General features: G+C 41.1%; 1 protein-coding gene and 1 long non-coding RNA gene across 17 annotated transcripts; both read right to left on the reverse strand.

Annotated features, from left to right (window-relative positions):
- Window positions 1-1,673: 1,673 nt before the first annotated feature.
- On the reverse strand, window positions 1,674-217,337 carry ERG (ETS transcription factor ERG). Of its 16 annotated transcripts, none has more exons than XM_005304432.5 (12): window positions 216,288-216,426; window positions 164,455-164,574; window positions 157,487-157,571; window positions 56,394-56,611; window positions 32,028-32,179; window positions 26,585-26,788; window positions 25,531-25,611; window positions 22,963-23,034; window positions 15,889-15,957; window positions 14,421-14,477; window positions 6,735-6,782; window positions 1,674-3,596 (listed from the first exon to the last, which is right to left on the reverse strand). In XM_005304432.5, the coding sequence occupies exons 3-12, from the start codon at window positions 157,523-157,525 to the stop codon at window positions 3,076-3,078; spliced, it is 1,461 nt and encodes a 486-aa protein (XP_005304489.1). In that variant the 5' UTR covers window positions 157,526-157,571; window positions 164,455-164,574; window positions 216,288-216,426; the 3' UTR covers window positions 1,674-3,075. The 16 variants fall into 16 exon arrangements, with proteins under 16 accessions (XP_005304489.1, XP_008178057.1, XP_023956275.1 ...); XM_008179835.3 differs by lacking the exons at window positions 157,487-157,571; window positions 164,455-164,574; window positions 216,288-216,426 and adding exons at window positions 58,852-58,942; window positions 60,010-60,223; window positions 89,696-89,770; XM_024100507.3 differs by lacking the exons at window positions 164,455-164,574; window positions 216,288-216,426 and adding an exon at window positions 217,221-217,337.
- Window positions 217,338-232,326: 14,989 nt separating this feature from the next.
- LOC135982691 (uncharacterized) lies at window positions 232,327-235,856 on the reverse strand. Its single transcript, XR_010600227.1, has 2 exons — window positions 235,707-235,856; window positions 232,327-233,292 (listed from the first exon to the last, which is right to left on the reverse strand). It is a non-coding gene; the product is annotated as an uncharacterized LOC135982691 (long non-coding RNA).
- Between the last annotated feature and the right edge of the window lie 52,502 nt (window positions 235,857-288,358).

A 288,358-nucleotide genomic window follows, 5' to 3' on the forward strand; every position in this document is an offset into this window, starting at 1 on the left:
GCCCATCCTGGCTAACAGACATTGATGGACCTATCCTCCATGAATTTATCTAGTTTTTTTTTTAACCCTGTTATAGTCTTGGCCTTCACAACATCCTCTGGCAAAGAGTTCCACCGGTTGACTGTGTGTTGTGTGAAGAAATATTTCCTTTTGTTTGTTTTAAAGCTGCTTCTTATTAATTTCATTTGGTGACCCCTAGTTCTTGTGTTATGAGAAGGAGTAAATAGCATTTCCTTATTTACTTTCTCTACACCAGTCATTATTTTATAGACCTCAATCATACCTCCCCCCCCTTAGTCATCTCTTTTCCAAGCTGAGAAGCCGTCCCATACCCCTAATAATTTTTGTTGCACTTTTCTGAACCCTTTCCAATTTCAATATATCTTTTTTGAGATGCGGTGACCACATCTGCACGCAGTATTCAAGGTGTGGGCGTACCATGGATTTACATACAGGCAATAAGATATTTTCTGTCTTATTATCTATCCCTTTCTTAATGATTCCCAACATTCTGTTCGCTTTTTTGACTGTTGCTGCACATTGAGTGGATGTTTTCAGAGAACTATCCACAATGACTCCACGATCTCTTTCTTGAGTGGTAACAGCTAATTTAGACCCCATCATTTTATATGTATAATTTGGATTATGTTTTCCAATGTGCATTACTTTGCATTTATCAACATTGAATTTCATCTGCCATTTTTTTGCCCAGTCACACAGTTTTGAGAGATCCTTTTGTAGCTCTTTGCAGTCTGCCTGGCCTTAACTATCTTGAGTAGTTCTGTATCATCTGCAAATTTTGCCACCTCACTATTTATCTTTTTTTCCAGATCATCTATGAACATGTTGAATAGGACTGATCCCAGTACAGATCCCTGGGGGACACCGCTATTTACCTCTCTTCATTCTGAAAACTGACCATTTATACATATCTTTTAACCAGTTACCAATCCATGAGAGGACCTTCCCTCTTATCCCATGACAACTTACTTTGCTTAAGAACTTTTGGTGAGGGACCTTGTCAAAGGCTTTCTGAAAATCTAAGTACACTATATTCACTGGATCCCCCTTGTCCACATGCTTGTTGGCCCCCTCAAAGAATTCTAGTAGATTGGTGAGGCATGATTTCCCTTCACAAAAAACATATTGACTCTTCCCCAACATATTATGTTCATCTATATGTCTGACAATATTGTTCTTTAGTATAGTTTCAACCAGTTTACTCAGTACTGAAGTCAGGCTTACCGGCCTGTAATTGCTGGGATCACCTCTGGAGTGGTTATGTGATAATAGCAAGATTGTATGATAGTTAAACAAACTCTAATATAGTAGTAAGACGTAGGCTGGGATTTCTCATATGATGATGAAAAAGAATTTCTGGATCACAATCTTCCCCCAGTTCTAGACTTAATTTTCATGTTTGGCCACAAAGCCATCAAAAAATTTGGCACAGTTGACAATTTCCACTCAAGAGAATCTCAGGACAGAAACAACAGAGGTGCTGTAGGGCAGAATTCAGGTGTATTAACAGAACTGTGTGGATTTGTCCCTCATTTTCATGATTGCTAAAATTCATAAATAAATAAAAAAAATTAAAACAGAATATTTTAAAATATTTAAACCATTTAGGAAGAAGATCTTGGTCACTACAAATGCAAATACAGACTACAGTGTAAATCTGAATTGCCATGCTAGGCCAAGCTTATTTTATTACATACATTCTGCATTCTAAGTACTAATAAGTTCATAATGTAAACATTAAGCATACAGAGTTAAAATTCAAGGCCACAATATTTTTGATTGTCCCTTTTTTGTGTCTTTGGTTGGCCGAGATCAACTCGTAGTGTATAAATGCATAAGTTATATAATTATTATATAAAAAGGAAAAAAATAACATTGACTTGTATACTTCATTCTGACAAACGCACAGCGTTCGCGACTCGAAAAAGAAAAACTGGCGCCCGCCTCACAAAAATACTTACATGATATCTGATTTTGGCAGTTGGGGGTTGTCTCTTACCTTAAACCAGTAGAAAACAAACTCCCTTAATAATGAGGAGGTCCTAAATGTTACTTTTAAATATCAGACAATTCCAGTTTTACATTTTTTAAAGAGATGCATATTCTGATTTCTGAATTCTACTGCTTTTCCCTTTCTCCACTTAAAAAAAAAATCAAGTCTATTCCTTCTATAATACTGGGAATGGTATAATACTGATCAAAATATTTCTCAAATCCAAACAAGTAATTCTTTATAGTCCCAACACTACCAAGTTTTCAGTCTCTTCAGTATCTACTGGTAAAGAAGTTTCTTTTCTCCCATTCTCATCTTCGTCCGCCTCTTCCTCCTTTCTACTTCCTGTATCAGATGTAGGCCCTTGATCTACAATCATACTCTTGCCTTCCAGCACATTCTCAATTCCAATGTTTGGCTCAGGGTTCCTGTAGTATTGTCAAGGAATCTTAAAGCTTGGGTTGTCTTCACAGTTTGAAATAGCTGATACCTTTACAATGAATGGAATGCCTTTTGAGTTTAACCAAAAACAATGCTGTTGTATTCGAAATCAGCTTCCACACTCAACCAGTCTTTTTGATATGTTTCCATTTTTTTAAATACAGGTGGGTTTTTTTGGTTTGGGGTTTTTTTGTTTTTTGTTTTTTTGTTTTTTGTTTTTAATGAATTCATATACTGTATGTTAGGTCACTATAGAATGATCCTTATATTGCTGTAGTATAGTCCCAGTTTGCATTAGCAAGATATCAAACTTTACACAGAAGCTTATCAACTTTTTAAGACCACTTTCTTTTGTAGGTTGTCCTTATCATTTCATGCTTTTACCTACAACAGTCTTTTGTTGTTTGGTCCACAGATTCGATGCCCATATACATTACATTTTAGCATCTTTATACTTCTTGAATACTTTCCCTACTACAAAGAGTCTTTTTGACATTTTCCCACAAGTCAAACTTTTTCATGTCTCTTTAGGCATTTTTAATTCATGTTCTCCAATATAGTTCATCATAATTAATTGGGTACTATATTCCATGGAGAAGTGTCTCTTATTTTTTTCCTACTTAGTAGTAGGTGCCAAGGTGAGAAGGCATATGGGTGGCTGGAAGCCTAGTATTAGGGTAGATACTTCCAGTTGGTGAATTCCAGTATGTAGTAGGGGCAGCAAAAAAGCTGGAGGAAGTTACAGGTAAAGCAGGAGGATGGGGAGCTACAAAGTTCATCTTCTGAGGGTGTGCATGGTAGGGGCTCATGTAGGGTAGGTCTGTTGGATACTTATACATGGATGATTCTGGAGGATGAGGCTGGAGGGCCTGAGCTATTCCATGGAAGTCAAACTTGTAGGCATAACGCTTACCATGGACTTTAGTCATAATATTTTTGTCATAGTAGTAACGGAGTGCACGACTGAGTTTGTCATAGTTCATGTTGGGTTTGCTTTTCCTTTCTCCCCAGCGCCGGGCAACTTCATCGGGGTCAGTCATCTTGAACTCTCCATTGGTGCCCTCCCAGGTAATGCAATTGGAATTGGAGCTATCAGACAGGAGTTCCAGCAGAAACTGCCACAGTTGTATCTGTCCACTCCCTATGGTTGGGGGGGAAAAAGTGAAGAACCAATGACTAATAACATTAGAACATCAACACTTCCTGACCTTCACATATGAAATCCAAGTGCATTTTCACCACAGATCCCTAATTAGGAAATGTTGCAACTTCTGCTCCTGTCTCCCAGTCTAACTAGTGTCTCTCTCGCTCTCAAAAAAATAAAAATAAAAAAAAAATCTGCACAGCAGGGGCCATAATTTAAAGTATTGTTTTCCCTATTTTGACAGGCAAAATGCCATTATGTGCATATTTAATAATTATCTCATGTCATTTACTTTGGAAAATTGATGGTGAAATAATACAACACAGATATAGGAAACTAATCTCTAAAGTTCAGGACAAATAGCTTTCACTTGCATAATAATTTTCTTGTTCGCACAGTATCATTTTGCAACTAAATTTTCTCCATTATGGAATAAACCTACACAAAATGGAGAAGTTTAAAGAAAGCTGGATCTTTTCCAAACCATATCACCCATTTCCAATAGTTAGGGAAATGTAGAATGGAAACTCATTAGTTTGCTGTTGCATTGCATCTGACTGCATTGCACAGCATTTGAGAAAACAATTAAAAGGTCTATAAAGTGAGTTCTTGTAATTGTTCTCTGTCAAACAGGAGTGAAAACGACTGCTGAAGTTACGATTCCAAACACTGGTATTTCTCCCTTCTTTGGAAATTAAATCTTCAAGCGAAAGAAGTCGTGTTGTTTTTGACAACTTTGCAGTAGGTCTCTACACAACATTATACAAATAAAATACAAACCTTTTAAACAGTTGGCAGTAGTATTAGATAGGTCCTGCCACCAATATTCATGTAAAAAAGTAGTATTTTATGACAAAGCAGCGCTGATACTCTGTAACAGATTTCAATGCTCTGTATATTGCAGTCGCAATGTCAGCAGAATTTGCCAAACAGATTTTCGGTGCTAACTTCTAAGTACTCTATATCTCTGTCCAAAAATTACATTTTTTTAAAAAAGCAGATATGTGGGGCTAATAAATGAGCATTTTTTAAGAAAGTTTATAAGGGTGGACTATCATATCAATCTAAAGTCACATCTGAAATATATTAGCAGTTTATACTTCAGTGCAACTGAAACTTTTATTCTTTTAAATGATATTTATGCAAACTGTACTTAATGAATTTCTTCTGTTCCATTAACATGATTAAATAAACAAACAAACAAAAGAATCCATGGTATGAGCAAAGCACGCACTTTTAATGCATGAAATATAACTAGAGGATTAGAGTTTGAAAATCAATAAACAGTCCAGCACTGGACAAAACACAAATTTCTGAATAAACAATCCAACATATGTTTTAATATAAACACTTGCCTTCCAAATGTAATATATAATCATATGAAAATAAATGGTTTCTGTCAATTTCCTTTTAATGAGAGAGTAATTTCACCATTTTATAAATACACAAAACTTGTTAAAGTGCAGGAATAATAGTTTATAGAAATTCCATACCCGTGGCTCTCCTCAAATGTTAACATGTATCTCTATCCAGGGCATATCACATTAGCTGTTTTCACAATGCCATAGGCACAAGGCTAGCAAAAAGCCAGTTGATGCTATATGTGCTACGCTGGGATTTGCAAAGGAGTTTAAGGGAGTTAGATGCCCAACTTCCAATGAATTGTAATGGGATTTAGACACCTAACTCCCTTAGCCCTCTTGAAAACAGCGGTAATTCTCATTTGGTTTTTTATGGAATACAAAAATCTTTATCTTAAAATGCAATCTAAACTATAACTTTGTTTGATGTAACTATACCATACAGCTAAATGTAAGGGAAAAAGAACCTTTAGTGTTGAAATACTCCTAACCTAACCAGGTCACAACAATATCATCAAAAGAATCATCACGATGATTCAATCATTCTTATAGAAAGAAATCTTACTAACAATAGGAAAAGGGAGTAGAGAGAAAGGAGCATTCTACCATTTGGCTGCTAAAGAAGGGGTAACAGTATTTGGCATATGCATTGCTAATTTATCTCAGTTATATTGTTGTAAAACCAGACTGACTACAGTGGAGTCAGATTAACAATTAAATCAGTCCGGTCCATAGTATATCAATAACAGTTTACCAGGAAGCTCCCTCACCTTCTCCCCCGCCCCCCGCCCTTGCCTTTTAACATTATAGGCCATAGTTCAGATTGTGTTCAATAAGACAGTCCTGGATGGAATGCCATATTTAAACAAAATCATCTGATTTTTCTTGGAACTATAGCCTGCTTTTTTCAAGTGGGAGAATGTCTTTGAGACTTCTAACCCAGTTGTTTCTTTGCAGAAGGGATTCTGCTTTCCCATTTGCTCCCATTTACTGCTTGTCAGTTCATAAAGTTATTTGTTTAAAAGTCTCTTGTATTTGTCTAGTCTAGTACGTGGCATCATTTCTGCAAATAATAAAATCAATGTCAAAAAGAAATGCTCACTTAGTGGTTTTACTTGTGATATGAACCACTCAAAACCAATATTTTTGTAGCTGAGGACATCCTGGGCCAGATACTCAGTGAGGGTAAACTGGATGTTAAGTTTCACCAGCTGAGGATCTGGTCCCACGTATAGAACATACGAATAAAATGAACTGCCATTATTTAATATTTTGGATAGCATTTTTAATGGATTAAATATATTTCTAATAATAAAAAACACAGTTTGACTATGTGGACAGGGTCTAGGTCACTGGAGAAATCTGTCATGTTAGACACTGGCCAAATATTCACTGCTCTCTCCCTTCCTTTCTAATCTAATAATGGGACTAATTTTACCTGCCTTGTTCTCTTTGGATGAAATTCAACCCTGTGTAATGGGCCACTGCAAGTCCAATGCATTGCTTAAATCCCACTTAAACCCTCAAAATAAGGCTTAAGTACTGCATATGCCTTGCACTGACCCTCTGAATCAGTAAGACTATTCATATGATTACCAATCTTGCAATCCACTAGGTGCCATAAGCATGCACTGATTAATTCCTATTGATTTCAATGGGAGCTGAGAATGCTCACTGCATTGCTGAACCTTGCCTTCAATCTGTAACAGGTGATAGAGATAAAATGTAAAATTTGAAGAAAAATCATCCCTCAGGCAGCAAAATGCCTTCTCACCTGGATTTGCAAGACGGCTGCTGGTTGGTCCAAGAATCTGATATGGATCTAAAAAAATATGGACAAAAGAAACAAATTAAAAGGTTGTAATTACATAAAATCATTTTTGAAATTCCGGTGTTATTACAAAAGAGGCAAAAAACCCTACTTCAGAGTCTTTTTAACAAGTTGCAATATTCTGCATTTGTTTGCCAACAAAAGGACTATTATAAACAAAGTGAAATTATCACCCAGTTGTTTTAAAATGATAATTGATTTACTTAAGAACATTATTTTCTTGTGTTCTGAGTTCATTTTAATGAAAAGTGTTTTTAGAATAAGTTCTAAATGGCAAAACAAAGGACCAGATTTTCAAAACATGGCTGGAATTGAGTGCACGCAAATATGCATACACACCTCTTTGCACATGGAACTGTCACGGATACATACACAAATGCTCAGTCCACCCTAAGGATCTGCAAACTGTGTGGTATCACAGGAGATCTCCCTGCCCAGGTCCAGTGGTTAAAGTACATTGAAATAGGAAGGCACCAGCCAAGGAGGAAGAAGAGCTGTTGAGGGAGTGCAGTTTATCCAAAGCAAGGAGAGGAGGGTGAGTGCCCTTCTAGATTTAGCAGAAAAGGAGGAGTTGCCCCTTCCCATCCTTCCTTACTTTAAATCAGTGATACTCAGACTGAGGTTTGTGAGCCACAAATGGCTCTTTAATGTGTCTCCTGCATAGGGTAACCAGATAGCAACTGTGAAAAATCGGGACGGGGGTGGCAGGTAATAGGCACCTATATAAGAAAAAGTCCCAAAAAACAGGACTGTCCCTTTAAAAATGGGACATCTGGTCACCCTACTCCTGCATCTCTTTGCAGCACATGATATTAAAACAATGTGTGATTTAATCATTAACCAATCTAAGTTATTAACCAATCAGGATGCTTTTACTATGTTATTAGCCAATTGTAGTTCATAAGATAATAATACTTGGTCAGTCATTTTGCTGTGAGAATAATATATGTGATGCTGTCTAGCAGTTGCCAGCTCAAATCAGAGCCATAGGCCAATTCACTTTTGTGTGAATCTCAATGAAACATTATGTGGGCTAGTAGGCATAGGCCAATTCACTTGTTAGAACAAAGGGGGTTGTTATCACTTACATTTACATAGCATATGCCCCGGTAATTACATTTGCTTTAAATTAATGAAAACTAGTGAAATGCTAATGTTATTGCCTTCACTTATCTATAACCAGTTCTTGGCTATTACATTACATATATCTTATGTATACCCTATAATTAGATAACCTTAGATTTAAGTTTCAGAGTAGCAGCCGTGTTAGTCTGTATCCGCAAAAAGAACAGGAATACTCCTGTTAGATTTAAGTGTGTGTTAATGTTAAAATGTTTGGTGTGAACTTCGGGAAAACTAATGAAAGAATGTTATTTGCTGTTGCTCCTCAAAGAAACATTGCATATGTTAATGAAGGACTTAATGGCTGTGAATGAAGAAGCTTGTTCACTTCAAAGCCAGGGCCATTAAGTAACAATGGGAATTCACAGACTGTCTGCATTATTTATTCTTTCTCTAAGGAAGGACTCACATGGGTGAAGACACCTGTCAGATTGTCTCCTGGGGGAAGGATCTATGGCCTTCGCTACACTGGCGCTGTACAGTGCTGCAACTTGCTGCGCTCAGGGGTGTGAAAACGCCCCCTCTCCCGAGCGCAGCAAGTGCAATGCTGTAAAGCGCCAGTGTAATCAGAGCCTGCAGCGCTGCACGCTCTCTCGCAGCGCTGCAAGCTATTCCCCTCAGAGAGGTGGAGTACATACAGCGCTGGGAGAGAGCTCTCACAGTGCTGGCAGCGCGACTACACTTGCGCTTCACAGCGCTGCCGCGGCAGCGCTAGGAAGTCCCGAGTTTAGCCAAGGCCTATAGCAGGGGTTCTCAAACTGGAGGTTGGGACCCCTGAGGGGGTCGCAAGGTGATTACATGGGGGGTCGCGAGCTCTCAGCCTCCACCCCAAGCCCCGCTTTGCCTCCAGCATTTATAATGGTGTTAAATATATAAAAATGCTTTTAGTTTTAAGGGATTGTCACACTCAGAGGCTTGTTATGTGAAAGGGGTCACTAGTACAAAAGTTTGAGAACCACTGATCTATAAATACTGGTTTAAGGGAATGATCCTGCATCTCTGAACTATTTTGGATTCTAACAGGGTGGAATACTGAACAAGTGGACAGAGATGCCGGAATTACACTGGGCAACCCTGAGGAACTTTTGGAAATCTAGCAAATTACTACAACTCTCTTAACATTTTGGACTTGCAAGCTTTGACTCACTGGTTAATGAATTTTATCTGCTTTAACCTCTCAATTACTCTCATTTCTTTTCTTAGTTAATAAACCTTTAGTTGGTTTAAAGAGAAATTGGCTTCAGCGTTGTCTTTGGTGAGATCCAGACTACCAATTTGACTTGGGGTAAATGACTGGTCCTTTGGGGTAGGAAGTAACCTAATGTGATGTGTATTTGGCATACTGACCAATATCATAAAGTCTAGTTTGTCTGGATGGCAAAATGCACTGGAGAGCCTAAGGGAACTGTTTGTGACTCCATGGTAAGACTAATATAGTAATACAGGAATGCACATTTGTTACGGTCTTGGTGAAATCTATTATAGAACATACCACCAGTTTGGGGTGTCTGCCCTGTTTTCTGACAGTCTGATTTGAGATTGACACACTCAGTTCTGAGTCACATCAGACAGCGTGTCAATAGTTTAAACCTGCAAATGACCCATGTCCCACACTACATATAACAAAGTGACAGATCCTGCCCTAATGGTGCTTCCCCGCTCCTCCCCCTCCCTCCCAGAAAGTCCTAAGTGCAAAGTGCTGGGAGAGTGGGGAAGGAGCGGGGAAGGGCCGCGTCTCCACTCCTCCCCCTCCTTCCCAGAAAGTCCTAAGCACCGCCAAACAGCTGGTGGGTGGGGGGAGGAGTGGAGATGCAGTGTGCTCCGGAGAGGAGGTGGAGTGGGGGTGGGAAGAGGTGGGCCTGGAGCATCCCCCGGCAAAGTTGGCGCCTATTCTTCTCCAGGGAAACTGCCTCTGCTGCTGTGAAGGTGCTTACTAGAGTCCTTGCCTGCAGCGGGCTGTATCTGTGTGAGGTAAACCAGGAGCACTTCCCAACCACAGTACAGTACAGTACTGTACAGTATATAATGCCTTTTGACTGCCCCCCAAAAATTTCCTTGGAACCTAACCCCCCGCATTTACATTAAATCTTATGGGAAAATTGGATTTGTTTAACATCATTTCACTCAAAGTTGCATTTTTCAGGAACATAACAACGTTAAGTGAGGAGTTACTGTATATTTCTTGAAAGCCTTTGGAGGCCCGATTATATTAAACTAAGAAATGCTATTTTGACAAACAGCAATAATAATACTTCTCAAACCACATACATATAAACAATTCAAGCTAATGGAATGCAGTCATGCACATATTCTTATTTAGCTATAACAAAATCCAGAATAATGAAAAGTGCATTTAAAAAACACAGAATCGGTGTCCATCTGAATCCAGATTATGCTGCAGGTGTACTTCAGCTCCCATTTCTATAATTTTGCCATTAGTAAAAGCCATTACTGACTCAGAATTTTTGATGTACTTTCTCATTCAAGGGACAATAATGTAATACTATGGGTTTCTGTCCCATACAATGAACTAATTGCTTTACAGCCACAAAACTCATTCACCTTTCAAGATTACTTGAACATAATCTGATAAAACTGATACTTTCTCCTGATAGTTACCCAACAAAGTGAAAATCCTTCCAGCTTTCAGCCCTGTATTTCAGGAATCCAGGATTTCAAACTCTAGTAGGATTGTGTGAAGAATTCCAGTTTTATCTATATTTCTCCTAGATACTGAAATCTTCACTTCTGTACATTTTTCTGATGCTAATACTCCAGCCAGTCATTATGAACAGAATCCTTTGAAATCCTTAGATTCCACATTTTTGTACTTGAACTGAATATGCGTGCTCTGCTTAATAGCTCAATGATCCCCTTGAAGGCAACAAGACCCTTGTAAGAATTTGTTGTATCCACCAGGCAAAGTATTAACAACTTCAACAGAACTTTATTTACAGTGCAAGTCTCTTCTCCAAGCTGTAGCTGCACACTCTGTAACTCTCCCAGCCTCCTCAACTCCTCCCCCCTCCTTCCTGTTTCCTGTCCTTTCAGACTCCCAACAGCCAGTGCTCCCAGTTCTAATAATACAAGCAGCTTTTAAACACCACATTCCCTCCTCTCTTAAGAAACTTTCCAAATTAAAATAAACATTGTTGTTCTAACCCCAGGAACAAATATGAAACAAGACACTATACTGTTGGCAGGAATATTACACTGAAAACACTGTAGATACTACATAACATAGTCTTTAGTCCAGGCAGGTGGTCGTCTGAGTCTGACAGGCCGTCTCTCAAGCCCCGGTTCCAGTTCAATGTCTTGTTGTGTTGGTTCTACAGTGAAGTCATCCAATGCAGACTGGGTGTTGGCATAATCTCCTCTTGGTGCATAGGCAGGTGCAAGATAAGCAGCATTCCATACCCGCCCATCAGAAAGTAGATAGGTGTAAGGTCCCTTCTTCTCTATGATTTTAAGAGGAGCTGTGAATTTATGGTCCCCTTTGCGTAAGATTCCAGGTTTTCATATTCTAACAAAGGAACCACACTCAAACTTTGGTTCCTTAGCACCCCGCCATTTGTCTGTGAAAGCCTTAGACTTTGCTTGGTTCTGTTCAACTGTCTTTCTCTCAGCAGTACTTAGTGTCCTTGAAGCAAATGCAACAGTCCTCTCTGTGTTGTCCTCATGAAGTTGTGTGAGGACAGCCCCAAGTCCATAATCAGAAGCATCAGTAGTTACAATTGTGGGCAATGCGGGACTGAATAATGCAAGTACTGGACTATGTACAATCAAGTCTTTCACTCTTTTGAAACTAATTTGTGCATCCGTTGTCCACACTAAGGTTGAACTTCTCCGTAATAATTCTCGTAATGGTTCAATGACAGAAGCATAATTGGGAATGAATTTTGCATACCAGGAGCTAAGACCCAAGAAGGAATGTAAGGTTTGCAAATCTGTTGGAGGAGGAGCATTTGAAATTGCCAGGATATGATCTGGATCAGGTTTTAGTCCAGCCAGTGAAATTGTATGCCCCAGAAAGGAAAGTTCAGTTTGTCTAAATTTGCATTTGGACCTATTGAGCTTGAGGCCTGCTTTGCTGATGCAGTTTAGTACAGACTGCAGGTTATTGTCATGCTCCTCAGTAGTATTTCCAGACACAATAATATAATCCAAATAGCACTGAACTCCATGTTGATTCTTCAGAATCAATTACATCATTTTTTGGAAGGCACTTGGGGCTGATGCGAGACCTTATGGAACACGTTTAAAACGAAATAGTCCCTCATGTGTAATAAATGCTGTGAGGTCTCTGCTATCTTCATGCAACATAACCTGGTGGTATGCGCTCTGCAAATCAAGAGTAGAAAACATCTTTGCTCCACGGAATTCTGCAAATACTTCTTCTATGTGAGGAAGAGGATGGCTGTCAATCACAATAGCTTTATTTGGCTCCCTTAAGTCCACACAAAGGCGAATGTCTCCACCCTTCTGCGTTACTACTATAGGTGAAACCCATTCTGAGGAGTTAATCTCTTCAATAATGTCCTTTTGAACAAGTTTTCTAAGTTCCTCTGAAACAGCTTCCGTGACTGAAAATGGTAAGCGTCGTAATTTCTGTCATACAGGCATCACATTATTCCACATTTCAACTTTATGCAGAAACCCATAAGTACAGCCGAGTTTCTCCTCAACCTGGAGTTGGGTCCCAGATGAAACTGGTGTGTGTACCGCAAGAGTGCTTTGCTGAGGAAGATCAATTCGTCCATTAACTACCCTGAGAGTTAAAGCAGCTAATAAATCTCTGCCAAGGATATCAGTGCCTTTGTGGACAATGTAGAACTCCGCAGTTACACAGCGATCTCCAAAAGTACTATTGCTGGCAGGCAGCCATGTACTGGAATATGGTTTTTCAAATAGCACACCAAGTGAAGTTTGGGTTCAGTAAGAGGGACATCTTTAAAGTAATGCAAATAGATGGAATCAGGTAGTATAGATACTGCTGAGCCAGTGTCCAACATTAGCTGAATAGAGTGTGATTTGCCTGAGGGTATGGCAGAAACATTTACAGTGCACTTTATCTGTTCTGTAATATGTGCAGTAGTGATTTTGTCTACACTCAGCACAGTAACATCTGGTATTGTAATTGTATGCACCTGTTGATTGAACTGGCTACTGCGACATACTTTAGCAAAATGCCCAATCTTTTTGCAATGATTGCACTGAGCTACTTTTGCTGGACATCCTGTGTAGCTTGCAAGATGTTGTGGGAATCCACAGCGAAAGCATGCTTTTACTGTATTTTGCATTTGCTGGCTGAGTGGCTTTTCATTAGTTTTCCTTTTGCAATTGTTTGTCTGCAGTGATAGTGAACTTTTCTGCAAAGGAGTCACAGCCTGGACTGGGCCTCTTGTACCCTGGCTCATTATTTTGGCTTCTGCTGTAGCTGACTCAATCTGAGTAGCAATGGTTACTGCTTTTTCTAGTGTAAGTTGTGGTTCTAGAAGTAAGCGTTCTCTTACACGAAGCATGGTTGTTTTCTCAATGAGCTGGTCTCTAATCATCTCATCTGCCATATTCCCAAAGTCACACATTGCAATCAGACTCCTCAGGGATGCAACATACTGCATTATAGTCTCCCCTGGTTTCTGCTCACGCTGGCGAAATCTGTAGCGATTAGCTATTACATTCACTTTTGGCATAAAAAAGTTCTTTAATGCAGTGAGTGCAGTCTCATATTTATCATCTGCAAGGGGAAAAGTGTAAAATATACACTGCCCTTCTGCTCCAAGGCAGTGGATTAGCAGAGCACGCTTTCTTACTTCAGAAATCTCTGTAGCACGGATTGCAAGCAGATAAGTCTCAAACATACGGATCCAGGCAGTAAAAGCAATTGGAGGCTCACCTGGGCTTTGCAGAAAGGGTGCAGGTGGGTTCAGAGGCAGACGATCCCATCCTCATCGCCAAAACGTTGTATCCACCAGGCAAAGTATTAACAACTTCAACAGAACTTTATTTACAGTGCAAGTCTCTTCTCCAAGCTGTAGCTGCACACTCTGTAACTCTCCCAGCTTCCTCAACTCCTCCCCCATCCTTCCTGTTTCCTGTCCTTTCAGTCTCCCAACAGCCAGTGCTCCCAGTTCTAATAATACAAGCAGCATCTAAACACCACAGAATTACTAAAAGAAAGTCACAATGAGCTGTGACAGTATGTTGGCAACTTGGAGGTCCACCACATCCAACTTTCCTGCAAATTGTTAATTTGTATTCTTGAATCTTTGATTTGTAAATCACGGGGGGTCTCAGTTTGAGTCACCTGTACACCCAAGACATGAATACACAATTCAGCCACCATGGAGGATGCTGCAATGAGCCCAGCCACTATGAGGGGATCTCTGCTAATTGCTTGCGTCTGCTCTTGTAGTTGGCTATTTGTTGGCAGACTACAGTGCACTTCAGATCACATTTAATATATTCCATTTAACCCAGATCCAACTTAAATAAAGTTACACATACCTAACTGAGGTCGCTGGTCTTCTGTTTTGGGCACTGTTGATGATGATGGTTGGGTAGCTGAAAATAGAAAAATTCATACATTTATCTATTTTTTCTAGTTTCAAAATCAGTCACCAAAACTGTCTTACATTGGATGGACCAAAGTAATCACTGGCACAATAAGAGTCAACTCACTGGACTTCAACAGCTCAGCACTTGGTGATGTCAACTATGAGATTTGTCCTGATATGTTAAACTGATCTGACTTATTCATGCTCCCATTAAAATAAATGCAAACATGCCTGTGACTTCAATAAGAGCAGGTTTGGGCCCTACTGGAAGGACATAGTTGTTACTGATAATTACATCTGGCATAATATTCACATGTTTATTGGACTTGTCTGCTAAGACAGTATCAAATATGAGAAATTCTAAAGCAGAAAGTCTTCAGCTTGAGGCAAGTTCTGTCACTATTTGACTTTTTCCAACACGACATATATCTGTTGTTTCCTGTCAGAGATACTGATGTAGGGTGGAGAAGAAACAATGAATGTCTCCTAAATAACGTACATGTAAAGTTACTTTTTGGAGGGAGCATATACTGTATAAATCGCAAAGAAGTGCCTCTGTTCTTCCTTATACGTGACTAACCCATGCAGGGGAGAGGAAAATCTATGAGTTCTAATGATTTACAGATAGTGTTTCCTCTGAATTCTTCCATTGTGGTAGAGGAGGGGTGTCTGTGTGGTTTCCCTCTCCCCCAATAGAAGAAGCTAGTGTTTTAACCCCTTTTTCCTTGTGGATCTCATGGCATCCACTGGCAATAAGGGGCTTGCACTGTGCTCTCCTGCAGGTTGGGGTGGGGAGAATCCAGAGAGTCCAGCTATGGCCTGCTCCCTCCAACTTTGTGGAGCTAGAATCCCAGACAGTCCCCCTGAAGGAGCTTTCTTGGAGTGGGAAGGGAAGGGGACCATTCCACAGAGGCAGAGCTCCCCCTTAGACTCCTCTCTGCTTGCAGTCATAGAAGAGAAAATGGGACCCCAAACCTCAAAGAACAAACTTTAGAAGGAATACTCAAATCACTTTTAAAACATTTCAACTACTCAGTAAGTATTAATCTATTTTTTCTACAGAGTCTACAGTGCTTACACTCTATATCTCTGTTTGATTTATTGGTAGAGCTGAGGATCTTACATTGATCCAAACTCTTACTACTTTTCTTTTCCCGAGTAATATCAAAAATAGGCCTACAGTAGGTGGATTTTCAAATTTGGGTGCCTAAGTTTAAAACACCCAAATTCTTATTTAAATTCTCAGACCAGCCCTTTGATACTCAAGTACCAGTTTCACACACCCAAATAATAGTTTGAATACCCAAACGCAGAATTCTGCGGCATAACATAGGTGTTCAAGTTTGAATTCTATTTCCAGAGGAGATACCCCTGACATGAATTAGGCCCCTATGCTAGAAAGTAAGCAGATGCTTAACCTTTTGATTGAGGAGCAGGGTGACTATGACTTGTCCATGCAGACCTTCTGGCTTGTTCATACGATAAATCTGTAGAGAAAAATAAATTGTCTTAAGTATATATGGCATAAAGTGTGACACATTCTTAATGGCTAAATCACTGGACATGGGAAGGTTATGGAAATGAGAAGGATCCCCATTGCCACGCCCCTGATCCTTTTAGTCATCTCTCACCCTGACAGCTGCATCCTGCCCTCCCTAACTACCTGCCTCTTTCCTTTCTCCCCTGCAGTCTACTCACCATGCCACTGCAAAAATATCTTCACCCTCCCCCATTGCTGTGACCATGTCTCTTCTCTGGCTTCTTGTCTCCTTCCACCTCACATTCACATGTATTGTCCTCACCTTCCAGGATCTCCACAACTCTTCTCTTGCCTTTAACATCTTCCTCCCCCCCCCCTCCTTCCACACACACACACACACACACTTCCACTGGGATGTAGGGGAAGGGACTGAGCAGGCACTTTGACAGCTCATGCTAGAGCCTGGCTGGCTGGAGTGGGTTCAAGGATCCATGGGGGTTGGAGACAGGAGTAAGTGTTAGTCACTCAAGTGAGATTTCCCATCACTGTGCGTCAGATGAAAGTCTCTTCTACCATTCATTGTTTTAAGAAAATGGATTTTGGTCTTTTTGCTGCCTTGTTAGTCTGCTGCTGTCACTCCTCGAGATGAGGCTCCGTAGCTGCTGTTTGCAATGTGGAAGGCTTGAGAGCTATATATGGTCACATCCAGTGAGTATATTAGTGGGGACAGTATAGTACTGGTCTTGTTATTATGATGTTCCACTAAGTAACTACTAAGACTTTTGATAAACTTCATTTTCTTTTATTTAATGTGATGTAACTTTTTAATAAAGAAATTATTTATTCTTATTCATCACAGAGCATTTGGAAGGATTTGCTCTGTTACTGAGGCAATGGCTAGTCCTGATATCCTTTGGACCCAGTGGGGCTATGTTAAATATCCTGTACCTCTGCTATACCTACATCTCTGCCCTTGTCTCCTACTTTTTCCTGTGCATGTGCCCTTTACTCTCTTAACTCTGCTGCCTTCATTTGCCTTTTGTTCTCCCACCTATGGCTCCTTCTTTTATTCTTACACTGGATACAGCATTTCTCCTCTTGTGCACCAAGCAATCTCACTCTCCTTTTTCAGAATCATTCACAAAACCCACCTCTTTTTGGCTAACAGTTAACTGATGGCTTACACTTGAGTATTCCCCATTGTCATTCCCATAAAAACAATTTCAAATAGTTGCTAAAAGAAACGGAAACACCCTACAAGTTAACATGACAATGGCAGCTCACATGTCTGTAACCCTCACAGTGCAATGCCACGCAACCACTTCAGTAGGTGGGAAACAATGGGCTGGGCGGCAGTGACTGGGACAGCCCCAGTTGAATGGGGATGGAGGACACACAGTGAGGGGACACAGGAGTGTCCAGCCACTCATTGGCTGGCTTGGGGATGAAGGGAGCTATGTGGTTCCTTGTCCTCCCCTTTCATTAATTTCAACCTTAGTTTGGGCCATATGGAGCCTCTTTTTGCTCTGCTCCACTAGCTATAATATATATAATATACTAACTTTGGGCCTGCTTTGAGAGCTCAAGAAAGGAAATAAAATACACCTATTGCCAAATCAGTGCTGTATTAAGGTAGGAGCATAGACTCCTTTGGATGGATGGCAGATTCTTAATAGTGTCTTAGCTTTCTTTTAGAAAGGTTGACAGTCTTTAAAAATGCAATCAGGTAGGAAGTAGTGAACCAGCTGAGAAGGCAGTTTGACTCTGAGTGTGGCTTTTGTATATCTGCCCATTCTCAGACACTACTAGAGAGCGAATTGAATGGAAACAAAGTGTAATATGTAATTCACAACCAAATTGCCTTTAATTTATTTAGTCTGTTTGGCTTGAGTGTATAACTGGCACTGCCATCACTGTGGTCTGATGGAATCTTACACTCTCAAAATTTCGGTTTTGCTGAGATATACACTTTTTGTTCTGTATTATATTTTAAGTAACTGTGCCTTGTTATCCTTGATTTTTCTACTTTTATACCACATTCTTCTCTTGTGGAAACATGGAGAATTGGAGAAAATAGTGCTAACTGTATAGGTATTTATCCCTGATCTGAGTAACTGTATACAGTACTATTATAATTATTTATTATAGTACAGTATAGTCGCACCCAGAAGCCCCAATCAAATTGGGATCCAATTGTGCTCAGTACCATTAAAGCATATAGTTAGAGATAGTCTTCTCCCTGGAGAACTTACCATCCAAAAGGAAAACGAAAACAGACAAAGTTTCAAATTGTGTGCTGTGCCCAGCTTCTACTGCACACAGCGGAAACGGAGGGGGTGCTGTCAGGGAGCTGATCCTGATCCTCTGGCCAGCTCTGGATGAAGATTAGAGCAGCCTGGGGGCTACTCTAAACAAGTGCTAGGTGGCTATGATCCACAATGGATCATAAGCCAGCTGAGGACTGTCAGAGTGCCACCTACTTCATCCACTCCCCTTAGCTTGCTGCTGCCAGCCTTGTCATACCTATATCCTCCACCTAGAAGCCCTGTGCACCAGGAAGCATCGTGGGAGGTGCACAAGCTGGCTATGCTGCACCTGCTGAGAACCCTTCCACGCTGGTGGTATTCCCAGCCAGGGGTATGTGACCAGTGTGTGCAACATCTTGAGCTGGGCCAAGAATCTAGCCCAGAGGGATGAGGAGTAGGACACAATATACAAGCAAAGCGGGGAAAAGGTGTTGTCAGGTACACGTGTTGGTAGTTCCAATTTTTCCTAACCCTTCACTCTCCCACAAAGAAGGTAGGAAAGGGGAAAAACATGAAACTAATGAGATATGTGCCTGTCACCAGCTAGTCTGCCCTCCTTCCCATTCTTTGTTTGCTTTCTTGAGAGGGAGGGGGAGGGGGAGGACCTCGGATTGTAAACTCTTGTGTAACTGTATATAAAGGGAAGTTGCATGGCACTTGTGCATCTGCATAGAAGTGCTAGTTGTTAGGATTTTATTTTTAAAATACCACATACCTGAAATTCATTAAATAGCATAAATTTAGTACTGTGAGAAAACTCTTGAGTCAAGAGGCAAAATACATCCTCATATGGTTGTGTGACTACGCCCTCTTTTAAAGGAAAGATCCAGCTCTCAGGCCTACTTAAAACAGCATCAAAATTAAGACTTCATTCTTAGTTCAGGATCTGGGAGTTTATTTGAACAATGATTTGTATTTTGTTAAACATATTGCTATCATAGATAAGCAGGTCTGTTTTTACTCATGAAAAATGGGAACATTATGTCCTTATCTAGAACAGATCTTGTAATTCACTCTGGTTTGATGAGACATTTAGGTAATCCCATATTAGTCCTTCCTGAGCTACTACAGTGTATCACTTTTAACTTGGAAAAAATTCCTGGTATTCTATTACCAGGACAGCTGAAGAAATATGACTTTGTCATTCTAATTCTTCAGGAACCTCACTCACTTCCTATTCTCCATTATATTCATTTAACAATGGTGATTGTTTAATTTTGATTCACTCTCTGGAATTGCTTCCCAATGTTTGGCTGATGCATTTTTACTTTAGCATCCTCTATGCCTCTTTTTCTTTTTACTTGTAATCAATGACTGCCTCAAGGATAATCACATCTACTCTTGTTATTAGAAAAAGGACATTTAGTTATGGAATAGCTTCTCTGTAGAAGTTAGGCTGTCCCCATTCTACTTAAGATTTGGACCTTGTCTGAAAACTAGAGTTACCAGGAATTTTCTGCTGAAGTGATTTTTCAACAGAAAATACAATTTCTGAAACATCAAGAGTTTCTGTTGGAAATTTCTGTTTTACTCAATTGTTTTGATTTTCTGTTGGGAAAAATCAAATGAAATCTTACATTTTAGATCAGTTGGACCCAAACTGAAATATTTTGGTTGACTGAACTGACCCAAAACATTTCATTTTGAATCAGTTCAACATTATACTGCATCTCCCTTTGGTGTTGCATAGCCTCCTGGGAGCTATAGTTCTCTGCTCTGGGCTGGGCTCCCTGGCTAGACTACATCTCCCATGAAGCAATGTGGTTTCCCTTCTGACCAAGCCCTGTGGTGTACCATGGGGGAGGAGAGAGCATGACGACAGTGGGCATAATACAATTTTATTGTATATTGTATAACTCTTGTATGTGTTATTTCAGGGATCATATTAATGTATTTGATCATGTTTTAAACATACCTTTATCAAAATTCTTGATTCACAGAATAAACAACAAATAATTAATAAAAATACAGACAGAAAGGAAATACATATATAAGAAATTACTTTCATTTTATGTAAGGAAATCATATTTGATTCTCCTGTGTTAAAAAACATAAAAAGATGAATGAACCATCCAGAGGAGTATGCACTAAGGATAGATACATAGGAATTGCCATACTGGCAAAGTCCTGTGTTCCATCTAGCCTGCTATTCTGTTTCCAGCTATTCAGAGGAAGACTGAAGACTCCACACAGTAGACAGATGTGAGCTAATCTTCCTCCCAATGTAGTCTTCTCCTACCCCTATTAGTTAGAGATTAGTGAGAGCTCTGAAGCATCAGGTTTTATCTGATATAATTTTGTGTTTGCAATTACTACTCTAATTGAATATTCTTGTTAGCCATATAAATGTTCAATCTCTCTTTGAATCTTGCTAAGCTCTGTGCTTCAACAACATCTCATGACAACGAGGTCCAAAGTCTACTCATGTGTTGTATGACAAAGTATTTCCTTTTATCAGTTTTGAATTTGCTTCCTCTCAGTTTCATTGAATGTCCTCTCATTCTTGTATTGAGACACATGGAAAATAGAAGTTCCCAATCCACCTTTTCTAAACCACTCATTATTTTGTAATAGTTCTATCATGTACCTCTCATCAGGGCCGGCTCCAGGGTTTTGGCCGCCCCAAGCAGCCAAAAAAAAAAAAGCTGTGATTGCGATCTGTGGCGGCAATTTGGCGGGAGGTCCTTCGCTCTGAGCGGGAGTGAGGGACCGTCCGCTGGACGTGCCGCCCCTCTCCGGAGCGGCCGCCCTAAGCACCTGCTTGCCAGGCTGGTGCCTGGAGCTGGCACTGCCTCTCATTGGTCATCTCCTATCTAAGGTAAAAAATCCCTGACTTACCAATTGCTCACTATAGGAGAGCTTTTCCAGGGTTTTAACCATTCTCATCACTTCTCTCTAAATGCCCGCTAATTCTGCAAATATAATTCTGGAGATGGGGTGACCAGTACTGAACAAAATATTCCAAATGAAGCGGAACTCTTGATTTATATAGAGGCACAATAATCTTTTCCATATCATTCTCCACCCTGTTCCTTATACAGCTTAACATTTTGTTAGTTTTTTTGACAGCAGTTGTACACTGAGCAGAGGTCTCCATTGAGCAGTCCATAGTGATGCCCAGGTCCTTTTCCCTGAATTAATGAGGTTAATCTAAAACTCAGTATAGGAATAGTTCAAATTTTCCCCTCCAATGCGCATTATATTGCATTTATCAACATTCACTTTCATCAGCCATTGTACTGCCCATTCACTTAGCTTGGTTAATTCCCACTGAAGTTCCTCACAGTTCTCTCTGGATTTAACAAACCTAAATAATTTTGTGCCATTTGCAAATTTTGCTTCCTCACTTTTGTCACAGATTTTGTCACCATCCTTTTCCAGATCATTAAACATCAGTCATCCTAATTGAACTGTGCGGCACCTACTGTTAACCTCTTGTCACGATGAGAGTTGATCATTTGTTCCTATTTTTAGCATTCTGTCTTAGCCCGTTTTTGATCCATGACAATATTTTGCCACTCATCCCATTACTACTCAATTTCTTTAGTAACCTCTAGTGAGGGGCTTTGTTTAAGGTCTTTTGAAAGTCTAAATGAATTATGTCAACTGGTTCTTCTATATCTAATACTTTATTGATATCACTAAAGTGAGGCATGATTTTCCTTGCAGAAATTGTGCCAGTTGGACCCTATTATATTATGAACTTCTACATTTTTTTTTGTTATTTAATTTTTAACTATCATTTCAACCAATGCAAGATTTAGTGGTGATTAATTTCCTGGATTACTATCTAGAGCATTTTTAAAATATACATACACAATTTGCTATCCTGCAATCCTCTGGTGTACTAGCTGTTTTAGTTAGAGATTGCATATCTTTACTAGCAGCTCAGTCACTTCAATTTTAAGTCCCTTCAGTATTCCTGGATATATACCACCTGGTGACTTATTGCTTTTTAATCACTTTCTTCTGTTGCCTCAATCCCTGCTAGTACCTGCTCTTTATTATTGGAAAAGCAAAGGTCCAGGCTAGGTATCTTCCCAACACCCTCAGTGGTGAAGAAATCCTGTCGCTTCTTAGTATTGTTCTTTACTTCCTTCATTATTCCCTTTACCCCTGGTGATCTAGCAGACCCACATATTCTGTCATTGGCTTCCCACTTCTGATATACTTAAAGAATCTCTTGTTGTTTGTTTTTATGCTTTTATACCCTTGTATCTAGTTATTTTGTCTCAAAAATACACAGTAAACAAAGAGAGAAGAAACAAATAATAATACTAATACCACACTCTTACATAGCACTTACTCCACGAGATCTCAAAGCCCTTCACAAAGGAGGTCAGTATCATTATCCTCGTTTTACAGATGGGAAAACTGAGGCACAGACAGGTGAAGTGACTTGCCCAAGATCACTCAGCAGGCCAATGGAATGTGCTAGGAACAGAACCGAGATCTCCTGAGTACCAGCCCACTGCTCTATCCACTAGGCCACACTGCCTCAAAAACAGATGATTATAGAAAAACAGACTCATTAAACTGCTCCTCCCTCCCACTTCATCCCACACAGGGGACCATATATACCTATAGATATATATTACTCAACATTTATATACAGTGCTATTTTATAGGAGACATCTGAAGGAGAAAGAAAGAGGGGTAGTGAGAGTGAGCAAGATCACATCACATAAAAAGATCATCATTCATACCTGGCCTGGTTGTAATTCTTTGTGTTGCTTCTGGATAAACTGAAGTATTTGGGAAAATAAAAGCTGCACCCCCTGCAGGAAAAAGTGGAGACAAAACACATAAGGACTGTTTTTTCCACAGTCAGTGCTGTCAGTGGTAAGTGTATTTCAGCCGATCAATGTATTTGAATGAAGCATATGAATAAATGTTTTGTCACCCAGGAGTGAGGTTTATAGGGCCTGATTCTAGTCTCATTTACATCAGTGTAAATCCATTCAAATTAGTGGAGATACCTCAGTGTAAACCAAGGTAAGTAAGAAGAGAATTAAGTCCAAAATTTTTAAATTAAGAAAAACTGGATTTCAGCAGGTTTCATAGCTGTTGTGAAGTGCAATTTATGTTGCCTTATGTTTATTTAGTGTGTACATCTCCCTAACCTGTGGATATTTTCAGCAGATAACCTAGGGCCTGATCCAAAGCCCATGGAAGTCAGTAGGAGTCTTTTCATTTACTTCCATGGACTTTGGATCAGTCTCTCAGAGAATTAATTCTTGGTGTATAGTGAAACATTGTAAAAATAACCAGTTTGATGCAGGAAATGATGTCTGACTATTTCAGGAATTTAAATAGCTCTAACCATGTAACAGATTTATAGTTATCATGGTTGGAAATCTGAAAGAAATCTAAGGGGATTATGTGACTTTTAAAAGTTGGACACTAATCCCCTCAGGCTCCTTTGAAGTTCCCACCCCAGATTTTTATACAAACAGAATCAAACAGAACAAATATTATTATTTCTTTTTCTTACATACTGTATGATATTGCTGACATAAATGTCATCTATGTAGCTGTAGTGTATCAATAATCCCAGTGAAGTAAATGCCGATTATTTTGTTTTGGGCAGAGAAACTAATAAATCTCAACACCATTGCAATTACACAGAAAAAGGTAACAGGGACTCACTGAGAAACTACTGGATAACTGTGCAGGGAAATTCATTGCTAAATTAGGATTGTGACTGACAGAGATGGAAAAGACCCTCAAGTCCATCTACTTTTAAAATGAAATTTAAGGGCTGTTCCAAAGTCCATTAAAGTGAATGGAGAGGCTCCGTCTGACTTGAATGGACTTTGGATCAAACCTAGCAGCCCTAGATAGAGGATATATTGGATATGAAACATTTGATCTTAGCAAAGAGCATTAATATGCTGTAATTTTGCAGGGAAACAGTGCTAATTATTATAGTGAAGGAGAAAAATTACAGAATATTTCACATTCTTTTTGATATTAGCTTTTCCATTTCTTAAATAGTTGTTATTTCTGGTCACTGTAGGTAACTAATACCCTCAGGCATGATAACGTGATATTCAAAACTTGTATTTAAACAAATTATAATACATAGCATTCCATGTCACCCTCTGTTACGCAACTGCTAGAACAAAACAAAACTTCCACTGATTTCTTTTTATAAATATTTTGAGTGAAATCTTGTAACATCATATAATTTTGCAGAAGAAATATACTTTTAAGGAGTGTTTCATATTCATTTCCTACTTCTCCAGGGTGGCTCATAGAAGGGTGAATAGTAACTTTTTTTAAAAAATTTAAATAAGATCTAACTTTGCTGAGACTTAGTGAGAAGCCCCATAGTATAGACAATGTATGTGATGGAGGGTTATGTGTGTATTTATAAAGCATTGTACAGAGAGAAGAATCAGCACTTAGTAGGATGTCAGCACAGAACAAGACTCAGGGAGCCTGCATGAAAACCTGGGGACAGGAAACAGTCCATAAAATACATTCTCTTCCCACCCCCCGACTTTAAAAAGGCCCAAGCATAGTAGTAGTAGGGGATAATGGCCTAGCATAATATAAAGGGATTTTTGCTTTAAAAAAATCCCACACATCTTTTACATTCTGTGAGGTTATAAAAACCCTTTTAATTTATCAGGTTTCATTTTATTGTTGATACAGTCTAAATTAAAAAAATTAAAACTGGAAATACTCCATCAGCAAAATACTGAGTATTGTCTTCTAAAATGGGGAAACGTAAAATCCCTGCTTATCCAGTTCTTTTTGTGACAAAATACTATTTAGATATGTGATACAGTATACTGCATGGGTCCATGATGTAGTACACTGTATGGGAGAAATAAACCAGACTTAGGCACCAATACTGCAAGCTGATCTGTGCAGGTGGGCTCCTGACCCAGTACAGTGCTCCATTGACTTTAGTGGGGCTCCATGCAGGCAGAAGGATCCACCTATGTGGATCTGATAGGATAGGATCAGAGCCTTAGAGACTAAGTGCAGTTTGTTGCATGTGGGTGGACCCTGGCAGCTGCATGGGTACAAGAGTTTGCACACAGGGATCCAATTGCAGAATCTGGTCCTAAATGATCTCACCTCTGTTCAGTGTGTGTGTGGAAAACTCCCATAACTGCTAATATGAGTCTTACACAAATATCAGGGAAGAATACACTGCCTCCCTGGTGATTTACCATTTCCATTTTTTAGCATGCAACTCAAACAGGAATCCTGTGCTTTTAGAAGATGACCTATAGGAATGGGAGCGGTGCCAGCATTACCTGTGTTTCTAGCATGCATTAACCGTGGAGAGTTTTGTAAGGCCTTATCAACATCATCTGAAGTCAAATGTGGAAGAGGAGCTACAAAACAAAACAAAAAGCAACACCAAAATGAAAAAAAATTGAGAATTATCTTCTAAAAACATTTTTCCTCTGATAGGATTGTTTTAAAGTAAGTCTAGTACAATCAGTTTAGTTCTGCTGTTTGTGGGGGAGGTGTGTGAGTTAAAGCTTAAACTAGGGTATTCATTTAAATAATATTATTAATACATAATATTTCAGTCTGATTGTCGATGTTTGTGTGTGTGTGTGTGTGTGTGTGTGTGTGTGTGTGTGTGTGTGTGTGTAAAAGACTGCACCACACTGGTGTTGCAATATTTGTTTGTTTTTAAAACCATATTTGCTAATTTTAATGTTTTAAATTATGCAAAGACTACAGCCTTCAAATCATTAATTCACTGTTCCCTTCTTCCCCCTTAGAATGTTAGCCATCAGCTACAAATCCTTTGCTTTCAGATTTAGGAGATTCTGTTCTCTTCTCCATGAATGTACATAACTCCTAGTAATTTCAATGAGAGTTACATGCACCTATGCAAAGTAGAACAGACCACATACGTTCATAGAATCATGCCTGGAATTTTCTTTATAAATCAATGTTTTTACTCTCATTTAGGGTTCTCATACCTAAAATGGAAAGATGAGTATGTGACCAGAAAAAACATCATCACCAAAAGTCCCTTTGATTTTCTTCCTACAGTATTGTGGATGAATTGGCTGGGTTTCAAATTATTTTTTGCCTAATATGGACATTTGGAGATATTCTTAAGATAGTTTCTGAAAGTAGTCACAATGAGCCTGATCTAAGGCCCACTCCAGTCAATAGGAGTCTTTCCATCAACTTGAATAAGCTTTGGATCAGGCCCTACATAATATTCTCAGAAGCAGTAACATTTGAGGTAGGGAGATTTGAAATCCCAAATTGAAAAGGCACTACAACTGGAAATGCTGTTGATAGATTTATTCTAACCATCATAAAGAAGGGAAATTGTCTTACTCTCTCTGAGGTAGTGTAGGTGTGAGAGGAGGATATCTGCATTATAGCTTGGGGTGAGTCTCTGGAAGTCATCTTTGGTCATTTTACACAGTTCCTTCCCATCAATGTTCTGGAACAACAAGATGTCAACGTCTGGAAGACCATATTCCTTGACGGCCCATTCCAACCACTGACGTACATGGTCGGTACTCCATAATGTAGGATCTGAATGGTTTCACAAAGCATAAAATTAGAATCATAGAATCATAGAAGATTAGGGTTGGAAGAGACCTCAGGAAGTCATCTAGTCCAACCCTCTGCTCAAAGCAGCACCAACTCCAACTAAATCATCCCAGCCAGGGCTTTGTCAAGCCGGGCCTTAAAAACCTCTAAGGATGGACATTCCACCACCTCCCTAGGTAACCCATTCCAGTGCTTCACCACCCTCCTAGTGAAATAGTGTTTCCTAATATACAACCTAGACCTCCCCCATTGCAACTTGAGACCATTGCTTCTTGTTCTGTCATCTGCCACCACTGAGAACAGCCTAGCTCCATCTTCTTTGGAACCTCCCTTCAGGTAGTTGAAGGCTGCTATCAAATCCCCCCTCATTCTTCTCTTCTGCAGACTAAATAAGCCCAGTTCCCTCAGCCTCTCCTCATAAGTCATGTGCCCCAGCCCCCTAATCATTTTTCTTGCCCTCCGCTGGACTCTCTCCAATTTGTCCACATCCTTTCTGTAGTAGGGGCCCCAAAACTGGACGAAATACTCCAGATATGGCTTCACCAGTGCCAAATAGAGGGTAATAATCACTTCCCTCGATCTGCTGGCAATGCTCCTACTAATGCAACCCAATATGCTGTTAGCCTTCTTGACAACAAGGGCACACTGTTGACTCATATCCAGCTTCTCGTCCACTGTAATCCCCAGGTCCTTTTCTGCAGAACTGATGCTAAGCCAGTTGGTCCCTAGACTGTAGCAGTGCATGGGATTCTTCTGTCCTAAGTGCAGGACTCTGCACTTGTCCTTGTTGAACCTCTTCAGATTTTTTTTTTTTGCCCAATGCTCCAATTTGTCTAGGTCATTGTGGACCCTATCCCTACCCTCCAGCATTTCTACCTCTCCTCCCAGTTTAGTGTCATCCGTGAACTTGCTGAGGATGCAATCCATCCCATCATCCAGATCATTAATGAAGATGTTGAAAAAAACCAGCCCCAGGACCGACCCCGGGGCACTCCGCCATTTTTTATACTGGGACCAATACTAAATTAACAAAGTACATTATTGTCATACTGAACGATGATAATCCATGATGCACTAATTCCAGTGTAGTTATACAAAAAATGAATTTGGCCTATTAGGGGGAAGAAGACCTGAGAAAAAATGGCTGTCCAAAGTACAGTGGTGAGCTGGGACTGCTGTTTATTATTTATTACATATTCATGTTACTGTTAACTTGTCCTCCCACATCTCTGACCCCCACCCATTATGTCTCATCATTATCCTACACTATTGTTCACATAGTGATGTCAATCCCTGTCCATATGCAGAGTACCACTGGGTACAGGTGTTTGCCTTCGCAGCACCTGTTGCAGGACAGAAGCCAGTAACTATCATTTTCAAAGGTTTCTGGTGAAGTTCATATTCTTTACTCAAGCAAAACACTCAGTGAAGTCAAGTCCAGTTTTTTCTAAGTGAAGACTGAGTAAGGATTTCAGGGTTTTGCCTGTTATTTAATAAGTTAGCATAGATTCAGGTAGATAGAGCATTCTTCATTTCCTAACCTTAAAAATACAAAGTGAAGAGGAGAAGAAAACACGCACTCGCTGGTTGCTCAACCTTTACTTTAATGATCTAGAGCCTGAGCTTTTTCCCAAAATGTATCAATTTTCAGCATCTATAATATATTGTGACATGCAGGATAAGAGTGCTCCTGAAATCAAATTTTTTCATGACAAAGATCTGAGTAATGTCTTCCCGAATATTTTCATTGCATTGAGACTGTATTTGAATGTACCCATTGCCAGCTGTGAAGCAGAGTAATTGTTTTCTAAGCTTTGTCTGAATAAAAAGTTGTCTTTGGTCAGCTATGGTAGAAACAAAGCTTAATGCTCTTGCAATCATGTCAGCTGAATGGGATTTACTACATTTACTGTCATTTGAGGAGTCAAAACTGAATTTGAAACATGTAAAGATGCCAGTTTAAATCTACAACATTTCATTTGACTCAAAGTTTTATATTTTTATGTTTATCCAGGCAATATGTAACCTGTTCATTGTCTTCAATTTTCAGTTCAAGTTTATTCAGTAATATACATGACTTGTTGATTGACATAAGCTGGGTATGCTTTTGTTTTAATTAATACAGGGTTCACGAAAAGGGGGCTTCTGAAAAACATTACCCCTGGGCCTGCAATCTCATTAATCTGGCCCTATCCTAGGATGTTGTGATGTACTGCTGTATGCTGCTAACCAGATCCTGCCTTGCACTAGTTTTTGTTAATTATATCAGATACTGACAAAACTGGCTGTGGGGAAAAAATGAACTGGTCCAACTCTTTGCCCATTCCTCTCCTGCCCCTCCCCCCACACTTTTTTTTTTATTATTATTATTATTTAAGAGCTGAGCAAAATTTGTGGACTAAAGTTTTTTCACTAAAAACTGCAAATTCATGTTGACTGAAACATTTTGCAAATTTGTGTTGAATTCACCAAATTGTTTCAGTTGAAAAAAACCCTCAAAAAATAAAATTCCCCCAAAAGTCAAAATATTGAAACACTTTGACTTTTTGATTTGAGAAACTTTTCATTTTGAATGTTACTTCAATTAGATCTATATAATTTAAAAAAAAATAAAAAAATCAATAAACAGAAAAAAACATGTTGCCTTGGGGTGAACAAAATATTTAGTATGAACCAGAATTAAATTCTTTCGACTTTTTTGATTCCCCAAAAATTTTCTAAACTTTTGGTTTGGGTTGACATGAAAGGATTTTTTCCTCCAATTTTTCAGTTCATCCACTGAACAAAAAATCAGTTATTCACACAGTTCTAATCCATAACTCCAACTCTACCATCACTTTTCCCTCTGAATTCCCTCTTTCCACTACCATCCCACTGAGTCCTATGAATTTAGCCGTTGACCTCTCTCCCCTTTATTTCTTTGTATAATAATAGTGTCTAGATGCCTCTACCAATATTTGGCTCCATCAAGCCATGCAGTCTACGTACAGATAGTAAGAGACAACTCTTGCCTTGAAGATCTTATATTTTAAACAGACAAAAGATCATATAAGATACATCATTCCCAAAGATTGGGAACTGAGAAGAAAGAGATTATGTGACTTGCCCAAGGTCACACAGGAATCCCATGGCAGAGCTGGGAATTGAACTTTGATGTTCTGCATGTCTGTGCAGTGAGTGTCTTAATCTCAAAACCTCCCTTCCTCTCCTAATCAGTTTTAACCCAATCTGCTCCCCAAAGCCATTCTCAAAGGTCTACGGTGCTCATCAAAGTCTTTCAGACAATATGCAGCTGCTCACTTCAACTTCCATGCATCCTGTTTAGTTATGCTACATCCATTTTAAGCCTTTGAAGGTCTGAGCCCTTAGCTCTCGGGAACTTTAGAGATCCCGCCTATATTTTGAAGCACACCAGAGACAGAATGATCAGATTACTGGGAAGTGTGAGGCAGCTCGCAGCCTAGTGGGCATGGATGCTAGTCTGAGGGACCTTGATGATCTTCATGGATAGGGGGTCTGGCTACTAAGGGAGGAAAGGATGTATGGGTGATGTGGGGAGCTAGAACTAGAGTTCATTATGAGAGCATCAGTGGTTGCCCAGTCCTGACTGGGATAACACAAGAAGTCCACCAGTTAAATTCAGTTTAAATTGAAGTGAACATCCAAACCTTCCGAGGTTCACCAATCATTTTATTATATGTACAAATTTTTGAAATGCTTTTTATTTTTGGTGATGAATCTGAATAGGAGTTCTGAACTCTGTCATTAACTTAACTGCAAGTTATAAATCCTGTGTTCTGATTTTCCTAAGCTTTGCCACATCATCATGTACATTAGACTTGTGGAAGAGAAATGAAAACACCTAGATGTCTGACAGACGAGCTTCACCCAAGTATTTTTTGTATAGTTTACAAAATAACTGGTTGTAACTATGATCATCTTGCTCCCTAGTTCACATTTAGAGTCATCTCAAAATACATCTCAAGGGAGATGCTAAAAGGAAAGACATCTGTATCACCTTTACAAGCCTATGGTAATTAAAAGATCGGAAAAGTCAAGAGCTAACATTGAGAGAAGTGTTCATTTTGCAAAGTTACTTATGAATGCTATCATGTTCAGTGCTGCTTGTTTCCAATTTTGCAGAAGACTTTATCACTGAAAAAATCTCTTTGCTACAGTTCAGAAAAAGCCTTGTCTAAATACATGTGGAGGATTGTGCAATGTGTGTGTGTGTGTATATATGTGTGTGTGTGTGTATGTTGCTTGACAAATAACCGATGTAATTACAGCTTGCAAAATTAGCCACAGCTAGTACTCTTGCAGAGCTTAGCAACTGAATAACTGTAAAAACATTATGCAATGTGGCAGCAGCAGGAATGTTTCATACAAAGTCATTTTTGCAGATCAATAACTAATAGCAAATTATACTCTTCTGTCTACATGATGTAGATGTCCTGTGTATATATTTATATTGCAACATGATTGTCTGTTGTTTTGAGTTTGGGCATGTGCATGCTGATCATTCTGCAATATGAAGCATATTCCCAGCACCTGAGGTACCCGAAGAAGACAGGGCACAAAGTAGTGAATGCCCCCTTGTCCAATTACCTTCTGAATTCCATAATAAAGGTTGCTACCAGCTACTGAATGTATCAGCCACGCCATTGTCTTACAGGGAGTTGTCAGTTTGCTTATTAAAATTTATTACATTGCTCAAACACAGAGAATGATTTAGAAAAATGGATTATTATACATTGCTTAATTTCACAAATTGGGCCTCTTTTTATTATGCTTAGGACCAGACTGTGTCTGTCACTTGCAGGGGGGTGAAATTGTGCAAGGAACATTTCTTCCTCTTGTGTACTCTGCACAAGAGTCAGTGACAGTTGTAGCCTCTATGGTTGGGGGAGAGCAAGGGGCTGCTAGGGAAAACACCGTGGGCAGGAGGCATCTGAAACCTCCAAAATGTGGGCAGCATTGGCTGATGAGGTGGCTTTATTTTTATATTTCTCAACTCATTCTTCGTAACAATTCTGGGAGTTCAGTAGTCTTTCTTCCTAATCTCTCTTATCAGACTGTCTTTGTCTTTTACATGTAGCATATCAAGTTTAATAAAAAAAATGGGTAATCTTTCAATCTTATCAGGTTAACAGATTTCCTAGTAATATCAGTAACGGATTTTGCTACTTAAAAGGGGGGGGGTTCTTTTAAAGCTTCTAACCTGCTGGAACAATCACTCTTCGTTCATTAGTTGTCATGTTTGGAGGTGGAACATGTTTCTCTTCCATATAGCTTCCGTAGTTCATCCCGACATTGTCTGAGCCACTGACCATCTTCCCTCCTTTTGCCACGCTGCAGTCATCAGGGGAATTCCTAGAAAAACAATCAGAATTTGCCTGCATTATTATAGCACCGCCACTAATATTTTTGTTAGCATTCAAATTGCAGATGAGAGAGAGAGAGACTTTATTGTAAGAGCTGAGCAGTCATCTGGGAAGCTTGGCAACTAGTACCAAAAGACCCTGCTTCTGGTTCCTTAATTGATTTTGCTCTGAAAATATGATTGACTTAAATGGAACTACACCAGTTTACACCAGCTGAGGATCTGGCCCTATATTTGCAAAGGTACTATGGCCAGTAATTAATTTATTTTAAGAAGTGGGGCCTGAGGATTTAGACTTGACTGTCAGAGGCAGCAAGCCTGCTTCTCTCGCTAAATATGAGATATAGAGAACATGGCAAAATACACAGATATACTTAAAGCCAGAGTTATTACTTAGCTTTGGAGAACTTTCTACCTCCATTGTTGCCATTGTTTCAGTAAGTATGTGCTCAGTTCCATTAGATGCATATTATGTAGTGCAGTGCAGACACTTCTATGTATGCCCATATAAAAGGGGCTTTTGCCAAAGCCATGATTCAAAATACCACATGCATGACTGGGAAAGACTTTCAGCTCCTGCCTAACAGTCTCAATGGTACTGTAGTCAAGTAGTGGACGTCTGCAGAGGATCTGCAACCAGACACCTTTTTACTTTTGGCTTTGCTTTCTGAATAGAGCCTTTAGAGTTTAACATTCCATAGGGGGTTCCTTAATGGCCTTTTAATGGCATCACAATTTTCTTCCTGCCAGACACAGGCATATTTGACCCTTAATTTAATGTCTTCAATGTGTTTCATCATATAGACAAATATTGCTTCAAAAAATCAAAAGAAAGAACATAACCACAGGGGAATATCTTTAAATGTAAAGAGGGTGGGTTTTTTTAAAGTTACAAAGTACTAATATCTTAAGCATTCATTTAATTCTGCTATTGCAATAATGCAGCTGTATTGTGGATGTGTGTAATAGGCAGCAGGTCATGTTGATTAGAGAGACATTCTGTCTACAAGAAATTACTCTCTTAAAAGATTTTCTTTTCCTGGACATTTTAACCCCATAAATATAGTTACACCTCAGTCCCGGCTCCTCTCAAACCTGATCAGTTTACACTCCAAAGAACCTGCAGTGTCTTCCATGTATTAAATCATGGAGGTCCATTTCAGGGTAGGGCAAAATGGTCCTGCGATATGGTCCATGTGTTTTGGCATGGTCACTTCAATCTGCCCGTGGACACTGTGTGCCCTCCCCAGTTCAGATTATTTATGCTCCTGATAGAAGCAATGTGTGTGGGTGTCAATGCAGAAGACCACACATGACCAGATTCTGCACATTTTCACACTTGTACTTTGCACTTGTTTGGGGACAAAAGTGGGAAGAGGACCCACAATGTGGCCCAGAGTCTATACACCATATGTAGAAGGATGAGTTAAATGGGATAGTTCCTAAAGATTACCTTAACTTGTATAGCTATATGAAAGTATTCTTTTCAATTAAGGATTCATTTTAAAAATGCTGATATTTTTGCTGTTCAAATATCAATCAATATCTAAATAAAAGTCCAACTATGAGGTCCCAATTCAGCAAGTTAGTTAAGCACATGCCTAACTTTTAGCTCAGGGGTTCTCAAACTGGGGGTCATGACCTCTCAGGGGGTTGCAAGGTGGTTACATGGGGATCGCGAGCTGTCAGTTCTGTGGCGTTGATAGCCCAGAGCCCTCATTAAATTAAATTAAATTACCCTTCCTCATTTTTAATGTGGAAGGGGGTGTGTCATACTCAGAGGTTTGCTATGTGAAAGTGTCACAATACAAAAATTTTGAAAACCACTGCGCTCATAAATAGTCCCATTGAAGGCAATGTTAGGCAGGTGCTTAAGCTCCTTGCTGAACTGGGACCAATATTACCAAATTGTTTCAGCGGGTATGAAAAAAAGTTTTGTGCTGAACTCACTTAATGCTTGGTGGATTTAATGTTTTGCCATTACTGTGTTGTGGCTATGATGTTACAATATACAGTCTAGAGCAGTGGTCCCCAACCTTTTTCGTCTGGCAGGCGCCAGACGAAGAGCCACGGAGGACCGTGGCACCGGACGAGCATCTGCCAAAATGCCGCCGACAAGCAGCAACGTCAATAGGCGTCGCCGCCGAAATGCCGCCGATGAGCAGCGTCATCCGCTGCATTTCTGCGGCGACACCTCTGGATGACGCTGCTTGTCAGCGGCATTTCGGCGGATGCTCGTCCCTGGCGCCCGCGAGCACTGCATTGGGGACCCCTGATCTAGAGCATACACTTCAGCAAGTGAGAAACTTCTTGAGATAAGGCTTTTACTTTTGCCACTTTTGTTCTATTCAGTTTGGAGTTCTTGTAGGCTGATCCTGGACAGGAAATTAGGCCATAAAAACACAGATTAGGCATTCAACACACTTCTTAAAGGGACTTTTGTGGCAGATATTTTACCCTATGTCTACATTTCAAAACCAAACTACTAATATAGGTTATCTATATGTACTTTATAATAATCTCATATGTGCATTTGAATAATACCTAGCAAATATATAGCATTTTTCATTATAAATTAGACAAAGAATGATTTACACACGAGGAGAGGAGGTGGAAAGAAGTTATGGCCCAAATTTTCAGTGTCCACAAGTTATTGGTGTCTCCATTTTTATTTTATATTAAATTGCATTTGTGCAGTACCTGATATAACACTTGATTTTCCAAGGTGCTGAGTACCCACATATCCAGTTGAGATCAACTGCTATTGTGGGTTCTTCCATCTCTGAAAACACTGGTCTACAATTTTTGAGAAGTCGTCTGCTTTAGAGATAAAATGTGCTATTTATTATGTATTTTGATGTGCTGAATTCAAATATGACAATTAAAACAACTGATTGGCTACTGTTTCTAAGATATTTAAGTTTTTACATTTTACGTCTATGTATATTGTGTAGATAGTAGAGTTTTAATCATAAATTGTAAACCTAGGTCTTTTCATGTGTTTATGCTTGCTTTACATGATAATATTTCACCTGTCCTGTTTATGTAACACTTTAAAAATCAGCAAAAGGGTTATATAAATAAAATTTATTATGAAACAAAAGGCAAAAAACTATTATGTACATAGTTTAGTCCTATTCAGTGTCTACTCGGCGCTTCTTGGCTTGTCTCTTGTATTCATTAAATGGAGCATCTCTTGTCACTGTCCAGCAATAGTCTGCAAGCATTGATGGGCTCCATTTGCCCTGATAGCGTTTCTCCATTGTTGCAATGTCCTGGTGAAATCGCTCGCCATGCTCATCGCTCACTGCTCCGCAGTTCGGTGGAAAAAAATCTAGATGAGAGTGCAAAAAATGTATCTTTAGTGACATGTTGCAACCAAGGCTTTTGTATGCCTTGAGGAGGTTTTCCACCAACAACCTGTAGTTGTCTGCCTTGTTGTTTCTGAGAAAATTTATTGCCACTAACTGGAAGGCTTTCCATGCCGTCTTTTCCTTGCCACGCAGTGCATGGTCAAATGCATCATCTTGAAGAAGTTCACGAATCTGAGGACCAACAAAGACACCTTCCTTTATCTTAGCTTCACTTAATCTTGGAAATTTTCCACGGAGGTACTTGAAAGCTGCTTGTGTTTTGTCAATGGCCTTGACAAAGTTCTTCATCAGACCCAGCTTGATGTATAAGGGTGGTAACAAAATCCTCCTTGATTCAACAAGTGGTGGATACTGAACACTTTTCCTCCCAGGCTCCAATGACTGTCGGAGTGGCCAATCTTTCCTGATGTAGTGGAAATCTCTTGCACGACTATCCCATTCGCAGAGAAAACAGCACTACTTTGTGTATCCAGTCTGCAGACCAAGCAAGAGAGCAACAACCTTCAAATCGCCACAGAGCTGCCACTGATGTTGGTCATAGTTTATGCACCTCAAAAGTTGTTTCATGTTGTCATAGGTTTCCTTCATATGGACTGCATGACCAACTGGAATTGATGGCAAAACATTGCCATTATGCAGTAAAACAGCTTTAAGACTCGTCTTCGATGAATCAATGAACAGTCTCCACTCATCTGGATCATGAACGATGTTGAGGGCTGCCATCACACCATCGATGTTGTTGCAGGCTACAAGATCACCTTCCATGAAGAAAAATGGGACAAGATCCTTTTGACGGTCACAGAACATGGAAACCCTAACATCACCTGCCAGGAGATTCCACTGCTGTAGTCTGGAGCCCAACAGCTCTGCCTTACGCTTGGGTAGTTCCAAATCCCTGACAAGGTCATTCAGTTCACCTTGTATTATGAGGTGTGGTTCAGAGGAGGAGGATGGGAGAAAATGTGGGTCCTGTGACATTGATGGTTCAGGACCAGAAGTTTCATCCTCTTCCTCGTCTGACTCAAGTGAGAATGATTCTGGTGCATCAGGAACCGGCAGTCCTTCTCCGTGGGGTACTGGGCATATAGCTGATGGAATGTTTGGATAATGCACAGTCCACTTTTTCTTCTTTGACACACCTTTCCCAACTGGAGGCACCATGCAGAAGTAACAATTGCTGGTATGATCTGTTGGCTCTCTCCAAATCATTGGCACGGCAAAAGGCATAGATTTCCTTTTCCTGTTCAACCACTGGCGAAGATTTGTTGCACAAGTGTTGCAGCATATGTGTGGGGCCCACCTCTTGTCCTGATCTCCAATTTTGCAGCCAAAATAAAGGTGATAGGCTTTCTTAACCACAGTGGTTATACTGCGCATTTGTGATGCAAAAGTCAATTCACCACAAACATAGCAGAAGTTATCTGCACTGTTCACACAAGTACGAGGCATCTCTGCTCACTTTGGCTAAACAGAAATGTGTCCCTTTGCAAAATCAAACACTGACAAATAAGAGAGCACGACACTGTATGATTTCTAGAGCTGATATAGGGCAATTTGTTCAGCAGAGTGATGTAAGCTTCGTTATGATTGCATCATCCATGACTTCTAGGAATAACATGATGCAATTCCTATCATGTATGACGCAATACCAGCTTCAGATTGCATCATTCATTGTTTTGCCTAAAAAGCAAGTACTGTCCAAACCCAGTCATAGATTTATTCATAGATCCAGTCAAAGATGTATTTTAGTCATTTCTGGTTTAAATTGAGATCCCTTCCCTTTATAAGTCACTTATCCTCCGCCATTCCCAAGTCAAGGGTCGTATATACTGACCCAATAGCATATCTTGAAAACTAGAGCCAATCAACAATTTTAAGCATCATTTTCGTTCTCAGTGACCCAGAATTAGTAAAGTTTGACTACATTTATTTCAGAAGCATTTTGGCTGTAGAGCAGTGAAATCAGCCCCCCACATACATGTCTCAGATTGCAGCTTCCCATAATGAGGTAGACTTTGGAAAAGTTTGGCTAAAGTGACTTGCCCAAGGTTACATACTACCAGGAAAACCCCTGAAGTCCTCCTGACTTCCAGTCCCATTTTGTATCCATTGGAACATATTGTCTTCCAGAACCCAGAATGTGATTGCACTAGATCTTGGGTGAATTCTGTAGCTGTTTCTTATTTAATAGATAATCCTTCAGTAACAGTGCAATAATCTCAGCCTTAGATAGAGGACTCTGCTTTATTTGAACTTCCTATTTTTTGATAGATGCACATGTCATGCAGTAGAGTGCTAGGTTCCTGCAGTACCAAGAATTAACCCAGCAATACCAATCTAATTTAATCAATGTCATGCAGACGAATTAAATAGGACAAAGGACCAATCTTGAGACACTCGCCTCTGTTTTTGGATTCCATGACCCCCAACCACCAGGAGCGAGAACTGGCTGACCATTTGAATTTCCCCAAATCAGGGGAAAGAATCAAATTTATATTGACCACATATTATGTGTCTATGGCACACACAAAACATAAGCCAGCAGCATTCTGGGTACCAGAGTAGGAGATCAGAGACCTCAGCTCTAGTCCCACCACTGCTCTGATGGCATTAGGAGGTGCATTTGCTCCACACTGTAGACAAAAAAAGTCAAGTAACATTCAGGTGTCTAATTATGCTTAACTTTAGACAGCTCCCACTGCCCCCCGCACCCTGGGGCTTTAACATTATGGGCAATATGCATAATATGTGTTAAATATAACTTGGATTCTTTCCCCTGATTTGGGGAAATTCAAATATTTATTTTACATTTCCCTCTTGATTTCCTTATTATAGGTATATAGGTATCCCCCTTGATTTCTAAAACCATCTTGTTTTGATATATGTATTAGGTAGAGAGGCTCAAAACAAGATGGTTTTAGAAATCAAGAGGGATACTTACATACCTGTAATAAAGAAATCAAGAGGGAAATGTAAAATATCCTGCACAACATATTCTGTGTGAAAACTGCCTGGTGTGAGGCTGCTGCAACCACTATGCCAGACCACGGGCATGTGAGTGGACGTAGGAGTTTCACAGCAGCTCCTCACCCTGGCCTCAGGTTGGGTGACGGTGGATTTTACCACCGCCCATACATAGTCAGAATACTTGGGCATTTTTAAGAGAGTAAATTTCTCCCCCATGCACACCTCAAAATATAAACTGAATTAATTACTTCAGCCTATTGTACCTTATTTCTATTACACAGAGGCAAACAGACAAAAAACATTATTGCAGACATAGTTACATGTTGTGAGGAAGTTTCTTAGAAAATCTTTTTGTGGCTGAAATGTTGGCTTTTTATGTTTACCATTAACAAATAGAAATGGCACCTGTGTATAAATGAGATTGCACACTTAACTCCGTTTATAGTTAGAAACACAGGCCAAATTCTGCCCTTAGTCATCGGTGCAACCCTATGGAAGTCAATGGCATTACATGGATGTCAATGAGGGCAGTTTGGCCTGTTCATTGATTTTTTTGTATGATGAGATTATTTTCAATGGTTTTGTGACACAGACTACTAGCCACATCCTCTGGTCTAATTTGCAAAATTACTTAATTTTCTTTTTCTATAAAAAGAACTTAGAATGCAAGGGATTTAAACGGATTGTTGTATCTGTAAAATATATCAGTTTTAGTCTGCACCATTTCCACAGGCAATCATGCATTAAAAAACTATTGTAAACACTAAACAATAAATGATGTGAAAGATCCAGTAGTAGCAAAAGGCTTTTGGCAGATTGACAGGACTGCTAGGGTGGTTCTCTGATCTGACTATAAACAGAGCAGATGGGGAAAAAAGACCACAACTTAAGTTAGCATATTTCATTAAAATCCAGAAGCAGATGGTCAAGAGTTTGGTCCCTTACTCTATTGGATAAATGACCGAAGCCCCCATTCAGAAAAGCATTTAAACCCAGGCTTAACTTCCAGCAAGTACCAACAAAGCTAAAGGGACTACCCAAGTCCTTAAAGTTAAGCATATCAGACCTAATTCAGCAAATGAAACTGACTTTCATATGAAGAGTAGAACTGAAAACATAAGCAGGGCAGCCACCAGAAAAAAATATTTTTACTACACAGAACAACAAGAGAGGGATTGTCTTTAAAAGGTTTTTTTTAGGACATTTCATGAGTCTGCTTTATTTCTGAATCATCAGGGGACTGAGTGCAGTGGAAAAGTTGCCTTCGGAAAGTGTGCCCAAGTACAAAGGGTGCAGTTCTGCAGTGATTCATTCTGAACTGCAGGCTTGAACTGAAACCTGAGATGTTTTTCTTCACAGCTGCATGTTATTTTTACCCTTTGTAAATATACTTTGTTACACCTGGAATTTACAAAAGCCCCAAAAAGGCTACAATAGTTACTAACCAAGAACAGTTTAGCAGAGCTCTTAGTGTTTTGTCAGGTACTGAGCTAATTCAATTCTAAGAGCTGCTAAATGTTTGTTGAGCAAAATATTTCTCCATCGGCTTTTGGAGCTGAGAATATTCCCTTTATTTAGGAACATTTAAAATCAAGATGATTTTATAGGGGAGATTTAGAGCCCATTCCTGCGCTCATTGAAGCCAGTGGGAGTTTTGCCATTCATAGATTCCGATGGAAGCAGAATTAAGTTAATAAATAAATAAATAAATAAATATATGAAATACAATTGGTTTTCTTCATTATTCAAGGAAATATTTATTTGTGACATAAAATACCTACGGTATATTGTCTGTAAATGCAAGAGATGACAGTAATGTAGTAATTTTGATTATAAACCCATCTCTTTGTAGCATTCTGATGATTTGAAAAAACTATCTTTCATTTACCAAAGGGGAAAAAATAAAACCAACTGTGTCATGGAAATATCTGTATAGTGCTTGGTTTGATTACCGTATTTTCCGGCGTATAAGACGACCTTTTAACCCAGGAAAATCTTCTCAGAAATCGGGGGTCGTCTTATATGCCGGGTGCTGAAACTTCCGAGCCGAATCTGCGGTCACCACATATGTCTCCCGGGCTGCTGCGGCTGCCTCCGCTCCCTCCCGCCCTGACAGGAGCGTGGGAACCAGCTGCGGCTGCTGCGGAGTGCCCGGGTGGGGGCATCCCTACGGGGGAAGGGAGCCACGATCCGCACGGGAGCAGGCCAGGGGCGGATCGGGGCGAACAGCAGGGGGCGGGAGGGCATCTTGCCCCAAGGGGTGACGGCTCCCGGACAGAGAGAGTGAGCGAGCCGGGGCCCCTCGCAGCGCGCCGGGAGCGGCACTTACTTGATGCTGGGCAGGACAGTCCGGGCACCGCCGGGACGCCACGCCCCAGGCCAACGGTGTCCACTGTCGCCTTGGCGGCCAGGCTGGGCTCCGTGGCAGGAGCCAGCAGCGCCGAGTGGCGGCAGGCGGCAGACGTGGGCCCTGCGGGCGTGGGTCAGGAGGGCCGGCCTGTGAGCTGGGCTCCAGGGAAGGGGCAGCCGGCGCCTCGGGCCGATGTCCCCTGGGGGACAGTGGAGACACCTGGGAAGGGGTCGCTTATAGGAGCAGTGCGGGGGCGCAGTCATTTGCTGCGGCGGGCCGGGGGAAGGAGACCAGCACTCCCCCTCCCCTCCCGGCCTGCATCCCCTGGTGCGTTATGGGGCCAATCATCCCACGTGGGAGAAAATCCCAGCCTGAGCTGCCTCCCCCAGCGCAGCACCCCTCGGGCATCTGCCTTCCAAGGGGGTTGCACGCCCCTCTGCACCCTCCCCCGCCATCACCCGGCCTGCCCTCCCTGGAGAATCTGCAGTCACCACATATGGTGGGGGGAGCTCAAAAACAGCCGCGGCCGCATGAAAGCAGCAAGGGCGGAGCAAGCAAGAGAGATCAGTGCTGTGCCCAGAAAAACACGCCTCTTTCACCCGTCTGGCCCGCCCTTGTATCCTATTACCTCCTTCCCTGCCTCTCAGATCTCGCTCCTGGCGCGCATGTGCGAGATCTGAGAGGCAGAGAAGGAGGTAATAGGATACAAGGGCGGGCCAGACGGGTGAAAGAGGCGTGTTTGCACTACCGCTCTGATTGTCTTGGAGACAGGGAGGGCTGGGCAGGCAGGGAGAGCTGTGTGGAAGCAGAGAAAGAACTGACAGGAAGGGGATGCAATGCTGACCAATCCAAGCAGGCTTTGTATACAACAACCAGCCAATCGCCGTTAAGATACATCGCTTGCCGTGATTGGCTGGTTGTTGTATACTGGGTACCACATACAGTACAGCACCAGTATCTGTACCTGTTCATACAGTACAGCACCAGTATCTGTACCTGTTCATACAGTATAGCACCAGTACATACAGTACAGTATACAAATGTCCAACAGTCAAAACCCCATCATGGCTCCACCAGCAAGAAGAAAGAAATATGAAGCCAGTTTCAAACTTAAAGTTGTAAACTTTGCCATGGAACATAATAACTGCGCTGCTGCAAGACAATATGGAGTAACAGAAAAGATGGTTCGGGACTGGAAAGCAAATGAAAAAGCATTAAAGAGTATGCCAAGGGGTAAGTGTGCATTAAGAAGAGGCACCCCACATTGGCCAGAACTCGAAAAACATGTAGCAGACATGGTGAATGAGCATCGCCAAAATGGTTATGTAGTGACACGAAATAAAATACGTTTGTTTGCACTTCAGTGGGCCAAATCTAACCCAGATCACAGCAACAGATTTAAGGCCACTGTATCCTGGTGTACTAGATTCATGGAAAGGCATAATATGGTACTGAGGCAAAAGACGAAAATTGCCCAAAAATTACCTGCAGATCTTGATAGCAAAGTAAATAGTTTCCATCGATACATAATAAAACAGCGCACTAAACATGGCTATGCGTTAAGTAGTATTGGAAATATGGATGAAACTCCAATGGATTTTGATATGGTTGGAAATAAAACTGTCCATCAAAAAGGTGAAAAAACAATTTTAATTAAAACAACAGGACATGAGAAGTCCAGTTTTACAGTGGTACTAGGATGCACAGCTGATGGCGGCAAACTGAGACCAATGATTATTTTTAAAAGAAAAACAATGCCGAAACTCAAGTTCCCTGTTGGTTGTTTTGTACATGTGAATGAAAAAGGCTGGATGGATGAAGAAGGGGTAAAGCTATGGCTTGATAATGTATGGAGCAGGCGACCAGGTGGACTTATTCAAAAATGTAGTCTACTGGTGTGGGATATGTTCAGGGCTCATTTAACTCCCAGCACCAAGCAAAGGCTTGCAAGACTAAACACAGATGTGGCAGTTATTCCTGCAGGATTGACATCGTTGGTACAGCCACTGGATGTGTGCCTAAACAAGCCATTTAAAGATCGCATTCGAGAACAGTGGAGTGAATGGATGGTTAGCGGCGAAAAGTCATTCACAAAAGGAGGAAACATGCGTGCTCCACAGTTGGATGTTTTGTGCAAGTTTGTCATAAAAGCCTGGAATGATATTGATGCAGAAACAGTAATCAAGTCTTTCAAGAAGTGTGGCATATCAAATTCATTAGATGGTATGGAGGACGACTACTTGTGGCAAGATGAAGAGGAAGCCGAAGCTGAGACCACACCATCTGATACGGAATTCGATCCATACGATGACTGCCTTACAAATATATCACAAGATGTCATTGATGTACTTATGATATCAGATGACGAACAGGAGGATTTTGAAGGCTTTTAAAGGGAAACTGTCACGCCAGCAAACCCTGTAAAAATACCGTAGCTTGCAGTTATGATGGGCATTGCTAACTCGCCAGGGACTTGCCCGGCACTTGCTCTCTCTCTATTGTTTGTTATCTTCCTCCTATCATCATCAGTTCCAGTTTGGTTGACAGCTTAGAAAACAAACAGCATGGCAGCTCCCATGGGTTTATTGTCTTATCCTTCCTTTCAGCTTTAGAGTGAATTAGGAAAAATTTAATCCACTTGCACTGTTTTATGTTTACATGTTTGATGACAAACAGCCTTATGTTTATAAGTGACAGTTTTCCTGCTAAGTACCTGCATGTCATAAGCATTTGAATTAAAATTACCATATTGAAATCAAATCTGATGTTTTTTTAATTTTTATTTGGTGTGTATTGGAAGAGGGGTAGTCTTATACGGCGAGTATATCCCAAACTCTATATTTTAACTGGAAAAGTTGGGGGTCGTCTTATACGCCCAGTCGTCTTATACGCCGGAAAATACGGTAATTTAATAACAGCCTGGATTATTCCCTCCCAGGGCTGTTTGCATGGGAGGGGGTCTCATGAGAGTAGAATTCTGAGAATCTCCTTGCAGAGCTTCCCTTCAGAACATCCCACCATGATGCAGGGAAGCAGGATGGGTTTCTCTCCCCTACATTCTATGGCATGAACCATGGTTCCATCCCAATGTTTACAGATCTCCAGGCTGCATTACTCGCTCTGCTCCGAACTCACCCTTCCCCCTCCAAAACCAGGCCCACCTAATTCCTGCTGCCGGCTCACATAGTCCACACTCCTTCTTTATGCTTTCCCAACACCTCAGAGAGCCTTCCACCTGCCTCCTTTCCCACAGAAGGCAGAAGCCTGCCATGCAAAGAAGTATCCCTCAGAAAGGCAGGGCCAATAAATGTCAATTATATTTGACCAAAATTACACCATTTGAAGATCAAACTATATTTAGTTTGTTCCAAGATATATTCAGTTTATTCCCCTCTCTCTGCACACACGTAACTTCTACTGAGTAGAGGTGCTCAACATTTTTTCAGACAAAAGCATTTTCTTTGAAAAATGGCTTTTTTACAAAACAGTTTTTCCTACCAGTGTTGACTTTGACACTTTCCAAAATTTTCCATTACATTTTTAATCAATATTTTTCATTGCAACAGTTACGTAAACTACATGGCCAGTTATGTGCCTAAATCACACACATGTGCATTACTGTGGAAACGTCCATGTCAGCTGCAAATTGCCTTAGCAGATGAATATGAAAAAGACTCCTGGGTACCAACACTGCCTGGGACACCAGGAGAATTCAGGGAACCAAAGCCATCCCCAAACTGCCAAAATCTTGCAGAAAGAGTGGAGAAACAGCTAGAAACTTTGCAGACCCCAGAGGCTGGCTTCATTCAGTGATGAGAAGCTGGATATGAGTCAACAGTGTGCCCTTGTTGCCAAGAAGGCTAACGGCATTTTGGGCTGTATAGGGGCATTGCCAGCAGATCAAGGGACGTGATCATTCCCCTCTATTCGACATTGGTGAGGCCTCATCTGGAGTACTGTGTCCAGTTTTGGGCCCCACACTACAAGAAGGATGTGGAAAAATTTGAAAGAGTCCAGCGGAGGGCAACAAAAATAATTAGGGGGCTGGAGCACATGACTTATGAGGAGAGGCTGAGGGAACTGGGATTATTTAGTCTGCAGAAGAGAAGAATGAGGGGGGATTTGATAGCTGCTTTCAACTACCTGAAAGGGGGTTCCAAAGAGGATGGATCTAGACTGTTCTCAGTGGTACCAGATGACAGAACAAGGAGTAATGGTCTCAAGTTGCAGTGGGGGAGGTTTAGGTTGGATATTAGGAAAAACTTTTTCACTAGTAGGGTGGTGAAACACTGGAATGGGTTACCTAGGGAGGTGGTGGAATCTCCTCCCTTAGAGGTTTCTAAGGTCAGGCTTGACAAAGCCCAGGCTGGGATGATTTAGTTAAGAATTGATCCTTCTTTGAGCAGAGGGTTGGACTAGATGACCTCCTGAGGTCCCTTCCAACCCTGATATTCTATGATTGGCATGAACTGCAATTCCTTTGCATGTGAACTGAGACTATGAAACCAGACTTCAGTAATGATATTAGAAGATCAAACTAGTTGACAGAGTTCAATTAATGCTATCTATGTTCTTCCCCATGTAAAGCATCACTGAAGTTATGGCTAATGCATAGGTAGGCAAATACTGTGGTTCTTATTCAATTCTTACTCGAGCAAATTCCCACTGAAGTTTGCTGGGTATGTAGCTGCATTTGGCCCATTGAGAGAACACACTCCTATTTTTGCATAGCCTCTTTCTTACAAAAGCTTCATAACATTCTTTACACATGATTACAATATAACACAGACAAAAAAATACCAAAAAAATGCATGTAGGTTATAATATGTCCTACCAAGCACTCTGTTCCCACTGAAGTTGATGGGGTTTATGCCACTGAATTTAATGAGAACAGGTTTGCACCTTGTATAAAAATGTCTTAAAATATTTTTCCTCCTCCATACCTTACTAAACTATTTTCCAGGACACATCCTTCATGGTAGTTCCACTGCTGGCACTTTTCAGTGCCCATGGAAAAGAACACCATTAGTGGACTCATTCACTATTTACCATTAGCTTAGTATTATTCCTCTAAGCCGACAACTCTTGGCTCTGCACACTCTCTGGCCAATGCTCACTCTTTGCAGGTGAGCATTTCATACCACTATGCTTGTACACTTTGACTCACTGTGTATTTGTTTTTTGCTAACCAGGATAAGTCTACCCATTTTTGGAGCGTATCTCAAATAAGAACATGGAACCAGGGTGTTGTTATAACTGGGTCAAATCAAAACCTTCTGTTATTTCATATAGCAAAAGGATAAAGCAAACTCCATGTACTAACACATACAACCTCATTGACATTCTGCAGGCAAAACAAAAGATGCTAATTTACCAAGATGTATATGCAGCAGCCATACATTTTCAATCAAACAATAACTTTTTGCTAATTGAAACCATCTCCCCTCCCCCACCCTTGCCTTTTTCTGGCTATCTCACAATCCACAGCTGCTTCAAGCCTTAAGGCCATCACAGCAAATTAAGGCAGTCAGCATCTAGCTCACTAGAGGCCAGGCAAGCTATAAATATTACCAGCCCTGCTCTTTGTGTTCACAGTGCAGGGAAACAGCTGGTTTAAGTTTGACTGCACGTTGTCATTTCTCCATTAGTGCAAACACTTCAATATTTCTTATGTGTGAGGTTCGAGTGAAGAAAGGGAAAGGAGACGGGGGCACTAACAGCCAAAGCTAAGAAATGATGTTCTGTATATACATAATTTACAATTAGATTACTGCCAGGGAGAATTCTGAAGTCTGATACAGTGGTAGTTAAGCCAAAGCCACAATAACTTCCCAGTTGGCCTATACCTTTCAGGACCCATTTTCTCTTGTTTTTCTTTTATTATTTTTATAGAAACTCTATTATAATGGTAATGGATTACATTTCTCAAATTGTATTTCATTTCAAGAGCTTACAAGCCTGTTGTGTTTGCGGTTTCATAAAATACTAGTGTGTTGGAAGTCGGGGCCCTTCCCAAACCACATATTCCTTCTTTTGTGGGCAGGGATCTTATAGAAAGCTAGCAAGCTAGCAAAGTACAGAATGCCATGCATACATAGAAATGACATCTTGTATGGAAACCACAATCCCCAGTGTCTGTGGAATGTCTGCTGATTTGAGTGATTAGCATATATGTGCTGTGAAACTGATGCGCACAAACATGTTAAGTTAAAAAAGATTAACCCATTTTCTTTATCTTAGTAAATTTAAATTCATAACTCGGTTAGACACCAAAAGCCATGGACTTAACACAGACACTGGTTTTATGGCTCATTACAACAACTTGTAACACACCACACTGCCTCCTACCCTTAACTGACCACTTCAAATCCTTTATACATAACAATCTAATCCCAAATTGCCCACCTTATTTCAAGTGATTGCTTCCAGCATGTGTTGCCCCTTCTGCTTAACAATCTCTCTCAATTCGTATTAACCTCAGACACTCTGCTTCCTTCCCCTCACCTGAAGACGAGGCCTGTGTAGCTTGAAAGCTTGTAACGTCCACCATTGGAAGTTGGTCCAATAAAAGTTATCAACTCACCCAGGGGGAGGGATAGCTCAGTGGTTTGAGCATTGGCCTGCTAAATCCAGGGCTGTGAATTCAATCCTTGAGGGGGCCATTTAGGGATCTGGGGCAAAAATCTGTCTGGGGATTGGTCCTGCTTTGTGCAGGGGGTTGGACTAGATGACCTCCTGAGGTCCCTTTCTACCCTGTCTGTCTCATATCCTTTGACCAACACTGCAAACATAAAATTCTCTCTTTTGTCTTTAAAGTACTATTATCTATTTCTCATTAAACACAGCAGATACTACTTATATTTTATGGATTAAACTGTAAATGTTCAACACCACACTGTATTGGTATGAGCCAGCAAAGTTTTACACACTTTAATGTCCTACAGTTCTCTATTGGCGAAACTGACCCCTGTGCTGAGGGCTACCACAAGGCCTACACATCACTTAAGATTTCAAAATAGGGCGTAAGTGGGATTTAAATTCTGCATAGGCCTTGTGCTGCACCTCTGCCCATGGGTGCATACGACCTTATAGGAATGATCATGAAGGGGTTTACAGAGTTTTAGTTCAAAATTTTCAGGAGACTGAGGTTAAGGTCATAAATCTAAATGTAGCCCCCATTTTTGAAAATCTCGGCCTAAATTTTCAAAAGTGAAAAATGCAGTCATATTTAGCTATTCTTCTAAATTTTTATGATTTCAATAACAATTGTCAATCTGAGATACATCTGTTTCAGTTTAAAGTAAACCAGTCCTATTGGATTGGAGAGTCAAGTGATTTCTTCACAGTTCCCACCTGCCAGACCAGAACCACATCAACCCTGCTAAGAAGACAGTGTGGTAACATAATTAGCTTCTGAGCTGCATCAACCAGCCAAAACCACACCAAAAACCCTACTCTAAAGTTGAGCTGGATAGACCATTTCCCCCCTTCCTTGGCAGTATGTTTGTGACAAAACCACAGCCAAATCAGAAACAATGCTAAACTGGTGCTTTTCAGAGCAATGAACTGCTTCATAAAGCAGACAAACACAAAGTTCTGTGTGAAGAAGATACTGAAGTTTCAGTTTTCTCTGTCTGGCCCACAGCCACCAACACCAACCACCCAGTCAGTGGGAATAAAGGTATCTGAGTAGGGATATCCAAGACCAAATCCCTTTCTCAGGATTGCAGCTCCCTTATGGAGCCTGCTCAAATAAAGAATATTAGATAAGTCATCCCATTAGATAATTCTCTCTGTTTTGTTGTGAAGTGAAATAGGACCTGATCAGCCTGTTGAAGTCAGTGGAAAGACTCCCATTGATTTCAATGGGCTTTGGATTAGGTTCATAGTTTAGTCTGTGCCAAGGTTTTAACCAGAATCCTAGTACTGAGTGCCAGCAATAAACTACCAATGATAGAAAGGACGGCGTCAAACACCAGCTGAATGGCTGCACTTCAGTTATGGAAAAAATATGCCCCTGAAAAATGAATGGTATTAAAATGATTTCTGCCAGGTGGACTTTTTGTTGTAAATATTTAAGATGGATAAAAAATATCTAAATAATAAAATTAGATATACCTCCCAGTCAACTTAATCCCAGTTATTCTCTTTCTATCCTTTTTGTATGTAAAGTATCAAACACACAGCTATTATTTAGAAGATCTTAAAACAAGGTTTTATGGATGATAAGAATGTGAGGCAAAATTAGGGACTCAGATTAGGAAAAGTCTTCCATTGTACAGTATGTGTTCAGACTTGCCAGGATGTTTGAGGCAAATATATATATGTAAGGATTCCCAAAAGAGCCAACCAAAAAGATGTATAAAAATGATATTTTCAGTTTCAAGTGTTTTTCAAGCAACACTAGAGCACAATTGGTGACATCTGAAAAATAATACTTTGCAAATGATATAGACCTTAATGCCAAATAATTATTTCTGGCATTTGTTTAAAGCAACTAAATCAGCAAAGCTAACTCTGGAAAACTTCTGCTGTGATTTCACTACAGCTAATTTTCATAATGCTTTTTAGGAAATCGTTACATTTCATAATAGGTGGAATTCATCCCAGCCCTAAGGGTCACAGAAGACCCTATACACCACCTAGGCCCCATTTTAAAAAGACAGGCTATTTATCAGGTACCTTAAATCCCTTAAGGTAGAATATAAAGAGGCCACTGAAGAATCAGAGGATTTAAGTGGTACACAGGACCTTGTACACAGGGCCATCAACCTGGGTAGGCATTTGAACCACAGTAAATTTCATCCTCTATATAGTTTTGTGGCCTGTATACATGAATTTTAATGGAAATCTGCATACATAATTTTATTATTTATAATTATAATAGATAATTTATAATAAACATAAAAATAATTAGCACTATAACAAATGCAATCTCCTGAGTTATACAGTAGTACTCCATTAACATACTGAATCATTTGCAACTGATGATGGCAATAGAATGCCAATGCACAGTATTGTTACTCTGGAAAATTCGGGCAAAAGATTGACTGTATAATGGCATCAAGGATACTATTTTATTGGTGTCACTGGTAGAAATGTAATGGCTGGATTGATAATGGACTTGAAGGAACTGTGAATTTGAGACAGTGTATTATGATATAAATTGTATGTGCAACAGTATCAAGCTAAATGACAGCTTTAATTCCAAATTTCCTCGCTTTACTTGGTTTAAGGTAAGCCCTTAGGGCTACATTTTCTAGTGTTGTGCACTGGGATTTAGTCTTACAAATACTGTTATTGTTAAAGGAAACTGCATATATAATTCCCTGTGCAACACACTGCAAATAACTCCTTAATGTTACTTTAATGTAGTTTCTTTGGTATTTAACAATAATAGTTTTGGAAGCCAAATTTTTTCAATATAATCCACAAGTGCCCTTATAACAGGGACCATTTTGTATTGAGGTTGAATGCAGTACAATTACAGCAAAGTTGCCGAAGCATTATCAGGGAAACAAGAGTTAAAGTGGAGTATATTTCTTTTTAGAAAGCGTACTTTGTTCATGTGTTGTTAGAGTGTCTGTACACTCTTAACATTTTATATCCTCATCCAAACTATAGATTATATGGTCAGGAAGCAGTATAATGCCATGAGAAGGAACTTTTCAATGATTGTCCTGCTACATACAGAACAATATGCAACTAATCACATTGTTTGTGCTCCTTTGTAGCATCTTGCACTCTTTTTTGCATGCTCTACCTCTCACGCTATACAGATCCAGTGACCCTTTTAGAGAGAGAATTATTAGAGGATATTCTGAAGATCCCAGATGAACCACTTAAGAAACATAATTCATAAATAAATAAGCACGCTTTATACATATACAATCTTATTCTCACATACACTATAGCCCCTTTACACTGATCTGGTAAAGAGGCCTTAAAGTGGGTGTAACTGTAACTAGAGCAGTGTAAAGGGCTTCCATGTAAATGAGAAACAGGACCATACACTCCATCTACTATGTGCATTTATTTTTTGTGTTTATTTGGATTACTTTTAAGAACTGGATAATTAAAATAAGGAAACAAACCTCTGGGTTGCAAATCAATGTGGAGAGAAAAGACATCCGCAAAAGAGTAAGCCCTGGTCTACACTACAGACTTATGTCAATATAACTACATTGCTCAGTGGTGTGGAAAATCCACACCTTTGACGGACATATTTATACCGACCTACCCAATGGTATAGACAGCACTATATTGACGGCAAGGCTTCTCCCGCTGACATAGCTACTGCCTCGCAGGTAGGTAGTGTCTTTGCTAGGCACAGCTGCTCTGCTGCAGTGCTGTAAATGTAGCTAAGCTCTAAGGCTGGGTCTACACTACCCGCCTGAATCGGCGGGTAGAAATCGACCTCTCGGGGATCGATTTATCGCGTCCCGTCGGGACACGACAATCGATCCCCGAATCGACGCTCTTACTCCACCAGCGAAGGTGGGAGTAAGCGCCGTCAACGGGAAGCCACAGAGGTCGATTTTGCCGCCGTCCCTACAGCGGGGTAAGTCGGCTGCGATACGTCGAATTCAGCTACACTATTCGCGTAGCTGAATTTGCGTATCTTAAATTGACCCCCCCCCCTTGTAGTGTAGATGTAGCCTAAGGCATGAAGAGGTGTACTAGACTGCAAAGCAGATGTCCAGTCAGTATCATGTGGCTCAGTATCAGACAGCACAGACACTATGATCAGTACTGCCACTGAACTAAACACGAGGCAAACTGCGGACAGGCTGTCAGGAAAGCTGTGGAACATTGTGCCCTAATACATTGTTCAACAGCAAGTGTCAGGGGCCCAGGTACATGGAAGTATGTAACACAGCATTTCCAGATTTGTCATAGATCACACACATATACTCACTGCACATGGCCACTGTATTCCTTTCAAGCTGCTGTAACTTGCTTGTTTCTCTAGGGCAGTGTTTCCCAAACTTGGGACGCCGCTTGTGTAGGGAAAGCCCCTGGTGGGCCAGGCCGGTTTGTTTACCTGCCACGTCCCCAGGTCCGGCCGATCGCAGCTCCGACTGGCCGCGGTTCACTGCTCCAGGCCAATGGGAGCTGTGGGAAGTGGTGCAGGCCGAGGGACATACTGGCTGCCCCTTCCAGGGACATAGTCTGCATTCATGAGCATGATATCTGAGCACCTTGCTAGTCTGCACAGGTGAGGTGGGTATTCATCTGTACAGGATTCTCCTGTGATGTAATGCCTGTTGGCTGTTACACCACTTTGCCAGGGGCACATTTCACTGTTTATCACAGTAGTGCTGAGGGGCCTCAATCAGGGATCAAGGTCCCATTGTGCTAGGTGCTGTACAAATGCATAACAAAAACATGCAGCCAGCTCTTACAATCTAAGGAAAGGGGTCATGATTTTCAGAGGTGCTGCTTTTTACTATCTGTTAGAGAATCCCTTTTGCAGTTATAAAGTGATGTGACAAACCAACATGTAGCTGGTTTTCTCTTGCACTTGACCTTGTTGGGTTCTAGTTGTAGTAAATTGGGGCCTTTACTGCATGGCATGGAACCAAAAGAAGCACGTGTCCCTTTATCCTTTTGAAAATTCTTACCTGTGCTATAAGAAGAAATTCAAGTACAGTAGTGCCTTATATTACAACTTAGATTGAGCTGCATTTTCCACTCATTTTAAAGAATATTTGGTACTGCTTCAAATTCAAGTATATTCACTGCTGTAGAAGAGTTAAGTACAAATCTGTGTTTGCATGTATATGTTAGACTCAATAAAATAATAGCTTTCCCTAGAAAAAGTTTGTATTATTTTTAATTACTTTAGTAAAGTTATAAAAAATTGTGTTAAATACGCATATGCATGAACAATTTTGTGCTTGTGTTAATCTATTTTTCAATATACCCTGTTGTTTCAGAAATTGTAGAGCACGGGTAGTTAATAGGTGGACCGTGGGTCAAATATGAAGGGCCAGATGTTTTTGAATGGACCCCAAAATCTTTTTATTTACTTAATATTATCATTATTGTTGCTATTTTTTAATTATTTTCTCTGGAGTCTGACTATACCATGACCAAGAAATTTTGACCTTGACAAAAAATAATTGACAACCCCTGTTGTAGGGATTTATAAATTCTCCTGTCTGTCTACAGTAAGTGCAGTATCATTTGCAGGGCTGCCCAGGGGGGGGGGGCAAGTGGGGCAATTTTCCCCAGGCCACGGACTCCACAGGGGCCCCCACGAGAATATAGTATTCTATAGTATTGCAACTTTTTTTATGGAAGGGGCCCCCAAAATTGCTTTGCCCCAGGCCCTCTGAATCCTCTGGGCAGCCCTGATCATTTGTCAGTTTTGTTTTGCTCTGTCAATGTGGCAGGTTGATGAGTACAAAATTAATAAGTTGAACCTTACTTCAAACATAGAGTCTTCACGTATTATTTTAAAATCAGTGTATTAAGAATTATGTTCCTTCCATTTACATATAGAATCAGAATTTGCTATGGTAACTACTTTAGAAGATCATTGTTCTCGTCACATGTTTTTTAAAACTGTAACAGTGACATGCATTATCTTCTAAGGCAGCATGACCTGGAATACAATTTTGTGTGCCAGGTCACACTGGTTCATAACTGGAGAAGAATGGTAACCATTTGGTATTTTCAATTACTCTATTAGGTGATTCTGTCAAGATAAAAAAATCACAGGCTCAAACCTTGCCAGCTCTGCAGTTAGTTTGCACCATGCTGTCAGGACAAATCAGCCCTGTGGGCATTTCCCTAGTGTAGGGTGGTCCTCCAGTGGTGCAGAGCTCATATAATGGCTCCTATGCCACTTCCACAGTCTCTGGCCAGCTAAGTGCGTGGGGATAGGGAAAAGGTGTGTGGCTAGGTGCTCTGGTGACTCCTGGGTTGCATAATACCCCCTCTTGTGGCAAATGACAACTGATGTGATTTCAAGCAGCCTGAAGGTCAGCCTAAATTATACCATGGGACCAGCCCAGTTCACATCTGGCTCAGTATCACACAGTGGAAAGAAGGCTTTAAGCCACATTTGGCACCCCTTCCTGAACCACGCTGTGCATTTTTTGGTTGCAGCCAGGGATTTGCCCTCATATATTTAAACAAAATTTGTACCTGTGTTAACTAATAGAGATGGCTCCAAGCTATATTATTCAGACTGGTGTGGATTTCAAGCATCCCAAAATCTGGGGGAATTCTAATGCAGAATTTTGGTTTGGCCCATCATAGAAATGGGACTAACTGCAAAATTCAGATGGACTCACATTATCCAGATTCCTTATAAATGTGGGAGCATTTGAAGCTAAGATTTTGCACCCCTCGTTATTAATAATACCACAGACAATTACAACAAATCTAAATAATCAATAACACTTATTTACCTATCTAATAGAACTGGAAGGGACCCTGAAAGGTCATTGAGTCCAGCCCCCTGCCTTCACTAGCAGGACCAAGTACTGATTTTGCCCCAGATCCCTAAGTGGCCCCCTCAAGGATTAAACTCACAACTCTGGGTTTAGCAGGTCAATGCTCAAATCACTGAGCTATCCCCTCCCTCCCATTTCACTGAGCTTGGCCAGAGAAACTATAACCACCAATTCTCATACAGAATCTACTAAAACAAGAGGGGAATATTTAAATATAATATTTGGGAGGAAGAAAATTTGTTTTTTTTTAATTGATGAAAACATTTACATTCTTATGTATGAATAAACCTTTTTAATACACAAAACTAGAAATCTGTCTCTAAATGATGGGACTTACAAGAAGACTACATATAGTTACCACTGTATAACTTATATGTCAGTTAACCGTTTGTTAATTTCTGTTACACAAATTTTTGACAATTTGGTGGAAATTCGTAGAATTTTGTCTCCAGTTTTGAAAATGTATTTTATTACATTAATGATACACAATTTACTGTACAGAATTCCTCTTTGAGTATCCATGGCTGCTGGACTGCTTTATCATACCTATGGCACTGATGTTTGGCAGTGCAGCAAATATGACCAGAACCACAGTATATGTGACCTTTTTGGGGAGGGGGGGATTTTGTTTTTTGTTTTGAATAATTTGAGTGTAGATCAGATTAATGTGTGAATAAATGCAGGTGCTTTTTTACAAGGTGATGGGAATCTGTATCCTCTATTTATACACAGGTAGCAATTTTGTATAAAAATGCAAACTGTTTCTAGAGTGAGACACTTTAAACATGAGGCCTCAGGTCACCCCGTGCAGTGTCATGGGAGTAAAGATCAACAGCTCACTCTGTTTGTCGTTATAAGGACTTGCTTTTTGCATTGTCCTGTTACATTTCTGGCAGAGACAGCAGCTCATACACCTAGCTATTTGTTACCACCATTTTCTCATAACAAGATCAGGTCCAGATCACAAACCCAAGAAAACTCTTCCAGGGCTCCTTTTGGCCCAATGTAACCTTTTAAAAATAACACAAAGGCATGTTTAGCTAACCTGATTAAAATAAGATACTACCTGTAATAATTTTACCACATAAATATACTGGATGAGTCATTTATCAATACAGCTGGACAAAACTATTCACTGGAAATAATTAGCCTGTTTTCAAATGTGGCTGCCAAAATAGTCTTTCAAAGTCCAATCAGCCAATCATAACTTTTAATTTAACTACAGTGACTTTAATTGGATGAGGATAACAACAGGTGGCTTTTGGGTGGGACATCTACTCCTTATTTTAAGTTCACAAACTTTTTGCACAGAAGTGGCTTTGTAAATAAAATCCATTTCCCCAAAATCTCATGATGAAAAATTATGTGAAACACATGGGCAAAACACTCTCCAATTTAGTACAGTGCTATTTATCAGACAATAAAAGTTCTTAAAGGTATATTCTCCCACTAAATCCCCTTTAGCTTCTGAAAAAACACTTTAGGCTGGGTCTACACTACCCGCCTGAATCGGCGGGTAGAAATCGACCTCTCGGGGATCGATTTATCGCGTCCTGTTGGGACGCGACAATCGATCCCCAAATCGACGCTCTTACTCCACCAGCGGAGGTGGGAGTAAGCGCCGTCGACGGGAAGCCGCAGAGGTCGATTTTGCCGCTGTCCCTACAGCGGGGTAAGTCGGCTGCAATACGTCGAATTCAGCTACGCTATTCGCGTATCTTAAATCGACCCCCCCCCCCCCCGCCGTAGTGTAGATGTAGCCTTAGTAAATATATTGTATCAGACAGGTTTGCTACATCTACCGTCACAATACTATGAATTAAACTCAAGTCAGAGTAAAACAGCAAAAACTACACAAGCCTCAAATTGTTGAGATATCTTTTCCCCTAAAACCTATTTTGACATGGACAGATATTTCCACATTGTGTTGGTAAGTAGAGGAGCTCAGATACTACCAGTGGTAAGGAGCATATAAGTACCTTGATAGGTAAGATACAGATAGTAGTAAAGCATCAGTGCTAGTAATTTTAATCTCTAGCCTCATTACCTTGACCCATTAATCTGATTTGGGTTACATTCCATCTTGATGGTGACTCTAGCTGGTGGTTGTGATAACCAGTCTTGCTGGGGGACACGCGGACTCATCTTTGATGTCTGCCCATATTCGCTGGAAGAGGAGGCAGTCATCTCTGTCTTAGTAAGGTGTGGCGTTCCGTAGGCACACTCAAACAAGGACTGGTCTTCGCTTACTACTGATAATGCTTCCTGAAAACCAAAGCAGAGAAATCAACATGACACTGTGTCAGAGAAGTCATACAGATACAACAAAATCCCTTAAGACAATGAGATAGGTCTCAAAAGTCTTGTGGGGCATATACATTAATTGTTTGTCTGCATGCTTATTATTATTTATTTGTATTACAGTAGCAGCTATAGGCTAGGGCCCTATTGTGCTAAACACTGTACAAACCTATAACAAAAAGACAGTACCTGCCCAGAGAACTTACCTGTTAGATGTTTCCAATCAGGAACTAAAATGCACCATGTCCAAGCTTTATTAACAGTTCAGAAAAAATAATGGAAAGCTAATGACTAAATAGAACAAGGCAGGAGTAGCAGTGAACTTAAATCTTTCACTTCCAAGGCTTGAACTTACAGGCCAGATTCTCAGCTGGTGTAAACTGACATACCCTGCACTGACTTCAACAACTTTACACCAAATTATGATCTGGTCCTTGAAACTTCTACTCTTGGAATCCTGGTGTCTTCGTATCCTGGAATTCTCATATACCATGAATGGACTGGATGGTTTAGGGGATGTGCAATGGAATACTGAGCCTTTATCTGTCCAATAGGTCATTAGATCATCTCTGCCCCAGATTAAGTGACCAAAAGTCATTATTGTCTGCTCTGTTTGGAGGTCTTTCTGAAATGAGTAAATGGTCTCTATTCAGTTGCTATAATGAATTTTTGACATCAGAAAAGCTATCATCACAATTGACAATTTTTTTGGTCTCAGTAGAGTGGCCAAGGATTGAAGACGCCTGGAAAATATACTACATTCTTGCCCCCAAGGTGCTTTCTAGGTCATGATTCAGCACTGTGATGGGATGAGTGTGGTGGGGAAGCATGCTCTGCCACTGTGCTTTTCAGTAGAGAAACAGAGAAGTTCAGTCTCCTGAGTTGTTTAACCAGCATCTTTAACCAACAATGAATTAACTAAACCTTTAACACAGAAATTAAAAAGCCATCTTTGGAGAAAGGAATGAGTAGCATGCATTAACTCCCCCTGTAAGATGAATAAGGTTTGGTTTTGCTGACTCCTTGGGAGTTTCTCTTCCTTCTTGCCTATAGAATTAGGACTACTTTCTTTCTGAGATAATACAGTGATGGGGAGAAGATATGTAGCTGGTTCCAACCTCTGTTTCAGAGATCCTGCTCTTCCTATGAGCAGAAACAAAATGCAAGCCAGCCTAGCACTTGTTGCTGGCTGCAGAATAGGTGCTAACCAGCTGGTGGGCTGGACACCACCCTTAAACCACAAACCACACCCGCTTGAGGATGTGACATGTTGACCACTCCATTAGCCATCTCTCTCTCTCTCAGAACGCTTCCTCAAGCAGTGTGTATAGATCCTACTTTGCTGCATGTGTGGGAAGAGGTTCTCTACAGTCTCGTTCCCACTGTGGTGACAGCCCCGTTACTGCATCTTTATTGACTGCAACATTCTGGGTGGCAGAGTTCAAAAGATTTCTCATTTTGAAGGCAGCTGCAGCTCTAGTTAGTTGGAGACTGAACAGTGCTGTATGTAGCTTATAAGCAATGAAACAGTGCTGTATGTAGCTTATAAGCAAAGGCCGTCTCTCTTACTGTCCCTTTGCAGCTAATGCTGTTACTTTATTTCTTCTTGTTGTTATTATGAACTAATTAAAGTCACTGTAGTTTGGTTAGAGGGCATAATTGGCTGACAAGATTTTGGGGGACATAATACCAACTTTGTGCACCCGGGCAGCCCGGGGCAGGTTTGAACCATTTAGTGCCAAATTCTGCTCTGGCTGATACAGAACTGAAGAGCGTAGATACTGCCCAGTGGGTCCTTTGCCCCAGCGATCGATCAGTGGTAGGCTAGCCCAGGATTCCAGGGAGAGATCCAAGGTACCAAATGGAGGTGATTGCTTGGCTGATCCTTTGGACATTGAGCAACACACAACCCCAGCTGACAGCAGCATATGAGCTACCCAGCTAGCAGTTCCCGGCCAATGGGAGCGTGGAGCCGGTGTTCGGGATAGGGGCAGCACGCAGAGCCCCGTGGCCCCCCCACCTAGGAGCTGGATCTGCTGGCCACTTCTGGGGCACAGTGCAGAGCCTGGACACATAGAGACTAGCCTGCCTTAGGTCTGCAGCACCGCCAACTGGACTTTTAATGGCCTTGGGGAAAAAAATATTTTGTTTTACAAAGTTCTGAATAATTTTCCATGAAAATATACACACCCCTGACCACGTACCCGCAGCACTGAATGGACTGACATCCAGTGTCTGAGACGGTTTTCTACCCGCTTCTTTCGCCTCTGCTCCACTGAGGAGTCAGTACAGGGACTAAATAAGAATAACACATTATGTAATGTTAACTTTGGCAATCCTGATTACTATAAATATGTATAAGAAAGTGTGAATTATACAAGAGAAAGCAGAAGCAAAATTGCAAATATGGCAAGCCAGGATGTTGTTATATATTGCTTACAGATTAAGCTGTCTTCAGAAGTGGCATCAAAATGCCACTCATTCATTTTATTTACTTAATCTGCCACCCACAATTGAATAAAAAACATGATTTATTCAGCATTAAAACAAAACCTGGCTGTAAACAACATAAATGAAGACAATTTTGGACTAACTATAGAAAACAAATGGAGATTGTAAAAGATGAGATTTATTAAATTTGCATATATTGGGATAAATAAGTGCAAAACAATAGTATCTGCCTCACATCTTAATTACTTGTCAATATGCTATCAATGCACAATCTAACACATTATATCATACAAAGGAAAAAAAAGTACATATATTTCAACTTTGTGTGCAGGTTATACTGACCACCAGAAAGACTATGCCAATTAGTTAGGATTACAGTGGATAATTGAGAGACTGTGACAAAAAAACAAACAAACCCACAAACAAACCCAGGAGACTGAGTCTATCTTCATATGTCAAGAAATGTTCAATTATAGATGATTTCCAAGGAAAACATGCACAACTCACTATAGGAATTCCTCATCTAATTTAGTAGTCTATACCCCATCTTGTGATTTAGCAGCCATTACGTTTGTATAGGGCTATGGAGGCAATGTGGGAATATCTGTGTTTCTGTCATCTTCTGAGACTGGCTGCTGGGTTACCTAATGTGGAGGACTTAGTGGCAGAGTGAACTCTCCGTTACAACTATTCAACCTTTACTGGCTCCCTTGATGTTTTCCTATTGAGTCCTGGGTGACACCACATGCCTCCTCTCTCCATTGGGAAGGATGTAGGGACAGAGGGTGGACAACAGAGTCAGTCTTATTTCATCTCTGAGCCAGAATAAGTTGCAGTGGTTGACAAAGCATATCCATGAGTCTGTGGAGTCAACATATGTAAAAGCATGACCTAAAACAGACTATCCTTACTTCCTCCATGACTCATCATCTTTCTCCAGCACATCAGTGGGGCCAGGATTTCACCCCAGAGGTCGATGGGAGTTTTGCCATTGACTTCAGTGGGGCTTGGATTTCACCTCTGGAAATATGCAATATGCTTAACTGCCATTCCACAACTCCTCCCGTCTGCCAGGATTCATGCAATCATACTCTCTGCCATCTGCTTCTTTTCAAAGTACAGTGGCTGCAATTGAAATTTCATGATGTGTCAACAGCTACCACACAATTATATCTGAGGCTACCACCGCTTTTCCCTGTACTTTAAGATACCTGTGGTACATGTGTGCGCACTGTGTGGGGAGAATTGGCAAATACTGACTTTTTAATGGCTTTTGTTGTAAGCTTAAACCCTATGGTGGTTTGAGCAATTAATGGCCAAAGGCACTTCAGCATTTAGGCCAATCCTAGACACTGCAAAGACGAAGCAATACCTAACAATTTAAGGATGGTTCACAATAATAAGAGAGACAGTCTTATATTAAAGACTAATATTCGTACTGTAGGAAAATACAAAAATTATATTAAGAAATATGGAAATTGTCTCTTGATTACATAAAATCTTCTGATTCAATAAGCAATATGGTATATAAAAACAGAGAGTAAATAGCCTTTAACTCTTCCTCCTACACTTCTGCCCATACTATCTATCCTTGATTTCCCTCTATTGACTAAGACTGTGATCCTGAATTTTTATGTTTTCTCCATTTGTAACAAGCTAATAATAGCCATTAAAACATTATTCACTAATTCCTTCATCAATTGTCAAAGAAGTTATTTGGGAACAGACTGTTTATTATTTAATCAGGTCTAAATTGCAATGAGTAAAAACGACTTTCATATGCCATTCACCTCAATCATGAAGGCTAGGAAAGGAATACTCTAACTGCAATTTCTCATATTTAACATATTTGATATAATATACTTTGCCATTATTTTGCAAATACAAATGTAAAGTAAAAAACTTTAAAGTTTAAATATAAAAAATTATTAAAGAGTAATGTAAATAATTCACTGCAGACTAGACTGTGCAACCTTGCTTATATTGGCGAGCACTTACACAAGTTGCCCTATTGTAGTTAGCTGTATGTGCTCATCAATGTGAATAATAGTTGCATGATCTAGTCTTGCTTGTATTAATACTGTAACCGATCAACAAAATGTAATTTTGCATATGAATATCAGTTATATTTCTATTAAATATTTTCATTGCTCATTTTCATGCTAATTTTTTTCACACCCATATGTTGTTACCCAACCAGTTTAGCAGCTTCAAGTAGGTCAGTGTCGTAAAGCAAAGTAAATATTAATATATTAGTAAACAGACCCATTAATAGACTTCCTTTAAACTTGCCAAGTTTTGTACCCTTATGGGAACAGCTACAGTAATGGATGGATCATCTTCCTGGATTTCATGACACCTCAGAAGTTAAAGCTTTCAATTCCAGTAACTAGTGGTTGACATGACACGGCATGAAGAGACACATGCTACCATGGCCAACAGGAAAGATTATTCACATATGTGCACAAAATATAATGCTTTGATAAATTATGAAAAATAAAATTCATATTAGACAAATGTTTTCAATTTTTTGGGCATAAATTTCTATGAGAGTATCACCAGCACAAAAGAAAATACATTTTTCACAGAGAGTTTTTTTTTTCTCCGACTCCACAATACTTGGCTTCTTGCTTCTCCCTTGGACTTTTTGTTCTAGAAATAAAAGCACTAAATGTTTTTTCGTATTTGTATTTGGGTTTGGTTTATACTTTGCTGATAAATGAAAAAGACAGAATAACAGACTGACAAATAACTATAACAATAGATACAGTAATGGCTTTAAAATAGGATAAAATGATTAGGACAAAGATGTTTATTTAACCAAATGCAGGATTACTTGGCCTGGAAAGTAGAATATACAGGACACATGACTGAGATACTCTACATTATGAAGGGTACATACAAACTGATCAATTCCTTCTTTTACTCCAATCTCAAAAATTGAGGACACAGTGAAAGATTTTTTTATCCAGTAAAATTTAAAACCAATAGAAGAATATACTTCTTAATGTAGCATACCATTAACCAGTGTAATCTACTAATGCAGGAGATTACTGAAAAATATTCTGTAGCAGGATGTTAAATGAATTTGGAGAATGTTCTGAAATAATGGTATTATCTTTATACCAGGTACAGAACATACCCCTCTTTGTCTGAGACTCATTTATGCAGTCTGCTCCCATATCATCATATGGTAGACTGTTCAACATTCCAATAACATACTAAGGGCCCAGTCCAACTCCTATTGAAGTCAGCTGTAGACTTTCCATTCACTTTGATAGGAGTTGGATCAGACATAAGAAAAGGAATTCTTATGATTTAGTTTCACTCTTTCCTCCCATTTTTTCCAAATATGGCCATGATTCGGACCCTCTTTATTACAGGTAGAACAGATATCCTAGATCTTTTTTGGCCCCTTTAGCTACCTGAAATCTGTAATGAGATAATTTCCCAGTCTCCTTATGTCCCAGAAGAAATTTATTAAATCGTTTGAGACTTTTCTTGTAACACAGATCTCCAGAACCACAAATGAATTTGTTGCCCTCCACTGTACTTTCTCTATAACCTGGTTATCATTTCTTAAAGTATATCAGCAAAATGTAAATAATATTCCAAGTGCAGCCTTTTTTAGCCCCTTAAATAAAGGAACTGATTTCTTTTTGCTTTTAAATGTATTGACTTAAATACATAAACTTTTTATGGCCCTATTTTCATGATATTCCTCACCATCACTATCAATTCCTTTTCTCCTCATCTAACTTGAATCCATATTATAATGCTTATTTATCTGGATATTCCCAGATGCATAAGTTTATATTTCCCAATGTTGGAAATCATTTCCCTTGCATATCTAAACACTACAGTTGGTCGGAAAATGGGATTTCTGTTTTGCAGGAAATTCTGACATTTAAAAAAAATTTTTTGTTCTGAATCGGAATAGTTGAAATATTAATTTTTTTCACAAAATGGAAATTCTGAAAAAGTGACAGGGATCTAAATTTTTCATTCCAATAATGTCAAAGTATTATAAGACAATAGAAAATATTAAATATACAGAATATCAAACAGAATATATGAATATAGTATATTATATAATATAGTATATTAAAGTTAGTATTTTAATATAATGTAAAATTCTAAACTAAATGAATCAAAATAATAAAATCAATATGAAACATTTCATCTATCAAAACCAAACATTTTGTCACTATCAACATGAAAAAGTTGAAATTATTTGATTTGACATTTTCCCAATAAAAATGTCACCATTGACGTGATCCAAAGAAATGTTTCAATCTTGACAAAACTGCATTTTTTGATGGAAAACTGGTCTGTCAAAAATTTCTTGACCAGCTCTGCTAAATACTTCCTGTTGTTCCACTCGTCACTGTACTAATCTTCTTGCTTATATTTTACAACCTCTGAAGATTTGGACAAATGTTTCCATAGCTCCATTTTTCATGTACTAATGAACACGTTAAGTAGGCTTTGTCCCTGCACTTCACCTTATGAAACCCCATGTTTGCATCTTCTCTCCATTCCCCCATCCGTCTATCTAGTAGAATTTATAGATGGTTTAGGTACAATAGTGATAAATGATGTATTTGAATTCAAAAACATACAGATGTATATGAAGAGTCAGTTCTGCTTCTTGCTTGAATGTTTAAGAGGATCTAAAAAGGAACCTTTCAAAGAAGCTTCATGTTCAAGAGCCAGACAGCAATAACAGATTTCTACCCAGTCAATCTCTATCTTCCCCATGCTTAGTCGACACTTGACAGTGAAAATGAAAACGTTTTCAAATGTTGGGGCAGACGCTCAGCTACTGTAAATTGGTATTACTCCACTGATTTCAATGGAGTTATATCCATTTAACCTGGCTGAGTATCTGGCCCACAATGAGTTAAATATCAGTTTTCTGAATCAAGAGTCATTGCGTGAAACTGTGGTCATAAAAATGAGTCAAATAAAGATCAGACCATGCTAGGATAAGAGCAAACAGTACAGATTAATGTAACCATTTCAGGTGATTTTAAGCAAAGCTTTCAGAAATTCATCGCTCCATCTTGCTACTTTTATTGTGTTCTTTTACTTACATTCTTTTTTAAAAAGTTTATTCCACAGCTTTAAGAAGCAGCTCTCTGGGTAGTAAAGCTTCATCTCAAACAGGCTAAAGAATGTCATTTCTACATTGCAACAGATTCCATGGAAGAGGCCAGTGGCCAAACAGTCAATGATAGCTCACCGAACATTGGGAAATCTTTCAGGCTGACATCTCCACACTATTCAGGTCTGAAACATGCAACACAGGGCGCTAGAGTAGAGCCTTGTGCGGGACTATATTTTTAATCCCACTTCTGTCCCGCCCTACAATACCCACTCCCACTCAGTACCGCATTGTTTCTTGCATTTTTATCCCACTCCCACCCGTAAAAATCTTAGATGCTGCAAGATTCCCCCTTGCTGCTTTAAAACAAAAAAGAGATCGGTTAATATAGTATATATATCAATTTTACCACTAAAAGAATAAAACAAATCTTGTTTAAACCACCTAAAACTACTTTAACTCCTGTTATAATAGACATCAAATCTCTTTCTAGCCCTCGCTTAAATTTAAGCATTAAAACTTTTATTTTAAAAAAAAGAAAAATTGCTTTACATTGCTGAAATTATATTTATGACAAACTGATGAGAGATTTAGGGTACGTGTATACTTACCTTCGGGTCCGGTGGTAAGCAATCGATCTTCTGGGATCGATTTATCGCGTCTTGTCTAGATGCGATAAATCGATCCCGGAAGTGCTCGCCATTGACGCCGGTACTCCTGCTCCGCGAGAGGAGTACCCGGAGTCGATGGGGGAGCCTGCCTGCTGCGTGTGGACCCGCAGTAAGTTTGAACTAAGATACTTCAACTTCAGCTACGTTATTCACATAGCTGAAGTTGCGTACCTTAGTTCGAAGTGGGGGGGTTAGTGTGGACCAGCCCTTAGTGTTTTCCCGCAATTTCCCTCAGTTTGTTTTTTTGCCCACCCAATCCTGCCCACAACAGAATACATTTTTCCTGATCCCTCTATTATGGTAGCAGGTCCTGTGGGACCCGCAGGATCCCAGTCCCACTGCAGGGCTTTACACATGCTGAGGTTAAACTGTTGAAGGAGTTTCAACCCAAACTTGCAGCCTAGTTTATAGCCAAATCTTTGAGCCTTGAATTCATTGCATCAAGCAATAGTAAGTGAAACGAAAGTGTAATGATTAATGCTGAAATCTTGCTACAGCTTATTAGATCTTGCAATTCTTACAACTCTATTCTGACCATCCTCAAAAGAAGCATCATCAATAGAAACACAATAGGCTGTAACGAATACGTTGGGAAAAGTTACAACCTAAAATGCAGCCACCTGCTTCAGGAGTTGCAGCACACATCTGGAATGTGTTTTACCCATACACCTCTGAGACTTGGATTCATTAGATCAGACTGAAATCCACAGATTATATTCATGAGAGAGTTCAGGAACAACAAAAAGCCTTGGCTAGCGCAAGATAGGAAAGACAAATGTCATCCTCACCTCCATCCATGAGAATCTTATTACCAGTTCAGTTAACATCCGCTATCTATCTGAAAAGGGCACTTGGGCAGTCAATGGTAATTCAAGTAAAGGCCTAGTGCTGCCACTTATCTAATATCTTGACCTCTTGCTGGGAAAAATACAAAGGATATTTTGAAAGCAAGGGAGAGACACTGCTACAGTCCCACTTGTAAATAATAATAATGAACATAATAAAATCCAATCCTAAATCAAAACAAGTTTATGAAATTTAAGGCCAGATTTATCTAAGAGATAAATCTCTGGGCAGGTGAGGTCTGATCCTGCAGCCCTTCTTATGTGAGTCATTCTCTTGACTTCACTGGAACGAAGATTGTGGATAAGGCTGAAAGACTAAACTGAGAGGTTTTATATTTTGTATTGTAATGAAAATATTGTTTTTTTCTAATTACTAGAAATGCACAAAGCTTCAGTATAAATTATCAGAGAATTTTATTGTATAGAATATCATTTCCAGAACATCAGCAAGCCCCATTTTTGCTAAAGACACTGCTACACATGCTTTTGTCGTAACATTTTCTCCATGAGATAATATTTATAGCATCAGGCATTCATCTAGAGATCTCAAAGTTCTTTACAAAGGAAGACAAATATCATTTATACCCATTTTAGAGATGAGGAAACTGAGGTATAGTGACCAAGAATCTGGGACTAGATGCTAGGTCTTTCTGACTCCTAGCCTAGCACCCTCTATTGGGCCATTCCATCTCCAGTGCATAGAGACAACAATACAACATCCATGAGATTTGTGGACAAATCATCTCCATGGATCAGAAAGTCTAAATGATTGCCTGACTTAAAGATCTCCCATGTCATAGTGCAGTGTTCCACAAACCACCTAAGAATAATTGTAAGTAACATATACATTTTTAAAAACTAAGGTCCCAGACAAGAATTAAATGATGGAAACGGAAAAACCATTTCACTCATGCCATGCTCATCATACAACAAACATTGTCTCATAAACACAGTGTACAGCGTTGTTATGTTTTCTTATAAGGTTATACAGCAGTCTTGTTCAGCTACAAAGATTAAAGCCCCAGTCCTGCAACTGGCTTGGGATGGGCAGATACCTGTAGAGCCCAATTGATCTCTTAGCATGATTTCAATAGGGTACCCAAGGGAACAGGGTTCTGCTCACACAGAGCAAGTGGCAGGATCATAGCACAAGGCATTTCATTAGGTCTCTGATAGGGAGCTGACCTCAGAATTCACAAGACTGTGGAATAGGCATCCCATGATAAAACAAGACATTCTTCCAGATATGAACAGGTGGATCTAGCACCTTTATTTCTTCCACACAAACAGCAAGGTCTATTTGTCAATCCTTAATGGCTCAGATAGCTCTAACCTTCATGTATTAATTGGCCACTTTGCTATTCAAACAAGTGGCACACTGCGGCTTGGGACTGGCTCAAGTTTGCAGTAGTTTCATCATTATCTTAGCTACATAAAATCTCTAATGTGGGCAAAGGTTTATGGCCTTGTGCACTGATGTCTATGAGCACAAACATGTTTCCTAGACAAAAAAAAAATTGCTGATTATTGAGCTATTCTGGCCAAATATCAATGACATGACAATGGCTGAATATTTAGATGTCGCCTGCTCATCTAATTACATGATATTTCAAGAATAAGAACTAAAAAGTATAGAATACGGCAGAGAAATAAGGGGCAGGTCTTATCTTATTACCATGGATTATAATAGTTATAAAGATACTAAACAGAAAAATTAAAGATAAACATCTCAGATACTGAACAGAAAAATTAGAGTGAGATTTTCAAAGGCAAAATGAGAATTAGATGCCCAACTCTCATGCCTTCCAATGTGTGTTAGCCACCTAACAAGTTTTTGTTCCTTTGAAAATCTCTCCGTTATGGAACAGAAAGCCTAAAATCAATGTAGTTAGACTGGTTCAAATCTGGAATAACACAATGATCAATCAGGCCCAGAATATTTATCACTAAACAATCAGGTCCAGACAAACTCGAGTGCCAAAAAATACAATTGTATTCTTCAGTAGTCCCATTGTATATTGTATATGTAACATTAAGAATATCAGGCTTTGAATGTTTATTTTAGTACTTCCATATTGTAAAACACTGTAACACTGAGGCATGTAGGGCTATTTCTTTAAGTGATTTAAATGGATTCCTATATTCCTTTTCATTCTGATATTATTCTCAGCTATGAACTTTAAAAGCCATCAAACTATTTTACTCTTCAGCTTTGTTGATAACTATAAGGACTCAAAAAAAGCTAAAGAACTGAGAGTACTTGGATCAAAAACTCCTTTTAATCTGTCGGACCCGTGCCAGCACGCTGCCTCTCCCGCACTACTCCAGCATTGGACCTTATCAATCTGAAAGAGCAACCAGCCTTCTACTTTGTTAAAAAGTGCAAACATCTGTTTTTGTCTCAGTCTTCTTTCAAGCAAAGATTTGTTTGGCAAAATGGGTGGCAGGTTTGTAAAGTGGGCCACAGCCCAAAAGGAAATGAGCTGAGGCTGCATGCCACACTTGCTAAGAACTTTCCTTGCTATTAGATTAAAATGATATTGTGAAATTTAGTCTCACAGCCAAAATAGCTGCACCACCCTATACACAGACATCATTCTAGTCTTACAATCCTATTCTGTCTGTGTGTCTATACTGCATTGTTGGAATAACAGGTAGCCTCAAGAACCTAAATACCATGTACTGAAGAATTGTGTTTTATCAAAGCTACTCATCTCAATATGGAATAACAGTTTATATGTGAATGCAGTTTGAGTCCTTGTGTTTTTGGATTTGCAATTTATTTACCCCGGAAATCTCAAAACAAAGACATCATGTGATTTCTTGTATCTTATTTAAGATTCCAATGAAGCTGATTAAGTGAGGAGGGGTTCCAGAGACATGCTCAAAGTTACATAACATTGCAAACATTAACAACTCTTCTTCCCACCACTTAACCATAACCTACGGCCACGTATTATATTCACAATGGGTGGGATCCACAAAGGGACTTAGGGGCTGCAATGCTGAGCATCGTGGTGCCTACTTGTAGATGACTAGAAAATCACAGGAACAACACTGTGATCCACAAAGCCTGAGTTAGGTGCATAGGGTACCTATACTCTGAATGGGGAGAGGTAGGCACCTTAGAACGTGATCTGCAAAAGCCAGTATGCTAGGTGGGGGCTGCCGAAGGTAGCCAATGGTATATGTTGATGAGAGAGGTGTGAGCTAAGCCCTGCCCCTCTCTCAGAGATAGGTTTCTAAGTGTGGGCTGCAGGGAGGCGCCTAGCTCTGCTTAGTGATCCACAAATGGAAACCAGCTTGGAGTCAGACAGGTTAGGTGCCTCAGCAGTTTCTTGTAGGAATGGGTTAGATACCTGCCTCACTCTGCACAAAATGGCCAGAGGAGGAGTAGGTGGTGGTGCCTACCTTATAACTTTTAACCCAATGACTATTTAGGTATTTATCCAAAGTGAAACAGTCATTAGGCCAGAGAGAGAGAGAATGACTCTGTTGTCCAGTAGATGGGAGAGAGATGGAAGACCTGGGGGGCCAATCCTTGCTGCAATCATTCTTTCATTATTTATGGAACAGCTTCAACAGGAGAGATGGAGAAAGCCCTAGAACAGATTATCTCATAGCTTAGTGGTAAAAGCACCTGCCTGAGAGAAGGAAGACCCATGTTCAAATCATTTCTTCCCTTCTGGCAGAGGGGGGAGGAATTGAACCTGGGTCTCTCCCATCCCTGGGGAATGAGGTGGGTACCTCCCTCTGTAGTCAAATTTTGAATTGGACCGGATCTGGTAGGGGGCCTCTGAGCTTGCCTACTGGATTGGGGATCCTTAGGCGGCTGTCTATTTTCCCCAGTTCATGTCCATTCTGGGGATTAGGTAGGAGATATGTGTCCAGACACGCAGAGGGAGACAGCAGTGCACTTGCCTGGGGCAGAAACACAGATGCCAAGGGAAATTTTACCCTGAAAAATTAGGCACCGCGTAAATTTAGGCACCTACAACGTTTGGTGGAAGTTTTGTAGATTGCAGTGGAGCTACCATTGGGACACCCCATCTAGACCAGCAATGGGGGAATCACACACAATACTGCAAAGGGACGTATAGAAACGGCCCTGAAGTATTTTCTAAAACCAGAATGAATTTTTTAAGTGGGCCCACTGTATACAGGGCTGGTAAGCAGGTGCTTGGGGCGGCCACTCCGGAGAGGGGTGGCATGTCCAGCTATTCAGCGGCAATTCGGCGGAGGGTCCCTCACTCCCACTCGGAGCAAAGGACCTCCCACCGAATTGCCACTGCAGATCGTGATTGCAGCTTTTGGGGGGGGGGGCAGCTTGGGGCAGCCAAAACCCTGGAGCCGGCCCTGACTGTATATGTGCAATATGACTTCCTGTCATGATAGCTTTTACAGTGTATAGCCTAACATACCTTCCTACAATAGTTTGTAATCAATATCTTAATTTGTACTTACGTACATTTTAATTTTGTCTTTTGCTCTGATCAAATGAATATCAAGTTCAATGCTATAACAGTAAGGCCTTGATTCAGCTACAGACACAATTATGTCCCAATAGGACTTCAGCACCAGGGCCTGCTCCAGGCACCAGCTTAACAAGCAGGTGCTTGGGGCGGCCAAGGGAGAGGGGTGGCACCTGCGGCAATTCGGGGGCGGCAGGTCCCTCACTCCCTCTAGGAGCGAAGGACCTGCCGCTGAACTGCCGCTGCCGATCGCGACTTTTTTTTTTTTTTTTTCCCAATTGCCGCCGCCGATCGCAGCTTTTTTTTTGCTTGGGGAGGCAGAAATGCTGGAGCCGGCCCTGTTCAGCACATGCATCAAGTTAAGCAAATGCTTAATAGTTTTGTTGAATAGGTATAGATTTATGCATGTGTTTAACTGTAAGCAGTGCTTTGTTGAATCAGGGCTTAGGTTCAGTACAAACATTTTTTTTTTAATGTAGCGAGAGTACAATTACAGGGTTATCTAAAGGATACAACTGGGTCTGATCAAGTATTACATATATGACTAATTAAAGAGATCTGACTTATAATATATTGTAGCATACATGTAAAAGAAATAAAATGTATGTGTAGATGATCACTGCACCAAAAATGGATATGAATAAACCCCAGCAAGCTGTGCATATTTGTATCCATAGCAGATTTAGACAAGCATAGATTAGTTGAGCTTCAGATGCTTGATACAGTCAGTTCAATTAGAAGAATTGTCTGCAATTCTGCTTCAGGACGTCTTACCATTGCAACATCACTAACCTCTATAGTCAACAGAAAGGACCATGTACTGCTTTAGACTGACATCAGTGATTCAGTTGTGGAATGAGGGCAATACATAGCCCACAGCATTTAGATATTTATCCTAGAGTAGGAAACATTAAAAGGTGCTTCCCCCCCACCCCCAAACTCAGGGCATAATGGAGACATTAGAAATGTAGTAAAACTAGATGACTAATAGTCATTTGTATTTGAAATGAAGCAGTATTCATACAAAGCTTAAGATACTTCAAAAGAAAATACTCTGATTTGTTTATCTTCCACTTGTTTTTATAAATGCCACAGAAAATATTGTATGTTATACATTAAAACATACATCTGGGAGGAATGCAATCAGTTGCTCTTTTATTGTTTCCACAAACAAACCCATTTCCTACAAGCTGTTCCCATATCTTTTGTGCCATATCCAACTTCCCAGAAAAACAGCAGGAAAACAAAGTGTGAACTCAAAACAACCCATTTCCACAGAACAATGCACTATACCAAGAAGAGAGGGGGAAAATAAAACAAAAACAAAGCAAAACAAAAACCCCGCTGTTTTGGTACCACCAAGGGACTTGAAGAAAAAAGGAAGGAGGAACTTTAAAAGTCACAAAGAGGAAGAGTTGTGCAACTGCAAATATGCAGTAAGCATATTGCCAACTATTTCAAAGGATTTGAGGTTTCAAAATCATCCAGAAGCTTAACTGATTTTCACCTTGGGTTTTAAGGTTCCAGGAACACCTTTATATGTCCAAGAGCCAGAAACGGTTGTATCATTTTATACAATGTACAAGTCATGATTTCAATTGCTTCAGTATTGAATGTAAACAAATGCATTTTATGCTTCCAGCAAGAATAAAAGTTCATAACACAAAGTATAGCAAACGACACACATCATTCTAAAAGAAGAAGAATACAGAAAAAAATAATTAATTTAATTTATTTCCTGGATGAACTGTGCAATCTTTGAAGTTAATGAGACTCATTTAAACCAGGAAAACCTGAGCTCCTGCAGGTATTGTGCACATAGTTCACGGAGACACGTCTGGTAAAAGCCAGTGACAAATATCAGTGTTGTTTCTATCTCCTGTTTCCATATCTGGGTTGCCTAGGCCATAAAAACAGAAAATAAGGAACAGAACTAAGTGACCAAGTATTTTAGGTGCCCTACCCAAAACAGTGTTGCAAGTCAGAAGACACCATTTTTAGAACAAACTTGGCAATCAGTGCCAGCACTAGGCATAAACAGACTAAGCAATTGCTTAGGGCCCTGAGCAGCTCAAGGGGGGGAGGGGGGGACTATTCACTTTTTAGTATGTGTTGTGAGGGGGAGGCCACAAAAATATTCCTGCTTAGGGACCCCAATGAGCTAATACTGTCTCTGTTGGCAACTATAATACATTTTCCCCATTAATGAATCTGTACAATCTGAGAAATGACTTGAAGTTGAGCCCATTCTGTTCTTTCAGTTAAGAGATGTGGTTGATATTTGTTTTCTATATATAAAAGGTGTAACACAGATTTTTTTAATCATTTGCAATGAAAACCTATTGTCTAAAATAATATCATGAATTAATGCTAGCTTGATATGAAGGTAAAATATGTACTCTTTTGGGAAGGTGATACAGGCATATAGGGCCACATTCACCCAGGGTATATGTCGACTTCCCACTGTGGACTTTCTAACAGCATGGGTGTTGTATCAAGAAAGAGACTTTCTCCTTCTCTTATTATTAATCATGATTATTATAGTATTGTCTAGGGACCAATCAAGAATGCAGACACATTGTGGTAGGCACTGTACAAACACAGTAGCAAACATTCCCTGCCCCAAAAAGCTTACAATTGAAATAGACAAGCAGGGCCGGCTCCAGCATTTCTGCCGCCCCGAGCAAAAAAAAAAAAAAAAGCCGCGATTGGCAGCAGTTCAGCGGCAGGTCCTTCGCTCCTAGAGGGAATGAGGGACCTGCTGCCCCAGAATTGCCGCAGGTGTCACCCCTCTCCCTTGGCCGTCCAAAGCACCTGCTTGTTAAGCTTGTGCCTGGAGCCGGCCCTGTATTCAAGGCAGATACAGGGTAGGGGAAGGAGTCTAACAACAAGCAGAGAGAACAATGTGTTGGCAACAAATGGCACATTCGTTTTAATTTTTGTCTTTTTAAGTGGATTTAGTTTGAAGGGGATCAGTTAACTGGAAAGAAAAAGGAAGGAAAAGGGGAAATTGAAGGGAAAGGGGTGAGGGAGACAAGGCATAGGAGAAGAGGGTAAGACGGGCAGGCGTGGAGAGAAGCTGAGGTGAAGAGATGTGGGTACATCTACACTGGAATAAAAGACCTGCTGCATAGCCATGGCTGGCCAGGGTCAGTTGACTCGGGCTTGCAGGGCTCAGGCTGTGGGACTAAAAATTGCTGTGTAGATGTTTGGGCTCAGGCTGGAGTCTGAGCTCTGAGACCCTCCCCGCTTCCAGGATCCCAGAGTCCAGGTTCCAACCTGAGTCCGAATTTCTACCCCACAATTAAACAACCCTGTAGCCTGAGCACCACAAGCCCGAGTCAGCTGACACAGGCCAGCCTTGAGTGTTTAACTGGGAAAGAATTGGAGCAAACAGTCAATCAGCACAGGGCAGAAAAGGTCATCTCAAAACTGCAGAAAGTTCTCTGAATCTGAATATCTGAAGCTCCCTGCTTTGGCTGCTTCTGCAGCTGCTCCTACTGGCTGGAGCCACTGGCTTGTTCTTCTCTGCATTTGCATCCCAAGGCCACATGGCAGAGCAAAGGGGAGGTACCTCTTCCTTTCTGGGCAGCCTGCAGCTGCCAACACCACCTTAAAAATGGCTGATGCTATTTGGCAGGAAGGGTATGTCTGGTTAGAGCAGCTGGGCGATGCATTAATTCAATACATGCCATCGCATATAGCACTCTTCTTATGGAATCCCCCCACTGAGATTAAAGCTCCCCTCCCCTAGCAGAAATTGCAAAGACGTGCAGGTGGCAGTATCCTGGCCTGCACATCCTGGAGTGAATTTCCCATGCAGCACATCTATAAAGGTTAAGATGTTTCTACACTTCACCTGAAAGAATCCCCATCTTTTAGTGTAACTGCTGATTTGACTTCTTAGAAAGTAATGAACCAACCAACACTGAAAGCAAACCAAAGGCTATTAGTCAGTGGAAGCTAGAGTTTTGTTTGTTTGTTTGTTTGTTTGAACCACATTTCTTTCCCATGACAGCCTGAAGGTTGAAATCTGACAGTGTGAAGTTTTAACAGGCGTTTTCACCATACAGTAAACAATTCATTTAGAACAAGTCTGGGGTATCTGTGGGTGCTTAACAAGTTTGCAATCAAGCCACCATTTATATACTCCTAAACATGAATTTAGGTGCCTAGCATTAGGTACCCAAGTTTGAACTAAGCATCAGGCATAGGCCTCAATTCATTAGGGCCATATACTGTAGCACATTTGGTGATAAGTAATTACTGGTGATTTCAATCAATATTTGTAACCAAGGCAAAGGGGGTTCAGATATACATGTTTAAATATAAAGGATTACAGGCCAATCATGCTCCTATTAAAGTCAATGGCAAAACTCACACTGACATCAATGAGACAGAATTGGACCATCTGGGTGTCTTTTGGACCATCTGAAGCCTTTGACCCAAACACATCTCTGGGACTGTAAAAAAGAGTACTGCCTTCAAAACAAGCTATTTTGTAAGACAGAGGCAATCAGATCTGATGCTTCAATGAGACAACTGATCACTCTGGGTTCACAAGGATCGTTTTGCTTCCTCACATAGAGAACTGCACCACTGCCCATGTACATTATAGACCTGTCACATTCCTCTGAAGCATCAGGCAAAGGACACTATTGAAGGCAAGACACTGAACTTGGAGTGCAACTTTTGTTGTTGGTTAGTTGTCACTGGAATAAAAAATTTGCCTTAGCTACATGGTGCTGTAGCTCCCTCTAATTACAATGTTAAATATTTTGGTCTCAAGGATGTCTATGTATGCCACTTACTTAATTTCTGCCATGCCTTGCTGTGTTTGTGCTTTCTTTTACAAACCATTTTGTATGTTTCATGTACTACATGCTAGCAGAAAACTTACAAACACAAATACATACACTATAAAATTAATAAATTTGAAAATCAAGTCCTGGGTTCTGCGTTTCGCCAGCTACAATTCAAGACATCACTAACACCAAATGCTCTGATTAGGTGTTAGCGCTGAAATCAACTCTTGCAAAGAAAACCATACTGCTGATCTTGAAACTTGGCAGTTAAAACATCTTCCATTTTGCCTTTAACACTTACTCTTGTGAGTATTTGTATTGACATTAATGGGACTATTCTCATAAATAATTATTAATAATCCTCTGTATTTGTGTGCTTCTCAAAACACTTAAACAATAAATTAAACTAAATTAGAGAAGTTAATGCTTGCACTGACTTCAGTGGAAGCTGTGTAATTTCAGCACTGCTGAAAATCAGGCAGTAGATGTCTCAGGTTGAGCACTCAAAATTAGTGAACACTTGAAAATTCAAACCTTGGTGACTTGCCCATGGTCAAACAGTGAAACTGTGGTAAATCTGTGAATATATTCTAGGAATCCTGACATCTAGTCCTCTGCTCTAACTACTAAACCTGTATTTAGAGAACCTATTTTAACTCATGAATTAGATTTTTTTTATCTGCCTCTATTGCATTACTCAACCTATTAATTAAAATACAAAATGTTCCATGTTCCTGCCCAAATTAATTACCAGCAGTTATATGAATTCATCTCTAAACAAAAATATACAAAGGCTAATAGACAACTAATAAGTAGCAGGTTAATGAGTTAAAATATTGAAAGATGTTTGATCTACTTTTCTTTTGGCATTACCATTGCTCGGGTGGGCGGGGGGAGATGGGAGAGGGAAGGGAAATAGACCTAGCTTAGTAAGCAAACTCCTCAAAAAATATGTCATCTAGATCCTAATCCTAGATGTAGGGTAAAGCTAGGTAAACTGTGTTATTGTGTGTGTGTGGCGGTGGGGGATGGTTAGAGGGATTAATTGTATAAATAAGACCAGTATAGTCCTGCAGAGGCACATATTAAGAAGCCCAGAGAAGCTAAAGGGAGATGGAGATTGCAGAGCCAGAGAGCAGCTAAGGAAGGAGGTGAATTGAGAGAGAATTTGAGTAATTTGGGTGAGGCAGGAGGCAGAGGTGGCAAAATCAAGTCCTAGAAGAGATCAGAGTGATCTGGAGAAGCCCCAGAAGGTGATTAGAATGTAGGCTGAAATCTGTGAGACTGGGAAGTCCCAGTAGGAAACAGGATGTTAGAAAGACCTTGAGAGGGAAGAAAGGAGATCAGAGGGGACTGTAGAAATCAGAGAGAGTTAAGGTAATATCTAAGTGGATTTTGGTGCATTGGAGATATTCAGAGCAAGCCAGGGAGAGGAAAAAGAAGTTATATGAGAGTCTATTTGTTAGTATTGCAAAAACTCAGCATGCAAACAGAAAGCTTGCAAACCATAACCACCTTTCTCTGCTGCTCCCTAAAGTTCCTTGGTGCGGTATATAAGTTCACAGGCTTCTGCATTAAAGTTCCCTTGGGCTCCAAAACAATGATGGAATTGGCATTTGGTATTTTTAGAGTAGTGTTAAATAACAGACTAGAATAGACTTGATATGGTTTTAATCTCCATACTGCACTACTAGGGAAGATAAAGCATGAGAAAAATACAAGTAATTTGTGAAATAAATTTTTCAGCTCAGATTTCTTCTGCTCTTCAGATAGACCAGAAATCATAGTACCATCTCTACTAAACCAGTACTATTGAGAAATGTCCTTGTTATGATATGTGAATCTCTGTTCTACTGGCACTTTTATTAAATGATCAGTCTATCACAAAAATTGGAACTGAAATGGTGTGTGCGGAGAACAGAGCATGCATTAAAATCCATGAAATCAGGACTCATTCTGTATAATGTGTTGAAGTTTAAAAAATCTGTCAGAAACCACATCCAGAGAATAACAATATGTAACTGATCCTCATACAGATACGTTTAGCATACACCAGGTTTAAGTACTATATTGTTAAGACAACTCTGAAAATGTGAATATTTTGAGATATTAGACCAGATTGTGCATGGCTGTTCCACAGCTGGGTAAGGGTGGGTGCAAAAAATCCTCATTGCCCTCCTGGGCAGCATCTGGGCACAACTGCAGGCCCCATACTCCCAGGGATACAAACACCACTCCCTCTGTTCATCTGCTGGGGCTCAAGACACCCAAAGCGGGCAGGGTGGCACTGGAAGGAGGCAGGGCCATAGCTCCAACCCTCACACACAGGCCAATGGATCAAGGGGGAGTGGCAGCATACATACTCCTGCATGCTAGTGAGCTCCCCTAGGGCTGTGGTGGCCCTATCCCACCCTCAGTGCAGCACTATGATTAATCAAATAAGACTCACTTTATGAGCCAAATCTTTTTAAAATGGAGACTCAAGGTCTACCCAGCTGCACACACGAATACAATCACAAATTGCTAGTTAGGTTCCTGACCATTGGTTTGCTCACGGATTTGCCTGATTTACAGAATCACAGGCATAAGTTTGTGTGGCTCTTATTTGCTTATGGATATACACCTTTTGAAAATTGGGCCCTCTATTTTCTCTGTGTCTGTTAATATATAGGGCTAGATTCTCATACACACTATGGTCCCATTACACCCGTCTGGCAGCATAAACATGCCTTAGAGTAGTTGAGACTGTAATTTACGCTCACTTTAGTGTACATGAGAATTCAGGCTTCAGGCTCTAATGTCTTCTTTGCCTTTTTAGATGTCTGCTCTGTGCTAGGGTGATCATTTCAGGTCATTTTTCTACAAAAACTTCCAAATCCTTTCCCCCTTCACCATGGGGATGATTCATTCCTTCTCCCAAAAACTCCCTTGCTAGGTTCTTTGCTCCCTGAATAACTGCTCTGTATTTAACACCTGTACTGCGTTTATCAGTGATCGCTCCAGTCACCTGAGCAATCAAAGTTATGTTATTCCTCTTTCTGCCCAGTCTCGAGTTCTAGTGTCATCTGCAAACTTGGACATTTCATTTTCAATATGATCCAAATCCTATTTTCTATACCCTACTCTATTCTATAATAAACGTCTTAAGAGTCTAATTCCTAGGATCCCTGACGTCCAACTTGGTAAGTTTCCACATATGGCTATTTTTTGACTCCTGCTATAGACACTGCAGTGTTGCCAACTCTCACGATTTTATGTCTCACAATATTTGGTGTTTTTCTTAAAGCCTAAGTTTTTAGAGTCAGCTGAATACATGAGAATCACAGCTTTTACTTCAAAACAGCCCCAGAAAGCAAAGGTACTTTGAATGGAACTGAGTATGGTATATACTCCAAAAAGTTTACTCATAGTACGTGGTGAGTGTTCTCAAAAAAGTAAAGTGAATCTGGAGGTTACCATGATGTATAATTCAGGTAGCTTGGAAAGGATCTAGGCACCATTATGAATCCTGGGGACTGAAAAATTAAATGTCTGTGACTTGAATATAATTTTATAGATGGTACTGTATTTTAAAAGGTATTTAACATCTAGAGACACATATTCAGAAGGGAAGGGTCTATACCTGCCCAATCTCCAGCATACTTGCCAGCTCCGCAGGTTCAGAATTTATAGCCTACTGCTTGTCCCTGCTTCAATCCTGATCAAAATCAGGCCACTGATTAAGGTGCCTAAATATGGCCTTAAGAACCTAACTTCAGGCTCCTATTTTTGAAAATATTGGCCACTGTTTTTAAATATATCCTAGTAACCTTGAATTCTCAGGCAAACAACTCTTACAATACAGTTAGAGATGGAGAGATTTATCAGCCACTTTTCTTACTTTAATAGAACCAGAGATGGCCCCAACCTGTAAAATTTGGACCTGGATCTAAGGTTCTGCAGAGTTAAACTCAGGCCCATATTTAATTTCAGCCTTGTAGTTATAAAAAATAAATGCTTGAAAGCCTAGAGATTCTAAATTAAGATTAAATTGTGAAAAAAAATCCCACATGCTTGAAACTCTGGAAATACAGGGTTAAGATTCCACAAATAAACTTAAATCCATATTGATACCAGAGAAACCTATACAAACACACTTTGTACCCTTTTATCAATTTCTGTATGAGCCACATGCTCCCACTTTAATAGCCCATGCTTTGCCTAATCATTGCAGCTGATTAAAACCAATAATCAAACCTTCTTTGGAGGAAAAATGGCTTTTCAACAAAATGGAAATTTTTGTGGCGAAAATTCTGATTTTGTTTTAACTTTTTTAAGGGAAAAGAACGTTTCTGACAAGCTCTAATAATACCGTGTGAACTACAATCTCACTGCACAGGAGCCTTACCTTCTAGGAATGAGCCATTTAGAGTACATCATCTTGCTTCTTACTTACCAGACACAGGGCAGGTTTACACTAGAAGTGCTACATCAGCACAGCTGCGCTGCTGTAGCGCATCTGGTGAAGACGCTCTATTCTGACAGAAGAGTGCTTTCCCGTTGGCATAATTACTCCACCTCTGCAAGCGGCAGAAGCTATGTTGGCAGGAGAGCATCTCCCGCCGACATAGCGTGGATGTGGACAGTGCTTAGGTCGCTGTAACTTGTGTCGCTCAAGGGGGTGTCTTTTTTACCACCCTGAGTGACATAAATTAGATTGATTTAAGTGATAGTGTAGACCTGCCCACAGATCAATGACCAAACCCTCCCACTCCCATATTCCCACTCCAGTTCTGAGACAACACTATTTTCATATCTCACCATGTACATATGATCTGCAACCACCTGTACTAGCTAACATTCCACTATCTTTTTCATACACATTACAGACACCAGTGTACTTAAAAGGGTACACGTAGTGTTTTGTCTTGTTAGTTCAATAAAAATATATAGGGATCAAAACATCTTGCTTAAATTCCATAGGCTTTAAAACAGCAAATCATGAAAATGTGTGGTTAACTTTAGGCGTCAAGAGGACCACTAACATGCTTTAAATTAAGCATGTGCTTAAGTGTTTTGCTGGATCAGAACTATAATGCCCACGCACTCACAAGTTTCCCTCTTTAGACCCTTCTCAGAGCTCTCTTTTTAGCTGTATCTACAGCCTTGAATGACCTAGTGGACTATGAGCCTGATTCAAAGCCCATTGTAGTCAATGGAAAGACTCAGCACCTTAAATGGACAGGGATTTTGCTGATCAGAAGCCAGGACAGGAAGCTCTGAGGAAACATAAGAACTACCCTGTTTGTTGGTTTGAATATTTGTTTTTTGTTTTGGAATTTACTGATTGTAAATCTGCAAGGAAGAAACTTGGTAACCAGAGACTTTGCCAAGTTGTGTTATTTTGGTTATATCAGAACTCCTGAAATAAACCCAAACTCCAGAGAGAGTTCTGTGTTTAGACCTGTGCCTCCTGTGAACTCACTCTCTCTGTCTAGCTGCTCAGAACCTCGCTGAGTTTCCCACACCATTACAATGCTGGGTAAAATGGAGATTTGGTTACGTGTCCAAGGCCACATTATGAGCCTGATTCTCCTCTCACATCCATTTTACACCACTGTAGCCCCTTTCACTTCAATGGATTTAATTCTAATTTACCCTAGCATAAAGGAATGGAAAATCTGATTCAATAAGTTCAGTTGGCAGAGTCAGAAATAGATTCCCAGAATTTCTGATTTTGAGTTCCGTACTCTCACCACCGTGCCACACTGCCTCTTGCTTAAACAAATATTGATTGAACCACTCAAGCTTCTCATTTATTTTCTTAAAGAAAAGGGTCTGATTAAGCTTATTTTGAAGTAATCTTTATAGAGTACTGTAGCACACCACAAACAATACACATCTAAGAAATATCAAATTGTTCATTTGAAATGTCAACAAAGAGATACAGTTTGGGAACTTAAAAAAATCATACATTTAGAAAAGGCCTGACATTCAAAAAGGGGCTCTGGATGAATCAGCTTGCGTTTGTGTTCATTAAGAGCATCAATTCAAATACTCCTGATTGTTTCAGTTGTTTATGAATCTCGACCTTCGTAAGGCACTAAAATGTGCTGTCTCCTAAAGATGTTCCCTGCCGATACGACACACATTTTGTATTGTTTTGCTGCACACAAGCATTAATATCCCAGAGGTAATCCACCCTTCTTTTAACGGCTGATGACAGGTCCAATGGCTGAGCAAAAATCAGTTGAAGGAAAAGGAAGTCTTGTCGGAAATGAGATTAATCTTGTAACGAGTGTTCAGCCCTGATAACCCATCTGTGCAGAGAACTGCTTTAACTGGAGAGCAATTAACCTTCACCTGACAAGCTCTGTCCAACCGTTATAAACAGCATTAAAGGCACAGGATCCCCTTTTCTTTCTTTCTTTTTCTTTCTTTGTGTAGACTAAATAATCAGATTTTTCATTCCATGGAAACTATATGTGCAACAGTGCACTGATGCTAAATCTCAAAAAAAATTATGAAATGGCAGTGGGCTTTTGGATATGCTGTGAACTGTATCTTTGGCCTTTGCCTTAGGTGGCTGATCTGGTTAGCAAGAAGAAATCTTTCTGACCACTTCCAGTAGCTATTGTACCAAGGGAATATCCTACATGTAAGTTATCAGCGAAGTTGGTGTGAGTATGTCAAAGATTAACAACAACAACAACAATCTTTGCAAGTTGACAAGAGTTAGTTCAGACTGCTTATGTTAAATCCCTTTTAGTTTAACAATCCTGGCAGGACGGATTGTGTCATTATACCACCATTGTGCTCCTCAAGGCCCACGTTTAGGAACAACCTAGTTTTTTGCCCTGTGGACTGGTGGAGTTTAGGTATGCTCCAAAAGTTAGCTGGTTTGAGGTTAATGTAACTGTGAAGACTGCTCAGTACACAACTGCCTTCTTCTGCCAGATAATACCAACAGATTGGTTGGAGCACAGGTTATGTTTGAAAGTGTCTATAAGTCTAACTCTAAGAGCCGCAGTTAAAATGCCACAGTCTTTTAAAAAGTAATATCAGTTTAAATAACTGTCCTTCTGAAAATGATATCCATCATTGTGGTAGCAGTTTAGGGGTAACAGAACTTGAGTCTATTTTTCAAAGACAAAGCCACAATGTGTATGATATAGAACAAGCTCAGTGGCATAGCAGTGCTCAACCCTGTAGGCAAAGGCTAAAATACTAATCTCAGTTATACTGGCAGTAAACTGGAGTGATTCCTTGGAAGTCAAGGAGTTACTGGCTGAACAATTATCAGAATCTGGTCCAAAGACAGGAAGCAGGTTCTAAATCCCAAGGCCCTGAACAACTGCGTGAAATCCTTGGCCTGTTGAAATCCATGGCCAAATTCCCATTGACTTCAATATGGCTTGGATAGCATTCCGGGTTTCTAAAAGATTTGTCCTTTCTATTCATGTATCTGAAACTACTTACCTAAATATTACTATTGCCATTTGAGTTTTTATGCCTTTGTTTCTCTTTCCTTTGATCCATGTTTCTCTTTTCCATACCTAAAGTCCAGACTTGCACGTCAGTCATTACCTAATTTGTCTGCCCAATAAGGCAAAATTTCCATTTCAGTTAGTTCAAATGAGTGTATCTTGGATAGTAGATTACAAGCGCCATCTATGACTCAGTAATCTATCTGGAACATGCCCTAAACTACATATTGGACATGCCAGTGTTAGCTCTGGTGAGAGGTGTTAACTGGGTGGCAGAACACATAAATAGGGAAGATAGAGAGTATCCCTGCCAAGTCTCCTCAGTTCCTCATTCAGTCTACCTGGCCTGCCATCAAACCACCCAGCCCAATGCACAGATCCCCTGCTCTACAGAGGGCATTCCATTTGGCTGGTCCCTTCCCATTTCCACATGGGCAGGGAAGAGACTTTGGTTAATACAGAACCCATGAGAATAGATGTTCATGTAAGAAATGAGTACACAGATTCGTAGACATCAAGGAAGGAAAAGACTCTTCTAGCTCATCTTGCCGCCAATGAAAGATTGTTCCCTACAGTATACTTTCATAACTTTGTCCACATGTTTTTAAAGATTCAAGATCTCTAACCCATGAGGTTATGAAACAGAATAAAACCCAGTCTTCGTGTTACTACTACCACAGCACATGGGGTGGGGGGGGGGGGAAATCTCAAAGACTCCCAAAGTACTTTACAAACATAATGTAATATACAGGGCCACCAATGTGATAAGACAGAATTTGTAGTTGAATGCAGTAACTGCCGATCCCTGGTCTTTATGTAAACAAATCTGGTGCACTGTGGTTTAAATTGAAACAGTGATAGCAGAGAATTCCCATTATATTGAACACTTAGTGGTTAGTTCCTTTTAATGAATTAGATATTAGCAGATAGGAAGTTCCTATTGAAAGCATTTCCTGTATTGGTACTCCCTGATTTGGCAAGTTATCAGGGTCGGAAATGAACACAGGAAGTATCTGTCTACAGACCTTTTATCATCAAGGTAATTGCTGTGACAGCATTTTAATGTTTATCAAGGTAATAAACATATAGTCTAAAAAAAGATGTTTTTCAGCTCTAAAGAACAAGGCTTTAAAAAAATCTTATGTGATATCACTATATTTAATCATAAACTTGAAAATAGCGCTCAAATGCCATCCTCTGTTCCCTCTCAACAAAATTGCAAATGGTGATTAAAGTGAGAAATTTCCTTTTTCGAGTGGGAGTGCACTAATGATTAGGGAAGAGGACTGGAATCAGAGGACTCTTGGGTTCTCATCACAGCTCTGTGGCTGACTCTCTCATTCTCTCTCTGACGTTTGTAAAGTCCATAAAGGCCGCATTTTTAGGTGATACCATCTTAAATAATCATTCCCCTTCCTTGGAATTTACACACTCCAAATACTTGTAATTTATCATCTCTCTCTTAATCAAACTATGTACATTCTGCTCTTAATAAATCATTTTTTTAGCTGGTGTAAATTGGCATAGTTCCATCAAAACCAATGGAGCTACACCAATTTACACCAGTCAAAGGTCGCCGTTCCAATCAGTGGAGTAATGCCCTGGATGAACTTGACCCATTATATCTACTGCATTCTCTCCAGCCACTGATTTTCAAACTCTATTTAAAAAACAATTTAATTGCCTGGCACAATGCATTCTTTACACACTGCTTAGTGCTCAGGGTTCTTGTAATGTTTAGATGTTTAATTATGTTGTTTTTATGTTAATATTTGTTCCATTATTTTACTAGTGAGAGAAGTGAGACTTGTAGGATGATCATTTCCACAGTGTCTTTCACCTCTAGGTCACTAGTTCAAACTAAGTACAGGCGAGCAGATTGAAAATCATTACCAATATCTATATCATGATCTAGGTGAAATAAGTTATTGTTCTCATTTCTGTTCCTAATGGGATTGGTATCCACATAACAAAACCTGTCAGCACTGTTCTCAAGGGAGCCTGCATGCTGGGGGAGAGAGAAAACATGGAAAGCAGCATGAAGAGTCTGCCCCTTGTGTGTTGGGAACTTCCTCTTACTATTGATTTCCAAGACAAATCTTACCAAATATCCTGCAGCCTCTATTTCCTCAAACACCCTGATGGGTATTACTATGGGACTGTACAACTCCCTTAATTGCTAAAAAATAAAGTGGGGGTGAGACATTTATCCAGTCTGAAAACAGCTTATTCACAATGCTGCCGACTAGGTCCTGACCCCATACACACATATCCCACACTTAGATATAAGATTCAGCAACTGTACATGTAAACTCCTTAGGGCAAGTCTCATGGCCACTTCTCTGCTCTGCACAGTGATGAGCACACTCAGAGAGCAACAAATAATTTAGAAATAAACAACAGTAAAATAAGCAGAGTATGTGGCAATTTGCTCAGTCCATTAGCATGCACCTTTTCAATGCTAACAGTCAAAATAACTGCAGGTATCACTCACCCTATTCTATCACCATCCAGCAAAAGAAGCTACTTTTTAATTAGCTGATTATGGGGCTGATCCAAAGGCTATTGGAAAAAGTCCCACCAACTTCAATAGGCTTTGGAGGAGACCCAGTGTGCCCCACTATTTAATTTTATCTTGCGAAAAATTATACTATAAGTGACATAAGCCAATTTCTTCCATTTAACTGATTTCCTAAAGAAACCTGCTATGCTGCTTTAGAAAGCTAAATTATATGGAGTAATCATTTTTAAATGAATGGTATGAATATTCTTATTGGATTATGAATTGCCACTTCAAAAATAAACATTTTTGTTTTGCCTTAACATTTCTTTAAAATGCCTCTGCATTTCTCAGCAGGAGATCTCCAATGTGTTCAGAATGTTTAATTCTACCAACATTACCGCTTCAAAGGCCTGTTGAAGTCTCATGGAACTTTTTCAAAAACATGCTGTTTAGAGATAGCTTAGCTTCTGTTAAAAGCAAACCAAACAAAAAATCCATTAGGTATTTTTCATCTCTTCTTCTTTACTTAAAGAGTCATTTATATGGAAACTGTATCTTTGGATCAAAGTCAGGATTGACGCAAGGCAGGCATAAATCAAGTGGAGTTACAACAGGGCTGAATTTGGTCCTTTTTTGTTTTGTTTTGTTTTGTTTATTTTACAAGATTTAATCTACTTCTACTTGATGTCATAACTTTATGTTTGTGGCACTATAATTGTTTGTCCTGGAAAGAAATGGGGGCCTGATCCTGCAGTCCTCATTTGAACGACACTCCAATTTAAATCAATGACAGTTTTGTCTGAATTAAGGAGTACAGTATCAGGCCAAAAAGCTTTAAGGCCCTGATTCAGCAAAGCATTTAGCTGTGTGCTTAACTTTATGCAGATGAGTAGTCTTATGGAAGTCAATGGGGCTATTTACTTGCTTATAGTCCAGCACATGCTTGAGTGCTTTGTTGGACTGAATCCAAATGAGGAACAAGCAACAAGGACCGATGAACTTTTAATATTTTGTTTTCATGCAACTAACAGAAATACACAATAATGCACAAATGATGTTTGCGGAAAAGTAATCACACCTATCTCTAAAAAGATTATTTCTCAAAGCTTTCCACAAGACGTCAGCAGAGTTTGAAACTGCCTTCAGTTTTGCTTGGTTTCAAAAATATTTGAAATAAGTATTTTGCCTTTCAAAGGCGGGGAGGGGAGCAACAGTGCTATATAGAGTAGCTTAGAGTTGAAGACTAAGATTTCTGATGAAAGGTTCTTGTACAGTATATATTGATTTAATCAGCACACCAATGGTCCATGGAGACCTACAGAATTTGTAACACCAGCCCTGGCAACCTCAAGTATTCCAAATTCCTGTATCAAATATGTAGACACTTTATCTCATAGACAATAGCTTCCAAGTCAACCACGGAAAGGAAACTAGTCATAAAAAGGAGAATGCATATATATTTAGAGGTAGATTAGGCTAAGAGAACTGTCCACATGTGTAATTGATAAGCCATTATAAAATGTCGATTATTAATTACTCAATAGCTTTTTCTTATTAAAAATAACTGTAATTGCACTGGCAGGCAAAGAGAACAAAATAAGTGGGGCCTGCTGTAGGATGTGGAATTCAAATTCCAGTTGAAAATAGACATTTTTGCATTTGACATTCCTTCCATCACTGAAAGGTGATAGAAAAAAAGAAATTCAAGATAAGTATGTTAATATCAACCACAAGGGGAGATTGGATTATTTTTTCATGTCATTCTAAGAAAGAAAAATAGAAGCCTACAATCAATGGTACTGTATTTATTTTCTAGCCCTCATTTTCTTTACATAGTGTTCTGCATACACTGCACACATCTTCAGGTTACAATTTGCGCTGGAAGAAAACATTGCTTCTTAGTATTTGATATCCCAATTGTCAGGAGGACTTCTGCCTGAAGTAGCATTTTATCCTTCAGATTCCAAAAAAGATTTAGCCATTTATATGAATAATGAGAATAATAAGTTAGATGGGTAACATAAATAAACAAATTAGATATATAACCATTCATGCTTCAGGTTTAAACCAACTACTAAATTATGGGAGTTAGGAAGAAACTTTCTCTGAAGGCAGATTATTCTACATTTTTCCACCATAGGGTTTCTTGCACTTTCCTCTAAAGCAGCTGATATTGACCACTGGTGGAGACAACATACTGAACTCTATGGACAACTGGTTTGATTCTGTACGGTTATTCCTAAAGTATAAATTGAATAATTTATTCAAAAGTCCAGGATTGCTAGCAAAAAAGCTTATGAATCTATTGAGTTTTGCCAATTAGTTTGACAGCTCATCCCAGGACATTCTGCTTTCCATATAATCGGGGGACAGTTATTATGAGATAGTAGATAGTTAGAATTCATGAGCGCATCCACATATTAGCTTATTTACAGGATGACAGAGATATCACATTCGTGACATAGGCCCTTGATCCTGGAAACACTCACATACATAGTTAACTTTAAATATACCAACTAGTCCCAATAAAGTCAATTGGGCTACTCCTGTGCTTAAAGTTAAGAGTGTTAAGTGTTTGCAGGATTGGGCCCTTAGGCATTTTAAAGAACAGTGAATCAATGAATTATACTGAAAGTCCATCTCTCTGTATGTATAAATCAATAATAATTTCTACTCAGTTATAAATAAAAACAAATATTCTGAGCCAAACTCTCACCTTTGATGAATGTGTAAGGCTCCTATAGAAGTGACTAAAAGACAAATGCATAGATTCAATTTGGACTATTTAGAAGGCTTACAATCTTTGGCCCAGATCCTCAACTGGTGTAAATCAATGTAGTCCATCAATGGAGGTACACTGATTTACAGCAGCTGAGGAGCTGGCTTGCTATTCTGAAATGGCAAAAAAAAGTGAGAAATTATACAGTTGCTTTTTACATTTTAAGCCTATAGACAGAAATGTTTATTTCTGATCACTCTCTCAGTCAAATACTTGCTTCATTTACTCTAGCTAGAACAGGAATTGAACCTCTTGGGACTGGAAATGATCTTCATGTTAAATATATTTCCTTAGTTTAGAGTCTAAAACTTTTATAATTTCGCCCCAGTTAATTTACATTGTGGATGGACATAAATTAAATCCTGGCATCAAAACTAAGGACTTTCCAGCAAAGTAGGGCCAAAGTCCTTCAGGCCTTAATCAGGCAAAACTCCACTGTAGGATTTGGCCCAAAATGAGGTGGCAAAATATAATTATTATTTCACTTAGGAGACCTTTGCTATCTCTACTGAAGCTTCGATTTAAGGAACTGCCGTGTAAAATGCAGCTAGTTGCTCTTATCACTGTGCTGGAAGGCAGTAATAGAACAACAACATAATAGTGTTATAATAGTTATTAACATTGACCTCACTATAAATATACTAAAGAAAAATATAGAAATATAAAAAACCAAAAAACCTTATACTGCATTTAGGCATATTGTGCCTTCAGTTTTTAAGCAAAATTTCCCACTCACATCAGGACGCTCCTGCTTAAAAGAAATGTCAGCTCATCATTACTAAATTAATACACAGCACTTTCTCTTAGCAGCAAACATGCTGACTCTAGGAACCTCAAAATTTTCATATAGAGCCTGATCCTGTAAAGTGCTGAATGTCTCCTGCCAGGTGCTGAGTGCCCGTAAATTGCCACTGAAATCAATAGGAGCCCAGCTGTTGCAGGGAGCACTCAGCATATGACATGTATTGGCCCACAATGCAAAGTAGATTCATATTTTGATCTTTGTAGGTAGACTCTTGAAAGCATCCCTCATTACAAAAAGATAAGAACAGACTGCTTTATAAATATATACAGACATACACACACATGCACACAATTCAAATAATTCTCAGGCAAGATTTTCATATTACAAATTTTTTAACAAAAACAGCATCAAACACCTGACAAATTCAAACAACAAAGCAGAAGTTATTCAGAAATCAAACATCAGCTTCAATTATTTAGCGGCCTGCCATTGCTGCTGTCCTATATCATTTACTATATCTCCATCATAATTGGAAAAGTATAAAAATATGTAATACCTCAAAGTGATTAAATATCTCGGTCCTGTATCTGAAACCGCCCCCCCCACTGATGCAGAGTCCTTATTGTACGTGTAGTTTTGTACTTCACATAAAACTGGTTTCATTATCACCAGGCATTCAGTTACAGTTAGCTTTCTTCTGCAATTAATCATAGCTATTGCTATATCTGTAACTGCTATGTATTGCAACATAGTACAGCAAAAATTAGATAGATTTATTCAGCTATCTGAGCAAAGAAACCTGCAAAACTCAGCAAAGCAGTCTTTTAAACAGCTGTTAAAATAATGCTTACTCATAAAAGTTAGTTATGAATCAATGACAGATTTTTATTGTCCAAAAAATAAAGACAAAAAGCACACACCAAGCAGAATGGCACCACCGTTAAAACAACATTTAAGAAAAATCCTGAATATCAGTATAGAGTTTCCACAAAAATAAATCTGTAACATCTGCATTACTCAAAACAAGAGCTGATGTCTCTTCATTTCCATGTGCAAATGTTTGTGTCCCTGTCAATAGGGGAAGCATTTAAAAGTATCCAAAGGTTCAGCATTCTGAGGAACCCTTTTTTCTTTCTTTCAGTGAACAACCTATCCCCTTACGGCAATCCAGATACACATCCAAGTTGTCAGAAATGATACCTACAAGAAAATTCGAAGCTCTCATAAAAGGGCTTTGCATATGCAATCCACAGCACTGAACAGTGAATTTAAAAAACCCAATTTTTTTTCCGAGTTAGAAGTTTTTAAGCCTTGCGGATGGTTGGAGTAGGAAAAAGGAAATTTACTAGGCAGTACAAAGGAAATCTTGTTGTCCTCTATTGTGGCAGTGGGGGTGTTGCCCAGTTCTAACTTATCTGTGTTGATAAAGGAAACCAAAGAACATATTATTGAAAAAACGTCCAATAAAAATGTACCCCTTTCTTACCTTAATAGTGCTTGCCATAATGTGATTAAGATTATTGATCGCTAATAATTGTTAATAATAATTATTGCTTCGCTCTGACCAGAAAGAAGTTTTGATGAAGTTGTTTAGAGCGGATGAGATTGTGCTAACTCTGGGAAATGAAGTCAGCCAATGGCAGGAAGAGGTTTCTATTGGTCCTGGCTACTGCAGCTCGAAGAAACAGGATATTTGGGAGCGAAGAGATAAGAGGTCCTAAAAACAATGTTGTTTTTCTTGATGATATGCGGCTACCAGATTTTTTTTTTTTAAACAAAAAAAAGTCAATTGCCTATGACAGCTTAGGCAGGTGTGATCTGATGTGCAGTAAGTGTGACATGCCACTCTGAAGCAGGATGCAGATGTCAGATGAAATGGGCCAAATTCGACAGGGTTTCATACAGGCTATCCCCTGGGGATTTACCGATTCAGGGCCAAAGTCAGACTTGGTGTACAACTCCATTGACATCAGAGAAGTCTAATCTATTTACCCCATGTCTGAATATGTGCATTAATCTCAGGCCTAGTTACCTGAGGTATTGACAGTTTATATCTTGTCTGATCTATTATACTGTTATTTTTAGCTATAAAGCAAATGAACTGGAGCCCATAATTTATCCCCCCTCTCATCTGAGTGTGTACATGATGCTGCTTTATTGTTCATTATTATTCTTTATATTATCATAATGCGTAGGATGGCCCAGAACCCCGTTGTGCTAGGTGCTGTACAAACATGGGAAAAAAGATAATCCCTGCCCCCAAAGGGTTGAGTGCTGAACTGCTGGCAATTTTATTTTTTTAATGGTCTTGGGGAGGATGAAAAGGTTATACAGTATGGACAAAGTTAAAAAGCATGCACACAAACACTCAAATTCAGTGTTCCCAGCTCTTGTGTTTTTATTGTACGTCTCAAAACATTTGACGTTTTTGTTAAAGCCCCAGCTCCTGGAGGCAAGAGATGATGTGAAAATCTCAGCTTTCATAAAATAAAAAATGAAACAACAAAAACCCCAACAAAAAATAAACTTCTAGCCTCCGTGGTTTAGGAGACAAGCTATAAACATGACTCATAAAGGCTCAAAAACCAGAAGGAAAAATAATAAGCACCCAACACAGATTACTTTTAAAACTCATTATTTTTTTAAGCCAATCTCATGGTGTTTTGGAGTCCTGACTCATTCTTTCTGAATGCTTGGGATGACAATACTGAAGTATGGAAATGTGGTGGGTTTTTTTTAAGTAAAAGCTGAAATTGTTTTGGGGGCTATCATTTTTCCAGTTTTCCCTTCGTTAATGACATTGGGGGCTGTAGTGTAACTAGGAAACAGATTTCACCTTTCACACAAGGGAAAATATGCTCTGCCCCAATGTTGCAGGCATTGTAGCAGATACAGGGCAAGCAGCAGAACTGGTGTGCAAGGAGGAACAGGATTCTCAAAGATATGGCAGGCAGTCTCTACCAACTATGCGCTATGGAACACAGCTCTGTAGGGTTGACTGCATGTGTTACAGGGGCAGGCTGGTGGCTCTGTGACCACACTAATCCACAGTCATTACCCTTGTGGAAGGTGAGCAAAGAGGCCATGTGAGCTACTGCAGCCTCACAGCTGCTCCATGGGCTGGGGACAGGATTCCTCTTCCCCTGGACATCTCAGACCTCTCCAGTGCAGAGCCTGGTTACCCAGGCTGAGTGGTGGGAGCAGAATTTACCCCATAAGGCATACTTTAAAGGATGAATAGATTTCCCAAACAGCTATTTTAAGTTCGTACCAAAAATGTGATGAAACAAGAAACATTCCCACTGTTAGGATGTTAGCTAAGAGTAGCCTCAATCTTGCAATCGGCATTGCAGGATCCGGGCCCCACAGGATAACAATAACTGTACACAGTCTTTTTGCCATCTGAGCATATAGTGCCTCACACAATGGGGCACAGAGCTCTGCTTGGGACCTCTAGGTGCTAGCCCAATTAACAAATAAATAATAATAATAATAAAGTGGTAGCAGGAAAGTAGATTGGAAGCTTCTTGGTGGGTGCACACAAATATCAGACAGTAGAAAACCAAACAGCCAGTGCCTACGAGCCCATCCTCTCTCACGGCCCCACGACCCTCCCATTTATGAAACAAAGGGAAAGTAAAGCTTCACTGTAACTGATGACCGTTTGCTTAGTACTGCCCCCCTTGGCATTTAGTGGACATTTTTCACAACACAATGCAGCACTAGAGAAGTATAAAAATAGGGGCCAATTCATGGTGCAGGATTTGTTCGAGGGAAGATGGCATGTGTTCAGGGAGTAGGAGGGAGTGTTGTCAAGGTGGCCCTGTACCCCAACTAATGTCTGAAGAGCCTCCGGGCTGCCCTAACAAGAGTTCGAGGCTGAACAAGCCTTCATTACCCTCCCTCCCTGATTTGGGCCCTGCACAAGCACGGGGATAAGTTCTGCCCATAGCTTTAGTTATGATTCCATCTTTCGCTCTAAGGGATTCATACAGAGCCCCATATTCCTTCCAGCATTTCCTACCTGGCTTTGATTACTCACTCACAGACTTCTCCTCTGCTAGACATTATATTTTGCTTCAAAGCGACCTGCAAGAAAGCTGCAGCTGTAGACAGGTGACACCAACAGGCTGGTAGATGTGACAAAAAGAATGAGGGGTTGATTTAATGTTAGTGCAGCATGTCTACTCGTAACATCAGAATAGTTCAGAGTTAGTATTGTGATAAGATAATTTACTGTCTGCCTATGGAAATTTATATATAGTCCAACTGTACTGCACGATATCTTTTCACAATCTATGTCTATTTCATTTAATTATTGCGCCTGTGCAGAGTAGGTAAATTGTGGTTACTTTCCCATTTTCGTTATGAACAGTAAGAAAAGAAAGCAATTTACAGTAATTGTACTTCAGGGGGATGTTGATTTCCTCCCTTTTCATCTCCAAACAATGAGCAAGACATCCAAAAGATTAGAACCTTTTTGTCAAAATTTTCAAAGCATTGCACAATGCTTGCGCTGGGTGACTTCCACTCTAATTAACTTCATAACTTAGTTTATGTTTGTGCTCAAAAATATTATGTAGCTTGAAATATCAGTTCCAGCTCTCCAACATGTGTAGAGTCTGAAGAAGTTCCCACACAACCATTTAAAAGCATGCGGCAGTACTAATCCCTCTCCAGCCTACAATCTTCATTCACCCAAACCTCCTGTTGACTTCAGTTGATTTCAGTGCACAACAGATGAGAGATTAGATCTTACCAAGTTCTACTATTATGTAACATTTGTTATAGAATTCATAGCGTGCTAAGAATTTTTCAGATTGAAACCTTCACCAGAGAATTTACTATCTACCTTAAAAGCTAATAAGCACAGGCAGAGCCCTGAGCCTATGCAGAACCTTTGACTTCATTAGGGCTCCCCACTGGCACAGGGATCTATCTGCCTGCGTGGATTTGATTGCAGGGTTGGGCATTGTATTGAACAGGCAGGAAAATATTGGCCTATCAAATCACAGCCCATATAATAAAAATGTTTATATTGTTTCTGTTTTATTTTATATCTTTTCTGAAATTGTTATGATTAAATAGAAAGAAAGTTATGTTACATTATATATTATTTATCATTTTCAATAATGGTTCAAAGATTTTAAAAATGGCAGCTTTTGACAATGAATAAAATAAAGACATAAGAAAGTGCTAGATGGGGAAAGACTGCTAGGACCAGCAAACATTCCCACTTCAGATTTCTCTCTAAACCCTGTCTCCCTGGCTTGTCTCGGCGTTTTTCTTTTGAAGTTTTCATTCACATTGAAACCTGCAGCTATAAACCCCAGCACAGCAAAGCACTTAAGCATGTGCCTAACTTTAAGAACATGCCTAAGACCCTTGACCTCAATGAAATACGTAAGTGCTTTCCTGAATAGGGATAGACATAAGCATTTGCTTAAATGCTTAGCTGAGTCAGGATCATAGGGAGTGAGCAGTGCTGTGGTCTTTTCTAAACTTAAACTTCTTGTTTATTAGAGGGGACTCAGAGACCTGACTTGACAAAGGCTCTGACCTTGCAAGTTACTTCAGACACTGGTAAAGCTAGTGGAGCTTTACACAGACCCAGGGATTTAACCATGCAAAGTTACGTGCAAGACTGAGACCAAAATGGGGAAAGAAATTTCCAAAAGAGAAAAATGTTTCTTATCCTCCATGTCTCATAACATGGACTGCACATATTTTTTAAAACACATCCAACCAGCTGAATAAAGTGTACAGTTCAAACATTCCTAAACTAGGGTTGCCAACCCTCCAGGATTGTCCTGGAGTCTCCAGGAACTAAAGATTAATCTTTAGTTAAAGAGTATGTGGTGTGATGAAAACTCCAGGGATACATACAACCATAACTGGCAACCCTATCCTAAACTGACTGGTTTTCATGCTATAGGTAGAATTGTTTCAGACCTTGGATTCTATGTTATGAATATGAGAGTGTTACAATGTGGGAAATATATATTTTAACATGAGATGACACATATGTTTTAAATAGATCTGCAATTTGTCTTGTTAAGGCTGCTGTCAGGGAGTTTAACCAGGAATGTTGTCCTGGGCCCAACCTGACTAGGAGGCCTGATATGAGCTCTTTTTGCCCTCTTCAGGGAGGCAGTAATACCACAGCACACTTTCCTCTCACACTCACTGTTCAGCTGTTTAACAGGGAGTGGGAGTGATGCCCCCATAGACAGCACCATTTTTAAGGCGCTGTTAATTTCTGGATATACCTTTACATGTCAGTTTTGCATTTCCACTTTTAGATGTCTCCAAACTCCACCGTCAACCTAACCTCCGCCCCCAAGCTTATTAAATCCCACTCTTACAGAACATCTTGTCCCAGGCCCTGTAAGTCCTGGCTGTGGCCCTGTGTTTTATGAAATGTATTAGACCAGTAGTTCTCAAACTTTTGTACTGGTGACCCTTTTTACATAGCAAGCCTCTGAGTGTGACCCGCTTCTCCCTTACAAATTAAAAACACTTTTTTATATATTTAACACCATTATGAATGCTGGATGCAAAGCGGGGTTTCAGGTGGAGGCTGACAGCTCGTGACCCCCAATGTAATAACCTCGTGACTCCATGTAATAACCTCATGACCTCCTAAGGTTGTCCCGACCCCCAATTTGAGAAGCCCTGTATTAGACTATAAATTCAGGTGATTCCCTATTTCATAACAATATTCATTAAGATAGAAGATATTCCTTAATGTACATCCTTTGGGTGCAATATGAAATGCTATATAAAATTTTCAAGCTGAACGATACTACTTATGGCCTGATATCATGCTTTTTACACAGGCAAAATTTCCATTGACTTCCTGGGGCACTTTGCCTATGTAAATAATACAGCATCAGCTTCTTGAACATTAATACTAGATCTGGTTGGAAAAACTTCTGTGGAATAGTTTTCCATCAGAAAATGCAATTATGTTGAAATAGAAATGCTTTGTGAAATCATGTCAATAGCATCAAAGTTTTGTTACAGAGAAAAAAGGGAGGGGAGGAAGGTCTGTCAATGTCAAAACTTCCTGTTTTGACATTTTCAGAATGCATTTTTTCAAAAACAAACAAACAAAAACTTTTTGTGTAGAAATTTTTGGAAATTTGTATTATATATAAAAAAGTCAAACTGGAGATGAAACATTTAGATTGTCAATACAAAATATTTTAATTGATCCAAAATTAATTGTTTTCAGACATTTCTTTCATGGAGAACTTTGAAATGTTGGGTTTCATTCCAAATCAAAACTAAAACAAAAAATTGAAATCTCAAAATCCTCCACAAAATGGAATTCCCATTCTTGACTCAGCTCTAATTAATATCTTTTGAGAATGATAGGCATCTGCTCTGTGAATGATGCTTATCTAAGAATTCAGTCAGCTGAGACATATTTCATCATGAAAAATATAGATAGAGTCTATGTAATGATTCTGTAGCTTGGTGTGTCAAAGGACTAAAGTTTACACAAGGTGATACATGATTTGCATGAATGCTGATTGATATAAGGTGGGGTTTTAAGTGCTCACAAATCTCCATACTGGAGTCAAATATCAGAACTGAGTAAAGAATCCCCTATCAGCTAATTTAAGGATTTATTTATATATAATTAATCACGGTTTAAAACGTTAATCGCGATTAATTGCACTGTTAAACAACAGAATACCAACTGAAATCTATTAAATATTTTGGATGTTTTTCTACATTTTCAAATGTATTGATTTCTATTACAACACACAATACAAAGTGTACAGTGTTCACTTTATATTATTTTTATTACAAATATTTGCACTGTAAAAATGATAAAAGAAACAGTATTTTTCAATTCACCTCTTACAAGTACTGCAGTGCAATCTTTTTATTTTGAAAGTGTAACTTACAAATGTAGATTTTTTTTTGTTACATAACTGCACTCAAAAACAAAACAATGTAAAACTTTGAGTGGACTTGTAGGCTCTAGTCCTACTCCTTATTCAGCCAATCCCTAAGACAAACAAGTTTGTTTACATTTACGGGAGATACTGCTACCTGCTTCTTATTTACAATATCACCTGAAAGTGAGAACAGGCGTTCGCATGGCACTTTTGTAGCTGGTGTTGCAAGGTATTTACGTGCCAGATATGCTAAACATTCGTATACCCCTTCATGCTTCAGTCACCATTCCAGAGGACATGCTGATGCGTTAATAATGCGTTAATAAAATTTGTGACTTAATTCCTTGGGGGAGATTTGTATGTCTTCTGTTCTATTTTATCCACATTCTACCATATATTTCATGTTATAGCAATCTCAGATGTTGACCCAGCACATGTTCGTTTTAAGAACACTTTCACTGCAATTTTGACAAAATGCAACGAAGGTACCAAAGTGAGATTTCTAAAATTAGCTACCGCACTCGACCCAACGTTTCAGAATCTGAAGTGCCATCCAAAATCTGAGAGGGACAAGGTGTGGAGCAGTCTTTCAGAAGCCTTAAAAGAGCAACACTCAGATGTGGAAATTACAGAACCCTACCGCCAAAAAAGAAAATAAATACTGACACATATGATGAAAATGAACATGAGTCGGTCTGCTCTTTACGTGACACTGTAAACAAGAAGCGGGCAGCATTATCTCCTTCAAATTGTAACTAAACTTGTTTGTCTGAGCTATTGGCTGAAGTAGGGCTGAGTGGACTTATAGGCTCTAAAGTTTTACATTGTTTTATTTTTGAATGCAGTTATTTTTTATATAATTCTACATTTGTAAGTTCAACTTTCATGAACTACAGCAGTGCTTCTCAAAGCTGGTCTGCCGCTTGTGCAGGGAAAGCCCCTGGCAGTCCAGGCCGGTTTGTTTACCTGCCGCGTCAGCAGGTTCAGCCGATCGCTGCTCCCACTGGCCACGGTTCGCCGCTCCAGGCCAATGAGGACTGCGGGAAGGGCGGCCAGCACGTCCCTCGGCCCGCGCCACTTCCTGCAGCCCCCATTGGCCTGGAGCGGCGAACCACAAGCGGTGGCCCGACTTTGAGAAGTACTGCACTACAGTACTTGTATTAGGTGAACTGAAAAATACTATTTCTTTTGTTTTGTACAGTGCAAATATTTGTAATAAAAAATAAATATAAAGTGAGCACTGTACACTTTGTATTCTGTGTTGCAATTGAAATCAATATATTTGAAAATGTAGAAAATATCCAAAAATATTTAAATGGTATTCTATTACTGTTTAACAGCGCGATTAATCACACGATTAATTTTTTTAACTGCACGTTTAATCACGATTAATTTTTTTAATCGCTTGACAGCCCTAATATAAATAAAAGTCAGTCTTGATATGGGTAGTTTCAAAGCATCAACAGTAGCAAAGTCTTTTCTACCAGTCAATCTATTGCACCTGGGCATGATGCTAAGTAACTTATGGTTACTTCAAATTTTGGTTTCAATTCCTAGTTAAATGAAAGGACATTCCGAAGTTAAATTTCATCCAAAATTTAAATTTTGTAAAAGCAAAATTTTATAAAACCTGACTAGCAGAAATGATTCCACAATTTAAAAAAAATAAAGTAATTTAAACAGTTGTTTTAAAACATATAATCATTCCTGTGCAGTGTTTGAAATCAAGTCAATCACAAAGGTCCTGAAATAACACCACTGAAGTTAACAGGAACTTTGTCATTGACTTCAGTTGGCAATGGATAAGGATCCAAGAAATTAAGGCCCCAATCGTGCAATTTACTGAATGTTGATTAATGATATGCCTGGGCAGAGCCTCAGTGACTTCACTGAAGCTCTGTAAGGGCAAAGCAATTCCCCCCACATGCTGTCAATTGTCTTAAAGTTAAACTCTATAAACAAAAGTGACCGACCTCATCGATTTTCATTGTCCAAACTGTCAGAAATATTAAAAGTAAACAAAGTATATAAAGAGTGGTAGGCAAATTACATTCTTAAAATTCTTTCCTTTTCAATATTTTAAGGTGTTAGTATCATAAGTAAATTCATTTATTTGCTTATAGCATATGTTTTTTAAAATTGGCAGTATGCCTTTAAATATAAATATTTTCAAGTAATTTTCTCTCAAAACACTTATGGATGACTTGGCTCAGTCCAAAAAGGGGAATAACTCAGCTGGTGAAGACTGCAACCTATTGGAATATATCAAGCAAAATTATCTGGATGTAAAAAGCAAAGCATTTTTCCCACCAAAAGTAACAGGTATTATATGTAAGAAATATATTTGAAGTAGCACCAAACTGCATACAAAATAAGTAGAAAGGAATAAAAACAGTTTTCATGGCATTATTTTTTATATGTAGATTTTTATGAACAGAAGGATTTTTTTGATCCAATGTATGACACATCTGGTCATTCCATCACAGCAACATGCAGTAGTGCCGCTTTCTCAAATAATATTTTGTAGAGTTTTTGTTATTTAAAAAAGCACAGTATTCTGATTAAACGTAGCTCGGAGCTTTTCATACAGTTTGGCCAAGCTAAACCTACACAGTGTGTGAGGGAAAAATGTACTCTTATCAAGTTTTCACCAAACTCTCCATCAGGACTTCCTCTCTCTAACTCACTGTTTTCCACTGACTCAAAAACAAAAAAACAAACAAAAAAAACAGTAAATCTGTTCACAGGAGATTAAATTCATCCCCTCACACAAATAAAGCTCACATAAATGGGCTTTAAGCAGGGAATTAAGTGGGGATGTATCAGAAAATAATCCACCTTCACAAACCAGAGCCAAACTACAGGACAAACTTTCCATGTCTGCTACTTCGATCTATAGTCTAAAATGGTAGCTGCTGTCCCGCCATAGCCCCAGGCAGGTGTTTCCAGCCACTGGATCCATGCAACTTCAGATCCAATGTAGCTCTATGATTACATTTTCCATAAAAAGCTTCACATTTATAATTTACTGCATTATCTGATTTTGAATAGCAGAGAGAGAGAAAGAACTCGTCAATCTCCTTTTGACATCTTCTCCCCAAACACAGAGATTTTGTTTTTAATACCAAATGATATCCTTATAAAAAGAAATATGCAGTGTGGAATTGGGACTGCATGCAATGTATGCCTTAAGTAGGGTGCACTACTGGTTTGTTTCGATTAGATTACTCTGAACTGAATGTGAGCTAGATACGAGTGCTGGCTAGTGCTTTTCTTTGTTACAGTAATTGTCACTAGATGGTGCTCAGTGCCCCTCTAAAAGAAATGCTTTGGTTTGTCTCATCAGGCTACTTGCATTGTTTGCTACACAATTATAGGAAGTCTCTCGACCTAACATCGAGGATTACACAAAAGAGACTGTTCTACCAGAAGCAGATTTCTTCCCATCAAAGAATCATATTCAAGTTCCTTGTTTTTGCCTTCAATGCTAGTCACACATTTGCTCCTTTCTACCTTTCTGTCCTTGCCTCCTCTCTTGCCCCCTCTAAATTGTCTTCACTCATCCCGGCTTGCTTAGCTGACTGCTCCCTTCACATCCTTCTCCTATGCCCGTATGTCTTCATTCATGCTAACCGCATACAAGGAACTGCCATCCTCACCTTATCTGCCATACCTCTGCCCTCTCCTCCTTTGAATCCTTTCTTAAAATCCACTCTTTCAAGGAGGCTTCTCAGTTACAGTTTCATATCAATATATATATAAAATGCTAATATGAGAACCGCACCCTGTCTTACTGTCTTCCTCCTTACACTCACCCACTCTCAACCTGCTTACAGGCCAGCTCTCTCTCTCTCTCATGAAAAATAACACAGGTGTGGGAGTCCTGAGTATATCCCCAGCTCTGAGTACCTTAGCTACTTGTACAACACCTATTATTATCTCCACTATGCTCCCGTGATATAGGGAATTTCTATTATCTCAGTTTTACAGATGGAGAACTGAAGCACAAAGGGACTAAACAACTTGCCCAAGGTCAGAGGAGAAGAGAATTGAAGAGGGACTCCCAAGTCCCAAGCTATCAATGTAATAATTGGACCTTATTTCCCTCCCAGCTTTGCCATAGACGTCCTTTGTGATCCGGCATAAGTCACTAAGGGTATGTCTACACTGCATTGTAAACACATGTCTCTGGGTCCTGGGCTTGTGGACTCAGTGTTTCTAAGCCTGCACTTGAGCATCCACACTGCATTGTGGATCCGGGGTCTCACAGCTGCGCTAATGCATCCAGCCTGCACTGTGCAGACTTCTGTCATGGGTCCGTGGCTTGACCTGCATCCACACTGCAAAGTGACAGGGCCTGGACTGACAGGGGGATTTGGGCTCCTAGGAGGGTCCTAGGATCCAGTTCCTGAGTGCTTGCTCACCTGAGTCAGACTGATTTATATGTGGACAGAAGGAGGGGCCTGGGCTCAAACCTGAGTCAGATCCCTGGCTTAGTGTGCAGTGTAGACATATCCTTAGCCTTCCTCTGATTCCTCTTCTGCCTCAATTTCCCCATCTGTAAAATGATGACAATTATACCTCCCTATTTCAAAGGAGTGCTGTGAGGATTAATATTTATTAAGTGCTTTTAGATTCTTGGTTAAAAGACACTATAGAAGTGAAAGCTATTAGTATTATGTTAGATGTTAATTTAATGCTGTTATATGTGACAATCATACCACAAATCAAAAAAGCTAATTTTGTGCAAGAAGAAAAAATAATAGTGAGGTCAAAGGTAATGATTTTTGTCATTTTTTCAAAAATATTTTTTAAAATAATTAAGTTAGATTTTTTTAACTCAAATATATAACACAGTTTAAATATTTTAATATTGAGCACTGCCTTTCAGGTCTTTTCATCCCTAGATAATAAGCCATTTCACACAGATAATATGGCTGGCATATTGGATTTCGATACCATATTAGTGAAGCTGTTTCAAGATTTTCATCAAGAATAGAACCCATTAAACTGTCTCACATATTACTTTGGCTTTTATGGCACACTTCGTAGAACTGCAGGACTCTTTTTTTCCCTCCGCAATCAGGAAATCCCTAGAAATGCTTTCAACTGCTTTAAATGACCTTTCACCTCTGGGCTTTTGCCTAATCTGTAAATTTGAATACAAGGTCCGGCTGTACTTTTTTTAATAGCTAGCTCAGTTCCTTAAAGGATCAGACATACATCTAAAATTGTGAGTGTGTACATATTGTGCTTCTTTGTTAGTGACTGTGAACAAGAAACAGATGTGAAATATCTGCAGATGTGAAATATCTGTGTTTAGAACCTAGTCACCTACAGAGACTGGGGCTAATCCAAATCATTCTTAATAACTCAAAACTGCCACGCTTTGACCACCTAGACTTTTCTTTCTTTCTTTCTTTCTATTCAAATGCTAAGGGACTTGCATAATGAGCATTTACATCCATTGCTATTAACTATGTACCCAGAGCTGGTCCGATTTAAACCAAAAGTAGGTGGAGTCTTCAGAGGCATGAAAAAAATATTCCAACCTCAGATTAGCCTGTTTCAACTCATACAACTATCTTCAAAGAGAGACAAACTTTTCAGTGGTGAGAAAGAGACACAGAAATAACAGAAGCTATAGGTGCATATAGACAATGTTGGCCTTCCATTTTATGTCATGCATGTGGCTATATTATATGCTTAGACAAAACTTGTACACTCTTTCCTGACTTAAAAAAAACACATCTGTGGTGGCCTTCAGTGGTTGTGTGTGGGACCTGCAGCTAAAAAAAGGTGATGGGATGATACATTTACTAGACTCCCTTAAAAGTGCACATTTTTCTGGTCAAAACCATAATGTACAAATTTTAGCTCCATGGGGAGCCATTCATGTCCCTGTATTTCCAAACACTAAACACATGTTGCATATGGTAAAAGTAGAACCTCTTCACGTATCTCATAACCGCAAAATGAGTGCATTCCAATTAGGAACATATTTACTTACTGTCCAAACTACAGTGATACAATTAACTGGAGTTTTTTAAAGCACGGAAACAGGAAGAAAGGATAGCCATTGCACAATTCTGTTGTTGCAATGTGATGAACAAAAAGTAAATTGAAAGTTTGCACTCAGCCAGTAAATGTGACAGTAGCTTAATTCTTCTAGGAAAGATGCCTCAGGCCAGACTTGTGTGGCCTACAAAGAAAAACATTCATGATTTTCTAAAATTCTCTAATCTGGTTTCTCTGCTATTGCTGCCTAGCATGCTCTGCTATCCCTCCCGCTGCGAGAGATTCAAAGCCCCTGTGCCACCATGTCACTTGTGACCAACCAATCAATACTAATGAACACACCTCAAATTTTGAACATCAAGTACTGAGCTAACCTATAACTATTCACGATCTATCCATAGAGCAAAGCAAAATAAATTGGTCTAGTCACAAACAAAAAGTTTGTGGAAATCGCAATTTGCTTATAGATACTTCAGGACCAGGAATAAGTTATGTGCTGCAAATTATTCACTAAACTCTTTGGCAATGAAAGTGCAGACTCTACTCTAAGTAAAATCCCATGTGTTGGAGCTTTATAATATATGTGTACGGATGCCCGTGTCTGCCTTGTTCACATAGCACAAGTGCTTTTGTTTGGTGATTGTGGTAGTTCACTGTACTTGGTATCACCCAAACAGTTTATGAAAACACTTTATACTATCAAAATGGAACATCCCAGGGAACTTGTATAAGTTTGTAATAACATGCCATCGAGGGTGCGTGAGACATAATGATGAATACTGAGTGTTTCCAGCATCCAAGAAATGTCACTTGAAAAAGTTGTTCCTGACCTGATACGTGTATGATCATTTTACTAAAACCTCAGTGTATTTGTAAACACATTTTAAAAATAGAAACAAGAACATCGTGTGAATAGTTTAGGAAAGTCATGGTGAAATGAAATTTTGGTTACCACAAAATAGAATATCTGATCATAATGACTACATGGTTCTGCAATGAAATGAGTAAAATGATGGATAGAATTCTTGATAACTTGAATGGAAGTAGTTGAAGAATATAGGAGGTTTATCTGGTTTAAGAAACCAATGCACCCAGCTACCTGCCATGATAATTATAATACATGGATCTTAGAAAACAAAAAAGACAAGGTGACATCCTGGCCCTGTAGAAATCAATAGCATTACTCCTGTTAACATCAATGAGCCCAAAATTTCACTCAGGGCATATCTACACTGCAATTAGACAGCCAGAGTTCATCCATGCCAGCTGACTTGAGCTTGCAGGGCTCAGGCTGTGAGGCTGTTTAATTGCAGTGTAGACATCTGGCCTTGGGCTGGAGCCCAGGGTCCAGGACCAGGCGAGGGTCCCAGAGCTCTGGCTGCAGCGCAACCCCAGAAATCCAGGGTCAGTGCTACCATTTAGGCAGACTAGGCAGTTGCCTAGGGCGCCAAGATTTGGGGGCGCCAAAAAGCGGCGCCCCCAATTTTTTTAAAGTGTTCCAGCAGCCGCTGCGCTGGGAGAGAGAAAGAGTCTGAGCCGCTGGCAGGCAGCCCAGGGGTTTTCCCTGGGTCAGTGCAGCCGCTCCATCCCATGCCATTCTTCTCATGGGACGCCGGCAGCTGGGCAGTGTTCCGCAGCTCTGCGGCACGTGGCACGAGCCTGGCGACGGCCATGGGCGCGACTCAGCAGGGCTTCTGGAGGAAAGGGGCGGCTGGCTGCCTCCTGGCTCAGCCTCCACGGAGAAGAAAAGAGCCTCAGGCGGCAGTCTGGTGGAGCGAAGGAAGAAAGAGGACCCTGACGCCCCTGCATTGGGCAAGGTAAGAGCTTCCCCAAACAGCTCGGCCTAAGGCGCCTGGCTCCTGCCCCCTTGGTCCTTGGCTGGTCCCTGTTCCTGCTCCCCTTGTGCGTGGGTGGCTGGAGAGGACGGCAGCCTGCAGAGCTGAGCTGCCCCAGTGCCCCCCTCTCCCTGCTCCAGCCTCTGTCATGCCCGGTATCTGAGTTCAGGGCTGCCCAGAAGGGGAGGGGGGGACAAGTGGGGCAATTTGCCCCAGGCCCCACAGGGGCCCCCACAAGTATGTCGGAGGCTCTCTCTGCCCCATGAGTATGTCGGAGGCTCCTGGGAGAGGGGGTAAGAGGCATGGTAAGGAGCCGGGGCCGGGCACCCCCCCGACCCAATTCCCCCACACAGCCCTGACCCCCAGCTCTGAGCCCAGCCCCTCTGAGCCGGGCACCCCCCGACCCCATCCCCCCCACAGCCCTGACCTCCAGCTCCGAGCCCAGCCCCTGTGAGCCGGAACCCCCCCGAACCCAGAGCCCAGCTCCCCACCCAGCCCTGGGCAACAGCAGCACCACCCCCAGGCAGCGACAGCCCATTGGTACCAACCATCACCATCACCCAGTAACAGCCCATTATGTAATTGCAAATGTATACATACCATTACAGCTTTTAATGTTTTTAAATAATGTATTTAGTGTATTTTCAAATTATTACAAATTAATTTTTGAATGTATTTCACTAGTTATTTTTTACATTTCCAAATACATGTTACTATAGTATTGCAACTTTTTTTTATGGAAGGGGCCCCCGAAATTGCTTTGCCCCAGGCCCCCTGAATCCTCTGGGCGGCCCTGTCTGAGTTTTAAGCCCTGCTGCTGTGTTATGCCTGCATAAATTATAACATGTTACTCTGTGACCGTGTATTGTGTATAATGTATGTGATTTATTTGGGGGGGGGGGGGCGCGAGGTGGAAGTTTCGCCTAGGGTGCAAAATATCCTTGCACCGGCCCTGCAGAAATCTACACTGCAATTAAACAGCCCCACAGCCTGAGCCCCGTGAGCCCACGTCTGCTGGCACAGGCCAGCCGCAGGTTTTTAATTGCAGTGTAAATATAACCTCAGAGTCCTTGCCATGAAAATCTTATTATCTAGGTTAGACAAATATGTGCATTGTATGTGCATATGGTATGAATGGTATGAATAAATATATATACTGCATGTGTGTGCAAATATTTATGCATACTTTTAGCTGATATGTAAATGGCAATATAACAATATTGCAGCTCTTTAGGAAATAATCCCAATATATTGGAAGTTAATGGAAGTTATGCCTCATAAAGACTATCAAATCAAGTGCAAAATTAAGTCTGAAGGGATCAAGACAAATGGGGTACAAAGATAAATATGTTCAGCAGAAACTAAAATGCACACTTTGTGTAAAACATTGCAACAGAAAACCACATAGGATACACACATTGCCAATTTTTCAATCTATTCTTGTGAATTCCACCAGTCTCATTTCCAGGGTCAACCTGGAAACTAAAGTGCTGCCAGATACCTCCACTGTAATGAGATAACCTTACAAATCACAAAACATATAATAACCTGGTAAAGATGAGCAGAAATGGATAAATCCAGGAGTCAGTAACTGATAGAGTTTAATGCATGATCTGAGGCCAAAGAATACATCCCTAAATCCTTCTTCCAATATGAATAGCTCATCAGACATGCTAAAACACGTCTGCCCAATTACCTCCTAGCCCAGAATTTTCCAACAATCAGAACTAAGAAAGAGATGCATCATATTTAGCTGAGATAAAATGGAGCTGAAGTTGAATTTTATATTCTAGATCTATTATGCACTCAGAATGGCATATACACTAACAGGTTCAGTATTTTGGGCTTAATCCTGCAAAGTCTGATAACCTCAACTGATGGCACTCAGCACCTTGCAGGGTCTAGTCCATAATTGTCAGGTTCTCACAAAACTCTACACACCAAAAGTTTCAAACACCATTTTCTTTCTTTGCTTGGGGCTTGCTCCTGCTTCCTCTGATGTCAATAGTAAGTTTTCCATTGACTTTAACAGGTGCAGAATTAGGCCCCTTTCCACTAAAATGTTAGATTTTCATTACTCCATAAAAGAAAGAAATTGCATTTTTAATAATCTTTACATAAAGTATTACTTCACATCTCCAAAAACAACTGAAGTCACGCCATGCCAGTAAATATTCACGTAAAGAACACGCAACATTCTGTTCTGTACAATATTGTATACCCATTCATGCCTTTATATTTTTAGGCAGGGAATCTGCTATTCGTTTGATATGTTTTTACTCCTTATACAGCCCCGTGTATACTTATTGCTTTCTGATGGAGAGGCAATAGCTTCCATTTACTCTTACTACCAGCTTCCATTATATAGTCCTATTTTAGTCTAGAAACTTACTCTTGAAAATTTTGTTTGGTTTGTGAACTGCAAAACTTGCTATGAGCAAGAAGGAGAGACACATTAGTCAAATCAGTGTCAATTTTAATGACCTGATACTCAAAAAATGGTTTGGCCAGTGTTCTTCAATCTTAGTGGGAAAATGTTTGTTAGAGTTCAAAGTAACCAAGATGTATTGTTTCCTTAACTATTAATATTTCATTGCTTCTAAGTTCTTAAGTTTAGTAAATGACATGACAGATAACTGCATTGTTGTCACTTAGAAACATTAACTGTATTTTTTAAAAACTTTCTTTTTGGGGTTTTGGAAATACTACAGTTTTAGGCTTGAATCCAGCAGAGACTTACACGTGCTTAATTGTATACAATGTATTTTTAACACTACAATTCCACTGATTCAATGGGACTGCTCACAGTGTACAAAGGTAAGCATATGAATACGACTTTGCATATTAATAAGGCCTTAGTTGTTTAAAACAAGTTAGTGCCAAATTTTCACCCAAACCACAACTGGGCCTCTATTCATGCAACCACAAATTGGAGGTTCAAATAATTGAAAACACTGTTTTGCACTCCCAATTTAGGTCATCTAAGTACTTGATTTATAAGTGCCATCAGGTACTTAGATTTCCAGGTGATCAAAACTGCTGGTGCAAAACTGGCAGCAAGCTTCTGGAAATCTGGACTTTCCCTGGCGGATTTAGAAAGCAGTGATGTATTGTTCCAAAGTTAGAAAGATAAAGACAACACACAGGAGAAACTTTAAAACAGTCTCCGTATCATCTTTTTGCAAATTGTAATCAGAGTAGAAAGAGTTAATTTTCCTAAATTTGCTATACATTTCTCCACAATTAAGGCATCATTTATTTGTATCTGAAGTTAGTGACTGGGTTTGCTGAAAAACACAAGAGCCCCTTTCAAATCCAGTCCTGTATAGATATGGTAGTGCTGTCTTTCTAACCCGAGTTGAGCTACTAGTAATAGTCTCAGTATCTTACAAGATAATGACACCGAATATTCATCATTTTCTTAGTAGTAACTGGAAATGTATTCTGTATTTCGATTCGATTGCACCAATCTCAAATGTTTGCAACGTCAGACAATTTATAAACAAAAATACCCAACACGAAAACGTCCAGATGTTAAAACAACTGAAGAAAAATCCCAGCTCAACCCTGCACACTCAATTCAAACTCAGATATCAATGGTCTTTTACACATATTGAGCTGAAAGACCAACTATCTACATATAATCAGTATTCAAAGAACATACAGTAATGTAACAGCTGTAGGCAGCTAGGCAATTTTATGTCTCTTAAAGATACTTAGTAATGCTATGTCAGGTTTATTCAGTTTCTCCTCTGGATCTTCTAAACCTAAGATCAAAATCAGTCATTGAGAAGATGGCCTTCTGATTCAATATGCTAATACTCGAGCCCAGTGCTTTGTCCAAGGGCAAAGCTATGGGCACCATCTTGCAAACTCTTCCCACATGGATAGTGGGGCTGCTTTAACGAGTAGAAACTCTTTTGTGGGAAGAATTTGCAGGATCAAGCTGCATATTTGTACAGGTTTTGTTTTTGTGACACAGTTGAAGGCAGAACAATTTCAATCAATCCAATTCTCTGTCATTTATCTTGTGGAAAAGTTGCGGGAGAGCTGATCTTTATTTCTTTATAGGAAAACAAGCTGTCAAGTGATTTGAAATTATTAAGTAGTGCACATACCTAGCCCATGTTATACCATTATCCTCTGCCCCCATAGCTTTCACCCGGCCACAGCCAAAATGTGGGATGCAATGAGGTGCACAACAAAGTTATTCTGGCAGGAAAGTTAAAATGATGCAGTGGTCCTTCCTTGAATTTTTTTGTAACCTCAGCTTCATCATGATCCTTTGTTTCTGATATAAATGATTTTGAACACTAGAAGTGGAGCATAAGGAACTTTAGAACTGAAATGAGTGATATCTCTTGGAATGAAAAATATTTGAGAGGTATGTGTACATCTTTCCCTGTGTCCTTCCTATTGGTTTGTTACACTCCATTGGAGACTTCTCCTGCGCCCATAGAAGTCAATGGCAAAACTCTTATTGATGCCAATAGAGTTAGATCAGGCCTTTCTTGTTCCTTGTTTCAAATTAGGCCCTGATTCAGGAAAATACCCCAGTTCAGGAAGGACACTTAGGCACTTGCTTAAGTGCTTTCCTGGATCAAGTGTAACCCTTCTGCCAGTCTGAGTTGGCAGCAACAAGGGCCGGGTTCAGTATCTAGAGGTTCTGTTTCAATAACACAATGCAAAAGCAGCTCAAGCCCCCACCCAGTGACCTGGGACAATTACATACCACCCCCCAGGTGCCTCTAAGAGACAATACTTCCCCTCTCGCAAGTACGGAGTCTGAGTATTGCAAAATCCTTTTAATAAAGGAGGGAAACAATATGGCATTATGTTGGGGAAATCCACAAACAGGATTCATAACACAAACTATAAGCAAAAGACACCCCCCACCCAAGTAAATTTGGCAGTATCCTTTTCTCCTCAGGGTCTTAAGTCCAGCAACCCAAAAAATCACCAACACTCCAAAAGTCTCTTGAGTCCAGCAATCCAAAAGTCTCTGTCCCTGGTCAGTGCAACCCCAGAGTTTAAAAGTTTATCTGTAGTGTTTTACCTCCCAGCCTGCGAGGGGGGGGGCACAGCAGTATTAAGGGATACCTTACGTGGTCCAAGGCCAACTGCCCCACCTCTCCATGGGGTTCTGCTGCAGCCTTCACCACGAGCCACTCCACCAGCTGCTCCACGAACTGCTCCGCTCCACCAGCTGTCCCACAAACTGCTCCAGTGATCCCGCAAACTGTTCTGCCAGCTGTTCAGCAACATATCTTCAGGCGCCCCCCCCCCAGCACTCTGATTTCGGCTCTTTAGTGATTTCAGCTTATAGGAAGGGAGCCTCAGTGCTGGTGCACCATTGGCCCAAAGTGAATTCAGCTCAGCAGCCTGTAACTAGACTCCTAATGGAATTAAAATTAGCTCTGATATTCCACAGTAGAAAGAGAAGGAGATGCAATTGGTATTTCAGGCCCTCAAAGGGAGCCCATACCATCAAGTACAAATACCTGTCCCCAACCTCTCTTAATTCACTGGATTTTGGAACCAATGTCCCTTGTCTAGCAAGTGCTACTTAGTTGATAGCGAGTCCCTCTATCATAAAACAGTTTCCTTGTCCTTGATTCACATAATCAGGATAACAAACACTTTATTCTTCCTGCCCCAATAACAGAGAAACTGGGGATCCAAAGTGACCATTTTGGGCTGCTGTGGGCTCATGCTAGGCAGGGTGGGTGTGCCTATGCAAACAAGATCAGCCCCTGAAGTTCTTTTCCACAACTCACCACCAGATGTCAGGGTAGAGCTCATCCTGACTCTGCTTACAAGAGCAAGGACCACATTGTCTTATGTCTGTACAGTGCTTAGCACAATGGGGCCAAATTGTTTCTGGGGGGCTTTGGGTGCTATTGCAATACAACTAATAAATAACAGTAATAATATTAGGTAGAGTATTTCTATAAAAGTATATTTGAGCGGGCTTCATTCAAGTCAACCATTTGCAAATCACAGCTGTTTTTCTATCAATATCAAAAGCATAATCCATTCTAGGCAGTGCAAAGTTTGCCAATTCTCTCCATGACAAAATAATTTGGAATGTAATATTTCACTTAGAACCACATAACAACAGTGTCAAAAATCTTTCTAAATGATTCTAATCAACTGCCAAGAAGTGGGGCTTTCCAGCTTGAACTTCTATTAGAAAAATAAATTAAAAAATGCAAGAGTAAAGTATATATGCGGTAGTGAGGGGTGAAAGTGAGCCGGTATGGGCCGGTACTGTGTACTGGTAAGAACCCACACTGGCCCATACTCAGCCCACATTAAAGCACTGCTGTGGCAGCACTTTAACATGTCTACCCCTTTTGCCTCCCCTGTCGGCGGCCCTGCTGGTAGGGTCCGTACCAGCAGGGCCGCCGACAGGGGAGGCAAAAGGGGCAGGGACATTAAAGCACTGCCGCGGCAGCACTTTAAGGATGGTACTTTGTCACGGCAGCGCTTTAACGGTTGCTGCCTGCCCCCCGTCGGCAGCCCTGCTGGTAGGGTCCGTACCAGCGGGGCTGCCAACGGGGGGCGTGCAGTAATGTTAAAGCGCTGCTGCGGCAAAGGACCCTGCAGTGCTTTAACGTTCCTGCCCCTTTTGCCCCCTCCCCGGCTGCCGAAGGGCGGGGGGGGAAGGGAGCAGCTGCCCCAGGGCTGGCGATTTAAAAGGGCCTGGGGCTCCAGACGCTGCTACAGCAGTGGCCGGAGCCCTGGGCCCTTTAAATCAACACGGGAGCCCCGAGCGGGCACAGGCCAGGTGACCTGGAAGGGCTAGCTGGGGAATGCTGATCCTCCTAGCCCCACCCCTTCCGCCAGAGGCCCCGCCCCTTACGGGGCCAGAGCCGCCCCCGGCCCCGTACCAGTAAGTGTCCTCAGTTACTTTCACCCCTAGCTGTAGTACCTTTTAATCTGAAAACAGCTAGCTACCTTAGAAATAATTAGCCTGCCTATGAAAAAAATCTAAAAGCCAGCAAATAAAACTCCACTCCACTTAGCTGATTATTAATTAGAGGTGCATGCACTAAAGCACTCTGTAATTGACAGCTGCATATGTATATGCAGCTATCTTGTTTCGGGCAGTGATCTCATCAGTTAACTAGAGTCAAAACTGGTCAGTATGTGGATAGAAAATCTCCAAAGAAAATCCAGAATGTACCAGGAAAAATGTTAGTGATTCAGTAGGTGGCACATATCCTTCTGAATTAGATATATAGTAGAACCACAGAGTTAGGAACACCACAGTTACGAACTGACCAGTCAACCACACACCTCATTTGGAACCAGAAGTACACAATCAGGCAGCAGCAGAGACAAAAACAACAACAACAACAAATACAGTACAGTACTGTGTTAAACAAAAAAATAAAGGGACAGACGCATTTTTCTTCTGCATAGTAAAGTTTCAAAGCTATATTCAGTAAATGTGCACTTGTAAACTTTTGAAAGAACCACCATAATGTTTTGTTCAGAATTACAAATAACCTCCATTCCCAATCTATTTGTAACTCTGAGGTTATACTGTCTTTGCTTGAGTTTATATAGGGTTAGCAAGCAGAGGTTTGCTGAAGTAGCTATCTTTCAAAAGAGATCAGTTTGAGTTATTCTTTGCTGCCTATGTAAATTTCCCTTTTGTTTTCAACAGGACAAGATATTATTCATATTTTGCTCTAAACTGCAGTGTAGTGTTGCTGTGCATGGCTGAACTGTTGCTACTTTTGACACCATAGATTTCTGTATTTCAGTGGCAAGTCAAACCTACATTTGTATTTGATGCGGTGTGGGAAAGACTTCCATAATGTAGTTGTGACGGTTCCTCCTGGAGTGCCACCTAGAATTGGAATGCCACTGAGCCCCCCGGCGGTGCAAGTAGAAATAATTTTTTGCCAGTACGCTGCACTCATGGGAGGGACACAAAGGGGAGGGCCCATGACCTCCCCATGTGACTCCTCCCTGCCCTGCCCCCAGCCCGGGGTCCCCCGCACTGTCCCCATCTCCTCCCCATGATCTACATCCATTCCACTTTACCGGGGGGAAAGGGGAGGCTCTGTCCTCCTCCCGCTGCACCGGAGACTTCTGCTGTACAGACCCCAGGGCAGAAGGACTCAGGAGATGCAGCTGCATGGAAGGGCTGGGGGCAATGCTGGAGGAGGTACAGCAGCCGCGCCAAAGGAGCTGCACGTTCTTCTCCTTTCACCGCTGTGGTTACCGGGAGAGCCCTGAACCACCGGGCTATCCCGGGAACTGCAGCAGCAAAAGAAGCAGAACGTAGGGCTGCTGGGCAGCCCCATGCCAGCAGCTCCTCCGGCATGGCTGCTGTAGTATCCCCAGGTCTGTCCTCCAGGCGGGCTGCTGTACAGATGCCAGGCAGGAGGACTCAGGAGACACAGCTGCGTGGAAGGGCTGGAGGCAGGCTCCTCCTGTGTCTTTCCAGTACGCTGTACCAGCTATAAATATCTTACTGGTACAGCATACCATACTATACCACCATACTTGCACCACTGGAGCCCCCTGGCCATCAGCCTATGTTCCCTCTCACACTGTGCTGCTGTGACAAACTGCAAAGCCCTCCAGCCTGCACTTTCACCAGCATTCACACAGGTAGGGGCACACCCAACTGCAGTTACACACAGGCTCTCTAACTGCCAGCTTCCAAGCCTGGGACCCCAGAGCAGTACCATCCTGCCATGGTCAAATCTGGCCAGTATATGGGTTTAATATCCGTTCCGCCTCTCCCTCAATGTGAAGAGAAAAATACACACTTGTGGTAACCAAGCAGAGATTTTCCTCAAGCACTCCAGTCAAAGCTCACTGGTTTAGATTAAACCAAAACCAAGTTTATTAACTACAAAAGATAGATTTTAAGTGATTATAAGTGAGAGCAAACAGATCAAAGCAGATTAGCTGGCAAATAAACAAAAATTGCAAACTAAGCTTAATATACTAAATAGATTGGATATGAATAGCAGATTCTCACCCTAAGAGATGATACAAGCAGGCTGTAGATTTTTAAGGGGCAAGCTGCACTTGCTTTACAGCTTGGAATCCCCAGGTGTTCCATTCACAGGCTAGAAATCCCTTAAGCCTGGGTCCAGCACTTCCCCCAGTTCAGTCTTTGTTCCTCGGGTGTTTCCAGGAGTCTTCTTGTGTGGAGAGTGAAGAGCCCCAGATGATGTCACTCCCTGCCTTATATACCTTTTTCAAATTGTGGGAACCCTTTATTCCAAAGCTTGGTTCCCAGACCAATCTGTGGAAAAATACTGCCATCCCAAGATGGTGTCCAGAATCATGTGGCCTGGTCACATGTCCTTGTAGAGTCATAGCAGCCATTACACACAGGTTGTTTGGAGTGTTCTCAGGAAGGCTCCCCAAGTGGGAGATAAGCTTCTCCTAAGGCCTATTGTTTTTCCTGATGGCTCATTGTCCTTCCCAACCAGCTATCTAGACTGAAAGCATTTTGTCTAGTGAGCGTTATCCATGTGTAACTACATTTGAAATACAGATACATAGTCCATATTCATAACTTCAGATACAAAAATGATACATGCATACAAATAGGATAATCATATTCAGCAAATCACAACTTTTCCAATGACACCTCACATGACTTATCTTGTACAAAATGCATCATAATTATGCCATAATCCTATCATAAAAATATCACTGTGAAGAATATGGGGTGCAGTGTCACAGCGGTATTTCTGTGTTTTCAGAGGGTTACATGTTGTGTTCCCTGCTCTAAAGGGGACTGAGTGTAGGGCATGGAGGTGTCTGCGGCATTTCTTGGTTTTCTAATGTTTGTGTTTTGTTGTATACATTTCCTGCTTCTTAGAGATTTCAGTTTTGACCTGCCAACTTCCATGTTCTGGAAAGGTAACATGGTGCTACTAAGCAACATCAAATCTGTATTCATGATTTTTGGTAGAGCATTAGGAAGTGAAAAATACCCATGTTTCTAAGTTGAAAACCGTTGAAATGATAACACTTGAGCATAGGCAGAGGCAAATCAAGTAGGCTGAAACTGAGGGAAAGTAGTGGTTAGTTTAGAACCTTGAGTATGTTCTTTCACCAGACTAACCATCTCTGAACAGAGACTGAAGTGGACAATCTATAAGGACAAGACAATTTCCAAGACAATGCACTCAGGCTCCGATTCAGGAAAGCATTGCTATTCAGGAAATATATGCTTAAATTTAAGCACATGTTTAAGTCTCATTCAAGTCAGTGAGAATTAAGCAAAAGCTTAAAATTAAGCATATGCTTAAATGATTTCCTGAACCCAGGCTTCAGAGAGTACAAATGGAAGCTGGGAAGTAGGCTGATAATGATAAGCTTAGAAACAAGTGGAAAAAAATCAAACTAGGATTAATAGAGGATGATAAAAGACATTAGGAATGTTCCTAGAAAATCCATGAAAAACCCATGATTGCAGCTACAGGAAGTAGAAATGGAAGAAGCCCCTGAAGAAAACCTTGGAGAATGAGATTAGAGAGAGAAGTGGTTGATTTGCTCTCCCAAAAAAGCACAAACTAATGAAAAGGAACAAGAGCAACCAAACAGAACAGAAATACATGGTGCTGCCCCAAGATGATTCACAGGAGAAATTAGTACAAACTCTATTAATCTACTTTTTTGATGTTGTGAAATGATCTGGCAAAAATCTTGGCAAGTCACTTAAGCTGGAGAAGAACCACTGAGCACAGAGAAAGGTGCATTGATGTTTGTGGGCCATATCCCAAGAGGTGCTGAGGATTTGCACTGTCTATTAATTCTACTGAAGTCAGTGGGCACTGCAAGTCTTCAGCATTTCTCAGGATCTGGCCCACTAAGAGTTACAGCTGGATGCCTCAACAAACCAAACAAAAAAAGTTGCAGCTTCATAAAAGCAAGGCAATCCTTATAAACAAGAACATTTTGTTGCAAAATACCCAGATCAGACACAAGTTTGGATATCCTCCAACAATGCTTAGAACAGCAAACCAATCATTTGAAGACACAGAACTCTGATGAAAACCAGCTTTGCCGAGTCGAAACTTTAACATAGCTGGTGACCAATGGTGCAAACTTAGCCAGCCAGGATGCCAAAGAATTGTTATACAAAGAAACCTAGAAAGCAAGTTCATTAGAAAATTTTGTGTGGATACAAATCAATCTTCTGATCTAAAACAGACAACTTTTACATCTTGGATAAATACTCTTTCCATTAATAAAATGGTTCTAATAGTTGCTGGTGTTACTGGAAGGATGAATATCTAGTTAAAGAACAATACTACCTCTTAAAAAAAACCTTGACTATTGAAGACGTCAAAGGCAGTGTATCCAATCCAATAGCTCCCTGTTCATTTTGCTAGCCATGTGTATGTATTGATGATAGAAATGGGCCTGAGCAATACAATTCAGCTCAGGATTCAGATTTTGAATTCCACAAAGTGTGGGATATTTAGGTCTGGGAAGGGGTTGGTTTTGCCCATTGCCCAGATAAGGGCTGGCCATGATTCTGTACTCAACCCCACTCCCTACAAATTTCAATTGTGTCTGAAGGATCCAAGGTTTTAGTCTGTGCCCATCTCTCTCATAGATGTGAAAGGCAATCTATCACCAAACACAAATACAAGGCAAAGGAAGAAACATAAACCAAAAATACTGTGTAAAATCATCTTAGATTTATTGACAATGACATGCCGTCTCACAGAAAACCCCATGGGCAAAGCTCCAGAGATAGCATGTTATCAGTTGGGGGCAGGAATGTGGGGGGGGGGGTGCTGGGAGCGGGGGGTGGGGATTTGTTCCCATGAACAATGCAAGTAGAATGGTTCGGTTCTCCAACGCTGAAGAATACTGAGTTCAAAAATACTGTATGTCTGCAGAGGGTTGGAGCATTTGCATAATATTTTCACAGAAGCCCTTCCATGGGATCAGAGGGAGGGGGAATGATACAACATTCTGAACAGGGAACAGCTACTACTCTGTACAGTGCCTAGCATAAAATATACCTATTCTTGGTAGGCCACTAGGCACCACTGAAATGAACATGATGATGATGATTAACAATACCACCATCCATGGTGGTGGGCTCTCTATTAGTGGGTTTCATCCTCTCTGTGTCTGAGAAAAGATGCTATGCTATACCTCAAACCGCTGATATGGGTTAAACATCAAAAAATCATCATGGTGTTCTTGTGATTTGCTTGGGACTAAGAAAACTTTAATTCAATTTCAGTACAGCATAATGCAACATGTGTTACAATAGAAGTGGATGAAATATTAATATTTTATTTCCTCAACTGATCTTATCACAAATGTTTTAAACTGTTTTTGTGGCTCCAAAATCATTGAAAGCATACAGAGAAAAGTAAATGGTTATGTGGATATTTTAAATGGAGACTGAATTTTAAAAGAGATATAAAACAAAATATCATTTTCCTTTCTAAAATTAGTTCTGTTGCCTTGATAAGAACATAAAGTCAGATCATTGGCTCTGATCAGCTGTTTTATGCTCTAGCATTAGCACGAAGCAGCCAAAAAGCTGCTGTAAAGTGGTAACTGAGGATTCCCTTTGATGTATAGGAACCTTCAGCTAGCATAGAACCAGCATCTGTTGATCCACAGCCAGCCCAGTGGTTCTTATGGGATCACTGCAGCTGGTGCAAGTTAGAGTATCCCATAGGCTCAGTGGTGAGCTGGAGCCGGTTCGCACCAGTTCGCGGGAACCGGTTGTTAAATTTAGAAGCCCTTTTAGAACCGGTTGTCCCGCGTGGGACAACTTGTTCTAAAAGGGCTTTTAAATTTAACAAGTGGTAAAGTTCCGGCAGCTCCCCGCCCCCGGCCCCAGCTCACCTCCACCTCCTCCCCTGAATGCTCCACCCCTCTTCTCCTCCCCCTCCCCTGCTTCCCGCGAATCAGCTGTTCACCTGGGAGGGCTGAGAAGCAAGCGGCAACTTCACGCAGGTGAGCTGGGGCGGGGGGTGGCGTGAAGAGGGTTCAGGGAGGCGTGGCCGGGCCGAGCGGCTCCAGCCCCGGCCCTGGCCCCGTGGTCCCGGCCCAGTGGCTCCAGCCTAGCAGCCCAGCGGCCCCGGCCAAATGGCTCCGGCCCAGCAGCCTCGGCCGAGTGGCGCAGCTGTAGTGCCACCAGCCACCTCCAGGCAGCGCGGTTAGGGAGCAGGGAGGGGATGTTGGACAGAGGGCAGGGGAGTTCGGGGTAGTGGTGGGGGTCAGGGCGGTCAGAGGGCAGGGAACTGGGGGATTGAATGGGGGCAAATGTCCCAGGGGGCAGTCAGGAAGGAACAGGGGTTGGATGGGGCGGTGGGAGGCAGTCAGGAGCAGGAGTTCCAGGGGCAGTCAGGGGACAGAGAGAAGGGGTGGTTGGATGGGGCAGGGATCCCGGGGGGCCATCAGGAATGAGAGGAGGGGTTGGATGGGGCAGCGGGGGGCAGTCAGGAGACAGGGAAGGGAGGTGGATGGGGCAGGTGTCGGGGGGGCATCAAGAAACGTGGGGGGTTGGATGGGGCAGGAGTCCCGGGGGGGTGGGGGCAGACCACAAGCCCCTCGTGGGGTGAGGAGGAGGGAACCGGTTGTTAAGATTTTGGCAGCTCATCACTGCATAGGCTGTTCTAAGTTACTCCTGCCACCATTTGGGAACCAGCCACCCAGGATCAGGTGAGCAGGATGGCAACTTATAGACACTTTCCCCCCTCCTTCAGCTATGCTGAGCAGTTAGTATTGAGCCAATAGGGTTTAGTACAATTTCTCTGGCTCTGTACCAGCAGCAAACTAATACAGTAACTCCTCACTTAACGTTGTAGTTATGTTCCTGAAAAATGCGACTTTAAGCAAAACGATGTTAAGCGAATCCAATTTCCCCATAAGAATTAATGTAAATGAGGGGGTTAGGTTCCAGGGAATTTTTTTTCACCAGACAAAAGACTATATATACACACACACACACACACACACACAGTATAAGTTTTAAACAAACAATTTAATACTGGTACACAGTGATGATGATTGTGAAGCTTGGTTGAGGTGGAGGAGTCAGAGGGTGGGATATTTCCCAGGGAATGCCTTACTGCTAAGTGATGAAGTAGCAATTGGCTGAGCCCTCAAGGGTTAACTCTCACACTTTACAAGGCAGCAGGAATGGAGGGAGGGGAAACAGCATCGCAGACAGAGACAGAGACACACACCGTGTGTGTGAGAGAGAGAGATGCACATTTCCCCTTTAAGTAAACTGCCTTGTTAATTAGATCAGCTTGCTGAGACCGCAGCTGCTGCCAGCAAGCTCCCTCCGTCCTGAGCCCTGTCGTGTGTCCCCTCTGTTCTATGGAAGATGGGGTAAGCGGGGTGCAGGAGCAGGGAGGAGGGGGACACCCTGACATTAGCCCCACTCTTCCTCGCCTCCCCCCTGCACAGCAAGCAGGAGTCTCGGGGAGCAGCTCCAAGGCAGAGGGCAGGAGCAGCACATGGCAGTGGGGGGAGGGACAGCTGCAATTGCTAGCCTGCTGGGCAGCTGCTGCAGAGGGAACTTAGGGGAATGGGGAGCTGATAGCGGGAACTGATAGGGGGCTGCCGGTCCACCTTGGTTTCACGCCCCCACCAGCTAGCTGCAATGGGCTGCTCTTCCTGCAAGCAGTGGACAAAGCAGGCAGCTGCCAAACGACGTTAGAAGGGAGCATTGCACAACTTTAAATGAGCATGTTCTCTAATAGATCAGCAACGTAACAACGTTAACCGGGACGACTTTAAGTGGGGAGTTACTGTAATCAGGGCCGGCTCTAAGGTTTTGGCCGCCCCAAGCAAAAAAAAAGTGCCGCCCTCCATAGTGCCGCCATAACACACACCCTCAGCACCGTGACAACACCCTCAGCATCATGACAACATCCCACCGCGGAGCGCCGCCGAACCCCCCAGCCCCCCACGGAGCGCCGTGCAGCTGAACACCCCCCCCCCCCCGTGGAGCGCAGCGCTGCTGAACCCCCCGCCACCACACACACCTCCCGCCGAGTGCCGCGCCGCCAAATACCGCCGAGCGGCGCTGCCGAACACCCCCCCGCCGAGCGCCCCGCCGCGATGCCACACCCCCCCGGAGCGCCGCTGCCGAACCCCAATGTCCCCCGCACGCCCAGCCACCGAAACAAAAACAACCCACGCCACCCCCAGCGCCGCCCGACTGAACCCCCCCCAAAAAACCCTGAGCGCCCTCCCGCCACCCCAAAATTGGCCACCCCTTACCAGGTGCCTCCCCAAGCACGTGCTTGGTCGGCTGGTGCCTGGAGCCGGCCCTGACTGTAATAGGCTCTGTTGTGCAAGGAGGAGCTGAGCACCTTGACTCTCACTGACATGGATGAGTGCTGAGGGTGCTCAGCATATTGAGAATTCTGGAGCTTGCCATGTCCCCGAGCTATGCTGCCATGGGATGATACTATTGTGCAAAGATGTTCAGACAAGACTAGGTGCTGTTGGTATGTAAACTGACATGGGCATTAAGAAAAAACAGAAGAGATCATGTTCTCTCTACTTACACACAAGGGAGAGAATGTCCCAGATTTGTCAACTGGAAAAGGACACAACTGGTTAAGGGGGAAAAAGCATTTTCTGGTTGATAAAAGTATGACAAAGAATTGACACAATAAAGGTCAGTTTGTCAAAAGTGCTCAGCATCCACCACTAGAACCAGATTTTAAATGAGCTCAGCCTGCATCTAGGCACCTAAATGAATTGTCCAGTTGTTCACGAGCTTTCAGTACCAAACAGGTGGTTTTTTTGTTTTGTGTTTTTTTTTGTGAGCAATGGGAGCTTCTGGATAGTGAGCTCTTTGGAAACCTAAGACCAAAAAACTATATAAGGTTCTGATCTGTGTGAAGGGGATTTCATTAGATAAAAAGTGCATTCTTGTGCTGGCTCATGTCAGCATTTGTTTTATTTTAAAGAGCTGCTGCATAGACAGTTTACCTCAGGATGCTTCCTGCAGTGACCAAAGTGCTAGATTTTCAATATTTTACGAGACACATTGTAATACAAAGGGGTACATTTTTAAACTCTCCCCTTTTAGGTCAAACCCCAAAAGAGGTCACCAAAATGATCAAAGGGTACTTTTTCATGGGACTCCCAAATGTACATACCATCAAAATCTGGTGCACAGAAATAATTTGAAATGAATCTTCTAAAAAAGGTTTTGAAGATGCTTGCCAGTAGAACATTGTGCCTCACAGCTATATCAGAAAAATCCATTCAAGTTAAATTAATATATTTGGCCAGACAGCTATATTAAAATTCTTGTTGTTTTTTCTGTAATAATGGTAACCTGTGGTATGACTAGCCCTCTTCAAAAATCTGTATCGTTTTTGCCTTCTTTTGCCTAGGGTGCATCATATGGTTTTGATTTCAATGAGCTGCATTGGGCAACCTCATTAAAACAAACACTTATGCAAAACAAAAGGCTGTGTATCATGACACAGTGTATGTAAGCCAGCTTTGAAGACTGCAGCGTTTCAAAGTGTGTTTCAAAAGGAGAACGTCCATCTACCCAGCTCCACTTGTATTTAACATTTGTGCATGATGTCAGAAACATTCAGTGCTTCATTAGATCCTACAGCATGGGCAAGTGTTCAAAATAATACAGACTGCAAACAAGCAAGAATGCTAGTAGAAGGGGGGCAGGAAAGTAGTAGGAGAGCATTTCTTTCTCTCTCTCTCTCTCTCTCTCTCTCACACACACACACACACACACACACCACACACACACTTGTGTAACAGGCATTAGGTTTCTATATCCCCAAGAAAATTTAGTATCTTTTGTCTGCACTGCTGGACAGCTCCGCTTTTTCTACAATTGAACATAACACAAGGAAAGCCCTTCCCCACACACAAAATTTTAAGGAGTCACCATGCCCCCATACCCCTCAAAACAGAAACATCTTTGGAATGGTCCCCTCTGCACACTCATCCCAAACAGCATTGCCTTCTGCATCTTTGCCATGTAGGCCTCTTTTTACAATGAAACACTGCTTATAGAGCAGTTCTTTTTCATGAAACTGAGGGTTCTGCTCCACATGAATTGTAGCCAATGCAATGATGTAGGAAAGCAGCATATATTAAGAGCTGTAATTTTTGACTTAGAGAGAGCTGTTTTAGGATAGATCTCCTTATAGTGTCTGTGAGATGAGGCAGTACAACTTTTTAAAGGCTTTTTATAGTGCTTTGTCTACAGCCATGCCACCTCTGGCTTGAACCCTATCAGATCTCATAAGACAAGCACAGTGTGGTTTGGTAAATGCATTGATGGGATTTTTAAAAGGAATACACAGAATCTGTAAGAGGTGCACACTTTTCTTTCTGAGTCAGTTTGAACCAATATGCCACCAAGGTACTGAGGGAACTGTTGTGGTGGATGTTGTGACTCAGATTTTGAAAGATGCCTAGGGGATTTGGATGCCCAGTCCCCATTAAATTTTAATGAAAACTGGGCATCCAAATTTCTTTGGGCCAGAGTGAGATGCCCTTATATTTATTATTATTTGTCTTGTGGTAGCACCAAGAAACCCTAGTCAGGGCCCCACTGTGCTAGGTGCGGTACTAACACAGAACAAAAAGACAGCGGCCCTGACCTAAAGAGCTCTGATTAATATCTTGTAGGCACAAATTGTTGAAATGTGTGACTTTTCTGTGTGTACATTTTTGGTGGCTTGTTTATAAACTGTAGTGCTAAGGTTGATCTTTTTCATCTAAAGCCCTCAAACTGTTTACAAGGCAAATTACATCATTGCTACTACAGGCTTAACAGTGTTTACATCAGCTGGATTTTGAAAGATCATCAAGATGTAATAGAATCTCAGTGGTTATCACAGTTGTTTAATGTGTTCCTGATGTTGATGCAATTTCATTATGTGTCAAAATACTTAGATTTACGCAGGCAATGATACAAATATTTGCATATTTTAAAGAATGTTAATTGTAGGACATTTCTAACACACAGTCATTTTTGATCACTTTGAAATGAAGTTCATGACTCTGCAAGCAAATTAAGTAACTACTACTAGACAAAACTCAGTAGGACTTGTCAATTCCTTTAAAGCATGCTACTATTAGAGACACCAATGGTAAATCAATAATTCTGTACTAATTAATAGTACAGAATTACCTAGGAAGCCTGTGTGTTAGGCCCTTCATTAGAAAGAACTATTGTTGAGCAACATGTCCCAGTAATTTTAAAATCAGATACATTTTTATTTTAAGTCATTGACATAAAGGTATAAATAGCTTAGTGCAGTGGTTCTCAACCAGGGGTACATGTGGTGGTATGCAGATGTCTTCCAGATTCCAGAATCATCTAGATTACTGTTTCTCAACCTGGGCATCATGACCCTCAGGGGGTCTTGTAACAGGTTAGGAGGGTCGCAAGTGCAGGGCTGGCATTAGGGGGTGGCAAGCACGGCAACTGCATGGGGCCCATGCCACGAATCTAAGGTGCCCCACAAATCTATGTTACATGCTTCAGCCCCAGGAGGTGGGGCTCAGGCTTCAAACTCCTGAAAGAGATACAGTAATCTGGAAAGGTTGAGAACCACTGGCTAAATGCATTTGGAATCTGGGGGTGCAAAGAAGGAGTGTTTCAAAGTCCAGCCCAGTGTATGTCCTCCTACCCTCACAGAAGCCCTCATTCTTGGAAGTTCTGTCCCAAAAGAGGATTAATTCTGAAAATGACAGGGAATTGAGCAATGCCACGTTTGTTTCTGGATGAAGTGTTTATACACTTTCAGTCACCTATTCAAGAAACAACAATACCATGTGATTATGGGAACCAGTCATATAGCTTGATTACAGAATTGTAATTATCATAATGAATAGTTTATGAGCAATCCATAGACAGAAATTTGCTCACACAAAAATTTGAACAATTTCAGAGAGCAAATACATAGAAAATTGCTGTATGTTCATGGACTGTTCACAAATAAGGGGAAAAAAATAAATTTACTGAATACATTGTTTGTCTCAAAGTGTTTGCCTAGAGCTAGCCTAAGCCCTCTCTCACCTGTTTCACGTGTTATCATCCTCTGGTTTAGTCTCGCTATCTCTTAATTTTAATTTAACAGTCCTTATTAAGGCAGCTTTTCAGTGTTCTTACACTTAGAAGAGCATGCTTAGTCTCTCTATTCAAATTCAGCAATCTGAGTGCACAAAATACAAACTATATCTTTAAAAACAACTAAACATGTGTAATGATAGGTCTTGTTAAAACACAACGAAAGCAATTGAAGTAATGCAATTCACCATCTGTAAAGCAATAGTCATTCAGGGTGAAGTCCCGGCCCCACTGAAGTCAGTGGGCATTTGTATGAATAGCTAGGGTGAAATCCTGGCTCCAATGAAGCCAATGGCAAAATTCCCACTGACTTCAATGGGGCCAGGATTTCATCCTAGCTATTCATGCAAATGCTATTCCTTAACTAGGGAGACCATATTTCCCAAAGAGAAAATGGGACATCCCCAGCTGCTCACCCAAGGCCCCTCCCCCCATTCTGTTGCTGGCTGGAACCCCCCTCACAGCGAGGTTGTTGCCTAGTCGTTGGAACCCTGCGGGGCCCCTAAGGAGGCTGCTGCCCAGTTGCTGGAATCCTGTGAGGGAGAGGGGGAATGATGGCACCCTGCTCCCCCTCCAGCCCTGCCTCCCCCTGCGGGGGGCTGGCATCTCCGCTCACCCCCTCCACACTGCAATGCACTTTTTTGACCAAAGTGGGCATTTGTCCCATTTGCTTTTCCCAACTGATCAAGTCAGCGAGAGCAAACGGGACAAATGCCTCCTTTTGGGAAAAAAGTCAGGACGGCTGGGACAGGACTTAAAAATGGGACGGTCCTGGCCAAAATGGGATGTATGGTCATCTTATCCTTAACTAATAAGAAAGGATTTCAAATTATAATATTGGGAAGAGGTATTCAAAAGTGCCTAAGAGAGTAAGGCAGCGATCGATCCAGCGGGGATTGATTTATTGCGTCTAAATTGACCACTGAGCGCTCTCCCATCGACTCTGGTACTCCACCAGAATGAGAAGCGCAAGCGGAGTCGACAGGAGAACGTCAGCTGTCGACTTACCGCAGTGAAGACACTGTGGTAAGTAGCTCTAAGTACGTCAACTTCAGCTATGCTATTCACATAGCTGAAGTTGTGTATCTTAGATCGACCCCACGCGGTAGTGTAGACAAGCCCTTAGGACCACAAGCCCATGGTGCTTGATTCCCTTAGGGTGTATGGAAAATCCCACCCCTCAAGACTAAGTTAGGATCCTAAATCCTAACGTAGGCACAGATTTTCAAAAAGTATGCAAATATCCCAGTGAAGGCAATGGGAGCTTTGAAAACAGAACACTTATATTTAGGTGTCTAAATATTAATTAGGAGCCATATTTAGGCATAACATTTTGGCCATAAACTATAGTACATTGTGGGAAGAGGAGAATGCCTTATCCCACGAAAAATGAGCACATACCATGAAAAATGAGCATATCTCTTTCCTCTGTTCTCTTCCGCACTTAACACAGGCAAAAACGACAATGTAAAGCCCTGATCCCGCAATTAGATTCACACCAGCCCAGGAATACACTCATCTGGATCTGAGTGCAGAGCTCAGTCTTTACGGTTCAATGCTGCAAGAGGCTGGTGGTGGCGTTGAGGAATCACTGCGTGCTTAGGTGCTTGCAAGACATCTGCTTTACTCAAAGTTTGGTTCTAACCAGCTGGGCCTAACAACAAGAGCTGCAGGGTGCCCCACCCAATCTCCATTTGGGAAACTCAGCCTTTAAAGGCACAGAGCCCCCAATACCAGATTGCTTACTTCTGCTAGATCCTTAGTGCCACGAACTCCCACTGCAATCAGTGACAGTGGAAGACACTCAACAACATATGGGAATGCTCTGCATCTTGCAGAGTCAATCTCTTAATCACTTAAACCTTGATCCTGCAACATACTCCATGCTGCATTCATACCAAGCGGCCTCTGTGTAGGCATAGAGCTCTGTTTGTGCTGAGTTCATTGCAGGTTCAGGGCCTTAGTCAATCAACTTGCTGGATTACTTCCAAAAAACATTGGCATACCCACCAACTATCAAAAAGCATAATTACATAATCCAATTCACTTGTGAACAGGCAAGAGGCATTAAAGTAGGTCTCATGTGACTATCTTTTTACTGTGAGATGTTAATCAATTTTATTAATAATTTTTTTTTTAAATCATAATTATTTCCTCCTCTGGGTTTCCTAGTGCATTCTGTCTATGTTGTGTCTATCCCGTCACAGGACAGAACTCTTTTTGCAGGGCAGGGAACTCTGTATTTTGTGCAGGTATCACCCCTGCCACTCTGGGGTCACTACAGTCCTGGTGGAGCTTCCTCATCCCCCCACCATGTGGCTTGGGGGGAAATTGCAGAGAGCTGCTGGCCAAAGACTGGTAGAACCAGAAGTAGCCTAAGTCAGGACCTCTGGATTGCTGAACATTCCAGTCAAATGGAAGAAGTTCCATTTGTAGAAAGTTCTTTAACTTTCTCCGGCCAGTGCTGATTGGCTATTTGCACCAACCTTTCCTACCTCCTCACAGTGTACTCTTTCCAGTTAGCTGATCTCTTCTGAAGTCAACACACCAATAAATAAATAAATAAATCATGCAACTAAATGTGATGCTTGCCAACATCACACTGCTTACTCTGCCTGTGTGTTCTATCCCTTCCCCCACCTATTTAGACAATACTTTCTCATTGTTTCCTTGTACTCCCCTATCCAACTGTCCATACCCATCTGTTATCTCTTGTCTTAGACTTATACAGATGCCCCCCGGGTTATACAAACCCGACTTACGCAAATCCGCACTTATGGAAAAAGTTCCGTGAGCTAGAAATAGGAGGGGGGGGGGTTTTGGGGGGGGGGGGTTGCGTAATTGTTGGGTATACATTTCCGACTTATGCAAAATTCGAGTTACACAAGGCGTTTCAGTCCGGAATGCTTGTGTAAATTGGGGAGTGTCTGTTTTGTAAGCTCTTTGGGGCAGGGATTGTCTTTTATTCTGTGTTTGCATAGTGCCTAACACAATGAGGTCCTGGTCCATACCTGAGGCTACTAGCCACTACAATAGAAATAATAAATTATAAAAGTGTGTGTATTATGCAGCACTGAACACATTATCAGATCTTAATAATAAATAAATAAATAAATAAATAATAATAATAATATGCTCAACATCTCCTAAAGAATTCATCATCTTTGATTAGCTTCTTTAAACAATGAGCTAATCAGTTCTCACATTTCTTGAAATATTTCTTATAAAGTTTTATTTTGTTTATAAATGTAACTATATAGGAATATGAGGTCAACCTTTAAATACTTCCACATCGATACAACCTAAAACGATGAAACCCCAACCTTCAGTCACCACTTGAAGATGAAGATCATTACTACTGGCCCCTAGAATGAAACTGACATGTAATTATTAGGGCTGTTGATTAATCACAGTTAACTCACGTGATTAACTCAAAAAATTAATTGAGATTAAAAAATTAAATGTGATTAATCTCACTGTTAAACAATAGAATACCAACTGAAATTTATTAAATATTTTGTTTTTCTACTTTTTCAAATATATGTATTTCAATTACAACATAGAATACAAAGTTTACAGAGCTCACTTTATATTATTTTTATTACAAATACTTGTGCTATACAAATGATAAAAGAAATAGTATTTTTCTAGTCACCTCATACAAGTACTGTAGTGCAATCATTTTATCATGAAAGTGCAACTTACAAATGTAGGTTTTTTTGTTACATAACTGCACTCAAAAACAAAAACAATGTAAAACTTTAGAGACTACACGTACACTCAGTCCTACTTCTTGTTTAGCCAATTGCTAAGAGAAATAAGTTTGTTTTCATTTACAGGAGATAATGCTGCCCACATATTAGTTACAATGTCACCTGAAAGTGAGAACAGACATTTGCATGGCACTGTTGTAGCTGGTGTTGCAAAATATTTATGTGCCAGATGCGCTAAAGATTCATATGTCTCTTCATGCTTTGGCCATTGTTCCATAGGACATGCTTCCATGCTGATGATGCTTGTTAAAAAAGTAATACTTTAATTAAATTTGTGACTGATTTCCTTGGGGGATAATTGTATGTCTATTGCTCTGTTTTACCCGCATTCTGCCATACATTTCATGTTATAGCAGTCTTGGATGATGACCCAGCACATGTTGTTTGTTTTAAGAACACTTTCACTGCAAATTTGACAAAATGTAAAGAAGATACCAACGTGAAATTTCTAAAGATAGCTACAGCACTCGACCCAAGATTTAAGAATCTGAAATGCCTTCCAAAATCTGAGCGGGGCGAAGTGTGGAGCATGCTTTCAGAAGTCTTAAAAGAGCAACACTGATGTGTAAATTACAGAACCCAAACCACCAAAAAAGAAAATCAACCTTCTGCTGCTGGCATCTGACTCATGATGATGAAAATGAACATGCGTCGGTCCGCACTGCTTTGGATGATTATCACCATGGATGCATGTCCCCTGGAATGGTGGTTGAAGCATGAAGGGACATATGAATCTTTAGTGCATCTGGCATGTAAATACCTTGCTACACTAGCTACATCAGTGCCATGCAAACACCTGTTCTCACTTTCAGGTGACATTGTAAACAAGAAGTAGGCAGCATTATCTTCTGCAAATGTAAATAAACTTGTTTGTCTGAGCAAATGGCTGAACAAGAAGTAGAACTGATTGGACTTGTAGGCTCTAAAGTTTTACATTATTTTATTTTTTAATGCAGGGTTTTTTGTACATAATTCTACATTTGTAAGTTCAACTTTCATGATAAAGAGATTGCACTACAGTATTTGTATTAGGTCAATTGAAAAATACTATTTCTTTTGTTTTTTACAGTGCAAAAATTTGTAATAAAAAATAAAGTGAGCACTGTACATTTTGTATTCTGTACTGTAATTTAAATAAATGTATTTGAAAATGTAGAAAACATCCAAAACATTTAAATAAATGGTATTCTATTATTGTTTAACGGCACGATTAATCGTGCGATTAATCGCAATTAATTCTTTTAAACTGCATGATTAATCGTGATTAATTTTTTTAATTGCTTGACAGCCCTAGTAATTATTGATTCTATCATCACTTTGCAGTCCCTACACATACTAAACAGAGAGTTTCTTGTGTTCATTTCAGTGAGGTATTTCAGAAAACAATCCTATGAGACCTTTGCCTCTGGACAGAGGTCTCTATATCAGCCTGGATGTGTAATGGGTTTACACCTACACATATGTGACACAGATCCTTAACATCAATGTTCAGTAGATTTTTTTCTTTTTTGCAAACTATTTGCCTGTCATAAATGAAATAATGTCTTAAGTTCTACCACATGCAGAGTGAGATAGATAGAGGAAATTCTACCGCCAGCCAAGTAAGTCACACTTTTGGCTCTAGAACTATTTTCCTGGGTCTATAAAGCCAAAAACTCAAATACTAGCAGTCCTACTGCTATAGGCAGGAATTCCAAGATTGAATTCTCATTAAAATAAAGTCATTTTAGCTCACTCAAAACACACACACACAAACTAGATTGTAACGTTTACACTAACTGTAAAGCATACAATAGTGAGCATACATACTACATGAACATCAGTCAGGAGAGGAACAAAGAGTGATTCGTTCATCAAGATCACTAGCAATATACAATAAAGCATCTGAAATCATGAACTCACCCTCCAGTTTCTTGCGGGGGGGGGGGAAGGGAGCTTATATGCACCTATCCTATTCAACACAACTCCACTCACTGTGTGATGGTCCTCATTCTTGAAGTGTCTCGCAATAAAAGCCTTCAGAAGAGGACAACTAGATCCAGTGGAAAGTTCCTGGATTATAGGAACACTGAGACTAAAAATATGTTTTGGAGATCTTTCTGTCATGTCATATATTTTACTAGATCATAAGACTTTGCATACTTTTTAGAATAAAAACATCATTGCTGAAAGGGAATTGTTGATTCATTTCCTCAGAATACAATTTTCCTTAGCATAGAGCACAAAGTTTGTAGCATCTATGCAGACCAGACCAAATCGTTCAGTCCTAAACTAAGGCAAATATCCCATTTATTTTAATGGGAGTTTTGATGAAGTGAGAAGTGAGTTAGAACTGCAGAACTGATCCAGTATTTGCAGATATTTGAATGGGATCACAAACAAAAACAAAATAGCCCTCTGCAAACTAACAATCCAACACTATCTTGGATGCCTAAAATACGAAATCACAAATTTCTTGCATATCTTAAAACAGAGACAAAGCCAAAAACTATCAAAGTGACTATCATGGCAGTTTTTGAAATCTATCCATAGAACTTATACAATCTTTAGTGCATTTATCCTCAACACCCAGGCAAGTTAGGGAGCATTGATATCCCCATTTTACAGACGGGACTGAGGCACAGACAGACTAAGGGCTTGTCTACGTTACCCGCAGAATCGACGGACAGCGATTGATCCAGTGGGGGTCGATTTATCGTTTCTAGACGCGATAAATCGACAGCCAAGCACTCTCCCGTTGACTCCGGTACTCCACCAGAGCAAGAGGCGCAGGCAGAGTCAACGGGGGAGCATCAGCTGTCAACTCACCGCAGTGAAGACATCGCATCGCGGTGACTAGATCTAAGTTCGTCGACTTCAGCTACATTATTCACATAGCTAAAGTTGCGTAACTTAGATTGATTCCCCCCCCCCAGTGTAGACAAGGCCTAAGTGACTTGCCCAAAGACACACAGGAAGTCAGTGACAGAGCAACCAACTGAATCCATGTCTCCCAACTCCCACGCTAGTGCCCTAGCCACTGGACCATCCATCCAGTCTTCTCATTATCAAACATTTTTTAATTAAAATCAACATAAAGAGGTCACCCTAGTTATGCCCCCTTCCTAGCCTCTGCAGTCTACTTTCTGGGCTGGGCTGCCCTTCCATGTGTCCACTTGGTGAACTTTGTTTTCTGTCATTTTAAAACGGCCAATGTGGACTCTGAAGGTGGCCTTTTTTTTTTTTTTTTTTTTTTTGCAACGTGCTATAAAAGTGTGAAGCATTATTAAGGTCAGACAGTGGCAGAGGTGAGAATAGGAGTCAGGACATTCTGAGCTGTGTGCTCATTCCTAGATGTTGGAGCCCTCTTCTTCTGGCAGCTGCTGCATAATTCACAAGTGTGAATTTGAATGGAAGTGGCTTTTGAAGTTCTTGAAAAACTTTATAAAGTGAAAAAAAATACTTAGGGACAGCTCGTCAGCTGGTGTACATCAATGTAACACCACAGAAGTCAATGACGCTAAATGCCAGTTTACACCAGTTGAGAATCTGGCCTTTAATGGGAAACGTCATCAAAAATGTTGAAATCTGTATAATTGTTCCAATTTAGCAGAAGTTTTGCAGTTTAAATTATTGTTGAACGCTTGCCATGTTAGACCCCAGAACTGGCTCCATTTCAGTGATGAGTGAAGTGATTCCTATAAAAATAGTTTGTAAAGCAATCTGGGATTCCTTCAGGATAAAAACTACACTATAAATGTAAGTTATTCACCATATATTGCAAATAGCCAAGAATGCTTTGCCTCCTTGTCTGCAAAAATTTCACATCTGTAGGAGGCATACGAATACTAGTTAGCAATGATACCATCAATGTAAATAATGACGTTGTGAATTTGAACCCCTTTAAGAGAAACTTGGTTCTTTCTTTTTTTCGAAGAACTGATTCACATGTATTTACTTAGGCTCAGCCAAGCACTTACTTAGGCTCAGCCAAGCACTAAAGCAGAATATTCCAGACTCTTAACATTACAGGATGGTTATATATGCTTTCTAAAATTGCTTGTAAACCTATAAGTACTAGTGAAATGAAAATTACTACACAAAATAGAGTTCTGTAACTTTTAAAAGTATCATGTCCCATGAGACCAAAAGCTACATTTTTCACATTCCCCAGGAATCATGAAAACACAGCTGCCATCTTGAATTTTGTAAACCTAAAGAGCTAATTCCTGTGGCTTTGAAAGCATCACTTTGTATTAGAACCACAGATTTTATTGTTCAAAACACATTTTAAAACTGTAAAACTTGCCATTGTGATTACTCAGATGGACCTAATCCAAGATAGTAGCTGTAAATACATTTGGTGGGATTTTTCACCATCTATTTTATTGTTATGGCTGAGGGTAGCAAGTGTCTATTCCTTTTCAATATAGAAGCCCTTAAAGAGTGAATATCTCTCTCCACTACAGAAGCAGTCAGCCTATATGTATGCAAGTCATTTAGTGTCAGATTCAGGAAAGAAGTATTTGCAAAGAACAAAGGGAGACTGAGCTAGAGAGGGCTTCATAACTAAAGACCTTACCTAAGGGACATCATGAAGAGATAGAACTAATCAGAGATAAGGTTTCTCACTGTAGAAAGTGAAAATCTTTACTCTAAATCAAGAAACATCATCTTAGAAGGATGATGACACTGAGTGGGCAGTTATAGCCATATAGCCTCACTGATTCAAACCAAATTGAATAACATGGATGATCTGATTCAAATCACTTCGGTTGAACAGATGTAATCAAAAGCAGAATTTGGGATGGTCTGCATAAACGAATAGTAATGGAGACTGTTTGAAAGAAAAGTGTGGTATCAGAATTATGTAGGTTTCTTAAGAAAAGAGATGATATTGGAGCACAGGTTAGCTTGGGAGACTGGAAATGGGACACATAGCCTTCCACAACATTATTTTAAATCCAGCTTAGTTCAGTATTGATCAAAAGTTGTTACCAGCAGATGGCTGGCTATTCACTGGCTTATACAACATGCATGTGACAGTCTTGGATCAGTTCCCAATGAACAGGTATCTAGATCTCAGAAACCGCCACTGTAATTATGCCCACTGTTGGCAAACATAGTATAGATAAAGAGACAGAATTATCCTTTCATCCCTGCCAATGTTTGTTCCAGGTCAGGAGTGAAGCATACTGGCAGAGCAAGTAGAGTTAGCCTGAAAAATGGAAATCCCTTTCTATAAAACAATTTAACATGGGGGGGGGAGGGGATAATTGTCCCAACCTAGGACAAAATGTCAAAATGCAATTTAAAAAAAAAAATTTTTTTGTAGGAAGAGTTTTCAAGAAAAAAAATCTATTTGGGAGAACAGAAGCAGAATTTTTCAGTTTCCCCACTGCCCACTAGAAATTGACAAGAGCCTTCCAGCTCAGCTGCTGAGGAGGCGGAGAACTGGCATGTTCAGCCTTCTCACCTGCCCCCAGCTCTGCAGCTGGAGATGCTGAGTGCCCGGGCTCTCTGCCTCTCTGGGCCCAGGGCTAGGGAGAAGGCTGAGAATTAGAGAGCTAAGGAGTCAGAGCACTCAGTCTTAGCAGCCCTCAGGGAAAACTTGCCAGTTTCACCAGGCAGAAGATGAAATTGACAAGAACCTTCCAGGCCGGCACTCGGGGAGCCATTATTTCAATGTTCCCAAAGGAAAATAAAAAAAAATTCTGAAAAACTGAAATTTTAAAAATTTAAAGTTTCAGTTTTACAAAAAGGGCATATTTGTTGGGAAATCATTCTGATGAACAAATTTTGACCCGCTCCAACAGCAATGTTAGGAAGCTTGCACTGCCACTGACTGCTCTGTATTTGTTCTGTGGATAAATAGAGAACTTTAGTCTCCAATATTGTCAGTCTGGTGTCTTTCCTGAGCACTGAAGTCAGACACAAATAAAGACACACTATCCAAGTGGAAACTTCATACTGGAAAAAAAAATCCTGTGGGAGCCACAAGTAAACCTCAAAGCTCATTTTAAAAGACATTCTATAAGATCACATGAGAACCTGGCCAAACAGGTTACAATAAAAAAAAAAACCCTAAAAGAAAAATTGAGGTTATAAGTTAAGTTGATTATGGATGCAATTTAGACTTGGGTTACTAATATGTCACAGAACAGCAACTATTCAGTACTTTTGTTTTATATCCCACTTCTCTATTCCTGAACCCATAGAAGTAAAATAGGTCATTTTTATAGGGCTAGGAGACAGCAAATGCAATCAGCTGGGAACATACTGTAAAAATACCTCAAATGATTCACTGATAATCAGAATTCTCCTCTGCATCAAACTGAGTCCAGCATATCTTCATATTTAAAAAACAACACTATACAAGTATGATTCTCTGTAGCAGTAGCTCGTTCCATACCCATCCCACTCAACAAATCCATTAACAACCAGATAAACACAGAACAGACAATGATAGTGGCATCAACAGTAAGTATGGCATTATTATTATGATTATTTATCAGGTGCAACTGCAGTGTGTGGGTGAGTGACTGAGTGCACTGGTCTAGGTAGATCCACAGGGCACCCATCTATTTTACTTCCCTGGAGCTCCGGTCAGAAATGTAACATTGCATATAGCTGCATTACATTCTGAAGCTTCCCTTTTCTGCCCCCTACACACACTACAGCTGGACTCTCCATTTAAGTGGCAGCATGGTTCCACTGGAGCCCTTAAGAAAGTCTCCTATTGAGAAGAATACGCACTCATGGAGGGAGGTTAACGTTCTGACATGAATTAAAAGCTGGTTTAACAAAGAGTAGGAGGCCAACTTTGAATATGGAAGGAGGTTAACAGTGGTGTGCCCAAAGATCTGTATCAGAATCCATGTTTAATATAGGTTTCAGGGTAGCAGCCGTGTTAGTCTGTATCCTCAAAAAGAACAGGAGTACTTGTGGCACATTTCTTGAAATCCCAATAACGTGTATGCAGGGCTCAAATTGTTTTATCCAATGTGGGTTATTTTGCACTTTACCTTCAATTTCATCTGTTCCCATGTTGCCCTATCACCTGGCTTTGTGAAGATTTGGCCTTTGGAATTTCCTCACAGTTCATTTAATTTTGACTAACCTGAATAACTTTGCGTCATCTCCACATTTTTGCTACCTCACTGCTCACTTACTTTTCCAGATAATTAGTAAATATATTAAACAATACCAGTCTTAGGGCTAGTCTACACTGGCAATGCTAAAGCACTGCCGCAGCAGCGTTTTAACATGGCTTGTGTGGTTGTGGTGCAGCAAAAAACCCACCTCCACAAGAGGCGCGGCTCCCAGCACTGGTGCACTGTTTACACTGGCACTTTACAGTGCTGAAACTTGCTGCGCTCTGTGGGGGGGCGCGAGGAGGGGGGAGGGACGGGACGGTTGCACACCCCTGAGTGAGAAAGTTGCAGCACTCTGTTGCTGCTCTCTAGTCCTCCGGATCACTGGTTCTCAAACTATTGTACTGGTGACCCCTTTCACACAGCAAGCCTCTGAGTGCAATCCCCCTTATAAATTAAAAACACGTTTTAATATATGTAACTCCATTATAAATGCTGAAGGCGAATCGGGGTTTGGGGTGGAGGCTGACAGCTCCTGACTCCCCAGGTAATAACTTCACGACCCCCTAAGTGGTCCCCATCCCCAGTTTGAGAACCCCTGCTCTGGATGAGTAACGAATGATTGACACGTGTGTGTGTGTGTGTGTGTGTGTGTGTGTGTATATACACACACACACACACACACACACACACACACACAAGGTCCTGGTGACTTATTGCTATTTAATTTATCAATTTATTCCAAAGCCTCCTCTGTTGATAGCAGCAGCTCAAGCAAAACAATATAAAGGGAGCCTCTAGAATATGTACCTAAACCCAACTACATGAATTCATTTTACCTCTAAAACATAGAGAGAGAGAGAGCGAGAGCACCATTCCAACAGCCCAAACTGCAAACTGTATGATTTATGGATATCTGCCACATGAAACCAAAAGGGAATTCAAATGACTCAAAGCCATTTCATTTCCCTGGTTCAACACATGATACCACGTCAAACCTCTTTGGTAATTATCACAATTTATAAAAGATTTTTTTTTCAGACTGTAAGTGTAGGTGTACTTTGTTCAATTATAGCGGCTCGGATTCTGCTGTCACCTGTTTGTGTGTGTAATCCCAGTTATCTGCAGGGGGAGCAATGTGCTTTAGCTGAGGGCAGAATTTGGCCCAGTGCAGATAAACATTTGATTACATAATATCACAGTTAACTGGGTATCATTCCAAAAGTTACTTTCTCAAATATTATATATGCTCTATTTCAACCACAAGTTATCAGGCCAGATGCAGGGATAAAGTGGATCAAACTCTACGGCCTGTGTTATACAGAAGAGCAGGACTAGACGATCACTAGGACTGTGGATGTGTCACGGCATTTTTTAATCAAAAAACCACAGTCATGGTAAGTTTAGTAAAGTCAAGGGTTTTGTGATTTTTGATTTAAAAATGCTGAGACAAATAAAATTCAACTATACATTGTTAAAATCATAGGCCAATATCCTTCTCCTCCTCCTCACCCCGCCGAGGGGGAACCAACCAAATGCAGCAACACCCTCTGACCCGGCCCTGAAGCCCTAATCCCAGCACGGCCAGAAGGGGAGATCCGGCGGAGGGGAGTCCACCCTGCACTCAACTCGCAGCAGCAGCCCCAGCAGCTCCTGTTCTATAGGGCTGTGCCCAGCTCCCTGCTCTGGGTGCGGCGACCTGGTGCACGGGGTCGCAACACCATTCAGGTTTGGCCTGGGTCAAACTGGAGCAGTATTATGACTCCATGCACCAGGAGCAGGGAGTCGGACTCAGCCCTGTAGGACAGGAGCCGCAGAAGCTACCGCTGCATGGTGATTTCTTAAAAATCATGGACACAAAGACAAGTTACAGACAAAGAGAAAAATCACAGTATCTGTATCATTTTTCCCACTGTGACAAACCTGCAGCCCTAATGATCACAAATGGCTTCCTTTAGCCTTAAAATCTATGAAATAAGTGTGATGACTTTCAGAATTAACCTGTATTTTGTATCTCTTGGTTTAAATAAAGATAACAGCAGCCAGCATGCAACCAAAGTTTCAAGTCCAAATACATGTGTGGCTAGCCTCCTTAAAGCACTTCTTGCCTTCCCGCCCCCACTCCATTTTATTAGCACTTTCAATGGAATCCATGTGGAAAAAGCAGTTCAGGATGGACAATTCATGTGTGTGCCAGGCTTTGCACACGATAAACCTGTTGCTGTGCTGCTGCTCCTGGAATTTTTAAAGGAATGACAGTATTGTAATTATATCTTCCGCCAGAAGCCTGCAAAATCTTCACTAATTCTAGACACCTGCAAAATTTGTTAAACAGAGGGGTGGAGGTAGCGGTGAATGTATGTGAAGGAAGCTACTATTCATGTACAAACAGGAAGAGCCAGTTCAACATAACTCAAACTAGAAAAAGGCATTCAAATAAGGCATTGGAATAACAAAAGGGCGTCAACGGACAGATGGGGGCACACGCAATAGGCACAGGAGACTACATTGCTGGGAATAAACAATGTGAAATTTTCAACGAGACTCCAAAGCCACATGAAACTTGGGGTTAATTGCAAACCCAAGCCTTGAATTGCCAGTGGCTGTGCAAATAGGTTCTCCTTATCAATGAAGAGGGGTCAAGTTTTAGGTACTAGGAAGGGGAATTATGGTTTGATACTAAATCTAAGCAAAATTCAGTGAGTTAAGCACTGAACCAGGCAAAACTGTGGTTTTGGCTGAGTACCCTTTTGGATGGTTTTGATAAGCATTAGCGTGGTACAAATGTAAAATCAGATAATCCCTTGAGAATCCCTCCTGAGAATGCAACAGCCTCAGATAGATGATTTGAGTCTGTTAGCAAGTTTGACAGCGTCATAGGAATTTTCCAAAATTAAAGAGACCTTTCAGATACTTCTCAACCCAGTTTTCCCAGTGATGGAATAGGATTAGCACCTGGATGAAGAGCAGCTGGTGAAACCAAATCCAGGTCTGAGAGATATGATGGGCAGAGGAAAATATCTTAACATAAGAACATAAGAATGGCCATACTAGGTCAAACCAATGGTCCATCTAGCCCAGTATCCTGTCCTCTGACAGTGGCCAATGCCAGTTGCTTTAGAGGGAATGAACAGAGCAGGGAGATTTTAAGTGATCCCGTGTCATCCAGTCCCAGCTTGTGGCAGTCTGAGGTTTAGGGACACCCCAAAGCATGGAGTTGAGTCCCTGCCCATCTTGGCTAATAGCCACTGATGGACCTGTCTTCCGTGAACTTATCTAGTTCTGTTTTGAACCCAGTTATACTTTTGGCCTTCACAACATCCCCTGGCAATGAGTTCCACAGGTTGGCTGTGCGTTGTGAAGAAGTACCTCTTTTTGTTTGCTTTAAACCTGCTGCCTATTGATTTCATTGGGCAACCCCAGGTTCACATGTTATGTAAAATGGTAAATAACACTTCCCTATTCACTTTTTCCACACCATTCATGATTTTATATAGACCGCTATCATATCCTCCCTTAGTGGTCTCTTTTCTAAGGTGAACAGTCCATCTTTTTAATGTCTCCTCATACAGAAGCTGTTCTATACCCCTAATAATTTTTGTTGCCCTTTTCTGTATCTTTTCCAATTCCAATATATCTTTTTTGAGATGGGGAGACCGGATGGCCCCAAGTACTTGTGGTCCAGCTTCATGGATGCATACATGGATCACAGGTTTTGGGTGGACAGCCAAACCTTATCCCCTACCTTGAGGTTGGGGATTGGCTGACAGTGTTGGTTGGCATGGCACTTGTACGCTGTCTTCACCTCTTCTAACTGGTTCCTGAATTCTTGATGTACTTGGAGGATGTGTGCAGGAATATAGTTGAAGTATTAGCATCCAAATATTCGGGTACATCACTCATAAAAGGATATTCTAAGAGTAGCTTGTGGAAAGCAAATATAGCACTGAGTGTAGATTGTCCCTCAGTAATTAAGAATTTAGGATAGGTTGTCCCTCAGTAAATACAATCAATCAGAGAAGTATTTCAATTACTTTCCCGACTTCGCTTCTCGACGGCATTCCAGCTCATCTCTCCAGGTATTGCTGATGTCCAGTGATGTATTCTAAATTAATGTCCCTGCCGATGATAGCTGTCACTGTGTGTGGGTCCATAGCCAGCCTTTCAGGGTAGATCAGGGGTTCCTAAACTTGGTTCGTGGCTTGTTCAGGGTAAGCCCCTGGTGGGCTGCGAGACGCTTTGTTTACCTGAGTGTCCGCAGTACAGTCACTCGCAGCTCCCAGTGGCCGCGGTTTACCGTTCCCAGCCAATGGAAGCTGTGGGAAGCGGCGCGGGAACTCCTAAGTGCACTTAGGAGTCCCGGTTAATTTTATGGACCAGGATGCACAAGAGCCTCAAAAAATTGGCGTGAATGGGGCCCATGCCAGTAAGGTGGGTCCATAGCCTTTGCATTGGGCTGCTCAAACTGTAGCTGACCAGGCCATGGGCAGTCAGGCCTAGTAGTGGAAGCAAGAGTTCACCTGCTGGCAGTGGTGCAAGTATGGTGATACGGTACAGTACGCCATACCAGTAAGATATTTATTGCGGGTATGGCATACAGGAAAGACACAGGAGGAGTCCACCCCCAACCCCCATCCTCAGCCCTTCCACGGAGCTGCGTCACCTCTGTCTGTACAGCAGCCCCACCGGAGGACAGGGCTGGGGTGGTGGTGCTGGGAGCAGTGCTGCCACACCAGAGGAGCTGCCGGCGTTCTGCTCCTTTCCCCACTGCGGTTCCCAGTGGGGAAAGGAGCAGAAAGCCGGCAGCTCCTCCAGCGACTGTACCGCCCCCAGCTCCGCCCCACTCCCATCCCTTTCCTCCGACAGGGCTGCTTTTCAGATGGAGGAGACGGAGCTCCGTGGAAGGGCAGGGCTGAACCACAGGGCTCTCCCGGGAACCACAGCAGGGAAAGGAGCAGAACATGGGGCCATCAGGCAGACCCACACCAGCAGCTCCTCTGGCACAGCTGTACTAAATTTATATAAATTAAATTAAAAATTAAAAATTTTAAAATTAAATAAAATAAAGATACTGCCCCCAGCCCTTCCACACAGCTGCATCTCCTGAGTCCTCCTGCCTGGGGTCTGGACAACAGAAGTCGCCGGTGCAGAGGGAGAAGGACAGATTGCCCCAGGTAACGTGGGATGGATGTAGATCATGGAGAGAGCCAGGGGGCCCTGGGTTGGGTGCAGGGAGGAGTCACGTGGGGAGGTCACATGCCCCCCCGCTTTGTGTCCCTCCCACGAGTGCAGCGTACCAGCAAGAAATGATTTCTACTTGCACCACTGCCTACTGGGTAGAGCTGGGTTCAAGGTGGGCAAAGTCCAGGAAACAAGCCAAGGGTCAGTACCAGAGAGAGACAGAGAAGCCAAATGCCAGAGCCAAGGGGTAAACCGGAGTCATAAGCCAAAGGCACAGATGGGGATTGAAGCCAGAAATCTGAAGCCAGAGGACAGCAGGGGCTGGAGCAGAGCAGGAGCAGGGACTGGAACAAGGGATGGAAAAAAGCAGGAGCAGGGAATGGAAGCAGGCTGAAGTAGAGACTGGAACAAGGGCAAGCACAGCTGAGGGCATGCAATACGTTGAGCAGCCAGTGATCGCGGCCACTCCGTCAGTTCCAAGGCAGTGTAGCTGGACTAATTGATTGCCTAGTAGTGAAGCCAGTCAGGGAGCAGGCCAGCAGCTGGCCCTAACTGGTCTGGTCCCTGACAGCATCCTACTTACCTCTACAGGTCATATGTTTCTATGAAAATTCTCAGAATGCTCAGCAAAATATCTACATCTGGAATTTTGGTTCTCATTGAAATCACAAGACTTCTCATAATTCCTCTTTAACAGACAACCTAACTGAAAAAATGATACATGGACAATCTATGTAATTTTTGTTTGCTTATTGCAGCCATAGTTCTTTTTGTGTATTTTCTGATTGCCTTTCCACAGTAAATTGTAACCAACATTGATATAAAATAGCTCTGGTTCCCTCTGTCTGAAATTTTACCAAAATATGCTCTATGCAAGTTTTCCTGTACCTGGGGGTCTCACTTTCTCTAATAACAGGAAGTACAGCAGCCTCTTCTTATCAAGGACTGGTGAACGTAAGGATAGTAACATTTGAATGTCAGAATCAATTTATGTAAATATTGCATTCCTGAGGCCTCATAGAAGATTTACAGTCAAGACGAGCAACCACACAATTTATCTCATTAAAGTAATGTTGATTCACAGATGCTCGCCCTTTCTTTTGTGATTATCATTTCAAGCCAATAGTGCATGGCTTTTGCTATTACTGAACCTTCTGAAGTCAGGATCCTGCAAAGAGCTCCATGCAGGTGGGTTCTGTCCCTCACCCCATGAGTCCCACTGAAATCAATGAGGCTCTGCATCCCAGTGCCCATGTGGAACTCACTGTGGAAGCACGTCCACAGAGACCAAGCATAACAGAGAGAAAGTCAAGACTTGTCTTCTTGTAGCGAGGGGGCATAGTCTCCCCCTCTCCCATGACTGACGGGGAGAGAACCATGACCGCCCCCTGATGGGCAGAACTGGGACACCTGCGGCTGCCCCGCCAGAAGCAGAGGGACAGGACAGGAACTGGAACTATAAAAGGCAGGCCCTCCAGCTCAGTCAGGGCAAGGAGCAGGACCTCTCTCTGCTACCCCCCCCCCCCCCCCCCCGTCCTGCTGCTGGAGCCCGGACCTGACAGAGGCCACTATACTGCCAGAGACATGGAGGAGCTTCTGGAGCTGCCAGACACCAGGGACTTTGAGGAGCTGTTGGGGCTGCCACTAGCCATCTACCCCAGCAAGGCGAACGACAATCCTGGAATCCAGATACCCCCAGACTGGGAGCATAGGAAGGAGCCCAGGGAAGCCAAATAGGGTTCAGTTGTGTTACTGACTGCAAGCCAGCCAGCGCGTTGTGGCCGGATTTCCCCGCTGACCCAGTGGCAGACCACTCCGCCACTATTAGGGCCCTGGGCTGGGACGCATTGGAGTGGGTGGGCCTATGTCCTCCTACCACCCCACCATCAGGGGTAGCAGCCTTTCCATCTTTAGGCCAGGAGGACTGCATTGGTCTGACGCCCACCCAAGCTAGACCGCCAGATCGTTTCGCTGACTCTCCCATCAGAGAGCTATCTCCCCTAGACTGCTGGGTTGCTCGGCCTAACCGTAGGCCAGAGCCTTTAACTGATTGCTGCCCTTCCCAACTGAGGGCCTTGGACAGATAGACTCACTACTGTTCTGCCTGACAGCAGGCCAGACCCCTTTAGCTGATTACGGCCCCATCCTGATTGAAGATGCTGGGCCTAGAGATGTGCCACAACCCTCCCTGACTGCAGGCCAGACCCATTAACTGTGTGCTGCCCTGCTCTGGCAGAGTGTCGGGGCTACCAGACCCAACTGCTGCCTGACCTGGACTGAAAGCCTGGGCCGATTAACTGTTGGCTAATTTCCCCCCTCAACAGAGTGGCTCTAGGAGCATTACAGCAAGGGGGCGTGGTCTCCCCCCTTGATTGATGGGGAAAGAACCACAATCGCCCTACACTTCTATAATAATTATTTGTGTGTATGCAACACATATTATACTTAGAAACTCAAAGCTCTTGCTTTCAAATTACAAATATATTACAAATGCCATCAGTAATTTAGTTTTCCATCTAATGAGGGAGGGGAAGTAAATTTGATTTATTTATTTATGTAAGCTTAAATTATGTTGATTTATTTTGATTGTCACTTCAAATATATTTCTGGATTAATAACTGACATATCTGAGTGAAAACAGAGGTCATGTTGGGTTAGGAATTGGTGGCGGGAGACCGGAAGAGATCCCAATAAGTTTTGAACATGTACTTTGTCAACTCTGGACCCAATTGGCAAAATAACACAAGTTATTCTTCAGTTTATTAGAGCTGATCTGAAACATTTTAATAAAAGTGTATGTCATTGTTTATCCTGAGGCATGCCAGTGTTAAAGCTGATAGGAAAGTTTAAGCTAAAGCTTAAGGAAAATGAATTTGTACTTGGAAGATGCACAGAAAGATACACTAATAATAACAACAATAAGCACTATGTCTAGAATTAGTAATAAAATTAAAAAACCCAGAGCATTCTTCAAAATTACACTATTGTATTTTTAAAAGTCTGGTAACCTTAATTTCATCACTGAAATTTGATTTCTTTTTAAAGATTTTTCCCGCACAGTCCTTGCCATAGGATCCATCCCAACATCTGGATAACAGAATCCATGCTGACAGACTAATGCACATGTGGAAGAGTGTGCCTGCTACTTTGCTGCTCCTCAGAACAGACATACTGTCTCTGTCTCCGTCTCTGACTGTCTGTGTCCCCTCTTTATTAAAAAAAAATAAGACTGCACATGTCTCTGGTGTGAATGTGACCAGCCTGCAATATTGCATTCTCTCTACACAGAATGTCTGGTTTAGGTGATACCAAGTGATCCCTACCCTAGCTTTGGATGTTTGCTGGATTATTAACTGGCACATCTGGCTCTCTCCCTAGGAGGGTGAGTTCTGCACAGCCGCAGGAATTTCTTTCATACACCATTTTTATTAGCTTTTCAAAAGAATAGGGATTACCACTGGAAAGGAAGACATCAAGAGCATTTGCTGGGATATAGGTCCCCTACCTGTTTACCACATAAAAAGAAATCTGTCTTTCTTTCTTAAGAATTAATATTTTTCACCTTTTATACCAGCCCTTATTGTTTCCTCATATTTGACAGGTCCATTTCATTGAGAAATGGCTCATGATTTGTGATCTTATGACAGCTGTAAGTAAAATGTGTTTTCAGAAAACCCTGAAGACAAATGAATCTAGAGATTGGGGCAATCTTAAAGTAGTCATCTCAGATACTGTTCTTCCCATGTAGACCAGACTTCTGCAGACTTCACATCCACAGACTTCACAAGACAAAAATGAGATAGATTCAGTGGAAAGAGAGGAATGAAATAGTAGCTCAAGAAAGCACATTTGTTTACTTAGGGTTAGTCTACACAGGATAGTTACACTGGTATAAGATAAAATGTTAAAGCGCTATAGTTATATTGGTGTAACTCCACGCATGGATGCTCTTATGCAGATACAAGATGACCTTTTTCCAGCTTAGTTTGTGTCATTTTGGAAGTGGCTTAAAATAAGCTGAAAATAGCCACTCTTATACCGGAATAAGAGTATTCACATGGGGGAGTTATAACAATGTAACTATAGCACTTTAACTATACCTGTATAATTATACTGGAATAACTGGAATACTCCTGGGTAGCCCGAAGGAACCTTGAACTCTGTGTTCGTAAATGAAATTTTCCTCTGATCAAGTGTTTTCAACCTGTGGTCCGTGCCACCTTAGGGGTCTGCAGAATATGATTTCCAAGGGGATCCACAGCTCTATTTGAAAATTTGTAGGGGTCCACAAAAAAGGTTAAAAAATTGTGCTCTGATCTAACAGCTATCTTGTTCCATTGTTTCCTTATATTCACTCCCCAGTAGTCTGTCTCCATCTGTTGTCTCTTGTCTCATACTTAGATTCAGGGCCTGCTCCAGCTTTTTTGCCGCCCCAAGCAGCGAAGAAAAAAAAAAAAAGATAAAACCGCGATCAGCGGCACTTCGGCGGCAGCTCTACCGCGCCGCTTCATTCTTCGGCAGCAATTCGGCAGCCGGTCCTTCCCTCCGAGAGGGACCAAAGGACCCTCCACCGAATTGCCGCCGAAGACTCGGACGTGCCGCCCCTTTCCATTGGCCACCCCAAGCACCTGCTTCCTGCGCTGGTGCCTGGAGCCGGCACTGCTTAGATTGTAAACTCCTTGGGGCATGGAGTGTCTTTTTTTGTTCTGTTTTTGTAAAGCACCTAACACAGTTGGGTCCTGGTCCATGCCTGGTGTCCCTACAAGCTTCAGTTATACAAATAAATAATGAATAATAATAATATAGAGAACCACTCTTCATTATTTACCACTTCCCAATTTTAGTGTCATCTGCAAACTTTATCAGTGATGACTATGTTTTCTTACATAAAATGATGGAATAATAAAATCATATAAATCATGTGTGTCTCTAAGATGCATGTGGAAAATGCAAAGACTATTGACAGAAATCAGTTTTGAAATCTGCACACACAAAGATTGCACGCTTATCCAGCCAGGGGAAAGAAACAGACCATGTGATTTATCTGACCAGTGACAATCAAACAACACAATTAGAGCTGAGCCAATACTTTGTTTTGAACCAAAACTAAATGTTTTGATTTTTTTTCTCAATGAAACAAAAACAACAACAACAACAAATAATTCTGGTTGAAAAAAACATTTCCAATCATTTCATTTCAACATTTCTGAAATTTTTATTTTCAGTTTGGGTGGTTTTTGATTGGCACTATTAGCTAAATATGACCCAAATCTATGAAAGTTTCTGTGCCCCGAGATAATGCATTTTTCAGATGCTTGCAATGAACTGTTCACAATTAATCCAGAGTAAAAACCAAAATAAAAAAATCACTAAATAAATCTGAATGAACAAATTCGAGAATGCTACACTCAGCTCATAGATGTTCTGGGAACAGAAAAACCAGCTAAATTCGCCAGATATTATGAGCTCTTTAGATTTATACAAAAGAAAACAGGGGCACCTTTGTAAAGCTCTAGGTGCCCAGTCATAAGTTGTAAAAACAAATAAAATTAAACAGCTAGCAGAACACAAAACTCCATTCACCCCCACAATCGTGATCCCCCTTAAAGCCCATCACAGCAGCAATCCACTCTGCATTATTCTGTCAGCTCTAGTCTTGATGAAAGCATGCTTCATGTATTCCATGCATGTTAATGGAAATCCATATAGTTTTGTGTTGCTTGACTATAGTCTTGCATTATTACCTTCTCAATGCCACCCACCAGTTCTGCAAACAGATGCACCAGCACTGAGACCCATGAGGTGGATTTTTTTTCCTCCTTCTGCTTTTATTTAAAAAGAAGACATGGTGAAAGCTTCTTTAAAATGTTTTTAGGGGATACCTGCAGGCAACTTAATAGGAGGGCTTGCTTCTGTATCAACTCCATCATATCATTCATGTTAAAACATGAGGCAGGACAACCAGTCAAATGGATAAATATGACCGTATATCAATTTTAGTTCATTACAATTTTTATACAAAGTAAAATGGGACATCCTTGCCATAAGCTACAAAAACAAATACAATCATACAGCCAACAGAACACAAAACTCCCCTCCCTATCCCCTGCAGATCTAACCCTCATCAACAGCCCAATCTCCACAACAACCTATGCAGTAGAGGTTCCTTGCAGTGTGCCTTGAAGACCAGCAGACAAGGGCTATTTCAGATCAGAAGGAAGATTATAGCAGAGCTGAAGGCCCCTCACAGGGAATGTTCCACCACTGCACCCCCATCCCTTTTGAATTAAGGGGAACTCCCCTCTCCTGATTGTAACTGGGCAATTGGCATATTGAGACAGGTGGTCTCTCAAAAAGAAAGGTCTCAGGCCATCAGGAGACACAGCATCAGATTTCCGCTTCAGTTCAGGGCTTGCACTTATTTTGAAAGACTGTTTATAAATGCATCCTTCTTAGAGAGAAATCTAGAGAGAACTATGTACATTCAAGCTCTCCTACTCCATGTGTTTAAGCTCTTCCCAATTAGAGGACTGTGGTCAAGTGACGAATTCTTATTCATTCTGGTTCCACTTCTGTACTGGCATGAGATCTTATGCATTTTGACCTATATGGCTACGTATTTAAAATTAAGGCACTGATTAAATGCCATTGGTAAAATTATCCCTATTTTCTCTTTGATTTAAGTTATTAGCAATTTAAAAATCAATCTTGGAGTTAAATGTTTAATTATATAATTGCTTCTATTGTGTGCATTTGTTATTTTGTATATTATCATCATCATGTAATAAGTTAAAGTATATTTTCTTCTGTCTGAGTTAATGATGTCTGTTGAGAAGTATCATGCTCTGCTAGTGGATTGGCTCAAATGCTGCGAGAATACAGTTAAGGGAGAGAATTTTAAAAATGCAACTGGTTTTCTGATGCTGTAAATGCAAATCAGGCAGTTTCCTGCCAAAAGTTCACTTCTCTGTTTAGTTTTTCTAATGAAATCAATTTAATTGCTCTGCACTTGAAGCCTGATATAATCTTTCCCTTGACTTTGACTGATTTTGGATCAGCCCCTTAGAGTACGGTGCACAGAAGCCGGGAGGTGCACACCCGCGTAGCTGGGGCTAAAGTGCTAAAGAGAGCAGTATGGCTGCATTTCATTGTGTGCCAGCTGCCCAAGTACATACCCAGAGAGTTGGGTGAGATTGCACTGAGGAGTCTAGCCCAAACTGCTGCATGTGCTGCTGCAGCCACATTGCTATTTTTAGTGCACTAGTCTGAGCAAAGCTAGCACATCTATCTCCCCATGCTGGAAATTACACCTCTCAGCTGCTGTGTAGACATAAGCAGTCTTATTGACTTCAGTGTGCAGCCATGTGCCTGAGCAAAGACTATTTGTGTGAGCAAGGATTTAGAGGATCAGGCCCCATGGTAGAAGAGTTATGTGAGATATGGGAATGGTCACCTTCAGGGACCAAATGGTCTTTCCTATCCCTAAATGTTCCCTGCTCATGAGGAGTAGTAAGACATGTATGCATGCAGATGTGAGTTGTGTTTATTGACTCCTGATTAAAACAAATATACTACAACATATTCTTTATAAACAGGATCCCTAGTATTAAAGGTTTTCTACTGTTAGAAAACAGCAGTAGCTCTGCTGGATATAGGAATTCTGAAGTTATGTAGAATTCTTAGAGGGTATTATTCACATCTGTTACCTTTACCAGATTTTTGGTTCCTGGAAAACTTACACCCAGGATAAGGGTATGGTGAAACAAAAATTGTGCTGGTTCATCATGGAATAACCTTAATGAACCATATTTATTTCATTTAGTAATAGCATTTCACTTAAAATAATATTTTACTGAATTTGAAATAGCAGATTTCAATGTCTCGCAAAACCTCACTGTTATGAGAGCAGGTGCTAATGACTGCCATTAAATCGGTCTTTAATCCAAAGACAATCACACACCTTGTTAAAGTTAAAGCATGTGCCAAGCATTCTTTCAGACTCAATGGGAAAAAGAGTCGAGCCCCTTTTATGTAGTAAAGACAGCTGGAAACAATGGAGGGATTGCCCAAGGCACAAGCTAAACTGGATGGGCTGAGGGGTTTGCTAGGTTGCAAATGCAGGGGCTAAGGCTTAGATTCACTGTAGGCACCTTCGTCCAACTTTTAGATGCCACAGATATTCTCAAAAACACTGCTGAGCTTCTGCTAACTCTGTAGATGCCTAAGTTTCTGCCAGTAGCCATGTGCAAACCTGAATGAGTCCTGAAGCCAGCCCGCAGCTATTAAGCTGCTTGGAACCGTAATGCAGTGGCATTTCAGACTAGACATTCCTCTGCCTATGTTGCCCACAGGTCCCGATCAAGCCTTAATTGTTGGATTTGCTAACTTTTGATTGCTTGACTTTGTGACCTTAATGTTTTTTAACATTTTGTGTGTGTGTAATTTCTTACATTTTTAGAAAAGCACATTTAAAAAAAAACCAACAGAATTTCTATCATGTGGAACCATACTGACACCCACATAGGTCATCAGCAGGGCTGGAACCTTTAGATTCACAGCAAAACTCCTGCCATGTGAGCTAAGGCTGTAACTGAAAACAGTAACAGGTCGTCATACTCTGTGTGGCCGTGCATTAGAAGAGGATGAGACACATAGTTTGTCAGGAATGATGAGACTCAGGCTAGGTCTACACTACCCGCCTGAATCGGCGGGTAGAAATCGATCTCTCGGGGATCGAATTATCGCGTCTCGTCGGGACGCGACAATCGATCCCCGAATCGACGCTCTTACTCCACCAGCGGAGGTGGGAGTAAGCACCGTCGACGGGGAGCCGCGGAGGTCGATTTTGCCGCCGTCCTCACAGCGGGGTAAGTCGGCTCCGATAGGTCGAATTCAGCTATGCTATTCGCATAGCTGAATTTGCGTATCTTAAAACGACCCCCCCCCCATAGTGAAGACCTGCCCTCAGGAATCTGGGGTTGCATTCCAGGTTCTGGAAGGAAGTGTGCTCTAGTGGACGAAGTCCCCTCTGCCTCTGTTCACCTCACTCCTGACCCCTTCTGTTTCCAGGGAGTAAAGAACAGAATCCTACACCATTAATGCAGCAGCTTTCCTCCCACTTCCCTGCAGGCTGTCCCTGTCCCAGTCTTCTCTCTCCTTCCCCCACCATAGTTCATTCTCCCCACAGCTTAGCCATCCCAATCAGACTCCATCCCCTTTGGCTTCAAAACCATAGTCTTCTACAATATGAGCTGAAGGAGAACCTCCATCAGTTGTAATAACATTTGAAAGTATCTGATTCCATCTAACACAGGACAGTGGAAAACATACATGCTAGACAGTGCATTAAAAATGCATTAAGTACTTTGCAGTATGCCCCTTCCTGCTTATGAAAGAGATAATTGTTGTTTAAAAGTGGTTGTATTTAAGGAAGTATCCAGGCTATTTGTCCCCAGAACAATAGAGATTAAAGTTTCTAGACCATCTCCTATCAAAATAACATGCTTCCCTTTGAATATGTCATTAGTACTGTTTTCCATCTGGCTGTTGGCAAAGATCTTGGATTTGCTCAGAAATGCTGAAAGTTCATCAATTACAGCACACATATGCCATTATCTCTCTTTTCTTTTACTAATATGATGTTTTCTTGGGGATGGGAGGGGGAGGCTGGTGTGAAAGAAAGAAAGATGTTTGACTGCTGTAATCTCTATGGCAATAATTATGTCTCAGTCCTGAATGCAAAATGGATGTAAAGCGTAACCTCATCTTTGAGAGTAAGGAGGAACCAGTATCCAGATACATGTAAGAATGCCAAAATAACCATTGTAACTCGCCTGTCAACATGTAAGTAACTATCTGAGGCATTAGTAGGTACAGTGGAGGGATAATGTACCAGACTTTACCACCAGCAGACTGGGGCGGGGGTCAGATGAATGAACCAAATTATGGAGCTCTCTCAATACTGCACTTCACACACATTCACTGCTAAACCTGGTCCTTGCCAATATCTCTTCCTTTCATGAGCACTCAAAATAAACAATCAATATCATTCAAAACATTTGAAGAAAAAATTCAATTTAGGAAAAATAAAGGCAAAACAACTGTGATCTGGCTAGCAGTATTGGGAAGAGGGTTAGGAGATTTAAAACTGACTCATTACACCACTAGTAAAAGTAGCACTAGAAAAGTAGAAAATTTTTTGCCAGGATAAACATTAATGTTTGCGTATAAGGCAGAGTGTAAACTCTCACACAGAAGACCTTTCCAGATGTGATGCCCATTAACTTAGATGTCAGTGAATCCTGCATCTGATAATGACTACTCTGAAGATCACAGCTCAAAAGTACCCAGAGCAAAACATCAAAAATAAACATTCCCCCGTCCCCCCCCAAGAGATTTATCCCTCTCCTCTTGTTTTGTCATCCACCAAAAAGAAAATTTTGAACCACGTAGATATACGTGGGCCAGACCCTCAGCTGATGTAAATCAACCTTGCTCTGACTTCAATGGATCTTCACCCATTTACACCAGCTGGCGATCTAGCTCAATAAATGGGGTAACCCCATTATTACATATCCATAACTTCTGTCTCAGAAAACCAAGTGACTGATCCAAATTAGAGGATACTGCAGGATAGAGAGAAATATCTTTCTTGAAATATGACTCCAGAAATTCCCCCACAGCCATGAAACATGTTGAATGGATCATATCCAGGCTGCCAGAAAAACACCAGACATTTGCAGGCCAGGTTGCTGAAAACAGAATTTGGCTCTTAAAAAAATACATCTTTTATTTTAACTATTGGTGTTTTATAAGTGTGTTCCTTTAAAAACAAGCCCTGCTCATCTGAGGTAGCATTTGCACAATGTGTTGCTATGACTACCTTAGAAGTACATGTTTTTAATGAATAGTAGAGCAAAAAAGTCAAGTAAAAACCTATGTAAATGGCAATTAGTCTTGCCTTTGCAAAGAGAAGTTAAGCTCTGACCTTTCTGAAAACATCCATAACCTCTCTTTTGGATATGAATAGATATACTGTTAAGTTAAAAATCTTTTTTTTTTAAAAATCCTTACTTGGCTCCTTGTTTAGCTTCTCCACCCTTAAATGCTAAACAGTGAGATATCCACTTATCACGAAGGAAAACAAGAACACCAGCAGCCTTTGCTCTGCTTCTCTGAGAAAAAGAGCATTCCATGTTTTCACTGCGTACCCTCCATAAAAAGCTAATACTAATGGTGTCTTTTCTGGATTTGACCCTTAATACATATGGCATAAAGGAACTTTTGGTTAAGTTTGAACTAGGGTTACCATCTTTAACAAATAAAAAAAGAGGACCCTCCACGGGGCCCTGGCCCCACCCATTTCCCCACCCACAGCCCCAGCCTAACCCCGCCCCTTCCCTGCCCTAACTCTGCCCCCTCCTCCCTCCCACTCCCAGCCAGGCGAAAAGGGCTGCCCGAACGCTACCGGCTTCACGGTTTGCCGGGCAGCCCCCAGACCCGGTGCCCCCGGCCGGCGCTTCCCCAGCTCAGCTGGAGCCCGGGAGGGGAAGCGCCCAGCCGGGGGCGCAGGGTCTGGAGGCTGCCCGGCAAACCGTGAAGCCGGTAGCGCTCGGGCTTCGGGCAGCCCCTATGCCTCCGGACCCTGTGCCCCCAGCCGGGCACTTCCCCTCCCGGGCTCCGGCGGCGCAGGGTCCGGAGGTATGGGGGCTGCCCAAAGCCCGTAGCGCTCGGCTCTTAAACAGAGCCGAAAAGTCGGGGAGGAGCAGAGCCGCCGTGGCCGGAGGCTCTGCTCCTCCCCTGACTCTTTGGCTCTGTTTAAGAGCCGAGCTGCCTGAGCGCTACCGGCTTCAGGCAGCCCCCATGCCTCCGGACCCTGCGCCGCCGGAGCCCGGGAGAGGAAGTGCCCGGCCGGCGGCTGGGGTCCGGAGGCAAGGGGGCTGCCTGAAGCCCATAGCGCTCGGGCAGCTCGGCTCTTAAACAGAGCCAAAGAGTCAGGGGAGGAGCAGAGCAGCCGCGGGAGGGGAAGTGCCCGGCCGGCATTTTCCCGGACATGTTCGGCTTTTTGGCAATTCCCCCCAGACGGGGGTTTGATTGCCGAAAAGCCGGACATGTCCGGGAAAAAACGGACGTATGGTAACCCTAGTTTGAACCCTTCTGTGTCAGGCATGGGCACTGGCAGTACAGCTCAGTAGCTAGAACCAGGCCGAGGGAGCTGGAAACCAGAGCCAGGAGTCAGAACCCTGGTCAGGAACCAGAGGCAAGGGTCAGAGCTAGACTCATGATCAGGGTAGGAGCAAAGGCTGGAGCGGGACCAGAGCAAGGCAGAAGCAAATTAGGACAGGAGCAACCACAATCACAGCTGTAGGCCAAAGCATTAAGCAGTCAGCAACTGCTGAGCTTAAAAGCAGACCTGCTGGTTCCCTTCGGCAAATGAGCGGGTGGTCTGGCCAATCAGGCGCTCCTACCACAACTCAGCTGAGATCATTAATCTGCCTGGAGGCTGTGCTGGCTAGTCCTCAGACTCAGCTGAAGGTGCCCAATCCTGATATTCTGTTAATACCAAAACACATCTTGACTATGTGGTACCAGGAACAAAATCATCTTTTCTATCATGTTTTGCATCTAATTACTTACAGCTCCAACTTAAAACAATATCCCTCTTCCAGGAATAAAGTATAAAGGAAACCTGTGCTGTTTCAAACAGTACGGGATGTCATCATCTTTTCAGCACAAAATCCTCCTACAGCAAAACTATTTTGGAAAAGTCAGGGCACTCAAGCTTTGTCATAAACACTTGGGCATGGTACCACAAGACTTGCAACAAATCAAAAACTCTACAAATGACTGTCCAACATGAATTTCTTTGTACGAATTGAAACTTTTTGAACCAAGAGAATTTCTTGATCTTATTTTAAATCAAATAAACATTTTTATTGTTTATAGTTACCTATTACACCAATCTCATGTGACTAAGCACTACTTATTTGCCAGAAATAACTCTGTCTAAATGACAAACTAAGGTTGCAATCTTGCGAACAGTTATGTACATGATTAACTTTACCCATATGAGTAGGGACCTACCAAATTCACGGTCCATTTTGGTCAATTTCACGGTCACAGGATTTTAAAAATCGTAAATTTCATTATTTCAGCTTTTAAATCTGAAATTTCACCGTGTTGTAATTGTAGGTGTCCTGACCCAAAAGGAGTTGGGGGGGAGGTGGGAGGGTTGCAAGGTTATTGGGGGGGGGGGTTGCAGTACTGCTACCTTTATTTCTGTGCTGCTGCTGGCGGCAGCGCTGCCTTCAAAGATGGGCAGCTGGAGAGTGGCAGCTGCTGGCTGGGAGCCCAGCTCTGAAGGCAGCACCGCTGCCAGCACCAGTATAGAAGTAAGGATGGCATGGATGGTATTGCCACCCTTACTTCTGCACTACTGCAGGCAGGATGCTAAATTCAGAGTTGGGCACCCGGCAAACAGCTGCCTCTCTCTGGCCACCCAACTCTGAAGGCAGCGCAGAAGTGAGGGTGGAAATACTACGACCCCCCCTAAAATAACCTTGCAACCCCCCTGTAGCTCCCTTTTGGGTCAGGACCCCCAATTTGAGAAACGCTGGTTCCCCTGTGAAATCTGTATGGTATAGGGTAAAACCACACAAAAGACCAGTTTTCATGGGGGGAGACCAGATTTCCATGACATGTTTTTCATGGCCATGAATTTTGTAGGGCCCTACATACGAGTTGTCCCATTGACTGTAATGGGACCACTCACATGCACAGAGCTTAAGCACATGTGTAAGTGTTTGCAGGATCAGGACCAAAATTTCTAAGCAATTCATCCTCTTTGTATACTCCAAGCTAGAACTGAATACTTTCATGGTACATTGTCCACATAAATTATCCTTCTCTTTTCATTCCTGCCAAACAATTTTGAATGAAAACACAAAATTGTGGTTTGGGGCAACTGCATTTTGAGAACGAAGAGGAAAATAATGAAAAATGAAAATTATAAATGCTTCAATCAGGCTGCATAATTTTAAATCTTAATGTTCATCAGAGATGGGCTTAAACTGCACATTCAGATTTAAAACACTCCAAAAGTTTGATGGTATATGGATTTTGGGATCAGGCACTCCTCAGTTCTCATTGTAAAGTGCAGTAATCACAGAATTATAGACTCATAGCACTGGAAGGGACCTCAAGAGGTCATCTAGTCCAGTCCCCTGCACTCACGGCAGGACTAAGTATTACCTAGACCATCCCTGACAGGTGTTTTTCTAACCTGCTCTTAAAAATCTCTATTGGAGATTCCACAATCTCCCTATGCAATTTATTCCAGTGCTTAACTACCCTGACAGTTCGGAAATTTTTCCTAATGTCCAACCTAAACCTCCCTTGCTACAATTTAAGGCCATTGCTTCTTGTCCTATCCTCAGAGGTTTAGGAGAACAATTTTTCTCCCTCCTCCTTGTAACAACCTTTTATGTATTTGAAAACTGCTATCATGTCCCCTCTCAGGCTTCTCTTTTCCAGACTAAACAAACCCAATTTTTTCAATCTTCCCTCATAGGTCATGTTTTCTAGACCTTCAATCATCTTTGTTGTCCTCCTCTGTACTTTCTCCAATTTGTCCATGTCTTTCCTAAAATGTGTCGCCCAGAACTGGACACAATACTCCAGTTGTGATTGTATCAGCACGGAGTAGAGTGGAAGAATTACTTCTCATGTCTTGCTTACAATACTCCTGCTAATATATGCCAGAATGATGTTTGCTTTTTTTGGAACAGTGCTACACTGTTGACTCACTTTTAGCTTGTGATCCACTATGACCCCCAGATCCCTTTCCACAGGATTTTTTCCTAGACAGTCATTTCCCATTTTGTAGGTGTGCAACTAATTGTTCCTTTCTAAGTAGAGTACTTCGCATTTGTCCTTATTGAATTTCCTCCTATTTACTTCAGACTATTTCTCCAGTTTTTCCAGAGCATTTTGAATTTTAATCCTATCCTCCATAGCACTTGCAACCCCTCCCAGCTTGGTATCATCTGCAAACTTTGTAAGTGTACTCTGTATGCCATTATCTAAATCAGTGGTTTTTAAACTGCGGGTCGCGACCCAGTACTGGGTCGCAGAATATAAGGCACTGGATTGCAGCAGCTCTGGTCAGCGCCACTGACCAGGCCATTAAAAGTCCCATCGGCAGTGCTGCCCGGCTAAGGCAGGCTCGTCCCTACCTGTTCTGACACCGTGCTGTACCCCGGAAGTGGTCAGCAGCAGGTCCAGCTCCTAGGCTGGGGGGGCCATGGGGCTCCACGCACTGCCCCACCCCAAGCACCAGTTCCGCCAATTGGTTCCCAGCCAATGGGAGCTGGGGGGCGGTGCCTGCAGGCAAGAGCCACACGGAACCACTTGCATGCCTCCGTTTAGGAACCGGACCTGCTGCTGGCCGCTTCCAGGGCACAGCGTGGTCTGCAGTGCCGGGACAGGCAGGAAGCCTGCCTTAGCCTTATTATCTTCTAGGTTATACAACAATGGTTAATTTTTTCTTTTGGCAACTGGGGCTTTTTTCTGTATATCTAATGTAAACGACATAATGAAAAAATAATCACTCTCACTGCAAAGAAATGTTTACAAATATTTACACTGGCCATACATGCTCTCCTTTTGTGTTCACTATCAACAAATGTACAAGTTGTCAAATTGTAGTTACATAGATGTTCCTGGAAAGTGAACTTCAAAGTTGCAATTTTAAATGTGCATGAATGAGTATTTTCTCCAGAAGTATATGAACACACATTCAGTGACGTAAAGTAATAGTTACAACCGAACACTATAGCAATGACTAAAATGAAGCCAAATTACTCTAGCCCTCTGAAAAAATAGAAATTAGAGATAAAAAAAAGACATATTAGGCCTCTTAGTTTATTCCTCTATCAATACATGATTGTTCCCTGTCGTATATTTTAGGTAATTCATCTAGTCCACTTTTAAAGTCTTGACCAATGGATCATCCCCTAGTTCTTTTTGGACAATATGTTTATACAAAAGTAAATTCTATCATTAATGTGGAGGATCTGAAGTTTTTTCGACTAGTACTGATTTCATTCTCTCCCCTCCACTTCAACAAACATGATAAGCACATGGATTGGCTAAAATACTTGCCCAAATGTTAATATATAACCAATTTCTGCATGTTTTGCTGCTGCAAACAGACTCCATTTCTTACTCCTATAACTATACAGTTTGCTTGCTCTGCAGTGCTAGGTGGATAGAATAACATAAGTCTTCTGTGTCTATAGTAAGTGTTTTTCAAGCACAGTTGGATATGGACATGTCTCAGGCCTGGTTCAAATTTAGTTTATAAAAAGCCTAGTAACTGTTGCTGGAAGATGTAGGACCTATGCTTGTGTGTTTTCTGCACCCGTAGGAAAAAATGGTTGATTGCAATTGCCAGCCTGTCAGAAGCATTCATTATTAGACTTCCCGCAAAAGTCACACACAAACACAAACCCCCTCCATCCCCGCACCTCCCATCCCTTTGAAATTCAATTCCCAGTGTGAAAAAAACTGCTTCTGATGCCATTTTTGGCAAAATATGTGAAATTCAGTTCTTTTTGGTGTTATCTTTGGCTCTGAAAATACCAACACTCTGCAAAAATATATTTGATGCCTTAAAACATTTGAATTGTTACCATTTTCATATCAGATTATTATGCACATCAATATTTTACTGCTCATATTCCTTAAAAACATCTGAATACAAGAAGACTGTGAAAAGTGTTTTTCCCCACAGCCATGTACTTTTGTTTTGACTTACAACTTAATAAAAATAAATTTCAGAAATGTAGTTATTCTATATTATGGCTGCTGACTGGTATTTTTCAGTTGACTGAGTAGGAACTCCAAAAAGGTAAAAAAGCGAACAGAACTATAAAACTATGACCAAGCAAACAGAAGAAATTGAATCAAATACTGTAAACCCCAATGTTAAGATACAAATAAAACCCAGAAGATTTTAATACTCAGAACTGGATATCAAAAGAAACATTACATTTCATTTAAAATCTCATCAGCACCAAACTGCATAGTCAATCTATTTCTCTTACTGCTGCAATTTTATTTATCATGTGATATCTTTAGGCAGCTGGAGCAATGATAACCTAAACAACAGTGTCTTGAAGTATTGGATGTAAATAAATATCGGTAGGCTTTTGACACTGGTATGGATGCATTACTTTACTGGACAATGACAGTTCCAGCCGTGTTCTTTAGGAGGTAAATTTCTGAAGCAGTTATGAAACTCTTCTCAAATAAGGCCTTTAAAATGATATAATAGGCAGAAATACAGTATTCAACATTAGCTTGTTGGGCTCAAGTGGTACAATACTGCATATGTTCTATTTCCAGAACTGTAGTGTTCTTAATAATACAGCAATTGGCTACATTTGTAAGTCTACTTAGATAAATATTATCTGTTCCATGATAGAAGGGTAAGAAAATGCTTTGGGCTCTAATATGATGGACACAGTGGAGCTCAAAAAATATTACCATTTTCAAGATGTAGAAAAGCAGTGTTGCATTTTGGACTACATCCCAGTCCCACTGAAGTTAGTGGCCAAACTCCCACTGATTTATATACAACTAAGAATCTACTCTTTTTTATGGGTTTTTAGTTTGCTTTGTTTTCTATGTTATGTGCAGTTTCCTGCTGCCATAAAGTCAGTGGAAGTGTTGCCATTTACTTCAACGGAACAGGATCTGTGCTGTGTGAGCTTTGTATTTTCCAGGTGGATTCACTTATTGAACATCATGAATTTTAAGCAAAAAAAGCATAGCTCTATAATCCACAGAGACTTATCCTCAAAATTCAATGCGATAGGACCAACTGAAGTCTATTTCAGTCTTTGGAACAAGTATCAAAAAAAAGTTAATATTGTGAAGTATTTGATGACATACAACTATAGAGGAATGAAAAAGCCAATACGGTAAATTGATAAAATTTTGAGCCATACAGAAGGCATGCAATATGAATATACAATCCTTAACATTATTATTTTCTAAACATTTAAAGACTTACAGTCAACAGAAAACTTACCTTGATATGAGCTGCTGGATCTGGGACAGTCTGAATCATGTCCTTTAAGAGGCCAGTGTGTTTACCAGTTCAAACCCCAAGGCAGCTGCACAAACAAGAAAACAAAATCACATAAGAGTCTATATGCTTATATTTATTTCCAATAAGACTCTATTTTCTTTTCTGGAGAAGTAAGTTTTTTTCCCCTATAGCAAATACAGCTGATGCTGTACGTAAGATATTATTGGTTCTATTTCTTAAAGGAGAAAACAATGTCAGGGATTGAACCTGTGTTCCTTATTCAGGAAAATTCTCCTTTAAACTTAATAGGCAATTCTCCCTGAATAAGAACTGCAGGATTGGGCTCTAATTGTATAGCACTGGTATTCTTAATATAGGGCAGAGTTGCTCTAGAATTTCTTCTTCCCCTGTTAGATGCAATATAATTGGGGCAGATCCTCAGTTGATCGCTTCAGTGGAGCTGTGCCCATCTACAAGAGTTGGGGCTCTGGCCCATCATCTAGTTCAATAGCATTTTAAAACACAGAACTTTTGAAATTCCCAATATATGATTGATAGTACAGTATTATGTAGATAATATTTTTATTTTTTAAGTAATGTCTCCTCTAGAATAACATATTGCTCAATAACAGGAACATTAGCTATGTGCTAAAGAGTATGGTTTGTAGTAGGAAAACAAAACGCAAAAACATAACAATTTTAGTTATACCTCATTTTTCTGTTTTCCCTTAAAAGCCTGGAAAGTCCGCATTTTCCATGCAGAGTGATTCCTTTACATTCTTGAACTCCTTTTTGTCTTTTAAAGTGACAAGATATTATTAATAATTCTGTTCTTACAGCTAAGATCATTTGAGGTTCGAGCTTCTATTTACTTGTCATGGTCAAAGGCTGATACCTTGACTCATTGTGTTGCACCTTAATGGGACCACTTGTGGAATAAGGTTTTACTCAGTGTGATTAAAGGTATCAGAATTTGGCCCTTAGTGAATTTTCCCTTTACTACTCAAAGGGCCCAACCTTACTCCCATTGACTTCAATGGGAATTGGGTTAGTAAACTTTAAGACCGAATTCGGAAAGCCCAATGCAAGCAAAATTCACAGTTAGGTGAACCATTGGTACAGTTTCCCCAGCTAGCCATGGAAGATCATACCGGTTGTTGGAGTGATTGTGTTCTTTGGAGATTTCTCTCCCACGTGATTTGAAGTGTTAGTACAATTCATGCAAAACAGATGTGCAATTTTTAATTTTTTTAAAAAAGTTAATTATTGAACAAATGAACCTAACTCCTTTTTCAACTGCAAACCCCTTTTCAAACATCAGCGGCATTATCCAATGTGTTTTATGGGATGAAAATTTTAAGATCTCAAAATGTCATATATTAAAATATTACAGTTGTATAAATTGTGAGATTTTATTTCACTTCCTCTGTCATCATGGTCATCATTTTTACAGCCACTGGAAAAATGTGAAAAATTATAGAAGAAAATTTAGAGTTTTGCTGCTTCAGTGATTATTTTTGTCAGCCCAAAGCAATGCAGGTTTGCCTGACATGCAAATACAAATTATTCCCCCAATCTATTTTGAAATGTTTCATTCGGGTTTTAGGAAGATAGCTAGACTCAGTCAGGTATTGTGACTGAATTGCTAACAAAGACCTGAATACTTTTCTAACCCTCTCCCTGCCAGGTGCTTATTTGCTCTTGGGAAGAGCAACTCCCACATAAGTCAATGGGATGTTTAGGTGTTCTGCACCTTGCAGGACTAAAATCATAGTGAGCGAGGCTAATGGGAGATATAGAGAAACATGGACAGGGAGTATCCATGATAAACAGCTGAACATGCCCATTCCGGTACCAAACGAGAGTGCCACTTTATGGGTCTGATCAGGGAGGATCTGCAGTATGTGAATTTTTCAGGTTTGGGTGGAGAGCGCGTGGTTAAGGGTTTTGCCCAGCTTTCCCATCTCCTTTACCATATATGCAGAAAAAGCTGCCACAATTTAGCCCATAAAATAAGATTTGGGGGCAATTTTTCAGAGGCATTTAGGTGCCTAAATATGCAGATAGGCGTTTCATGGGACTTTCAAAAGCACCTAGGTGTCTAACTCCACTTGAATTAAATAGGAATTAATCACTTAGGCCCTTTGTAAATCCCACTAGGCTCTTATCTGCATCTTTAGACACCTAAATATCTTTAAAAATCTGGCCACTGGTAAAGAATTTAAATACATCCGTTCACTAATGTACCTGTTATTAACATATGTGGGCTTCACTCTACATGGGAAAACTATGACAGGCATCAGTTTAGTACTTTTGGAACAGGATCACCAGACTTCTTAGGGTATGTCTACATTGCAATAAAAAACCCGCAGCCAGCCTGTCCCTGCTGACTCAGCCTCATGGGGCTCAGAGCAGCAGGCTGTTCAATTGCGGTGTAGATGTTGGGGTCAGGATGGAGTCCGGGCTCGAGGAACCTGAGAGATGGGAGGGTGCCAGAGCTCGGGCTGCAGCCCGAGCCGGAATGTCTATAGTGCAACTAAACAGCCTCTTTGCCTGAGCCCTGCGAGCCAGAGTCAGCTAGCACAGGCCAGCTGTGGGTGTCTAACTGCAGTGTATGTAGACATAGCATCAGAGCTTAAATTTGCCTGGAGCGAACAGCCAGGAGCAGTAGCTTAGGCAAAACTGACTAGATTATGCTGGTACTTTTTCAATCTACATCTAGATGCCAGAACAGAGAATTCTTTACAAAAGAGAGGGTGGGAGAAATTTGTAAATCCAACTGGAAATCAAAGAAAATGTTTGTTCAGTCTGAGTTTGAAACATGGATAGGTTATGGCAATTTTATATTTTTTCTATTTAAGGCACTCATCTGTAGCAGTGCTCCCAAATGGAGGTTGCTGTTTCAATAGCATATGTCACAGTTCAGGGCCACTGCACCTGAATTCCCCACTTGTGGTCCACCAAAGGCACCCACTCTAGGGCTATGTCTATACTACGGACCCTACAGTGGCACAGCTGTACCAATGCAGCTGTGCCGCTGTAAGGTCTCCTGGGTAGCCATTCTATGCCTGCGGGAGAGAGCTCTCCCACCAGCATAATTAAACAATCCCCAATGAGTGGCTGTAACTATGTCGGGGGAAGACAGTCTCCTGCCGACTTAGCACTGTTCACACTGGCACTTTTGTCAGTGAAACATTTATCAGTCATGGGTGTGTGGGTGTTTTTTCACACATCTGACCAACAAAAGTGCTAGTTTAGACATAGCCTAGGTTCCTGGTTTTTCAGCCATCACCTCTGTTGGGCAGAGAGACCCATGTCTCTCTCCCTCCTAACCAGAGGGTTTCCAGGCTGCACACTTCCCAGCCTACACTGTGATATTCCCAGCAAGACTGTCTGCCTAAAAGACCAAGGACTTCACTTTGCTTTCTCTCCAGACTCTACGCTCAGCGTATTGCCTGCTGTGATAGGGCGTGGCCCTCACACTCACATTAACCCTAAAGGTTAACCTGAAGAGGTTAATGTAGAACAGATGGGCCAATGAACTTCTTAGGTTGCAAACTGGGGAATATTTACTCAGACAGGAGAGCTCTAAGTAAGAGAAAGTCACCTGTGCAGGAACAGGTGGGGCTTCTATAAAAACAGGAAGCTGGTAGGAGAAAAGAGACTGCAGTCACTCTCCCTGGGACAAGGGAGAGAAAGGGATTTGAACTCAAGAGGAAGGGTTTGTCTATCAGGTCCAAGAGATAGGGGGTTGGCTAAAACGGTTGGAGAATAAGAGCCTGGGACAGGCAAGATAGGAAGGAGTCCAGGAGTGGCAGGAAGGTTTGTGCTCGTACAGATCTTGGGTACTGGAGGCAGGATTTCTGATCTGGAACCCAGAGTAGAGGGAAAGGCTGGGTTCCCCTAACAGCCACTGAATGAGAGGTACAATCTGGGCAGTGAACTTGAAGACTGTATGGGTCCACTTTTTCTGGCTACTAACGGAGTGGCTCAGCCAGGGCAGTTAAGGACCGTCTGGGATGGTGTAGAAGGCCTTGATAGTAGCCTGGAAGGGGAGGAGTATTTGTGACTTGGCTGGAGGGCTAAGCCATGAAGATGAGGTGTGGCAGCTCCTGAGGAGCAAGAGAGGGGCCACAGAGTGAGACAGCAGGCTGAGGAACTGCAAGAAGAGAGTGTTGGGCTGGCCGAGCTAATCCCCAGACACGGCCAGCAGGAAGTGCTCCGATAGTGAGTAGAGACTCCCATGACACCCTCAGTTATGTTACCACACAGCACTAAGCAAGCGTTTTCACCTTAAGAATAAATGTATTACTGAGAAAACATATTAAAAACAAGAAAACACACTTGCTAAAAAGCTTGCCAGAGGTCACCTCAACTCCACCTGGGGCTCTAGTAGGTGTCTGTCCTTCAAAACCCTTCAGTGGACTGCAAAGATATTTAAACTTAATTCAATGAGTTCTCACAAGGCATGGCAGGAAATAGCCATATCTGTCACAACACAGTCTTAATTCTGACCTGGACAACCATTTACAGCTTCATCAGGCCAGAAAGGGTGCCCTTCTAGATCCCAGCCTACAGAAAGCACAACTTTGTATTTCTACCTAAGCAAATCATTGCCTAAAAAAACCTCCATTATATTTCTTGTTTTCTTTTCCGCAAAAAAATAAAACCACTATTTAAATAATTTCACTTCCACCTTTACTGGTTGGATATAAAAGTTTCAGACATCTGGTACTAACTTTCTGAACCAGATAATATTTTTTTGTCAGAATTCCCCCAACCCCTGAGTTTCATGCATGTCATGTTTGTGCGTCACAATCTGTCAAAGGGTCTGCCCTTAGCTGTATATTTGGCACTGTAATCTTTGCTAAGCATGCCTCTAGTTTAAAGGCCTGATCCCGACGGGAGCTGAGCACCCCCAGAGGTTACTCAGCACCTTCCAGTAACAAGCTATAAAAGCTGGATTCAGGAAAGCATCTCTGTCCAGGAAAGCACATAAACATGTGCCTAACTTTAAGCATGTATTTAAGTCCCAAGTTAATGGGACTTAAGGACATACTTAAATATGTACTTAAGTGTTTTCCTGAATCAGGGCCTAAATGGTGAGCCAGAGCATATTTTAGTGTCAGAGCAGTGCTTTACATTAACTGTACTTCAGCAAAATTCTTATAGTTCCAGGTGTCCCTAGTTTACACAAAGTTTCACTCACTTTGTTTTACAAGCACATATACAGAACATAACAAAGTAGCATTTGTTCATTAGATACTAAATTAAGGGGGACAAATTCCACAGTTGTGTTCAGGTCCATTTGAACTCCAATGAGAAAATAAAAATAAAATGATAGCACAGGAGGCAATCAACCAAACCTGGGTATGCATTTTTACAGTCATACTCTCTACCAATAATAAGTAAATTCTGTAGTTGAAGACCGATATAAACTATAGAGTCTACTACCCTTTCCATTCATACTTGCAACTCCAACTGGAATATCTTGAAGTTGTATGCATACATCAAAGAGCCTTGGAAATATGAACAGATGTGATTAAATTGTTTTTCCCTTTTATAGTCATATCAAAAGGATCAGACTAATGTACACAATGATAAACTCTTAGTTATTTGGCAAAGTCTTCCCTCTACTCCAGAGGGTCTACTCACCTGTTGTTACATTAGTAGTGTTTCCCCTGTGCAATCTTTCCCTTCATAATGACAACATAAATTATTTTTTCACAAATTGGCACATTATGCTTACCTAGATGCAGGTTCTATGCATTCCACTAAAACACAGTAAGACAGTATGTCCTGCCATTCAGTTTAACAGATGAACTCAGATTTAGGTCCAAATTCCACTCTGAGCTACATGTACTGAAACTCAGAGCCGAATTTGGCCATTAGTATAATTTAGAGTTATATTCTGTCAGTGCTTATTTTTGCCAACTCAAAGCATGTAGTTACACCAGGGGTGAATTTGGCCCACAATATCTATCTGAAAAATGTATAATATGCAAACTCCAGCTTGTTGCATCTATATTCATCATTAACTGGTGGAATCCTCGGTGTATGAAAACTGACCTGCTATATTTCATGGGCCAGATTCTCAGCTGGTGTAAATTGGTATAGCTCCACTGAAGGCAATGATCATATTCAAGGAACACCCCAAAACAGCCAGTTATAGACACAGGGATGGTGGAATTTTATTCAATAGCCCCCTTCCAGCTGATAATTACACTTTAGGAACAGCCTCTTATCACCCCTTCCAAAGGGCATAGCCTAACAGCAGTACAAACGTACAGTTCATAAATATGTAAGTATGAGATGATATGAAAAGCTACGAATGGTAGACAGCAGTGGAAATTTTACTTAAGCACACACATGTGTAATGTAGTGAATAATATGATGTGGTATTGTACAGAGGTTTTATTAGCATGAGGGCTTTGGGATCATTACTATTATTCACGGGGTGAATCCAGGAGTGAGTTATACAAATCATCCCAAATGAGTGCCAGTAAAGCCTTTAAACCCTATCACATCATCATGTAGCCTGCGTATGCTATATATTTTACAGGAATCTATTTTAAGATGTTTGAGCATTTTTAAAATGTGGAACTGTATTCACTCCCTAGGTTCTATCAGCACCTGCCAATGGAACCCAGGCTAATCTCACTCTATCTGGACACCTAGATTTAGCTGGCACTGGTAAGGCAGGGTGTACAGCAAGACCAGGTTAGAATACCCAGGTCAGGTGATGATTTAGCACATTCCCTGGACAGCCTGTATCAGACCAGCGGCTGTGTAATTGGAGCATATGGCTACCGCCAGAAATTAAAGTTGCTCTCCCTTGGTAAGTGAATGCCCTAGGTGACACAGTTGTTCTGCTGGTGCAGGGGGTGCAATTTTCACTTCACTACTGCACTCAGAGGTGAATTAAGTCCTTTATTGGTACTCTTAAAGTTCAGGGGTGAAGTCCTCACCTATTGTAGTCAATGAGATTTTTGCCATTCACTTCACTGGGGCCAGGATTTCACCCAGACTTAGTTACCATGCGCAAGGCTCAGAAGGAGAAGATGATGATATAATACATTTTGGAATCCCTGAAAGAAAGAAAAATAGCTGTTCTGTACAGAATAATGTTCCAGAGCCAGAAGCAATTGTTATGGATTCCAGTGAGCAAATGAGAATCTTCTCTTTCCACATAGGCTTGTGAGATACTGCTCCAGAACCGAAAAGTGACTATCGTGCACCTCAAAGGAATATTTTGCCAGAGGTAAATTCCTCACATGACAGAATTCATGACCATTAATAGTATCTGCAGTGGCGGATTTAGAGTTAGTGGGGCCCTGTGCTCAGCTTCATTGTTGGGGCCCCTCCTTGGGATCCAGCCAAGAAAAAGAACATTCTCTCATCTCCCCCCTGCCCCCGTTTTTCATTCTTTTTTTCTTCATTCTCCTCCTATAAGTTATAGGAAGTAAATGAAAATAAAGTGAGGTACCTTGATTGTTTTTGTAGTCTAATTTATTTTTCCACAGACCACTTGAAAATCGCTGAGGGTCTCAGCAGACCACTTAATGATCTTTCCAAATATTGTTTGTACTGTTAGCTAACTATTGTAAAGCGCTTTGGATAAGAGCGCTTTATAAAAACAATGTAAAAGATTGTTGGGGTGCGGGGTCTGGCCAGGACTTGGAGTGCAGGAGGGGGGCCAGGGCTGGGGGTGCAGGGTCTGGGAGGAAGTTAGGGTGTAGGAACTGGCTGGGATGCAGGGTCTGGCCAGGAGTTAGGATGCAGGAGGGGGCTCAGGGCTGAAGCAGGGAGCTGGGGTGTGGAGCGCTTAGGATGCAGGAGGGGCAGGAATGCCGCACGCTCGGGGGAGGAGGCGGGGAAGAGGTGCGGGAGGGGGAGCTTGGCTGACGGTGGAGGCGGAGCCTGCAGCAGGAGACCCAGGAGCCGGCAGGACCAAGCTTCTGCCGCCAGAGCTGCCCGGCCTTGGGGTCCCCCCTCGTTGGGTGGCCCCATGCCAGGGCACCCTGTGTTTTATGGTAAAGCCGCCTCTGAGTATCTGCTTGAGAAAATCCCAGAACTGGAATTGTAGTACTGTTTATAAATCAGAATTTATAAATCAGGGATCATTTGGGCAGACTCAGCCAATGTGCCACCTACAAACATCCCTGCTCTTCTAGTCCAGTGGGCTTTCTTGAACAGAAGAGCAGATCTCCACACTGAGTTGTATAACACTGGCGGAGGATTTTCTGTTTATTTTGTGGTTGAGTAAAACCATTTTAATTTTTGTTTCTTTTGTCATAATCCATGCACTCTAGAAACCTCAAGAATAAAACCTTGCAGAGGGAATATGCTGGATGAAATATTTTCATTGCAGAGGCAGCTGCTTCATCTACACCAGTGGTTTTCAACCTGTGCTCCATGGACCCCTGGGGTTCCGTAGACAATGTCTAAGATTTCCAAAGGGATCCATACCTCCATTCGAAATTGTTTAGGAGTCCGCAAATGAAAAAAGGTTGAAACCACTGATTGACTCTATCAATGTACACTATTTGAGCGGGATTTCATCACTCTAAATGAAGGGAGTGAGTAAAACAACAATATAGAACCAGAGGACCAAATTCAGAAGTAATACATAAATCAGAACACCTTACAATCCCCCAGAGTGAGTTAGATCTCCTTACACCCACTCAACCACCCTATGAGGGAATACAAATTGATACAATTTACACCTTCCTCCAGCTCCTCAGAATGTAAGTTACATCAATATATACTGATTTTCACAGCAGTAGTGGTGGAAGTCAGACAGGGATGGGAAGGGGTGTCTAATACCACCTAACAAAATACCTGTGAATTTTGTCCAGAAATGTTAGTAAATTCCAGTTTTGAAAATATATTAAATAAATAATAAATTCTTTGGCAGCTGAATTTAAATAAAGTGTTTTTCTTTTTTAAGTTAAATTTGTTCTTCTAGTAGAACTGGTTGACAATTTTCCCTTAATGTTTTTTTGAATGGAAAATGGATTTTTGACAAAATGGAAATTTTCACATACACACAAAAATTCATTTTCAACAGAAAACAAAAAAATAATGTTTTGACAAAAACCTGAAAAGCTTCAAAAAGAAAATTTTCAGCAAAAATGACTTTTAAAAAAAAAATAAAAAATTCTTTTCTTTTTGGTATGTAACATCTGTCAGAGTGTTGGCATAAGGAAGGTGGTAAGTGAGAATGGAGACATATGTGATCATTCTTCGGACATCTTTCACGAGCTAATGGCCTGATTTTGTAGGCTCTTGGATGACCCTATCCATGGTGAACTCAATACTATCAATGAATGCTTTATGCCCTTAACATCTGTATGTGCAAACAGATGCTATCACCCTTGTGTCTCTACCCCTGAAGCAGCCCTTAAGCAGTAGTTAATCCATCTAGGAGATGGTGCATCCTTTTTATACGATATAAAGCTAAGCTGCATGCATTTTGAAGAAATAAAATCAACATTGTTGGTAGGTAATAAACCTCCCTTTTTGACCAAACAGTGTCCCTTGCTTGGAGAGCCACAGGGACCAATGGAGCAGTATGACAGAAGCTGTGGAAAACCCTCTTTAGAACATGGAATTGTGTTGAGAAGTCACATTTCCATAATGTAACACAGATAAGTCATTTGTGCTGCTGCTTATTTTAAGTTCTAACCCTCAGATCTCATGGCAGGATACAGCCCTAAATTAGCTATTCCACAGTAGGACCAGCCAAAAATGTTTTTATTATTATTAGCTCCCAATATAATATGCTTTTGACCAATAACATTTTTTATTTTTTGGAAAAATACCATGTCTTTATTCAAACCTATAACTTGGATTATGCATCAATGTGGAATGCAGTGCAGCTATTCCTGAACATTCCAACTATGTATAAAAGAGTTTGGAATTCCCCAAACAGTATCTCTTCACTCCAGGCCATTTACAAATGTGGTTAAAATGAATGAAGTAATATCTTCAGAAAGGAAGGAGACTTTTGAGTCACGTCTGACACATTTAACTACGATGACTGCTTTCCATAGTTCAAGGTTTTGACTGTCTATTTCAATACAGTGTAGAAGTGTTTGATAATGATTAGTCCCTGATGCTTATCCTGTTACAGGATACTTATACACATGCATGAAATACCTTGGGGAGAGTAAAGAATGTATCCACGACCTCGTGGATTCCAAGTGGAAAACCACAGAGTTCACCAAAAAAGCTGCTGGATCGAATCAAACTCTTGCTTGGTCTGTTTTATTGCCATTCTGTTTCACTCCAGATCAGTTGTCAAATTTCTATATCTACATTTTCAGGCTATCTGCTAACCTGAAGGTGCAGAGCCATAAACTCCACAAAAACAAAACATACCACACTGGAGTGACCGCCATGTAATTTCTGTCTGAAGGTTACAATTATGCACACAAGCACTCTACAGAAATACAACTTTCCAAAGAAAAACAGGGCCTCGCCTGAAAGTAAGGTGACGTCAGGACAGGAATATATCTCCAAATGGTGGTTCTCTCCAATTTATGCTTAGCTCACTGCTAAAGACAAAGCCCTTTTCAAAAGCTTTAACCCATGCAATACTTAATCTCAGCTGACACAACGTTCATACATGCAATAAAAGGGAAAGAAATACTGAGAGACTATTCCAAGACTGAAATCACAAACTAGGGAAATGGAATATCTTTTGTTGAAAGGTAAAGTCAAATAAGAGTATTTTTGAAAGCATAATTATGAAATCCTTCTCAATAACAATGGGTAACCAAATAGATATTCTCTAGATTCATACCATGTATCTGTTTCCTGCAAGCCCTCTATGGGCTGAACTCCCTTTGAGTTTAAAACATTTCTACACATAGAGGTCTTGCATAATCAGCCCCCGATTTGGTGTTTGAAACCAAAAAGTCTATGCCTTCAGGCAGCTCTCCCCCACTAATCTGGGTTACCTAGAAATGTAAAGGAAAATGATTATTATTTCTCAGTTTTCTATATTTATAAGCAAGTCTCTAGTACTTTTCATTGCAAAAGCAACTTTGAAAACTGTAATCAGATCACTGGTTGGAAGTTTATTATGGATCTTTTCTGAAGATCACATGTTTTCATCAGAGCTAAATTAGGGTCTACGAACGCCATTGTGAGAGCTCCTTTTGTGAGGACCCTGGATTGGTTTCTATCAGATATCTATATCGCTGTTTTCCATTCACTTAAGAGAGAAACTGATTCATATATACTCACTGAAAGTGCTGGATAAAAATCAAATTGGCTTTGCTTTACAAAACATTGTGATTCAAATATTAACATTTTCAGTCATATGTAAGCACTTACCATAAGGCTGATGCTATCTAAATAAGAAACAAGAAACAATAACATTTTAAAATATCTAAATAAAACTGGATGAATACCTCAAATTTTCTGTGAATATTTACTTGATTAAATAATTGAATGTGTATCATCAGGAATGGTAGAAACCACACATTTTAAACTAATATTAGAAAAATAAATTAGATAAATATAGATTAGATTTTAACCTCAAACTTAAGTAATTACATAGGAAAACTAATTTTAAGAATTAGTCACCCAATTCTGCAACATGCAATACCATATAACCTATGTATCCAATCAAAATTACACAGCACCACTTAGATTTTGAGTACTTGTAATGAATGATTCCACAAACTATGAACAGAACAAACATTACTCACAGAAATTTAGTGAATAATTTTGAATAGCAAATTCAAAGTCATTGTAAGCTGTCTGCAGACAATTCATGAACCAAAGCAGAGGCTAGATTTATTGAGTAAATTATCTCCTGCAAATTATTCACCCATCTCTGCCAAACATGGCGAAGTTCTGTCATTTTATAGGTTAGCATGAGTATATAATGACTAAAATTAGTTTTATGTGAGAAATAGACTGCAAGCTCTAAGCAGCTTAGCTTAGATATATACGAGCAGGAAATAAAATATAGTTAACATTTGCTCTATTTCTCTTATATTTCTCTTCACTGTCATATTCAAGAAATACCTATTGTTCAGCAATAGAATTTACCAGAGGAAAATATGTTGTATTATGGAAATGAAGGGTTTTGTGACAGGAGGTATGTCTCAGTGAAGTGAAAAGCCAACCCCCTCCCCACAAAATTTTCTATGAGCACTATTGGTTTGTTGTTTTCTCTTACACTTGTGACCACATTCACTCTTGCTGGTTTAGGGTGGTGCAAACTGCACCTATCTGCCATAGCCTTGGCCACCAAACCCCAGGGGATTCACCCAAAGGAACACTGTCAATTAAATCATACCTTGTCCTCTTTGGGGGAGTCTGAACAAGGAGAAAGTTTAAAGTTCCTTCAGGACCTTCACAGGGGGAGAGTGCTGTGGAGATGTGCTCAAGTGGCATACCCCCCGGACTGTCCAAGCCAGATCACCTCTCCCACTACCACTGCCAGCTTTAGTGCTGGAGTAGCCCAATGGACCTTTAGTGATAAAGAGGAAGTTTTAACTACTTTGAACCACTGTAGCCTTCCCCCGGCAGGTTTTCTACCAATGGAGTCTGTGACAGGTTCGGTCACAGAGACCGCCTTGCGACTGTCACCTGATGTGCTGAAACTACCTCTGACCCCGCTTTCCACTGCCAGCTTGGGACTCCAGAACCCTGTCTTGTTGAGCCAGACATGCTAGTCTGCTGCAACACAGACCCAGGTCTGGTCCACGTCCCCAAAGCTGCAGACTTTAACCAAAAAACTGCTTAGCAAGTTACCTATCTCCAGCACCCAGACACCCAGTTCCCAATGGGATCCAAATCCCAATTGAATCCATTTTACTCTGTATAAAGTTTATACATGGTAAACTCATAAATTGTCCACCTCTATAATACTGATAGAGAGATATGCACAGGTGTTTGCTTCCCCAGGTATTAATCACTTACTCTGGGTTTACTAATAAACAAAAGTGATTTTATTAAGTATAAAAAGTAGGATTTAAGTGGTTTCAAGTAATAGACAGAACAAAGTAAGTTAACAAGCAAAATAATACAAAACACGCAAGTCTAAGCCTAATACATTTAAGAAACTGAATACAGGTAAATCTCACCCTCAGAAATGGTCCAATAAGCTTCTTTCACAGACTAGACTCCTTCTTAGTCTGGGCCGAATCCTTTCCCCTGGTACAGTTCTTATTAGTTCCAGCTCAGGTGGTAACTAGGGGATTTCTCATGACTGGCAGCCCTCTTTGTTCTGTTCCACCCCCTTTTATATCTTTGGCACAAGGCTGGAATCTTTTGTCTCTCTCTGGGTTCCCACCCTTCCTTCTAAATGGAAAAGCACCAGGTTTAAGATGGATTCCAGTATCATGTGACATGTTCACATGTCCTGTGAGACTTCATTACCCACTGGCTGGCACACACGTATACAGGGAGGCTTACAAGTAAACAGAGCCATTTACAACCAATTGTCTTAGTTAATGGGAGCCATCAAGATTCCAAGCCACCATTAATGGTCCACATTTTGCTTCAGAGTAATACATCATATTTCTAGCTTCAGATACAAGAATGATACATTTATACAAAAAGGATGAACACACTCAGTAGATTATAAGCCTTGTAATGATACCTTACACAAGACCTTTTGCATGAAGCATATTCCAGTTGCATTATATTCACACTCATTAGCATATTTCCATACAACATATGGAGTGCAATGTCAGAGAGTCCTCCTGGGCCTTAAGTTACAGCAGCTGAAATACTGGGCTTACTACAACACATGTTTTTTCTGAAACAGTTAACTCAAAAGCAGAATATTTCAGTGTAAATTTTATTGCATGGCCTGACTGAAGCATATTCTCCATATCATACAGAATCTGTTGCAGATTCTCCATATGGACACAAATACTCTTTTATTTTATTTATGGACTCAAAGTCCTTCAGGGAGTGTGTGACAAATCCAAATGATGGCACCACATGCTGAATTTTTGCATCTTGAGTACTGACATAGTTGGAAGATATATAAACTCATATATAATCAAAACACTCTGTACTGAATATGCACCTAAGAAGGCGCATGTATGTTTTTCCAACATGGGTTTGGCTTAAGTGACACTCATCGGGCCTGATCATTCCCATCCTAGAGCCCTGTACGGAGAGTCTCCTCCACATACAAAAGGGTACTGAGCTGATTCTGCATCACTATCCCCTACTAGGCATACACCACAGGACTGGGGTGCACAACAAGGGAGGGCATGACAAATAGGTAGGCTGAGGAGAGATGCAATTTACCCCATCTGGCAATGTGGAGATTCCCTGGAAGAAATAATACAGCCTGACACTGCATTATTTTATGTTTGTAGCCCCATTGTGGAGGAGCGGAGAGATTGCTGCCTGGCACAGCAGGGGTTAAAGAAAATCTCTGGGCTCAGCTAGCCCTGCCCCATTATACCTACAGCCAATGCCAGGCCTGGAGGAGGGAGAAAAGAAGGGAGCCTGGCTCAGTCAAGGGCTGACTGGCGAAGAGGCAGGAGCTCTCTGTATGCCTGCCTGAAGGCACAGACCAGTAAGTTGCCTGCTAATGCAGCCACTGGACGCAAGTAAATCTTCCCCTGCCAAGGGGAACCTACAGATAAGCCCCAACTGCAGGACAACTGGATTAGTGGGGCCATGCCCCAAACTAAAAGGACTCACAAAGGGAGCAGACCAGGAAAACGGGCCCTGAACTCCCCCTTCCCCCTCACGGCTGGGAGAAAAGTCCATCTCCCCTTTTTAGGGGTTTGAGCAACACAGAACCCTGGGCCAGCACCTGAGGGAGAAGGAGGGGTCAGGTCCCCGTACAGCTTTCCTAACCAACGATCTAGCCAGTAAGCTGCCTGGCCACTGAGGGCCCTATCACACCCATCTTGGGGATTCTGAGGGCATCTGAGACCACGAGTTTGCTAGGAGGCCAGAGCCAACACAGTGGCCTCCATGCAGATCACTCTGGTCTCCTACAGATCACAGCCCGGGGGGCCTAATCAATGTGGGAGCAAATCCCTCCTAAACCCCAATAGAATGAGATTTTTCCTCCATACTCCCTTCCCACAATGGAGTGGATGATCCAACCTCCTGAAAAATGTTCCTAATACATCTATTCCAGAAGTTAGTAAATTAGAGCACTGATGGAATATGGGACCAGCACTTCCTAATTTTGGTGAAATCACATCCCACTTTATTGTTTTTCAGATATTGATATGCCACCTTAAATGTTTGGGGTTATACTGTCACCAATATCAGCCTGTCTGCAGTGACTGGCAATGTTTATTTTTTTATTTCAAATGTATTAATATAAAGAAATTAAATACATATGGTGATGCCTCTCTAAAACATTTATCAAATAAAAATGATATTTTTGATTGCTGTTTTTATGCAGAACAAATATATGGCACAAAACACAGTCCATTAGTAGGTTTGAAATTCTTCTGATCCATTTTCCCTTATATTCCTTTAAGCTTTTCATCCTTGTTATTTGTCTTTGGCATAAACCCCTTATTTCTATTGGTTTAATTTCTGTTTTTAACTTTTGGCACCTCCATTTCAAATGTATGAATTTAAAAAAAAAACCACAGCTGTATAAACATCAGACATTTAGAGAGGAAAGTGACTTTCAATAAGTGTTGACTTTTATTGCAAAAAGCTCTGGAAAAGTATGTATCAGAAAGACTGGCATTTGCATTGCAATTTAAATCCAGCCTTATTAATAAAAATCTGAATACATTATAAAAATAGAAATATGGTACACCTTTAGCTAAACCAAGCATGTTGGAAGGATATAAGTCATCTTTAATAATACTTTGATTTGTGGCCTTCATAGCTTTGTTTTCATTTTATTTCAAATGCATTTGAAGAATGTCTAAAAATAGCTAACACTGACGGAATATATAATTTTAGACTTTTTTTTTCAGCATCTGGATTCTGCAGCAGTTAGTAGATGGACACATGGACCCTTCACTTGTGAAGCTGTAAATTCTAAATAAAGCCTTAGAATAATGATTTTTGTGTGTATAAATGTACTTCCTAGCAGTGAATGGAAAACCACGTCATAAAATTTACAACACATTATTTCACATCTACCCAGAAAAGGTGCAAGGTTGGGTTAGAAATGTACAGGAATTCCTTTCAAGTTAGTATAAAACTCATTAGGCCTAATACTTGATCGTTTACTTTTTTATTCCTCAAAAGTAGTGTCAATGATTTCTCTAATATTCTATTTAGAAACAAAATACAAGAATAATGTACTCAGAGTACTGAGTCTGCTCACCCATTAGGAGAAAAGTAAAGAATAAACAAGTGGAATTTCTGTAGGTTTGGCATTTAGATTACATAGAATTGTTAAAAAGAAGTGCTATAACAAAAATTCTAAGGATTATTGTTTAAACTAAGTTAATAAAGAAATTCAGAGTTAAGGCATTTTCAACTCACCCTGGTATGCATGGGTGAGAAAACTTACATATGCCCCAATCCTGCAAAGACTTACACACATGCTTAAATTTGCCCACTGAGTGAAGTTTCATAGAAGTGAATGGGTCTACCTACAGTGTGTAAAGCATGTGCATAAGCTTTTGCAAAACCAGGACTATAGTTGTCCCTCTGGGACTCAGAGGTTGGGTAGTTTTCATTCACGGGCAGGACTCAATGGGATAAATTAAGTCTATCAGTCCAGGGTTTCAGCTTACTTTTCTGATAATAAGAAGTTTGTAGAACTGGTCAGGAATTTTCCAACTAAAGCTTTTTTCATAAGAAAATACCAATTCACCACAGCCTAAACTGTTCACAGGAAGGGGTCCATTTCAACAAGTATCACAATTATCCAAACATCCCATTTCAACATTTTTGAAACGCTAAGTTTTGTTTTCCAGTTCAAAATAACTTTATTTAAAAAAAAATTAGTTAATGTATACATGAACCAGTTAAAAAAACAAAAAGGTCAAAATTGAAATGAACATTTCAAAATTATTGAAATAAAACATTTCAATTGACCGAACATGAAAATGTTTCTGATTATCGGTTTGTGCAAAATTCCAATATTTTGACTTTTCAAATTATATTTGATTTGAGATGGGGAAACAAATTTAAAATCTCCAAAACTTTTACAAGATGGGAAAACTGTTTTCCACCCAGCTCTGGAAGTTTGGAGGAGGAGGCTGGCTGAGAGAAAGGTTTGTTAACGAGCAGAGTGTCCTTTTATATTAAGTTGATTTCTAATTGGCTGTTTTTATTGACCTAAGGCACGCAGATGGGCATCAATATACATTTCTAAAATAAATAAGATAAATTTCATGGTCTTATTACACTATTGCTGTGCCTTTTATCCTGCTAGATTTCCAAAAGCACTTGATCAACAGAGGGCTCAAGCCTGTTCACATTAAAGTGCATGGCAAAACTACCATTGACTTCAATAGTGTAGCATAGGGACCTAACTTCCTATACTGGAATCACTTCACCCACTTCTGAATACAATCATCTCTGGAAAGAAACAACATCTGTTTTAACAGGCCATACTAACCCTAGAAAACAGTTTAGGCTAGGAAGTGAAGGAAGATAGCTAACTGAAACTACACTGGCAATTATCCAAAATGTAATTTTAGCTAGGACATCAAGATTATAGTCCCTATCACTTGTGAAAATGGCATGGAATCTTTAATAACCACAAGAGGGCAAGACCAGTTTTATATCTTATCTGAAATTTGGCCCCTCCACAAGCACTGGACACTATACCCATACAAACGCCAAGGAAAGAGCAACAACTCCTATTTTAGGCACTTATATAGCTAAGTGTTTGAGGTACATAAATACATTAAGGATTATGAGATACTCAAATATCATGATATTTAAGTACCTCATAATCCTTAATGTATTTGTTTTGCAAATAGCCCTGGGAAGTAGGGAGCAGAAGTAGGGAACAGAGACATAGAGATACTAAGTGACTTGACCAAGATCACATAGGAAGTCTGTGGCTGAGCAAAGAAGATAATATAGGTCTCCTTAATCTGAGGCTAGCAGGCTATCTTTCCCCTATGGATCACCAGTACTACTTCCTGCAAAACCTTGTTTTATCCTTAAAGATCCTGCATCAAAGTACTAGCCTGACCTGACTTTGTTTAGCTTGTAAGATCTAGTGAGATGACAGTTTCAGGTGATATATCTAATATTGCTCCATATTCCCACTCCATCCTCTGCCCTCACCACATGCCCTATACACACTTTTCCCCAAACTACAGAATCACATCTTTGATCTTCAACCCTGACAAACACATGTCCAATAAATAAACCTTTCTCTCGGGAGTCCTTTTCAGATGTACTTGCCTTCCCCATCTTTTGATTTGAGCAATGACTATTTAAATGCTTACACAATAAATGTTTCCCTTTGTTTTGTTCCTTCAAGATACACATCCCACATTTATTCCCCTGCTAAATTATGATTAATTCTTATTTAATGTATAGATGGCCCCGAAACAGAACCCCTAAAATTAGCGATGTTCAAAATCTGGATGTAGACCCGGGTCCAAAATTGTGTAGCTTTAGCCTATCTCCAAATGAAAAAACAAAATGGTCTTTGTGTTATGGCCCCTCTCCCACATAGCTGCAGTCTTACCCCCAATCCAAGCCATATTTTGCAGAATGAAATGAATACTTTTCTTCCTATACTTTCCCCATTCTGATGCAGATTCCCCCAACTCCTCCTCCCCACGCACACACTTTGCCCACATTTTTTTGCAATGGTGATATCTAAAATCTTCTCTATCACTCCAGGGTCTCACTCCCATCCCAGTTAGGGTGACCAGACGTCCCGATTTTATCGGGACCGTCCCGATATTTCCTTGTTTGTCCCGCGTCCCGACCGACATGCGGTCGGGACAACCGGACAAACAAGGAAATGCCCCGAGCCTCGAGCCCGGAAGTGCTCGCGCCCCCCCCCCCCCGCCCCGACTCCGCCCCCTCCTCCCCCGATTGGCTCCCTCCCCGAATCCCCGCCTCTTCCCCGGGCTCACCATTCCCCCTCCCTCCACAAGCACTGGAGGGAGGCCCGGGAGACGCAGGGGAAGCGCGGGGCCGGGGTGAGTAACAGTCCGGCCTGGCCCAGTGCAGGCAGGACTCGGGTGGTTGGGAGAGGAGGGGGGCGACCCGCGGGGCCAGGCGACGGGGGAGGAAGCGGCCATGGCGCTCGGCGGCTCTGGCGCCCCCGAACCCCCCGAGCCGGGGCCTGCAGCAGCGCGTACGCTGGGCCCAGCCCCTGGCTAGGCACGTCTGGGCTGCCCAGCTGGTGCTATCCCGCGGCAGCCCCGGGGTGGAGGCATCGGCCGCCCAGCCCCGTTCGTTCCCCTGCGGGACGGGGGGGCTGGGGCCTGCTGCCCCCACTCCGGGGCCGCCGCGGGATAGCACCAGCTGGGCAGCAGCCCAGACGCTGGCCAGGGGCTGGGCGCAGCGTGCGCGCTACTGGGTCCCCGCAGCAGGCCCCGGCTCGGGGGGTTCGGGGGTGCCAGAGCCGCAGCCGCGGAGCGCCATGGCCGCTTCCTCCCCCGCGGCAGTGGGAGCTGCAGCAGCGGCTGCTCCCGAGTCCCGCTGCCCGGGGGGGAGAACAACCGCCGCCTGGCCCCGCGGGCCGCCCCCCTCCTCGCCCTACCACCCGACTGAGTCCTGCCTGCTGGGGACCAGGCCGGACTGTTACTCACCCCGGCCCCGCGCTTCCCCTGAGTCTCCTGGGCCTCCCTCCAGCACTTGCGGAGGAAGTTTTTTTTTTTTTTTGGCCCCGCCCCCTGCCACGCCCCCCCCGTCACCCCCCCGCGACGCCCCCCCCCACGTCCCCCCCCCCCCCCCGCGTCCCGATATTTTTCTTTGGTGATCTGGTCACCCTAATCCCAGTGGTCAGCCAAAACTGAGAACATTTTGTCCAAAAATTATGCAGTCTCTCCCGGAGCTTTTTCCAAAATCCAGCTGCACAAATCCTTTGTGCTGATTTTAACCAACTTCTACAACACTCCGTAGTAATGAGGTAAACTGAGCATATAACCTGTATGTCAGCTACAGAGACACTGTCAACAGAGTTGGAATGTCTAGGGAGACTATTCACAATCACTACAGCTTTGCCTTTGGTGTCTCAAGCATAATGAACTCCAGGCTCAATAGGGAAACAGAGCAAGCAAGAAAGGATTAGGGTCATTCAGCTTAGAAAAGAGACGACTGAGGAGGGATATGATAGAGGTATATAAAATCATGAACGGTGTGGAAAAGGTGAATAAGGAAGTGTTATTTACCCTCACAATACAAAAACTAAGGGTCACCCAATGAAATGAATAGGCAGCAGGTTCAATACAAACAAGAACAAGTACTTTTTCACACAATGCACAATTAATCTGTGGAACTCATTGCCAGGGGATGTTGTGAAAGCCAAAAGTACATTACACTCATTACATTCATGGAGGATAGGTCCTTCAATGGCTATTAGCCAAGATGGCCAGGGATGCAGCCCCATGCTCAGGACAACCCATAAACTCTGACTGCCAGAAGCTGGGAAGTGAAGACAGGGGTGGAACTCTCCAAAATTGCCCTGTTCTGTACACTCCCTGTGAAGCTCTGGTATTGGCTACTGTTAGAAGACAGGAAACTGGACTAGCTCATTGTTGATCTGACCCAGTATGGCTCTTCTTATGTACTTATGTTCTTTATCTAATCCAAATGAGACTGCTCTAAGTGACCACTGGTGTACTGAACTGACAACTTCTAAAAAACAGGTTGACATTAGCTCGGCTATGGTCTTAGGCTCCTAAGTCATTTAGGCACTTCTGTAAATTTTACCCCCGACACATTTTAGTCATATTGAAACAGACCCAGCTATGGTATATGCCAAGAAGGAATTTGGTCCCCTTTCTGACTTATTAAAATAATTCATCAGATTTATAACATCCATTTTATTAATACAATCACAACAAAAAGCAAAGGAGTCACACTACTTTATCTTCCATCTACAAAGGAGTTTTGGACAATGCTGTCAGTCAAGATTTAAATACCATATTTCAGGTAAGATTTTAGAAAACAGGTGCTTAAGGTTAGGCTCATAAATCCTTAGGCACTAAATAAATTGCCTGATTTTCAAACATATTGAGCAATCAGCAGTTTTCATTAAAGTTAAAAGGAGCTGCTGAGTTTTCAGCACCCATGAAAATCAGGCCACTTATTTAGGTGCTTAAATATTCACATAGAAGCCTTATTTAAAGCTCCCATTTTTTTTAAACCTGGGCCTCCTTCTTTAAACATATCAGTATGTCGTAAAATTGGTAATCAAGCAGCAAATGGAGACACCTACTGTAATACCTATGATTTAGCTGTCCAGATAAAAGATTAGCGCTGTCAATGGTGCTGATCAATCAACTTCACTTTCAACATTACAATGACTCAGACTGAACCATCCACCAGTATTTACTTTAAAACATTTCCAGAACTTCTGAGCAGGAACTCATGGAGTTGCCACCACATGGTCTCTTGGAGGATGGGTAGCTATTAGTGGCTGTACAAGAGAAGAAGGAGGCCTTAAAACTATGCAGCACCCACGGATTTACACACAAACTTTTTCAGTCCTCACCAATGGGATGTTTGTGCAGATAGCACACACTCCCTCTCCAATCTACATTGCATGAAACTGCAACAACTTCCATGCAAATTTTTGCTAGGAAATCTACCAATTTGCTAGGAGGACATACTGCACGGGGTGACTGCTCCCAACTCTATCCTCCACCACTCTCATCCCTGCTTTACCTCAGTGATAGTCTTCACATGGAGGAACATCCATTTGTTCAGGAAAAGAGGAATCATAGGAATGTAGAACTGAAAGGGAGATCTTCTTGTCCATCCTTCCATGCTGAGGCAGCACCAAATACACCTAGACCATCTTTGACTGTTATTTGTCTAACCTTTCCTTAAAAACTTTTAAGGATGGGGATTCCACAGCCTCCCTTGGTAACCTATTCCAGGGCTTAACTACCTTACAGTTAGAAAGTTTTTGCAGAAGATTAAGTTAATTACCATATATACTCGTTCATAAGCCGAATATTTTTGATAAAAAGGTGATGCATCAAAGAGTGGAAATTGGCTTATAAACGGGACTACACCAAAATTTGATGATTTTAAACTCTATGGAATCATTTAATTGAATATCTAATACATTGTCATTTTGTTTACCTGGAGCTGGAGCGTCTGCAGGCATGGAGCCCCTCACCTCCCTGTGGCCACGGTTCACCGTTCTCAGCCAATGGGAGCTGTGGGAAGTGGCGTGCCATTGGCTGGGAATGCCATTGGCTGGGAACGCCAAACCGCAGCCACTGGGAGCTGAGGGGCTCCGTGCCTGTGAACGCTCCAGGTAAACAAAACTTCCAGGTCTGCTAGAGGTTTACCCTAACGTGCCGGGAGCCAAAGTTTGCCAATCCCTGAAATATAGGGTCGGCTTATGAATGGGCCATACAGTTTTTGCTATTTTTACCCAACCATCTTGGGAGGTTGGCTTATAAATGAATGGGCTAATGAACGAGTATATATGGTACTTCTTGTCCTACCTTGAGTGAACATGAAGAACAATTGATCACCATCCTTTATATAACATATTTGAAGACTTTTCAGGTTGCCCCTCAGTCTGCTTTTCTCAAGACTATACATACTTAGTTTTTTAAACTTTTCCTCATAGGTAAGGGTTTCTAAACCTTTTATCACTTTCTGTTGCTCTCCTTTAGACTCATAGATAAATAGATTCCAAGGCCAGAAGGGACCATTATGATCATCTAGTCCAGTGGTGGGCAACCTGCAGCCCATGGGCCGCACGTTGCCCGGCAGAGTAATCCACTGGCTGGCTGCGAGACAGTTTGTTTATATTGACCATCCACGGGCACAGCCGCCCACAGCTCCCTGTGGCCCGCGACACTTCCCACACCTCCCATTGGGCAGGAACGGTGAACTGCAGCCACTGGGAGCTGCGGGTGGCCATGCCTGCGGACGGTCAATGTAAACAAACTGTCTTATGACCCGCCAGCGGATTACCCTGATGGGCTGCATACAGCCCGTCGGCCGCAGGTTGCCCACCACTGATCTAGTCTGACCTCCTGTATAACACAGGCCATAGACTTTTCCCAAAATAATTCATAGAGCATAGCTTTTCAAAAAACATCTAATCATGACTGAAAAATTGTCAGTGATGGAGAATCCATCACTAATGGTTAATTACTCTCACTGTTAAAAATGTACACCCTTGTTTACAATCTTAATTTGTCTAGCTTCAACATCCAGCTCTTGGATTGTGTTATATCTTTCTCTGCTAGTTTGAACAGCCCGTTATTAAATATAAACCCATGTAGGTTCTAATAGACTGTAATCAAGTTAACCCTTAATCTTCTCTTTGTTAAACTAAACAGAGTGAGCTCCTTGAGTCCATCATTATAAGGCATGTTTTCTCCTCCTTTAATCATTCTCATGGCTCTTCTCTGAACCGTTTTCAATTTTCCAACATCCTTCTTGAATGGTGGGCACCAGAACGGGGCACAGTATTCAGCAGCAGCTGCACCAGTGCCAAATACAGAGGCAAAGTAACCCCTCTACTCCTACTCAAGATTCCTCTCTTTATGCATCCCAGAATCACTTTAGCTCTTTTAGCCACAGTGTCACACTGAGAGCTCATGTTCAGCTGATTACTCACCACAAACTCCAAATCTTTTTCAGAGTCACTGCTTCCCAGGATAGAACCCCATTTGTTCCTAGATATATGCTCATGCATTTAGCTGTATCAAAACGCACATTGGCTGCTTTCACCCAGCTTACAAAGTGATCCAGATGGCTCTGAATCAGGGACCTGTTCGCTTAATTATTTACCACTCCCTCAATTTTGGTGTCATTTGCAAAATGTATTAGTGATGATTTTATATTTTCCTCTTGGTCAATAATAATTTCCTGGCTCCTCTTTGTTCTCCTTCTTAAAGATAGGTACTACGTTTGCCGATGTCACCCATCCTCCATGAGTTCTCAAAGATTATCACTAATTGTTCCATCATTACATCAGCCAGTTCCTTAAGTACCCTAGGGTGAATTTCATCAGGCCCTGCTGACTTAAATACATCTAACTTATCTAAATATTCTTTAAACTGTTTTTTCCCTGTTACTTGTGTTTCTTCCCCTTGCTAATACGAATTGTGTTAATCATCTGGTCACAACGTCCCCTCTAAGTTGTGGACCTATACTTCCTTTCATCGCTTTCTTGCTCCTAATGTATTTATAGAACCTCTTCTTATTGCTTTTTATATCCTTTGCTATGTGTAATTCATTTCATGGCTTAGCCTTTCTAATTTTGTCCCTACATGCTTTTTCAGTTCTTTTGTACTCATCCTTAGTAATCTGTCCATATCTCTACTTTTTGTAAGATTTCTTTTTGATTTTCAGGCCATTAATCATGACACAAAGTTTCCACTTCTTCCATTTCTGCAAGTTTTGGCCCCTTTTCATTTTCCTGCACCTTTGTTCATCCTTGCATTGTACAGAGGGGCTGTTAGTTCTCCTTGCACTGACCTGACATCAACATTATTCAGTACAGCTAAAAGTATAAATTTTAAGTACTCCAGTATGTGTGTCTTGAGAGAGAGACAGAGAGAGAGAGAATATTAATCCTTTACAGGAACATTATTGATTTAAAAGGTAGTCAAGTTCAAAACTGAATTAAAGGTAGTTTCAGGTATAGCACTTGCTGCTGTGAACCCCTGATAATTTTTGTGGTTTTAGAATCACATTTTCCCATATTTAAAATGTTTTTGTTTGTTGTTGCGTGAAATACCCACAAAAACAACAAGATAAACTGACTGATTATACAGGGGTAACAGTGAAAGGGACTGCACACAAAGTGGTGTCAAATGCACAAAGTAAACAAACTGGAAACATATGTTTCCTCTAATCTCTGTCATTTATAATCATCATATATATCACTTGTAACGATAGTAAGTGGTTTTAAAAAAATCATACAGAAGTGAAATTTTAAGTTGATATATCCTGTTAGAGAAGATACTTCAGGCTTCAAAAAGTAAGTTGATAGTACTCCTGTAGTTCATTCTAAGTTACAATCCAGTACCAAAGAAAAATTGACTTTTTTCCATTCAATATACTGTTACAGCAAGACTCTGCTCTCAGTTACACTAGAAAAAAATCTGGAATAACACCACTGAAGTCAATCCATCTTTGAATGAATCCTTTGAGATTCCTTAAATGGAAAGAAAGACAGAAAGAAAGAAAGAAAATTTCCTAAGCTTAGAAGAACCAAAGAGTAAAGACTACTATGGACAACTATGTGAATATTTCTTAATGTCATTAACACCAAGGCACTGCAGGGATGACCATGCAAGGAATAATTAAAATGTATAATTAAATAAATTAGCCCCACCAAACTAGATTCCCAGTTTAAACTCAGAGAAGAGGCAAGACTGGAGAACTGCAGAAATAGGGTAATGTGTATGTCTACTCTGCAATAAAACGAATGTGGCTGGCCCGTATCTACTGATTTAGGCTAGTAGGGCTCGGGCTGGGGGGCTATAAAATTGTGGTGTAGACATTTGGGCTTGGGCTGGAGCCTGAGCTCTGGGACCCTCCCCCTGTCACAGAGGGCCAGTGGGGCCAAACTTGAATGGGTAGGGGGGCAGCCAGTACTGCTCCTCCGCACCACTGCCAATGGTATGCACCAAGTGTAACATGTATACCGCTACGGGCACCACTGGACAGTACGTAAGGACAAAGATAATTAAGATGCTTCTTTTTGACCAATTCAGACATTGCAAGGAAATCTCTTGAACAGCTAAATGGCTCAACCACAAATGTAGACTGTATGGCGCTAAGGACTTATGGTCAATGGGCAAACTCCCACTGCCTTCAATAGGCTTTGGGCAGGCTCTTAACTAACAAGAAAAGAAGCATTTGCACTGAAGGGCACTTGAGAAAGGGACTGATCATTCAACCAAATGCCAAAAACGAAACAGAAAAAATCAAAATACAATAGGTTTTAAAAAGTGTGTATTTGTTGGCATATTTAACAAAGACTCAATTAAATCAGTAGGATGGACACCTCTACCTCGATATAACGCTGTCCTCGGGAGCCAAAAAATCTTACCCCGTTATATCGAACTTGCTTTGATCCACCGGAGTGCGCAGCCCTGCCCCGCCCCCCGGAGCACTGCTTTACCGCATTATAGCCGAATTCGTGTTATATTGGGTCTCATTATATCGGGGTAGAGGTGTATTTACTTTGCAGCATGCAGAAGTCATATGTGTTTCCTAAGGATTGATTGTGCATAAGATCTAATGAAATCACTGTGATTAGAATTTGTCCTGAGAATGCCAAGTAATTTCATAATGTTTTGGGGTTTCCACTAGACTGTGCCACAAGGCCACAGTCCCTATAAAATTAAAATCTGTCCATATTAGAATCACCAATCACTGCATCTTCTCTTCTCCTTGTTGTACAAGGGCCAAGGTAGGAGAGTGCTCATGGTTTTCAGAAGAGTTCAGTGTGCTGTTTTAAAAACTTCATCCCACCCCACAAACGCACATATCAAAAAGCGGGTGCTGATGAATTCATGACAAGGAGAGAGTTTTCATCATCTTTTATGGTGAAAATGAACCATTTTGACAAAATACTCTCCTCCTCCCACCAGGTACATTCTGTAAAGCTGGTAAAATTTCAGAGGGAGAAAGAACCCCTAAATGCTGTTCTGAGAGTAAACAGGGCAAAGGAGCTGTCAATGATTAAGGGACAATTAGTCCCAATTAGGCCTATTTCACAGAGGTAAAAAGGGAACATTTTTAATCTGAATGGGATTATGTCCCCAAAACTTTAGTGGGAACCCCAATGACAGGATACAAACAACAAAGTGTAGCAGGATTTTACAGTATTTAATACCTTAGAGGGCATACTGTGAGTGCACAATTGTTACAGTATGTACTGCATCCATCTACAGAAAATCCCTAATGGCTTCATTAGGATCAGTGCAGTTAAATGGGGGGGGGGGGGACCTGGAATTTAAAACCACAATGGTTAGATCTCTGGTTAGTGTAAATCAGCATAGCTCTAGCATCTGGCCCAATAAATCCAAGAGTTTTCACTCTCTGTTCTAATATCTTCTTTATTGAGAATTTTTATACTCAATATTAAATGAAATGCCATTTAAGGAAATATTAAATGTCTAATCACAAACTTTGCTTTTCTCCCAGTGATGCCAGTTCAGCCAGTAACTTGAGGACTGGTCTATACACAAACTAGTACCAAAATAATTAAATCCATTTTAATTCACACCTTTTGTTACTTCAGTGCCAGTCTGCATGAGAACATGGTCATTTCAGAATAAAGGTGTCAAATGTCAATTTAACTTCCATTTGGTTTACATGGGGGTAAACATCAGAAGCTGGGTCGGGAGGGCAGGCGATGGATCACTCGATAATTGCCCTGTTCTGTTCATTCCCTCTGAAGCATCTCTCACTGTCTTCTGTGGGAGGACAGGATACTGGGCTAGATGGACCATTGGTCTGACCCAGTATGGCTATTCTTATGTTCTTAGAACAAAAAAATAATATCTACCCCAAAAAGCTTGCAATCAGTGTGAGTTTTTCTATTGAGTTCAATGAGGGTTGGCATAGGGCCAGAGTAACCCACTTAAGGAAACTCACCAAAGTACAAACATAGTCCCAACATCTGGAATCAAAACCAAACAGAAGTAGAATCATAAATATAGCATTTACATCTTGAGCAAGTCACATGGACAATTGAAGAAAGTTGCTTAAGAAAAGAAAACAAAACATTCATGGTGCTGAAGAAAGCACTCAGCTCTATAGAAAAGAGTTTGCAAAATAATACTTTCTTGCATTTAGGGATGAAAACATATGCATTCTGATAAAAGAGGAAATGACCTAAATTGTGTCTCTCTCAAAAAAAATCAACTTCACCCAAATCTTTAGTGAGGTTAGGAAAAGTTCAGTACTGTTTATTTAAATATATGTGCTTCTCTGCATTTCCTGATTTTGAAACCAGACTTGTTGAAAACTTCATGGGAAAAATTCATCTTAGGGCATTTCTGGCCTTCATTTTCTCAATTGAAAAATGTTCAGACATGTGCTGGATGAGCATGCTTATCTAAATAACCTCTGAATATTTTGAGGTTTGAGCATTATCACTAACAGACTACCCATATGTATCACATTTCCTCAGAGAAGTGGAGATGCTCAGACCTATTGGACCTGATTCTCCATTGCCCTTCACTTCATACAGTCATGTTACTGCGCAGTTGGTGCAAAATCCTACCATTCTCATCTAGTAGCGTCTGGTAGTGTCTTAAACTGGGTGACTACATGAGATGAAGGGCAACAAAGAATCAGGCCCAAGGTTTTCAAGTGCCCAACATGAAGTCTCAATTTTGATTTTAGAATCTCTCACTTCACAACCATGTCAAAGAATCATAGAAGATTAGGGTTGAAAGAGACCTCAGGAGGTCATCTAGTCCAAACCCCTGCTCAAAGAAGGACCAATCCCCAGGCAGATTTTTACCCCAGTTCCCTAAGTGGCCCCCACAAGGACTGAACTCACAACCCTGGGTTTAGCAGGCCAATGCTCAAACCACTGAGCTATCCCTCCCCCCCAAAAAAGGAACAGTAACCTGTTTCCACCCAGTTTCAAACCGGTGAAGTTTTGTGTGTTAGGTAACATGATCACCACTACACTACAGGGCTTTCGTAGTGGACCATTCTGATCAGTTATTTCCCTATATTTAACAACTCTTAATATATCTTGCCTGGTAGCAATCACTCCTGTATTCAGAATATCAGATCTCAGAACTCTTTCCATGTAACTGCTATACAGGAAGACAAAGTTGCACTAGGAATCCTGGAGGAATTCATCCTCAAGAGGAGTCCAATGTCCTACCTTCTTTCTATGCCATTCAACAACAAAGATAAAAAAAGATCTTGCAAAAGATCTGTGTGTTTGAAGGGCTCTGAAAAATATCTCTCTACAGAACACAGCAGTTCAGGAAATCTAATTCATATTCAGAAGGTCACAAATTGGGAAACAGAGAGAAGATAGAACACACAGACGACATTTCTATTTGGATTCACAACAGCATTAGAGAAGCATACAAAGCAGAGAATATTCTTATTTATTTATTAAAATATTTTAAAATACACCACATAGGCACCCATAGGGTCTGGATGTCTATCGCATAAATTAAAAGTTCACAGTTGAAGGACTGTCCATAAGAATATCCATCTCATCCTACACCTTCTTCACCAACCTTAACATATAGGGGGGGGAAGATGATTTTTGCAGCATGCCCAAGGGTTTAACAAATCTGGGCTCCGACAGACAGGAATGGGAACAGAGGCCCCTCCCCGAGAACACCCCGCCAGCAGCTCCTTCTCATTTCTATTGAGGCAGCCCCAGCACCTTTGCTGATCTCAAGTGCGGTAGTATATCACAAGGAGAGAGAGGAGATCCTTTCCGTAACTGCCTCAAATTATCTAGGGCTTTATAAGTTAAAATCAACACCTTAAATCCACCCCGAAGCTTTTATTAGAAACCAACACAGGTCAGAGCACTGGTCTAATGTGATCCAAGTGTGTTCACAGGTACAAATAAAAGTTAGCTGATGACAAGGTTAACCATTTTGTTATTGTTAGTTTTGGTAATCTTTGGAAGAACTCTTTATGGCAGGAGTTTAGTGGGCAGGTCTCCTTCTCCACTAAACTACCAGAGACACAGCTCTAGATGCTTCTAGTTCAATCAGCAGATGGAAAGTGACCACAAGTAGAGAATATGATGAGAAGAGAAATTGCTAGGAAAGGAACAAACTTTTTCTTTCAAGAAAATACTGGTTTTCTTAGGAACAAAGGAAATGACAAGGATAAAAGAGGAGCAGGTGACACATTCATGTCTATTCCTATTACCAGTACCACTCAGTCACATTGTGAAACAATTTGTAGCGTACAAAGTGTTCTAGTTTCAACCTCTCCAACATTACATGGTGCATGAAGTTTCAGTATAGGGTAACAACAATACAATGTGCTCTTCACTACCAATGTGTTGTATGGTTATAGACAATGTGGGTCACCCATTTAAACCCTCTCTTCTCTTGGAAAACAGCTTTTACACTGTGAAAGGCACTTATAGAGTGATCACTGTAGACAGCAACGTAGAGAGCTCTAAGAACAGCTTTGTACACCCTTCACAAGGCCCCACATTTATTCTGCCTAAAGGGATGCAAATTCTTGTTTTAGATTGAAAATGGGGTGCATCTCCAACCACATCCACACAGACTACTGCAACAGAAAATATATACACACAAAGTTGCCTTAAATTTGCCCAACATCTGAATAGTTAACTTTAATAATTCAATGCACCAGTCCCTGCATTTTCTACACAGACCTTTGCATTCTTTCGATCTATTCAGATGCAATATTATTTTTCATCATCCTCATGTAACTTCTCATAGAGAACAAATAAGTCAAACCATGTTGTTTCATTTTAATTAAAACACTCCCTTTTACTCTCATTTACCATTTAACCAATGTATCCCAAGTAAGGCTGTCGATTAAATGCAGTTAACTCACGCGATCAACTAAAAAAAATTAATCGTGATTAAAAAAATTAATTGTGATTAATCACACTGATAAACAATAGAATATTTTTGATGTTTTCTACACTTTAAAATATATCGATTTCAATTACAACATAGAATATAAAGTGTACAGTGCTCACTTAATATTATTTTATTACAAATATTTGCACTGTAAAATGATAAACAAAAGAAATTTTATTTTTCAATTCACCTCATACAACTACTGTAGTGCAATCTCTTTATCATGAAAGTGCACTCAGAAACAAACAATGTAAAACTTTAGAGCCTATAAGTACAAAAAACCCTCTGCATTCAAAAATAAAACAATGTAAAACTTTAGAGTCTACAAGTCCACTCAGTCCTACTTCTTCTTCAGCCAATCGCTAAGAGAAACAAGTTTGTTTACTTTTATGGGAGATAATGTGGCCAACTTCTTAGTTACAATGTCACCTCAAAGTGAGAACAGGCATTCGCATGCACTGTTGTAGCTGGTGTTGCAAGATATTTACGCGACAGATGCACTAAAGATCCATATGCCTCTTCATGCTTTGGCCATCATTCCAGAGGACATGCTTCCATGCTGATGACGTTCATTAAAAAAATAATGCATTAATTAAATTTGTGACTGAACTCTTTGGGGGGGAGAATTGTATGTCTCCTGTCCTGTTTTACCCGCATTCTGCCATACATTTCATGTTATAGCAGTCTTGGATGATGACCCAGCACATGTTGTTCGTTTTAAGAACACTTTCACTGCAAATTTGACAAAATATAAAGAAGATGCCAATGTGAAATTTTTAAAGATAGCTACAGCACTCGACCCAAGATTTAAGAATCTGAAGTGCCTTCCAAAATCTGAGAGGGATGAGGTGTGGAGCATGCTTTTAGAAGTCTCAAAAGAGCAACACTCTGATGTGAAAACTACAGAACCAAAACCACCAAAAAAGAAAATCAACCTTCTGCTGGTGGCATCTGACTCAGACGATGGAAATGAACACACGTCGGTCATGAATCATTATCGAGCAGAACCCATCATCAGCATGGACGCATGTCCTCTGGAATGGTGGTTGAATCATGAAGGGACATATGAATCCTTAGCGCATCTGGCATGTAAATATCTTGCAACACCAGCTACAACAGTGCCCATGCAAACACTTGTTCTCACGTTCAGGTGACATTGTAAACAAGAAACATGAACATTATTTTCTGCAAATGTAAACAAACTTGTTTGTCTGAGTGATTGGCTGAACAAGAAGTAGGACTGATTGGACTTGTAGACTCAAGTTTTACATTTTTTTATTTTTGAATGCAGAGGGTTTTTTGTACATAATTCTACATTTTTAAGTTCAACTTTCATGATAAAGAGATTGCACTAAAATACTTGTATTAGGTGAATTGAAAAATAATATTTCTTTTGTTTTTACAGTGCAAATATTTGTAATCAAATATAAATATAAGGTGAGCACTGTACACTTTGTATTTTGTGTTTAATTGAAATCAATATATTTGAAAATGTAGAAAACATTCCAAAATATTTAAATAAATGGTATTCTATTATTGTTTAACACCCGATTATTTTTTTAATCGCACGATTAGTCACAATTAATTTTTTTAATTGCTTGACATACCTAATCCCAAGGCAACGTTCCTGGGGGGATAATGATAGTTTGCAATCCTTTTCTTTTTTTTAAAAGAACACACAGAAACATTTATTGTGATACAATGAAGAGCAATGAGTAGGAGATTCTCCCGAATCAACTTCCATAATCAAGAAAACAAATAAAATCCGTATACAATTCCATTATAATAATGATGGGATTACAGGACAAAACAGTCAAAGGCAAAAAATTAAAACAACTGTCTTCCTGCTGAGAATGTTTAGTCCAGGGGTCGGCAACGTTTGGCACGCGGCTCGCCAGGGTAAGCAGCCTGGCGGGCCGGGCCAGTTTTATTTACCTGCTGACGCGGCAGGTTCGGCCGATCATGGCCCCCACTGGCCGCGGTTCGCCGTCCCGGGCTAATAGGGGCGGCAGGAAGCAGCGCGGGCGAGCGATGTGCTGGCCGCAGCTTCTTGAACCTGTCGCATCAGCAGGTAAATAAAACTGGCCCGGCCCGCCAGGGTGCTTACCCTGGTGAGCCACGTGCCAAACGTTGCCGACCCCTGGTTTAGTCCAAGCAAGCAACTATCTGTATCTTTCTAATTTTTCCCCTAATATATAAATGTTCTAAAAATTGACCTGGCTAAGATTTTCAAAAGTGTCTTGTGATTTTGGGGCCCATCTTGAGTCATATTAAAGGCGCATGATTATCAGAAGGCTCTGGGGACCCATCTGCCCAAAAATAGGTCTCAAGTTGGACACCCAAAAATTGAAGCACCCAAAGTCGTTAGTCACTTCTGAAAATCTTGGTTTGGATGGATTAGTTGGAGATAATTTTCCCTTAAGTATCATAAATTAACATCCGCACACTAGTTCATACAAGTCTCTATCTATATTTGTATGCAGATAAAAATATTTTTCTTGCACTTTATATAATACAAAATCTTAAACAAAATTATTTAGCAGCAAAGGTCTTAGGGCCGACACTGCTGGCTGCCAAACCCATGGATAAAATATCTCAAGGAACCTGAAGAATTGACAGAATATGGGTCACCAGGTGGTCCAAATTTCTTTTTCCATACCATGCTATACATTTGTCCCAAGTGGTTGTATAGATCCATGATATAGAACATTTTCTGGATAGAACATTTTCTGGAGACCAATAAGATGTCAATGACCTCAATGGATTAACCATTTCTTTTTATTCTGCTCCTTTCAGCAGCAATGCTGCTATGTACAGACTTCCTGGATCTTTGTGGTTGTTTGGAACCTGAGAGAGAAGGTTAGTTGTGATGGCAATGGAGGAAGAGAGTGAGTTGGTGGATGTCTGATCTCCTGAAGTGAAAGTTGGCAATGACAGTTTCTAAATCTTGAAAAGTATCCATGCAGTTGAGAGGTCAAATGGAAGCACCTTGAGCTGATAATGTGAGTGACCATGGGCAGCCCTTAGGAATCTATGTGTCTCACTGACTGGAAAGGATAGCTATGCCTCTGAGATCCATTAAGGTGAGTAAATCCCCTTGGTAGCTACTCACCAGCAAGGAGGAGTCCCCATTTGAAACAATCTGTAGCAGGTACCATTGTGGAGAGCAATGGGGTCCAGCACAGCACTGATCTCTCTATATCTCTTCTGTATGCTTAAAAAAAATGATGAAAGAAACTCCAAGCAGCTTCCCCTGTTGGGGAAACCTGTTAAATCTTTTCTAAGGAAAGTAGGTGCTGGAGGATGTTTATACATCCTCACCATTTTCTGCAGGTCCGTTGTAGTCCTTGATTGAATGAACTTTTCCTGTGTAATCAAATTCCTGCTCTTTATTAACCTAAATATCCATTTGTTTTTGATGAAGTTCTTCTGATTTGTAAGGAAATTAAATAGATGCCCTATAGTTACAGGTGTCCTCAGCCTCTCCAAGATTGTCAGGCTGAGGGTTTGTTGTTAACCAGAGAAAGATTGTCCAGGCTTCTGGTGGAATTTTCCTCCCCTGAAGTCTTGTTCCCACACCTCCCTCTGTGTTGGAGCTTCCATTGGCCCTGGTGTCGCCATATGAGAGAAAAGAAGAGGAAGACAGAAATTTCTTCTTTTTTCAAAGGTCTCTACCAACAGCTTGTCTAAAGATTCTGCCACACAGATGGCTCTCATGCCAACCCAAGCCTTAGTGGGCCAGTTGGGAGCATGGCTGGAGAATCTCTGGTGATCCTCAGCCTAGGTCCCAGCCCAATTGGGGTCATTGCCAGCTACTGTAGTTTACAGCAGAACTGAGGCTGTTTTAAACTATGCTAGAGATTGATTAATGAAGGATTGGCTCCAAGTTCAGAGAGCTACAAATAGCTATTTATTTACAGCTCCCCCACACCTCAACTGCCCCCAGTACTTATTGGGCACAGCTGAGGATGGAACCAATTATTTTTGTCCATGATGGAGCTGATCCTGCATGGAATACACACTCCTTACATTGGCTGCTAGTGCCTTGCACTCCCATTGACGTCAGTGAGAGACCACAGTGCTCAGCATTTAATTGTACTGGAGGCACACAGCTTCATCCCCCACGTCCCAGAATCAGGCTCTTACAGTATCTGCACCAATTAAATCAATAGGAGTTTTGTCAGTTTTGCTGGGAGTAGGATTGGGCCTTGAATCAGCAAAATAAACGAATGTATAAAACTCATACAACCTTGTAGTTCATAAAGTAAAGCAGCCTTGATGGTGCCAGCTAATTCTAACTGCTCTCTGCCAAGGTTTCATTCTGATTATGAATACACAGTTTATCCTAGGGAGCAGTATACATCATCTTTGGTAATTTTGTTACTCCTCTTTAGATTCACATGGCTCAGAATGAATCAGACCCTAAAGGAGATATTTGTGACCTCTAAAAATCAATCAATATATTTACACTTCCAGTATCTTAGCTCCTTCACGGCTGAAAAGACCATAAGACCCAACATATAATTGTATAAATAAATAAATTCCTAAGATTTACTAATGTGAGCTCTTCTGACTCATGGAAGTCTGGAAAAATCCCCGCTGGTCTGTTAATAATAACGCATCAGTAATACTCAAAATTATAAACTCCTCTCTTTTTAAGGTACCAGAGAGACATTTTTGCTTGTAACAATAGCATAACCAAGACCCTATATGCTCTGCAGCAAGCTTAAATTGAATTCTGCTGCAAGGCAGCTCAATTCTCTCACATTCCAATGCAAGAGACTGGACATTCTGCAACAGCTTTAATTTAAATTTTAAAAGTGAGATATTTATTGAGGTAAATATGAAAGTGCCCAATATAGTAATGATCAGCTGAGAAATAGTTAACAATGTTGACATTCACATTGACAGCATTAGGTTTCAGAAGTAACTCCCCCAGATGGATGGGGCACGCCAGGCGTCTCAGAACTCATGTTTCGTGTTATCTGCAGACTTGAGCAGACATAACTGCATTGGTGTAAACTCAGTTCACATTTTTAAGGTTATCTTTGCAACCATCATGTTTAGAGACTTTAGGCTAGATCAGTGGTTCTCAGATTTTTGTACTGGTGACCCCTTTCACATAGCAAGCCTCTGAGTGCAACCCCCCTTATAAATTAAAAACACTTTTTAATATATTTAGCACCATTATAAATGCTGGATGCAAAGCGGGGTTTGGGGTGCAAGCTGACAGTTCGAGACCACCCCCATATAATAACCTCATGACCCCCTGAGGGGTCCCGACCCCCAGTTTGAGAACCCCTGGGCTAGATTCACAAAGGGACTTAGACACCTAGAAAATCACTGGCATTCACAAAGCCTGAGTTAAGCGCTCAGGCTTCCAATACAATGAATGGAAGGAGACAGGCACCTAAGAGTGGGATTCACAAAAACCTAACACACTAGGCAGCTCCCCACCTAAGGTTGTCATTGTGAGAAGCTAAGAAGAGGGGTGTGTCCTAAACCCCACCCCTCTCAGCCCTTATGTCTGCTTTGGATTCTTAGCTGTGCACCCTCTCTTAGAGTTCGGTGCCTAAGGTGTTTCTTGCAAGAAGCAGAGGAGGAGGACCATCTTCATCATAACTTTTAGCTCAGTTGTTAGAGAACTTACCCAGGATGTGGGAGATCCTCCCCCGCCCCAGTTCAAGTCCCCCCTCCACCTGATGAGAAAAAGGGATCTGAACAGGGATCTGTTACGTCTTAGGTGACTGCCTTAACCACTGGTCTATGGCATGTTCTGATATAGGTCTCCCTCAACCTCTCCTGTTGAAACTGTTCCATTGTGGATAAATAGTTAAAGCCTCACTGGAGCTAGAGGAGTGGAACCTCAGTCACACACGTGCTGGGTGAGTGTTCTAACCACCAAGCTATAGAATCAGTCTCGTGTGTGTATTTTCTCTCTCTCTCTCTCATTAGTTAATCCATAATGGAACAGCTTCAACAGGAACCTCACATCAGAATACTCCATAGCCCAGTGGTTAGCATGCTCACCTCAGATGTGATAGAGCCCTGTTCAGATCCCTTCTCCTCATGAGGCAGAGGGGTGACCTGAAGTGGGTGTCTCCCACACCCTGAGTTAGTACCCTACCTACTGGGCTAAAAGTTGTGAGGGAGGTTGTTCTCCCCACCCCCATTTCACATGGAGGTAGGTATGCTCAGAGCATGCTTACTGGATCAGAGCCACAAAGGTGAGGAGAGCCTACCTTACCCCAGTTTGTGAATTGCCTTGGGGTTTAGGCATCCTGATGTCTAAAGTGAGGCAGCAGTGCACATGTCAAAGACAGAAGCATAAGTGCCTAGGGAACTTGTACTGCAAAAACTTAAGTGCTGAGGCAGTTTAGGTGCTTTACAGGGTTCAACAGCAGCTGAGAAGGGGTTCTATGAATACCAGTGGCATCTGGGTATTTAGATGCCTGAAGTGGCAGTTATGTGCGTAGTTCCCTTTGTGAACTTAACTCTTTAAGCTTAAAGTTTTGATCATGTAGTGCAATTTTACGGCAAGGACTGGATTCTGGTGTAAATTAGATGGCTAAGAAACTGCAGAGTACACAGGGCTCTGAACATACAAAAGTGTTATTAGTTACTCCCATATATTGTGCACGGTTTTAGGTAAAGAGATAACTTCATTATAGAATAAGCATCTATTTTTCCCCATTTCCCCTATTCTCTGTCTACAAGTCTGTCTGTCTTCATTTATGAGCTCTTGGGGAAGGGACCATTCCTTTCTGTCTGGCTAGAAAACATCTATTGCATTGTGGATCTTACAATAAGTACCTAAATAATACTACATGGAGATTTCAGGTATCATTTCCTTAATTGTCAAAGAGACACGATCATGGCTGGTAGGCCCTAATTTTTACCACCCTTTCTTTTTTTGCTTTGTTAGCACAGCCTATTTTATTCTTTATATGTGTTTTACTTTTTAAAAAATGCTTCAGTGATCATTCAGTAAGTAAAAAACTCCCCACTCATGAACAGCCCTATAATAATAAACAAAGTGTGTGCATTCATGAAGATAATTTTAGTAATGAAACACACTTCAATTTATTTTATATATATAAGGTCTTGTAGTGTAGAAAAGAAAAGGTTGCTATGATGCACTATAGGTGCACTAAGTGCAATCCCCATAAGTGCAAAGTTGTTTTATTGAATTCTTCAATAAAACAACTTTGCACTTATGGGGATTGCACTTAGTGCACCTATAGTCCATCATAGCAACCTTTTCTTTTCTACACTACAAGACCTTTTGTGTAATCGTGCAATAGCTGCTAAAGAATGGTTGTCACAAGCACTTCTACATAAAGTGCATTAAAGTAATCCAGCCTAGAGGTCAAAAAGGCAGTGATCATGACGGTTAGGTCTGTGAGTCTGATCCCATATGTGAGTAAATTGACTCACAAAAGTAGTCCTTTTGCTTTCAATGTGACTATTTACATGAGCAAAGATACACAAACGTACAAGTGTTAACAAGACTGGGCCCTATGTCGTGAATTAAACATTACAACTTCCTGTTACTCTATTCTGGAGATGAAAAAAAATCATTCCTGACTCATCACTAAAACTTGGATTTCCATGTTCAGCTCATGGTTCAAAACCATCTCAGCATTGCAATAAACCCTGTCAACCTGGTTGGGGCAGTAGATAGAACCACATTCGAATAGGCAAGATCCTACAAGGATGCAAGATGCAATGAGGTGTCCTTAAGTTTTCCCAAGCAATTTAGAACTTGGAGGAACTAGTTCTAGCCAAAATACCAGAGAAATATTTAAATCTATTAGGAAAAAAAGAAGTTAATTTTCTTAGTATTTGGACCCCAATCTTTTCCTGAACTCCACACAGGGAGAACCTTGCATTCGCATGGAATCCCAGTGAAGGAAGTGCTCCATGAAAGTGCAGACGTCCACTTGTCCAGAATTCATTACAGGCTCAAAACCTGAAACCAAAAGGGCCAGATTCTGACCCCCTTACTCACATTGCATAGCACTTTACTTGACAAATGGACCTATGTTATATTATTTATTATTTGTATTACTAGACCACCTAATCATGGACCAGGACCCCAATATGCTAGGTGCTATAGAGAACACAGAACAAAAGACAGTCTCTTCCCTAAAGAAATCAATGAGACCATTTGTGGAGTAAAGTGCTGTTCAGCATAAGAAAGGTTAGCAGAATGTGTCACTAAGAAAATAAACACTGCGGGGAGGGGGAATACATTTGGATTTGGGCATACCGAAAAAGAACTACTGTAGTTAATTTTCAGATGGTTTTCATCTTACATTTTAGGAATGGTGTAAATGTGTTTGCCTTACCAGTACAGTCTTTTACAAGAGCTATCTAAGAACTAATTATGAAATATTATTTTAGCTGTGGCTGTCAAGTTACCATTCCTCTCAGTCCACATTTTAATAAATTTTTCTCCCACAAACAATTTCTACAGAAGAATAAATTACAGATGTCTAAGTTGCAGCCTTACAAAAAGTTTTAGCAACTAAAAGGTAAAAGAAAGCCAAAGAGAATTATAATCAAATTCCACATATTAAAAAAGGTCTCCACATGTGGCCTGGAAAGAAACAGCCAATTCACTACAATTGTCTGCTTAACAGGTTGAGCCTCTATCCAACTGGTAGCAATCAGGCAAGACACTGGAGAGGGCAGGAAATCTAAAATTAGGTTTTACTACCTATAATGGAGGATTTATGGGATAATTTAATTGGCAGTCTTGGGACTGAAACCCAAGGTGGGGGAACAAAAACATCTTTCTGGACACACTCTATGAACTTTCCTGTGGTGGGTTGAAAAATGTAGGCACAGGGGACTTAGTTTAAAGATGCAATATCCCTTTTCTAATGCTTAGTATGAAGGGAGGTAGGGAAGCAAAGCAGTGATACACACTGATTTTTCTTCTTTTTTAGGAAAAACATTCTATTAATTGTTTCTTGTAGTGAAACAGATCTTCAGCTACACACAGGATAATAAATGGCCCCAGAGTTAACAGAAGGCTGTAATTCACTCCAATGCACTTCTGACATCATAAACCACAAGAGCACTGCACTAACAGTTTATGGACTGAAGCAGATTGAACTCAGCCTTGTATTCATTCACTCGGAGACAGCTATTGTTATTTATAACATCTGCCAGGCCATTTTTATTTTTTTTCCAGTGACATTTACATATCTTTTAAAGCTAACTCATAATGCAACAGTAAAAAACTGGTGGTATTTTTTTCCTGTGACATCATTGAACAGGTTAATATTTTGTTCTGTGTGGAATGAAAGGGTGTTGTGAACCTTTTCTCAGTCATCACAAGTGTTCCATTGATGTCCATGCACGTTACTGATTTATTGTCCATGGCATTTTTCATTTAATATATGGACTAAATGCTGACTTGGATGGTTCAGTGACAGGGAGTATGGGCACTGATCAGTGCATCTATTGCAGAAAGACTCCTGGAGGACAGGGATTTGCTTGTGGCAGGACACGGATATATTCTTTTGAGTGTCCCTATGAGATGCCAGATGTTGCTTTCTGTTTACATCATCATGGCTCAATCCTACAAGGTGAAGAGCAATCCTGTGAGATGCTGAGCACCTGCAAGTCCCACTGACTTCATTGAGAGTATGCTAAGCTCCTCAGAGGATTGACCCCTAAATACATTAACTATCTGGGGTGGTGTGTGAGGGAATGAACAACATGTGTCAGATGCTAGTCACATTACAAAATGCACTACAGGAAGGCCCTCAGAGACTACGGTGATGAGCATGGTATAAGAACCTATACAGAATAGAACAGAAGGGAGAGTAAACAAATCAACATGGGGAAGCCGTGCAGGGACTAGTTCATTATCTGGGCATGACTTCTAGTTCCTTTGAATGCCATGGAGGGAGGAAAAGCTTCCTACCCCCAATTTCCTTTTTCCTCTGTGTACCAACTCAACAGAAGTCAGGATTTAATTCTTAGTACTGAAACTCAAAGACTCGGAGGCAGATTCTCAGCTGGTATGAATTGTCATAGCTCCTCACTGCATGTGAGTCAAATACCTGACTATGATTATTTTGCTAAAAGTTACTTTCATAGAAGTGTTAATATATACACATCTACATTTTTACCTATCCTTAACCAACATTTTTTTTTAAAAAGTATATTCTCTATTTGCATATATTTGCATAAATTCAGTCCCAAACCATTAGTTGCATATAACTACCAACAAAACCTCAATGTGGTGAGAGAATTGTATGCCTTTAGGAAGAGACTAGAGAACTTGGTAAGTGCCATTGTACAAAGAAACTAAACCATACATTTCTATACCAGACTCAAATGTTGTTCCTATTCTGTTTTCTGGTGATGAATTCTAAGATGGTAGAGCAATGTGATTAGCATTTTTACCTGTAATTTATTACTTGAAGTGTCAAAAGCAAATGCAGAAAGTCAAGTCAATTTCAACAACTCTGTACTGATGTTCTTAGAAGAACAGATAATCACATCTTAAGATCTGTACACTGGAGAGTCGTGGATACAAAAATGCATTCCCATTTCTTCTGCAAAAAGGTTTGCTCTGACATACTGGAATAACCTGGTAAATTCAGACTGATCTCCATGGGTAGTTGTGGGCAATTGCTCCTCTTTCAATAGTTTTCTTAAACGTGGGGTGCCACAGAGTACCAGTCTGTTGCCTCCACTTGTCTATGGGTTCCTTAAGAAGGTTACTAAGGAAGCATAAGGTGCAGTATTTTCAGTATGCTGATGACACCCAACTGTATGGCTGTATCTCATTCAATTTGAATGATACAGTTCAGCACCTCAACCAGGGCTTCGCTGAAATTGGGGCATGGGTGAGAGTGAATCAGCTGAAGCTCAATCTAGACAAGACTGAAGTGATGACGGTGGGTTAGAGGACACAGCCTGAGGAGATACTGGAGGGAATATCAGTCCCTTTGATTGACAGAGTATGTCTGATGTTCATTACTAGTGTGGTAACCAACTTTGGGATGATTTTTACTCCCCCCCTCCCCCAGCTGCTGCTTGATGGTCATGTAACAGCAGTAACCCACTCAGCTTTCTATCATCAGCCTCTGGCTAGGAGGTTACAGCTTTTCCTTTCGGCTGCAGACCTAACCACTGGTATCGATGGCTGTGTCACTTCACAGTTAAACTACTGCATTGCACATTATATGGGCTACACCATAAAACCATTCAGAGACTGAAGCCAGTACAGCAACAGCTCACTTACAGAGTGGGGCATCTTGCTGGGATCATATGACACCAGTTCTCCATGAGCTGCACTGACCACTGACTGATCTCCAGAAGTGAAATCCTGGTTCCATTAAAGTCAGTGGCAAAACTCCCATTGATTTCAATGGGCCAGCATTTCATCCCAGGTGAAGTTCAAGGTGTTGGTTATGTCCTATACAACCCTAAATGACCTGGGGACTGGATTACTTGAGAGGTCATGTCTCACAATGTCATTATGCCACAGTTGTGGTCAGCAGAACCACCCACACTGGACCCCCTTCATTATACAAGAGATGGCAAGGCATTTGCAGAGTGGCCCCCAAGACTCTAGAATTTGTCCCCATACTCTTGATCCAGAATAGCCCAAATGTGGTGACCCTCCATGCGTGGTGCAAAGAACATCAATTTGATAGGGTTTTTGAAGAGCAATGAAAGGGTAAAAAGAAGCTTCTTCTTCTTTTCTTTTTCTTTTCTTTTCTTTTTTTTTTTTTGCTTGGAGGGTTCCTGTCTTAATGATTGTTCTATTAGAGCTGGCTGGAAAAACCGCAACAAAACTTTTTTTTTTTTCTGTCAGAGTGGGGCATCTTGTTTGTTGAAATCTAAGTGTTCCATGGAGAGTCCTGTTTTTGATAAAGTTCCTCCTAATCAGAATGAATCCAAATAGCAAAATAGCAAAATCCTTTATGAAACAGAATTACCTTTCTTTGCACAACTCTAGTTTTAATCCTACTGGGGTTATGTTATAATTGTCATTAAGAGACACCTAGAGCCTTTGTATAGGCATTTTTTTAAATTATTTAAATCAAAATAAATTAAATACATTTAATACAAATCTAGGAAAGTACTAGCTAACATTAGCATCCATACAATTCCCACATGACTTAGCATCACAATCACACATAATATACACCCACAGTGACATCCTACACACCACCTCAACTTATTCCCTTCCCATACAAACTGACACCCACCCTTAGTCACACAAAGTCAAATGCATATAAGTAGCTTATGTTGGAGATTTAGTCTAGAGCTGCATGAATCTAAACTTTGAACTGTCATAATAACCCAGCTACTTGTTAGCTAGAGAGAGCCAAATAAATGTCAGACTCAAATTATAAGTTTTGAAAAGGAGTTATTTTCAATTGCTAACTCCTAAACTACAGAACAGATTTAGGCCCAAATCCTGCAAACACTTACATACACATGTCTAAGAGTTTGCGGGAACAGAGTCTCACTTATGACTTTCCTGAAAATTCAGTCTTTACGCAAAGAGTAAATGTTATAAATTTGGTGTTGATACAGATTTGTTATATATTAAACTAGGATTTAATCCCCAATCCTGCAATGAGCTCCACACAGGCAGGCTTCTGTGTTTATGCCAAACTGATTGTAGGATCCAGGCATAGAATTGCAAACCTCAAGGCAATCTCAGTTACGGAGCTACCACTGATGCCTCCATCATTTTGTAAGCAGATAGAGTGAGAGTCCATAGAAGATTTTTCCTTTTCACAAAACACCCCAAAATGTACTTTCCCCCACTCCACCCCTTCCTCTGAGGCCCTGCCCCCACTCCGCCCCCTCTCCCAAGGCTCCCACTCATCCACCAGTCGCTGCTCTTCGCCCTCCCCCAAGCGCCTCCCACCAGACACCAAACAGCTGATCAGCAGCACTGCCGAACAGCTGTTGGCTGGTGAGTGCTGAGCACTCACTATTTTTTTCCCCGTGGGTGTTTGAGTCCCAGGGCATCCACAGAGTCAGCACCCATGGTTTTAGCAGTTTTACATCATCTTATTTTTTAGGCCCAATCCTACTCCTATTGAAGTGAATGACAAAAGGCCCCTTGACTTCAATGGAAACATAATTAGGCTTTTTTAGGCCACTCCTGAAATCCTTCACTATATGAAACTCCCACTGAATTGAACAGGAACTCAATGCATGGAGAGCTTATGAGACTTAAGTGTTACATAATTATAACATTATTTAAAGGTAATGTTGGACTTTTTATAATATTGCAATTTTCCATTTCAATAGCTCATTCATTGGTGCAATTTTATATTTTAATTTTTCTTCCATAAAATCAAATTTTCCTGGTTTACTTTTTCCCTCTTTGTGGATAACTTGATTATATCAGAGTAAAGAAGAAAAGCTTTGTGTCTTAAACATGGCCTCCTTATTGCCTAATTTTAAAATATGTGAAAAGTTATACACCATGTCAGCGTCAGGGTGTGGTACATTATTCTCTGTCTCATGAAAAAGCAGCCTCCATCTGTGAGTGAATAAGTTGCCTTTTCATGGAAATACTTCAGAGAGCATTTCCATAAATATCTGGCCTGGCACAGTTTTGTTTCTTTTGCCTTTTACCCAAAAGTGTTTCTTCTTTGATTTTTGTTTTGAATAAGGCACAATGGTCATTTTAAGGGGGAAAAAAACCCAAACTTTCCATTTTTGCATAAGCGAAAACACTATAGTCAATGTAATGAAACCATCAATAATAGCTACTGTATGTGTATTCAGAATCAAGGCTAGTTTGAGGAAACATTACTACTAACATCTGCCTTTATTAAAAACAATCATCGCCCCAAATACTGCAGTAGCGCACTGCTGTATGCTGAAGTGTTATGGACCATTCCTGCAGAACCTTGTTTTCTTTTTTTATTATATGGGTATAGCCCCCCAAAACCCTCTTTTTCCCCCTCCAAAGCACATGGGCCCTAAAGCCACTGCTAAAATAGACTTCAGAGTAATAAATGGAAGTACTTTCTATGGGTCTGATCCAATTCCCATTGAAATCAATTTAATCCAACTCCCACTGAAGTAAATGAGAGTCTTTCCATTAACTTTGGTGAGAGTTAGATCAGCCCCCAGTTTGACTAGCACGTATGGGGGGGGGGGAGGGGAGGGGAGTGGCAGGGACCAAGGGTTGTTCCTCCAGGCACACACTCAGGATCTGATCCTACATAATTCTCATTGATATCATTGGAAGCAAGATTAAGCCCCTCATTACCGGAATTCTGATATATTCTGTGTATATTTTGATGAATTTACTCAAATGTGAATACTCAATTATTAGCTAAATTCATGAGTTTCAGATTTTCAGGAGTGTTTGCCCTTCACAGAGGCTGAAAAAGGACAGTATGGGGTCAGTTTAATGAAGTTGGTTTTATTCTTTAGGAACCAAAATGGCAAACCCCTAATCACTAATTTTTCTCATTATCAGTTATGAGTTTAATGATTTTTATTTGAGTAATAATTCAAAACCATGTATGCTTTAATGTTCAGTTATTACACTGTCTGGTTGTAGTGTCTTTCCTTAGGAATGTCGTTGTGTAATGTCACATGGAAGAAGCATATCTGAGACCTTGCAGTAATTTACATCCCAATGAAAAATGTTAGGGGCTCTTTATTACAATACCTTGAAAAAGGCCAAAATTTTAATAACTTGCATAAAAATTGGTGCACTCCAACTCTCCAGTCTAACTTAAAATAACTGATCAATTAAAGATGTGGTCTAGTAGCCTAAGCTCAGGACTGGCAGCCATGAACTCCTGAATTCTAATTCTGCCTCTAGTACTGAACTCTCCTCTGTGGTCTTATGCACATTACTTCACTAGTTCTTTGTTAATTGTTAATGTTTATAACGTACTTTGGAGGTATTTGCCCTGATCCTCAGTTTTGGCCCAGGAGTTCATTGTGGGGATGGATAGCTCAGTGGTTTGAGCATTGGCCTGTTAAACCCAGGGTTGTGAGTTCAATCCTTGAGGGGGCCACTTGGGGATCTGGGGCAAAATCAGTACTTGGTCCTGCTAGTGAGGGCAGGGGGCTGGATTCAATGACCTTTCAAGGTCCCGTCCAGTTCTAGGAGATGGGATATCTCCATTAATTATTATTATTATTGCATTGCTGAGGAGGATTTGGCATAGAAAGGTAGTTTTAAGCCATGTTTGCACCTCCATGATCCTGGAGCCACCCAGGAATCCTCAAGATGCTGGCTAAACTGACTTTAGAGCAGCTTTGCAGCAGCAGAGCAGCACAAACTTGTCATACTGCAAGAGTGGAACTGGTCTGTTAAGGACTATTATTACTGCTACTCATAAATATGGCTACTCGCTGCATTAAAGGACACAAACAGCATATGTGCTGAATGGGAGTGAGCAAGTCCAAAAGAGGATGGAGAAAAATCATTAAAGATCTGTCATGAAAGAGCAAGTTACATTCATGCAAGGACAGCAGACATTTTGAAAAATATTAAGTGCACATGCGGAAGCTACAGAAGGGTTGCTGCCATCTCTGTGACTTACAACTATGCCACAGATACTTCCTATGGAAACTGATCCTGGCAGGACAACGATGGTCATATATTTTAAGGGATAGGATGGAGAGTAATTCTTGACCTCTCACTCCAGATGTTTTCCCCTCCAGAATAGGCAAGAATGTTTTCTTGTTGCATCCATTTTTTGAACAATCTAACATGTGGTCTGCATAACTAACTTTATTTTTATTTAAGATCTTCTTTCAAGATATTCTTTAAAGATAATGGGGTCATAACTGGATCTTAATTTAAACAGAGGGCATTTTTGTAGGGACTTGGTAGAGCGATGTCTAATGTTTAATGATTTTCTGCACCACTGGTTTCCCCCTAATTGTGAAGGAAATGGGTTTGCCTTAGTCCATTTCCCCAAAGCATTCATTATTGCCAACAGCACAGGATGTAGGAACAGCATCCTTTAGAGTGACCATCACATGCCTCAGAAGCATCAACATGAACAAACTGTGTTGAGATAAAGCCTGAGCCACCTCTGTGAGCCTAAGTGGGTTTATATGAGCACTGCACACTGATACAGGCTAACTTTTGCTTCCTGAATAATATAGAGTAGGGACACTTCAATTAAACAGCAAGGACAGGTGACTCTTTAAAGCAACAAAATGTTTAGCAACTATGTGAGCCTCATTCCAGGCTTTGCGAGGAACTCACCAATTGGTTGGTCTCGGGCAACTGAAAGCCTAGAGTTAACCCTGTTGCAGAATGCCTTGTGTTGAGTCACCCAGTTCCTCTATTTTCTCAAAAGGAAGAGATCATTCCTGCTTGCATTTGAAATCTGTAGTCAACAATGCAGTCTATATTATAAAGCAGATTCAGATATATGATCTTATATTATATTCTACTGTACTTTTTATTTGTATGTCATACATTTGTTTAAGTGAATTTAGAGCTCATGAAAGGAAATGTATTGATGGCACTGGACGCTGAAATCCTCGATCCAAAGAACTGCAGCTGCCGTCTAACTTTCCCTACATTATGCTCCTCCACTCTATTCTGAAGGGGACCTAACAGGTCTGAGAGAAGAATTCTACCTTCATGTCCATTCATTCTTTAGACTCTCTGCTAAGATTGCCAACACAGGTGGGAATTTTTGTCCCAAGTACATGATTTTTATCCCTTTTCTTCTTCACCACGAAAATCACTCATCCCACTTAAAGGGAAGGAGAAAGGGAGCTGATGTGCTAAGAACAATGCAAACCTGTGTGCTTTCTAACTGTTAATTTTGTCATATCTTAAATGCCTTTCACATTTTAAAGGGACAAAACAAGCAGTATTCTGCAGTGGAAGTGCTACTGGACCCCAAGGCAGAAGGCTAGGGGAGGGAATGTTAGAAGTCCATGACAGCACAGCTCTACTGAATCTTTGTGGAAAGGGGCTGGAAAGCGACAGGGACAGTAGAAGGCACAGAGCCTATATGCATATAGTCCTGTACCTCTAGGAAAAGAACCCATACAGAGGCCTGGAAACTCTGCACGTCTGTACTGGGGAAATTCCTTCTAATTCTTCTGTAGAAAAGGCAGGGTTTGCTTCCTGTGTGAAGATAAGTGTGGAGGTTCACCCCCCAAAATTCTGCAGATCTTGGGGGATCTGCAAGATTTCATGGCGGAAGCCTCTGCCACTTCCAATGGAAGAATCAGGGTGAAATCCTGGCCCTTTCAGGTCAGTGGGGAAATACCCATCACTTCCATGGGATCAGGTTTTCATCCACAGAGAACACATGCAAAGTTTCCAAACCCATTCATCCTGGGTTATTTTGAACTAGGGAAGCATAGGGACCCTTTGGTATATTTTTTATTTAAAACCAACTGAAAATGTTGAATATGGTCAGAACCTGTAGCAGGATGGCTTACCTCTGGGCTGGAGAGCCTAGAGCAAAGCCAGCCCTGATTACAGGATGAGCCAAACCTGGGTTGGTCAGGTGATTCCCCATATATAAAAAGCAGGATGTTACAGTAAAATGGGGAGGGGAGAGGAGAGTTTAGATGCTTTCAGGGAGCAAGAAGGCCCCTGAGTGACAAGGAAAAAGTTGGAGTGAGTGGGAGACAGCTCTCCAGGCAGGGAGGCTTGGGAGAGACTGCAAAGACCAGCTGAGCTGAAAACTGAGAATTTCTGCTTTATTATTTTGGGTTAATCAGAAAAGAGGTACTGAACTGGGCTTAAGACCTAGAGGACCGGAGCGTACAAAAGGTCTTAAAGTGGGCCAAGAGGGGATTTGTTTGAATGATGTGTGGACAGTGAGTTCTTAAAGGGCCCTGAGGAGGGGGGGAAACAGAGGGAGGGTGCTGTAGAATGACCTCTAGCTCTGAGAGGGTGTGGATGGCGGCCAACTCTGTTACAGAACATTTAAACACTTCTTCTGTCTTTTGATAGGACTACTGCTCTGAGAGTGGATAACGTGACTGACAAGTCCACATTTGCAGTTGAAGTGAAATATATGAATGGGTTTGAACTGTCACAGACCAGAGAGGATTCTTAGGCTCCCAACTTGCCTCTTTTAAAACAGACTATTGCTCAGAAATTTACTACCATGTATTTAGGAGTAAGTGGCCTTTTGTGAATCCATTTCTCTCTTTAACCAGGTTGCTGATTACACGGCAAATTTTGAAATAGGGGCCAGATCCAACTTCCACTGAAATCAATGGAAAGTCTCATTTGGGGCAGATCCTCAGTTGGTGTTAATCAGCATAGCTCCATTGACTTCAGTGGATGCTGGCTTAGGCCTTAAATGCACAGAAGCAGTGAACGTTTTATTCTCACTTGAATATCAGCTTTACCACTTTAGGGTTTTGATTGCCAGTGATTACATCATTTTCTCAAAGACCATAAACACGCATGGCTTACATCACTGTGGTTCCAGACTCATTTTTAGTTTAGACCACTCACTTTGCACATTCTAAGTGTAACCTGCAGTGAATGATTACAGGAGTCTTAATACACGTCTCACAAATTTAATTGCAAAGCCTATATTAGAACTTTTACTGAGAATCCAGGATGATTGAGAATTATGATTCATTTTAACATTAACATACAGACTTAAGGGAAATGGGAATCACACTTTCCCCCCTCCAAATGCTGAAATGATCCAAACAGGAATTCCCTTCCCAATGAGTTCAAATAGCTTCTTTCAATATTTCTCTTAAGTGCAATATGGTCTGATGCCATATATTCATTACAAATATCACACACAATTTGTCCAGTTTTGAAGTGGATGCTGAAATACAGCAAAGCAACCCTCTCTCACTCACATTTCAGCTTTCCAAGAGAAGTGCCAGAGCAAGTATGTTATTTTAGTAAGAGTTTAAAGGGCACTTATGGGCAGAAAACTGACTGTGTAAAAATGGCACCTTTTTACTCAACAGATCTGTTCCCTGTGAGTATTCTGAGTCATGTCTGCTTACTTCAGTGACTGAAATAGATTTTTCACTACTTTTCAGTCCTCTTTAGTCCTGCAGAACCACCCCAGCAATGAGAGACTTAGAGGGATTCCAATCTGGCTAACACCTCATCAAGAAATTTGTTCGCTAAATTCTAGTTGCAGAATCTTTACTACTGGTATTGTTGCAAAAGCCAGAAGGAATAGTGCTCAGCGTCTACATTAAGTTTGCAAGGCTGGCAGTTAAATCCTTTTCCCCAGTTAACTGCCATGGAACACACTGAAAGCCAACAAACCATGGAACATCCCTACCCCCCGCTATGCTAGCTCTTACAGAGTTACTTTTCAAAATATGACCGCAACTTCAGAGGTAAGCTGCACCTAGTTGCTCAGCCAGCACTTTGAGGAGTCACATGATAAGATACCACTCACTCAGGCTAGGTCTACACTACCCGCCTGAATCGGCAGGTAAAAATCGATCTCTCGGGGATCGAATTACCGCGTCTCGTCGGGACGCGACAATCGATCCCCGAATCGACACTCTTACTCCACCAGCGGATTTTGCCGCCGTCCTCACAGTGGGGTAAGTCGGCTCTGATACGTCGAATTCAGCTACACTATTCGTGTAGCTGAATTTGCGTATCTTAAATCGACCCCCCCCCCCCCCCCGTAGTGAAGACCTGCCCTGAGTAAAAACAACTCTATGCAGAGGGCCAGCACAAAGCTTATGTGCTGCTTTAGCCCTGCTTTGAGAGTGCAAGTGGGGCTTGAGAGATTCTGCTGGCCCTCTGCACCATAGAGTGGGTGAAATTCACTCAATGTTTAAAATGTCAAACACACTTGAACACTTCTTAAAAAAAAACACAAATTGACATTTCTAAGCTATCTTGGTTCTGTCATCAGCAGAATGGAATCTCAGTAACAGTACAATATATGTCTGTCTTGTTTCAGAACTAAATTAACACTGAAACATTTTATGGATAAAACAGTCACATTTCACATTTTTGACTGAATTTAAAATACATATCACACCAGAAAGCATAAAACAGCTTTTCCTTTTCTTGGTGAAAGTACTATAGAATAAGAGTGGCTTTAGCATCTGTTTGACTGGCAAACTTTATTGCTGTTTTGGTAATATATATGCATTTTTAAGCAGTGATCAACTCCCAAGCCATATTGCGTTTGTGTATCTGTAGAAACAGGACTATTACATGCTATTAAAAACATAATGTGCTAACTTTAAAGCAATTTTATTATTAATTTTAAAATATGAATTTAGCATTCTGTTCAGTTGATCTCTTTACAGTCCGATGATTTTTGTTCAATCTCTCTGAAATCAGCTGCTAGTATTCTAAGGCCTGATCGAAAACCTATTTAAGTCAATTGGAGTCTTTCCATTGACTTCACTGGGCTTTGGATCAGTCCCTAAGGGTGCAATTCTCATTTCAGTAAAACTCCTATTGAGTCAGTGAGGGATTTACATGAATAAGGACAACAGGATCAAAATCTTAAATTCTGATTTAGCAAATCACTTAAATTCAAGCATATGTCCAAGTGCTGTGCTGAATTGGGGCCTTAGTGATATTTACTTAGCTCTATTCCTTATAGTTTCAGAATGTTGACATACATATTGGTGGCAGATGATTTAGTTTGTGTTGTTTATAAGAGATGCCGAGTATAGTGTGGATGGTTGGCTGTAAAAATGCTAGATAACTTGTAAATGGAAAGAAAGTTATTGAACTATATTCTCTGAATTTCACCCTCAGCAAACCTAATGAAATCAGTATGTGCATTGGGTGTAAATCAGGGCAGAATTGGGCCCTTGATTTTTTACATCAATTATTTCTGTTAAAATCTACTTTTGATGCCACTGGAAGAAATGTATTCTAAGAAAACCTATATACTTTTGAACAGTCAACTACATTCAGCGCAGCACTTATGACAGTAAAAGTTTCTTTCAAAAACTTATGGCTTAATTTTATCATACCTATTTTACATGAGGTTCTGCAAAAAAAAACCTTATTCTTTCTAAAGCAGTCTTTGAAGTCCAGTCCCACTATATGTTGTAATGAAATATATCACGTTACTTTTGAAGTAACGCCATAAATCCTCAGTAGCTAATTTCTGTATTCTATAGAGAATAGTCCATTTCATAAACTGAATTTTAAATCAAAATTTAAATCTATTAGAGAGTTTATCCAGAACTGACAACACTTCCTTAGCAAACCGAAATTAACTTAGAAGCCTTTGCTTCTACATATCCAGTCATTTCTTTCCTTACACAGACCATTTTAATTTTCTAAATAATACTGGAAAGTATAAAACTGTGTTGTATTTTGCTGTGCTTTTAAATAGAGCTTAACTTTTCTAAGCGATTCACTGTACAGTTCAAGAAACTTATGTAACTTTCATGCATAAATTTAATTGTGTTATGATAATCATTTATTGACTGCATACACTGAAACTGCTGAATGAAAGAAAATAGTTTTAAAAAAATAGCTTGATCAAAACATGTCCCGCATACTAAACATACCTACTTTTAATCAGCAAAAACAAATTAGCTAACACACAGCTCTACAGCTAATCACAACACTTTCCTAGCTTTGCTAAAGTTTGTAATCTGCATGATTCATAATTTAGAAGATACGAATATGTATAGTAAGTAGCCCAACAGGGCCCTGATCCGCACACAGGACTCTCAGCACTACCACATAATATAAACATGAAATAAATAATTCAATCTGGCAATTGTCACAGACTTAATAGTGCAGGCAAACAGGCTGGACCTAGCTGTTATAGAAAAGAAGACAGGCAAGACCATATTAATTGACATTGCCATGCCAGCAGACAGAAACAGGAAGAGAAGATAGCGAAGTATGGAGAACTCTGCCACGAAAGGGAATGTTTATGGAAAACTAGAACAAAGACGACCCCAGCGATTACTGGAGCACTTGGAGCGATCCCTAAGGAGCAGCTCAAGAACACGTTAGGAGTGCAAGACATCATGATCAGTGACTTCCAGAAAACAGCAGCGCTCTTGGGCACTATGAGAATTTTAAGGGAACTCAAAGGAGACTGAGTGCATTTGAGCACCTAAAATGCTGGATTTCTGTAGAGTTTAACAAAACTCCAGACTGCCCAAACCTACAAAGTTAGTTTTTGGCAGGGTTGATTGGTGACTCACGGTGGTAGCTTTCCCCCTTTTATGCTTAAAGATCTTGTATGTTCTGAAGACTGTTCGGGTTTTTTTAAAAATCCCCATGATATAATACTGAGGGCTAACAACAACAATAACGTTTTGCTAATTACACAAAGCCTTAGAACAAATGGCAGTTATGGCCAATTCATGGTGTTTAGTGCATAGTTTGAAGTAAAAGACATTTGTGCATGGGATCTATGCTGGGGCATGACAGGGAATGGAATCTTACTCCTCACCAGCCTGGTCAGGACTGTTATTACCTGCGGGGTGGGAGGGTACCAGAGTCTGAGTCCGGAAGTCTGCCCAGCAATGAAACAGCTCCACAGCCTGAGCCCAAGTCAGCTGGCATGGGCCACATGCAGGTTTTTCTTTGCTGGGTAGACAGGCCAAGGTGCTGCTGCTATTACAGCCCAGCCCATTTGCTATAGTAGTGGCTGTAACCTGCTATGACCCCTTGCTGTAAATGAGGATGTGGTATTATTCTCTTACCCACTGGCCATGCTCTGCTTCCATATTGTTGTCCCACCCACAAACTCTTGCCCCCTGTTCTCAAGTAGAGGTTACCTATTAAGCCATTGCAAAGCCCTCTGAACAGCCTCTCCAGTTCCTGGCTCCTTGTGAAGTGATAATACATCTGCACTCCCTCCATTTTGAAGCTTCTGCAGAATCTGCTTTTTAATCCAAATTTTTCAGAATTGGGTTCCTAAAATCAGGTTTAATACATATTTAGCATCTCTGGAAACCAAGCCCCTTATCTGAGAGCCTAAACATGAATTTAGCTGCCTAACGTTAGGCACCTATGGTTGAAAATTCTGGGTTAAATGCCAGATCCTGAAAAAGGCTCCGAAATGCAGTGGAAATCAGTGAAAGGAAATCATGCTTATCTTTAGGCCCAGCCCTTTTTAAAAAGGTAACCATTTTAATTATTTTAACAATACTACACAATGTCAGAACATATGAGTAATCTTCTGGTTGCTATATTAAAGGCACAAATGCAAGCATGTCACCAATTGATGGACAGTTAAGAAATTGGAAGTCATGACACTGAAAGAATACTTCAACAGCCACCCAAACGCCATGATGATGGGCTCCTGATGGATTACATCCTCTGTTTTAAAACATCCTTAACTGAAAAATAAAGTCCCAGTCCTGCAACCACATACACACACAAGTAACCTCACACATGACTAGTCACAGGGAGTTCAATGGGGCTACTCCTGTGTGTAGTAAGTAGTTGGAAGCTTGTGACCTTAGTTTAAAACTACTTTCCATCAAGGCATACTTATGACTCTTTGTGTATTGTACCTCAAGATAAAATGAAAACATATGGTTATTGTTTTCTGTTTGATAATGCAGCATATAAATATTAATTTTCTTATATAACAAAAATAACTAGTGATTTTGTTCTTTTTGTCTTGGAGAAAGTTTTTCTTATTGGAATGAAGTTGTGCCAAGAAGAGATTACATCTGATGCAAGCAGCATGCAAGAACAATCTATTTCTCCTAACAAATTTCTAAATTAAAAAGCATTAACAGAGTGTGGTTGCAATGCAATTTTGAGAAAAAAATCTTTAGGATACAATCTCCTACTCTATGCAGGCAAAATAGTTGTTGAAGTTAGTGGGAGTTTTGCCCGCATTAAATATATTGGAATCAGACCTTTAGTGAATCCATTCATGTTTATACTACATCAAATATCACTTTAGTTCTCCAGTCAACATAAAAAATGTCTAACTCAGATATTTTATTTTTCATACACACATCTCTGTTAATCAGTAGTATGCATGCATGTTCCGTATCTAAAGAAGTGTATACCCTTTAGTTTTCATTGTTAAATTACTGTTTCCTATACTCAATCAAGTCCAACAGATTATACACACACCACTATCTATAAATAGAAGAGGTTAAAATGCAGGTTAAATATAACAGATATGTCCACAGCTCCATATTTAGACATACCCTTTAATTTTTTTTCTATTGCCTATTTTTTACTTACATTTAAATTTAGCAAAGTAATTTTAGACTGCCAGCTTTCTACCTACACTAGTCTTACTATGCTACCAAGTAAGCATATTAAATTTTGCCCTCCTACTTCATCATCTTGCAGAATGCCAAATTAAATGTGAACCCGTAGAGCTCAAACCTGAATTCTACATTCAGACAAAATTCTCAGAGATGTTTGACGTTAGTGGGAGCTTTGCCTGAGTAAGAAGTGCAGGACCAAGACCATAAGAGGGGAAAAAAATACTCTGTTGGTTGTGAAAGTGAATAGCTGCAGGCTATAATGAAAACTAGAGTAAGACATTATCGCATGAAAGGTAATTTTTTTCAACCCATGGATGAACATTATACTGAAAGTGTCTTGCTAAAATGTATTTTATGAACAAAATCTCTTTAAATTAACAGATGGTAAAGTTGAAAATATAAAACATAGACTAAAAGAGCAACTGCATGTTAGAAAAATGCGCTGTGCAGCATTAGATATGCAGGGCTTGATCTTGCACCAATGACCTCAATGGAAGCTGTATCAGGCTCACAGGACCCTTTCTTGCAAACACTCCCTGTAAGCAACTTCTAGCTGGAGTAGGTCCCATTGACTTCCACATAATTACAGTATTTGCATGATTAAAGGAAGTAAGGCATAACCGTACATTTGTCCATTTGCTTTTTCCAGAAAAATGTATTTACCGTGAAAATAACCAGTTCCACAGTAATTAAAACATTTCTAAAAGATGTTTTCAATTAAAAGGTCCTTTTCGGTCTCACTACATTAAAAGGCTCTGCTAACCCATTCTGTTAAGTTCTCCAGTATTTAAGAATTGCACACACACATAAAAGGAGGGGAACGAAATGTAACATTTTTGTATGCCCAGGTACCATCATGACTGCAAAAGATTTTGGAGTTCTTTAGCCCTAACTTAATTGAGTGCATATAACTAGGAACGAGATGAAACAGTGCTTTGCTGAGTACCTGGACACTACTGACAGTGCATCATTAATGAACTACTCTGGTGAGAGAGAACCAATCAAATTAGCCTTACATCTAGGTAGAGGAGAGTTGGCATTTTGTGTGGAGTAGAATAGAAAGGGATTTGCCTCATCGGTGGTAAGTTATTTTGCTCATGCGATGTTGTTGGATCACAGGTTGTCATCCAAGAATTTTAAATTTGTTTACACATGTGCACAGTGCATGCACAAAATAAGTTTTCCATATAACAGCAGATAGCAAAGTCACATCAGTGCCTCATGTCATAATACCAATATGACAAAGAATATTTTCAAAGCAACCATGATTTTAGCTATGGAAATTAAATTGTCATTTTAGATAGAAAAATTTTAACCTGATCATATACAAATAACAAATTTGCAACAACAAAGTCCATTTTAAAATTTGTGATAACCTGCATTTTGCTCTCATGGCTTATTTCACTTAAATCCCTCTATGGAATTGAAGTCTTGTATTGTTTGAAAGTATGACAAAGAATTCAAAGCAAACTTCATTAAAAGTAGTTCAAGAAGAGAAATAAAAGGGATGAGGAGACACTACTACAAAAGTATAAGGAGAAAGACGTGTCTAATATATAAGACACATAGTTAAAGTGTGTATTTGGGGACTAAAGACTGCACAGCATATAATCAAAACTGAGTAACATTTTAGCAGCATTAAACTCCTAAGGTAAAAACACACTAAACACATCTAGAGCTTACACTGACAGATCATTTATAAAATTCTTGTAACATGTAACTCTATCCAGTACTATATGATTTGTTTAACCTTTGGGAATAAATTGGGGGAAGGTGGGGGTGGATGCTATTCAAAACTAAATCCTGAAATGCTTTTTGAGCTGAGGATTTTTTTCCTGCAAAGATTTGCACAGATTTGTAGCAAGTTAACCAGTGTTTGCATTCATGTGTGTATGAAACAGTACTATAAGGCCTGAATTATAACTTAATTTACAATATCCCAATATTTTTTTTAAAAAGTCTTCTTTTAAGAAATGGATAAGATATTCAATACCAAAATATCTTTGTATCACATCACTTTAATCGTGTATTGGTTTGATTTGCCTTTTCTTATTTATTTTAATTAAGAAGCTGTCAAACACTCAATTTAAAGTCCCTTCCCTCCCCAGTTAATCAAAATGTATTTATCAGATATGAGTTCAACAGTACCTAAGCTAATATCATTAAAGTTTTGATTTCTTGTCTTAGCCAGAAGCAGTCTGTTCAGTCTGCTCCATTTGCTTGAATGAAACTATGCAAGTGGATAAAGGGTTAAAACTAAGGAATGTGACAGTTCTCCATGTGCAGTCCATAGACCTAAGTATCCCACTTTCCCTAGTGAACTCAAAATTACATGGACAGAACGTAAACTACAAACTATTACTCCAACACTAATATTTTGTTAATATACAGTAGGATTAGAATTTTGACTAAAAAGTAAAAGTTTACTTGCTGTTCTGTAGATTCATAGTAAATACAGTCATGAATGGAAGTTTATGCTAATTTTAACTTGCAGTTTTAGTTTTGTAACTATGATTATTTACATTCAAAATACTGCTAGAAAGTCATTGGATCACTAAATATATTTATATCAGTGCATTTAATCTAAAATGTACCACAACCAATTCTGAATCTCACTAAATAATTTCAGTTTAATTAAAGGTTTAGGAAAATACATTTAAAACACCATTTAACTTTTGCAAGAGCTGTACAACTTAAAAGGGACCATTGATACCAGTTAATTGAATCATTGATTGTAGGAGGACAGAAAAATATTGGAGCTGCTATTATGAAAAGGAACAAAATATGGAAAAATCATAGGGAAATAGCCACAAAGCCAGCAGCGAGGCAGAAAATAAAGTGTATGAAGAAATTAAAACTAAAGAAAGTTTAAAAGGATAAGTGTGGGGACAGTGAACATAAAGAGATACTTCTCCTGCTACCATTCAGTATATCTAATGATCAAACCAAAAATAATAAGCACTTATATTCAAAGCATACAAGTGCTTGAAAAGGTAACGTTGTGGAAAGATGTGGGATTACTGAGAAATATCAGTAATAACAAGCAACTCTGAAGGCACAAAACTTCTCTTGCAACTATTCCACGTATAATCAATCCAAGGTGATGATGGCGCATATTTCACAGCTATATGCTGTGTGTTATACACACGTGCATGGGCTGTATAGAAACTCCCTCCGAAGGATGTCTTTCAGCCATTCACCCAAAACCAAGGCAGCACCTTAATTCAACCCTTATTGCCGGGCAAACACCACCGAGCACACGTCCCGTGTTTCGGTTGCCCTACGGAAGGCTCCACATGTTTTACCAATAAGCAGGGAATCGTATCCCCATGACCTTACTGGTGGCAGCACGTTTTCAGAGGATCCTTAACCACTTCTGGGATATCTCCCCCCACACACCCCGACCCACCTGGGGAAGTAACGTTACCCACATTACACACACGCACCCATCCCAGAGGCAGGAAACTTTCCCTGCGGAGCCTGTCACCCTGCTCGCAACCAGCCCAGCCTCCTGGAGCAGCACCTGGCCCTGCGCTTTGCGGCCAGCCTGCGCCCACCGCCGCGAGCGCCCGCACAGCAGCCCCCGCTGAACCCTGCGCGGCGGGGCTGGGCTGACACAAGGCAGGCGGTGGCCAGGCTGAGCCGCCGCTTGTCCCAGCGGAAGTGCAACCAGTGTGAGTGCGCCTGGCTGCCAGCGCTCCCGGCCCTGTGCCGCCCCGGGGGGCATCTCCAGCCTGCCAGCGGGCTGAGCCAGCCCCTCAGGCGCCCGCCCGGCGCTCCCCGGGAGGCAGGGGAACTGCGCCCTGCTCCCTGTCAAACTTTCCCTCCCTCCCCACCCCAGCCCCAGCTGCGGCGGCGCTGGGGGGGCAGCCGAGGCCGCGTCCCGTGTAACCCCCCCCCCTCCCAAGAAGGGACCCGAGCGGGAAGGCGAAGGGACTTACCGGGAGAGGCCGGGCACGGGGCGAGTCCGGGGCTGCGGGTGAAGCCAGTGGCCGCCGCCGCCGCCGCCAGCGTGTGAGTGAGTGAGTGCACGGGGGAGCCGCAGGCTGCACTGACTCACTTCACTCGGAATGGGCTCGGCCCAGAGCGCGGGCCCCGGGCTCAGCGAGCCTCTCTCCTGCTCCAATCATGGAGCAGGGCAACTGCCCAGGCTCGCCCCAGCTCCCTCCGTGCGGGGGGACCAGCCCCGCCGCGGCCAGCCCCGGGCGCTCCGAGCACGCGGCCCCGGGTGGGCATGGACCCAGCAGATGGGGTGGGTGGGTGAGAGAGACTTGATGGGCTAGAAGGAGCGGGCTCGGGGTGTCCCCTCCAGCCGGGGAGCCGGGTGCTCAGAAGGGGCGGGGGCGAGGAATGAAACCTGAAAACTGACCAGACTGGGCTGGAGGAGAGAACTCAGGCGTCCGGGGTATTTCCCCCCGGAACACTGAACTTTACAAGGCATGGCTGTCTGCAAAGACTGCGCCCGGACCCGAGGGAAAGCCAACATTAAAGTGTAAAAAACAGATACCTCGATTCAATGAAAGACAAGTGAGGGGTGGGATGCAGGGCAACTATTTAAGCCGGTCATAACATTGTTCCACTCCTGTAGAGACAGGAGGGGAGCGTGAAGGCACTGGGGGAGGGGGGATGTTAAAGTTGAGGAAGTGAAGGGAACGCGGAGACAGCTATGGTAAGGACAGTTCATTAATTTTAAAACCCCGAGAAGAACACATCAGTAATGGAAAGGATGAAAAAAAAACAGGACAAAAAGACAAAGGGGGGTCTCCTCAGTGTCATTTAGATTGTAACCTGCCCTCCACCAGCACCACCACCACACACCTACCCCCACCCTCAACAAAACAAAAAAGAATTTTAAAATTAAAAAGGGTCCTTACCGAGGTGTCTTGTCTCCCTTATCTCCGTGCTGAAACTGCATTTTCCCTACTTTATCTTGCGCAATGTTCCTTCTGTTCATTTCATGCTGCTCTCACTCATGTTCTGAAAGACACCTCTCCTGCACTTTCCCAGCTAGGAACCCCAGCTACCAGTCGGAATCGAGAGCAAAGCATATAAAGAAAAAAATCGAGTACTCCTTTAATGATCATAACAATAATCATAATTAAAGGTGTCTCGATTTTTAAAGCAGGGCTACATAATGTATTAATTGCTTACTATTAACGTGCAGTTTTATTGAGCATAGCACACAGAAGTCTGATTGTGAGTGAGGAGTGTTTTCAATGAAAGTGGAGTTATTTTAGCTGCAGACATGTTTACATTTCTGTGGTTTAGTCTATAACTTTCTCTTTTTCTTGCTTCAGAATTCTGCTCCATGAAGCAAAGCCCTTAGCTCCCAGACATTCCAAAAAGTCTGCCAAAATAATGGGGGGGAACCCACACAGAGAGACCCCCAAGTCTGGGTCAGGCTCAGGGCTGGATATGGGCAGAGCTAGTATACCCCCTCCCAACTCTCTCTGTCTCTCTCTCTCTCCAGTTAAAAAGCCTTCAGGGCTCCATTTCCTGTTTTTAAGGAAAAAATAAAGTGGGTCTAGTACTGATTTTAGATACGACCTAGACCAGATCTTATAGGTTCCGAGGATCTTTAACTCTGTAGATGCCAAATGGTACTTGGCAATGCATGAATCTAGATGTCTCACAAGTGTCCTTCCCACTAAGACTAGTCATATGGGTGAGATCGGTTTTAGCACATCATAGATTTTTGAATTACTGACAAAACAGTAAGCACAGGCTATTTAGGTCTCAAAGGACAGCTTTCAGTGTGTCCACATCAGGTTAATAATGAGTAAGAAAATACAGGTAAAAGTTAAACAAAAGGTGGGACAGGACAGGACACATCTATCCCAGACCTGAATCACTTTAATCAATTTATGGAGATCAGATAATGCATCTTTGTGGGTAGCTTGAAAGCAAAATAAAACGTTGGATTAGGCCTGTCAGTAAGAAGTATTATTTAATTGGCCCTTCCTTTCTATTAAACACTATTAGTGCTACAGATAGTTAAGTGTCGATTGAGTGGCTTTATTGAGTTATAACAAGAACACATGGGGCTTTGGGACATTACATTCACTGTTTTCAAGAAAAGCAAAAAATAGCAACTGGTTAAAATTTAGGACCTCATACTGGTGAATAAAGGAATAGAGGAGGGTACATCTCCCCACAAAACCAGAGAGTCCAGTTTTCCACTTTAGATCATTGAGTATATTATCTAGATAGAGACAAACCAATCAGAATACACTAACTCAGGGGATCCAGAAAACAGAAGAAAGAAAGATGATGCTTCCATCATGATCAAGGTGGAGTACGCAGATACAAACCTGGTTTGGCAGCTGTCAATAATGGTTCTTTTAAGTCCCCCACTCTCACTTCCCTGGAACACCTAGCCCTGTATTAAGAATAATCTGACTCCATAGCTCCATTCAGAAGGCTATGCCATAGGCTGCATTAGCGACTGTCTGTGGTCCATTGTTTCTGGTTTGATCCATTAGGTAGTGGTGCAGATCTATGAATGAGACAGAAAAAGAAAATGCAGAGCTACTCTGCTTGCTTTAAGGCAAATGGTCAGTTACCTCCACTCTTAGTCTCCCCAGTCCTACCAAAGTCTTTGTTTTAACCCCCCCCCCTTTTTTTTTTTTACATACCATTGACTCATGTATATTTGGATCTTTCAGGTTTGAAGGAGCCACAAAGTGTTATAATTTCCTAATACTTCAAAAAAGAAAAGAAAATCCACTTCCCCCCAAGATGTTTTATATTAATTTAAGTATTTGTTGCTGGATAATATCAGGCTGTTTCTCAATGAAATGTCCTGCGTGGGCTCTCACACCTGCTAAATATAATCCTCTCTTTCTTTTGATATTCTGTAAAGGGCCTTTAAAGGATCACATCCTCCAATCTGGAGATTTAATTGCTTCATCTAGGTTTTTTAAAAGCCTTGTAAATTTCTGAATTTGGTCTATTTCAAAGCTGAAAGGGAGGCTGGATGAGGGTGCCAAGGCTGCAACTCAAAACAATAGTCAATGTTCAATGTTTAATATAACATCAATACTGTTATGAGTAATAAAAGCTCCCTTTTATCATCTTGTATGTTCAGTTCTTTGGGCAGACACTCCTTAAGCTGATTTTATGATTTACCAGTGAGTTAAATATGAAAATAGTAGCCCATTTCGATATGGTAAATGCACACCAGGGAGGAAGTCACAGATCTTGTTTTATAGAAGGTAATGGAGTGAGATTACCCATACTAATATATAAATCTTCAGAGAACATAAATCTAGCATGAAAAGGGCCCAAAAGAATCTTTCTTCGACACAGAAAGTAGCACAATATATTAAGATAGTTATAGATTTTATAGTTACTTTGTATGGGTGGCTACTGTATAATGAAAGAATACTAAGATTCAGTCATTAGATTGACAAAATAAATATGATTATTTGCCTTTATAATTGATAAACGGACTAAAATGTCCAATAGTTGATGCTCTTTATTCCCAAAGAATGGTGGGTAGGCTGGGATACAGACATTTCATGCAAACTGATACTCAGCCTAGAACTTTTGCAGCGTATGTCAGATGCTGTTCTTCTGTACACACAGCAGTTCTTAATAACACATGGTGACCACAAACTGCTTTATAAAATTGCATAATGCATAATTCCTATCAATTTGCATAACATAGAGAATAAGATGATATTGAACATATTGTGCATCTGTCACTGTGTTCTAGTGACAAAGTTTCCACAAAAATGGATCAGGGTATATGTGCATGTCTACCAGGATCACTAAAATATTTTCAGTTTTAACTAGGATATTCATTAGTACAATTACATTTGGGTAATTTACTGCAATCTGCAAATATGTCTGAGTTTTTTCTTAATCATTTCTTAAACGAAAACATCCAATAGTAGTGTAATTACTACTTCAACGTGAAGATTGATTGGTTTGTAAAAAGATTATGGAGATTTTTGTCTACATTTACAAACTGGTTTTCATTGTCATTCCATGTGCAGGCAGACGTATTAGCTGAAGTTTTAAAAAACAGACTACTGAAATATTTTGTTGGTCTTCACAAAATCTTATTTGCATAGCCTACAATCTTTAGCCATTGAAGCTACTTTGAACTCATTAGAACAAGCTTCCATCCTAGACTACTTTCACAGAATTAACCACACTTCCTTCTTCTATGGGAATTTAGGGTGTAAAAGAAAATAGAGATGGGCCCTGCTAAGTTAAAGATTGCTGGCACCTCCATGATGGTTCCAATTTCCCTTTTCTCTAACCTGGTGGAAGTTGGTCCTACTCTTAATTGGATCAGAGTTCACATGGCCAAACACTGATTAATTTACTGCCATTTAGACTTTAAGGCCAGAAAGGACCATCATGATCATGTAGTCTGACCACCTGCACCTTGCAGGCCACAGAACCTCACCCACCTACTCCTGTAATAGACCCCTAACCTCTGGCTGAGTTACTGAAGTCCTCAATTCATGATTTAAATACTTCAAGTTATAGAGAATCCACCATTTACACTAGTTTAAACCTGCAAGTGATCCATGCCCCTTGCTGCAGAGGAAGCCAAAAAAGACCCTAGGGTCTCTGCCAATCTGACCTCGGGAGAAATTCCTTCCTGACCCCAAATATGGCAATCAGTTGAACCCCAAGCATGTGGGCAAGACCCACCAGCCAGACACATGGGAAAGAATTCTCTGTAGTAACTCAGAGCCCTCCCCATCTAGTGTTCCATCACTGGCCATTGGGGATAGCTGCTACTAGCAGTCGCAGCTCAGCTACATGCATAACATGGGCCAAAGACCCTCACCTAGTAATTTCAGAATCAAGCCCATAACTTCTGTTTAACTATACATTGATGGCTTACGAGTTTTATAGAATTGCTGCCTATTTAAGAACTAGCAGCATGGGATTGGATGGGGATGTCAAGGTTCCAAGACTACTTCCAGTTATGTCACCACCTCATTGTATGGATTTGGGCAAGTCACTTAACCTCTCTGTGCATGAGTTTATCCCTCTGTAAAATCTGTATATTTATTGTCTTTACAGAGATGATGTGTCTAATTTATTATATAGATCCTCAAATGAAAGGAAGATCTATACAAGTTAAAAGTTATTTATGAGGATGAGGATGCGTACAATATTACCAATACAAATAAAAATATGCATTAAAAGCTTTCCTGTCAGCATATGAACCAATGTACAAAAGGTAAACATTCATCTAAAGATGAAACTCAAACATACATGGGGGGGGGGGAATCACCTTTTCCACTATATAGAAGACAAAAACAATTTCAGTAGTTACCTACCACATTAAAATCAAAAGGGTTAACATTTTCCCTATAAAACCTAACATCTAACATCAAGCACTTTTGTGATAAAAAGGTGACACATCTATCAATATCACCTCTCATAGGTATGGATGGCATTCATTAGAAAAGGTTTTCTCTTGTAAAAATGACATTTAAAGCAAGACAGATAGGAGGATATTTTCATACAGCCCTCTCTCTACATACAGCCAGATAACTATTTTTAAATGTATCAGAAAAGATGGCTATTGGAATGTTCATAGATTCCCTTAAGTCACAGTTTGGACATTTTGACAATCTCTCTGACTCTCTTTGACAGGTCCCTAAGAACATTGGGATTATGTTTTACAGAAGGATGACTTTAAATGGCAAAGAGATGTATTCCTTGTGTGTTAAGATTACTAATGAATACTAAAAGAAAATACTTCATTAGAAGAAAAATAAAAGCTCATCTGATTCACGGTGTAGCAGACATTACTCAACATCAACCTAATATGCAGCCCTTATGTCCCATTTAAAAAAAAATCAAGCAATTGTCATATAATCATGTAAAGGGGAAAAGCTTGTTCAAGCTGCTGGCTAGGTTTAACTAATAGGCAATATTCTGTAAAGGCCTGATTCAATGTTCATTGAACTCAACTAGAAAGACTCCATTAACTTCAACAGGCTTTGGATCAGGCCCCAAACTAGTGACAGATGAACCCCAGAAGCTTCAGAGGTTTGATTTGGAAAATAATCTGGAAGTTGGGATGCTTCCCTGAACATTTTCTAAACTATCTAAATCTCCTAAATCAGAAATCTGAGCTACAACTGTCATGTAAGCCAGTAGTTCTTAACCTTTCCAGACTACTGCACCCCTTTCAGGAGTCTGATTTGTCTTGCGTACCCCAAGTTTCACCTCACTTAAAAACTACAAAATCAGACATAAAAATACAAAAGTATCACAGCACACTATTGCCGAAAAATTGCTTACTTTCTCATTTTTACCATATAAGTATCAAATAAATCACGACCCCTGGGGTGAATAACACTGATATAATATATATAGCAGTATAAACAAGTCATTGTCTGTATGAACTTTTAGTTTGTACTGATTTTGCTAGTGCTTATTATGTAGCCTGCTGTAAAACTAGGCAAATATCTAGTTGATTTGATGTACTCCCTGGAAGACCTCTGCGTACCCCCAGGGGTATGCGAACTCCTGGTTGAGAACCACTGATGTAAACAACTCTTCTTGTGGTATTTTGGCACTTCTGCTTCCTGGCCTACCTACAACTAGGAAGAGCAGATTCCTGCAAACAAGAATAATGAACACAACAAACTCAGCAAACTTTTTTTAGCTATTGGAAAAATTCAGTTGTTCTTCACTTTGAGTCAGAGGGTAATTGCTCGTGTAATTTCTTATTTTATACAAAACATTTCCCTCACTCACAATTTCAAACCAACATTTTATCTGCATCACTCCCTGGATTAAAGGAATAACTAATAGTCCAATGAATCATCGCAGAAACACTGATCACTGGCTGCATCTTCTCAAGAACTATGAAGTTCTTCAACCACAAGATAAGAGTTAAAAAATTTAGAGCCAAATGATTAATACACTTTCAGAAACATTTGAAAATTCAGCCCATAAAGACTCAGATCACGATTTTTAAATAGTGACTTTATTTAATAAATAAAGTTCAGAATTTGAACTTGCATTTAAATATAAAAGGTCCTAACTTGCCCACATCTGAGTAAAATAAGGGAAATTCTGACTTCTTAAAAATTTCTGTTTGTAAAGTGTTTGATAAAGAACAATTAATAATCGTAAGTACAATAATATTACTTGTTTATTTTTTACACATATACTTTATTCTTTTTCCATTGCCTTTGATTATCTGGTATATTATGACCTTTGAAGAGACCATGGTTTAATAAAAACTAAATTAAACAAAGACTCAATATGACTTGCATATACATTTTTTATAATTTAAATAAATGCACTATCTGGATCTTTTCTCGTCTTTAAATTAATCTACTCTATTTTCTGTATTTCTCATGTTCCACTGATACTGGCTAAATTCTGCCTTCAAGTCTATGGACTTTGTTGCTATAAGGGCATAAATGTGATGACGCAATTCTATACACTGCTCTGCCTGGCAGATCTGTGAATAACTGGCAGTGAATGGGGTTTCAGTAGCCAGGCTTCTAGCATATATGATCAGTGTTTTACCTATTCTTATGTCTATGTACAGATCTGTATTTACATAGCTTTGTTCTACCATGTGCCACATCTTAATCCAGCACAGATTTACAAGTAATTTCTTTACTGAATTTATCATAAACCAGAATAATAACTGAAATTATTATTAGAGGAATAAACAATCTTTGCCTGAAACTTCAGGCTACAAAGAGCTTGGCCAACATATGCAATGTATGAACAGGAAATATCGTGTGTGTGGGGATGAGTATTATATATAGCCAGACATACTTTCCATATCAAATTTGTGACTATAGTGGTCACAAGTTACATATATCCTGAATTTATACACACAAGTTACATGATAACTTTTTGCTGCTTTGGTGGCAGCATTTGGGGACATGTCATGGATTTCAGTGAAGTATGACCACAAAGGAGGTTTTCCAATGGCATTCCACCTATGCATACCTCACTATCCAACCAGTATCACATTCCCTTTACTTCACTGAGTCACGCCACAGTAAATTGCAGTTTTATTTAGTATAATCAATGTATATTCTATTGCATTCTTTTCACACATGGTTTTCTAAACTAATGAACATGAAGAATGTGTTTAATTTGTAGTAGTAATTTGTACTGGATTATGCTTGGATTAGCTATTAAATGAAGACTCTTCTATCACAGATGAAAAAAATTACATGTTGGAGGAGCATAAGTCACACGTTGGCTTATAGTTTCAAAGTATCCCATATCTACATGATATCCCTGAGTATGGTTTTCCATTTGGATCTCTGAATTAACTGGAAAATATTTAAAGTCACTTGTATGCAGACAGCTCCCCATTGATTCTGAATTTGAGCAGGCTCACATGCATCGTTTATTCAAAAAGTACATCCAATATATTGCACTCATGACGTGCTTCCAATACTCTGTTTTCAGATAAATATATAAGAACAGATGACCAAAACCTCCCTCATTTTGTCTAATCACACAGATAGCTGTGTTAGACATCATAACATGACCCATGGAGGATGACAGTATCACAGGACAACTACAATTTTGTATGGAGGCTGATTAGAAACTCTCACATTTGTAAATTCTGTTTTTGGTGCTCTGCATGTGTGGGATAGAGCTCAGAATCAGGCCCTTACTGATTTATCATATATTACAAGGAATCATAGAATATCAGGGTTGGAAGGGACCTCAGGAGGTCATCTAGTCCAACCCCCTGCTCAAAGCAGGACCAATCCCCAGACAGATTTTTACCCCAGTTCCCTAAATGGCCCCCTCAAGGATTGAACTCACAATCCTGGGTTTAAAGGGGTCACCCTCCCCTTCGGGGAATCAAACCCTGGTCTCCTGTGTGACAGGCGGGGATACTCACCACTATACTAATGAGGAAAGGGGCACGGTGAGTGCACACAGCTCCAAGAGACCAGCTATGGTCAGCATACAATGTAATAGCAATGAACAATATTACAAGATACAAGCCAGAATGCAGGTGTTACCAAGTGAGATTCTATGGGCTGTGCTATACAGGTCAAACTAGAGACTAGATTATCAGAATGGTCTTTGGGCCACAAAATCTATGAAATCTGTACAATGTGAGATAGACCTCTGTATAAAACTCCACTAGCAATGTCTGCCTAGATACATTGGTCCAAATTCTGCATTGATTTACAACCTGTGCAATCCCTGTTTTAGTCAGTTGGGCTCCATGAGTTGTAACTCAGTGCAGAATAGGGTCCTTAAGAGAACAAGGATGGCCCTTGTATATCTATATCTAGTCATGCTGATATGGTTATTGAAATTAAAATGGAAAAATGAATGGGGATAAATAATGGTCAACAATAACCCCAATGTGTTTTAAATTTAGCAGCATAATGTAGTTAATAGGGCACCTGACTAAAAGTCAGGAGCTATGAGTTCTATTCCCCTTCACTCATTGGGTAGCTGCTTTAGGCCTGGCCCTTCATTTTTCTGTATCTTAGTTTTTCCATTTGTTCAAATAGGGATAACATTACTTATTCACCTTTGAAAAGCACGTTGAAATCAGTGGATGAAAAGCACTAAATATGATAACTTTAGGATGAGATTTGAGGATTATTGTTTAACAAAACTTGATTTTACTGCAAACATTGATTTAAAATACCTTAATTATAATAGAATTTCTGTGAAATGTCTGGTTCACTTTCTTTCATTGTTTGCAATTGCATAGAAATCTTCATTTAGAATCCAATTTTTGGGTTAACTTCCTTGTACGTTTGTGAGAAAATAAACTTAAGAACATGCACAATGACTCAATATCTCAATAGTTTCAGTTTCCTATGAATTAAAAAAAAGGGCCAATTTTTTTTTGGGGGGGGGGGAGGAAAGTTTGCTACAGTATGTTAATTTTTAATTTAAAAATGGGCCACTTTTCCAGCAAGCATGGGCATTTTTGAGCAAACACAATACACTTCCATTCAGAAATGAGTGAAAATGGGCCTATTTTTCAAGCCAGAGTGCCAGTCACCTAAAAAATATGCAAAAAGGCACATTTTCACTAGAAAAACAACCATTCCACTGAGACCTCAAATAAAGCATATTTTAAGGCATTGCAAAATTGCATAAAAGGAACAGATGAACATTTTTTCAAAAGAAATCCCATGAAACAAAAAAATTGTGAATTTTCTAGACTAAAAGACAGAGAAACAGTACTTTGAGTAGTTTTTGGAAGGCACAGTTGATCCAGCATACATAATCTGCAGCAAATTTTCAGAATAAATGGTTCAGAAATGTAGTTCAAAGAAAGAAAACCTAGTTTATTGCCTATTTTACACAAATGCATCCTTCCATGGAACTGAATCATTTCTTTGGACTTTTTATCAATATTGACACAGTTGAAATAAAACAAACTGTCGTCAGATAAAAAGCTGATAACAGAATATGCCGTTTACAACTACATGAGACCATATACAGTTCCTTGAAATTATCTGTGAAATCATTTTAACTTTATTTTCTTTTTGGTAAAGAACTCTTAATTGAGGATATAATGTAAAATTTCTCAGGATTAAGACAATGCACTTAAACTGCAGGGTCCTCTTAGAGAGTTTGTTCTGGTATAAATCTGCTATCCTGTAACTCTGATTATAAACACTCTCTACAGGATATGCACCTGGTTCTGGGCTGGTGTATATTATTTCACTCCCCCAAAAAACTTTATAAAGAGAATACACCACATTTCAACAGCAATATAAATAATGTTGCAGTTTGGGATCTCTTGTGCTGCTTTAATTTTTTTTCTTTCTTTTTCATCTGAACTGAACCACACCTCTCTAAAAATACTCATTTTCTTAATGAAAACCATATTTTTAAGCATTTTTTGTATGCATGACCTGCTGACATGCCTGCACAATCTTTAATGTCAGTTTCAGACGACACGTGTCTTATGAAAGTCTGGGACCCAGCTCTCGTCTGGGCCTGAGAGATCTGTCCCACATCTTTATGAGAAAGAGGGACAAAAACTTCTGTTTTTGGCATTTTATATTGGAGTCTGTTTTAAGCTAGGAGGGAAAAAAATAGCAACGTAGAGTCTAGACAGAAGAGATTGGGTTGAAATCTGGAAGCTATTCAGTGAGGCTACAGCACATGGCAGCTTGACTGCAGCAAGGGATCACATTACACTGCCTAATTACACATGAAAAATGTACACATCACTTTTCTTAAATGCTTGGAAAAATAGATGTTCAGATGGCAATTGTGAACTGTAGTAACTGAGCCAGTTGTACATAGTTGGAACATTTCACAAATGGCATTTCAAAAGCCTGCGTGCTTTTTTACAATGTGATTTTTTTTTGTATGTTCATAAAATAAATTCTAAAAAAGGTAGTCTAAATTTAGCAGATGGTTGCATTGTAAAGGAAATATTTAAAAATACAACATGTGAGACGGAAGAATAAGAGCCTGATCCTGAGCCCTTTTAATTCAATAGCAAACGTAAATAGATTTCCACGGGACAAGGGTTGAACCCTAGGGTCCCCATCTAGCACATGTTCTGAACTGTACTTACATAGCCCCCAAAACGTATCCTCACTCAGTGTTAGCAAATCACATTTTAGATCTTCAATGGGACTACTCATGTGAATAAAGTTAAGCACATGCCTAAATGTTAGTAGAATCATGTCCTGGGATTGTGTGTATATAACTTGTCTACGAAATGTCTAGAACACGAGAATCAGAGGAGCATGCACACACGCAGCCACCCACCCACCTCTCCACCCACTGACTTTAATAAATTAGATTTTTTCCTTAGACATTTCTTGTCTATTATGAACTCATCAGTTTCAGTGATACACCACAATAATTTAGAAATATGTTATCATAATATAATGCATCATTTCAATTGGTCTGAATGGTTCCTGTTCCTCTCTAATATAAATATAAACATTTAAGAAGACTACTTTCAGGGAAAAAATGCCATTCTTCCAGATATTTTCAGAGATTAACTATTTAAATTCTTCATCAATAGCAAAACATAAAATATTAGATTTGCAGGAGAAAATGTTCAAGGTTATGTCTTTCTGTGCATACTTCAGTCTTTTCTAGAAGAATCCACTGCAACAGAAAATGAAGATAAAGGTCCATTAGATGCATTAGGGCCGATTTCTACAACTTTTGCATTAAATGATTTACTCCTGCAAGTAAGTATTTGAACAACATGACTTAGGGTTCTTCATGGGTTTTGGTTCAGATCCATTTTGAGGGAATAGCTTCCTTAATTATGTCTATATAGTAAACTTTTTTCTAAAAATCATTCTTATTTAAAATGCTTCAATCAATTTACTATTTAAAAGTAAGAAAGGAGCATAAACGCTGCCAAATTAAGTGCAAGAATGTAATAAGAAAAGCCAAAGAGGAGTTTGAAGAACGGCTAGCCAAAAACTCCAAAGGTAATAACAAAATGTTTTTAAGTACATCAGAAGCAGGAAGCCTGCTAAACAACCAGTGGGCCCCCTTAATGATCGAGATACAAAAGGAGCGCTTAAAGACGATAAAGTAATTGCGGAGAAACTAAATGGATTCTTTGCTTCAGTCTTCATGGCTGAGGATGTTAGGGAGATTCCCAAACCTGAGCTGGCTTTTGTAGGTGACAAATCTGAGGAACTGTCATGGATTGAAGTGTCACGAGAGGAGGTTTTGGAATTAATTGATAAACTTAACATTAACAAGTCACCGGGACCAGATGGCATTCACCCAAGAGTTCTGAAAGAACTCAAATGTGAAGTTGCGGAACTGTTAACTAAGGTTTGTAACCTGTCCTTTAAATCGGCTTCTGTACCCAATGACTGGAAGTTAGCTAATGTAATGCCAATATTTAAAAAGGGCTCTAGAGGTGATCCCGGCAATTACAGACTGGTAAGTCTAACGTCTGTACCGGGCAAATTAGTCGAAACAATAGTTAAGAATAAAATTGTCCGACACATAGAAAAACATAAACTGTTGAGCAATAGTCAACATGGTTTCTGTAAAGGGAAATCGTGTCTTACTAATCTATTAGAATTCTTTGAAGGGGTCAACAAACATGTGGACAAGGGGGATCCAGTGGACATAGTGTACTTAGATTTCCAGAAAGCCTTTGACAAGGTCCCTCACCAAAGGCTCTTATGTAAATTAAGCTGCCATGGGATAAAAGGGAAGGTCCTTTCATGGACTGAGAACTGGTTAAAAGAGAGGGAACAAAGGGTAGGAATAAATGGTAAATTCTCAGAATGGAGAGGGGTAACTAGTGGTGTTCCCCAAGGGTCAGTCCTCGGACCGATCCTATTCAACTTATTCATAAATGATCTGAAGAAAGGGGTAAACAGTGAGGTGGCAAAGTTTGCAGATGATACTAAACTGCTAAAGATAGTTAAGTCCAAAGCAGACTGTGAAGAACTTCAAAAAGATCTCACAAAACTAAGTGATTGGGCAACAAAATGGCAAATGAAATTTAATGTGGATAAATGTAAAGTAATGCACATCGGAAAAAATAACCCCAACTATACATACAATATGATGGGGGCTAATTTAGCTACAACAAGTCAGGAAAAAGATCTTGGAGTCATCATGGATAGTTCTCTGAAAATGTCCACGCAGTGTGCAGAGGCGGTCAAAAAAGCAAACAGGATGTTAGGAATCATTAAAAAGGGGATAGAGAATAAGACTGAGAATATATTATTGCCCTTATATAAATCGATGGTACACCCTCATCTCGAATACTGCATACAGATGTGGTCTCCTCATCTCAAAAAAGATATACTGGCACAAAAAAGGTTCAGAGAAGGGCAACTAAAATCATTAGGGTTTGGAACGGGTCCCATATGAGGAGAGATTAAAGAGGCTAGGACTCTTCAGCTTGGAAAAGAGGAGACTAAGGGGGGATATGATAGAGGTATATAAAATCATGAGTGATGTGGAGAAAGTGGATAAGGAAAAGTTATTTACTTATTCCCATAATACAAGAACTAGTGGTCATCAAATGAAATTAATAGGCAGCAGGTTTAAAACAAATAAAAGGAAGTTCTTCACGCAGCGCACAGTCAACTTGTGGAACTCCTTACCTGAGAAGGTTGTGAAGGCTAGGACTATAACAGAGTTTAAAAGAGAACTGGATAAATTCATGGTGGTTAAGTCCATTAATGGCTATTAGCCAGGACGGGTAAGGAATGGTGTCCCTAGCCTCTGTCTGTCAGAGGATGGAGATGGATGGCAGGAGAGAGATCACTTGATCATTGCCTGTTAGGTTCATACCCTCTGGGGCACCTGGCATTGGCCACTGTTGGTAGACAGGATACCGGGCTAGATGGACCTTTGGTCTGACCCGGTATGGCCGTTCTTATGTTCTTGTGTTCTAAAGGCAGGCTGGCAAGGAAAGACTCAGCTGACAGGCTCTTCAAGCTGTGCAAGGAACTCCAATTGAACTGTTGCTCTGAATAAGCACTGAGGAGAAAATAGACACCTGAAACTACTACAGTAACAATGCTCCCAGTTTCACTATGCCATCTGAGTATCTACCAATACTTAATTTCTGGTGGCAATGGGCGGTCAGACCTTGGCCGAACTACTAATCCATCCTAGACCAAGATGAAAGAATATCACATAGAGTTTCATTCCAGTTGTTACTACACCTCTACCCTGATATAACGCTGTCCTCGGGAGCCAAAAAATCTTACCGCGTTATAGGTGAAACTGCGTTATATCGAACTTGCTTTGATCCGCCGGAGTGCGCAGCCCCACGCCCCCGGAGCGCTGCTTTACCACGTTATATCCGAATTCGTGTTATATCGTGTCGCTTTATATCGGGGTAGAGCTGTATTATTACTGGAGATGGAGTCAAAATGAAATAACTAACCAACCCATCCAGCAGAAAAGTCCTTTTGAAATGAATATGACAGTTTATGGAAATCAGAAGAAGAGGCTTCCTGGCTCAGTTGGACAAACCTTGCAATTCTGACTACTTTTACTGAAGCTCTGTTTTGTCACTCTGGGTATACTACCACAATACCCTGCGGTGCCTTGTTAATCTTTCTCCTTTTATGGCATTGCTGAGGAAAAGGTGCACAACTGTTTAAATAGATCACTTTTGTTGGAATCCTAAAACACTAGCAAAGTTCCAGGAGGAGACATATCTGTTAAACTGTAGTTAAGTAGATGCTTACACACTCTGTTGATAACTAATGTACAAGTACATATGTGAACCCAAAACTGTTATAGTCATCACAGTAGCAACTTTAATACCTGCTCTGGCATGTATCATACTGGGTCTGCTGGGAGGTCGGAAGTGGGGGAAGGCAGAGTACCATCTCAGGAGGTCTGCAAACCTTGTGCTCCATGGGGTCTCGGTGTTACACTGTAGTGAGAGTTAGGTGGTAGGCTCGTAGTGGAAGAAAGAGGTGATGTCCTTAGATCTACCGCTACATTAATTCACAAACCATTTCCCTCTCATGGACCAGATGGGCACAAACCCTGGGGAGTAGTGCTTCCTTCCATTGATAGCCTCCCCAGAACTCTCTGGCACACAGACCAGTAAAAGGGGTGTGCACTGAGCTAAGAATTTGGCCCTGTATCAACATTAGAAAGACACTTGTCCTATACACCATTGTGTCACTGTGATCTCTGAGAGCACTTGCTGCTCTGACAATTCTCTAACTGCTTAAGCCCCCAACCCTCCAAAGACTCAAACTCACATGTAATTTATTAGATTGATAGCAGATTATACAATTAATTAGCTATTTATGATGAATTTTAAATCAGGTTAATGAAACATTTTCTCTTCTGCTGATATTCTAAAAAAGGCCAGTGGCAGAGGAGGAGGAGGAATGATCACAGGAAACAAATCACTTCCTGCGGTCATTTCTCTGACCACAGCTCTGCTATTTTTAACAAATCTTATTAAAAATTACAATCCTGTCTTTTTTGGAATCTATTTTACTGAACAAGTACAAAATAAGTTGAGGCAGGAAAAAATGCACCATTTGGAGCAGATCTTTATTGTAACTCATTTAGCAAAACAAGCCACATGGGAATGAAATGGCTTTCTGGAACACTTCTTGTGGTCATTTCTCTCTCCATGTGGAAGGGAGGAATATTTTAAGTAAGACAGCTGCATTACTTCATACAATAGTAAATTATTCTAAGCATTTTTACTCATCAGAAAATACAACGACTGATGTTATTCTACTATTTGTTAATCTCTGGCTCAATATCCAGCTTTAACATATTCATTTCAAGATGTGTTTGTGCATAGGAGTTATATAGTTAGCACAGAAGGGGTTGAGCAAAAATTCAGATTTGGATTTGAATTTTGATCATTCCATCATTTGAGGTCATTTGCTTCACTGGTTTTGCTTTAGCATTAGAGAACTACATGCAGGATGCAAAATTTCAACTGGGTTCCAAGTTCAGATTCTGACCCCTTATCTACCACAGACCGGGATCTTACATGAAGAAAGAGTGAAAGTTTGATGAAAGACCGTGGCACAACAAGAGCTACAAGCATAAAAACATAGGGGAAATGGATGGTTCAAAGGACTGATAAATGGATATGAAGATTTTTATCTCTAAGACCTCAGTATAAATTTGGTCCAGGCTACTAGTTGATTGATTTGTCACCACATGATGGCTTCTTTTTTTGTTTTTGGTAGCCTATATAGGATAAGTAGGCAATAGCATTTCAGTTTCTAGTGCATCGTTATCCTTTCTCTAAAACATCATCATAATTAACACTTACTGAATTCCTTATTACTGGTACCTGAATATGGTTGAATGAATGTAAACAACTGAACCTCCTGTCAAGCTCTTCTGTGATTCCTCCAAGTTGAATCAGTGCGGGGAAGCTTTCCCTACTGCTTGCTGCCCATGCTGCTCCTCTTCTGTGGATAAATATGTGGCTTCACAGGTTTGCCAATGTGGCATTTTTCATGAGCACTAGATTCACTAAAAAAAAAAAAAAAATCCATAATATAAAATAGAAACATCATTTGTGGATGAGAGTTTATAAAGTGTGTTAATAATGCAATTCTAATAAAGGGCATCTTGGTGAAGGAAGAGACAACTATAGCTTATTATAACCATTAGCTTCAATTGGGAGCAGAATTGGCCTTAAACAGGAATAATTGGGGATATTTTTCAGCTTTAATGATAAGATACTTAAATATATTAATTACTTACCCCCACTGTAAATTACAGCATAAATCAGGTACTAGTTATTTATTAGAAATTTGATAATCTGAAAACCATTTTGTTCAAGGGATCTCTCTCTCCCTCTCTCCCAGTTTCTTATACCTCATCCATCACCATCATATCTGAACCACTTTTGACTATAAAGTGAGGTGACTAACAACTGTCAAGAAAAGTTACTTCTTCATTCCTCTCCCTGGGAAAAAAATGCATAGGGTGTTTTTTATTTGTTAGGATTTGTTGTTTTAAAGTGTATTGCTCTATGCTTTTGTTAGGTGGAAGTGAGACTGAAGAAGTGCACTTTCCACTTGAACCAGAAAGTAGCCAGATTTGTGGTCACCCTTATGTCATGAAGGCCTGAAGGTACATCTACACTTTGATGAAAGACCTATGGCATGGCTGTGGCTGGCCTGGAGCAGCTGACTCAGGTCATGGGGTGCGGGCTATGGGGCTATAAAATTGCAGTGTAGATGATCAGACTCAGGCTGGAGCCCAGGCTCTGAGACCCAATGAGTGCAACTGTATGGCCCCACAGCCTGAGCCCCATAAGACCTGGGCTCTGAGACTCAGTGTTGTGGATTTTTTAATCACAGTGTAGACATACCCTGAGTTCTACACTCTTGGACTGCCTGCCAAGAATGTCCTGTCCCATATATAAATGAGCTTTACCCCTTACAGTGAGCAATTCCTTTGTACCAAGGAGCAGAATTGTTAGGAGTAGTCAAGGTCCCGGAGTTTTGGATGATCATCCTGGGCCTAGATATCTTAGTACTTTCAAGACAAGGACGGAAATCTCCAACTTGATGTGATGTTCTATAAAGAGCCAGTGCTTTTTCAGATTCTAAGGCCTGCTTGTGAGCTATTAATTCACACAACTCTTGTGATTTTATTGAAAAGCACATGATATTTGATGGGGTTATTTTAAGTTTCTCATGGGCTCATTACTGATACCACACATTTGTACTCATTCAAAGTAGTAAAATATTTCCCATTATTTTCAAATGGGACTGAAGCCGCAGACTTCCCTCAGTCAAAATGGCTATTACTCCCCTATAGCTAGCTTTTGAAATGCTGCTTCCCCTTGCAAAGACAGCTACTACCTGCTATTGTTTCCAATGGCATTGAAGCCAGGCTGTCTTCGGAGAAGATGGCTGCTCCCAGTGCTCCTGGGCTGGGAATGGACAGGAAATTGTCAAGAGATATGGAAAGTTAGGGGGCAGGATGCAACCTAGGTGTGGGGCTATGATAGGGAAATCTTGGAGGCTGGAGGGGGCTGATGTGGGTGGAGGGGAGTGGGTGTGGCAGAGAATGTGAGGGATAGGATATTTTAAGGGGAAAGCAGGGCTTGAATTTGGAGCGGGGGGGGAGGAGAAGCAGAGAAGTAGTGGTGTGCTCACAAACCAAGAGCCACCTACTTGAGATGCTGAAGTGAGATGCCACTTACAGCAGATTGTGCAAATATTCCAAATACAATTGTGCATGTCCTGCTGAATTCCTCAAGCCTGGCTCCACCAATAATTATTCTTTTAAAAATCTCATGATTTTCAACCCGATCTCATGATTTCTGGAGGTCTGACTCGTGATTTTTGAATGTTTGCTTTTGGCAATACTGTCTTAACCAGAAATGTGCTTTAGGTCCCTTGGTGCAGGCAAAACTCCCTTTGCAGTCAAGTGGAGTTTTGGTGCCTGAGCTAGGATTGCAAGAGGAGGCTCTTAAATTACAAAGGAATCATGGCATCCACCACTGTGAGACGAAATGCAGCAGCTATTTAAGGGAACAACCGTGTTTGGTTCCGAGTGCCCCCAGCTACCACTGCAATCAATGGGAGATGAGAGCATTCAGCATTTCACAGGAGGTGCTCAGTACCTCACAGATGGAGTCTTAACAGCATACACCAATGAGAAACAGACAAGGTGAGGCATATCTTATTTAGCTGAAACTGAAGTGGGGGGAGGGTTGTACATCGGTAGAAAAGAGAATGACACAAATTGATATTTAGCTAGGACACCAAAGCTAAACCTCTGAAACTTGAATGCCATGGGAGCTTTACCGAACACAAGCAGTCAGGCCCTCTGCTTTCCATCTCATCCATACGATGGCACCTTCTCCAGCAGCACAATGTCCCATATCGCAATATTGGGGTATTATAAGAACAAAAGAATGGCCATACCGGGTTAGACCAATAGTCCATTTAGCCCAGTATCCTGTCTTCTGACAGTGGCGAGTGCCAGATGCTTCAGAGGGAATGAACATAATAGGGCAAATATTGAATGATCCAGCTCCTGTTGTCCAGTCCCAGCTTCTGGCAGTCAGGTACCAACTGAAAAGAAAGAGTGCAATCAACTGAATTGCCAGAAATAACTTTCTACAGAATCTAGATGTTGCCAGGAGTCGCTGTGTCTGGAGTCAGACCTTTGTTTAATTTATTAGTTCTGACCAAACTGCAGTACAAGTTAGCATGGCTGCTGAGTGAACAGTGTCTTTCCCAGTCACCTTTTCCAGCGGTCTGAAGTGAAGTAAAATGAATGTCCCCAGAAGAAATATGCAATTTCCCCCCTTCATGAGCATATCATATTTTGTTCTTGTATTTGTCCCTTCTTGGAAACAGATGCTCTCTGCTTAAAGGAAAAGGAATGCACTAGCATTGTGACATGAAGAAAACTGTAAATGCTTTTTGAACATGACATTCATATTAAAGATGTATACGTTCAATTTCTTTCTAATAACTTTACTCCTTTTTCCTTCCCAAAATTGTCATAATTCAGAATAAGGGAAAGGAGCTTCTCAGATTTACTCAGGTTTTTTAGGATTCCAACTACTTGGAGTTTTTAAAAAGCGTAGTTTTAAATTACTGTTTTTCCAAAATATTGCATAAAGGAACCATTATGACTGTTCAAATAGTCCTTTTGACAGCAGGCAATCTGTTTTAAAGGCTCACACAGCATTTCTCCAAACAAGTCCTTGTATGAAAATGAAACACCCCCAGGGCATGATGAAACACCAGTTAGCACCTTTATAAAATCTATGTCTCAGATTAACTACACTACAACTCTGGTAGATCACAGCGTTACAAGTCTTGTACAAGTATGGAGCAGATTTCTGTTAATTCATCTCAGAGGGGATAATTGCAATGTTCCTCTCATCCTGATAGACCTCCAACCCTAGGCACCTCGATGATATACCCCTTCACAACACTTTTATGGCAAAATTCTGTTCCACATGGCTGCTGTCATTTACACCGTTCTGCCCTTCCTATGTGCTTAGAATTCCACCTTTGTATATATAAGGAGGGTAAAATATCAGCTTTGAAATCCACTGTATGGATCTGAATAAAATACTGTCCTGATTTTGCATTGTCCTTTTAGATTTCAAGATGTCATTGCATGTTTGGAAAGAGACACGGGTTTGTAAAATAGACTGAAATGCAGACTCCTCCCACCTGTGGCCATTTTCCACTGACTAGAATCAGTAAGCCATACAGTGAAACACTGTAAAGATTAGGTTTTAGCACCTAACACTCAACAAGAGCCGACCGTTCAGATTAGAACATTACCCAGCTTTGTTCTAAACTACTTGTGTCACCCCTATTCCCATAGTAGCTGAGGGAGGAAGTATTATTAGCCCCATTTCACAGATGGGGACTCGAGGCACAGAGATACTAAGGCTACATCTACATTTGAGCTGGGAGGTGTGATTCCCAGTTCACATAGATGTACTGGCACTAGCTCTGCTTGAGCTAGCATTTAAAAATAGCACTTTGGCCACCGCCTCAGCTACAATCTTGCCCAACCTCTTGGGTACATACTTGCACAGCTAGCCAAAGCTGCTGCAGACACACTACTATTTTTAAGCACCAGCTCAAGCAAAACTAGCATGGGTCCCTCTACACGAGCTGGGAATCATGCCTCTCAGCTCAAATGTAGATGTATCCTAAGTGACGTGCCTCAGATCATACAGGAAGCCTGTGGTAGAACAGTGCTAACATCTTAATCACTAGACCATCCTTCCCATCAAGGAGCAAACTGCTTTCCTCACCTGTCCCATACTTTTGCCTCTAAAGACCTTGATAATCTTGAATTCTTAGCTCAAACAGTGTAGTTCCTGTCATTAGTAAATAAAACAATAGCAGATAGAAGATTTAGCTGAGACATTGTTTGTTATCCCTGTGGCAAGATTCATATTTGATAATAATTGAGATTTTTGTTTTTTGCAGGGATGGAGACCATCCCATACAGTACAGTATATGTGCACACACACACACACACACACACACACTCATGCATAGAAAGATTTACTGTAGGATATATTTTTAGGCAATTTTTCAAATGGCAAATTTCCACCAGCGTATGGCACTTGCCATGTCATCATTAACTATACAGAAAATATTAGTTTAGAGCTGGCCCACCCAATCGCAAAAGGAAAACGTTCCACCCAAGTTCAAGAGCGGATCAGGATCTCTCACTGTGTGGGCCAGTGGAGACTAAGCACATTACATACAGACTTGGCCATCACCACCAGAAAAGGCCAAAGGCTTCTCCTGCCCTGTGAGTCTTGCAGGATTGATTCTGGAGCTGAATAGTTTTCAGCTGCACAGGATGCTGTTTGGCTGCAATGAAAGATGAAAAAAAGATGTAGGAGTCAATCACTGGGAAGGAGAGCTTGGATTTAAAGAGGATTAATATGACAGCCAAGGATATGAAGGGTGGTGGAAAACCCAGGAGGCCCCACTGCTCCCGTCTAGTACATGTCTGCCAAGTTATACAGATTTGCAGTGTGACACATGTCTTCCATTTTGGATCACATGGCCACACAAATAACTCATTTGTTCACATGGCTTTCTGCAAGCTGCTTCTCCCTTCTCTGTGAAGGGCTAGCACCACATGCTGTGTTTTACTGCATGGCCTCTTTCTTCCTTTTTTGCTTAAAGTGTTTATTGATTTTAAGAATAAAAACAACATACAGAACATATAGAGGCTACTGAGGTAATTTCTCAAGCACATGACTCCTCTCCCTTTAACCATTCTCTTTCCTCCTGGTTCACGGTTCATGTATCTGTTCTCAGATGGAAGTGCAGCAGGAGAGGTAGCCAGAGTGTGTCTATGGCTCTGATTCAGGACAGCCCTTAAGCACATGCTTAACAGTAAATATGTGCTTAAGTCAATAGGGAGGGGCTTAAGCATGTGCATGCTGTCCTGAATCAGAGCCTTAGAGAATTGAATGACAAGTCACTTATACTGAAGTACAAGTTCTGTTTTTTTAAATAGGGGAATTGAGGGATGAAGAAGTGAGAAGTCTGAGGATATCCATATACCTTCTAAGATAGGAAATAGTTGGAATAGATCAGAGATATCTGTAATGGTAAACAAAGTGCTCCCCCCACCCCGACCCCAGTAACTCTTTGAAGAATCTGTTCTCTACATCCCTGAAGGTGTTCTTCAGATAACACCTCAAACCTAACTGACTCAGTTTAAACAAAAGTGTTTATAGGGCAGGGGAGGGAGGAATATTTATGTTTCCCTCTGCTGCAGACGTGTTTGTTTCTTTCAGACATTGCTATCAGTTTACATAGGTTTATACTGGTTTATGTTCTCAAGATTATCTTTCCAACGCTATTATGGACTAGAAATTTACTATTAAAATGAAAGCTGAGATTCTCCTCTATTTTTCCTAGACCTCCCAGATCCAGGAGGCCCACAGCCACAGGTTTGACAAAGCTTGCAGGCCAGCCTTGCAAATGGACCAAATAGCACAACGATTTAAAATCAGAAACCTACTAATGTATCAATGTTACTATTTAGCATTCATCACAATAATTTCTCCAATCCTGAGGATAAACTCAGACACTTTCTTCTAATCTGTCCAAAAAGAGTAAAAGGCACCATAAGTGGTGGCAGCAGAGTTCAGAAGATCCTGGTGGAAGCAGGATATCATCCCTAAATTGTAGCAAAGAGTACAGTGCTGGCTAGCACAGCAAAGCCCCAAACTCTAGACTCAAGTCACAACATTACACTCATTAAAACAATGGAAACTGGTATGACAATGTAAGATCTTGTCAAATACTCTGCTCTGCACAGGTAACAATCATTCTGGCATTTCCTAACTTTTCAATGCTTGACTTTGCAAGCTTCATAATGTTCTTTTAATGTGTGATATGCCATCTGTATCTTTTACACTGATATAAAACATTGACCCCTCACCTCTGGCAATTAGTATAAAGAAAAAAAATCTAAGCAACTTTGCCCCTTATATGTTTTTGGGGAGATACATTCAGGTCAGCAGACTTGAATTAAATTATTCAGCCTTCTCTCAGACCTCAGGCTAGAATGGATACATTGTAAAGGAATGCTTAAATAGCATTTTCTTAAATGGTAATTAGTCCTGCTTTAGTGTACCTGAAAATTTACACATCCTTTTAGAAACTGTAAACATATATGGCATTTAGCAGTTCACATAAAAAGCTTTATCAGATATAATTGTTTCCATCTTTGCTATGTCAGTCATGCCAAAGACAGACACTGTTTGCTGCCTTTTTACATTACTCTCCCATCCCCACCCCTCAAAAAGTATACTTTTTTTTTTTTTGCTATAGTTTGGGGAAAACAGACATATCACAATTATTTCTATCGCCTGTTTAGTTATCTCTTGATTTCAGAGGGGTGTGTGTGTGTGTTTAATATTAATTGACATTTCTACAAAACTTACAAAAGATGTCATGAATTACTAAACAATAGTTTCATTTCTTTTCCCGTGGGTGCGTCTCATTATATGCTGAACACGTTTATCAGATCTCCAATTCCTCAGGTCCTGTCTACCTGCCAAAACCATCAGTTACACTTTTCATTTTCAATTTTTGTTTTTTACTGTTAATTGTCTGCTACTATAGGATACTTTAATAGTAGTACATTAAAGGCAAGCACTGAAGCATGGGTAGACTATCAAGATCCATACAAACAGCAGATATGTTATAAAGTCCTTTTAAAAGTTTACTCAGATTCACGGGGCCAGATTCAGGCCAGTCATTTAAATGGTTCCATGGGTGAAAATTAATGCTACACAAACAGGCTGAAGACGCCAATCCAGCTCTCACTAAAGCCAATGGAACAATTGCCATTGGCGGTAATGAGAGCTAGACTGGGCCCTTATTGTATTCCTATCTTTTGACTGGCAACACACCCACCCTAATGCAGGATTATTCCTGATAGTAACAGGAAATAATATGGTTGGGCTGGGTGTATAGTTCTCATTGCAGAATCACAGGGGCACATGTAGATATAAGTTTGTCCATGCCCTGGAATGCACCATGAAGGGCCCAAAGAAAAGCTTTTCCATGGATGTCCAAGGCTCACCATCCCCAAGTGCCCCTCATGGCATAACCTGGCATTGCAGTCTCTTCACCTCACTCTTTTTCTCAGGGATCCCATGATCTGGGGAGGTGACTTGGCTCTCCAGGATGCTCTGACCCCTTCCAGGATAACAGGGTCCCTTAGTCCAAGTCCAAAAACAATACAAAAGCAAAAGAATTGTCAGCTCCCCTCCTTGCAGATAGGCCCCAGGGGCACTGGCCTCTCTTACTGCCTAACTGCCAACTCCTGGGTACCAATAAACCCAACATTCCAGGCCAGCTCTACCTTCCTACCATGGGCCTTCAGGCAGTTCCTAGCCTGAGCCAGACTTATTGCCCCACATAGGAACAACCTGTCTACTCTCCTCCCAAGCTTGCCCCACCTGCTGAGCTTTCTTCCTTTTAAGTCCAGCATACACATGCACGTGTAGCAGGTCTAATTGAACAGGGCTTCCCAGGCCTCCTGACCCTCAAAGGAAACCAGAACTCAAGGCAGCAAACATCTACTCTGTCTTTCCTCTTCCAACTGCAGGTTTCTTGGCAAGCACTTGTGCACACACGACAGCTAGAATTTATCCGATTATATCCAAAAGCAAAACAATTTTATCATTTCTCTACACTTTAGGCATGTTCTTTCCATCTTTTCTTTTATCCCAGTTTAGGGAACATCACTAATGACAGGTTGGGGATGGGGGTGTTTTGTTCTCCCCCTGAGATTTGTTGAATTAAAAAAAATCAATGTGTAAAAACAACAACAACAAAGATAAGGAAATACAGTAAGTAATTTTTTCTTCATTTGAACACTTTGGATCCAATGCAACAATATCTGCAATCCTCCACACGACAGAATCTGCAGATGCTGCCTCCACCATAGCCTGTCTAAAAGAAAATTCAGCCCACTGTACACAGCTGAAAAGTAGAGAGTCTCTGCAGATCTACTAGTTATGTGGTGAAGAGGTAGGGGATTGATGCTGGAATAACTCATATGAATTACTCTCCAACTCCCATGCTCCTCTGCACCACAATTCTGGGCTGTCCCAGCTCCTGGGGCTGTTGAATATCAGTGAAACAGGAGAACCTTTCCCAAATTTCAGGTGGTAGAGACATGTTCTGAGCATACTCTGTGCATAACAAAAACCTTATTGCCAAGGTCTGACTCCACCCCTCAGAAGAAGTCAGTCAGAGAAGTCCATAGAATCCTTAATCAGTCTTCCATTGCTGCCACAAAAGAGGAGTTACCCTTGGAACATGTTCAACACATTCAACACAGTGGAAGCTAGCAACGATATTGTATGACATCCCTGACTTTTTTAATGCTACTTAACATTTTTATTATTTTATGTCATGTATCATCCAATGTGCATATAATCTTGAAAAATTAGTTTATCTGGAAACTGTGAAGGACTTCTGCCACTTCCAAACATTCAAACATTCTTAAACATTCAAAAATGTTTTTTTTCTAGGTTCCGTTAAATGGTCAACATGCTTTTTCTTTATTTCCTCTTCCATTATTGATAAGAAATTCCTTGTCAGTCATCTTTTTTCATCCTCCTTCAAATGTATGTGCTATTTTCAAGATATGAATTGTTGTGATGTCACCACTGCAAACTGATATTAACTGATTATATGCATGTTTTAAAAAAAACTTTGTTAAATTAAAATTCTGATTTTTTTTCTCACTTACATTTCTTTCTGAGAATTTCTCTTCTTGATTTATGCCTGATGTGGGGAAAGATCCCCTTTCTTCAAAACCTCTACTGATGCCTTTTAAGTAGTAATTACAAGTCCTGCTACACACAGGACTGTGACTAGCATGATTGTATTTGAATGCTAACAATGCATAGTTGTCAAGATTTCTTAAGTACGTAAGTCAGTCTAGCTCTGCTGATTAGGGAATATGCATTCACAATCTGGGGGGTCACAACCAACCTCCTTATCTATATAGTTAAATGTGAAGGAAATTGTTCAGGGATCCCAAAACTTTTTGGTTGTAACAAGGGGGCCTTGGTACAGGAAAGGCTGAGAACCAGTAGCCTAGAGCAGCAGTTCTCAAACTGTGGGTTGTGACCCCGTTTTAATGGGGTCACCAGGGCTGGCATTAGACTTGCCAAAGCCCAAGCTTCACCGCCTGGGTTTGAAGCCCAGGGCTTCAGCCCTGGGTGGTGGGGCTCAGGTTACATGGCCCCTGTGTGGGGCTGAAGACCTTGTGCCTGTGCTTTGCCCCCCCCTCCCTGCCCAGGGAGGCGGGGCTTGGACAGGCTCAGGCTTCGCCTCTTCCCGCCCCCCCCGGGGTCATGTAGTAATTTTTGTTGTCAGAAGGGGATCACGGTGCAATGAAGTTTGAGAACCCCTGGCCTAGAGCATTCCCATTGCTCTCAATTATCTATGGAGAATTTCATTGCATAGGCTCTTCCAATAACTTCTTTGGAGGTTTTGACAAATTGTTGAAACCCAGACAATCCAATTAATGCCAATGGGAACTGCGGGTGCTCGACATTGCTCCGGAGCAGACTTTCAGGGTGCAAGTATCTACCTGAGAAGAACATTTGGGGTACATCTACTCCTGGAGCTGGCGGTGTGATTCCCAGCTTATGTAGACATACTTTAACTAACTCTCATTTAGTTAGCATGCTACAAATAGCTGCCCCAAGTACAAACCCATCTGGATCCTATGGGTACATACTCAGGGTGGTTAGCCCATGCCACCACTCACTGCAGCCTGTGCCCCAACTACACTACTATTTTTAGTGCACTAGCTCAATAAGAGCTTGTGAGACTGTGTCTACATGAGCTGAGAATCACACCCCTAGCTCCAAGTGTAGACGTAGCCTTGGAGGGCAGAGTTGGAAACAGAAAGGTATTTTGAACAGTCATTTATGGAAATAAGAATAAGACACTGAGAACCCTTTGCATATTCTCCTAGCTTGCAAAGCAGACTAGGTCTATAAGTGACCCAAGCTCTGGACAAGTGGAGTGTGGAGAGAGGGTTCTATTCTATTCTGCAGTGAAAATGAGCTTACAATGAACTACATAGCTGGGGAAGGAGGCAAGTTAAATGAGCAAGACAGATTAGAACATGGTAACCTTCCAGACTCTACCTCAATAACAAAGAAGTCTAAGTATTCCTCCAGTGTGCATTAAGATTTTTGCAGAATATATGCAGTATGTTTAAACAAATCGCCTCTTATTTTCTGTATGTTTTTCTCTGCGCCTACCTTTAAATAAATACTTGAAAAAAATCTAATCTGGATTGACTGGGAGTGTTGCATTAGGGAAAATCCTGAATGTTCCCATTCTTGAAGAGTGCAATATTATTAATAGAAGGAAGTAATAAGGAAAAAGGGAACTGACTGCTTAGTAGCTGGCCAGAGAGAGAAAACAGAGTACCAATCACATAGAAATTGTCCTGGCACACACCAGTAGGAAGCTGGGCTCCAGTGGGAGCAAGAATCAGAATGTGGGGCAAGGTCAGTGAACTCTGCAGTCACGAGTATTGGATTGTGGTATCTCTAACAACCAAGCCTAGGAGAAGGATGACTAGAAAACAGAAAGCTTTTGTGCATACTTACAAACATAGTGAGACACCCTGTCAGCCATGCAGGGAAAGAGCTACAAGAAATACTTATGATAGTTAAAGAGGATTTGTGAAATTATTTTATTGGTGAACATTTGTCTGAGTGTGGACAATAGTGTGTTAGCCCAAGCTTTTGCTCACATGGGCAGCCAGGCTGCCTACTAGAGAATTCCTTGCAGTTAAGAAGAAGTGGGAAGGACAGGAGTTAAAGAAGTAAAACTTGCCATTGTCTGCTAAGAGCAGAGAGAGAGCTCCCTCTCCTCCATCATGAAGACACAGGGTACATCTACATTTGAACTGGAAGGTGTGATTCCCAGCTCATGTAGACATACCTGTGCTATCTCTGCTTGATCTAGCATCTAAAAATAGCAGTGGGTACATGGTGGCACAGCTGGTCACTTGGGCTAGTTGCCCCAAATACAATCCAACCTGACCAGCTGGCTACATAGTCAGGCAGCTAGCCCAAGCCGCCACCTGTGCCGCTGTGGACACATGGCTATTTTTAGGCGTTAGCTCAAGCAGAGTTAGCGCGAGTACATCTATGCAAGCTGGGAATCACACCTTCCAGTTCAAACGGACCCACACTTTCAGACAGGGGAATCTGAAGCAGGAGAGGGAGGCATAGGTGCTGGAACAATTTTTATAGTGGGGGTTCTCAGAGCTGTTGAACAAAACTGCAAACCCTGTATATGATGGAAACCACTTCAAGCCAGCACCCCTAGTTCCAGCACCTATGGAGGGAGGAGCTGGTGACTGGCTGAGGGGTTTCTGGGGCTTCAAACCATTCCTAACCATGGGTGAAGCAGTAAAGATGGAGGAAGACTTGTAACAGCCAGAAGTTCCCTCTGTGGAGCCTCAATCTCCCCTATAGACACAAGGGAAGAGAATGGCCCATCTCACCCTCCAGCCTGCTTCACGGCAGCGAGGCAGAAGCCCTAGTAGAGCGGAACACAGGAGGTGCAACACCTGGGCTGACTCCCAGGTGGTTCTCTGCACACACACAGTAGGGCCAAACCAGCTGTGCTACACAGGGTGCCCTCCATGCCCTCAGATGGGGTTAGGCTATTTTCTTACTCTGGCATTCTCTTGAAACCTGTGCCTGCCTGGGTAAGCGTGGCACTTTGTTAGAAACATGAAACTGATTAATTTCTCCCTCATTGCAGCAGAGACATAATAGAACAGCTTGGGGGAGGGGTAACAGACAGGCAATCAACATCCCTACTTATCTACTTTTCCATTTAAAATTAATAGTTTTTAGTGGCAATGATTTTTTTTTTTGTATTTTGAGAGACATGGCACATATTTAAGATATTATAATTCAATATTTAATGAGAACAGACTTGCCAATGAATGAAGCATGTTAGTGGACATCAGACATTCAAGAGTAACAAACAGGAATACCTTTTGTTTAAACCATGAACAATAGATTATTGTAAGAAAAGTGGGACCGATTCATCAATAGAAAAGGGCCGGTGATCTGAAGTGACCATTATCTCATCTTCTGAAAACAGAGTCACAACATGAGAAGAATCACAAATAAACTACTGATAAATATTGTTTTTAAATTAAATTAATGGAGATATCCCATCTCCTAGAACTGGAAGGGACCTTGAAAGGTCATTGAGTCCAGCCCCCTGCCTTCACTAGCAGGACCAAGTACTGATTTTGCCCCAGATCCCCAAGTGGCCCCCTCAAGGATTGAACTCACAACCCTGAGTTTAGCAGGCCAATGCTCAAACCACTGAGCTATCCCTCCCCCCTTTGTTCCTTTAAGGCACCTGAGTAGAGCTAAGAGCAGAAGGGAAGGGATGACATGGGTGTGCAAAGTAGACTCACTGTGTCTGTTTGGAGAGGAATATCCCCGTGTTATATTTCTGCAGGAAAGCATATGCCCACTTTTTGCCATCTGTGGAGATGCAAATAAAAAGGGACATAGATTGTATCCTTTGTATTCTCTGTGCAGTTTACCATATCCATAGGAAAGTTAGTACAGCACAGAGCACACAATTTTCAAGAGAGAGATTGGCTCCCACATAGGCACCTAAATAAAGTGGCAGGATTGTCAAAAGTGCTCAGCGCCCAGAAGCTCCCACTAAGAACAACACAAGTCGCTGGATACCAAGCATTTTTAAAGGTCTGGCCACTTCAATTAAGCCTTGTTTAGACTAAGAAAAAAAATCATGATAGTTATTATGTCTGAGGGCTTGTTTATATAGAAAGCTAGCGTGTGGCAAGTCAGGCAGTGTTAATTGACAGCACACTACTCTTTGCTGTGCATTAACTGGCCATGTGAACCCTGCCTATATGCACTAAGAGTTCCATAGTGTGCTTTGACATACTCCATTTCAAACAGCAGTACATCAAGGCACACTACAGAACTTTTGGGGCACTGTAGCAGGGTCCACACAGTGATTTAGTGAGCTGCAGATTTACACCCTGGCTTGCCACACACTCACTCTCCATGTAGACAAGCCCTTCACTAGTCTCATTTGAAACTCCATTTAGGACCTAGTTTAGATGTAGTTTAATGCCTCCGTACCCATGCTAGCTGGTTGGGGGTCAGTGCTATTGGGAAAGTCTACATAACAGCAGAGGTCATTTGAAAATCCAGCCAATAGTGTTTCTCCAGACTCATTCACACTCTATAGTGGATTAGCATCGCTAATCCCAAGTGTTCAAAAGTCACAAGTCAGGCCTCAAAAATCATGAGATTGGCTTAAAAGTCACACAATTTTTACAAATGCTCACCTTGGTAGGCAGGCTGTGTCTTTGACAGAGCTGGGCACACTGGAGATACCCTCTTGGGTGGGAGTGGGGGCAGGGGAAGATCTCAACCAGGAGCAGCTGGAGCAGTGCTCCATGTGCTCTCTCTGCTACCCCTCCCTCTTGCTGTATGCGTGGGGGAGGGGGGGGGGAGGCCTCTGTACCCTGTCCCATCTATTGCTGCTGCCATGGGCAGGGCCGGCTCCAGGCACCAGCTTCTCAAGCAGGTGCTTGGGGCGGCCACTTGGGAGAGGGGCGGCAGGTCCAGGTATTCGGCGGCAATTCGGCGGACGGTCCCTCACTCCGGCTTGGAGTGAAAGACCTCCCACCGAATTGCCGCCGCAGCTCGCGATCGCGGCCGCGGCTTTTTTTTTTTTTTTTTTTTGTTTTGGCTGCTTGGGGCGGCCAAAACCCTGGAGCCGGCCCTGGCCATGGGGCTTTGGGGGTGCTTGAAGACTGGTTCCTGTCTGGAAGCGCTGGAGGGGGTGGGATGTTGCAACTGTTTGTTGCTTAGGTGAGGTAGCCATTGTGGACTCTCTGTCCCATCCTACCCTCCCTTAATCTAGTTGTTGGATCTCCTATGGTGCCAGAGGTTAGGCCTTCCATATGGCAAAACTGGCAGACTGCTGTGTGGGTTTTTTTCCACCTTGCATCCAGCTGGTCTAAGTTACAATCATTGCTAATTTAGCAGGTTCCAATGGGTGGGCTAGAAGTGTCCAGTGGATGTCCCTGTAAACCAGTCCCTGCCTAGGCCTTGGGCCAGAGTACAGCAATGCATGGTGAGGGGGTTTGCCTTGATGTCTCACTCAGTTTGTGCCCCCCTTCCTTAGCTTCCCTACCTCCCACCTGCAGGGGGTAGGACTCTGCCTTCCAGTCAAAGTATTTTGGCAAACCTAAGGGTATAGAAGGAGCATGACCTTCAAACACATGCTGAGGTTTATGGTACCTAGGGTTACCATTCGTCCGGATTTACCCGGACATGTCCTCCTTTTCGTGCTAAAAATAGCGTCCGGGGGGGATTTGTAAAGCACTCACAATGTCCGGGATTTCCCCCCTCCCCCGGCAGAGCAGAGCTGGGAGGGCTGCAGGAAAGTCCCGGGCTGGACTCCGGAGCAGCTTCCTCCTCCCTGCATTCTGAGCCGGCCGGCAACTCCTCCTCCTGCAGCCCGGTCCGGCAGCATTGTGCAGGGCCAGGGACCGGGTTTTGTTGTGCTGGGGAGCTCAGCCATGTGTCCGGCTGGCACAGAGCCCAACACCCTGTTCTGAGCAGCAGGGTAAGGGGGCCAGGGAGGTTCTGGAGGGGGCAGTCAAGAAACGGGGGGGGGGCTTTTTGGGGGGAGTGGAAAAAGTTTTGGGCAGTCAGGGTACAGGTAGGGGGTAGGGTCCTGGGGGGCAGTTGGGGGGAGTCTTAGGAGGGGGCAGTTAGGGGACAAGGAACAGGGAGTCTTAGGTAGGGGGTGGGGTTCTGGAGGGCAGTTAGGAGCAGGGGTCCCAGGAGGGGGCAGTCAGGGGACAAGGAGCGGGGGGGTAGGGGGCTGGGAGTTCTGGGGGGGAGCTGTCAGGGGGTAGAAGCGGGGAGAGGGATCGCAGCAGTCAGGGGACAGGGAGCAGAGGGGTTTAGATGGGTTGGGAGTTCTGGGGGGGGCTGTCAGGGGGTGGGGAGTGGTTGGATGGGGCGAGGGAGTCCCAGGGGTCTGTCTGGGGGTGTGGGTGTGGATAAGGGTTGGGGCAGTCAGGGGACAAGAGGCAAGGAGGCTTAGATAGGGAGTGGAGTCCTGGGGGGCAGTTAGGGGCAGGGGTCCCAGGAGGGGGCAGTCAGGGGACAAGGAACGGGGGGAGGGTTGGGGGTTCTGGGGGGGCGGGAAGTGGGAGGGGCAGGGGCGGGGCTAGAGCGGGGCTCCTCCCGTCCTCTTTTTTGCTTGTTGAAATATGGTAACCCTAATGGTACCATTTGTGCCAGTTTAGGTCCTGCCATGTAGGTCTGGGTTGGAGTAATTACCACAGTTAGGTAATAGATTTAAAGGAAGTTGAGGCCTTTGCATTTAACCATACTGTGGTGTCAGACAGACAAGTAAATCGAACAAGTTGGCAATGCTGGGTCATGGTCCCAGAAAACTCCACTATACTATAAGTCAGGTAGAGTATACCCACTTCCAAAGCACTTTATATACATAAGACACACCCATAAGAACATAAGAATAGCCATACTGGGTCAGACCAAAGGTCCATCTGGGCTAGTATCCTGTCTTCCGACAGTGGCCAATCCCAACAAGCAAGCAAGCTCCCTTTAGTAATAAAGATTTCCAAGTTCACACATTTAGGGGGACTTTGTTCAAACCAATGGAGTGAGCTAAAGTGAAATAATTAGAAAACATGAGAGCTCCCTGATTAGTCTGAGGAAATAGCCAAATATCTAAACAGCTATTTAGACAAGGTCTGAGAATGCTCCTTTGATGCTCATGACACTCTTTGAAGTCTTTTGAGAACATTGTGGGATAGAGACAGAAAGGGAAAACATTGACAACAAAATATATGCCAGCACAAAGCAACTTGTGAACAAGGAGAAGCTACATTTTTTCTTAAGGATACTGACTTCACTTTATGGCTCTGAAAAAAATATGACTGGTAAGGCCAATGGTTTATTTTGGAGTAGAAAAACTGCATAGTATGAAATTTAACTAATAATTTAGCTGACATTGCTAGTAGTCCCTGAAATCAGGCAGCTTAGTGATATTCCCCTGAAGTCTGCCAGAAACCTTTGCCTTTTTGACATGAAGTCCTTGGTTTGTCTTCCCAACACGCGAGCGTGAGCCCCACCCACCTACCCAGCCCCAACTCTGTACCTCACTGTTATCTGACCAAATTACAACTAGAGGCGAGAGGATAATTCCATATCCATGTTAAGTCAATACTGCATTCTCTACTAAATCTGCCATCACGTATTCCAATTAATGCCAAATCAACTGTTGGTTTCTGTGATGTGGATACCTATCCAGTGGGAGCTGCATTGAGACTGGCAGTGTATCATGGTCCAGCAGATTTGGCTCAATCTGATGCTCTGAGACTTGAGTCCTTTTCCCATGTCTGCCATTTCATCTATGTTATTATCTGCAAGTCACTACACTTCTCTGGGCCTCAGCTTCCCAAATTGTAAACTGAGGATAATGAATTGTAAAAGGTTCTGCAAATCTTGGATAGGTATAGATGAACAGCACTGCATAAAAGTCACCTATTATTATTTCACAATGGCCACTAAAATGCTATCAAATGGTAAGCACTAGACTATTACATAATACATAGTTAAACAACCACAAGCAAAGGGTAACTATTGATATCGGATTGGAGGGAATCTCAAGTGGAGTTCCACAGGGATCCATTCTGGGTCTGGTGTTGTTTAACATCTTTATTAATGACCTGGAGGTAGGTACAGAGAGCATATTGATTAAGTTTGCAGATGACATAAAGCTAGAGTGGGTTGCCAGTAATTCGGAGGATAGAGCTAACATTCAGAGGGATCTTGATAAATAGGAGAACTGGGCTGTAGACAACAAAATGAAATTCAAAAAAGACAAATGCAAGTGATACACTTAAAGAAAAACAAAACGTACAAATACAGAATGGGGGATAACTGGCTTGGCAGCAGCATTGCTGAGAAGGATCTGGGAGTTGAGGTGGATCACAATCTCAACATGAGTCAGCAGTGCAATGCTGTTGCAAAAAAAAAAAGAAATACAATTTTAGGTTGCATTAACAGAGGCATAGTATGAAAGTCATGGGAGGGGATAGTACTGCTCTACTCAGTGTTGGTTAAGTCTCAGCTGGAATACTGTGTCCAATTTTGGTCACCAATGTATAGAAAGGATGCGGAGAAACTGGAAAGGATCCAGAGGTGAGCGACAAAGATGATCAAAGGGATGGAATGCAAGTCATGTGAGCAAAGGCTGAAGGAACTGAGTATGTTTAGTTTGGAAAAAAGGAGATTAAGGGGGGCTATGATAGAGGTCTTCAAATACTTGAAAGGCTGCCATAAAAAACATGAAGAAAAGTTGTTCTCTCTTGCCACAGAGGACAAGACAAAAGAGCAACAGGTTCAAACTACAGCATAACAGATTCAGCTTAAATCTCAGGAAAAACTTTCTAACTGTAAGAACAGTAGGACGATGGAACTGAATGCCTAGGAGGCTGTGGAATCTCCTTCACTAGAGGTTTTCAAAAGGAGGCTGGATAGCCATCTGTCATGGATGGTTTAGACACAACAAATCCTGCATCTTGGCAGGGGGCTAGGTGATCCTTGCAGTCCCTTCTAACCTATGATTCTATTAATACTAATTCAGTGACTGATTTAGAGAGATCAAAGTCTCAATTAGCAATCCACCATGGATTTGATCTCTTGTAGGTAAGCTACAAGGATTTATGAAGCTGAGTCTGAGTTCCCAGTGAAGTCCTCTAGTCCTTCTCCTGAGGACGGGTTGAAAAGGTGAAATCTATTACAAATCTCGTCTTATTTGCTGTTGTCACTTTTTATACTCCTCCCCAGTTACTGGCACAGTACCAACTAAGAGAAAGAGAGAAGACTATTCTGTCTACAGTGACATCTGCTCCTAACTACTGCCCAGTGCCAGACCACTCTGGGGAAAAAAATCAATTTCTAATTACTCATTCATAGCTGAGGTTTAATGGACTGTACTGGTTTGTTGCACTTTCACTACAATTGTCATCTTGGGCTTTACAATTCTTTGGAGAAGTGGAGTCAAAAAAATTTAATGCCATTTCACTTCTAGGCAGATCTGAATTTTACCAAACTGAATATTTAAGGGTGCCCAACTTTAGTGCATTAGCTTCATTGCACAGTTTTGCCCCCTGTCAGACCTGTTTAATAGAATGGGAGCAATGTAGGGATGGAAGGCACCTCAAAAGGTCATCCAGTCCAGCCCCCTGCACGGAGGCAGGACCAAATACACCTAGACCATCCCTGATAGGTGTTTCTCTGACTTTTTCTTTAAAACCTACAATAACAGGGATTTCACACCCTCCCTTGGAAGCCTATTCCAGTGCTTAATTAACCTTATGGTTGGAAAGTTTTTCCTGGTATCTAACCTAAATCTTCCTTGCAGCAGATTAAGCCCATTACTCCTTGTCCTACCCTCAGTGGACATGGAGGACAGTTGATCACCATCCTTTTTATAGTAGGCCTTAATGTAAGGGGACTGTTGCCCCCTTACTAACATTCAGTGGGGGTGTTTTGGTTGCTAGCTCCCAGCACTAAAAGGGGAGGGGTCGATGGGAAATCAGGACCCTGAGACTGACAGTCCCCAGGAACAATGGCGAGAGGCCAATGCTCCAGGTAAGCCTGATTGACAGGGCGGGCAGGCTAATCAGCATGACAGGAGGCCAGGGTGGGTCCCGTCCTCCGTGTGAGTTGGAATTGCCTGGGTCAGACTGAGTGGGGCCGAGCTAAGGAGAGAGCAGGGGCCCAAGCTGAGCTGGAGAGCTGCAGCCACAGAGCCAGAGACGCAGCCCAGGGGGAGCAGATCCTGTGCTGGGAGCAGAGCTGCAGCCACAGAGCCAGGTGTGGTGAGCAAGTGGGGCCAGCCAAGGGGGGACCTGGGCAAAGGGCCCAGCACAGAAAGACACCCCCAGACAAGGGCCCTTGCAGGCCAGACCGGGAGGGGGACCTTAACCCTACGGGGGGCTGACGCTGGGAAGAAGGGTCCCACCACTCAAAGCCCGGAGGTGTGTGGCCACCACCATTGCAAGTGTCCAACCCGCAGCGTCTCTGCAGCACGGCCAGGGCCTGAGAAGGAGCCTGGGACCTACAAGGAGCAGACTGTGACCTGCCCTGACGTTTCAGAGACACTGTTTGTGATGTTCCCTGCCACAGAGCAGGGTGATGTGTTTTCCTTTAACCTTTCCCATTTTACTTGTTCTTTTCTTTAGATTAATTGTTAATTAAATAACTTGTGTTTGCTTTAAATTGTATGGAATAATCAGTGGGTCAGGGAGGTGCCCAGTGCAGAGAGAGTACCCCGGAGTGGGGACACCCTAGCCCCTGCCCTAGGTGACCACAGCAGGGTTGGGGGTCGAGCCCCCCCAGGAATCCTGGGCCCAGCCTTGTTGGGGTTACGAGGACTCAGACAGACGGGAGAGTGGAAGGGGAGCCCTCAAGGGCAGGGAGGCCTCTGGGTAAAGGAAGTGGGAGCGGGGACTCAGATCCTTTCGCTAGCCCACCTCACCGGGGTAGTGCAGAAGTCAGGAAAGTTCCCCACAATAGCGGGACCATTCCCCCGCTTACATAATCATATTTGAGACTTATCAGGTCCCCCCTCGGTTTTCTTTTCTCGGGACTAAACATACCCAATTTTTTGTTTTGTAAAAATGCCTGACCTATGAGGAAAGGTTACTTTATTTAATTTATTTATTTATTTATGCTCTCCTCTGGAATCTCTCATGTCCACGTATTTCTTAAAGTGTGGCACCCAGAACTGTACACAGTATTCCTCACCAGTGCCAAGTAGAGTGGGACAATTACTTCTTGTGTCTTATATATGACACTACTGTTAATAGAGCTCAAAATGATGTTAGCCTTTTTCACAACTCCATCATATTGTTGGCTCATATTCAGATTGTGGTCCTCTATAACCCCTAGATTCTTCTCAGCACTAACAACTGCCTAGCTGGTTTTTCCATTTTGTAGCAGCACATTTGATTTTTCCTTCATATACGAAGTATTTTGCACTTGTTTTTATTGAACTTCATCTTGTTGATTTCAGACCAATTTTCCAAGATCATTTTGAATTTTAGTCCTATCCTCTAAGTACTTGCAACCTCTCCCAGCTTGGCGTCATCCACAAATGTTGTAAGCACACTCTCTGCTCCATTAATGAAAACAGTGACTATTACCAGATGCAGGACAAATCCCTGCAGAACCCTAGTAGATACGTCCTTTCAGTGTAACTGAATCTTTGATAACTACTCTTTGAGTATGATCTTTCAACTCACTTGATAGTAATTTCATCTAGAGTTTAGACCACATTTCCCTAGTTTGTCTATAAGGATTTTAAATTTTCTTTTCTGGATTTACAAGAAAAATTGAGCCTTCATCCAGTTATTGGTATGTTACCTGATCAATTAAAAAAAATACTCAAAAAAATCCTTAACTTCCAGCCTCTCTTATCCTCTTAACTGTCTTTCCAATGGTTTTTTGTGGGTAACAAAACAGAGAATATTTTGTAGTGAATAACTGAATGAATGTAGCTTTCTACTAACACAATACCTACCAGTACATCATTTTCCTTGCATTTACTTTTTAAATTTTAATTCTCTGCATTGATTATGGAGGGTTATCAAAGAATATTCAATATTTGCTGCTCAACAAACAGTGTCTCAGTTTAATTAGTAATTCACATGGGTTGTTGCTGTTCCCTGATTACAACAGTAATTCTGGCACAAATATTTACATTTGTGCATGCAAAATTCAGTTTCCACGAATGATGCACATTTTGGGGGGCAGAAACAGCACTATTCATTATGTCTGTTCAGCAGCTAACACACTGTGGGCATCATTAGAAACACTACTAATAATGCTCATGTTTGCAACTTTGGAAGTCACTTTCCATGAATTTGTGCCAGTGAAACTCAATCACTCAACATGTTCAAAGGAAGTCTATGTGAAAAGGGGCACAACTATAGCCAAAATGAATTCATTTAAAAACCTCAAATATCTTAGGGCAATGTGTGCAATATTCATCAAGCCCAAATGTTAAAAAGCCAAGAAAAAAAAAACGCACAAAGCATCAATGTTTTGCAGCTAATTGATTCACCTTAACATGAAAGTGGTTCATATGATCATAACACAAGATTAGCATGGGAGCAGGAACAAAATTTTTCTCTAAAAAGAATGTAAGGATATATCACAATACTATAAGACTACCTAGTAATGCAAGTCTGAAAGTTATCACACAGCAACACCCTGAGACAGTTCTCAGAGTGTTTTTGGAGCTTCAATAATCATCATGACTGGCACTTTACAGATTCGTGTTAGGTAGAAGCAATTTATGGGCCAGACAATGATACTCTTACATGCATTGAATAGTACTTTACACCATGTGAATTCCCATTAAAGTTGATCAGGCTACACTACTTAATGTAATGGTGCCACAGCCTGGTACTATCGTTCAGATAATTTAGGAAACTAGAGCATAGTTTTACAACAAAGGTAGAAAAGATTTTAGAGAATTTTCTTGGGGAAAAGGAAAGATATACTCCTCTAATTCTTTGATAGCCTTGTTGGTTCTACTCTGCATAGGATTTGCATCCAAAGTGATCCAATGTTTTATTTTCAAAACAGGAGATCAAATGTATTATTATTTTTAAGAATTAGAAAGGCCATATAACACTGGTCTACAATTTTTGAGAAGTCGTCTGCTTCAGAGATAAAATGTGCTATTTATTATGTATTTTGATGTGCTGAATTCAAATATGACAATTAAAACAACTGATTGACTACTGTTTCTAAGATATTTAAGTTTTTACATTTTACGTCTATGTATATTGTGTAGATAGTAGAGTTTTAATCATAAATTGTAAACCTAGGTCTTTTCATGTGTTTATGGTTGCTTTACATGATAATATTTCACCTGTCCTGTTTATGTAACACTTTAAAAATCAGCAAAAGGGTTATATAAATAAAATTTATTATGAAACAAAAGGCAAAAAACTATTATGTACATAGTTTAGTCCTATTCAGTGTCTACTCGGTGCTTCTTGGCTTGTCTCTTGTATTCATTAAATGGAGCATCTCTTGTCACTGTCCAGCAATAGTCTGCAAGCACTGATGGGCTCCATTTGCCCTGACAGCGTTTCTCCATTGTTGCAATGTCCTGGTGAAATCGCTCGCCGTGCTCGTCGCTCACTGCTCCGCAGTTCAGTGGAAAAAAATCTAGATGAGAGTGCAAAAAATGTATCTTTAGTGACATGTTGTAACCAAGGCTTTTGTATGCCTTGAGGAGGTTTTCCACGAACAACCTGTAGTTGTCTGCCTTGTTGTTTCCGAGAAAATTTATTGCCACTAACTGGAAGGCTTTCCATGCCGTCTTTTCCTTGCCACGCAGTGCGTGGTCAAATGCATCATCTCGAAGAAGTTCACGAATCTGAGGACCAACAAAGACACCTTCCTTTATTTTAGCTTCACTTAACCTTGGAAATTTTCCACGGAGGTACTTGAAAGCTGCTTGTGTTTTGTCAATGGCCTTGACAAAGTTCTTCATCAGACCCAGCTTGATGTGTAAGGGTGGTAACAACATCTTCCTTGATTCAACAAGTGGTGGATGCTGAACACTTTTCCTCCCAGGCTCCAATGATTGTCGGAGTGGCCAATCTTTCTTGATGTAGTGGGAATCTCTTGCACGACTATCCCATTTGCAGAGAAAACAGCACTACTTTGTGTATCCAGTCTGCAGACCAAGCAAGAGAGCAACAACCTTCAAATCGCCACAAAGCTGCCACTGATGTTGGTCATAGTTTATGCACCTCAAAAGTTGTTTCATGTTGTCATAGGTTTCCTTCATATGGACTGCATGACCAACTGGAATTGATGACAAAACATTGCCATTGTGCAGTAAAACAGCTTTAAGACTCGTCTTCGATGAATCAATGAACAGTCTCCACTCATCTGGATCGTGAACGATGTTGAGGGCTGCCATCACACCATCGATGTTGTTGCAAGCAACAAGATCACCTTTCATGAAGAAGAATGGGACAAGATCCTTTTGACAGTCACGGAACATGGAAACCCTAATATCACCTGCCAGGAGATTCCACTGCTGTAGTCTGGAGCCCAACAGCTCTGCCTTACTCTTGGGTAGTTCCAAATCCCTGACAAGGTCATTCAGTTCACCTTGTGTTATGAGGTGTGGTTCAGAGGAGGAGGATGGGAGAAAATGTGGGTCCTGTGACATTGATGGTTCAGGACCAGAAGTTTCATCCTCTTCCTCTTCCTCGTCTGACTCAAGTGAGAATGATTCTGGTGCATCAGGAACCGGCAGTCCTTCTCCGTGGGGTACTGGGCATATAGCTGATGGAATGTTTGGATAATGCACAGTCCACTTTTTCTTCTTTGACACACCTTTCCCAACTGGAGGCACCATGCAGAAGTAACAATTGCTGGTATGATCTGTTGGCTCTCTCCAAATCATTGGCACGGCAAAAGGCATAGATTTCCTTTTCCTGTTCAACCACTGGAGAAGATTTGTTGCACACGTGTTGCAGCATATGTGTGGGGCCCACCTCTTGTCCTGATCTCCAATTTTGCAGCCAAAATAAAGGTGATAGGCTTTCTTAACCATAGTGGTTATACTGTGCTTTTGTGATGCAAAAGTCACTTCATCACAAACATAGCAGAAGTTATCTGCACTGTTCACACAAGTACGAGGCATCTCTGCTCACTTTGGCTAAACAGAAATGTGTCCCTTTGCAAAATCAAACACTGACAAATAAGAGAGCACGACACTGTATGATTTCTAGAGCTGATATAGGGCAATTTGTTCAGCAGAGTGATGTAAGCTTCATTATGATTGCATCATCCATGACTTCTAGGAATAACATGATGCAATTCCTATCATGTATGACGCAATACCAGCTTCAGATTGCATCATTCATTGTTTTGCCTAAAAAGCAAGTACTGTCCAAACCCAGTCATAGATTTATTCATAGATCCAGTCAAAGATGTATTTTAGTCATTTCTGGTTTAAATTGAGATCCCTTCCCTTTATAACTCACTTATCCTCCGCCATTCCCAAGTCAAGGGTCGTACAGCTGGAGTATTGTGTCCAGTTCTGGGCACCGCATTTTTAAAAAAGATGTGGAGAAATTGGAGCGGGTCCAGAGAAGAGCAACAAGAATGATTAAAGGTCTTGAGAACATGACCTATGAAGGAAGGCTGAAAGAATTGGGTTTGTTTAGTTTGGAAAAGAGAAGACTGAGAGGGGATATGATAGCAGTTTTCAGGTATTTAAAAGGGTGTCATAAGGAGGAGGGAGAAAACTTGTTCACCTTAGCCTCTAAGGATAGAACAAGAAGCAATGGGTTTAAACTGCAGCAAGGGAGGTCTAGGTTGGACATTAGGAAAAAGTTCCTAACTGTCAGGGTGGTTAAACACTGGAATAAATTGCCTCGGGAGGTTGTGGAATCTCCATCTCTGGAGATATTTAAGAGTAGGTTAGATAAATATCTATCCGGGATGGTCTAGACAGTATTTGGTCCTGCCATGCGGGCAGGGGACTGGACTCGATGACCTCTTGAGGTCCCTTCCAGTCCTTGAATCTATGATATACTGACCCAATAGCATATCTTGAAAACTAGAGCCAATCAACAATTTTAAGCATCATTTTCATTCTCAGTGACCCAGAATTAGTAAAGTTTGACTACATTTATTTCAGAAGCATTTTGGCTGTAGAGCAGTGTAATTAGAAAGGCCATATTTGCCTTATCAGCTACATACGAGAGTTGTCTTCAGATTACAAGACATTATAGAGGGATACAATATGTCAAAGCCTATTTTGGCCTATACAGGGGTCTCTAAATCTCTCTTGAAACTTGTTGACTGAAAGTGACACTAAGTAACAGATTGTATCGCTCCCCCGTGAGCTCCCTTTTTTCTTCATCCACTCCTCCTCTTTGATGATTGATATACTTTTTACTACTTTTATTTTCTACATAGCATTAAGTACCAATTGTGCTTCAGAGGATCTGTGTCAGCTCTTTTTTATGAAGCAGGAGGACTTGATCACAACTATACATTTCTTTGTGACATTATGATTTATGGCACTGTTTTTAAAGCAATAAGCTTTTTATTTTTAATTACCCAGCAGAATCATTTTAGTCCAAATTCTGTCTCATCCTCTCCTCATCTTTATGTGCTTCCCTTCAAACCAGTTCCAGATGGCATAGCCATGGATTAAAGTTTCATAACTAAGTGGAGTTACCTTCCCTCGATTGTCTGGGTTGAATTTCTCTATGGAGAACAGGTTCCTTAGTTGCACCTCCCATCTATTGATCACCTGATGAAATTGCTTTCTTACTGCATATTCCAGTTCCGGTGAGTTACTTCTATTCCTCAGTACCCAAATGGCTCTTCCTCACATGCATCTCTCTTCTTCACATTTGGCTTCAACTCCCTTGCTCCTATTGCTCTCCCCAAATCTGCAGGGTCTCTGATTCTCATTCTCTAGGTCTCACGCATTTGCCATCTCTTGCTCTCCCATTTTGGGTGTCTTTCATCTGCTGACTCCTCCATCTTCCCATTCTGTGTTATCCAGACTTTCAGCCCCTCCCCTTATTCAGCATTCTCTCCTTATTCTTTTCTGTTCTATGATGTCTTGTCTGGTATATGCCTTTAAAGTCGCACAAACTTGCCATGTGTCATAAGAAAACTATTTGGATTACATGATCACATGACAAATTCATGCTTGTGTTTGTTTGTCCTCCGCTATCTCCCATGATGTGGTTTCCCTGACACTCCATACTCTGTTTCTTTAAGAGCTACACTTCTCCACCCAATACCAGTGTCTAATATTCATGTTGTCTTTTTTGTAGAGAAAATTGAAATAGACTTAAACTGATGAATAATTAAGACATCTTTATATTATTAGAAATGTTGATTTTAGATTAAGGGTCAAGTCTCTTTTCACAGCAGAGAACTTTCACAGCTAAGAATGATCTACCCTTGGGATAGAAGATATGGAGAGAGATTAAATAATTCCTGTTACTTTGCTTATAAGATTCTGCTTCTGCTGATCAAATTCTTTAAAGTGAAATATTGATATTTCTCTAAAAAGTTAAGATCAAGCAAAATGTATCCAATCTAAGTACTATTTTCAGGTAAACCTTCACATTCACTTTATGGCCGACATGGAAGTTTGTTAGAAAATTCAAGCATTTAATCCTAGTCTTGTGATTGTGTCCAGCTGTCCTTATATCTAAAATCTGTCTGGTACAACCAAATCTTTTATTATGCTTAAAGAGCTAGATTAATGTCTGGCCTAATTCCATCAAAGTCAATGATGTTGCTTTGGCCTAAACCAAGAGTCATTTCCCATGGGGTAAGCACAACTGATCACAGGCAAAAAGCTAAGAATACTACAAGTGGAAACAAAAGCGAAAGTCAAAATCCAAAAGCGGAAGCTTCTCATCTGATCATGTTCCTAGCACTGCTAATGATTAGAAATGGGACTGAATCAAAACCTTGTCTCCAAAACTTTCTAAACTTCTGGGGATTTAGAGACCAAACCAGCAGCTGGACCCAAATTTGGGATCCATAATGCATTAGATCTGGGGTTTTGGTACAGATGTCTCCTGCTCCATCTAGATTTTGAAATCTAGATCAAAGTTTCATGATGCAAGCCCATCATGATTCATAGAGAATCTGAATACTGGTAGATTTACAACAGATGAAGGTGTAATTACTGTACATGGTTAAATAAACATATTCAGTATGGCAGACTAAAGTGCTTTCTAAAGTGGAGTACGGATTTCCATCACTGAATCAGATACTACCACCGAGTGCAGAGAATGAGACTGACTACTGGATATGCAACCATTTACAAAAGATCAGAGTGAAATTAGAGATAATCACTCATACAGATGAGATGGATGGTCTTATTACAAACTACATAGAAGAGTTCTCCAAGTTTGCTTTTATTTAGTTTTAACTGTGACTGAAAAAACCTTTGCATCTCACTCAGTTGGTTTAGAGGGAAGAAGACAGTAGGGTGACATTTTTCATTAGTTTAATGCTTAGTTCCAAGGAAGATAAGTTCAGTGGCTAGCACAATAGCCTCAGACTCAAGAGATCTGCTCTACTACTTGTTGTATGATCTTGGGCAAGGGACTTAGGTGTCTAAATACCTTTGCTGTTCTGGGCCTAACTCCTATTGATTTCAGTGGAAGTTAAGACCCTAAATATCTTTGAGGATCTGGGTTTTAGTCTTTTTATGCCTCAATTCCCCATAAAAGGGGGATAAAACAACTTCTCTTCCTCATAGGGTGTTGTGAGGTGCTCACATACCATGTAATGGGAGCCATAGAATTGGCTTGGGAATCAAACTTTTGAAATCATTATGCTGCTGCAGAATGAAGACGCAAACAATCAATTTGGAAACAAAGAAAGAAGAATTATTTTAAGGGTGGGACTTTCAAAAGGTGCGCAGGAGTGGACTAATTCTGCTCCCACTAAAGTCAATTGTAAAATTCCCACTGTCAGTGGCACCAGATTTAGGCCCATTCTGAGCATCTTTGAAAATCCCACTTTAAAATAAAGGGACGAATACAAGCAAAAAGAAGAAAAAATTGATTTTAAGGACTTGAGTGATACTAAACCTGTAATCAACCCAGAGTCAAATTTGGCATTAGAGATTAAAAACTGATCACAATATTTCAGATGTGTTAGATACAGATGAAAGGAGGCAGAAGTTATCAGTTCCTTTCACTACTTCTTTAGCTTCTTTTAGACATATTGGGCTCCACCTCTCCTGTTATTTAATACTGTTTTTACACCTGATCAAGTCCACAGACTTCAGTGGAGATACTCCTGATTTATACCAATGTAAGAGTGGTACCTGCCCAATTCTCTTGCTTTCTAGGGGTATAGGTTTTTATTTCCTTTCTAGCAACCTCACCTGGAATTTGTAGCTCTTTCTAGGATAGTACTGGGTCTTGCATTTTTCTTTTAACTTGAACTACACCAAGAAACCATCTTCCCTGGTCCCGTGCACAATACAGCTTCACTCTCTTTCAAATCTCATTGCTCCCAGCAAGCTTTCAAACACTGGACTCCACTCCTGCCATTGGACACACACTGTCACGGCCTCCCACGCTGTCCCCCTGGACCTCACTTAAGGACTGAGGGAACAGTGGCAGAATTAATGCCGCCCCAGTGGCGTTAACTGACAGATTTTCTGTGTAGTTTGAGTCTGATATGTATTCCCTCTTCAGCACTGACCCTCACCCCCCACTCCCCCCATGGATTTCTGTGAAGTCTGGACTAAGGGGTCGGGGCAGCATTGGGGAGGCAGCCAAGTTTTCTCCCATATTCTTCTGACTGGGCCCAGTCAGGCCCTGGGAAAATATTACTGTAATGAATAACTGACTGACATTTAGCAACATAAAGCCTTTTGAAAAACTAGCAAAAGGTCACTATGCATTTTCTTCTCAAGGAAATCGTGTGGGCCATGTTTATACAAATTAATGTTTGCACAGAAGAGGGAAATGCTGGAGAAGGGATCTTCACTGTGCTTGTAGCATACAGAAGCAAAACATTTTCTCTTATACAAAGGCAAACATGTCAAATTACTGACATCACAAGGGAGATTCCCTCCCTTAAGCTGCTACTTCTGCTAACCCACATTACTTTAAGGGAGATAAAGCTTGCTGAAATAATATTGAATGAAAAACAAAACTGACTGTACCTCTAACAGTTGGAACAGAGTTTTAGCCCATTCTTCATCTCTTTCGTGTGCTGTGTTGAAACCCAAGTACAAAAGGAGGCCAGCAACATTGAATATTCTATCATGAGGTAATTCAGCCACTAGCTCTAATCTTAAGAATACAATGATAGCAATGTGCTTTCTGTTTCCATTGGATGTGAAATATCACAGGCCAGTAGACTCTAAAATGCATTTAAAACTGAAATGCCTGGCACCAGCGAGTTGTTTACTAAAATCTCCCTCTCTGAAAATGTTCAACTCAAGTGTCCTATAGAACAGTTAATAACTCATGGCATCTGCAGAGCATAGTTGCTCAAAGGAAATATATTAAAGAATAACTGCGCTATAAGTTTACTCATGTGATATATTCACCACTGTGGTCTTTAGCGGATGTCATATTTGTGCCCTCATTTGATACAGACAAAAAGCAGAAGATTTAGACAGCAGCAAGTGGAATATAACAGCCTTTCTAAACTTTAGGGGAAACACTGCCAGGTGCCCAACCTTTAAACAAACAAGGATGCTGATTCCCTGGTGTGATTTGCCCCCATATGTCACTGGAGCAATGTGTAGGAAGAAGGCTGGCTGAGATGGGTTGCAGGGAATAGACTGCCCCAGCCAGTGTATAGCTGTTACAAAAGTTCCAAATTGACTCCTCTGCCAGGCCCTGGTGTGCTGGGGGAGGGGGTCTGAGACAGTCGTAGGAGGCAGCAGAAATGACTTAAGATCACCTTTGCACCTCCAGGATCCTGGACTGGACCAAGGGTTGGCGCAGCCCCTAGTTCATACAGCAACCTGCCAATGGGATGCTTTGCAAGCTAAAAACAAGTTACTAGGAAGCAGGTAATGGAGAATTACTGGGATCCAGCACAGAGCATGAATCTTGAGTCCATCATTTAGGCTACGTCTACACTACCTGCCTGAATCGGCAGGTAGAAATTGATCTCTCGGGGATCGAATTATCACGTCTTGTTGGGACGCGACATTCGATCTCCGAATCGACGCTTGTACTCCACCAGCGGAGGTGGGAGTAAGCGCCGTCGACGGGGGAGCCGCGGAGGTTGATTTGCCGCCGTTCTCACAGCGGGGTAAGTCAGCTCCAATACGTCGAATTCAGCTACGCTATTCGCGTAGCTGAATTTGCGTATCTTAAATCGACCCCCCCCCCCATAGTGAGGATGTAGCCTTAGGAAAAGAGAAAGTGGCTTTGGGGCAACCAGCCAAGTACCAGTGACAAAAGCTTTAAGTACCAGCACAGCTATGCACTCCGGTTCTATACACCATGCACATCAAGTAGTAATACAAAGCATTATACAAGGTAACAAATATAAAGACTCCCATAAAAATGTTAAATTGAATTAACAACATGTTAATACATATAGCCTTGTGTGACGTTGTGCAGTCTATATGGTTTTATAAAAATATGATAAGTGAATATAATGTAACTGGAATATGCTTCATGCAAAAGGTCTCTTGTTAGGTATCATTACAAAGTTTATAATCTACTGAGTGTAATCATCCTATTTGTATAAATGTACCACTCTTGTATCTAAAACTAGAAATATAAAATGTAACTCTGAGGGCCTATTGTAATTATGTAAAGTGTGGGCCATTAAGGATGGTTTGGAATCTTGATGACTCCCATTGTCTGCAGATGGCTGTATTTACCTGTGAGTCTTCCTGTATGTGTGTGTGCTGGCAAGTGAGTAATGAAGTCTTGCAGTGACATGTGATCATGTCACCTGAACTGGAATCCATCTTTAACCTGGTGCTTTTCCAGTGGGGGGGGGGGGGTGGAAACCCAGAGGGACAAAGGGTTCCCGCCTTATGCAAAAGATATATAAAGGGGTGGAAGAGTACAAGGGGAGAGAGAAGCCATCATGAAGAATCCCCTAGCTATCACCTGAGCTGGAACAAGAGCTGTACCAGGGGAAAGAATTGTGCCCAGACCTAGAAGGTGTCCAGTCTGAGAAAAACTTACTGAAGCATCTCTGAGGGTGAGATTATCTGTATTCAGTTTGATTAGACATAGAATTGCGCATTTTATTTTATTTTGCTTGGTGATTTACTTTGTTCTGTCTGTTACTACTTGGAACTACTTAAATCCTACTGTCTGTATTTAATAAAATCACTTTTTATTTAGTAATTTACTCAGAGTATGTATTAATACCTGGGGGAGCAAACAACTGTGCATATCTCTCTATCAATGTTATAGAGGGCGAACAATTTCTGGGTTTGCCCTGCATAAGCTTTATGCAGGGTAAAATGAATTTATTTGGGTTTAGACCCCATTGGGATTTGGGCATCTGAGTGCTAGAGACAAGCACACTTCTGTGAGCTGTTTTCAGGTAAACTTGCAGCTTTGGGGCAAGTGATTCAGACCCTGGGTCTGTGTTGGGGCAGATGGGAGTGTCTGGCTCAGCAAGACAGGGTGCTGGAGTCCTGAGCTGGCAGGGAAAACAGGAGCAGGGGTAGTCTTTGCACATCGGGTGGCAGCTCCCAAGGGGGTTTCTGTGATCCAACCCGTCACACCTTGTTTCTTAGAAAATGTATCCTCAAACAGGCCTTTACAGATGATAGCTTAAGAGGTCTTTTGGTACAAAAGGTAGGTATTCATATTGCAGATTTTATCCTGTAGTCTTTGCATATCCACATATCCCAGAAGATTTGAAAAGTCCTCTTTAGTATTTACAGCCATAGTGTGATGGAATTGTGCTAAAGAATAAAAACCAGAAAGTGAAATCGACTATAAACAAAATTGACTCATCTATTTTCATTTTCCAAGGTTCATGAAGCATGAAAAGAAACCACACAACACAGTGAAAACTAAAATAGATTTCTAAAATTCTTTGAATTTGAAAGTCTAAAATATTATTCATAATATACGTAGGGGAGTTTATAATATATGCATACACACACACACACCATCCCAAAAAAATGATTGTTACAACAGAGCATTTTCCCTGTCAAAATATTCGAATCGATTTATATTCACAATTTTGAAAAATGCGAGATTATTCTTTGTACCCCATTTCGGAGTTATGCATTACACTATTATGCCAGTGTCAGCAATTACAGCTGATGCCTTGGAAAAATATTTCTCTTAACAACTAAAAACAAAAGGAAGAGAAGTTAGCAACCTCCCACACCAGCTGGTCATTTCCTTGTAATAGTGCCCAATGTGCATTACAAAAAAGAAATGTTGAAAACAGTTCCTATCTCAACCAGCTGGTGGCGCTATAAGCACTTACTATGGTAAGGACATTGCAATGAAAAGCGAATGTATCCACTGCAATAGAATTTTACAACATTTAATCTTTTATCTTTATTTATGAGTCCTTCATAAATGGTTTAATTTGCATGAATTGCCTATATTGAGCCCAAGCTGTTCGGCTAAGGACTATCCTGTTAATAAGAAGTAGGCTAAGACTGTCTCGTGGAGTTTAAAAAAAAAAATGTTTTTGGTTAAAAATAAAAAAAATAATTTGTAAACCAGTCTCTAGCAAAGAAAGAAATCCTGGTGTGCTGCCAAATGCTGTCTCTTACCATGACTCTAAGATAAAAGTGTTTTATATAAAAATAAATCAGAGAGACAAAATTCAGGGAACTGATCTCAGAAGTGCTCCTTGAGCAGATAAAGCAGTAGGATATACGGGATAGTAATTTGGCATATTATAGAACATCATCCATTTAAGAAATGTGCACTATATAACAAATAGGTATCCGCTATAGCAGGAGTCGGCAACGTTTGGCACGCGGCTCGCCAGGGTAAGCACCCTGGCGGGCCGGGCCAGTTTATTTACCTGCTGACGCGGCAGGTTCGGCCGATCGCAGCCCCCACTGGCCGCGGTTCGCCGTCCCGGGCCAATGGAGGCGTCGAGAAGCGGCGTAGGCTAGCAATGTGCTGGCTGTGGCTTCCCGCCGCCCCCATCGGCTCGGGACGGCAAACCCTGGCCAGTGGGGGCTGCGATCGGCCGAACCTGCCGCGTCAGCAGGTAAATAAACTGGCCTGGACCGCCAGGGTGCTTACCCTGGCGAGCCACGTGCCAAACGTTGCCGACCCCTGCTCCATAGTAAGGTAAGGAAAGATACATGCTGTAAGGAAAGTAGATATAATACGTAGCAGACTGTGCATAATGATGGAGGGTGAAATCCTGGTTCCATTGAAGTCAGAATTCCCATTGACTTCAGTGGGGCCATGATTTCACCCGCAAAGTATGCAGCAAAATATAAGGGCTTGAATCTCCTCTCATAGCAGCGTAACTCCATCGGCTTCAGCAGAATTATTCCTGATTTACAGCAGAGTGACTGGAGAAACAGGAATACAACATGGCTGGAAGTAAACTGGATGTCTTGCATACATACAGTAGGAAAGGAAATTAAACAGGCAACAGATTGGACATAATGATTAACTTAGTACTGTTGCTGAAGACAAATTCAGCAACATTTTCCCTCTTTTTTAATTGTATTTAACAATAATTTCTCCAGAGCCTCTTTTCCTTTTTCGTTATTTTTGCAGTAATAATCCTTTTCAAGAGATATTTATTCCTCTTTCACATTAGTTTCTTAAGTGTACTTTTTATTTAAGATGATACCTTCTTGAAAGTGAAAGGGTTTTCTTTCAGGATGATTTGTGATATTAACATTAAATGATACTTAACTGTTATATAGTGCTTTTCATCAGGGGATCTCAATGTGCTCTACAAATGAGGTGAGTACCATTATCCCCATTTTACAGAGGGGAAGAGCGAGGCAGAGAGGCATAATAAATTTTGGCATTCATCCTACAAACACTTATGGATATTAATGTAATGGGACTGCTTCAGTACATAAGGTAACACATATGCATAAGTGTTTGCAGGATCAGGACCTTATACACACTTGGTATAACTGCAATTGCTTCCTTTTCTCATTGCTCAAATATCCTAGAAAAAAATCTGGACTGAAGACAAAAGTATTTCTTTCAATGGGGTTTCCTCAGAGGAAAAAAAATAAAATGAAAGCATGAGCTAGGAAAACCATTTGTTTCTCATTTGCAAAATACTCTGGATAAAAATGAAATGTTTCTTTGAATTTCATGAAAAAAATTACAGTGCAAATTTCACTGACATTTCAGCAATAAATTTGAAAATTAATCAATAAACTTACCAAACACTGGTAAACAGACAGTTTTCACTTTTTAGTAACAGAGGGGTGTGTGTGTGGTTGGTTCGTTACAAAGGGTTTTTCATGTCATGAGACTTCCATTGCTGAGGGATATGGCTAAAATCAGTGCTGTGCCTTGAAAGTGTAAAGATAGCATGCTCACAGAGAACACATTATTGTTCACTGTAGTGCAATAAGGAAGACAACTTAAATGAGCTGCAGAAAACAAACAGCTACGCACTCAAAGCAAAATGATATTTTATGGCACTGAGTCATAATTCTCAGGAAAGTAAACTGAGTGTCCTGACTCTTGTTCTTACCCTTCTTAATTACTTTTTTAAAAAATCCACAATAAGAAATGTGAAATAAAAGTGACATGTAGGAGACGAGAGAGAACCAGCTCCCAGTGAAATTGAGAAGGGGTCCCCACCTCCCTCCAGTCAGACCTGCAGGTCCAATCCTAATAAGAGTTGTGTCCACTGTTGGTGTCATGGAAAATAATACTTCCCTACTCTTACAAACAATCACTGCCATCTCAAAGGAGATAGTCCAGTGGCTCTCAAACTTTTGTACTGGTGACCCCTTTCACATAGCAAGCCTCTGTGTGAGACCCCCACTCCTTATAAATTAAAAACACTTCTTAATATATTTAACACCATTATAAATGCTGGAGGCAAAGCAGGGTTTGGGGTGGAGGTTGACAGCTCGCAACCCCCCATGTAATAACCTGGCGACCCCTTGAGGGGTCCTAACCCCCAGTTTGAGAACTCCTGAGATAGTCCCTAACAATGGTAGAAATCCTGGGCATAAAATGTGAGTCTAGTAATGTTTATATGAGAGTTTTGCCATTGATTTTATTGGGGCCAAGAGCAGGTCCTATGTTTTCCACATTTCTCCACAGTAGGTAATTCAGAGAATGGGTGCAAAGAGACAAAATGGAGCTCAAAAGTTCATCTAAGTGCATCAAGTTGAAGGGGCTATTAATTTTAGATCAAAGATATTTTTAAAGAGGTTTTTCCTGTTTTTTCCCAGGAATGCACAGAAAGCCAGACATTTCCTAGAGTGAATATTCAGGGTGACAAACAATTTGCTTGTGGGGGAAGGAAAAATGCAGTAGTAGCTTCTTGATTTGTTTCTTGAAAGGTTTAGGAAAAATTTTACTTCTGATTTCCCACTGAAAACCAGAAGGAGAAGTTCTGAAATACCACAGTAAAAGCTATATTTGTAAGACTATCAGCTGAGTTTTGCAGACACCAAAAGTTTGGATAATTCCAATATGTTTCAGTTGCCTGATTCTTGTCTCTTGCTCCTTGGGTTGTTATTTATACCTGTGCATAGGGAGTTCATGCTACCAGATCAGCACTTTACCAGATAATAGCACTTTACACAAACAAATTTCATACAGCTCTAAGAGTCTGACCCAATGAAGTCAATGGAAAGACTCCCATTGGCCTTCAGTGGACTTTGGATCAGGATCTAAATAATTACCTTTGCTGCAAAGCAGTAGAGAATTAGGCCAAACGTATACATTGCACTCCATCTTATGAAAACCACTGATGGGCTCAACAAATGTTGAGACCCTCATGTAGCTGAAATTTACCATGAAAGGATTTTAATCCAACATGACATGACACCTTTTAATTCCGAGCAGGCTTCTTCATTTATGGTATTAATTTCTCAACATTTTTTCTTTGCCAGGCCCTGCCCCAGCTCTGCATTTCTCCTTTCCTTCCATAATTATTCAAACAGACAGAGAAGTCCATAAGGAAGGAACACACATAGCCTGTGGGCCTATTCTCTAATATTTTGCCTAGGATCACTCCCTACCAAAATTAAAGAATGCTTTTCCTTAGTCATCCCTATCTCCCCACATGTATGCACTCTCCAGAGGCATCCTCATGCTCCCACTGAAGTCAGTAGCCAAACTCTCATTGATTTAAGTGGGAGCAGGACTGGGCCCCAGGTTAGGTGTGCTTTTCATCCCAGGAATATGATGCAGAGTTTCATAAGGCAGCACTTCCAGCAATAGCACCAAAGCTCCACCCTGGCATTTGTAGATCCTGTTGGACTCATTTCCCCCTTCTAATCTCATCTCTTTTTTAAGAAGCAGAGAAATTTCTTTTACTTGATTTAGTCATTTTCCTTCCCCTTGTCTCTACCTTTGTGCATATCCTCTTTTATGCAGCAACAGTGATGCACGTTGGAATAACAGATCCAGTAGAACTCAGATTTTAAATGTTGTAATGCTGTTTCCCTCTTGTTTACAGCTTTTAACCTGGCAGATGGAGTTCCCTTCTCACCCATTATCCTTTACCCAATCACGAAAGGTTGAATAAAGTAATGTCTCTTTAGGTACCAGCCTTGGGTCCTATTTTTGTTTTGGTGAGTAACTTATATAAAGGAGTCCCACTTATTCACACACACAGCAGGGACAGAAAATAGAGCTGTCCATGCAAAGAACTTTACAGAGACAGGCATGTAGCATTAAGCAAGTCTGCAGATTAACCCTGCCTGGGACTGAACACAAACATATGCATGTCTCCAAGGGACCATCTACCTCCTAGAATTTATACAACACATAGGTCAAAAAGTCAACCTGCAAAAACAGGCTGAACTTTCAGAAAGACCCCCAAGATAACCAGTAAACCCTAACCTTTTATTAAATAAGCATAGCAATGGAACACACCCTACATTATACATAACCTGAGTCTCATAATAAAGGGGCCAGTGAGTTTCAAACTATAAAAGTCATTACAAGGAAAGCTACAAGAAGCTTCTACCCCATAGCAAAGTCACTAAGTACGTTTTATTGGCAAATTGCATTTTTTCCCAACAGTGTAATTCCACAAATTCAATAGGAGTGGGGCTCAGTTTTAGTAGTCAGCTTTGTAACCAACGGAGACCAAACCCTAGACCTACCTTTTTTCAAACAAATACTACATGAACGCAGGAACTCCACAAGCCATGGTGAAAAGTAGGATAATTCCTGCAACCGCAAGCAAAGAGTTAGCTATTAATAGAATGATGTCAGATTGGAGGGAGGTCTCAAGTGGGATCTGTTCTGGGTCCGGTGTTGTTTAACATCTTTATTAAAGAGCTGGATGTAGGTATAGAGAGCATACTGATCACATTTGCAGATGACACAAAGCTAGAGAGGGTTGCCAACATAGGCACCGACTCCGTGGGTGCTCCGGGGCTGAAGCACCCACAGGGAAAAATTGATGGGTGCTTAGCAACCACCGGCAGCTCCCCGCCCCACTCCCCCGCCCCAGCTCACCTCTGCCTCCGCTCTGCCTCCTCCACTGGGCGCACCGCCTGCCTGATTTTCTCCCTGACTCCCAGCACTTGCGCCACGAAACAGCTGATTCGCGTGGCAAGCGCTGGGAGGGAGGGGGGAGGAGGGGGAACGCGGCGTGCTCGGGGAAGAGGCAGGGCCAGGGTGGGGATTTGGGGAAGGGGTCCAATAGGGGCAGGGAGGGGGCGGAGTTGGGGTGGGGACTTTGGGGAAGGGGTTGGAATGGGGGTGGGGCAGGGAAAGGGTGGAGTCGGGGCGGGGCTAGGGGCAGAGGGGGCGCGAGCACCCACCGGCACCAGGGAAAGTTGGCACCTATGGTTGCCAACACTTTGGAGGATAGAGCTAAAATTCAGAGGGATCTTGATAAATTGGAGAACTGGGCTATAGACAACAAGATGAAATTCAACAAAGATAAATGTAAGATGCTACATTTTGGAAAGAAAAACCAAATACACACATACAGAATGGGGGATAACTGGCTTGGCAGCAGCATTGCTGAAAAGGATCTGGGAGTTGTGGTGTATCACAATCTCAACATGAGTCAGCAATGCGATGCTGTTGCAAATAAAAGCAAATGCAGTTTTCGGTTGCATTAACAGAGGTAAAGCATGCAAGTCACGGGACGTGATAATAGCACTCTCCTTGTGCTGGTTAAGTCTCAGCTGGAATACTGTGTCCAATTTTGGTCACCGATGTATAGAAAGGATGTGGAGAAACTGGAAAGGATCAAGAGGTGGACCACAAAGGGCTGGAATGCAAGCCATATGATCAAAGGCTGAAGGAACTGAGTATGTTTAGTTTGAAAAAGAGTAGATTAAGGAGGGACATGATAGCTGTCTTCAAATACTTGAAAAGCTGCCATAAAAAAAGATGGAGAAAAGTTGTTCTCTTTTGCCACAGAGGGCAGGACAAGTGGCAATGGATTCAAACTACAGCATAGCAGATTTAGATTAAATCTCAGGAAAAACTTCCTAGCGGTAAGAGCAGCAGGACAATGGAACTGACTGCCTAAAGAGGCTGTGGAAGTTCTTTCACTGAGGATTTCGAAAGGAGGCTGGATAGCCATCTGTCATGGATGGTTTAGACACCACAAATCCTGCATCTTGGCAGGGGGTTAGATTAGCTGACCCTTGTGGTCCCTTCTAATCGTATGATTCTATGAATTCCCTATTATCATCATCACCATCAACATGCACAAAAGATCACTCAGCTTCTAGTGCTACCTCAAAACACATCTCCTCAAAGGCACCTATACAGCACCACAAAGGATCACAAACTATATACATCCCCTGTATATAATATACATCCCATGCACCCTAAAGGATCAAAATCTAAATCCAAATGAAAATAAAATCCACTTTTATGTAATATCACCTCCAGACCACAACAGAACTAAATCATTTCTGTTCTAAACCAACGGCAAGAACAACCCCTGCCAAAACCAAAAAATGCTCAAAACTCTAGGCTAAAACCTAAAGCCACAATATGGGAATTACTGAGAAGTAAAGACCAACAATCTAGATTATAAGAGATTGTCACTCAGAACAAGCACACTAACAGACTGCTTCATTACCATGAAATGTACAAAGCCATGGCAGGCTCTTACCAAATACCAAGTCAGTGTCCATAAATTAAGGGACAGAAATGAGATGACAAAGCACAGTACGACCCCAAAGAGAAACAACTTATGTGACAGAAGAGACTGAAATAGAGATGCTTTCTATTTCCATGCTGAAAATAAGGAGCGAAAGAAAAATATTTTCCCAACATTACAACAAATAAGAGATTTTCCATTAAAAGGTTTAGAGGAAAAGCCCTACAGAACCCCAGAAGGGAAAGACAGCAGATAGTGTAGTGTTATATCTAGTAATCTCATTCCAAATTAGGAATGGACAATGACAAATGGATACTGGATAAAATCTCAAAATACACTGAGGCCTTGGCTACACTTGCAGATGTACAGCGCTGTGATATACTGTATCTACTTCTGTTTGCAGTGTTGTTGCAGCTGCGTTGGTCCCAGGATATTAGAGGAACAAGCTGGGTGAGGTAACATCTGTACTGAACCAACATTGGTTAGTGCATGAGACTAGCTTTCGAGCTACACAGAGCTCAGGTCTGAAGAAGAGCTCTGTGTAGCTCAAAAGCTTGTCTCTTTCGCCGACAGAAGATAGCCCAATAAATGATAGTATCTCACCCATCTGGTCCTGCTTCTGAGAGTTACCCAAAGATTTGGCCCTTTCACACTTGGGCAACACCTATATAAACTTGTCATGTCAATAAAGTACTATTGAACTGAATATTCTAAAGTGCTGACAAAGGGGTCTGGAAGACCTGAGGCTGAACGATCACACTGATACCATAGAACTAGTACTACATCAGAATTTCAAAGGCCAAATGGCTCTTTGATCTTCCTGGGGGATTCCTCCTTCATTCACGATACAGGCCATTGATTTGAGAGTAGTGCTGATAAACAAGACTAGCCTTTTTATTAGAGAGACACACATTCTCTCTCTCTTCTGCCTGCAAGGAGGGCACAGGTAGCGTAGGAGACTTCTAAAGCATTGGGCTGCTTATAATCTCTCTTGAGGGGGCAATCAGCCCTTGAACATTGGAGAAAGTACTATATAACTTCACCTTTCTATATTTAAAATGCAGGAGCCCAGTTGCAAAACTCCTCTTGTCTTCAGGCAAAGCCTAGAAAAAAGGACTTATTGGGAAATATTGACGACCCAGCGAGAGGTGGTCAGGTAGGAATTTGAAGACTTTTGTAGCAAAACTAATACAATTCTGACATTCTTGTGGTATTGTGAGGAAACCTAGCTCCAGGGCTAAAGTTTTGAAGGATTAAGAAATAATGAGAGTCAGCTACAGAGAATAATTGGAATAAGAAATATACTGAGCACATTTTTATTCTGCAATTCTCTGCTTACCTTTTATCAGGTATCATACACCCATGAAAAATAAACCATCTTCATTTATAATCTCTTCAAGGTAGGGACAGTGCCTTCCATAATAAATAGTTTCTTCATTAATCCAGGTATTCAGGGTCTGTGTGAGACCCTCATATACAAAACCTTGTGACTTGTGTAAGTAACATTTTTTAAAGGCATAAAAGCAAAGATTTGTAATTATATGTTTACTTTTAGTATTTTTCAGCCACTAGATGTTTGTATGCTACTTAGAGTTCCAAACAGGTTGCAAACCTGGTAAACTAGAGACCTAGATCTGGAACTCAAGTTGTGTGGAAACCTGTTTGTCAGTATTAGTTTTCTTTGATGAACACCTATTTAAGAGTAAATGAAATTGCTTATATCATCACAGGCCCCACATGGCCTCATCTGTCCCCTGTAGTCAGTGACAGCCCATCTGCTTGCTCTCATTCCCAACTCCTCACCAACTCCTCACCACTGTAAAGAGGGTAATGGCTGGAACATTTTCTGTTTTATTCCCATGTACCCCCAAGGGCAAATTTTGTGATCCCCCATGTTTTCAGCTAACCGAGGGACAAGATGGAGAGAATTATTGTGGAATGAAAAGAGTGCTCCCTGCCCCGCAAAGACTGATTTTCAAAGCTGGTTATGTTTGGGCAGGGATGGGGGGTCTTTTTTATGGAGCCTAGCAGTATAGAAAAATGTAAGTACAAACCTTCTATACTTTTGTAACCTACATAGCAAAACATCGTGTTCAAATTGACTGAGAAATATGCTTACCCGATGTTACTCAGTGGCTAATCACAGTCACTCAGAGTTACTAATAGGGCTTTGTACATGTAAGCCCCTTTGGTTTAGGCCGGGTAACTCAGTTTTCTGCTGTGATGAACACTGAGGATATCATCATCAGTATTTATGGTAGTATTCCAAACTTTATTTTGCCTTTTTTTAAAAGTAGCATTCTGCTGCACTGAAGATTCCCTCAGATCTAAACTAGAGATCTAAAACCAGAGTTTGCTAGTGCATCATAGCTAAATTAACAGTGTTTAACATGCCTGTACTTGTACATTACATTTGAAGGTTTTTTTTTAATGTATTTTAATAAGGATTTCTTGATTTTGCCCTTCCTGAAAGGGGAAGGTGACATTGTTAACCAACAAAAAAATTCTAGAGGACATTACAGTTGTCCGTTTAGTTAGGTTACAAGAGACGGTAGAGCAGAGAAATAGCACATTTTTCAACAAGCTATAAGATGGGTGATAGAGGGTGCTGGACATCATTCAGAGGACCTGTTATGACTTCATGCCTGTCTCAGTCTCATGGGACAAAATACTAGCAGTGCCCTTTAGGATGATGTCTGTGATGTACGATGTGTGTGCAGTGCCTCCCTTGCTACTGGGAGGGGGCTGAGTCTCTTCCGTTCTCAGTCATACATGGAAAACGTTTAGAAGATTCAGACACCTTAACTCCTGTCTGACAGCTTCAAAACAGTAAAGAAAGGCTTCCCCCACCTCCTCCATCACCCAGAGATCACCAGTACCCCAGAAAGGTACTAACTATATAGTGGAGTGACAGTTTTAAAACCTATTCTCTCTCCACAGTGAGAGAAAGAGATGCAGAATGTACAGAGGACTATCTGGAAGAGTGGGAAGGAAAGGCTAGGCGGGACTCATTTGTATGTGCTTCCTACTGCTCAGCAGCTCCCCCCACCCCACAAGGAGTGGGTGGGGAGAGCTCCACCTCCCTGCCACACCAAAACCTGTCCCATTGAAGCTCCTTTGGAGACAAAGGCAATGTAAACACTGCACTTATTATGCATTACCACAGGTCAGCATTTGTGGATAAGAGTTCTCCACCCACACTTACATTTTTGAAATATATCTGGCAATCCTTTAGTTCTTAGATATTTTTCCAGCGGAACACATGACTACTCCTTTTTTCTCCCCTCACTGCATCCCCATTTGTATGTTTACCACCAATCAGCCTTTACAGTGTCTCAGTAACATTGCTCCACTTAACAATCTTCTAGTCTCCGTTTTTTCTGTATAAGTACAAGCAGAGGCTGGGTCCTCAGCTGGTACAAATGGCATAGCTCCATTGACCATGAACATTTAAAAATTGCCTCTATTTACCATGTATCAGCAAAGCAGCTAACAGGATCTGTTTGCAACCAAAAATGTTTTCATATTCCAAAGCCAACACAGATACAGATTTTTCACTTCTATAGCTGAATTAAACCAATTATTTCCAAGTTATTATATAGTGTATATTGGTCAAGGTACAGTAGCAACAATATTCTTACAATATCACCATCAATAACTAAACTTTTGAACGTAGCTATTGTCCATTTCAAGGGTAGTCTTAAGAGGGTGGTGAAGTGATTCAGCTGTTAGACAAACCAGCTAAGGGTATAAATAAAATCTTCAGGAATGGAATCTCAACCTTCCTATAGTCTTAAAAACATTGAAGGGCAAAATAGTTTGCTTTACAAGTTTTCAGTGGAAATGCTTTTACTGGATTCCACTGTATCAACCCCTAAAGATATTCCTTCCTCATATAAAACATAATATAAAGCATCCGAAAATGAATATGGTTTCTGCAATGTTACTTTATTATATCCATTATGAAAGCAAGGGACAAATGTTTTAAAATGGTCTGTGTCAGAAAATACACAGTATGTGGCCATGTTTGCATGTAGAACTGCAACTGACTATGCAAGTTGTAGTTATATAAAAAATGCACAATGAATATGAGCATATGCATTAGCACCTGAATACCAATTTGCTCATATAACTGCTTCATTTTTCAGATGCAAGTGTGCACAAGTTTATGCTCATGTTTTGAAAGTCTGGCTCTAAGCTTCATTGATTGGAAGATCCCCTGGTAAGATAACAGTAACTTTCTTGATGTTCTAATAAGAAATATCAGCGAAGGGGGGAGGGGTGGGGGAAAGGGCTTGTGCTTCAAGTGTGTTACACATGCCCTAAAATGGAAGTTTCTGACAGAGTGAAGTGTACACAAGCATATAAGTTCACTTCTCTGGGGTGTAAATAGCACATTGACTGTTTCTGAGAGCTTAGATATGTCTAATGGCCCTGACCCTGCAACCCAATCCAGGAAGGTGGACACACTTGCAGCCACGTGGACTCTCACTGAAGTTAGTGGGGGTCTGCACTGATACAGGGACTGCCCATTGCAGGCTGCAGGATCAGGGCCCATATGAATGGAAATATTCAAACAAAATGAAACAGAAATGCCAAATAGAAGCTAAAAGAATCACACTGTCAATAAACAGTTTTTCAATTTGGTAAAAGCTTGAATTAATTCAAACAACAAAGGCCCCGAATCAACAAAGCACTTGTGCTTTATTGAATGGGAAGGATTTAAGCAAGCACTTAGGGCCAGATTTTTAAAGGTATTCGGGTGCCCAACTCCCACTGATTTCAATGTGGCCAAGATTTCGCCTCAGATGTCTATTTGGTTTTGTGTACAGCCAACATGTGTCTATTAAGTTGGAAGTTGGAGCATTTATTATCCCATAAACCACATGTTGATAAGCTATCCTTTGCCCTTCCCTGTTCTTAGTTGAAAGACTAACTTTCTTTTACTACACAGTAAAAACAAACCTACCATATCAGGTTCATTTTCTTTTATATGGTGCCATCGGAGTGTTTGTTCTTCTTTATCACTGTGATCAATATTTATCCATGTGGGTGGAAACCGTTCTCTTGTGCGCCAAGCTGTTATTGTGTTAAACTTTAACGTCACCATCAGGGTAGTAAATAGTAGCTAAGTCATGCATCACCAGTAATGTTTTGTTTAATTAAATAATTTACTGTAATTTTTTTTTTTAAGGGAACCCAAGGACACTCAGTTTTAGTCATGATGAAAGTCCGACTTTTAAGGCTTTCAATCATTATTTTAATGATTTTAGACTGCTCCTGGCTGATTCATATCCTATTCTTTCTGTAACCTACCATCTTTTACCCCCTTGTTTGTCTCATCCACTTGTTATGTCTTGTCATGTAGCCGTTGAGCTCTTTGGGTCAAGGACTGTCATTTTCTATATGTTTGTACAGTGCTCAGAACAATAAGACTCGAACCATGTTGAGGCTCTTCCACAATATAAAATGTTAAAACAATGACGACGCAGCTGCAGCTTCAGAAATACTGGGCTGGATTGTTGTTATAGATTGGCTGTACATCAGATTGATTCCATTAACTTCATAGTGTCAGTCCTGGTATGTAAAGGTATGAGAGTGATCAGACTACGGCCTGTTGCCTCTATATTTGCCAAGTTTCCCTTTATTCAACTGTGTAAACTCCTAGGGGCAGGGACTGTCTTTTTGTTCTGTATGTGTACAGCACCTAGCACAATGGGGTCTTGTCTAGGGCTCCTAGGCATTACAGGAATACAAATAATAAACCACATTTCCCTGATCTGCTATAGAGAAGAGATACTGTGTGATCAATTTCATTAAAACATATTTCCAGGTACACTATCTGTTGCAAAGAACATCCATTTTGAAACATTGAGCCAGCATCAAAGGGTGAATTACAATGTTTTTGTTAGGATTCTTTGTTTCTGAATTGCATTATTTATCTACTTTTAAAATGTTAACAAAAGTTCTAGTAATAATTAGCTACTGATGGGCAAACCAGAAAAGGCTCAGCGTTCAAATGTAGTTCAGATAAACACCCAAAAGTTCAGATGCTTATTTGACCCTTGCCCAAACTGCCCGCACCTCTTGAATCTGCAGAACAAGGCTGGAAACCTCAGAAGCTTCCATATGGGAGTTCCAACACTCCTGGTCATGCCAGAAATACCACAAGTGACTTTTCTTGATGTTTCGGCACTTCTGTTTCTGGTCCTACATGGAACCAAGAAATACAGAGGTGTGTGAAAAGGGGAAATAATGGGTGGGAGTGGGGACAAAGTTATCTCCCTCAGGAGACAGTTTTCTTGGGGGTCAGCCAAAGACTGTGGAATGAACTCCCCGCCCAAGAACTATGGACCTCACTGCTTTTTGCTCCTAGGGAAAGTGCATTTCTTTGACCTTGCCTTCTGTAACAAACAGAGCAACATATATAGCTTAAAAATAAATTCCAAAACAAAAACACTACACTGCACAACACTGCTCCTGTTGGGGAAGAGATGAGAATACATGTGGGACTGTAGCAGGGTGGTCACCCTGCTCCTGTCCTGAAGGGCTTAAAACAGCCCTGGGAGAGGGCTGCGGTGGGAGAAATGCTAGGCTGATTGGGGGGAAGCAGCCACCGGTGGGGCCATGCCCCAATCAGGCCACAGCTGGACCTATAAGAGGGCTGAGGGCCAGAGACTGGGACACACTCGCTACCTGGGAAGTTGAGGTGGGTACCTAGGGTGGAGCAGTGCTGGGGAAGGGCAGAGGGAGCGGGGGAGCTCCAGCCTAGCTAAGCCCCAGGCTGCAGGCCGAGTTAAGGGCCCACAAAAGGGTACTAGGGCTGCAGAGGGGCAGCCCAGGAATAGGCAGAGGCAGCTGGTCCAACCCCCCTTGCTGACGATGAGTGGTTAACAGACTGCCGTCTGCCCCAGGGAGCGGGGGCTAGATGGAGACTGGCAGTAGCCACTGAGGCAAGGTCGGGATAGGGGGTTGGGGGTTCCCCTGGGAGGGGAGACCCACAGCAAGGGGGTACTGCGGTGGGCAGAACCCCTGGGCAAAGGGCAGCAGGATCTGGGAAGGACACGGGGCCAGTGGCAGGCGAGACGCCGGCCTGCAGAGGGTGCTCTGGGCTGGAAAGAGCTAATTCCTGAGATGACCAGCAGGAGGTGCGGCGCCGGTGAGTCATCGTCCTGCCACAGGGACAGATAATAGTCACTCATGGTATGTCTACAGTGCAATAAAAAACCTGCAGCACCACGTCTCTGAGCCTGGGTCAACTGACTTGGGCTCACAGGGCTCAGGCTAAAAGGAGCCATGTAGTCATTGGGGCTTGGGCTGGAGCCTGGGATCTGAGACCAACCCTCTGCACAGCACCCCAAAGCCTGGGCTCCAGCCTGAGAATAGATATCTACACTGCAATTTTATAGCCCCACAGCGTGTCAGCGGACCCAGGCTAGCTGCAGGTGTTTTATTGCAATGTAGATATACCCTCACTTAACGCACTATTGGAAGATGCTCAGATATTATGATGATGAGCATGATAAAAGAACATAAATTAAATAAATAAATTATAAATAAACATATATAGAAACATATATAGAAAAGAATCAAATCTGAACTTCTGACCTCAAAAAGCATTCAGTTCAAGTTTGCTTTAGGGTGACCACACAGCAAGTATGAAAAATTGGGACGGTGGTGGGGGGTAATAGGCGCCTATATAACATTAAGTCCCAAATATCGGGACTGTCCCTATAAAACTGGGACATCTGGTCACCCTAGTTTGCTTTACCATTTGGGCTAATATAGTCTGGGGACTCCATGCGTGCAAAGCCAACTAACCTCCTGAGCATTATTAAGCTTTATAATCCAGTGCAACAGTACCTTTTCCATGGCATCACATTCTTGCATGACAATGGCCCCAACCATTTATCTTTCCACACGACATTGGTTCACTATGGATCAGTAGCATTCGGGGATGGCCAATTCCAAATGGCAATTGCTACCTGCTTGTCCAGGAGTATGTGGCACATGTTGGTACGCTGCCACTGTAGCTCCAGGGCCAGTGCAACAAATATCTCCAGAAAGGTTTCCTTCCACATCCTGAAATTCTCTCACCACTGCTGGTCATCAGGTCTGCAGAATAACCCTTTCCCACCAATCTGCACTGGTTTTCGGAGCCCAGAAACGGCCCTGCACACTGTAAAGTTGCTCCTGGAACCAGTCCTCTACTATCAGTTGCTTGGTATGTTCCTCACCCTGTCCTGGTTCCACTGCTGCTGAAGACCTTCCTGCTGCTGGAGAAGCTGCTGCTACCACATCATCTGCTCTGTGGTGCAGCAGGTGAAGTCTCCAGCAGAATTCATCCAGCTTTGAGTGCTGAAACACACCCCAAGCAGCCTCTGCATATTCAAGGTTGCCAGCATAGTGGCGCAAAGCATTCTTGGGTCCCCGGTGACTGACAGCAATTCAAAAATGACATTGGCCTGCCCATAAAGAAAGTACTGGGGCAGAGACAGAAGAAGCATTGGAATTTCAAAAAAATAAACTAGCCTGGCTTCCGCTATGCATCCCACATTGTACAGCATGAAAATCCCAGAATGCCATTGCTCAGCCGCAAAGCAGAGGAGCAAGGGATACCTTCTGAGAACACCACACCATCAGTTCACAGCAAACCACTGCCAGGTATACACAATCATATGCATTGATGAGAATGCTCCATCCCGTGTGCATGCCATTCCTGCAGCTTGCATACTGTGCGTTACCTGACAGCAAAAAGCTACAGATTAAACCTCCCATGTAGACAAGCCCTTAGAGTTGCAGATATTGACCTATGGGTTGGGGACTCTTCCATTTCAATTTTGCAGAAGTGAGGCGGGGGAAGAGGGGGAAACAAGTGCTGTTTTCCTGAGGACCATATAGACACTTTGACACCCAGATTAGGTTTGTGTTGCCAACTCTTGTGACTTTATCATGTCTTGCAATATTAAAGCTCCAGCTGCTAGAATCAAGACATTTCATGAGAATCTTTGCTTTCACTTTTTAAGTATGTTTCTAGCTCTCACCTCCAGAGTGTCTTCTCATGTTCAGGAACAGTGTTGCAGGGATTTTATTTTTCAGTTTAGTGCCCTCTTTAGCTGTTCCAATTCCACAATAATTTGTTATTTTCCAGCGAGGTCACTACTCAGTCCATTCCCCTTCTGGTGTAAACAAAAAGAGTCCAAAACTGGGGAACTCTTGGCCTTCAAGTCTGTCTCCTGACATCTACAGGTGAGTCGCATCATATGCGTATTTAACTTACACGAGTTCAACTATACCCGCTCGGCAAAAAGAAGAAAAACAACAAGATACCTGTAAATAGTGCGGGCAGTTCCACCCACCATTCCACTCAATGAGCGTATGCCCCAAAGTGAGCGTGAGATGGGAGACGTGAATCTGCTGTTCCCTCAGTTGGTCTCAGTTCCTGCGTGCCTCTCATAGTGTGAGCATCTTGCCGCGCTGAGTGTGATTCTAGTGTTTAAAGATACATATTTTTCGTACAACATGGCCCCTAAATGCAAGCCAACTACTTCATCTGGTGCTCAACCAAAGAAACAGCGATTTGTTCCAACGCTGGAGGAAAAACTGGCTGTGTTGGACTTATTGAGAGATGGTATGTCGGTCTCCAACATGGCGCTTAAATATGGCTGCAATGAATCTAGCATCCACGCCATCAAGATTTGAGAGAGAGAAATTCATCAAGCTGTGGCATCAAGTGCTCCAATAACTGCTAAGGTGACAAGCCAGGTGTGTGATAAGACTCTAGTGAAGACTGAAAAGGCATTAAACTTATGGCTGGAAGACATGAACCGTAAACGTGTGCCTATCGATGGCAACACGTTGCGAGAAAAGGCTCATAGCCTCTACGCGCTGGTTCAAACCTCCTGCCGAAGAGGGACAGCCTTCTGATGAGAAGGAATTCAAAGCCAGCCAAGGTTGGCTTAACAGTTTTAGGAACCACTTCAACCTCAAAAAACGTGCAGACTACTGGTGAAGCTGCATCTGCCAATGAAGAGGCTGCAAAAGCCTACCCCAAACAATTAAAGAAAATCATAGAAGAAAAGGGCTATCTTCTAGAACAAGTTTTTAATGCTGATGAGACTGGGCTCTTCTGGGAAAAAAATGCCCAACCGCACTTACATTTTGAAATCAGAAAGACAAGCCCCTGGCTTCAAAGCAGCTAAACACGGTGTGACTGTGTTGTTTTGTGGCAATGCGGCTGGGCATTTAATAAAGCCGGGCTTGCTCTACAGGGCTGCAAATCCCCATGCCCTAAAAAGCAAGAACAAAAATCTCCTGCCTGTGTTCTGGCAATCAAATAAAAAGGCTTGGGTGACGGCAGCATTATTTCTGGATTGGTTCCACAAGTGTTTCATTCCGGAGGTCAAGCAATACTTCAAAGAGAAAGGACTTGACTTTAAAGTGTTGCTGATCGTAGACAATGCTCCTGGCCACCCTACGGGACTGCGGTTTGCACATAACGATGTTGAAGTCATCTTTCTCCCCCCCAATACCACCTCCATCCTCCAACCTCTCGACCAAGGCGTGATTCGCTGTTTCAAGGCTTACGTTCTCAGGGATATGTAGCGCTATGGATGCTGATCCCAATGTTAATGTGATGGAGTGTTGGAAGTCCTTCAACATTGCCGATTGCATCACTTGTATTAAACAGGCAATGGATGCAATCAAGCCTGAAACAGTCAATGCATGTTAGTGAAACCTATGGAAAGAATGTGTGAACAATTTTAAGGATTTCCTGACTATTGACAAAGAAGTGAAACACATTGTTCAGGTGGCCAGGCAAGTGGGTAGTGATGGTTTGATCGACATCCTTGAGGAAGAAATTGAAGAATTATTTGAGAGCCATAGAGAAACATTGACTAACGAAGAGTTAGAGGAACTGATAAAATCATCTATAGAAGGCGAAGATGATGATGACGAACAAGAAGAGCCAGCAAGTTGGAATCTTCATAAATTTGCTGAAGTGTTCCAAGCAGCAAAACACTTGAATGATTTAATTTCTGAATACAATCCTTCTATGGAACGAAGCCTCAAAATCACACGTAGTATTACAGACGATTTGAGACCGTATCAAGAAATGTTTGAGTAGCTCAAGAGACAACAGCGACAGTTGCCGATCACCATGTTTTTCAAGGAAAAACAACCAGCAGCAGATGTGCCTACGCAATCAACTTCTCAAGCTGAACCAGAGCCAACCACTTCCTCTACAACTCGCTCTCCATCGCCCAAGTTCTCCGACACCTCTATCTCCTGGATCGACATCAAGCCCTGACAACCCCCTGTAGTTACCCCCTGTAATTAAAAATACAGTACTGTAAAATTATATTTTGCATATGTACTCTTTATTATATACTGTAATTACTGTATACATTATACATTTATATATATATTACTGTACAGAGTTGTATACACAAAACCATGTACAGTATACTATACTTTATAGGCGATTTAAGGGATTTTCAAGGGTAATTTTGACTATACGTGATTTTCACCTTACATGCTGACTTTAGAACCTAACCCCCACATAAGATGCCACTCCACTGTATCTGGAACTTGGGTTTGGCATTTTTACTCTTAACACCCATGCACTCCCCACTTGGTCTGGAGAGAAGCAAGGGGAACCCAGGCCCACCCTCTTCTTTGGGTTCCAGCACAAACACCCTGTTTTAGATGGATAAGGATTGTTCCTCCCATCCCTTTCCCACTTCCCTGAGCTGCTCCTACCTTTACCCCACTTGTTGACATCTTGGCCAGGTCTCTTGTCTCTGCTATCCTAGCCTTTATCTGTGGTTCCTCACAGCTTCTTCTTAGCCAGCTATGACGATGCTTTCCCAAAGACCATTCCCAGCCCTTCTCTGTGGCAGCTGGACTGTACTGCGAGCATTCCTTCTGCCTGTCACCTTACTTCCCTCCTTACCAATACCTCCCTCCTCCAAACAGGCGCTCCACCTCAGCCCTCTCTCTGGGGCTGGAGTTAGTGTCTCAGGTCTCTTGCCTTGGAATAGTCAACTGCAAGGCTTTTGCCATCTTCCTTCAGCTGAACCCCCTTTCTAATTAGCCTTCCAATCTGGAGGGCTCAGCTGGCCAGAGTTCTCCCGTCAGTGTCTGCCCTTGCTGTGAGGGAGAAGGCAACATTTATGCTGGCTATTTTCTCCCAGTTCATCCCCTGATTAGTTAGGGAAGAGAGGATTCTTGCCCTGCCCACTCTGCCAGGCACCTGGTCCCAGGCCTTTAAGAGAAACACTGCCTATCTTTCTTTCAACCACCGATTATTCCTGGAACCACTTCATCTCTATACCTATCCCTCCTTAAGTCCTTTATTGGGCCTTTCAAAATCTTTAAAGGGCCACGCCAGGCAACAGTATGAGCTGAACACTAGGCACTACTGCCCTTAAGGGTAGCCCACCCCATCACATAAGCCTTTGTGGTTACTTTGCCTTCTCAAGCTTCTCTCTGAAAGTGCACCCTTAAGACTCAGAAGCCAAATAAAAATAAAACAAAATGCACTAAAAAAAAACCCCACACAACTCATGATTTAAGTTAATCTCATGTTGTTGAGGCCTGACTTGTGATTTTTGAATGTTTAAATTTGGCAATACAGATTAACTGTGTTGTTTTCTTTACCTACCTATCCATTCATTATAATGGTGAATTGATTTGTTTTCCTCTTTTCCAGATCACATGGCTATTTTTGTTCATATGAATTATTACAAAGTGCAGAGTATTATTTTGTGGCCAGTCTGTGCCTCATTTTTAAAACAGAATTCCCCACTGAAATCAAAGACCTTTTTTTTAAGGACTATGGTTGGTATAATATGACCCCTTTTATTACTTTTAAAATATTGAGCTCAAGAGTAAAAAATTCATACAGATGCCTGTCCATTTTTAATAAAGAACAGAAAACACCAAAGCAGCCCACCACAGTAGCATTTAATTTCAGAAAGGGGAACTACACAAAAATAAGGAAGTTAGTTAAACAGAAATTAAAAGGTACCATGCCAAAAGTGAAATCTCTGCAAGCTGCATGGAAACTTTTTAAAAACGCCATAATAGAGGCTCAATTTAAATGTATACCCCAAATTAAAAACATAGAAAAAAGACCAAAAAAGTGCCACTTTGGCTAAACAACAAATTAAAAGAAGCAGTTAGAGGCAAAAAGGTATCCTTTAAAAAGTTGAAGTTAAATCCTATTGAGGAAAATAGAAAGGAGCATAAATTCTGGCAAGCGAAGGGTAAAAATTAATTAGGAAGGCCCAAAAGAATTTGAAGAACAGCTAGCCAAAGACTCAAAAAATAGCAGCAAAAATTCATTTAAGTATATCAGAAGCAGGAAGCTTGCTAAACAACCAGTAGGGCCACTGGATGATTGAAATGCTAAAGGAGCATTCAAGGAAGATAAGGCTATTGGGGAGAAACTAAATGAATTATTTGCATCAGTCTTCATGGCTGAGGATGTGAGAGAGATTCCCAAACCTGAGCCATTCTTTTTAGGTGACAAATCTGAGGAACTGTCCCAGATTGAGGTGTCATTAGAGGAGGTTTTGGAACAAATCGATACATTAAACAGTGATAAGTCACCAGGACCAGATAGTATTCACCCAAGAGATCTGAAGGAACTCAAATGTAAAATTTCAGAACTACTAACTGTGGTATGTAACCTATCATTTAAATCAGCTTCTGTACCAGATGACTGGAGGCAGGGTGACCAGACAGCAAATGTGAAAAATCGGGATGGGGTGGGGGGGTAATAGGAGCCTATATAAGAAAAAGACCCAAAAATCAGGACTGTCCCTATAAAATCTGGACATGTGGTCACCCTAACTGGAGGATAGCTAATGTGACGCCAATTTCTTTAAAAAGGCTCCAGAGGTGATCCAGGCAATTACAGGCTGGTAAGCCTAACTTCAGTACCAGGGAAACTGGTTGAAACTATAGTAAAGAAGAGAATTATCAGACACATAGATGAAGTTGATTTGTTGGGGAAGAATCAACACAGCTTTTGTCAAGGGAAATCATGCCCCACCAATCTACTAGAACTCTTTGAAGGTGTCAACAAGCGTGTGGACAAGGGGGATCCAGTAGATATAGTGTATTTAGATTTTCAGAAAGCCAGTCTCTCACCAAAGGTTCTGAAGCAAAGTAAGCTGCCATGGTATAAGAGGGAAGGTCCTCTCATGGATCAGTAACTGGTTAAAAGATAGGAAACAAAAGAGAGGAATAAATGGTCAGTTTTCAGAATGGAGAGAGGTAAATAGTTATATCCTCCAGGTGTCTGTACTGGAACCAGTACTGTTCAACATATTTATAAATGATCTGGGAAAAGGGGTAAACAGTGAGGTTGCAAAATTTGCAGATGATACAAAATTACTTAAAATAGTTAAGTCCAAAGCAGATTGCGAAGAGTTACAATGGGACCTCACAAAATTTGGGTGACTGGGCAACAAAATAGCAGATGAAATTCAATGTTAATAAATGCAAAGTAATGCACATTGGAAAACATAATCCCAAGTACACATATAAAATGATAGGATCTAAATTAGCTGTTACCACTCAAGAAAGATCTTGGAGTCACTGTGGATAGTTCTCTGAATACACCCACTCAAAGTGCAGCAGCAGTCTAAAAAGCTAACAGAATGTTGGGAATCATTAAGAAAGGGATAGATAATAAGACAGAAAATATTATATTGCTTCTATATAACTCCATGGTACGCCCACATCTTGAATATTGCGTGCAGATCTGGTTGTCCCATCTCAAACAAGATATATTGGAATTGGAAAAGGTACAGAAAAGGGCAACAAAAATGATTAGGGGTATGGAACGGCTTCCATATGAGAGAGAGTAATAAGACTGGAACTTTTCAGTTTGGAAAAGAGATGACTAAGGGGGAATATGATTGAGGTCTATAAAATCATGACTTGTGTGGAGAAAGTAAATAAGGAAGTCTTATTTTCTCCTTCTCATAACACAAGAACTAGGGGGGGTCACCAAATGAAATTAATAGGCAGCAGGTTTAAAACAAACAAAAGGAAGTATTTCTTCATACAACACACAGGCAACCTGTGGAACTCTTTGCCAAAGGATGTTGTGAAGGCCAAGACTATATCAGGGTTAAAAAAACAACTAGATAAGTTCATGGAGAACAGGTCCATCAATGGCTATTAGCCAGGATGGACAGGGATGCAAAACTATGGTCTGAATTGTCCCTAGCTTCTGTTTGCCAGAAGTTGGGAATTAGGGTGACCAGACAGCAAATGTGAAAAATCAGGACAGGGGGTGGGGAGTAATAGGAGCCTATATAAGAAAAAGACCCAAAAATCGGGACTGTCCCTATAAAATCGGGACATCTGGTCACCCTGCTGGGAATGGACAACAGGGGATGGATCACTTGATTACCTGTTTTGTTAATTCCCTCTGAGGCACCTGGCATTGGCCACTGTCAGAAAACAGGATACTGGACTAGATGGACCATTGATCTGACCCAGTATTGCCGTTCTTATGTTCTTATGTTAAATTAGTACAGGACAAATCACAGTATGATTTCAGATTTGCACATGCAACTCCCATTGAAGTTTTGATTCACATATATTCTG

This window comes from Chrysemys picta, chromosome 1 (assembly GCF_011386835.1).
Source record: "Chrysemys picta bellii isolate R12L10 chromosome 1, ASM1138683v2, whole genome shotgun sequence".
NCBI lineage: Eukaryota > Metazoa > Chordata > Testudines > Emydidae > Chrysemys > Chrysemys picta.

Coding starts and splice junctions, on each gene's coding strand:
- ERG (XM_024100507.3), bottom strand. CDS start 157,525: ATGATTCAGACTGTCCCAGATCCAGCAGCTCATATCAAG. Junction 56,612..157,486: donor ATCCAGCAGCTCATATCAAG/GTAAGTTTTCTG, acceptor TTTGGTTTTCAG/GAAGCATTATCAGTAGTAAG. Junction 14,478..15,888: donor CCCTGCTCCTCAATCAAAAG/GTTAAGCATCTG, acceptor TTCTATTTTCAG/CTACCCAACCATCATCATCA.